The sequence below is a fragment of the Arctopsyche grandis genome, chromosome 5 (assembly GCF_051622035.1).
Source record: "Arctopsyche grandis isolate Sample6627 chromosome 5, ASM5162203v2, whole genome shotgun sequence".
NCBI lineage: Eukaryota > Metazoa > Arthropoda > Insecta > Trichoptera > Hydropsychidae > Arctopsyche > Arctopsyche grandis.
In genome coordinates this window covers 8,266,856-8,524,414 of record NC_135359.1, presented here as the reverse complement: position 1 = coordinate 8,524,414, position 257,559 = coordinate 8,266,856, and the positions used below count along the sequence as shown (strand labels likewise).

Below are 257,559 nucleotides of genomic sequence, written 5' to 3'. Positions count from 1 at the left end.
TCCAAGTCTGACCAGCAGTACTATAGAAATACTTCCGAATAAATTATTTTTCAATCGAGGTCAACGCAGGGCTTGAATCCAGGCACCTCTCGGTGGTAGGCGTTAACGCAATCATCAAGCTGTACTGCTGGCTAATTAATTTAAATACAATATTTTCATAATGAAAATATGTATGTACATACATACATATGTATGTACATCAAATTGAGTGCATTTATTAAAAATTATCAATAGTTTCTAATTCTTTTTGTTAACAAATCTGATCTGAAAAATATTATCAAACAAATCTGAAAAAAGTTATCACAACATGAAATTATCACACATAACTTTGATTTAAATTTTATATTAAAATTGCGCCCAAGGCGAAAATATTTTTTCCCTTCATGTAAGGTATATTATATACAATAATACGCACACATAATATGTAGTTTTTCCCTTGTAATTGCGTAGAAAAAACGTAAAATACCATACATACTCAAAATACATCATTTGACACTAAATATCCTATACATTCCTATGATGTTCCACTATTCAGACTTAAAAATCAATCAATGTTTCTAAGCATCTTTTTTTGTAAATAAATAAATGGCCTTGACCCTCTGGCACGTGCTTATATTACAAGATCACGGATAGAAATGTTTTTCACTCAAGATTAAACAATAAACTTAAATTTAAATAAATTTAAACAATACTACACGTAATCTACGACAAAACTACTGTCTTTTGTTTTATAATAAACTAGTGTTTTTACCCGGCTTCGCTCGGTATTTGTAATATAAACCGCTTATTTGTAATATAAAGTACATATTATGTTGTTTCTTGCATTATACTCGTATTTACGTACTTGGTGCTAATTTATTTAATTTAATTTCTAAGTAAAATTATTAGCTAAATTTATTATTTGGACATTTTTTTACATTGGATTTAAATATATAATGTTATGAATTATTTTTTTTATATGTACATATGTAAATCATTTTGTGGTTTTTAGTTATTATTCAAATAATTTTATTTTTATTCACACATTTTATCGTGAATCACGCTGCTTTATCGGTGAACTTTGCTCATTACTATACAGTAATCTAAATCTGCATATGCAATTATGTATGTATTCCTATAGTTTTTGTTATCTACAATATATGTATGTATGTATATCATAGTATTTTTAATGCTGCTAATCATACAACAGATTTCTATTCCATTGTTCACTTTGTTTGCACAGTGCAGATGTTTTATTATATTTAATAATTATCACACAAGTTTACAAGGACATAGTAGTCGTTGTTAAACAATTCAATTTATCAAACATACTAGAATGATTTTTTAAGATACATATTGTTATATATTATACTGGTGTTTTTACCCGGCTTCGCTCGGTATTTGTAATATAAACCCCTTAAACATGGCCAATCTAATATTAAACATTTTATTAAATTTATTTGAATAGTTTTATTTTATTTAAATTTATTTGAATATTCATTTTTTTGTTCTACGAACCAACAATAGTTACAGGCATACATTGTTACATACAAAGTCTCTTTCGAAATTATATATTAGATTTGTAAGTGCATACATTAATTACATACAATACATTAATACAAAATTAAATACAATACATTACATTTACAAATAATAATACAAAATTATATACAATACATTTACAGGATACATACATGTTAGGTTTGTGAAATAATTATCAACGAGAGGAAGGGGAAGGCTGGGGACAGATAATGTGAGATTATATAGCCAGCAGTATGGCTCAGTGGTTGCCTTTATGTTTAGCACCGAAAGATTACTGGGTTCGATCCCGTGCTAATCTTTAATACTGCTGGTTAGACTTGGATATTTGTGCTCCAAATCGATCGTTTCTTATGAGAGTTTGCAAATTTATCTGATTTCATTGTTAAAACGGTTCCTCAAATTGGCAAAAATCATCCTACCCGCTGTCACAAATATCTGAATTTGATTTATGTACAACCTTTAAAAATTGATATACTAGTCTAAATCCATAGATGTCTCGATGGATTAATTAATTATTAATTTCGTGTTCTTCAGCCTCTCGAAATAATAATAAAATGTTGCAATGTTTGTAATTAATTGTTTAGGAGGGTGCATTTGGGGTCTACCTGTCAGGTCTTTCTGGTATATGTATGTATATATATGTATGTAAAAAAAATGATGAGGTGCAATTTCATTTGTATTATGTGTAGACACCACCAGTGTCGTGTCGTGGAAATTTCCCTGTTTTTATCGCACAGCCGCACTTACATGTGCGCGAGCAGAATACAAGTATAGACTCGGTATGACGTCACCTGATCTGTTTAGTTCGTCATATGAGTCCGTTTAGAATAAAGCCTTTCATAAAATATATAAAAAATATATGACATTAAAAAAAAATTCAATAAATTCAAGTCTTCCCAACAATGTAGTAGTTTCTGTAAACCTTAATATTTCTAAAAATATAGAAGAGCCTTGTAAAAAGCTAGATATCTTTCTTAAACTAGAAATATTTTTATAATCATTATTTTTTTATCTCTTATCCATTTTCCATTTTTTTTATCTCTTATTTCTTTTTCCCCTCTTATTTTTATTTTTATTTTATTATTGTTATGTTCAATGTTTTATTTAATTTATAGTCAAACCCATTGGATCTATCGGCTTTGCCGGCTCCCCCAAGTATGTTAACTAATAAATAATAAATAAATAAAAAATTGGCATAATCTTGTAAGTTTTTAAAAAAAATTATTACACCACGAAAAATATTTTTATAATTATCGATTTAACTCATTATTTGCAAGAGTTCAGCCACCTGTACACACAATTATGTTATTTATGAATAAAACAATTTTTCGCCCAAAACAACAATTTTATAACCTTCACGCTTATTGAAAATCATTAGAGAACATGTTAATGAACAATCCAGTGTCGTCACGTTTCGACAGGTTCATTAGTAAAGTGTTAGTTTGACAACATTGCGAATTTCAATCCATCGGAAGTTTATTCCATTCGTGAATATTTGTTACATTTTTAGACAATTTCGTTCGTACTTATGTAAATTGCAGATGTGTAAACTACCCGTGCATATTTAATGCAGTTTACATAATTGTTAACATTGATCTAAATAATTTATTACTAACGAGACAGGCTATGTTAATATACATATGTACATACACGCAGTGGCGGACTGGGACTGAAATCAGTGCATGCCAGGAGTCAAAGGGGGCCCCACCCAGGGTTAAAAAAATTTGTCCCCCCCCCCATATAACAAAATTTTCTTCTTTCCATCACGCTAAAAATCAAGGGCAAAAAATAAATAAAATTTTCAAAAATGGGAATAAACAAATTTAGGTACAAGAAAAATGGCAAAAGCAAAATAGATCCATAAATTACATTGTATATTTCGTTTTAATCCTTGTCCTAGGTAAATAGAATGCATCATAAAAGAATGCGGCATAAAAGCAATCAGGGACGTCATTTCAACTTTTTCTTGGGGGGGGGGGAGGGGCAGGCAAAGATTGGTCAAATTGAATTTTTTTTCAAAAAATCTTTTTTATATCGGAATAAAAATGGAAAATATACAATATGAAAAAAATAAGCTTATTTTTGAAAAAATATATATAAAAATATCTTATGTAAAAAGCCAAAAAAGCGCCGCAGGCGAAAATTTTTTTCCAAAAATCTTCACATGGTCGCAAAATGGTTAACAAAAGTCGACCATCAAAATGTATCACTATATCAAAAAATATACAAACTTTCGGAAAAATAAACGATACGCATCTGTTTTTGAGACAAAATAAAGTAAAGGCGACCTTTCTAACGATTCGCTCAATGGGACGAACAATTTCTAAGAATGTTACCCAAGGCATACCACTTAAAAACCAAAATATATTTGCTTCAAAATAATAAAATCTTTTTTTTTCAAAGCACATAGCAGCGATTATTTTATTAGTTACACAAAAATAGCATAATATAAGAAATAAACGCAGCATTCATAGATCCATAGTATCTCATTAATCATTAAATTCATAATATTTTCTAAATTCGCCTATTCTTTAATTTAGGGGGGCGAGTGCCCCCCCCAAATTACGTCCCTGAAAACAAAAAATGCATATTTTCAATTAATGTTAATCGAAAATCGAGATTTTGCGGAGGGGCCCCTATCCTATGTTTCTATATACATGGATGTGTCTAGATTAGGAATAGATTTTATATTCGGAAACTGTTTAAAATTGTGTATTTAAATCTTACTATATCGTCGAAGTATAATCAAATATTATTTTGAAAGTATGTATGAAGTAAATTTAAATCGCTGGTTGATGATGAATCGTCCTATCAAAATTGTTTTAAGCAATTCAGTTTATATTATTCACGGAAATTTGTTTATTCCCATTTTTATTTCATTAGGTAGTTGTTACATAGGTTGGAAATATTACGTAACCTTGAGGTTAGAAATGGGCCCAGTAAAAGGGCCCACGCAAATGTTGAAACTTACATTTCGAGCCTAATAAAAAAAGTTAACCGATCCTTGGGTATTAGTTGTTTGTTTATCTCGTAAAAGCAGGTATTAGTTGTTTGTGTATATCGTAAGAAATTTGTTTTGTTGAAATACCCAAACTCTAGGTCCCAAAGTGCAATATCCTATACATTTTTACACACGTGAAATAGTTAAAAAGTTATTTAATTTTACTGAGGGCCCATATTTTCTAACGGATAGTGGGGCCCACATGCCATCGGGCATGTACGCTTGTATGGCCAGTCCGCCACTGCATACACGTGTTGTTATAAAAAATACACGAAGAGTGCAGTGAAAATTCAACTACTACACACTGTTATGTAGTGAATATCTTATGTACTTATATTACTCTTTATTCCCGCTTGTTGTTTATCTTGATTGTTTGAGCGCACGCTGAATTGATATTTTCCTTTAATGTTATTTATAAGACTTTCAAAATCTTTATTGCTTTAGCTGCATTTTTCTCACGAATTGTGTTTCCCTCAAAATCCCTTTTAATCTGCGTGACTAATTGTGTGTATCCACGAAACCATTTCTCGATACACTCAAGGGATACATATGTCAAATACTAAAACTATCTTACGCATGAATGGCACTCTTAATCACCAGTTGTTTTACCAAACTGTGATTGGTCGAAATTGTTACCCTTATTGAATATATACTCATGTTAAATATATTGAAGATCACTTGTGGTAGCACTTTGAGACTAGTAACTTGTAATACAAACTTGTAGATTAATCTCGTGTATACTTACTGCTATTTAAAGAATATAACAATCTAATAAAATCTGTGACTATAACATTTTTACATCTCCTACTCGTCCCCGTAACAATACATACATGTGCAAATTTGACCGAATTTTTATTATATTACATCACTTTTAATTCATTCACATTTATACGTTTCGTTCAAAGGTCACACCACAAAATACATTTCGACTCTTTCAATAAATTATTAAACCTATTTATGTACATACGTGTATGAATAATTTAAAATATCGTTCCAATTCAAGGTTAAAAAAACAAATAAAGATGTTCAAAAGTTATTCTACCCTTTGAAGTCAAAGGGCACTAAGCTACATAGTTTATGTGAGGTACTAAAACGCTGGAGATTTCGTTTTTATTGCACCTGGATTTTAACCCTTTTATCAGATCTTCGATTGAAAGTTTGACTTTTTCAGCTGATAGCGAAATTGTTTATATAAAATTTAATTAGCGTTATAGCATGTTAATAAAAAATAATATGTTTATTCAATTTTCAGTACATCTTCATATCAAATGTGTAATATTACAAATGTGTAAATATATATGTACATAATTAGCAAAACATAAAATTGAAACCGGAACTGCTACTCAATTTGATTAAATTTGAAGGTTTATTTATTGTAAAATAATAGTTTTATAATGAGTTAAATTTCAGGTGCGTCATTTTCCACTGTTCGAAAATTATTCGTCAACCTTGAATTCTTAGCATGTTTTACGATGTCAGTAATATGTATTTGATTTGACGTTACAATTTCGTTAAGATCATCGTCGAGTCATCTTTTTACGCGATCGTGAATTTTTTTGGCAATGTACGATTTAATGCGAAAAATTGTATAATTGGCGTGAGATTTGAATTCTCGTCTTGGAAAAAATATATATATACATATGTACATTGTAATTATGAATGCGATATTATTAACCACTCGTGTGTGTAGCAATTTATGAATTTTGATCAGGTTAAAAACCATTAATTTTTTTTATAATTATGACATTTTATTTAAATTCGCCTCCTCTATGTACATAAATGACATTTTATTTTATTAGAAAAAAGTGGGTTTTAATTTTATTTTTGCAATGGATTACTTCACATTTTCATTAGCCATATTAATTTAATTGCAGATGTTCAATGTCGAATGATATTATGTAATTAAGTAAATATATTTTTTAAAGAAGCACTTACGTGTATAATACTACATACATATGTACGACGCAGGTCACTTCTAATTTATATTTATATTATAAAAAACACTTTAAAAGTAAGCTTGGCACGTGCTTCTACACAATTTTTATTTTTATTTGTATGAATATGTATTTTTGACTTTATATAAGGATATAAGATTTAGTTTAATTCAGTCGCAAACATTATTTCCTCGTCTTAACACATTCAATTCGGGACGGGTATTAATACCCTTTACGCCGACTGATAGTTACTTGCGGAAAGGGTATTTTTACCGATTACGTAGTCTGGTGGTTATCGCCGGGTAAAGTATAAATACTCATATACTACCGAATTTTAGAAAAATAAATAATTTTTTTCTGTACCATTATGCGGTTATTTAGCTAGTTTGTCATATAACTATAAACATTTTTATTACTTACGCTCTTATATTTTTTTTACTTACGCTCTTACTTCACCCTTTTCGCACTATTTTTATTTCCAAAAAAAAGAGCCAATCTAAGCTATACCTCTAATTCAAAATATGCACCATGTAAATAGGTTTTTGAGCTCTTTTTCCTATTATACTGTACATTAACCAGCAGAATAGCAGCAGAATTAACCAGCAGAAGAGACTAGTGATTAGTATATAGTGCATTGAACATAGTGGTCACGGGTTCAAATCCCACTGGTTTCTGCTGGATAGACCTTGGATTTGTGACTCCAGGTCGTTCGTCTCCTATCGGAGTTTGCCAATTTATCTTATTTCATTATTGAAACGGTTCCTCATCAAATTTGCAAAAATCATACTAACCAATATATCACCACTATTTTTATTTATTTTTTATACGATATACATATGTTTGTACATATAAATTTCAAAATTACAGAGATTGCGTCGCCATTTATGTACATAGTTTATAAATGATATTTTTTTATAAACCTGAGATTACTGTTTTTCATGTTAATGCTGTAACAGAGTGTTCAAATCTCACTGGTTTCTGCTGGCTTGACCTTGGATTTGTGACTCCATGTCGATCGTTTCCTATCAGAGTTTGCATATTTATCTGATTTTCATTGAAACGGTTCCAACGAATTGGCAGCCATTTTCTCGCAAAATCTCGAGTTTTCAGCAATCTCGAATTTCGCTGAATTATATACAATGCTGCAAATTTACAAATTTGACCATAAATGTCTCTGTGAATGTTAATTTATATGTATTTACAAAATTGTTTAAAAATGCTGCAAATTTACAAAATTTGACCATAGGTGCCTCTGTGGGTGTTAATTGATATATTATATTTTTACATTTTTTACATATATACCAGGAAGGCCTTACAGGTAAACCCCAATGCGCCTTCCTGGCCAATTACAATGCAGCATTTTTATTACAAGTCGTTGAATTACGAGACACTGAAAAACTCACAAATTAACGAGACATCTATGAATTGTACATAAATTTTATGGTACATTAATCAAATAGTAGTGACATAGTAGGTAGGAAGGATTTTTAGCCAAATTTTAAAGGGAACCGTTTCAACAATGAAATCAGAGAACATTGGCAAACTCTGATAGGAAACGATCGACCTGGAGCATAGATGTATAATACATAGATCCGCCCTCACGGTTTATATTGGTCTCCCTTTTGGCGCATGCACACTTTTCTCTCAGTAGGTTAGTAGCTTCTAAGTAGGAAAGGTCGATTGCGGAGATCTTTTGCGGAGAAAAAAACCTTTTTTTTCCACCAACTTCCCCCCGCTAGTTAAACCCCCCGCACCCCTCAGTTAGTGGCGACAAGATCTCCAACGAAATTTGTATGTAATGCCATATCTAGTCTATTCTACATAGATCTATGACCTGGAGTCTCAAATATCCAAATCTGACCAGCAGCACTACAGATGTACTCAGAAAAATACTTTTCAATCGAGGTCAGCTCATGGGATCGAACCCGGCGCCTCTCGACGCTAAGCAGAAACTTAACGACCGAGCTATGCTGCTGACTACATATGTATTTATGTACTTTGTATAATACTTGTATCAAATGTACAACGTTTCTGGCAAGGAAGGTTCATTGGGGCTAGCTGTTAGGCCTTCCTGGTATAGATGAAAAATAAATAAATTAACATTACAATAATATAATACTTAAATAGATCAGTAGCTATTAAAATATATATGAGATGCATTGTGAACATAATTTTGTAATAATAAAAAGCATTTAAAAATCAAAAATTTAAACTGCACTACATAATTATCGCTTCAATAACACAAACCGTCACAAAAAGTTTCAATACTTCCAAATCATAAGTAAAAAAAAAAAATTAGAATGGCAATGAATTAATTAAATTCACCAATTGATCCACTTATGTATAATACATGCATGCAAATTAATTATTCGAATTACCCACAACGAGCCTTTAACATTTTTTTTGTACAAATGTATATTTACCATTGAACGACACGCTGAAAGGCGAATTTATCACACCGAATTTTAATCGAGCATTAATTGAACCATTTAATTATGCACGATGACTGGTTGTATGCATTGTACATACATACATACAGTTTACATACAGTTTATCGATCTGGGGGGTTACTTTCAACCACCGAGTTGCGGTCTGTGTCTTGATCCATGTTTGAATTCAGTAGACAGTCGAGTACCGCGACGATCGGACGCGTCCCATTGAAAAACATCGGCCATCAAACATTTTCCACGGTGTTCGTTTGTGTTTACCATTTTTTATATGTTTTGTTTTGTGTTTGTTGTTCGACATGTGGATGATATGTCGTGCGTGAAAATCGATTTCATCATCACGCGCGCCCGTGAAAATGCCCGGTTTTTCCGGCCGGAAGGCGAACGAATCGATCGTATCTCGCGATTTTCAGTCATTTATTTCTAAACAACATCAATAGTTTGAAAGTTGTGTATTAAAATATATTCAATTTATTTAAATTTATCTCACTGGTCGTTTGAATTGAGAGATGATTGCACACTTGCGACTGAAAATGTTGATTATTTAAATGTTTGCTCTTAAATACTTGAAATTATTTTGAAATATGCCACAACGTAATACTATATGTGGTGAAGATGAAAAATTGACATAAATATTTTAAAATACTGTATAGCTTATCTACATATATATTAGCAATGAATATCTGTTTGTGTGTTTTTTTTTTTTGGTTCGGTGATTATTCCGCAAAAAGCGATCTCGTCACTAAAATCTCGATCGCGGAACATCTGGCACCCAGAAACTCCATCAATCGAAAGCTATCCACGCGTAATATTGTACTAACGAGGACTCGAGTGCTAGATATTCCGTATTCGCGATTTTTGTGTCAACGATTGTCGTGAAATAATCCGTTTACCTTTATTTTTATGTTATGTGAAACTACCGTTTTCTTCTTATGATTAGACTCCGGACCCAAAGCGCGCCGTTTATTGTTCAATTGTTGTAAATGCTTTGTTGAAGGTTCGCCGAACCTTTTTTTTTTTGCACTCTAGCTCTGTCAGAAATCAGTCTTTTAGCCAAACCGCCCCAATTCCTGGAAAAAGCACGCTCTCTATCTGTAAATCTGTATTGTCGCATCCCTTTGCAAAACTCATTCCCTAGAGTGATTTGGTGATATTTTATCCTTGTTTGGACATAGGTTTGATAGTTTTAATTCCCATATTTGAATAAATGTATGAGAAACTTGCCGAAATAATAAAATCGTTCACATCAACAATGGCATGAAGATTTGCCTCTCACAGTTGGAGTCTACGTACATGTCCCGTGCCGCACTATTACTTTAGCAGTAGACTTTGTAACAAAATTTATTTTGTTCTTTTAATATCAACTTTTACGCATCTGAATAATGCGCGAAAATTTGGATTGTATATGTATATCAAAAGATGAGTTGAAGTTGAATTTATTTTAATAAACAAGTTTTATATGTTGTAGAAATATCTTGAGATATATTTTATTTACCTGTCCAGTACGATTTTTGAGCAATTGTTTTCGGAGCTTTGACAGGATTTTTAATATCATTTATCGATTTGTATACATATATGTATATGTTTATGAAAACATAAATATTCACAAAAATGATTTAAATAAAGTTTTATAAAGTATGCTAGTTATGTACAGATACATTTATATACATAAATATGTTCTGTGCTAATTTTTACTTGCCTTAAAATTGAACGCCAACAATAAACCACCGGTAATTTCCGGTAAATTTGAATTCTCTTCTGTCATTATTTGATAAATTATAATTTAAAAAGACGGATGATAGATTTTATGCCAATTTTTTATAATTTTACAAATATGTCTAATTCAACTTTAATTAATTTTTATACATAACAATTTGATCCAATTGATTTTTTTTATCCTAGTCATATGTATGCATTAGAAAATTTTTTGTTGAATAAATAAGCTGGTAGCAGATTTTAGACCTTTCCTTTTAGTTAGAGTGGATTTTATAAAGTATGTAGGTGCAAAAAGTGATTTGAATTAGTCCTTGAATTTATAATAGTGCTTTGCTCTCGATTTCCACTATTCGATTGGTTCAAAGTTGAATTTTAAACCTTATGCAAATATGTTAAGGTTGCCAACTAACATTCTCGATGAACATCGTTTATATTATACCCACTATGTAGTTACGTCAAACCAATGTATCAAAATAATTATTATAAATGCAGTAATTAATTTTCCACCTATTAAAGATCAGTATTTCCATTGCTCACCGTTGGTTTTTAGCGTGAATGATCACTGGTTTCCCGTCATTTTTGACGGAAACTCGATAAAACATCTAACAAATCGTATTATTCATTGTGTCGTATATTTGCTGTCGTAAATTACTGTACAATTATTTTAGTCTTTTAGTGCACTCGATATCGGAATCCATAACACACCTATATGTGTTTTCGATAAAAAATAATGAAATATATTATACATACATACTACAAAATACTTCAATGTGAACAATGGCATATTAAGTTTCCGGTATTGATACAATGATATTTTCACTATCATTATATCAATAAGCATTTCACCTCAACGTTTTCTGAAGTGGGAGATGTGAAATGTCAAAATTAATTTCAATTAAATATTATATTATTTATAAAATAATTTAAATTAATTATAATTAAATTATTTTTAATAACTAAAAAGAAAATAATAGAACATTTATTAGATAAAATTTTCATATTGTTGCTTCCCAGCATTTATTCAACGATTCAGGAGGTCCATACATAACCACCGCTCACTCCAGAATAATCTAATAATAATAATCAGAGTCCTGTTAGCCTAATCCGAGGTCTCGATTGTTCACCCACGAATGCACTTAGACAGTGGATACTCTCTCTCATGTTCCCACGTTACAATATTATAATTATTTTTTTAAGTTTAAACTATTGTAATACATATGTAAGTAACAAAATATACATATAATCAAAATTGGGATAATTTATTTTAAAGTTTTACCATTTTTCCCTATAATGAATGACTTTGCTGAATCACTTTATGTTCCGTTTTTTAATCGCTCACAATTTGGTTTCGCGATAAGAAGCTGGGGTCAAAAATGCGTTGACCTAAATGTTTAAATCTATAATATTTCTTCAGATCTGTTTTTGTTGACGGATCTGAATTGCGTTCCACGCGTATTTTCATGACTTTTGTGATCGACATTTGACCCTTTTCCATTCTCAATTTTGCACATTTCGAAACATTAGTACGGAAAATTTGGATTTTCGACGTTTTAAAGTCGATCGCGTGGAAGATATGACCTTATTATGCTTTCGGTCTTTTAAAACAAATGTTGGTCGCACCAGCGTTGACTAAGCATTGAAGAAATTTTGTTATATGTATTATATATTGTCAATTACGATCTTTTAATATTCATGTAATAGTCGCAATGAAAGCGTAAGACATTAATAATCTTTGACTTCAAAGTTTAAATCATATTTTGTGTTATAAAATTACTCAGAAGTCAGAACCCTTTGTTATGGTTATATAATCTTGAAATATTTTAATAATATTCTAGCCTTTATAAGTTCGATATATACATACATATGTATGTACATAGTATATATAAAGTAAGAAAAAACATTTTCTACGAAATTTTCTAGTCCGATAAACAAGAGTTAACTGTATAGTCAGTTTTACCGAATCCGTAACAGTCTGTTGCTCTCGAGGCAATTTTTGGGAATATTCTAAAAATGTTGTGATCCATAATTAATTTTATGTATGACATACACTGGTCTGTGTGTTAAGTTGCTTTCAAAAATCAAACAGAACTTCTCAAAATATATGTAGGTAGGGGGCTCTGCGACATGGTTGAATTTGGATCGTCATTCTGTGAGTTGAGACCGATTCGACCATGTTGATGTCTACCACTTTACTTCCTTCCCGACCGTCACATTAAATCATCATCATAATCTACAGCCGCTCTCTATCCACTACTGGATGAAGGCCTCTTCAACACGCTTCCACTCGTCTGTGTTTTGCACAACTCTCACCCATCTCACCCCACGCATTTTCCTAATTTCGTCTACCCATCTTCCTTTTACACTTTTGCATTCTCTCGGGAATCATTCTAGCACTTCTTTTGTCCATTTTTCTTGCCACGTGGCCCGCCCATTGCCATTTAAATATCTTTACTCTATCCACTATGTCCACTACCCTTGTGATACTTCTCACCCACGTCTTCCGCTTCCCGTCTTTCCTCGTTATGCCAATTATACAGCGTTCCATACTTCTTTGGATGCATTGAACTTTTTGTAGCATCTTGGCGTTCAATGTCCAATTTCACATCCATACGTCTTCACTTGCAAAACGCATTGATCGAAGATCTTTTTCTTCGGGTAGAGTGGCAATTTTGATTTAAGAACATTCATTCGTCCAAATGCACTCAATCCTAATTTCATTCGTCTCTCTGTTTCTTCTTCTTTACTTCCGGACATGTCAATTATTCATTTTCGCTCCTTTAAATTCCGTGAAATTCAATTTATTAATGACCCTTTTCAATGATGTAATGTTTCACTATCAATTATTATTGAATTAAGTTACTTACTGGAATAAGTTTGCGACCCTTCTTTTTTATTATATAGGTTACTAGTTGTTTTTCCCGGCTTCGCTCTGTATTTGTAATATACATAAATATGGCGAATCTAATAGTAAATATTCATTCGTTTTTTTGTTAAATTTATTTCAATCGAAAAAAATATATATTGAATCGTCGTCATAGAAACTTTGATTTGTTTTAGATGTTACCAACCAACATTACATACTTAAAAAGTCTCTTTCGAAATTATATATTAGATTTGCAAATATTGGCAACCCATTAAAATAACACAGCGAAGCTGTCAATTGTAAATATAAGAATAAATAGTACAGTACCAGTTTTTTTTCTTCACGGTAACTTAATGTAATTAAAAAAACGCTATGTTTATGAAAAAATATGTAGTTATGAATAGCAAAATATTATTTAATATCAAGTTTTTTTGAATTGCCCAGCCAAGTTGAGTAAATTCGTTAGATACCATAAGAATATCATACACTGTACATATGTAGGATTTTTATATTCCCGGAAACTCCAACATGTCGGAATTCTGCAGCGTCGTACATAAAGTTTTCCAAATACCCTGAACTTTTTGACCATAATCTCCATTCATATTATCGTTAGTGTTTGAATCGCAAAATCGTTGTTTTGTTCCATTGTTTAAAAATCGGAGATGCGCATAATTAACGATGCGAGTGAAACTGTTAATGATTGTGTGTGTGCTGGCGATGAAAAACAATGGAGATTTTTAATACGCGTATGAGTTAAATTAAAAAGCAATGATCGGTTACACAGTATGCACAGTATGACCGTGAGAATCTCAATTACATAATTTGAATATAACTGAATTCTGACCATTCATTGTATCACGTCGTATTAGTGTAATTTTGCAAATGGGATCCAACCCAAACGATGAATATGACCATTGCAACTTGTAATATATGTACCTATTAGGGTTTCTGATTTCCTGGACTTTTTCAATTCCCGGGACGGAGCCCGGGATCGTTCCCGGGATTCCCGGGATCCCGGGACACATGTAAAAAACTTTTTTTTTCAATTAAATATATTTTTTATTATTAAAAAAATATTTATTTATTTACAAAACAATATATAATATATCTATTAACTTGAAAAATTTAATTATAAAAGTGAACTTATTTAAAGTAGCTTCTTAAGAACACTTAAATATTTAAATGAGAATCCGAAAGTCTAATTCTAGATTTGGTAAAAAAATTTCCAGCAATGGAAAAATCTCTTTCAGTTTCGGTCGAAGTTTGGTTTTATTGTTAAAAGGGACGAAAACAGTTTTTACTAACATCTTCTTATTTTAAATTATCGGTTTTTTCTCCTATCAGCATGTATATTTTAATTTCTTTTTTAAAGTCGAGGTTATTTTTATTTACGTTATTTTGTATATTCGTCTCTGATAACTCCTTATTTAATTCTTCATTCATCGTCCAACACAATTGTTTCATCTTCATCCGAATCTAAAAGAGTTTCTTCCATTGTGGAATCGTCAATACAAGAAGGATATACTAGCTTCATAATAGTTTCACCGTAGGATATACATTCGCTTTTATTACAACATTTAAAGAATGTTTTGTTCGTTATAAAATCAGAATTATTTAAAATTTTTGTTAAAAAAATCAGTTTTAGACTTCTTTCTTCGATTTTAATTTTTGAAATTATTTTACGATTCTTTGTGTATTTGATTTATTATTTCCCTTCGTGCAGTCGTGAAAATGTTGTATGTTTTCAAGATTTTTTAAAATCCAATTCTCGGGATTAAAGATAAGAATTCCCGGGACACGGGACAGCAAATATTCCGTGAATTCCCGGGAATGTCTGTCCCGGGTCGACCCGGTTCAGAAATTCTAATACCTATATGTACATATATGCAAGGCTGAATAAAAGAATCCCGGGCCCTGGAAAAATAATTCCATACCCTATAACAAACCAAAATAAAAATCTTATAGATATATTTTTAACATGCGAAAAATATATCAAAAATATTAAATAAAACTGTTTTTTTGAAATAATCGAATAAGAAAGTATGATTTAACAGGCAGGGCCGTAGAGAGAAAATCCGGGCCCCGGTTTCAATTCAAAAAAGTGATTTGGGTATTTCAATTAATATCGTTGTTAATTATTAAAAATATATTTAATATTAATTTATATACATAGATACAATACAGTAAAACAAATGAAATTAATTAAATACAACAATAAACTATATCAACACATAAAATGAAAAATTAAATAATTAAAACATATGTATACACACGTTAAAAAATAGTTTCATTTAAAAAAATAATGCTGTCATACATGAAAAACATATAACATTATGTAATATAAAAAAACCGTAAAATATCAACTTATATTATGTATTTATGGAAAAGCAGGTACATAGTAGGTAATAATGTATTGGATTTTTGGATGATTTTTTCTGTGAGAGTTTTTTAAAATGTCTCTACATCAGTGCTACTCAAACTTTTTCAGCTGGCGGACCAGTATATATTTTTCATTAATTCTCACGGACTTTCAGTAATTCTCAAGGGTTATTTTACGAGTAAGAGTATAAAGGCCAAATAATGCTTTTATATTTTTGCTAAAAATGTACATATTATTTGCGGGGGCCCCGGGCCTCCTTCGAAAGCCGGGCCAGGGTTATTTGCATACCCTTTCCCCCCCTTTCGTCAGCCCTGGTAACAGGTATGAGTAGTCTTAAGTAGTCCGGGCCCCAGAACCTTAACCCCCAGCTTACCCCTCCTCTCAGCGGTCCTGTAGGTATATATGCATACGGTTCGGTGATTATTGGTCACAAAGGGCTCGCCCAAAAGTCACTAAAATCTCTATAACGGAACATCTGATAGCCGAAAAGTCCATCATACTAACGATAAATATCATACTAACGATAACTCGAGTGCCAAATATTCCATATTCGCGATTTTCATGCCAAAAATTGTCTTTTAGGCGATCGTAATGTGACTAATAATCCAATTACCGGCCTCTATAATTCTTTTATTCTGCTTTTCTGAGATTCTGGACATATGAAATTAAAATAAGTGATAGCAAATTTGTGAATTAAGTCAAACAGAAATAGTGTTTTTGGAACTGAAAATTATACTTCCGCCACTTTTAAATATAACGGTTCATACATAAAAATATTTCGGAAAAGCTGGCTTTTTTTTAGGTTTTGCTCAAGAAATGTTTCAATACGATTTGCCACCCCATGGAAATAGATCCGTTTCAAAACTATTTATAATGCAAATAATCTTAATTGAGTACAAGCAATTGATCTTCGTTTATTATTAACGACACGCAATACTGTGTGTACTTCAAGGCGCACACCCAGTTGACTGACTGAAACATCTAAATCACACATTACTTTATACAATGTAATATCTTCTAATGTAATATATAGGTATAATTTCGAAAGAGACTTTGTAGTTATGTATATTTGTATGTAAGGTTTGTTGGCAACATCGAAAACGAATCAAAGTAAGATTGTTTTGCCATGTTTAAGCTATTTATATTACAAATACCGAGGGAAGCCGGGTAATACCACTAGTATTCCATATATGTACATATGCACAATGTGTATGACTTTTTTGTTATTATTATCGTAAGCACACTGGGACTACCCACTACTGGCAGTTGTACGATAACGTTACTACTGTCAAAACATTTCTTCAACATGTGTTTTCGTTTTGCAGCTATGATGCTATGAAGGAGAAGTGAGCGTCAGGTCGTCATCGACGGTTAGATTTTGGCGACAGTTTCGACTCCACTACCGCAGCATCTGGTCCACTGTTGGAGATGGACAAAGAGGAGAAAGCCGGCAAGTCCGGACCGCTGGCATGCTGCAGTCACAAGTCTTGTTCGTCTTTGTCTTCGTCCGAAGCAGGAGTCGGAGTCAGGTGCATCGGCTCCACGCTAAACCGCGACACCCACGAGATCAACTTTAATGATCAGCCGAACAACAACCAGTTTCACCTGAACCAGTATCAGCTGAAGGAGCTGAAGCTGCCCAAGAGAGCTCCGGTCAACTTGGAGTTTAAGGACATTCGCTACACCGTCACTGAATACTCCATCACAAAGCTGACACGCAGTAAGTTTTATTGCTTTACATTTGACTTAAATTAATTTTAAATGAGTTGCCTCACACAAAACAAAAACAAATCTAGAATTTTATTTATCAAAACCTCGGCCGTAATTCTTCAAGAGCTTTTTTATTAGGAAATAGAAATCTTTTATTATTACCCCCTCTTCGAATTGATTTAACATTAACCCTTTGAATGCTGACGTATTTTCTGTTGAAAGCCCGCCACGCTGAAAAATTCGTCAATAGTAAGCAGGTACAAAAATTGTAGCTAATCCAAACAAACCCTAGATAACTACCGCCGAGGATTTTGAGTTTTGTAAAGGTGTGTTTAGACTCTCTAATATATCTTTCAATAATATAAAATAAATAAAAAAAAGTCTATTAATTAATGTATTTTTCCAAAACTAGTTCCATCTTCTTCATTGTTGTTAAAATGCCAAGCCACAATCTAAAACACTCAGCAGTTAGGGATTTCCATCGAAAAATTCTGCTATGGTTACAAATTCAGAAATTCTGGTATAAACCAGTCTTTATAAACATTCGCACGGATTACACTACCCATGTTCAATGCATTTTTTTTCAATGCTATCTGGAAAGGCTTAGCGGGTAGTATTCTTGTTTTTTTTACATACTCAAAAAACAACGCCTATCGGTGTATTTCAGACGCATGGACTTGTTTGCAAAATGTCGATCGGCGTTGGTCAGCATGGTTTAACTACCTTTCTTGTATAGTTTTTCACAGCTTCGAACAATGAGCTTTCCACATTAGCCTAAACCTTCTGAAAACTAATTATATATGGATATTAAGACTCCTAGCTACTCATATTTTATGTTATGATCTGGAACTAAAACACAAAACTTGTCCTTAATTTTCCTGTCCGATTTGCAAGAACTTGACTTTCATTCTTGTTTATTTACTAGTTATTATATGTACGTATATGTACGTATTATGCATGGCTTATTTGTATACGAATTTGAAAACAGTTTATCAATTACATAGTTGTAATCGATCATTGACTATAATTTCACTGCGATCGATATATCACTATTGACCCATGAGTTAATAAATACATTTGCACATACATACCTATTATTAGCCAGCAGTATGGCTTAGTGGTTGCGTTTATATTTAGCACCGTTTGGTTCGATCCCGTGCTAATATTTAATACTGTTGGTCAGAATCGGATAGTTGTGACTCCAAGTCGATCGCTTCTTATCAGAGTTTGCCAATTTATCTGATTTCATTGTTGAAACGGTTCCTCTATCAAATTGGCAAAAACCATCATACCCGCTATGTCAGAGCATCGTAACCTTTGGATATTCGCGGCACACATTGTTTACGACTCGTAGAGTTTGTCAGCTACGTACATACATATGTACTTTATCGGCAGTCGCTAGTTATTCCGTATATGCATAGGGACAAAATACTAACTAACATCGGTTTTCTCCCTCACGCGCGATCTCACTCGCACGCATTAGGCCGAAGTGCTGTTCGAGGAACACATATTACCGCGGTGCATAGGTTATGATGCAGCTATGTCGCAAATATCAAAATATACATATGTACAATTCTAAATCCATAAATGTGTCTTTGTGTTAATTAATTGTTACTTAATTAATTAAGCCTCCTTGGTATATATGTATCTATGTAAAAAAATGTGAAATTATGTGCACCTATCTACAATGTCAATATCATTTTGTACTAAAGATTACAAGTTTTAATAGCATATTTAAAAAATGATCGAATTTAGATAGACGGTGACCTAATATTTAAAATTTAGAAGACTGTCTGGTCGAAAGGTTAATAAACAATTGGCATGTGATAAGTGGTCGTATAAGCGAGGTCTCCCATTTCTAACGGCATATTTTTATCTAAGAAGTTAAAGCTGTGATTGTTTTGAAAAATCCATATTTCAGCAATATGTAATACAAAATATTGGTTTTTGGAATAGTCGGTGTTGTGAGAAACTGAAGTGTTGGAAATTCTTCGTCGGAATCATGTGCTGTGCGAATTACTTGACCCTTTTGCGGTTCATTGTCAATGGCAATGTTGCTGTAGACCAGTTTCTCGAGTTTATCCACACCAGTAGGGCTCGCTTGTTGGTCCTGAGTCTTCTGATTTCACCGTGAACTCTCTTCGTAATTTCATATTACATATTTTCATACATAATAAAACGGTTTTCTTGGTCTACATATTTATTAATGTCTACATACTCAAATGTATGTACGTATCGATCGGGCTTTGGTGCACAGATATTGTACATTCCATATTTGAATATGTATCGAATTTGGAGTTTGTAGATGCTGGAATAATTCAGGTTTTTCATTTCAAGGTAATTTATGTGGTATACAAACTTAAAATTCGATGCAAATTCAAAAATGGACATACAATATCTGTGCACCAGGCCATCCATATTTTGAATCAAGCAGACATATGTACATATTATATATGTACATATGTACTAGCTGAACCCGGCATGCGTTGCAATGCTATAATAACGCATGCAATTCCCGTTCCCGTTCCCGTTCTCGCTCCCATTCCAGTTCCCATTTGTCGGAAAAACGCAGGCAGCGAACACATTTGAAATTGCTGCGTTGCAATGACACTCATTCCCGTTTTTCCCGTTACCGTTCCCGTTATTTCCCGTTATTTTTTCACAATAATCTTCCCGGACATGCATACAACAAATCCTGAAAGTTCCATCGTAATCGGTTCAGTGGTTTAGGAACCTATTCGAGACACACACACAGACATTCATTCTTATGTACATACTAGCTGAACCCGGCATGCGTTGCAATGCCACAATCACGCATGCAATTCCCGTTCCCGTTTCCGTTCCCGTTCTCTTTCTCGTTCCCGTTCCCATTTGTTGGAAAACCGCAGGCAGTGGACACATTTGAAACTATTCAATTATTTGTTTATTTTACCCTAAAAACATTTGAAATTATTGCGTTGCAATGCCACTCATTCCCGTTTTTCCCGTTACCATTCCTGTTTTTGGCCGTTATAGTTAAGTACAGGAACGCATACGTGACAGACAGACAAACATGTAGGATAGGGTAATTGGACTATTCGTCACATTGGGGTGGTCACAAAGACAATTTTTGCCATGAAAATCGCGAATACACAATATTTGGCACTGAAGTTCTCGTTACTATGATAGTTATCGTTAGTATGATGGACTTTTCGGCTGCCAGATGTTCCGTTATAGAGATTTTAGTGACTTTGTGACGAGTAATTTGTGACCAGTAATCACCGAACCGTAGGATAGATATGTAGGATTGTTATGAGTGGTACGTAATGTCAGGTTGGTATGAGTGGTGCGTAATGTATTTGTACGTTGGCAATGCGCAAGTTGGTTGCTAACGTAAACATTTCCTTAACTACACTCTGGCGCTTCATACTTAAATGAAAATTAAGGCGCGTCGATAAAATGTAATTAGTCGATAAAATGATTTAAAATACGTATTATCTGGTCGAAGTGAAACTGTCGCATTCACTCAATATATATATATATATATATATATATATATATATATATATATATATATATATATATATATATATATATATATATATATATATATATATATATATATATATATATATATATATATATATATATATATATATATATATATATATATAGATAGATATATGTATGTAGAGAAGACTAGTGTTTTTGCCCGGCTTCACTCGGTATCTGTACATGGCCAATCTAATAGTAAACATTTATTAAATTTATTTGAGTAGTTTTATTTTATAATTTTTTTTTTAATATTCGTTTGTTTTTTTTTTATTAAATTCAACATCGGATTCTACGAATCTAACAAACAAACAAATATACATACATACAAAGTCTCTTTCGAAATTATATATTAAGCTGTAGGTACATACATATGTTTGGATCGTAATTTTTTTAAATTATTTGTTGCATACTTTTTACCTTTGCTATAATAAAAACCGATGAATGAACTCATGATTCGTAGTAAAAATATTCACGCATAAATATATCATTACAATAATTACGTAGTCGACTCAAGAAGAGTAATGAACTTGTTACGCGGTTCTCTTACATTTCTTATGCATTGAGGTCATTATCATTCTATCGAATCTGGACCATTTCTCTTCCGCTTCAAAATATGCAAATTCCCCACTCTCGCAACATACATATATACATACATATGTACGTTCATATTCGTATACTAATAGCGAATTCAATCTAACGACACTATTGTGTTATGCGAGTGTGTATATGTCATTTACTCTAAGATATTATATTATAAGTTCATACGTACATACATACATATGTATACTGATGGAGAAAGTGGTAATGTGAATCAGCAATTTTGCACGCTCGACTCGCAGACCGCCGGTTGGCCGCCTCTGACATTCAATTTGGAAATATATTATTTGTCTCGCACAACAAAGTACGGAAAAGTTGACTATTGTACTATTTTTTTATACTTAATACAAGCATCACCACTCCAACGCGTTCGATTCATTAGAAAGTGAAATTTTCACTTGGCGCTTGTGATATAAATTTTGAAAATAATGTATTATGTCTGTTTGTGTAATGATTAGATGTAGATAAATAAATTCGGGATAAATCTGCTGAGTAAGCATTTGAAAATCTGATATTCTGAACTCAGTGTAATGCAAACGCGCAAAACCTTAAGCCTGCATCACATCAAACTGAGTCAACTTCAGAATAGTATAACAATCTACATAGTAATGTTGGAGCTTTAAAATTAGCAAATATGATCGAAGCTGTTGTGAGAGACAAGCCGTGAATCAAACTGTTTCGATCAGCTTATTGTTGATGAAAAATATTTGAGTGAATTTCACCTATGATTTTAAATCTGGCATATCCATAAACGGCCCTGCTTATTTGTCTTTGCTAGGTCAACATTTTTTTTACATATATATATATATATATATATATATATATATATATATATATATATATATATATATATATATATATATATATATATATATATATATATATATATATATATATATATATATATATATATATATATATATATATATATATATATATATATATATATATATATATATATATATATATATATATATATACATATATACCAGGAAGGCTTGACAGCAAGACCCCAATGCGCAATTATTGGACAATTAATTACAAGCAATGCAGCATTTTATTATTACATAAATCACTGTATATCCAGAAGCTGGAGAACACGAAATAACAATTTATTAATTAATAATTACAGAATGAATCCATCGAGACATCTGTGGATTTAGATTTTGTACATAATTTTTACAAATTATACACACAATAAATACAAAAGATTTGTGACAACAGGAAAGATAATTTTTTGCGAATTTTGAGGAACCGTTTCAACAATAATGAGATAAAATTGGCAAACTCTGATAATAAGAAACGATCGATTTGGAGTCACGAATACCCCCAAATCTAACCAGCAGTATAGCGGATCGAACCCACTGATCACTTGGTGTTAAACATACACGCTATCATTAAGCCATACTGCTGGCTAACATATCATATTGAATGCATATTGTTGTAGCGTGGACGTGAAGAGGGGTTTGCGAGATCGGAATGAAAGACGCAGCGAGTAGTGATAGAGATAGTCTATTGTTGCTCCGTTGACGATCCAGCTCCGAATGAAGCACGGAACAAATTCGCTGAATATTTATACACAGCGTGTACTATCAGCGCAGAGCGATCATTGGTCGATGGGTCGCGAGATCTTATTGGCTGTTGTATACAGCTTATTCATACGCCGAGGGATTTTTGGCACGAACGCACGATCGAGTGATCAGTTTTAGTAAACCGGTGGTTGATGAGCACCAATCACCTAATTTCTACGTTACATTATGTATGTTTGTATGTATATATAAATTTTGGCTCGTATAAAGCTTTGTGCTTTTGATAGTGATCTACATAAATACATATATTTGAATTGTTTTTTAATGATAAATACAGTCACCATTTGTAAATTTATGAATAAATCTTTGTCGGTAGAACTGAGACTCGCTGCTTTTTGCAATTTTACATTTGAAGTTTGCCGCTCGAAATGGAAATTCATATCATTCGACAGTGAAAGGGCACAGTTTTCTTTTAGCTATAAATCTTTTGCGGTGATTGATAGTTTCCTCTATGTGTACTTTGCTTTACTGTGGGTCAAGGTTCGTCTTTGTATTATATTTACCTGTGACACTTTCATTTTCACTTTCGAACTGTGAAACTTTTGAACTCACGATAGATTCGTCATGAGCGTAAAAGTAAAGTCATTTGAAATTATATAAATAAAATAAAAAATCCTGACAAATTAAGCGTCTATTGAAAATATTGATTGCCATTTGAACTTTAATCATTTACTCGTATTATGTACATAATATTAAAAACATATACAGCTTTCTTATTTATCCTTTTTTACTTTATCTAACACGTAATGTTTTTTTTTTAAATTAAAAAAACTATTATATAATCAAGTTTGATTTCAAGTTGTCAAGTGCAATTTTGCTTATCATCTTGAATTATTACTCTCACCTTCCAGCAAGCACCGGTTCAACTGCTTTCTTTGCTGATAAATTATCATACGTATTTTTATAATATGTGTATCATTCATTGAATGTTTGTAAATACATACTCGTATATCAATATTTTTAATTTTTTTTATTTAAAAATTTCCAATTTTAAATCAATAAAATCGTTGAATTGCAGGTATTTTATTTAATGTTTTATGGCCAAAACCGATTGTTTCCTCCGTCTCATACTTTTTTTTCATTCTCATTTTTGCATTGATTTATTTGTGTATGCATTTAATACACATACATTAATTTACTTATTTTTTTAATATTTATTTCATTACAAATAATTCAATAAATTTAATTACATGTCAATTTTTAATACTTTTTTTAATTCCTTTAATTTTTTATATTTTGAAAATCGCTATTATTTTTATCACTAACAACTGTATACGTTGGCAAGTCAATCTTAATAAAGTCGAAGTCGGAATCGAAGCATAAAATAAAGTCAGAGTCGGCTTTAAAGTTGTGACTCCACAGCCTTGCGTTAGAACGACTATTTCCCAAAAGCGCTGTCTCTTTAAAACAATACAAATTGTAAAATCAAAGATGTCAGTATTTCAATGACCGGTATAGTATATACCTGCCCGAAATTTTGAAATTTCACACGGTGAAATTCCTTATTTTATTATTATCATGTCTAATCTGCTTTTAGCAGTTTGGAAACCAAACATTTGACGGCTAAACTATTGAGGAATCATGAGAAACGTTCGTATAGTTTGAGAAAAATTTCCTAATTTTATTATTATTTTTTATAATTGATGAAAATTTCATGGACACGTTTTTTTAAGAGTACCAATTTATATATATATATATATATATATATATATATATATATATATATATATATATATATATATATATATATATATATATATATATATATAATATGTATTTATTTAAATGAGCAGTCAACAATACAAAATAAACTTATTTTGCGTCATACTGTTGCGCGCTTTGTTCCCGCGCACTAAACACGGTTGTAATGCGCACTAATGAACCCGTGACCACTAGTCTATTCTGCTGGAAATATAGCCATGACATAAATAGTCCTTATTCAAGAAGAAATTCCAGAGTATAAATTTATCTATAACATTTAATTTACAGGTTCAACCATTATACGATTCAATTGATAATGTCGTAACCGCCTATTTTTGTAATTGGGCGCATCTTTGATAACCCCAAGTTATCTAATTTACCTATAATCATTCACGCCTTCAATGGAAATGTTTATATTTACTTTATTTTGTTTTGATTTCGCGATCCATTGTTTACGATACACTGACATGTTTGTTACATTCATCGTACCGTGTACATGTGTATGCACGTTCACCGGAGCTGAAAATTGGTACATGAATAGATTGTATTATATCCTGAAATATTTCTGTATTGCTTCGTGTACTTTTGGATTCGTCTGTAGTGTACTAGTTTAAAGAATAAGGTTGTACAAAAAGAAGGCGTGAATATGACCTGAAAACGAGACGATTCGGCGAACGAAAAAATCGATCGACTTTCTACTCTTTGGCACGGCAGTGAAATTCTAGAGCGAAAAATAAATGAGATATTGTACATATTTGGATGTGACCCAACCTTGTTTGGAACAGTCGGACATGTCTCAAAAGTGTTATGTAATGTCATGATTCTATCGTACAATGTGGTCTACCAGAAATGAACGCGTTTATTTACACGGAAATTTACATACAACATACATACATAGGATGCGTTTCAATAGAGTGGTCTATAAAATTGTTCACGGAACATATTCTTGGACGAGTGGATTTATATAGTATGATGGAGACTTCTTGCAAAACGCGAGGGCAAGTGAGGTCAAGTGTCGTTGATGAAAAATTAATTTTTGATTGTGAAATTAATAGCATTGCTTTGGAGACTAGACTGATGTATACAGAGAGATGTAATAAGAATAGAGGGGCCCTTACGAATAAAATAATTGTTGTCAATTTTACGCGGTACGTATCTATAAATACGCTACATCGCACGGAATACAATCGAATCAATTTTCTTATTAAAATGTATCTCATGTTGTTTATTGTGTGTTTTTGAATGTATTGTGCAATTTTTACCGATGCTTGCCCATCTTGCAAGTAATATAAACAAACATCAAATACGACTGATGCTAAAATTATTTAGATCTGTCCGCGGACAGAATGTCACTTGACAACAAAAGAACACCTAAAGCCACTTCTATTAATATTACATTTCTCTGGATGTATAATATAATGTCGGTTGCTATGATCGATACCGCTTTTTATGTAACGTACTATTTATTTGATACATAATAATGATACCACTTGATGACTTTCTGTCAGCTGATATGTGCGTCATAAAAAAATCGCTATTTAAGCAGGGTCAAATTCGACGTACATATCTAATGAACCTAATAATTATTCGATTGCAAATGGTATGTATTACCATTTATATATGATTGTATTTGTATGTATGTATATCAAGAATCGGCAGCTGTTAATATTGTAACAATAATTAGAACAAATTTTATTTATTTTTATAGAAATTTATATTTTCCCATGATACAATTACAGGTTGAACCCCGAGTGACACGTAGTATTCTTCTTCTTCTTATCAATGCTCAATGATTCTCAATTACACTGTTCGACAAATGTCGACTTTTTTTTGGTTCAGAGACGAGATATGATTTTTCTTATAGATCTATGCCCAATGAACACGAATTTGGTAATAAAAAATGTTGATTGGCTCGAGATTCGGAGATATGTATTTTTTAAATCGCGCGATTTTTCTATATCTTGGTGTTGTTCGGTCGATTTCTCAAAATCTGTCAATTTCCTGTTCAAAATAAAAATTGGAATCTATAGTCGGGTATTTTATCTTTCATTTGTAGTACTTTTCAGCTTTCAAATCTCTCTAAGTCGTCGTCCAGTTCAAATCAAAAGTCAAAAGTACGTATTTTCATTTGGAATTTTTTCCCACTGTTAATACAATTTTTTATTGAGTTTTTTCTATTGAAACATGTTTATTGGGATAGTGTTCTAGCCACACTATTTTTTGTTTTCGTTTATAAGGTTTAATTGGAAGTGTGCTGAATTTTAAATCGGTAAAATTGCGACCTAAAAGCTCGTACTAGTATTTACTCGTATTTACACGAATCTGAATTGAATTAATAGGGATAATACATTAAATTGTCTTTATATGAGAATTAAATAAAATTCCACTTAGAAAAATCATATTCTATTTTTCATATTCATCCTTCTATTTTTCCCATGGTTATCAAACGGAGAAATTCGTATCATGTGTCCGAGGTACTCCATATTTCTCCGCTTGATGACAGAAACAAGTTCCCTGCCTCTCCCTATCATGCCGAGGATAGCTTCATTTGAAATATTTTTGGTCCACGGGATCTTCAGCATAAGCCTGTAGACCCACATCTCAAAAGCTTCGATGCGGCTGATCATCCTGGTCTTCAGAGTCCACGTTTCACATCCATGTAGTAACACTGTTCAGACGTAGCTCTTCGCGAATCTCAAACGCGTACGAAGATTGAGATGCTTGTTTGTAAGCGCCGCCTTCATTTTGATAAACCTATAGTATCAAACTTGTACAAATTCATCTAATATATATGTAGTTTCGAAAGAGACTTTGTAACTATGTAAGGTTTGGGTGGGAGCATCGAAAACAAATCAAAGTTTCTATGATGACGATTCCGATATCGTTGAATATTAATTTTTTTTCGATTCGAATAAATTTATTAAAAAACAAATAAATGTTTACTGTTATAATAGCCATGTTTAAGCGGTTTTATATTACAAATAGCGAGTGAAGCCGGGTAAAACCAATAGTTGATTATACATTTGAAATCATATTTAATTAACAGTGGCTATCAGTGATCAGTGGTTAGCGTTTATGCTTTCGATTGTGTTTTTCGACTCCAAGGTCGATTATTTCCTTTCAGAGTTTGTCAATTGATCTGATTTCATTGGAAACGCTTCTAACAAATTAGCAACCAACAAAAATTTAGTTTACAGCGTCTCATAATTTGTTAATATTCAAAAATTGTCCATATATGTCTCTATGATTGATTGTAATGTTTGTAATTGGCCTTGAATAATACTTGTATTATATTGTTGGTAATACATACATAGATTTCGTGTTAATAAAAATGTGTCTATTACCTGTATAAAAAATAAATAAAAATAGTGGTGATATAGTGGGTAATATGGTTTTTGCAAATTCGATGAGGAACCGTTTCAACAATGAAATAAGATAAATTGGCAAACTCTGATAGGAAATGATCGACTTGGACTCACAAATATTCAAGTCAGACCAGCAACACTGCAGAAATAGTTCTGAAAAAAATATTTTCAATCGAAGTCAACCCAGGGGTTGAACCTGGAAACCTCTCGGCTGTTAGCATTAACAAGCGACACTGCCGGCTTATATGATTTCCCTTTATACCTGCTTTTTGATTAGTGGTTTTGGCTACCCATTTCCATAAATTAAAAAAACTGTTTGCAATTTAACTAGCCCCATTATTTATTTGAGGCAATACATACCGATCCTTCCACCCGCTCCCCCCTTTAATCTATTTTTAGGCAATACATAGCTGGTCTCATAAAATTAATAGATGTTGGAAGCCGTCCCATGCAATGATTGACAAATTTGACGAAAATAAATAATGATGTTCACGGTATGGGGGATGAACGAATGAGACGACTGGCATGTTAATGCACGTGTTTATTATATGACAGCTGAAGACAGAGTGAGTAGTAGCTCTCCGAACCCAGCCGAGTTGGTTCCCACTCGCAGGAAGGCAACAGAACTCGGCCATGTCGTATAAGCGAGCCGCCACATCACTCCCCCCCCCAGCATCAGCGATACCAAAATTACAAAGAAACAAATTTTACAATAGAAAAAAAAATTATTGTTACACAAAGAAAGAGAAAAAAATTATTGAGTGGGGAGAAAAAAATTGTTGACGTGGGTCATCCGCTGTGTAGGTGTACCACCCTGAATGGTCGGTAGATTCGAGGGCGGTGACGTCGCGAGCAGGACGGTGGCTGGTCCGATAGTCGCGCCGATGCGATGCTGCGGCGGCGCCGCTCTTCCGAGGCTGATGTCGGTTGGTGGGGCGGCGGGGGCGGCAGGGGCATCGATGTGGTTGATGATACTCCGAGCTGGACTGTGAGTCGTTGTGGCTCGTGGAGGTGTTGTAGCGCTACCGCCCGTCTCGGCGTGACGACGCTCGTGGGGACGGACGGGGCCTTGATGATGATGATGGTGCTGAGGTGGTGTGTGATGTGGTGCTGGATGACCGTTCTATGTGTACTGGATCGCGCATGACTCCACATCCAGCTGTCAAGATCGTCGTCTCATTCGCTCCCCCATTTTTTTAAGCACCTGTCGTCGACGTTGTGGCTGGACGTCGGTAGGTAGGTAGCCGTGTCTGCTCGTTTATTGTCACCCGCGGGCCGCGGCGTGCTGTGTTGATGGCGATGGGGGCGCGGCGGGTAGCTTCCCCGCCTGGCTCGGCGAGGCAGGGATGAGCGGCATGTTGAAATTGATCGAGGCTGCGTGGCTCGATGTCGGGGGTCACCAGTATGGGGGATGAACGAATGAGACGACTGGCATGTTAATGCACGTGTTTATTATATGACAGCTGAAGACAGAGTGAGTAGTAGCTCTCCGAACCCAGCCGAGTTGGTTCCCACTCGCAGGAAGGCAACAGAACTCGGCCATGTCGTATAAGCGAGCCGCCACAACGGGAATGTCAAAAATGACGTTTGAAATATTTTTCCACCATTTTGTTTTACGAACGAAGGCATTTTAGGATCGTTCCATATATTCGTAATTATCAATCCACATACAATAATATGAAGTTAAAAGTCAAATAGAATAAAATTTATTGTTGAATAAAACTAGTTTATTTGCATAAAATCTCGGTTATGGTACATTCATAGATATTTTTACCCATGTTATCCTGCACGTAGGTTAAATTCAATCTAGGTTACAGATTGCTAAGTTATCGTTAGGTTGACAGTGCTATTGGAAATAATTAAATACAAGTATACCCATATAAGACGACCACAATCCTGTCGTGTCGGACGATCGGATGGAGCGAAAATGGACCTTGAGAATTACATATTTATGCCAATCCTTATATTCAAGCAATTGGGGTCATAGTTTCATCATATAGCTTTGATTGATTTTAGCAACATTGGATGTAGGGAAACCGACTAGGCACGAAAGCTCTTCTGTTCGTTGTTTTTAAGAAATATGTCCCCATTCTTTATATTTTATTTTATTGAAATTTATATCTGTCCATAATGCCATTATGGGTTTACCCCTGAACGACACATGGTAATTAAATTTGTTCATATATAATATAAATTTATAGATTATTAATTTTGGAATAGTATTCAAATATTGGTGACAAATAGTAGATAGGATGGTTTTTGGCATTTGATGAAGAGCTGCTTCAACAGTGACATCAGATAAATTAGCAAACTCTGATCTAAACGATCGACTTGATGTTACAAATATTCAAGTCTGAATATACATATTTTGAAATACTCGGAGTAAATTCTTTTCAATCGAGGTCAACCCAGGGCTCGAAATCGGGAATCTCTCGGTGGTTAACCGTCTTAACCAGGGGTTAATATGGTTAAAAATGTAGTGACTTTTTGTTATGATTCGACTCCGACTCCGACTTGAACGATTTTAGTAAGATCCACTTATCTTTCCAACGTATAAAATTATTATTAATTAGTATTGAAAATAATAGCAATATTTAAAATATAAATAATTAAAAAAAAATCACCAAAAATTTTAATTTAACGCAATTTATTAAATTATTTGGTAGTAAAATAGGTATAAATATAACGTTAATACGTTAATAGTAATTGTGTATGAATTTAATACACAAAAAAATCAATTTAATAAAAAAAAATTAAAATAAAAAAGTATGAGACGGAGGAAAAAATCAGTTTTGGCCATAGCACATCAAAATAATTGTAATTCAACGATTTTATCTATAATGTAATTTAAATTCATTTTTATAATGAAATTATAAATTTTCTTAGTAGATTTACTTTAATAAAACATATATATGTAGTTGAAAAATACCGTAATAAAATAATAAATAGAATTCGTAGTCGGTTGATTTTTTACGACTCCGACTCCAACTTCGTTTGAAATGCTCCGACTCCAGAGCCCTGGCAATAATTAACGTAACTACTGAGCTATAGCTATAATACTTATACATAGATAGTACTGCACCCAAAACTATGTTCAAATGATCATATTCCGAATCTTTCCAATATATTTCAATTCCAGGCATAATCTGCTTCTGCAAATTCTGCACCATAGAAACCAGTTTTTAAATCGACATACTTAAATCTTATATTACAACATACATACATAGTTTCAACTTTGTTGAATTAAAACGTGCTATTCAAACTGCACGGCGTGTCAGTTACATACAGCCAACAATTAATCGGTGTGGTGATTCTCCTTTCCAGGGCTGTGAAGTGGTGTCAATTTTGACTTCTGCTTTTATCGAATACTTCATGAATTTTTGACCATTGTGGCGCATTAGGAATTCCTGTAATGCTACAATGGTTCAAACTTTAAATACAATAAAATAAAATAAATACATAGTTTGCAGATTAACGACGCGTAAAGTAACGCTGACGATTTCGCCTAGGGTCAAGTTACCCAACCGTTTTCCAAAGTGCAATTCAAAGTTTCACATTAGAGCGGATTAATCGCACAGGGCCGTCGATTGTATTTAAGGTTCGTCGAATTAGGAAAATTGAGAAACTCTTCTAGCGCAACTGCATAATGTGTATATGTGTAAAAATGCATCGGCGAGGTCGTCCGCGTTGCATCACGCATAGATGGGTTCGCATTATTGCAATTTTTCACGTTGTTTCACAAAAACAAACCTCGTTTATTAAACTCACATTCCTACTATGCAGTTGATCACCGACCAGGGCCGTGCCGTAGATTTTCTCAGTATGTAAGTAAGTCTTTGAAATGCCGCCCCCAAAATGTTTTTACTAACCTTTGATTGTGATTTAAAACAACTCTTTGTAAAAAATCTCTAATTGGACTCAGATGTTTTTTTTTTCTCTTTATTTTTATGCATTTCTACATCTGTTGTCTTGATTTTTCAATAAATAAAATGAAAAATAAAAATAAAAATAAGTATTTTGAAAATATAAACTACTTTAAAATAATTATATCAACTATAACAATAAACTAGAACAATCTACTACAGTTGCAGCCTTCTAACTTTAACTTTATGTGTGTAGGATAGTGGCAGCTAATGTAGATTCAACGGAAACTAATGACATTTTGTTTGGCTTATTAAATTTCTTAAGTAGTGTTTTATTAATTTCAATTTGGAAAAACGTCTTTCGTCACTGGCTACAGAGACATTGAATTTTAATAAAATTCTCAGAGCTACAACAGTATTCGGATACAAAGTAATCGAATTATTTTGGCACAAATAATATAAAATATCCACAGGTTTCATAACATATATGTAGTAGCATTTGGGAAACATCACGTTATTCTTCTTGATGATCATTTTCATTTATATATCGTGCATTTTCGACAAAAAGTATTAACTGGAGACTGGTACAACAATGCTCTAGCGTTTTGTCATATAAAATGAAAACTTTTTCTATGATTTTTCAAAAGCGTGAATCGTTCATTTAGAGAATTAAGGGTCATGTCCAGAATATAATTGAAAAAGTTTATTTTAAATTTACTTTCCTCTCTTACTGGTTTTTTTGATTTTTAAATGCTTTTTATTATTACGAAATTATGTTCACAATACATCTTATATCTATTTTAATAGCTACTGATCTGCTGATCATTTTCTATTTTACAATTTAATTTAATTTGGTTATTAATCATAGTATTATATTATTCTAATGTTAATCTACAGCATAATAGGAAAAAGAGCTCAAAAACCTATTTACAATCCTTATAAATGTTCATAATACATCTAATACATAATATTAATTAAAGACTCTCTAAATTCGATGACCTAAAGCAGATTGTGTTTAGGTAATCTGTGTTTATAACTGAAGGGTATAGACATTTTGTGTTACTGGTTCATCGATAGGTTTTTCATAGTAAATTGTATTTCGATTTCGCTGTTTATGCCGCCCCCCTTAAGATGCCGTCTAATGCGGCCGCATCACTGTATCATAGCACGGCACGGCCCTGTCACCGAGCACTGACCCTTCTGAAGGCTGAAACCTTTGGAGCGAGAGGCTGAAAAGTGGTTTATAGAAGTTGTACTTGAATAATAAGAATGTTGCCGTCAACATTTGTAATATATAGCACTTGTCTATTTTATTACAAAATATCGATTTAGTTGTGTTTTTCATTTAAATGTAGTTTGATGAAATTGGAACAGTGTTGTTTCAATCAATTTAACTTTAAACTTTAATAACCATATATTATGTAATATATATGTATGTAATTATCTATAAATATATAATTCTATAATGATATCTTGAAAATCGTTGGTGCTATCGTCACCATATATGTACATATGTACAGTAGAATCTCGATTAACCAGACTAATTGAGGACGAAGATAGTCCGGATAATCGAAAAAATCACATTTTACAGGGAAAGACGAGTACATTCAGTATGAATAATTTTTATTTGTCTACATTTACATATATGTATACATATCAAATTACATGAAGATCAGTCAGATTAAGTAATTTAATTGGATTTTGTAGAATTTCCATTTAATCTTGTATTCAAAAATAATATTTTTTCACACAACAATGGACCAGATAATGGCTGTCCAGACGATCGTCTGTGAATGAACTACATAAAAATACACTCTTTGACTTATTCATTTCTAATTTTTTTCATAACATTACGCTCCGAGTTTCCATCTTCTAACATTAAAGAATCAGTTAACTTCATAATTTTTCACTTTGTTTTTTTTATATCCGAGATCGTTGACGTTCCAATACCATATTTATTTGACAAAAAACGTCCTGCGACATCGCTTTTTAAAGAATGGATTATATCTAATTTGTCTTTTAACGAAACTACAACACGTTGTCTTTTCCATATTGGTAATATTAAAAATAAATATTTAGATCGCGATCAAATTTTCAAGAAACGAACATCCTTTGAGTATTGAATTTTGATGACAACTGACTCATTTCTCCATCTTATTTTTAAATTTTCATGTTACGCATTTATGAATTTGTGTTTATTTTTAACAATCCGGATAATCGAGGTTCTACTGTATGTATACATATTGTATAATCAGGGCTGTGGATTTGCTTCAAAATTTACGGACTCTGTCTTCGTCTCTCCGACCTTATGCTTCGACTCCGACTCTGAAACTAACTCTGACTCCGACCTGAACAATTTTAGTATGATCAAATTTTCTTACCACCGTATAAAATTGTTAATAATAAAAATAATAGCGATTTTCAAAGCATAAAAAATTAAAGGAATTAAAAAAAATCACTAAAAATTGACGTGTAACCCAATTTATTGGATTATTGGTAATGATAAATAAAAAGTAAGTAAATTTATAGTGTATGTGTATGAACTCCGACTCCACAGCCCTGGTTATAATAATATATTCAAAAACGGAAGGGATGTGATGTATATGCGTGCGTATGTAGGTATGTGTCAAATAAAAAAATTAGAATTAGAGTTATTATATCGATTTCGACTTAAACTTTATTTTAATTCATGTATCTATTCCTTTCCGAAACAACCCGTTGCAAATATTAACGGGCACAACACTAGTTACTACACATTAAATATACGAAAAAGGTAAACGGACTTTTTCGCACATTGTGATCACGCACACGACAATATTTGTACAATGCCACTTGTTCTGTGATCGAGATTTTAGTGATGTGCGGAATCGTCACCGAACCGTTTTGAATAGTAAAAGTGGCAAAATAACTTAAAAAATAAACAATTTAGAAAATCTTGCCTAAATCATTAACAACTTTCTTCTACAACTTCTACCCTTCAACAACTGATAAGAAACTACTCGAGAGGTGCAGCCAAGACATTGCACTACATGGTAGAGTCTACTATGTAGACAGTATTGGTGCAAAAACAAAACTTTATATCGTTTTTTGCATTAACAAGTCGATATAAAAAAAAACATTAATTAATTGAATATTTAAGTTATACAACAGTTAGAAATCAATATACGAAAGAATGGAACAAGTTCTACATACAATAATAACCATAACTTCCACAAGATGATAACAATGGCAGATTTGATTGCCATTCCGTGTGGATGCAAAACTCTGCTTTCACTTCCGATTTTCCGTCCATTATCCAGAAGTTTTTAGCTGGCTAAATTACTTACACATGTCAGTCCTGCTTTGACATTTTGTACTTTTTTGCAGTGGTGTCACCCCAATTTTGGAACAACGGGTTTCCAAATTTTTCTCAATAAAGAAATGAAAACCTATTGTATATGTATACATTTTTTTCGTCCAAGGCACCATTACATGAAAGTTCATTGAATTTTCAAGATTTGCATAATTTTTGACAAAAATTATATGAATTTTTAGATTAAATAACAGGTTTCCGGAAACTATTAGGGTGATACCACTGCTTTTTTGTCGAAATAATCAACATGTTCCGGTTGACGCATGCGTCAGATAGACCTCGAATTATTCACGGAGCATTTAGTTTTTGTGCAACTCAAATTAACTTTATAATGCAATATTCGTCATCTGCACTGATGATTCAATTGTGAAATCATCGTTCTTCTTTTTTTCCAGCAACAAAGGAAATATTACATGGAGTCGACGGATACTTCAAATCGGGAGAGATCACTGCCATCATGGGACCTTCTGGAGCCGGGAAGAGCAGTTTGCTCAACATTTTAGCTGGACTTACGTGAGTTTTATTACACCCACTAAAGTACTAACATCATCATCTTCTAACTACTGACTCGGTTCTGTGATTATTGGTCACAAAGCGCTCGCCCTAAAGTCGCTAAAATCTCTATAACGGAACATCTGGCAGCCGAAAAGTCCATCATACTAACGATAACTATCATACTAACGAGAACTCGAGTGCTAAATATTCCGTATTCGCGATTTTCGTGGCAAAAATTGTCTTTCGGGCGATCGCAATGTGACTAGTGAATAATCCAATTACCACTGAATCAAGGTATCTCCAATAGTACGCTGTGCACAATTATATCAATCAATCTACCAAAAAGTTCGTTTGATCGTTTTTACTTTTTCTACATTCTATTGACTTTCATTCTATTGACTTTCAAATACAGTCCCTGACCAGAATATTACGCCACCCCTCTCGAGATGCGTTTGGGTAAATTTGTCACGGTCGTAAATAACTCATTATGGGAACTTTTGGCCTCATTTTTTTTGTGATCTTATCCTTAAATGCAACTCTATTCACTAGTAAAAAATATCGGTGGATTATCCCTCAAAAGGTCTTCAAAAACAAAAGAAAGATGTTTGAAATCGGTTTGCGTCTGAATTTTGTTCAATATTGACGTGCGTTTCCGTTAAAATCATTCATTATTTTGTGAAAAGCACTGTATTTTTTTCTCTTTTACTGCAACTTTATCATATTTCTAAGGTAAGTTGGTATTTAATATCTCGAAATTTTACTTTGTTTTATGATTTAAATTGCTTGTAAAACTTTTATTGGATTTTTTTAGATGGGTAGAAAATCAGATCTTTCTAATGAAAAAATTGCATGCATTACATCATTATTAAATACAGGAAAGTTTTCTCAAAACAAAATCGCGACAATGGAGGGTGTTAGTAGGGCGTCTATTAGAAAAATAAAACAAAATCTGGAGACTGATTGCGACCCCACACTCGATCGGCGAGCTAATAGTGGTACTAAAAAAAAATTTGGCCCTCGTGTGGATCGAAAAATCGCCAGGCTTGTTTCCAAGAATCGATTTATTACGTCGTCGTATTATTACGACGTCGTATTGTTGACGTAGATATTTCACGTTTTCGTCCTTTAATTGTTGTTGAATATTTTTTTTTGTGTTTACTGGGCATAGATCTATAAGAAAAGTCATATCTCGTCTCTGAACCATTTTTCGTGTCGAACAGTGTAATTATTTATAAAGAATTCCAATAAAAAATCAGTAGACATTGTTCCTAATTCAAAGCCGATCTCTCTTATTATTATTATTTTTTTAGATTTCATAGCCTGTTTGGCTCATTTCTAGTGGAACGTTCTTTATCGCAATAAATATTTCAATTTCCTTTGTTGATTAAGTAAATGGCCTTCATGCTTTGTTGAAATTGCCTCATTTTTACTAGCCTCTTCTTATTACAAGGTTTTTCTATGTTTTTAATTGATTTATTGTAAATTTTGAATCTTTCATACTCCCAACACAGCAAGATTACATTTTAATGAACGCTTTCAGTTTTTGTCAAGTATTCAAGCCACAGTAATGATTGTCACATTCAATCAAGCACTTTTTACAGTGGTCGACAATAAAGCATTGAACCGAAACTATAATATGTGTTAGATAAAATCCTCTCATTTGTATTTGAACACTTAGTCATGTTTGATTGTGAGTCAACGGTCGATGACCGTTACAGTTTCGTTATCGGTTGACTGTAAAGCGATGATGAGATTCGAACTAATCCTCAGACACTTCCTAATGGCGGGACTTTGTTTACGTACGACTTATTTGTATGTTGTAATGTAATGGTGAGACAAAATCACATCAGAGTGTTTACGGGTTAACAAACGACTTATCGGCTGACCTTCGTCTCGCATTTTTGAGATATGTGCTGATGTCTGTCCAACATTGACAGTGAACTTTTGTCCCCTTGACTGACTTACTGGTACTTTGCATGATATCGAACGACCCAATTATATCGCCTCTTTCAGCCTTGCACACATTTGGTGCGATACTCTTTTCAGCTTTTGTTTCTAAGCGTCTATCTTTATATGTATTTATTTAGTTTTTTTTTTACTAATTTTTAATTGGTTGTATTTAGGGTAATCATCGGTACTCTCTTTTTATAAAATCACGTTTTATGATACTTATTTCGTACCAATTTTTTTTATTTACAGTCAAATAACCCAACTTTACTTTTATATTAAAAAATATACAGAAGAAAAACAGCAGTATGTGATACCTTAAATAATAAAAAGAAAATTAACAAATAAAAAACAAAATCGAGTATAAAAAGTCGCTTTCATTACCAAGCTTATGGATTCTCCCTATAAACTATAATCTAATATATAATTTCGAAAGAGACTTTGTATGTATGTATGTAAGTTTTGCTTCGTAGAATCCGTGACGTTATCGAAAAAATCAAATTTTCTATGACAACGATTTCGGTTCAGATTTCAGTTCCGAATCCCGATTCTTTTTTTCATTTTAGTTTAAGAATGTTTACTATTAGATTAGCCATGTTTAAGTGGTTTATATTACAAATACCGAGCGAAGCCGGGTAAAACGACTAGTTAGTAATTAGCATAAGTATATTAAATAAATAATTATGATTGATATTTTTATGGGATATGGAACGTTATAAAACTCACCAATAATAAATGTATCGATAAACCCAATAAACATATTATATCATTTATTTATCTTCTATTACAAAGTTTTCCTCGATTTGATTAGTTTCGGTGTGAAAAATTTTAATTTCATAAATCTTTTCTTTATACCTTTACGCTATACATTATTTATTTAGTTTATTTGTTTTTATGAATTTGAAGACCACATAGTAAGATTACGTATGTATATTATTTATATAGTCTAGTTTTCGTTTAGCCTAGATTTCTTATCATTGTATTACATATATAAATTATTAAAGTTTTAATTTTTAGTTGAAATACGTTTCTCATTATATTATTTACTATACATGTGTAAATTGTATGGTAATGTATCATAAAACAAGAACTGGTCCAAAAGTCCAGTCACCGAAGCTTAGCCCCAGCAATCAACTTGCAACCATCTGGTCTGCTGTCCAAGTTATTCCTTGAAAACTAAGTATTTTAAATTCTTTTTTTTTTCAGTACAAATGGAATGTCTGGTAAAGTGTTTGTAAATGGCGTGGAGCGTACTTCTGGGGAGCCACTCCGTTTCCAGAGGCTATCCAAATATATCCAACAAGATGATAATTCAAGACCTTACTTAACTGTTTTAGAAGCCATGACAGTAGCAGCTCACTTAAAATTAGGATATTCCATTAGCGAAAGCCAAAAAATTAAACAAGTAAATAAAACTTTTAATGAATCAAATTCCCCATAAATATACTGTACTTATTTTAATAGCATTACAAATATCTTTCAGGTCGAAGAAACATTATCAATGCTCGGATTGGAGAAGTGTGGAAAAGTATTAACCGGCAAACTATCCGGAGGTCAACGTAAAAGACTTGCTGTAGCATTAGAATTGTTATCAAACCCACCCGTGCTCTTCTTAGATGAACCTACTACGTAACTATTTTCATGTCAATAAGAACTACATATATAATAAGAACTTCAAACTACTAACAACAACTGTGTATTTCAGTGGATTAGACAGTTCATCTTGTTCCCAGTGCGTTTCACTACTGAAACGTCTCTCTCAAGAGGGACGTACCATCATATGCACCATACATCAACCTTCAGCATTGATATTTGAAATGTTTGATAAACTATATTCTCTTGCCAATGGATATTGTATTTATAGAGGGGCAGTTAAACAATTGTTACCATTCCTCAGCTCGCAAGGTTTCAACTGTCCACCCTTTCACAATCCCGCTGATTTCTGTAGGCTTATTATATTCTACATATGTTAAACACATAGACGAATCTTAATCACATAGTTACATTATAAACACATCTATTCGTTACAGTGATTGAAATAGGAATTGATGAAACGAACGTCAATTTTGAAGAGTTATCCCAAGCGGCTACTAAAGCTGCTGAAGATAGTAAATCGCTGATATTGAAACAGTCATACATTCAATCTGATGGTTAGTATTATGAGGTACATTTTATTTGTGTTGTATTTTTTATACTTATAATAGAGTGTGTTTAATTTATAGATCATAACTTGAAAAGTATAATGTATGGTGAAGAGTTGGACGACACCAAGAACAGCAGCACTAGCAGTAATCTGGTAGATTTTGACGCCATCGTCGATCAAAGCAGTCCACCAGCCAATCAATTCCAACAAACGTGGCTTCTTTACAAAAGGAATTTGATTACGGCTCGCCGTAATTATGTATGTTTTCATTTAGCTATCTGAATATCAAGTATGTCGATCGTTTGAAATTTATACAACCATCGGGTTCAATCCCAGGCTGTGCTGCTGGCCAGACCTTGGATATGGGACTCCATAGTTTCTTCGATTAGTCGATAGTTTCCTATCAGAGTTTGCCAATTTATCTGATATCATCGAAACAAACGGTTCCAACAAATTGGCAACCCTGTCCCATTTCTCGCAAATTTAAAGTTTTTCAGAAAGTAGAAATTCGGCAATTTATAAAAAAAATTGCTGCAAAAATGCAAATTTATCTATAGATGTCTCTACGATGTTTGTAATTGACCAGGAAGGCACATTGGTCCTTCCTGGTATACATAAAATGTATTATATAGTGCATTTTATATTATTTTATTTTACATAGATATATACCAGAAAGGCCTAACAGGTAGACTCAAATGCGCCTTCCTAGATAATTAATTACAAACATTGCAGCACTTTTTCTACATAAATCGCTATTTCGAGAGAAGAACACGAAATTAACAATTAATTAATTAATCGATTGAGATATCTATGGATTTAGAATTGTACATAACTTTTTAAATGTTGTACATAAATCAAATTCAGATATTTGTCACAGCGGGTAGGATGATTTTTGCCAATTTGAGGAACCGTTTCAACAATGAAAATCAGATAAATTGGCAAATTTTGATAAGAAACGATCGATTTGGAGTCACAAATATCCAAGTCTAACCAGCAGTATTAGACATTAGCACGGAATCGAACCCAGTAATCTCTCAGTGCTAAACATAAAGGCAACCACCGAGCCATACTGCTGGCTATATCTTGGGGTTGCATTTCAGAGTGACCTAAATTTCTCTGATCATATTGACTCTGCCTCACGAATGCTTGGGTTTGCCTTTCGTAATTCTCGACACTTCCATAATCCCACTGTTTTGAGGCTGCTGTACAACGCTCTAGTTAGGAGTATCTTGGAATACGCGTCTATGATCTGGAATCCCTCCACTAAATCTCTATCTATCAAACTTGAACTTATCCAAAGACGCTTTCTTCGACTGCTTTATAAGGAGCAATATGGGATTTACCCATATTTATTTCCTTCACAATTCGTCATGGGTATGGTCAGCTACACTTCTCTTGAACACAGGAGGAGTGTTGCCCTCATCAAGTTCTTGTTTTCCATATTTAGAGGCCTTATCTCATGTCCGTCTATCCTGGTTGATTTGGACCTTCATGCTCCGGATAGTGTGATATGGACCCGCCACCGACCCCTTTTTCACACTCCTCTGGCTAGAACTGTGGCTTATAGTTATTCTCCAATTCCTCGTGGCCTCCGTTTCTTAAATTCACTGGATGGTGCCATTGACATTTGTCACATCTCTCGTCATTTTCTGCACCACTTCCTAAGTTACAGTAGTCGCGACCAATTAGAACGGTTGAGTTAGTTTGATCAGTTAAGAATTTCTATTTATTTTTCTTTGTCATGTTTATTTATTTTTCTTTTCTTTATTTATGTATTTTTACTTGTATTTCATGTACTTTTTTCCTTTTGTCCTTTCTTAATATTTTTAGCACTCTCGTCACTTTGGAGCAATCTGTTAGACGAGTGTGCTTTATTAATTGATGTATAATAAAATGAAATAAAAATATACACATATGTTTGTATCTAAATAAACAATGATGAATCATTGCATTTCAGGGTCTTAATCTGTGGAGGTTTTTGGCACATTTCTGTATTGGAATCCTGTTTGGTTATCTATACCATAACGTGGGCCAAAATTCTGAAACCGTTTTGGCAAATTACGTATATTTATATGGAACATTGTTATTGGTGGTGTATACTGGAAAAATGTCTGTTACGTTACAATGTAAGTTTTTGTACAACACGATTGCATGATGTACTATAAATTAAAGCTTTTCTTTTAAAAATTTTATATAAAATCATTTTAGTTCCGTTAGAGATGGAGATACTGAAACGAGAGCATTTCAACAGATGGTATAAATTAGGACCATTCATTATATCAACGCTAGCAATTGAAATTCCTTTTCAAGTATGTCTCTTCCCATTTAACAATTCAACTCAAAGTAGTTCGAAATCTAATGTATCAACTAATTTTAGATACTGTGCTGTGCGACTTACATCTCTATAAGCTATGTGATGACTGGTAATTTGTTGGTAGACTTTAGATTGTGCTACTTCTTTCTGATCGCCATATCGACTAGTCTTTGCGCTCAATCGTGGGGCTACTTCATAGGAGCTACTACTCCAGTCAAGGTACATAAATCATTGTTGTATTTCACATTCAACAACATGAAGTTTCTGCTAATGCATCCGTTTTCAGATTGCCGTCTTCATTGGGCCAGTGTTGGCGGTGCTATTTTCAGTATTCGGTTTCTGCATTCGACTCATGGACACGCCGGTCATATTCCGTTGGCTGTTCCACTTTTCCTACTTCAGAGCTGGATTCCACAGTCTGGTATACAGCGTTTATGGAATGGCTCGAGATAAACTCGATTGCATCGGTGATGGTATCAAATATTGTCACTACGAAACCCCGAGCAAATTCCTGAAAGAGATGGACATCGTCGACATCGACATTTGGGGCAATTTGAGTTTGGTTATCGGGCTTGGCATAATTATGCACATTACAACGGCTGGAGCGTTGTGGTTTCGACTGAACAGACGGTGAATGAGATACTAATTACGGGCAAGACTGATGATGGAATAGTAAATTATTACACAGTATCATTATTTTATGTTTTGTTAGATGTAAGCACCTGTGTCTCTGTTTGAGGCTGTCGCGATTTATTCGATATCAGGCCTAGCATCATATATGTAGTTAATCAGACTCAAAACATCCAAACGATTGCTTTTAACTATTTATATGGATGTCATATACAAACATCTGATTTGCAATTTGGCAAGTGGCAGTTCATATCAAACGTCAGGTCCAATGCAAGATAAAAAAGAACAGTCAATGCAAATCAGAAGTTGCAATATACGCTATTGATCGATCAGTTGAAGGCTTGTCAGATTTACAATATTTACTGAAAATTCAATTAGTAGGCCTGCCTTAAATTTCACTATCACTTTCATCGTGATAGCCTTGTTTTCTCTCGAATTTTATTATATTCTATTTGATAATTTTTATAATCAAAGAAATATACTCGTTACCTTTTAAGTACATACATACATATGTATATTGTATAAAATTATTTTAGAGTGTGTTTATTGTATTTACCAAAGATAATCTTACCTTTTTATTCGTATTTTGAAGTTTTCAAAAGAAATTAGAATATATAATTGTATTCTGGAAGGTTTATATTGATATTTGTGTGTATTTAGTTTTAAGATTATTAATTTTATTGTGATATTGATATTTTCAAGGCCACTAAATTCAACAAATTTTAGTGATTTTTATTACATGTTCATGTTGATATAAATATTTTAATAGGAAACATAAAAAATGTTATTAATACAAATCAAGTTGTACAGAATTTAGTGATGGCTTAACCAGTGAAATACGTAATTGTCTTTATTAAAAATCACTAAATTGTATATGTATTATATATATACTAATTAGCCTCAAACTTTTGTTATAAGTTGAAAATGTTTTTCCTAAATCAAATTTGTATTTATTGAAATATGTCATTTCAAAAAAATATTGTGATACGATATAATATGCATATATATTAGATATAGAGATTAAGAAATTTTTATTGGTTGAAGTTTGATCTAAAACCTTGTTTATTAACGTCTGTTTATGTAAATTTTATATAAAATAAATAAAACTATTCAATATATTAAAACTATGTGCCTATGATGTATTTCGATAAAATAATGAACTCGTTAAATTCAACAGTTTATTCTTGGAATATAGTTCATAAAATGTATACCAAATCCACAATGTTAGACATACATAAATGAAACATTATAAATATTGAATATGTAAAGTACTATTTAATTTAAGACACAATCAGAAGAAATAAGATGGATTTTGTTCATTTCAAAAAATAAAGTCAGATCTACATTGCTACAATTTCACTTTTTTTGTTGAGAAACATTGACTGAACAGAAAAAGTAAAAATTGCCTGAAAAAGTTTATAAATTGTACACAATTACATAAATCCAAAAATATACATAAAAATAAATAATAACCCTATTCAGATTAAAACTATTGCATGAAAAAATTTACAGAATGTAAAACTATTTTTTATACACATATTACCAACATATATATATATAAAAAGATCAAATCGATTCAAACTTAACGCATTCAGATTTATACAAAATTATGTATCATACACTTCCTTAAAATAAGAAATACACAATTATTAATATCACATTTATACAAATTACAATTTTTAGCGTGTAACCAATATGTATAGAGCTGACTACAAAACCAAAAAGTCTAGTGGTAAACTACTAACCATCTGTTTGCTGCCGTAAACATTACCACACGTGTAAGTACATCGTTAGTTTCGAACTTCGTTCGTATCATTGTACAAAATTTACCAAGTGAATTACATGTTTAAAACATTATAATAAAATATATATACATAGTATGCGTAAAATCTTCAGATGTTAATAATGCAAGCTATAAAAATACACATGTATTGTAGTAATAAACAGTATTGTCCAAGATTCATAATCAAATTTAAATACAATCTCATTTACTTTGAAAACACATTTAAATCGTCAGCTATTGAAATTATTGACTTCCATTGTACTAATAAATAGTTTTTATTAACATTTGAACTATGTAACATTTACATTTATTAAAATATTGCATGCTAACAAATTCTACAAATAGGAACAAAACTTATTACATATTTACAAAATCTCTAAATCGCAGTGCCTCAAATATGGAAAGCGTTTCTGAAAAAATTAAAACACGCATTATTTAAACACGAAATATATAACATACATATACATCATATCACGAAAGTATAAATTGCAATAAATGTACCCTTAATTTCAATTCGATCCTATCAATTTCTCCACCCATCATATCAACAATATTTTCACCATGCTTCAACATGAAACCTTCGAGCTCATCGAGAGTTTGTAGCTTCTTAATTTCCTAAAAATTAAAGTACATAAATTCCCATTTTGATCAAAAGTAAAACATATATTCTAAGAAAGACACCTAACACAGGCCTGATCCTAAAAAGCTATTTACCACAAGTTTTCGTCTAAGATTAGGCCTGATATAGTATTAGAACTATCACTTTTGTGACGGCCTACATTCTACACATACAAATACAAACCTCTAAGAGACCGTTGAGATCTTGCTTATCCAAATAAGCTCTAGTTAATTCTCGACCATCAAAATCGAGCTCTGCCTGAAATCATTATACAAATAATATATCACATATTAAATTTAAAAAAGTTATAATATAAAAACAACACGTTTCATACTTTATATCTGACTAAATTTGAACCCATGTCAATCCCCTTAACGTCATGTATCGCTCGGACCATTATATCGGCCTCCAAATCAGAATTTATCTTGTCCAAATGCTCTTGCGGAATTGATCTAACCAAACAGAACAATATTGAAGTGTACCAAGTCAGAATTTTTCACAAAATCACAACCCAAACAGTAATATACCTGCCGACCAGAGCACCGACATTAGTCAATATTATAAACGAAGCCACGCCGCCGAGAATCGTTCCAACAAACAAACTGCCGCACGCATCCCACTGTGGGTTTCCAGTCAACGAAGAGAGACCCATAAAACCGGCAGCTACGGCCACCCCTCCGACAGCAGCCATATCTTCCAGTAAAACAACATTTACAGACGGGTCAGAACCACGCAAAACTGCAAAATGATAACAAAATCAGCAAAAGATCGGACATTTCAAATGAAATTCATTCATTCACAATATTACCATATTCTTTGAAAGGCATATCGGCCTCTTTAGCACCCTTTTTAATTGCATTTATAGCCACCAACAATGTGGCACCCTCGGAAACAATAGCACCACCAAGTATAAAATAAGCCTAGAAATATACCAATAGTTTAATAACTCGATACAATATTGTGTGATATAAACATACTATTTTTTCATTTACATAATAAAAGGACTCCATTGGATGCGGATTAAGCAATCCCATAACGCCGTGATAGTATGAGAGTCCGGTTCCAACACAGAATATCCCGACTCCTGATATAAGGGAAGCCACGTATCGCATGTTTGAATAACCATATGGATGATAAGTATCAGCTTCCTAAAAGAATAAATATTGATTCGGCTCATGGATGTCGATGAAATAACATAGGGTTCAACCAGGTGACGACAAATTTCGTTTCTTTATCTACATATGTAGATAAAAAAATGAAACACCCGTCTCGCAAAAATCTAAAAAAAAACTGAATGAGTATTTAAAATTTACCTGATCAGATTTGTGGATGCCATATGCGAGAATCAATTGATTAATAGTATCAGCCAATGAGTGGATACATTCCGAAAACATGCTGTGAGATCCCGTATACAACCAGGCGAATAGTTTAAATAAAAAATTACTACCATTTCTGTAAAAATAAAATATAATAATATTTGTATTATAAAACCGAACGCATTGTTAAAAAAAACCCACTAATTGAACTACAAGTTTCAATTATAAAAATAATGTATGTAACATTAAGTTACTAAACAATGATTACTAGAGTACGGACCCAAAACGCGCCGCTCATTGTTCAATTGTTGTAAATGCTTTGTAAAAAGGTTCGGCAAACCTTTAACAATGCATTTACAACATTCGAACAATGAACGGCACGCTGGTTATCCAGGCTTTAATGATTACACTGAGCAACAAAAAAAATTACCGGAGCGGAAACTTATCAATCTTTACTAAGTTTGACCCATTAAATTCGAATATGACAATGATTTTTGTCAACTTTCTCTCGTTTAAGAGATCGCCATCATCTATAGTCGCTTACCATCCACTGCTGAAAGAAGGCTTCTCCAACACGCTTCCAGTCGTCTGTTTTGCACAACTCTTATCCATCTCACCCCACATTTTCCTAATTTCGTCTACCTATCTTCCCTGCGATCTTCCTTTTACCCTTTTCTCTCAGGCCCATTCTTCTATCCAAGTGGCCCACCCATTGTCATTTCAATCTCTTTACTCTATCCACTATGTCCACTACCCTTGTCATACTTCTCACCCACGTGTTCCGCTTCCTGTCTTTCCTCAATATGCCGAGCATACAGCGTTCCATACTTCTTTGAGTTTATGAGCGTTAAAATAATGGGCTATTTTTACAGATTATTTTTGAAACGCTCATATACTCGTATATCTCTTAAGAGGGCTGAACAGCAGCGCCTTGTCCATACAAACGTACTATACTTCTCCCTTCCTCAATTATGGCACTAGAGAAATAATTTTTTAATATGCTATGGATATCTACCATTGGGGTGCATCTATCGTTTTATTTTTTTGATTAATTATTTTTTATAGGAGCTAGGAGCCGCCAAACATCTATAAAATCGCCTCTTTTTTACACCCACGAAACGAGTCCAGCGTGCTTATTAAACGCTCGATTTAAAAAAAAATACGCCGATAGATGCACAGAAAGTATCTTCCTCATACCGATGATGAAATTTTTTTAAAAATTGGTCCAGTTTTGGAGGAGAAAATAGGAGAATACGAAACCTCGATTTTGTCAATTTAAAATACGTTTTATCTGGTAGAAGCGCAACTGTCGCATTCACTCAATATATATATTGATATATATTGTCGCATTCACTCAATATATACATACACTCAATATATATATCGAAGAAAGGAACGGTAACAAAATTAAGGTTTCGGGTGTACAGCCCTCTTAAGCGAGTAAGGCAACAAATTTTTTACAACATATTCGAATTCAGTGGGTCAAACTCAGTAAAGATTGATAAATCTCTGCTCCGGTAAGTAAAAAACATGATTTTTGGTTGCTCGGTGTTATCACGCAAGAGAAAAGTCACTTGATCTCCACCGAGCGTTCTAATCGGTATATTCCTTTACCAAACTTCATAAATGTAGTACAACTTAATGTGAATATTGGACTCACATAGCTACGGCCGTTAAAACAACTCGGCCAGAGCGACTCGACAATCCCGCTTCCTTAGTTTCATTTATTGTATTGTTGCTAATTTCACGCCGATAATCCCTCAGACGTCGCTTGACGGTAAACACATCTACAAAAGCAAAAACATTAAAACAATTGAAAACGAGGCAAAGAATCATACGACGGACTACACTTTACTCTGCTGGTATCTTCGGTGTTCAATCTCTTTACGGAGGAGTTCTTTTTTGAGATTTTCCCGGCTGCCCCACACTTCGGTGGCTTTAGCTTCTACGTCTCGCCTCCAAAATACTGTTATGGGAGGTTCGAGTTCATATGGAGATCGACGTTTTGTTTTTGGTAATGTATCAAGATCCGATGGTTTCAGCAGAAAATCGGACATTGCTCGTACTGGTGTTATAAAGTTACGTTCGAGGGATGATGCTGTTAAATCGACTCTTAACCTTTTTGAAACTGAAATTGTAAACAATACACTTTTCAATATCATTTCAGATACAGTTTATAATGCAATTTGACAAGAAACATGTCAAATTAAAAAAGCATGTATAATTAATCTACTGACCTTGAGGTGTACTATTTTCTGGCGAAACTGTTTCTTTCTTTAGCACAATGTTGGTAATGTTTGAGTTTTTGTCTGCAGTGGCTTCTAAAATTAACTTTTTACCATTCGATTTAAATTCCAATTCTTTGACAACATTGATTTGAGTTAGATCGGTCTTTGGTATTTTATTCATAATCTTATTATCAGTGTCAGTATATTCATCGACGGAATTAGACTTCGATGTAATCCCTTTGGACGAATCGTCTCCGGATTCCTTATCATTGGGAATTTTCGAGTCGCTCACGACATTGCTGAACATCAAAATTCGCAACAGCGATCTGTCATGGAGGTTGTAATCTCTTTTGAAGAATGCATTATCGTCACACTTGCGAGACGATAAAATGGAAAAGAACCTGTAGTTGCAATTTACTCCTAAAACTGTCACTTGTTCTGCATTGGATGCCGTAATTCTTCCAGCATTGCATCTCAAGTATTTGATGAATACGAACGACCGAAGAAACATCTTACAAACAGAACTTTAGTTTGTATGAAATGAAAACACTATCGACGACAACTCTGAAATGATCAATTTGATACAAATGTACTGAACGATTTATTATTCGAATTGGTCGGTATTATGATTGTAACTATTATACGTATGTTATTCTTGTTATAAACATAGTTGTTAATGATACGAATTGTGAGCTATAAATGTTTTTATTTGTGAACAACTTAAATTCCGGTTTTAATTATTTTACCTTTCATTCGAGGATGAAAAGCAGCTGTAAAACGCGTGACGAAGAACTGAAACTTTTTAAATCCAAAAATACCGGAATTACAGTGTTATTTAATCATTTTTCCATGAAATTGTCAAACGAATGTACGACAGCGAGAACTGTCACCTCGCTGACGTTTTTTCATCGACTCCACTCAACCTAAGAAGCATGAATCATGGCCTATAGAATGAAAAATTAAAAAACATATAAAAATATAATGATCAATAAAACAATCTAATTATTTATATTTTTACTTAGAATAAAATATTATATATTGGTTCTATAAATAATTTTCTTTTCATATGATAAATATTACTTTGTGTAGCTTTTTAGTAATTATTCTATGTAACAATGTTCCCATTATCGTATTGGTTATGAAGTAATAAAAAAAAAGTTTTTTAAAAACATACCTCTTGTATAATTTGTATATAAAATTATTATTTTGAATAAAAACACCAATAATTTTTTTTACTACCGTCATCTATGTATGTATAAAATTAATGACTACCAACTGCCACCGAGATTAAAAATCTTTGGACCTGAAATGCTTCTTATACGATATTTTATCTCTATCGTAATGGCGGAGGCTCCATCATATATATAAAGACGGTAATCTGTGTGTGTGTGGGTGTGTGTGTGGGTGTGTGTGTGTGTCCTAACTCTCGCCGAACATGATGAATCAACCAGTATGGGGAACAAATTTATTTTTTTTTCACATTTTTCATTTTTTTCATTTTTTTCAGTTTTTCAGTTTTTCCATTTTTTTCAGTTTTTCAGTTTTTTTCATTTTTTTCATTTTTTCAGTTTTTTCATTTTTTTCATTTTTTCAGTTTTTTCATTTTTTTCATTTTATCAGTTTTTTCATTTTTTTCATTTTTTCAGTTTTTTTATTTTTTTCATTTTTTCAGTTTTTTCATTTTTTTCATTTTTTCAGTTTTTTCATTTTTTTCATTTTTTCAGTTTTTCAGTTTCCCAGTTTTTTCAGGCCCCGGGTGCCGAAGGCATTGGGGGCGCTGGGGGCGCCGGAGGCATCGGGGGCGCTGGGGGCGAAGCCCCCGGGGTGCCGGAGGCATCGGGGGCGCTGGGGGCAAAGCCCCCGGGGTGCCGAAGGCATTGGGGGCGCCGGAGGCGCCGGCGGCGCTGGGGGCGAAGCCCCCGGGGTGCCGGAGGCATCGGGGGCGCTGGGGGCGAAGCCGAAAGCATTGGGGGCGCCGGAGGCGTCGGCGGCGCTGGGGGCGAAGCCCCCGGGGTGCCGAAGGCATCGGGGGCGCTGGGTGCCCTGCGGGCGCCGGAGGCGTCGGCGGCGCTGGGGCCGAAGGCCTCGGAGCGACGGAAGTGCCGGGGGCGAAGGCCCCGGGGTGCCGGAGGCGTCGGCGATACACAAAATGTAATTCGTAATTCGTAATCACTTCGTAATTTGTCATTCGTAATTCGTGCATCAATTTCTTTCCGAAACCAGTCGATTCAATATCTTTAACTTTATTTTTATTCGAGTTTCAATTCCTTTTCGAAACCACCCGTTGAAATCAACGGGTCTAACACTAGTTTACTTATATTGATGACCAAAATGAGCAATATGGCAAAGTATGAAAACGTAAAGGAGGTATCTAAAAAATGGCAAAGTTTCAAAACGATCGGAAGAATGTAGGATATCAAATCCAAATGTTGTCAAACGAACGAGCGATGTCAAACATAGAAGAGGTTTGTAAAAAGAAAACGCTAAATTGGCTAGATTTTAAAGTTACAAAAAGTAAAAAACACCTTTTTAAAACACCGTTTAAAGTCAAAAACACCTTTGGTGTTTTTGATTTCACTCGTGTTTACTATTGACATATTATTTTAGCGTAAATTGACGTTGATATACTATTTTAGGGTAAACGGATTATTCCGCAAAATGTGATTTCGCGCAAGTCACTAAAATCTCGATCTCGATCTCGATGTTCCGAGATTTTAGTGACTTGCGCGAGATCGCTTTTTGCGGAATAATCACCGAACCCTATTTTAGTTCAAGTGACTAATAATTATGTTACATAATAATATTTCGAGGAGAAAGGAAAGATACTACCCGGTTCAAATAAAAAAAAACAATCTTTTTTATACATCAAATTTTTTTTATAATATAAATTTAAAATACATATAAAAAAACATTAATTTTAGTATTTATGTATTATATTGTACACATTTATAATTGTATGTATCTATATATAAATACATATGTAAGTGTTAAGCTAATCTTCATATAAATCTATACCATTTTTATGGGTCTACGTGACGAGCCAGAATGTTAAATTACAGAAAACACAAATATCGAAAATCGAAAGATCAAAAAAAAAGGGTGCATGGTAAACGGTACATACTCACTTAATTTGCGCGAGCAGGGTACAACAGGAACAAGAGGAACAGGCTTTTCCTCCCGTATTCTGCGCGCGCACATTAATACGGGAGGAAAAGCCTGTTCCTCTTGTTCCTGTTGTATTCTGCTCGCGCAAATTAAGTGAGTATGTACGTGAGTATGTACCGTTTACCATGCACCCTTTTTTTTGATCTTTCGACTTAAGATCTTTCGATTTTCGATATTTGCCTTCCGATATTTGCGTTTTCTGTAATTTAACATTCCGGCTCGTCACGGAGACCGCATTTTTATATGACAATTGATGCAGGTAATAAAACCTATCATAGGTTATTTAAATTGAAATCTCACTTTTAAGACGGGCTTCTTTTTTTTATTCTGTTTACATCTTATGTAAACAGCAACTAAAATTAATAGCAAAATCGAAATTCCTGAAGCGATACATATAATCTCAAGCAACCCAAAATCTAAAATTGAAAAAAAATCATCATTCCACTAGTATAATTCATTCAATTTAATATGTGAATTACAAATATTCTAAATATTTTACTTTTTGGTTCTTCCAAAGTGCTGATCATTATTTTGAAAGTAGTATTACCGTATTCATTACTTGCTGTAAGTACAAAAGCTATATTAGTATCTTCTTCTTGTATCGACAAAATCGATAGAATTACACGGTAAAATCCCCTATTCTATAAAAATATACACATTTATATTTTGATATGTATTTTATATTTGACTGGAATTAAAACTTACAAGTGGTTTAATTGGAGCCATTCGAAATCTTTCATATTTTGTTTCATTAATACGTTCATTGTCTATAATCCACTCGATTGTTGGTTTTGGATTTGCACGAATAGTGATATTAATCGGGGCATTATTTCCTACTTTTATTCCGTAAATCTGTATGTGATCACTCGAAGAAATCGGCTTAACTGTAAAAATGGCAAAGTTAAATTTCATTAATCATCATTAATCATTTTTAAAGTAATCAAAACATGTTTCAATTTATTTTTACATTTAACGTCGATCGGTTCAATTGTATTATTTTGAGTTTCCATTGTTTCGTTTTGATTAGTAACACATGTAAAGGTGCGTCCTAAATCATTCTCTGTAATAATTTTTCTTATATTAAACGTTACTCTCGTAGAATTATTTCTATATATTCTTGAAGTCTTTAGCGAATATTTTAGACCAGTTACTATGACATCATCTAAAATAATAAAATTTATTGCTTTTAAGAGTAATTCTGCATTTATACGAGGCCAATTTTTAAGACATTCCAGTAAGCCAATATTGGCCTCGTGTAAATAGGCGTTCCAAGACAATACACGAGGCCAATATTGGCTTGGTTTAAAGTCTTAAAAATTGGCCTCGTGTAAATGCAGCGTGAGGCTATGTAAATAGTAATGTAGGTGATGCTCAGATCTTTGAAATAATAATTCCACTTTCAAGAATATTTATTTTTGCATGGAAAATATAAATAAATTTCAATTTTAATATACCTGAATACCAGGCCATATCTAGCTGTCGTCTCGAATATTTTGATTCACAACCTAAGGACAATGTGTCACCTACACGAAAAGATTGACGAACTTCGTGTGAAATTGTAGGCTTCTGTAATAGCTCTGTAAAAAATAAAAAATATATGTATTTTGATATTTATGTTGACACATCTAAGTACGACTAGTGATAATTCGTATAAAATACACTAATAGTTTCAAAAATATTGGAACGTGCGAACATTATGGGGATTATTCGCCGCCTAAAATGCATTCCCCCCCCGAAGACTGTAAGTGGTCGATAGAATTCATAGAACCCCGAGAGCGTGAGACTAACTTGGAGAAACGAGCGGATCGGGGAAGCTGTAGTGAGTAACTTGCCCTTTATAAGTAGGCACTTAGTCCATATCAGATCATTCTGGAACGAGCGATGGCTGTGCGTGGACATCCTGAATCATACAATACGTGCTGTGAAGCGACTTTGGCCTTTCATTTGGATCCTCAACCCAACTCTAGGCAACAATATGTTCTATGTACATACATGTGTTATATTTTTATCTACAACAACTGTAGACTTGTGAAGATTATCATATTTTATTTTTTATATAGATATATACAGGGAAGGCCTGTCAGATATACAGCATCCGCCTTCCTAGATAATTAATTATAAACATTGCAGCATTTTTACTACACAAATCACTGTATTTCGAGAGGCTGAAGAACACGAAATTAACAATTAATTTATTTATTTATTAATAGATTTAGACTTGTACATATTTATTTACATATTGTAAATAAATCAAATTCAGATATTTGTGCAGCGGGTAGGACGATTTTTGTCAATTTGAGGAACCGTTTCAACAATGAAAATCAGATAAATTGGCAAACTCTGATAATAAACGATCGACTTGGAGTCACAAATATCCAAGTCTTAACATAATAACATAATAATCTCTCGGTGCTAAACATTAACGCAACCACCAACCCATATTGCTGGTCAAAACAAACTTATAGACATAAAAATAGGAAATGTATTTAGTTCTAATGAATTAATCATAGTAAAAAAGAATTATCAGCAAATAATAAAAACTATCTGTGTTCATAATTACGGGTGCTAAATTAATGATAATAAGAATTTCACGTTTTTCATACTTGAAAAGAAAATCTTACTTGTGGGAAAAAGAAAAATATTAAATTTACCTGCTTGAGTGATGACAAATATTGCAAGCATCTTCACAACAAATAATACTGTTCCCAGTTTTTGGTTAGCCATTTAAAATAATTAATATATGTTTTCTTTTAACGGTGATATGGTATAAAAACAATACAATTTTGAATTAACCCAAATTGGAGTCTTGGCATTGGAATATCAAAAAGGTTATATATTTGAATTATTAAAATTGGTTAAAATAGTTAACGTTACAAGACAATGGTGAAACTAATGGGAAGACGAAAATACACTGGAGTACTAATCGCTACTCAAATTATTTGAGTTTAGGTTGACATTCAAAGTCACAACATTTCCTTGTATAATTTTACAAAAAGATAAAGCTTGAACTTCATATGAAATGAATCAGAGCAAAATCGTCACATCCAAATGTACATAATATTATTTAATGAAATTGACATTTTTGAAAACATTAGATTATAGATTACTGCGCATGAAGGCATTCTACCTATTAGCGGATGAAAACAAATGTGAATTCGAATCATTGGAAGTCTTCATAATCGAAAAAGTCTTCTTTGGCGGTTTTATATATACTTATTTCATAAATCCATGTAATTTTTTGTAATTGATGATAAATAAACCAACATCTAAAAGCAAAAAAAGTACTGTCTTTTACATGCTATATCCTAATTATGCTGTACATTAACATTAGAATAATATAATACTATGATTACTAACCAAATTAAATTAAAATTGTAAAATAGAAAATGATCAGTAGATCAGTAGCTATTAAAATATATATAAGATGTATTGTGAATATAATAAAAAGCATTTAAAAATCAAAAAAATATCGATGCTGTATGAAGGTTTTGGAATGGATAAATGTTTTACGAGAGTTAGTACCAACATATTTTCTACAAAAAATATACTGACTATGAGTATTGATCAGTATTTGAAGAATATGTACGATTCATAGATACATATTGAATAACTTATTGTTATTCTTCATATATCTATAGTACGATTACATATGTATTTTCATCAATTAAACGATAAAAAGCCAATTTTACTAGTGACATCTATTAAAATTATTGTTTGATAAAATATTTATGTTTGACTAAAAACTTCATAGATGTCACTTCTTTTATGAATTTGGTGATGAGAAAATTTTCCAACTTATTAAAATATTATATTAACACTTGCCAGGAGCATTTATCGACCGATGAAAATTTACAGTGTATACTACACATTCAATATGAATATGGCCAAAAATGGAAATGTATGGCAACCAAAATTTTTCCATCATTAAATACTTTTCCACTAGAAAAAACATTCTTCTTCTATACTTCTATTATACATATAGAGAAAACGTTATTAACCCACAGAAAGCGACCTGCATTAGAAAGGCAATTTTTGACCTTCAAACACTCGTTTCAGTAGAATAACTTGAATTTTTTACAATTCGAGGAAGTAAATCATTCTTTTGGCAGCTAGACAACCCCTTCATCAATATTCAGGTTGAATTTAAAATCATGATCGACTAAAAGCCACTTTAAGCGCCAACACTCTGTGCAAACGATCAGAACGTTCCAGTGCACCCACCCAGCTACCATTCGATCCAGACATGTATTCCAACGGATACAATGATTCCCAAAACCAATGGATGCACGACGACATACCAGGTTCTTTGCGCGTGGAAAATGATACTTCCGGTTACCTGGAACAAGATTTGAAATCGATGAGACAACGCGGAAGCATAGTACCAAAGGAGGGTAGGGAAGCAGCTCGACAGCAGAGAGCAAGACTATCATCCATCGACGGAAACACGGCTGAGGAGCACGACCAATTTTATCGGGATCATAAACTGCTACTTGTACTTTTCAGGGTACTAGCTGTGATGCCCATTACTAGAAGCTCTCCAGGTGAAAATTTACATCCACTTTTTACATTAAATAAAAGCTAACTTATTTTTATTAAACTACTACTATGTTTAAAATTTCATTATGTATGCTTTTTATTTAAAAAATCATATCATAGCAGTACCTCTTAAACATTTAGTATATGTATGTAATATTATATGTATGTATGTATGTATTAGATGAATTGTTCGGCGTTGCTCAGGTAGATAATTTTTATTTACCTTTACGGCTTAAGAGGGCTGTACACCCGAAACCTCAATTTTGTTGCCGTTCCTTTCTTCGATATATATATTGAGTGAATGTATATATTGAGTGAATGCGACAATATATATCAATATATATGTATATATATATATATATATATATATATATATATATATATATATATATATATATATATATATATATATTGAGTGAATGCGACAGTTTCACTTCGACCAGATAATACGTATTTTAAATCGACAAAATCGAGGTTTCGTATTCTCCTATTTTCTCCTCCAAAACTGGACCAATTTAAAAAAAAAAATCACCATCGATATGAGAAAGATACTTTCTGTGCAACTATGTGCGTATATTTTTTTAAATCGACCGTTAAATAAGCACGCTGGACTCTTTTCGTGGGTGTAAGAAAGAGGCGATTTTATAGATGTTTGGCGGCTCCTAGCTCCTATAAAAAATAACCAATCAAAAAAATAAAACGATAGATGCATCCCAATGGTGAATATCCATAGCATATTAAAAAATAATTTCTCTAGTGCCTTAATTGAGGAAGGGAGAAGTGTAATACTTTTGTATGGACAAGGCGCTGGTGTCCAGCCCTCTTAAACATTTAGTTTATGTAATATTATATGTATGTATTAGACGAATTGTTCGGCGTTGCTCAGGTAGATAATTTTTTTACGTTTACGGCTTAAGTAAGATAGTATACCGTTTTATATATATTTGTATAGCGGAAAAATAAATAAACGAACTTCAAATTCATGTTTATACACTTCAAATGCATCGTCATATGTATGTATGTATGCATAAGATAATTTTTGTGGAGTTCCACAATTTCTTTCCACGACCGAATACCACGTGTCCCCATATAAATATATCTATATATGTTTATCCAGCTAATTTAATATTTCAGAATTGAATTTAAAACATGATCCTTAGCTTAGGCGAGGGTGAAATCATTAGAGTGTGAGGTCAAACTAATAGTATTATGTGACAACGAGCTGCTGGTGTTGAGTTTACTCAGCAGTCTAATCAAGTGCTGTTTACTTGTACGTTGAGTATACAAGGAAATACAATACACCTATTATACTATACATATTATATTCAATCATGCATCGGAATTAAGATTTAAAATATTTGTTATTTTATTTTTGACATTTAATACATTATATATACCTAATTATAATATAAATATAATACAAAAAATTTAAATCAAAAATAGCACTTAATTAATAGGGTTTAATAACACTGTTCCACACAAAAAATTATTCAAAAATTCTATTGATTACCTCGATAAAATAAACGAATTTTTGTTATAAATCCACAAGAATAGTCGAAATATGATTTTTGTAAGTGGAATTTTATTTAATTCTCATATAAAGACAATTTAATATACATATTATGCCTATTAATTCAATTCAGATTCGTGTAAATAAATAATAGTACGAGATGCTAACTCGCAATTTTACCGATTTAAAATTCAACACACTTCCAATTAACCCTCTTAAACGAAAACAAAAAATAGTGTGGCCAGAACACTATCCCAAATAAACATGTTTCAACAAAAAATACTCAATATAAAATAGTATTAACAGTGGAAAAAAATCCCAAGTGAAAATACGTACTTTAGACTTTTGATTTGAACTGGACGACTACTTAGAGAGATTTGAAAGCTAAAAAGTACTACAAATCAAAGATAAAATACCTTACTATAGATTCCAATATTCATTTTGAACAGGAAATTGACATATTTTGATACATCGACCGAACAACACCATGATATAGAAAAATCGCGCGATTTATAAAGCACATATACATATCTGCGAATCTCGAGCAAATCAACATTTTTTATTACCATATTCGTGTTCACTGGCCATAGATCTATAAAAGTCATATCTCGTCTCTGAACCAAAAAAAGTCGTCAGTGTAATATTTCAATCTAAGTTTAGTTATCAAATAGCAACAGACGAAATTCCTAAAAAGTGAAAGGTGAATGACGAAATACACGCTTCTTTGAAAATGCACCAAAAAGTAGTTTTTTGGCATTCTCAACTTCATGAATATTTTTTCCACAATATACATACATATGTACTATGAAATTACACTCATATTTGCACAACCATCAAATGATGATGTAAACCACGCATATTATTAATAGGGCATATTTTCCTATAAAACAATTGTGAAAATTGAAAGTCGATAATTCATATTTATTTGAATTCGAGTGGATAGGGTACTGATGTTTGCACTTCATAGTCGACGAAATACGACTTCAGACTACAATTTCATTATTTGGAAATGCAATTTCATATATGTATATGCAATCTCATTTCTTGGAATTTTCACACATACATACATACATAAATGACTCATCCCTCGCTCAATTTTTTCCCCTAGTAGTGTTCTTTGAACCTTCAGAATCCTTTGTGTAATGCGTCGTATGATACTTCACCCCGTATCTTATTAACCCTTTCACCACGCGACCTATGGGATTAGACAAAAAACAACAAAACATCCCCATCCCCTATATACGATATTTCAGCTTACGGCCGACATATCGTCAACAAACTTAAGCCGAATATTATTTCGAAATTAATTAATGTTTTTAATCTTTCCAGGAAAAGTCACGTTTGAGTGGAATTCGCTAGCTACGATTTACGCAGTCTGCTTTTATTTGGTGACCACGGTCATTGTCCTGATCGTAGGCCACGAACGTATGGTAATTTTACAAACTACGAAAAAATTCGACGATTACATCTACGCCGTTATATTCGTGGTGTTCCTCGTGCCCCATTTTTGGATACCTTTCGTTGGATGGGGTGTGGCCCATCAGGTTGCAATCTACAAAACTTCATGGGGCAGGTTTCAGGTATAGCATTAAATATAGTACAGCATTTTCAAATCGATACTCAGCAGATATGGATGTCAATCTCAATTAAATAGCACCAAAACATTCAATTGTGCAGTTCGCAAACCAATTGACTTTATAGCCACTAACGATGAAGTATAGTCGTCTTGATCGGTTTTAAATACGAATTTTATTACTTAGAAAATAAACGCAAATAAATTGTTTTATTGGCTTTTTATTACTGTAACATAACAGTTTTCGTTCTATTGTGACATATTTTTCAGGTAAGATACTACAGAGTTACTGGCGAATCTTTAAAATTCCCCCACTTGAAGGTGATGATAGTGATCATCAGTGCTGGTTGTTTGATTCTGGCTATCCTCTTCCTGTTGAGTCTATGTGCTCTTATGGATGGGTTTTACCTGTGGCACACATCAGCCTACTACCACATAATCACCATGATCAATATGAACTGTGCCCTGTGGTATATAAATTGTAAAGGGTTCAAAATTGCTTCGGACAGCCTCTCAGACTGTTTCAGAAAGGTAATCATTTTATCAAATAGATAATTGTTGCAGATGTAATTGTTTATGTTTGATTGGTTGCAGGACGTTGAAATTGAATGTACGGCTTCCATGATATCTAGTTATAGGTTCCTGTGGTTGACTCTGAGCGAAATGCTGCAGTCTCTTGGCAACGCGTACGCCAGAACTTATTCTACTTACAGCCTTTTCATGTACGCAGATACCTATATAATGCACAGTTTTAAAGTTTTCCACTTTAGATTAGTTCTCTTTCCAAGAATTTACTTTGCTAAATCAACTTTGAGTCACTTGTTTTTGATTTTCTTTCAGGTTTATCAATATAACAGTCTCCGTGTACGGAGCCCTGTCTGAAATTGTCGACCACGGCTTAGTTTTCAGTTTCAAGGAGTTCGGCTTGTTTGTCGACACCGTATATTGTGCAACATTGTTCTTCATATTTTGCGATTGTTCTCACAAAACGACATTGAAGGTAGTAATATCAAGTTAAATGCACTTAAATTTATATAGGTTCTGATTTATTACCACGATGCGGGTGAGCCAAGTAATTATGAACAGATTTTCCAGATGATATACAAATGTATACATATAATCTTACAAATACATCCACTGTTTCCCTCACATTTTCTTCAGTTCATCTACTTAGAATCCGTTCAGTTTTTCTTTCGTTCATCAATAGTACACTAAGGGGTTGGAATTACGAGGCTTTTGCCGTCTCATACAAAATTTCCCAGGGCAACGCCGGCTAAGTATGTTTATTTGCAATGCGATTCGACATTTTTCAATATATGTAAATGCATACATATGTATATATGTAGAAGTTCAAAATTTGTTAAACTATAGATATATCATAGTACCGACACTTGGCCCATAGAATAGGGATTTCAAAAATTTGTCACTACTGGTACTACCAAAATATTCTCAATGTCGGACATACCGGTATTTACCAATGCTGATTTATTTAAACAATTACATAGTACATACAATCAAAATTCCCAAAAAATATTAATTAATTAACTGTAGGTTAATTTTCCGTCGATCATTAATTATTTTTATCAATTGCTTTATTTTTAATTAACTACAAAATAATGTGTCGAATCCTGTGAAGAATGTTCTGTGTAGGGGATGATTTTAGCTTTTAAATATCGTTTGCCAGCAGCATAGCTCAGTCGTTAAGCTTCTGTCTAACACCGAGAGGCGCCGGGTTCAATCCCATGAGCTGACCACGATTGAAAAGATTTTTTCCGAGTATATCTGTAGTGCTGCTGGTCAGATCTGGATTTTTGTGACTCCAGGTCGATCGCTTCCTATCAGAGTTTGCTAATTTTCTCTGATTTCATTGTTGAAACGGTTCTCGTTAAAAAATTGGCTAAAAATCCTTCCTACCTACTATGTCACCACTATTTGATATTGATTAATGTACAATAAAATTTATGTGCAATTCAGAGATGTCTCGTTTATTTGCGAGTTTTTCAGTGTCTCGTAATTCAGCGACTTGTATAATAATAAAAAAGTGCTGTAAAAAAATACATAGGTTTTCAAAAAAAGGAACGACGACGATGCTTCCCATTGCTAACAATCAGTTATAAATCAATATACATATGTATAATATGTATGAATTCGGAAATAGTCTCATGAATTAGTGCGATATTTTCAGCATACTTTATTTTTGATTTTAAATTTATGATACACTTATGTAAGTCAAAAAGGATGTTGCGTTTTGACTCATTCTAAATCGATACAAACTAGTTATTTCCCAAATCGAATTATTCGAAATTCAAAGCAATTCAACTAACATAATATTGAAATTATTATGTTTCGGTACTCCCAATAGTCTATTTTGTACTACCGGTAGTATTTAATGTCGAATTGTTCATCATGTCGAAGTCTTTTCAATAATGCTACATTATGCATACATACACTAGTGAAAAGCCTAGTGTAGTACTAGTTTGAAATTGAATCTGAAGGTGAACACTCAATTATTCATTTAGGTAATTATTCACACACATGCTTCGACCTCTAGGCAATCAATCAACCTCTATACAATTTAAATGAAGAATTTATACTTAAATTAATTAATCTCAAGTTAATATACGGCAAACGGTTACACATGATCGATGATTTTTTTTTCTTTTTTGTAGGTCGCGCAAGGTGTTCAGGACACGTTGCTCTCCATCAATATGATGGGCGCCGATTTGCCAACGCAGAAAGAGGTAGAGTAAATGATTCATATGATGGTGTACTCTAAATATATAATATCTACAAGTTCCAAGTGGTTGCATTGGTTTATTACTTTATTTTTCAGGTGGACCATTTCATTCAGGCGATCGAAATGAATCCTGCGGTAGTCAGCTTGAGAGGATTTGTCAACGTCAATCGTGAACTCCTGACATCGGTCAGATGAACTATATTATATATATCTGTATTAGTGACAAGTCAGCAAATCGATTGAAAATTGTTGTGCAAACCTCGTGCAATAATACCGCAAACACGTTCGTGTAAACTCATCAGTACTGGCGGTTGCGTCGCTTGCTCTTTATTAATTTTAACATATGAGTAAACGTGCAATGAATAGTGTATGCTCTATATATGTATATATATATATATATATATATATATATATATATATATATATATATATATATATATATATATGTATATATATATATATATATATATATATATATATATATATATATATATATATATATATATATATATATATATATATATATATATATAATATAGAATGTCATTGATTGCTGACTTGCCATTGTAAAATGTTTCATTAGTAAAGTCGAAATTTTTTGTTTAGGATTTCGATTTCAAATTATATGAACGATATTCCGTTATCCGCCTGAAATCATGTTTGTTTGAATTATAGAACATTTTTTTTAAATATACTTGATATATTTAAATATACCCGTATAAGAAATCGAATACATTTTAGTGAAATGAACTTACGACATTTGGTCATAGTGACATTACAGAATGGGTCTAAGTCGCAACAATGCCTAAACTTACAAAAAAACGATACACAAGTATGAACCATTGTTGGAGGATTGTTTAATTGTTACCTCAAATTAAACAATCCTCCAACCAGATCAGCATATTTTAAGGTAACAGACATCTGGTTCAGTAGTTGATTCCCTTTGTAACAGTTGATGAAGGCATCAAATTGATACGTGCCACAGGAGAAGAAAATAAACTGCTGCATCTAATCCTAATGTTGGCTGGGAACATTGAAACTCAATTCTGCAAGAATTTGAGGATTGCTCACAAAACCAATCAGTAACTTGTGAACATGTATTACCGAATATACTCTACGTATGTATGTTTTCGAGGATATTAGAATTTAGTGCTCCCAGCAGGTAGGCACTAGAAAAGAGCTAAGGATGGCGACCGTAAGAGTAAAAAACACACAGCGATGAACTTTGGCACGTGGTTTTTTTTTGGATAGTTTATAAACGTGTGAAAATGTGGCATGCCTTACACAGATTCATGGCACGCCCAGCACGCACCGTCTCAAAACTACCCCCTGGAGTGTTTTCGGTAAAATTGAATCCTTAAAGAAATATAGGAGAACTTGTCGACGTTCCACGTGCCACGTTCCGTGCTGTTTGCTTTCGCCCTAAGCATCTAAGAAACATCCTGTGCACTCTCTCAACTTTCCAGCAATTGACTATATCACTAAGATAGATTAAAAAAATGGTATTTGAAGTTTGATATGATTGTCCGACATGATTTTTGGAGTAAAAAAGGGTATTTTAAAAGTCAATCGTTAAAAAAGCTTAAAACCGGTTTAAGGTTTAAGTGTGATATATTAAGACCGGTTTAAAGCTGTGTGTTCTTACAGAAGAAGTTATGTTTTCTGATTCATATATGTACATATGTATAATCAAATAAATATTTGTATTATATGACTTAGAAATATGTCCGAGTGGCTAACGGAATATCGTTCAAGATTAAAATTTTCTAATTATTATTATGTACATTCATATATCTTTATATGAAGATTAATCTTTTGTGTGTTTTCAGGCTGTTACGACAATTGCTGTATATCTTATTGTGCTATTACAATTCAAGATATCATTACCGAAGGAACCTGAATGAAACTGCATTAGAAATTGCATTACCAGATTTTTCCCGTTTATAGTTTGAAACCAGACGTAGTATAATACATACAAGTATAAATGAATAAACCACTTTATTACCTAACGCAATCTTATTCTGCAATCAATCTCGTTTCCCCGAAGAGAAAATCGAAGGTTCTTAATTAAGAATTTCATTATTGTAGTAATGTGAAATATACACTATGTACATAAATTGAAAAAAAAAACAAGTTTTTTAATATTATTCGCCACAAATTCAGTAAGGTAATTTTCGTCCCGGTAACTTTTCGCTGTTTACGAATTTTCTTTATATGAAAAACTTGCTTTCGTGTTACCGAACTTAAAGAAACATCAAATACGAGAACGTGTTTCGAATGAAGCCGTTGAAAATGTATTCAGCGGAAAATTTCGAAAAATTGTAACTAAATGAGGCAAATATATTATGTAGAGAGAGACGATTGGATCAAAAAGCGACGCACCAAGATGTTGTTATCGACCTTGTTTGCTGCAACTGCATCTCGTAAAATTTATTATATGGCATGCAATACGACCCCAATTGCATTATTTGCACCCGCTATTTCTAAAAATAAGCATACTTCAAACATACTACATACATTTTCACCATATTAAAATATACTATAGATTTGCGTGAACTATTATGAAATGAAGCATATGTATAATATGGATTGAAGATTCAAATATATACGTATGTAGTGTGTAGTAAACCTACACAAAAATAATAACGTAAAAATCAACATGGCAGATGTATAGTATTTAAAATTTAATATAAATGGAAAACATATTAAAAAAATAGGCAATTTCAAAAATTTTAATAACACATAATAATGTAACTAATAGTATATGCTTGATTTAAAATTGAAATATAAATTAAGTTAGCATTTTTTATAAGCAAATAAAAAATATCAAGTAGGTGTATTAAGATAATAAAGATAAAATATTGAAAAAGCATACAGTAGGTATCTATTAAATGTACATAGGTAAATACATATGTATATTATATTATGATAAGAAGCGAGATGTAGAATTTGATGAAAAAGTTTTAATAAAAACCATAATGAAAATACATTTATTTTTATTTTTAAATTTATGATCAAAAATTGTACATATATGAAAATATTGTAAGTATATATAAATTCTAAAATACTAATATTTCGAGAAATACATACATTTTACAGAGTGGGTAGTATATTTATAATATGAGCAAATTTGAGACGCTATAAAATCGAATTTGCAAGAGACAAGAATGGTTTTTGCCAATTCGGTGGAACCGTTTCAACCAAATCAGATAAATTGGCAAACTCTGATAGCAAACGATCGACATGGAGTCACATACATATTTTACAATTAATATATTAAACTAGTGTAGAGCCCGTTGATTTCAACGGGTGACTTCGGAAAGGAATTAATACACGAATTAAAATAAAGTTATATATTATATATAAATATAGTGTAAGGTAATTTATATGCGCGCACGCGTATTAATTTATGTGTCACCCATCGCTCGGTCTGACGTCGCACATGCCTGTCGTCGTTCGGCCTGACGTCACACGACGCTCCCCCCCCCCCACTTCCCAGCTTTCACGCTTCCCCGCGTCTCCTCAAACACTTCACTCTGATTGGCTGTGTGTTGACGGTCTGGCACAAACACACATACCCACACTCATCGCGTCCGTTTTTATATACATATATTTTATTTACAAATTACATATATTTTACATACAATTTACAAATTACATATATTTTACATACAATTTACAAATTCACATATATTAAATTAAAAAATTTAACCATAAATGTCTCTATGGATTTTAATTGATAAATATGTATTTACTTCGTATAACAATACTTTTTATCAAACGTACATACAATATTTCTGGCCAGGAAGGCACATTGGGGTTACCTGTTAGGCCTTCCTGGTATAAATAAAAAATAAATAAATATATGTAATGTCTGGCCGGCAACACCGGGCAAGGGAATTAGCCCATGACCACTCAGTTGAAAGCATTACACGCTTATCATTGCTTAATTTTATATATTTACACAAAAATTAACAAGTGTATATTGTATGTATGTATGTAATAATATTGAAATAAAAAAGACCACAAATCTAGAAATAAAATAAAATAAATGTGTTTATAGAATTGAGCAATATTAAATAGAAATTTCTGCATTTGATTATTAATTGAACCGAATGATTATTTTAATCATAAAATACTGTTTAATTTCAATTGAAATAGTAACCACGTTTTTAAGAGGATTTAGGAACTTGTTCACTCGATGAACTCGAATGCATTCAAGCCCTTTCACTGCGATTAACAAAGTCTCGCGTATCTAATTGTAAATCAACCCATCTTTAAGACCACTCCTCTTAAGAACAGCGATAAAAAATATTAAATTCATTAAAACTCCATCAAAATAAAAACGAGCACATTAAAATTCAAAGTGTCTCGAGCAATTAAAATCGGAATGCGGCGGAAAATTCTGGTGAGAAAACTTCAAAAGAATCGGGGTAGTAAGTGCAGAGCAGTTCCACTTATTTATTTTTAATATCAATTCAAAAATGCGACCTCTATTGAAATGCCCTCCCGACAAACGAATTAATATATGTACATATATAATACACACAATATACACTCGCACAGGGTATATTATAAAAATTCAACCTTTGAGAAAAATCTCAAGGATCTCACTTTATGAAATTATTGAGTGAGCATATTAAAACTGAACAATGTGTTTGATATCTTATATTTTCCAAAATAAAAATAAAATAAAATTGCATACTTTCTTATTTATCTTTTCATACGGGGGGGGGGGGTTCATTGGTACAATTATGGCATTAATCAATTTCAATTTAAGCAGCGTTTTTACTTTGGAACAGTGGTTTTATTTAAAGCAAAAACTTGGCTATGAATCCCTAAGTAAAAAAAAAAATTTTCAATGAGATGGGTGAAACTAATGGAATGATATGAGATTATTTATCTTTGTGAGTAACATTCGTATGTCTCCACGAGCACTAATTCCCAGTCGGTTTCTTTTTTTTTGTGGTTCATAACTGCACTAAATCCACATTCTACTAAATATATACTAGATGGGAAAGGAATCGACAGCTTCTGCATTGTAGGTCACTACCCATAATGCAGGATATTAAATTGGTATCTGCTTTTGTAACCAGAATTTGTGTTATCCTTGTTCAAACATTGGTTTCAACTTCTCATTTGTAGATAATTCAATTAATTGCTCCTGTAGTATTTGTGGGATTAGTGGATTCATCTACTTGCAAAAGGGTTCAACTCATGAAGGGATATCCAAGTGAAGAATGTCTTCAAACCTTTGCCTGAGATCAGAATGAAAAGCCGTCAAGTGTTGACAATAAGCAAGCAAATCTATATGTACATACATCTTTTTTCAATTTTGATAGATTTGGAAACTGAAAGTAATCCCCTCTCCCCAATTTTTGTTTGTATAGAAAAAAAATTGTTACAAACGCTGATATTACGCTTTTAGTTTTAATTAAATTTAATTGATCGATATTTAGCTTCAAATTTGTTTCGTTAAATTTGGCAAATACATAAGTAAATTATATAAGCTATGGCAATTTTTGAATAAATTAAATTGAGTCGACAATTATTGTCTTTACTTTCCAGGAATTCCAACACTTAAAAACCGATCCAAACATGCACTTTTAGACAACCAACGAACTTCAGTGCTAAATAGTAAACGATTATAATCTTCATCATTTTCCAAACAAAGTTGAGCAAATAATCTCTCATTTAAAGCACTCCTTTTAATTTTATTATATTAACTGCTCTAATGATATAGTCTAGTGAGCTATGGAAGCGTTCACTAAGATTTTTGGCAACTAAATGGTGTCGATGAATGATGGATATTTTTTCACAAATATTTTTTATATTTTGCTTTTCTTAGACCTTAGACTTTTCGTTGTCTACGCACCCCCAGATTATTTTTAATTTGCCACAGACTCCTTCAATGGTCGCAGGGATCCCTGGGGGTCCACAGGAACCACTTTGGAAACCACTGCTTTGGAACATAAAAATGAATGTATCCACAAGTACAATATTCCTTGCTCCAGTATATATAATATTATATAAATATAATTACTTTCGCATTTGCATACTTATATTATACATGCATACATTAAAACGGCACGACTGAAATATTTTATTAAAACAGTCAACCTTTAACTACACATTTGCATTTGTCCACGGCGAGAGGATAACAATATTATCATGGAAATAATTCAAAAGCTCAAATGTGTACGTCATGCTGCAGACCAAAGGACTTCTCGCAATCAAGGCGGATTCAAATGAGATTTACCTGTTTCGATTGTATACGTGGGTCAACCGACACTTCATTTGATTATCGTGTCCTCTTGTACAGGTATGTTTATTCAAAGTGGAAACAGTAGGCGGTGCACAAAATTATCTACGTGCGAAATATGTATAAGAGTGTTTAATAAAGTTAGGCGTTATCTTTAATACATGGCTGGCGCAATTGCCAAAGTTGAGTGTTGACAAAAGATTAATTCATAAAAGCAGATTGAATTCTATTGGGTTGATGTTGATGATAGAGCGTGACGCAAATGATACCAGCTGCTGCTTCTGTTGATAAAATAATTTCATAGTATATTGAAAACACTCAATATATCTATCATTAGCAATTTAGATAAACCTCCATACATACATCCGAGTGTCTTGCCTAAAAGCTTCCCTATAAAAATATTATCTGTGGATTGATTTCCGTGTATTCATAATGATTTCAAAATCAAGGATTTTTATGAAAATATATCTTTTCAATTCAAATTACTTATTATGTATGTCACAGTTAAATTATTTCAGCTGTGAAAATAGATTTACAGTGGAAGCATAACCAGTTACATTTTCACTGGGTATATGTAGTTCAATGAAATAATATTCAATCACATTTTCACTGGCTTCTATTAGTGAATTTATAATTTTTGACAGTTGGATGATAGTGCGTCGCCGTTACGAATCGCGCCACCCTACGTCACAACCCTACTCCTCTCCATTCTCACCCCGATGCCAAACTTGCGCTCACACGCCCTTCCTGCAACCCTGCTCCTGCCCATTCCCACCCTCAAATGTTTCGATTTGGCTTTTTTTGATGCCGCATGTGTGAGACTGGAAGCGGAAGCAAACGCATCATAATATCTTAGCAGCCAACACTTATTTATTTAAGGTTAGGTTAGGTTATGTTAAGTTAAGGTTTGTTTTATTTAATTAAGGTTAGGTTAGGTTAGAGTTGGTAGTACGTTGTAAATCGAACGCATGGTGCATTAGCATTCGAATTACAAATGTATTGCAAATCCACTGCTCAATGTCAGTGAATTTGTAATTCGAATTGACATTGAGCAGTGAATTTGTAATACGATTGTTACATCCGTACTCATTGCTTGAATCTGAAATTATAATATCTGTAGTGAAATCATATTATCAATGACAATAACAGTTTCACTATAACATATATATTATATTTAGAAATGTGTAATTTTCGAGATATTCATGAAATTCAAATCGAATTTTGTTATTAATTTATTTCATAGTTCTTTTATTTTTCAAAAATTAATTATTTTTTTGTTTTTTATTCATTTGTTTTTTGTGCATTAAAAATGAATAGAATTTACTATGAAAAATAAATGAAACCAGATTTATAAAAAAAAATAGGATTCACTTTCATGAAGTTTCGATTTAAGATAGAAGCCTTGGGTTACAAAACTTTCTAATTTTACGACACGTTACAATCAATGCTCCAGAGTTTATATAAATACATATATTCTTTATATTAAAGTGCTATAAATATATTTCTATATTTTAGGTAATGAACGCTTTTCTTACAAGGCTCTTCTATATTTCACTTCGTTCATTAATCGATGATTTTTACAAGGCAAATTTTCTCTTTTTTCCGTTCGCGGTCAATTCTTTTGCCTAATCGTTCACAAATCCGTTTTCAGCTCATCCAATCACAACCACAGTGCAATCAATTTCAGGCCCACTTTTATAAATATTGAAAATCAATTTGGAGACGATCGCCTGATGAATAACCGGTGGGCTGCGTAATGAAAAGCTTCTAATGAAAATTGTTCCGAAGATTAAACATAATACGCCTATATAAGAAAATCCTTCGCTATATATTATATACATATGTATACATATATAATATACGTAAATACATTTTATTCGCAACCTAGAACTTCGACAGTGTGTTGACATAACAAAATTCAAACCGAATTTTCCTTTCTATATTGACAATATTGGATTCCGTCAATCAAAGTCGTTTTCTTGTCTTAAAATTTACACCAACGTCTTTTACGCCTTTTAATAAACGTCGAACAGCGGAATAATTTTCAGCAAAGATCCATTGAATCACTGACTATAAAAGCACGCCTCGTTGAATAAAACAAAATGATTCATTAAAGTCATTCTTACGCCGGAAACGTATCGTAATATGAGAAATATTAATGTAGACGTGTGCGTTTTCCTATTGTTCATAATCGGTTATTCTCTTTTGCTTCTGTTTGGAAAGGTTGAATACACGCCTGGGTATAGTGGATAACGCACACCGTGGCGTCTGTCAAATTCGTCGATGCGAAAATGAACATCGCATCATCATCGGTTGATTTTATGACACTCGATCGAAAATTCTGCGATTTGGGGAAAATTTTATTAACCGACTTGATGAAAGCCACTGTCAATGTAATGCTGAAAATGAAAAAATATTACATTTATGCATATTTAACGTTGTATTTTCACTAATGAAATGTGTTTTTCTTTTTTAAATGAATATTATAAATTGATTTTCCGCATTTATAATGTGTATTATATGAACTTATGTATTGGTATATATGTTTTCGCGAATGTCTCGAACTTCATGTGTATAATTATAAAATTATCATAGTTGGTGTACTAACTAGTGCAAAGACGAAATCAACGGTATTCATTTGATGATTGTATGCCTAATTATTTAACTATTCGTTTCTCCTATAATTATATAATCACACTCTCGTGTCTAATTTCATTAATAACCTGTTTACTTTTGAGTCGCAAAATTCAAACGAATGTAGTTCGTCTAATCAATGATAAATATTAATATACATACATATGTATGTATATTTAACATTATATTATTTTCAAAAATACTCTTTTTCTAATGTGAACGCATCTACTAATCATATTAAATGTGTAAATCTTATCTTGGAAATCGGACTAGTAGTTTTGGTCGAATTTTTAATTTTTGGGCTAAAATTTCGATTGAAATTAGACTCGATTTTGGAAAAACTCATTTACGTGGTTGAATTGCCAAGTTCAAGTATAAACTCATGCAAAAAAACATCACTCAAAAAAAAAAAACAAAAAAATGAAAAAGAACGCTAGCGTGCCTAAATCTATGTATGTCTTCGCGATCCTTTGCAAAACTCACCCTCTGTAGTGCTATCGGTGCAATTTTATCTTTGTTCGACAGTGATTTCCATATATGAAGAAATATAGAAGAAACTTGTCGAAATAATAAGATCGTACGAATTAACCATGATAAAGACCAGTGGTTAGCATACATGTAATGCTTTCAAACATCTTTCATACTTTCAAAACCTTTATCTCTTTCTCGCAAATTTAGAGTTTTTACCATCTCAAATTTCTGCTAAAAATGCTGTTAATGTGACCATATTTAAATGTCTTTGTTTATATTAATCGATATTTGTATAATACTTACATACAATACTATTGTACAATTTTTGACCATATATGTCATGTTAAATGTAAAATATATAAAAGCATACCTGTATCTAAATGTAACTAATATTATTGGCCACAATTGCGCATTGAATCAATATAGATATGTATATAATGAAACGCCAATCACAGTTAGAGTCTTCCTAGGCATTCCGTACCGTACTCTCGGGTGTTTATTTACCATCAGTAATTTATTTTTACCATTAGCTATTTTTACCATAAGCCATTCATCAAACAATCTTCGAAAATGTGAACAAAATATTACATATAAACCTTTATAAAAAACTAGCTGGACCCGGCATGCGTTGCAACTACACAATAACGCATGCAATTCCCGTTCCCGTTCTCTATCCCGTTCCTGTTCCCGTTCTCGTTCCCGTTCCCGTTCCCATTTGTCGGAAAAACGCAGGCAGCGAACACATTTGAAATTATAGCGTTGCAATGTCACCCATTCCCGTTTTTCTCGTTTCCGTTCTCGTTTTTTCCAGTTTTTTTTTCACAATTATCTTCCCGGACATGTATACAACAAATTCTGAAAGTTGCATCGTAATCGGTTCAGTGTTTTAGGAGCCTATTCGAGACACACACAGACATTCATTTTTATATATGTACATACATATAGATGAAACATATAATATAAATTAAACAAAGTTCATATAAGAAGCATCAATAAATCTTATATTAAAATTATAAATTTAATAAAGCCTGTAAATATGTACATAACCTGTTGCTTGGTTAAATAGGAGGTAAATTTCTATGAGCCTTTTAATAAAAAAATTAATTGAAATAAGAAAATTAATATCAAAATATATTATTGTGGTAGTATTCATATATACATGTTTATAACATTCTAAAAATGTTTGAACCTTTTCACTTTGACTAATTCCATCGTCATATTGGGTTTTAATTTTATTGTTTTACCTTTAAACATGTGGTCATGCTAAATTACAAATTCTCTATGCAAAAATCGATTGAAACGTCACAATTTCTTAATAAAGCATATAATGCGTATATCTCGATAATAATGTTTATATTATATAATACATACTATAAATAGCATTCAAAACACGCCGAAAAGTTGTGATGTTTGGTCATTTTTTACATTATGCGGTAATTTAATTAATAATTGTTGGAAACTGTCAAATTGTGACACGTTTTTGTCATCAAATTTCCTGCAGCTATCTTAAAAAATCCATCGCATTGAAGCTTTGTCAAAATCTCACGATTCTACGATGTCCTTTTCATTATAAGAATCAATTATCAATTCAGTTTAATAAGGAGACCGTTTAAAGTGCCAATTACATCCTTACTGAAATCAATCGATATTAATTAATGACAGATTGAGTAAAAGTTGAGTATTAAAAGAAATAAGCAGAACATCCTGCATACATATTTTCAAACATATTTAATATATGTACATATTATATATTATATTTTATTTTATTTATTGAAAAGTCAGCAGACAACAAGATTAAATCAGCAAAAACAAAGAGTAAATATAATATATATATATATATATATATATATATATATATATATATATATATATATATATATATATATATATATATATATGTACATATAACATCCGAGTCCAATTACAGATTTTTAAAATGATAAACAAATGAAAGATAAATACAAATAAAAGAAAATAATAAAAGCTATAACATGACTAAATAGCACATTGCAAAACTAAACAAAAAAGTTAAAATATTGGAAAAAGGTTATAAAATAGAATAGAAGAAGAAATTGATCAATCGGTCGAGATTCTCTTGATGTTAATCCTGAATTGATGTAGGGAAATACCGAACAGATCAAACTCATTCAGCTCCCCGTTAAACATATGTACGATAAACACGCTGCAGATAAGAACATTTTTGGGAATTAGTATTGAAAGGATTAAGTGAAAAAAGTGCAACGTGTCTAGAATACCTAACTGGGATCCTGAAATCAACCTTACTCAGTAAATCAAAACAATCAAGGAAACCATTTATGAGCTTAAAGAAGAATGTAGCATCAGTAAGTCGTCGCCTGACAAAAACATTGTAAAAATATCGAGCATAGTAGAATGGGTATAGGTAGGAAAAGGGTAGCGTAAGGATTTAATAAATTTAAGTTGGACTTTTTCAATACAATTAATATGGGATAAATAAAAAGGTGACCAGATAATTGAGGCAAATTCAAGGTGAGACCTTAAAAAGGAAAAATATAGTAATTTAAGTACATAAGGATCATTAAAGGGTTTTGTTGAGCGGAGTAGGAATCCAAGAGATTTAAATGCTTTGTTGGTAATAAAGGAAATACGTTCAAAGAAATCGAGTTTATTATTGAGTATTACACTAAGATCCTTAATAGAAGATGATGTGTTTAGAATTGAATGGTTTAATTGATAGTGATAGGTGATAATAGACTTATTTGTAGTGAAATTTAAAATAGAGCATTTTTCTAGATTAATAAGAAGGTCATTGTTCAAACAATATATAGAAAATCTATCCAGATCTTCCTGTAGCTTATGACAATCGTCTATAGTGTATATAGGTTTATAAATTATATATAGTGCTATTGTTTGTACCTACATTGTATGTATGTACATATGTACATACGGACAATACAAATTTTAAATTACTCTATAGAATAGTATCGAGTTTTAATTTGAGTGTAAATTTCATCGATTTAGTGTAATTCGTATTTATATATGACACGAAACTGATTCGTAATACACAACATTGTTTTATATGAATTATATTGTGAGAATTTTAAATTCAATTAGCCTACTTTATTTATATTTATATACACATATTTATGTACACAAATACCAATTATGGGACTGAATACACTTTAATCCACTAGCGAGGGCTTTCGCTGAAAAATTTTAATGAGATTTTGATTGGGGCGTGTTTTTAAAACGGGTACATTTTCCGTTTCGAATTTAATATAGCGTAACCTTTTAACAGAAATTCCATCACTCATCAATTTGTGTATGCACTCGAGAATTAGCCATTTTTCAACGAAGCAGGATTTGCAGCGGTTTCGTGGGAGTGGTGTATGGGGTTGATTGTGGAGGTTGTGTGTTCCACGGCTAGTATATAAAGGGTATCGTTCGTGCTTTAGAATCACTTGAACGCGCTCTGCTGTCGCTTTCACAACATCCCTCAAGTCAGAGTAAGTTACAAAGCCAAAATATATCATCTAGTAATACTGTCTGTAATATTTGAAAAATAATATTTCATATATGAGTATCCGAAATAGCTTATCGCCGATTGTGAGTAGACCCTAAAGTCAATAAAATCAATCTGCCATTGCCTCCAAAGTATGATTGAAGGACGAATTTAATTAAATTTTATGAATTTCATTACTTTAAAATATATTTGGTAAAGTTTGACGTCGACCCTTTAAGAATTTATATATAATTTCAATTCGATTATTTGCCATAGTATTATTATAAAATATTTTCAATGTACGAGTACGTTTTATTTTGACTAAGATTTTTTCATCATTTTTTTTTAACTAAGAAATATTATATTAAATACATTTATTTAAAAAAAAAATAACTAAATGCAATTATAGGCCATTCATTTCATTGCAAAAAGGCATCATTTAAATTAAACTAGAAATAGTTTAAGCATTACATTTCGTTATACAATTACGGGCGTATTTTTGTGTAAATTATGTCTAACTGATTAGTAAATCATATGCGAATGGGCGTACAATCTAATTTATCGTTAAATATATTAAATTCAAACTAAACCCTCTGAATTTATACAAATTTATACTGAAAAACTTTTTCGTCTTGAGGTTTTTTATTCGAAAACATGAAATATACTGCTTAATATGCTTAAAACTTTTATATATGAATTGCGTCGTTAGAAATATTCTTCAAGTTCGAAAAACCCAAGAAGTTGTTGATTAAATTGAACTTTCCCTACTTCGAGGCTCACAATCGTTATTAATTTTTTTTTAAACTTCATTCCATACTGGCGTGATATGCTATTTAAAATTCATTTTGCTATAATTTAAATATTTATTATAATATTAAGACGATTTTCCCGAGTCGGAAATGAGTCAATATCGTTCAAATTTTAATTTGCAAATACGTCACATTGAAAATTTTGTATTTTGTCTTTTTTTCAGATCAACAATCAAATTGCCATGGGGTCCGTTTCAATTTTCCACATGATCGTCATATTTGCCTGTGTTATGGTGCTCGCCCAAGCGATGCCTGCCAGAGTAAGAAAATATTCATTTTAATTCTAATCAATAGTAATTTTCGTAATAGTCTCTTAAAATCATCAGTACAATACTAACAATACATATGTATCTAACATTCGAAATGTGCCAAATTCACTTTGACTTTAAAAAAATGTAATTAATTTCATTAACACACTACCTGCTTGTAATTGTCTTTTTGATCAAGCGACCATTATTAACCCAATTTCTGTTGATTCTTTGATTAAACGCTCGCGTCAAAGCATTCGGTCAAAAAATCGCAAATGAAACTTCAAGCATTAATTCGGCGGATAAAATTAATGGTTCCAAATAAAATGTCACCCTTCCAGTCTGAGAAATACCTTTGAAGCGATCATGGTTGTATAATCGATTATCCGCTCAACGGGATGCTAGAATTGCCCTATAATGACGAAATGCCCGCAAATTTTCAGACAGCTTTCAGTCAACGCTTTCCCAATGACAAATATCCCAACCGAAAACTTTTCTATGTTAATATTACATATGTTATAATGGAAGTAATCAAATTCGAAACTGAATATTATTACATAAATACATTGGAAAATCATTCGAGAATATATACATGAAAAGACAAATCCATCATAGATGATTCTTGGAATATTATTCAACGAAATTTGCATGACTGAAAGGATCAAAAGGGAGGAAAGAAATCAGGATAAGTCTGTTTGGCGCAAGTTAAGCCGAGCGAAAGTTCAACCAAACCCACAGACGAATTTCAAAAATTTGCAAGTGTCGTTCGTGCAAACCTAATCAAATCATTGCCTAGCTTTCTGTCGGCATTTATGATTCCAAAATTTTAAAATCTCATCGATAATCTCCTGTGAAAAATAATGTACGCAGTTGATTTTGAATTTAGCTCTTAAATTTTAATTTAAATCTTCCGTTGGCATAATCGTACAAACACAGCCTTTCATTCGATAGAAATGTCCGTTCATTCATTTTATATAATAAATTCATTTAAATTGAGACGGATTTGCCATTTTGCCGTACACTGGCTTATCCAGCTTTCACATAAAGCTTAAATTTGCTACATTTATAACATTCTATGTATTACATTCGCTTATGAAATAAGTCAACTGCAAACGAGCGGCCATTGTATATACATGTATATATTATAGTACATTCGCTTTCATATACAATATGTATTTAGCTGTCAAAATAATTTGCAAACCCCACTATAATCGAATGCTTCTGCCATTGCATTTATTTCAAATGCAAAACTGGCGAAATATGTATTTGTATAATGCACATGAAATATTCAGTTCAACTGTAGGTAACAAATTTTCAAGAACGAATTTTATGCAATTAAATTATATAACTACATAATATGTACATACATATTTTCTTACATATAAAACTGAAACGTCGTTTGTAATTCATTTCTGATTGGCTGTCGTCAAAGTCGTTTCCGATTGGCTGAATTGGTCAAAGACGTTTGTGATTTGTCAGTCGTTAAATAATATTTGATTTTTAAATGCTTTTTATTATTACGAAATTATGTTCACAATACATCTTATATCTATTTTAATAGCTACTGATCTACTGATCATTTTCTATTTTACAATTTTATTTTATTTGGTTAGTAATCATAGTATTATATTATTCTAATGTTAATGTACAGCATAATAAGAAAAAGACCTCAAAAACCTATTTACAATTCTTATAAATGCTCATAATAAATCAAATACATAATATTAATTAAAGACCCTCAGATAAAGTCGATGACCTAAAGCAGATTGTGTTTAGGTAATCTTAAATAATATTAATTTTCTTCGATTCAAATAATTTTGATAACAAAACAAATTCAGATTTTTTTCGTGGTTTTCATTTCATTTCCATTTGCCGAGCGAAGCCGGGTAGCACCACTAGTTTTATATAAATTCCACTATACTCTTGATTCGATGTAGCTTTGGTCAATTTCCGCCAACCGGAAGTTATGTTTTATCCCACGCCATATTTCGCTAAGTGTATTAAATTATTATATACAAACATATGAACATACATACATATGTACATACTATGAACGATAATGAAAAAGTTTCATCGGAAAGTTTTGATTCAATTTATTTGTATAATCAAATCATGAAACTGCCTAAGCAATTTATACACATACAAAATTTAAATACATATCGTTGAAAATGTTCAAACTATGATATTTTCACGTGTCACATATTATTTCCGTTGATATGGAAATACTTGTTTGAATTTCATATTACATATCAATTTTCTGTTGGACACTGGAATATTCTGTTCACAGTATTATATAAATATGTATTTATGTACGTATTTTCCAGAAGCTCTACCAGTGTTGCTCGGTTTATATCTACTGCCTAAATTGTACGGTATAGATATGTATATTTATGTAACCGTCAATACGTTTTTAATTGAAAGACCGTGCCCATAAACACTTTTAATGTTTGAAACGAATTAAGTTTTCTTTTATTTGCTTTAGTCGGTACGCGAAACTCAATTAACCGTCTTTTACTGAACTTATTTTCCGCGTCATCGAAATTGAAACGACTCCTTGTTGACATTCGCGATTCTGAAAACGTGTGTAAATTCAAACCGGGGTCGTTTTATTTAACGTTTGTATTTTTTTAGGCTCTACACAAGGTTTGTTTTTCGAATTTTCCGATTTATCTTCACTTTGAGGAAATGCTCGTTTCGCCTATGTCACTTCGAACGAAATTAATACGTTGTTTGTCGCATTTAATTTGACCGCTTCGTCAGAAATTGACACGTTGACACCTACCGCGATATGAATGTCATGTATTAAATTCTCTCGTTACAATATGTCCCTTGATATCACTAATGAAAATTCCTCTCAAATATCTCACCGAGTGAAATTGTCAAACGGTGTCTATTTGTTTTTTTTTTTTATTGAAGAGTATCATCACATCGGCTGCAAAGTCTAAGAAAATACCGAAAGTTCTATTAAATTAGTTGAAATCAATATTTTTTTATGTTCCATAACTGGAATTACGACAAGGCGAATCATATATATTTTTATATTATTTTACATACACATATACATATACCAGGAAGACCTAACAGGTAAACCCCAATGCACCTTCCTGGCCAATATAGTAAGATTACTTTTGTACATACATATGTAAGTACTAACAATTTTTCAAATATAACAATATTATAAAATTGAGACATCTATGGATAATCAAAAAAAAATTATACACAGAAAATTTTCGAGAAAAGCATTATGTAGGTAGCATTTATTAGATTCAACAAGTTCGAGATGCTCATCACAACATTTAAGCAAGAAAAATCAGTAAATTCTAGCAAGAGACAGTCGATCAGCGAATTTGGCCGATAATTGAACCCATGAGCTCTCTATTGGTATTCAATAGACTACCAGTACACAACGTTGTGGCTATATATTTATAAAATCCTGCATAATTACTGCTTTTTGAATGCTTTAATATTTCCTTTTGAAGAGGACTTCTATTTGCATTTGATTCGGATTTGCTTTTAAAATTGAATACTAGAATTGCCAATTCCTATCAATATTCAGGAAGTTCTATACCAATACCTTTCAACCTGGGATATGCTTGATGTCATTTAATAGCAATTAAAGAGAAAGAAATAAACCCAACAAAATATATACCTACATATGTATATATAGGTAATATTATATATTGTTATCAACAGAGGCTTTCTAAATCATAAAATGAGTGAAATTGTCGAATATTTTTTTTCAGATTAACAGATACCTAAATCAAATAAAATAGTCAATTTGAAATTTTATCATTAAAATACTTCAGCAACCGATTTAATGTTCACTATCTTGAAAATCGAATTGAATTTTTCAGCTACGATGATATACAAGATCTTATGTATGTACATATAATACATATTGCTGCTGTAAAATGTATATACACATAAATATCAAAAAATTAATGACACGTTATCTGTAAGTCTTAGTTGAAATTGATCGAGCTTTTCTTAGATCACAATAAAACGGGGGGTCTTTTCCGATGATAGAGTACAAGCAGCAGGGGTAGTTTTTCCCCACAGGTGGTCTAGAGTCCGTAGGGAAACAGCCCCTTCTAATTCCCGTTTTATTTTTGTCTCGTACAATATTTCATCTTGCATTAATCGCACTATCTTTTGGACCACTACCAATTTTTTCATAACAAAATCCAAACTTGGACTTGGCTAAACTTTTGCAATCATACTGTTAACAATTCGGATTTTTTCATACTGGTACTGGTATTGTATTTTGAGAATTCCTGAAATAATGAAGAATAAAGATTCAAATACACGAGAATTTGCTTTTGCCGTATTTTTTCCATGAAATATTATTATACTCTTATAGCGGATTTTATGCCTGAAAAACGGTCGCTCGTTTGCACTCAAGGGGACTCTTAGTTTTCCGTCACAAAAGGAACATATTCACATACATACACGGCTTTATTTCATTTTGAATAACCTTTTTTATACTCTCGCAAACAATACATCACAACATTTTAAAAAATACAATATTCAGTAAAAACTACAGCACGTTTGTTGTCTTTATTAAAACAGGAAGACGTGGATCGACTACTGAACAGATTGCAACAGCACGAGATGAGAGAAGCTGCTCGCTACGAAGACATCGGTGAGTCTATTATCGTCGTATTTAATACACTACACGTATTTATTAAATGTATATGTAATTCTAGTACGTTTTATTATTCATCACCTTGTCTAAGCTTGTTAATTGCCAATCTGTATACGGTGGACTTTGAGACTGCAAAGGGCTCATGCTTTAAAAATTCAACAAGTGGCTCTTCCTAGTTGAAATTTTCAATCTGTGTACAAATTATAAATGATGAATATTCCATAAAGGCAAATAATTTATGGTACTAAAATAGTATTTGCCGATAGTTTGAGCTGGGAAACTAATTTCGTATAGTTTTGGAAATCAAAAACGTAACCAATTCTAGGATGAAACGAAGGCTTTCGGGTAGCTACCGTTATTTCAATTTACCGTTGAGCCATATAAAATCGTTTTTTCTCACTAAAGTCATGTAATAAACTGAATTTTTCTTCGTCGCTTAATATGGAATGAAAAAATCTCGCTGAAATAATTTATAGCGTCACGCCTCAGAAGTTTCGTTCGCTCAACCAAAAACATAGCATAAAGTCTATATTATAGACGAAATTACGTTACTGAATTTTTTTCCAATTCCTGAAAGATTTATGAAAGGAAATTTAAAAAAGATTACTTATTTATTATTCAAGTGCATGTTAAAATGGACGGCAATCGCAAAATTGGCGAAATTTATTCCCCAAATTGTATTGAATCAAAAACATACATCTGTACATATGTGTATTTAGATATTACTATACAGCATATATAAACCTTTTACGATATCCTTTAATATTATATTATATAATAACGTGCCTAAAGCCTGTAATTATACCGTTTCAACATACATAAGCATACCTTATGTACACAAGATAATACAAGTATGTAAAATATGATTACATACGTTTACAAGGATAGCGAAAAACTAGTATTAAAATAGTAAGGCTGCAATAATAATTTCAAATTATTAACATATTATAACAAAAAGATTCAAGATCTACCCACTTAACATTGAATTTCATATTCGAAAGCTTGTATGTACCTATTTATTTTGAAACTGAAAACACTAAATAGAGCTTTTGAAAGTAATATTTTGATTGAATTTTTTGAACTGTAAGATAAAACGATCTTTTATCCAAACTTAAATTATACAATACATACATATATGTAAACCTGGCATCTCTGGCTTATATTTCGATATGAAAATTCATAAAAAGTCGAAAATCCTGACGGTAGCATTATTCGCGAGACAACGTTTGTATAATATTTATACGGCCACAATACGTAAACTTTCCGATTAAATATTCAAAATACCAAAGGAATTCGCCGGAAACATACATAAGGTAAGATGCGTTGATGTGTGAAGAATTCATAAATTATTATATACGAAACGGTAAACTCGAATCATGCGCTGAAGTGTACCCTTAAAATATGAATAAGCCCCAATGTTATATTGTATTTCAGCCGAAATCATCAGGTTTTCGCTTGAACGTGTGTATCGCATAATTATAGATATACATACATAGATACATACATACAATATGGATTATGTAAATTTAATCATGTCATCCAATTACAGACCATTGTTCGCCATGAAAATTTCAATACGTTTGTTCTACATAGATGTGCATACACATCAGAGCGAAAGTAATGCAAGGGTGAATTTTTATTATTTCCTTTTCAAAACTTCAGATAACGATCATTCCTTAGCGTAGACTCGTTGAGAATGCTGAAGAATTTCATCTGCAGTAAATAAACGAACGGTTTTAAAGAAAGCGTGTATTGACTCTTCGAATTCCACTTGGAAAATTTATTTTTAATAGAAACTGAACTCGTTGATACGTGCAATAGCTTTTTTTTTTTTATTAAATGAAATCGTTTCGATCAATTCTGCAGGGATTTAATCATACCGATAAAATTCTCCATCTATTGCAGAGTTAAGTTAATTGGTCAATCAACTTAATTGCATTTATATCTGATGAAAAAATACGTATACGCTGTGATGTCGGAACTTTTTCAGCATTCAATATGCTCGATAGTACATGTATACATATGTAGAAGAAAGCTCTATCGCTTGAATTCACATTTGACACATCCTATGACTCGTTTTGAACTATTTTACTTCGAAAAATTGTTTTCAAATGCCGTTGAATAGACAAGTGTCAAACTGCCAATAACTTTTCAGGCGATAACGATATCGGGTGAGTACATTTTATAATACAATTGTGTAGAGATACCGAACACGTTCTATTCTGTATTGTTTACTTACAAAATAATTGATTTTTTTGGGTATCTTTATTAGAATTAAATTCATTTGATCTTTCTTTGAAAATGTATAAATATAATATTTCGGTATAAAAATCACGTAGCGTTCTCCATGACTCACTCCTTGAAATGTCTTTAATTTTATGCCAAATTGTTTGACTCCATTAAGGTGATTGTAAATTTTCTCGAAGGAAATTTTCATTAGAATTTACCAAATGGCTCATTTCATACAGTTAAATAATATACATACATATACAAACGTATATTCAACTTAAGTTGATATACGTATGCTATGAATATTCTTGTCATATAAGCACTAGTTGGTTTTCTGTGTTGTTTTTTGTGTTTGTGAATTTGTGATATTAAGTGAACGTTTTGAATTTGTGTGGTAAGTTTATATTTTATTTTGTTATTTTATTACTGTTCGTGCAAGTGTAATTCTTTATATTTAGTAATATTATAGCAAAAGATATCTATCTCGTTTATTACATTATATAATAAATGGATTATTTAAAATTTGACAATGTCTGTTTAATTCTAAAATAATTTATTGTTTTAGATGAGCCGACAGCTCTACGTTGGTATCCCACATCATACCTGAAGATTCCCCATAAGAATTACAATTTACAACGCAATTTAGACCAGTTGGGAGGTGGAAATCTCGTTAGAAATTTGGACCAATTAGGTGGAGGAAACCTCGTGCGCAATCTGGATCAGTTGGGAGGTGGAAATCTTGTGCGCAATTTGGATCAATTGGGAGGTGGAAATCTTGTTCGTAATTTAGATCAACTGGGAGGCGGAAATCTTGTACGCAATTTGGATCAATTGGGAGGTGGAAATCTTGTTCGAAATTTAGATCAACTGGGTGGTGGGAATCTTGTACGCAATTTAGATCAGTTGGGAGGTGGAAATCTTGTTCGTAATTTAGATCAACTAGGAGGTGGAAATCTTGTTCGAAATTTGGACCAATTGGGTGGAGGAAATCTTGTGCGCAATTTGGATCAGCTGGGAGGTGGAAATCTTGTGCGTGATTTAGAACAATTAAAAAGCAGAAATTTTATGCTCTTAAGTTCAATTAGAGGTGGACATCATGCACGATATTCAGATCAATCTAAGGGTAGAAATTTCATGCAAATAAATCCACGCAATTTGGATCAGTTGGGAGGTGGAAACCTTGTACGAAACTTAGATCAGTTGGGAGGTGGAAATCTTGTGCGCAATTTGGATCAATTGGGAGGTGGAAATCTTGTACGGAATTTAGATCAGTTGGGAGGTGGTAACCTTGTTCGCAATTTGGATCAGTTAGGAGGTGGAAATCTTGTAAGAAATTTGGATCAGCTAGGGGGTGGGAATCTTGTTCGAAATTTGGACCAGTTGGGAGGTGGAAATCTAGTACGCAAGTAAGAAAGTGAAACCATTGCTCGAAACTGAAAATAAAAATTAAAAAATCCAAGATGTACATACATATCGAATATATCATACATAAGAATATAAAGACTTATGTTTCAGAATTTTATAAAATAAAATCAGATTATATTATTATACTATATAATCAAGAAATGTTCATCGGAACGAATAAAATACAAGCATATAATATATTTGTGTTATTTATTATCATTATTTATTTTTGTATTTTGGATATAATACATATGTGGAACACATTTGAAATCGCGAAAGCAACAAGTGGCCCGATCAGAGAAGCAACACGATATGACCAGATGTCGCTACATATGTATATGTATGTACATATAAACCAGTGACTTTAAGCTTGGCTACGCGTGCTATTATAATACATATGCAATGTATGTATATGTATATAAATATATATACATACCTTGCCCAAGAAGATAAAATTTTCCAGTGGATTTTCTTCTTTGGACAGGATCGTGTATTCTTTTCCGGGTTAATTTTAATTTCTTTGAAAATAGACTGAAATATTGGCTTGAAAAAACCCTGACCTAATAAGTATTTAATTTCTCCAAAATATCACAATTTTACGTACTTCGTTTTTTTCTCGATATATTCAGTAATTCTTTTAAAATGCTCACTTCTGTATTATTTATTTTTCATTAATAAAAACGTGAAATTGTTTTTCTTACGATTTTTCGACAAAGCATTTCAAAAAAGCTTGTTTTTGTAATGACAGGTCTATTCCGTTCGAATCCTTTTATACCCTCAGGGCTTAAGATGATTTTCACAAAAAGAATTTTTTTTTTTTTTGGAAAAATTCTTCAACATATTTTATCATTTTCTTTCGCCCTATACTCCCCCTCCCCCCCCCCCCACCATCGTGCGTGTTTCTTGGTCAATAATTTTCTCCACATTCAAGGTCACAACATCCGCAACCTGGACTCCCTCGGTGGTGGAAACCTACTCAGAGAAACCCGCCCCGAATGGATCTTGTACACCGGAGATAAAAGGTTCGATTCCCTCAGGTATCATATCATTCATTTATCATCCTCATTTACACACATCTTACGAAATAAGTAATAGTAATCTAAGAAATACTACACATTCAGATACGAAACCAACTACCAATTTTAAGCCATGGATACATACCTACATAGTACATATGTACACCTGTCGTTCAATCAAAAATGAAATACTTGCCACACATCACATTGTAAATACGTCAAAAAATATGTATGTGAGCACCTCAAATATTTATTTATTCGCAACCAATCCTCTGCAAATATCACATTTCTAATACCTTCACTTTTTTCTCTTTACATCAAATACGACATGTGTATAAGAAATTATTTGCTACGAGTATACATCAATTCCAATATGTAGGGTTATTTGGTTTCAAAGATTTGAATTTGAATTTAAAATCATTCACTATTATTGTCATGTCAATAATATGTTCAATCCCGTGTATTGTCGAAAATCGAGAAATTCCTTGTAACATATATGAAGAATTCATTTTAATTTTGAAAATATGAAATTATCTATGTAACGTAACTGTTTGAATCGGATAAAATCAGTTCGTGGAAAACTTCAATTTTTCCGCACAAGTAACTAAAATATAATAACTTATGGTTATTAATTATCGTTTCTACAATGTATTACTTTATTGAAATAGCTCATCATTTCAATAATATTGATCTTAAGACAAAAAAATCCAAATTTTCCATCAAAGTTCGATGGTTGAACGGTAAATGCATGCCCATATTGATAATTCAATATCAAATCCATCCATACATTCTCTTATGTGATTTTATTTGATTATTTTAAAAGCGAACGAGGTAAATTTAATCTCAGAGGATGTCTTCGAAATGAAATTTCATCATTTCGGCACGAGTATGTCAAACGTGGAACGTAAAATGCACTCAGCGTCTTAAATCGAGTTTCAATTGAATCCAACCTGATTTGATTTATGATTTCCGCTCAATAGCATTTTTATTCTTGCTGATAGTATTATTTATTTTTAATAGATGCCAAACCCCACAAAATCTCCCGTATCGTTATTATTTTGCGGTTAATAAATGTATCTCATCCATCTTCTCGGGCTCACCTTGTCATTGACTTATTCCATTTCACGTGAATAACTCAGATAACTGTCACAAAAATAAATCCACCTACGTAAAAAACGAAATCTTATAGCCTCGCAAATGTAATATCATATCACACATCATTCATTGTGTCATTCTATTTTTCACTGAGGAAAAATTTATTTTAAACCTATCAATCTACTTGGTATTAAATAGTTATTTACGCGATCTTCCTTCTAAAAGAAAATCATTGTTTAACTCTCGGCGGGCTCGATCATTAACTAATGTAGTGGAAGTAAAAGAGTGGACCCTAATCTTAACACACAGCGAGATACAGAAAGAAAATGCGTGTTGTTTAATATTTTGTCTTTTGGGTCAAGCTCTACTTCCATTAAAATTTCCTTAAAAAGCTTATGTGTGTTCATTATTACAATAACATTATTAAATAAATATACATAGGAATATTTACTAATTCCAAGTAGGACTACCAACAAACATACAATTATATTTTATTAATATCAAACATATATTTATATACATATGTAGTCAAAATTCAATTTTATATACAAAAATGAAAAAATAGATATTATTATACGTAGCAGCTTTATCAAACTATGATATTTATTTACCTTTGAACTTAACCTTAGAGGTTAGGTTTTAAATATTTCAAATTTGCTCATTAAACTGTTGATCACATACCATAATCACTCATTCCACATACGTATGTACATATGTTCCAAAACTATGAAGCGGGTGATCGATCGTCTTGTACGACTAAAGGTCCGTTTATATTATCCAACACTGCACGTAAAAAAATGTCTATTCATACTATACAGCACTGCCCGATTTCGGCACGTTCATACATGCTTTGGATGGCTGCAAGGTAAAATCGGCTCACAGAGCATTACAAAGCGTGACGATACGGCGCAATATTGCTTGCGTCATACCGTCGATTTAGTATTGTCACTATATAACGTTTCCGAAAATATTAATATGCACATAGCAACACTTTCGCTAGTACGAGTGTAGTAAATGCTGTTTTGAATACGTCGCATACACATTACGGAACATATGAATGTGTCCATATAGATTGTACTAAAGAATACCTACGTACTGATGTTTACGTGCAGTTGCCTGTTTGAGCTGTACTGGTATACACAGAGAAATGTAATAATAATATAAGTGACTTTAGGCATAATAGTGTTGTAAGATTGTGGTATAGCTATCGCCATACTCTTGTATTTTTTTTTTTATTTTTTTTTATCTTCAATTTAAACCAGGAAGGCCTAGCGGGTAACCCCAATGGGGCTTCCTGACCAGAAATATTGTACATTTGATACAAATATTATTATTATTATACAAAGTACATAAATACAAACATATCAATTAATATCCACAGAGATACTAAATTGAATTATCGATTAATATACACAGAGATCAAATTTGTAAATTTGCAGCATTTTAAACAATTCAGCAAAATTGGAGATTGATGAAAACTCTAGATTTTGCGTGAAAATGACTAAGGTTTCCAATTTGTGAGAACTGTTTCAATGAAAATCAGATAAATAGGCATACTCTGATAGGAAACGATCGACCTTGGGTCACAAATCCAAGGTCTGACCAGCAGAAATCAGTGGGATTTGAACCCGTGACCACTCTGTTCAAAGCATTATATGCTAACCACCAGTCTATTCTGCTGGTTAAGCTATCGCCATAATAGACGCTAGTTTCCGTCACATTCGGAAATTATTTTTACATTTATCTGGATATAAACAAACCTTGACCAGTGCCTTTTAATACTAATATGTTCAAACGCAACAATTCCTATCTGCATTATAGTTTTGAAACATACATACATACATACATAAAAATCAACGATGAACAACAAAATTCAGAAGGTCTTGAGAGTTCAAACGTACCCAGATACAATTCGTTTGAATTGGAATTTAATTTGTATTTAATTTGACAGTGGAATAACCTTCGGCAACCAGAAACGTATGCTACCCGACTTGGTGAACGATTACCAGACCTACTACCAGCCACCAATGATGCCCTCCATCAAGAGGTTTCAGAATTTCGACGAGATCGATCACTCAGGATTCCTCGGCTTCCAGAAGAAGAGCGACGGCATGCAGAAGAAGAACTTCGACGAGATCGACCATGCAGGATTCAGCGGTTTCTCAAAACGTGACCCTAATACCCCACGTCTCCGGTACTGAACGATCAACCAACCCAACCACCTTACACTAGACAAAATCAGCCCAATTTCCAGTCACTAGGTCTCACATTTGCCAAAATCCATCGAGGGACTTAACTTTTGACTAACATTTCATATACTAAGCAATTGTGTCAAAAAAAATTTTGTTCCAATGTAAAGGTAGATATTTAAAATATGTTACATAATATTAAAGCAAAGCTATCCATGGTGTAATAGTACGTACATGTAATAATAAAATTGTAAATTATGAACGTTCTACTTATTAATTCCATAACATTTATTGTATAGAAATTGTTAGTATCTCTGAAGTCTAATACATTCTAAGTGTATATGATTTATTTTAAAATATATTGATATTTATAATATGCATTCAGGTGTGTATTTTGTATGTATTTTCTGATATTACCTCTCAAGTATTATTTTATGTTTAACAGTGTGTAATCGTGGCATGACCGAAATAAGTCATGAATAAATTAATGTTATATAATATTATTATTGATTGTATTGTATGCATTCGTTTTATTGAATCGATGTTAAAAATATCTCAATAAAATTGCAATTAAATATTTCTGTCTATTATTATTCTACCATTTTTATTTATTTATTAATTTATACAAGTATACACCCATTTCTTTTTATTAACACGACATCTATAGTCGACATTGTACATTAGTGTTGGCGTTGAAGCCAACTACAAACATTACAATCATCATAGAGACATCTATGGACACATTTTTGCAGCATTTTTAAATATCAAAAAATTATGAGATGCTTTAAACTAAAATTTTGCGGACAGAATTGCCAATTTGTTGGAACCATTTCCAATGAAATGAAATGAATTGGCAAACTCTGAAAGGAAACGATCGACCTTCACATATCGAAGGTCTGGCCAGCAACAAAGCTATGGATATAACCCATGACCACAGAATTGAAAGCATTACATGCTACCCACGGTTCGATGTTGCTGGTACATATCATATCAAATTTCACGAGCTTTAATGTGTTTGAAATTTTAAGTTTAATATTTTATAATAAATTTACGCATAAACAGGATTAAATAAGTTGTATTAAAGCATAATAAAATATTTGTCCGATTTCGGACTTTTGAAAAGTCGAGAGTGCTCTCCGTCGGAAAAACCGGATAAACCTGAAGCAAAATATAATAGCTCCATTAAAAGTTTTTCCTGATACGCACAATTTAAATTTAATTAAAATCTCCATTATTTTTTACGTATAACTCTTCAAATTTATTTTGATCTGAATTAAACCCAATATATTCTAACTCCATCGAAAAATAAATTCATTTTCAAAATACATATGTAGTTATATTAAGTAGTAAGGGATTGCGTAATTCGGAACACATTATTTCTAAACTTTTCAGAATAATTCAAAGTTCGATCGGAAAAGTTTTAACTGATTTTTTTTTCTCTGATTCCTCCCTCTAGACGCGTCAGTTATAATAATGGCAATCAGAAATTTTGAAATTGGATATTCATGAATAAATCATATACATATGATCTCATCTGACGCTGCGAACTACAATATTCGTTTTATGAACAGCATACATATTCATTTAAAACATCACAAACAGATACTCGGAAGTGGAATGAACTAGATCTACTGAATTAAACTTTCAGGACTATTTTTCTGACATTTGCTATCAAAACTTTGAATGAAATTTTATAATTTATCAGATAAATTTCCATTCCTCATATTTCATACATTCAATAGCTTTATTATGTTCCATTACCTTTCAGTGTGTGGTGCCATGTTAGTTTTTCATTAAATGCAAAACCAGTTTAATCAGTTTTTCAATCAAGTTGAATATAATACAATATAAATACAAGAGGATGACTACTCAATGAAGGCATGAAATTATTCAGCCGTTATTCAGAACCATTTACATATATCTAGAAACTCAAACTCAACATAAAATTATTTAACTTACAATGACATTTGGTCGAATACTTTATTTAGTGATATGCGGGCATTTCAGCTATAATTACAAAGAAATAAAATTTCGATAGTTTTGTCTAATAGTAATGTAATGACCAGGTGGTGACATGCATAAAATGTAATGATCGTTACAATGCGGGTGCATTTTGACAAATAATTGGATCGGGGTCTGAAAAGGAAGAGAAGTGTTTACGTAACGGTTTTATGAGAGAAAAAATATATTTAACCTCTAAATATTTATAAAAATAAAATTTTTCATACAATTTCTTCGTGAAAATTTTTATTGTGTAAGTCTAATCAAATATCGATTCAACTAAACGCTTACAATATTATCACAATGTCCTTAAAAAAATAACAATAAAGTCAAATACAGTGAGGTTTTGGACGCAGCCGTAAATTAAAAATGGTTCTTTTGCCAAAAACCAATTTTACCCTATCATATAATAAATATGTAAAGGCTTAAGAACGATAAGAAAATTAGCTGAAACAATAAATGGTCGCGTCACAATCGAACGATAATTGCACATACATACATACGAATTTATATTTTGTCATAGGACAATATTAAATCATCAAATCAAAGGTCTGCAAAATTTTGTAGATTTGCTCAAACATACTCAGGAAATAGGAATATTTTTAATTGACAGATCACTAAAATTTTTTCTTTATAACTTGAACGTAAACATAGAACTATCAAAGGTCTGTTCATACCTATCCAGCACGACCCGTATCCTGCAAGTACGCACAGTATTCTTTGGTACATTCTATACAACATGGTCGAACCTGGGTATCTTCTACCAGTTAGTATCGATTCAAGCATGTTGATAGATCGCACATTACTTCCCGCCCATCATATTATATAGTCGTGGCTACAACAAAACGGTCGTTTTATTATAAGAAAACTCCACGTGTCTTAAATGATTTTTTATGATTTTTGTCAACGATTTGAGGGAAACTCGTGAGTTCTCAGCAACAAAGTATCATGCAGTCGAAGTTATTTCTATATAGATTATACCAGTGTTCCTTAACCAAAATTAAAGAATCTCCCTCTTTACCACTGTAAAATTATACAACGCCCCCTCCCCCAAATAAAAAATATAAGAAATACAAATAAAACACACGATATTATAATAATATGTATTATATTATAATAAGTTCTTAAAAATTATGTATTTTTTGCCATATACATATGTACGTCATATTATCATTACAATATTATAATATTAGTAGTGGCCTGTGTGCACATAACTGCGCACTCGGTAAAATATCGCAATTCGGATCAACGGAATTAATAATTTGAAATTTAATTAATTTCTTAAAAATCTTTTGTTTTTGTCATCCACTCACGTGGACGAAGTGATATGCCGGGTCTCTTTCCACGATATATGTACGATCCCAAAGGGAGAAAGAGAAACGGAGCATGGTTTTAACAGCGAGTACTTCGTACACACGCACGCACGCACGCATTATACAATTATTATATACGATTTCAATAAAAAAGTAAATAATACAATATAAAAATTTTATTAAAAAATAAAAAATATATGAGATCCCTGAGCTTCATGTGATTTCGCTATTTTTAAAATAGCGATCTCAAAATTAAATCTCAAATCTTCTCTTTGGCTTACCTGTAAACGATTTCATAGTTTTTTAATATATATATGCGTTACTGCGCTAACCTTTTTCAACTAACTACGATAAAGGAAATGCTATAATGGGTCATTCAACTCTTTCCTCTTTCCACAGAAGACGGTACAAATGACGAAAACAGACCCAATTGATTGATTGAATATTATGATGACCAAAACTTCACAGTAATTCGCAGCTTAATAAACTGCTCTTTTAAATTTTGAATGACACTTTCTACATTCAATAAAAATAGATTAATTGCCCAATCATGCAAATTTGATCACATCGCTCACTTGAATTCCTGCAGCGCCCCTAAATGCCAAAAAAAGACCGGGGTGCTGGCCCCTCCGTTAAGAACTACTGGATAATACCGTGGGTTTTGTTTTAAGTATTCCTCAAAATCAATAATTTTTAACATATATTTCGGATTATATGTGAAATATATGAATTTCGTATAACCGAGGTGGCGGTAGTGCGGGTGATGGCCGTGTACGCGTTCGCTTGGGGGAGAGCGCGTCGTGACGTTTGTGCGGGTGCGGGAGAGCGAGAGTGCGAGTGCGCGAGCGGGGAGAAGAGTCGCTGCGTCGCGGCCGAAATGCGGGGGGCATGAACGGGGCGGCGGGGACGGCGGGGGGCGGAGCGCCCCCTGCCGCGGCTGCGGTCGCGGGGGCGACCGACCGCTTCCGCATGGAGCTGCTCATGGAGCGGCTGCGCACCAAAAACTCGCACCACAAGACGCTGCACGACACTTCCAAAGCCGTCCGCATGACGATGCTCGTAATTACCACACCCCAACTCCACACCACGACCCGCACCACACATTCACATTCATCTGCATCTGCAACCGTTTTCACCGTTTCAGGACAAGAGGTGGGCGTTGGACAGCGCCGATCGTGCCATCCTCCAAAAGTGTCTCGACAGCCTCCAACACCGCATCAAAGTCTGCTCGCTTCAAAGTCTGGTCGAGAGATTGGAATGTCTCTCTCGTCAATTAGGGTACCTCAGCCGACCTTCTCCGTCCCATCTCAATATCTCTCACTCTGCCATTATTGCACTTCGAATCAAAAATTCAAATCGTTTCAATCGGGTCGTTCAAATCAATACACATTAACGATCGATCGACCGACCTCGATTCTGCACAAACTTGTTTCAATTGTATTTGCTTAATGCGATGTTTGCTATTCAAACATATGTAGGTCATTTCTATATGAATGTTTCCACTTTTAGTATGATCAATTAAAACCATATTACCTAAGACACATAATCAATACAATTATTGGCATATATTGAATATGTATTATATAAAAAAATACATTTATATATCCATTTGATCAATACATGTGGTGTAAATGTTTTCAATATTGAATGGTGTGTCTGGCAATATTGCTCCATCTGGCAACATTTCATATGCACATAAAGTATAAAAAAACGTTTTCATAATGATGTGAAATTGGTTTTACATAATAGGACCAACCAATATCAGTATTTGCATTTATTTCATCACTCTTTTTATGCAAACTTAAACAATTTGTTAACTGTAAGCAACAACAATGATTATTATATAGTCTACCCGTTACATTATTTTATTGTATATACATATATTATTGCGTTAATTACACAATAGATCTTGACCTTAAAACGTTATTTTGGGCACAATATTGTGCATGTGTTTTGTTTTATGCAATATATATATATATATATATATATATATATATATATATATATATATATATATATATATATATATATATATAATGTAAAAGGGAAAATCATTGATAATAATAACATAAAAGGCAATTTCAAATAATTTTCGACTCGTTATATAGTATTGATTGTGTAATGGCAGGGTGATGCGTTTTAATATTGCTAAAATATGTCTGCTATTACATCATATTTATTTTTATTTATATTTTTTCAGATTAAAATTTGTTGTCGGTGGCTCCGGAGTTGACCTTTTTATATCGTCTGATATGTTTTATCTAGAAATAATTTTAGAGCCTTCAGGGGCAGTAAAGGATGTCAAAATTCATCACGAAGGAAAAGTATGAAATAAAACAACACTTATGTATATACAAATTAAAATTGAATCAAATTTTGTAAATTAACTGAAAATGGCTTTCCGTAGAATGAGCAACAGTCTTGTGAGGAATTGGTGTCGTGTATCAGTCGTGGGGACTTCACAGATTTCACCATACAGCTGGAAGGTCTCACGTCGGTCTATCAGCTGAACGCTCAGAAGAATATCAAATCTAAAGCGTTCAGCTCCTTGTCGGCGCTCGAGACCGATCTCGGCACACTTTCCCAATTGCAAGCCTGTCTCAAGGATCCTTGGACGCAAGTCCACCAGAGCCTGATTGGATATGTACAAAAACGAAGAGGAGGTATGATCCATACAAAATACAGTACAATGCGAGACCCAAACCTAGATGAAAATGTATGCTGAACCAAACTCGAACCACTCGTTGGATGTTTGAGTCATATTTACCTCACATTTTTGACAAATCTGGGTTTGGGTCTGCGTCAGCTCACTCGATTATTTATTTTAATTGCGTTTGTTTGTTGAAATAGGTCACGCAATGAAATTAATTTATTTTGTATCGCCCTACGACATTGCTCGTTTACCTGGAGGCATACTTTCAACTGACGCTTTATTAAACGGGACTGGCCTATCCGCTCTGTTGCTTCTTGAATCTGCTGCTGCACACCGTTTACAAATCACTCCTATAGTCTCGTTGCCTCAACGCTTACTACCAAACAAGTAAATTGCTCAACATACATACATATATCTAACACTAGGTCCAATCTTAGTCGAAAACATATGGTAAATTGAACTCGAATCACTCTATTTCTATCGCACACAAACTAAAACTGCGATAATTACCCATTAGCCAATCAACCAATGTGCTTCAATCAAATTTTTCATGTGTTTTCTGAATTATCAATTCTTGAAAATTATATAATCGCAGTGACCCCAATATTGATTAATTTTTTTTTAATATGGTATTATTTTCAGTGGTCCTACTTATGCAGCATTGGGTCCGAATAACAGTGCGACTTTACCAGCTCGGTTTATCTTGAAACTGTCTCAGACCATGCCCATATGTGGCTCATTGCTAAAAATGATCTTAGCGGCAGGGGAGTCTGAAAGTGCATCGTTGGTATCTCCCAATTCAACGTCTTCGCTTCTTAGTAATATGAAACCGCTGCTTTCACTTGTCGCTTGTCATGCAGCCGGTGCCGAAGTCAATCCCAATAAAGGACTCTTCGTTGTTAGTATCATATTTTATTGATGCTTTCATTATGTAATTAATTACTTATTGATTTTTTTACAGTTTTTTTTACTATGTATTTTCTCACAATTTTTTCAGAGTTTGCCAGATCAGAACCAATGCTATTTTTTGACTGAGACTCAAGGTTTGGATGGAAACATAGTAGAATCGATTCCATTCACACATCCGAGCCAAGTACCTGCTCTTATTGCATGCCTTCGACAACAAGCACTCTTTAATACCTTAATTGCAAGCTGCGTACGGCCTAACAGCAAGCAAGGTTCATATATTCATATTATTTATTTTTAATTAAATTAAAAATTCGTTTAATCTGCTTTTTTATATAAAGATTACACTGAGGAACAAAAAAATTACCAGAGCGGAAACAAATCAATCTTTACTGAATTTGACCCACTGAATTATAATATAACAATGATTTTTGTTGGTTAGCTCTCTTTTGTGAGACATGAGTGTGTTATGTGACATTTTTATTCAGGTTTTTTACAGTGTTTAACTCAAAATCTAGTATTTCTATGCCAAAGGTGAATATACGGTTTTTATTGCGTTAAAATACTTGTAATTAATTATCTAGCAAATTTTAAAAGTCAAAACATACGTTAACTTATCTCGCAAATTTTTCATTTTACCACATTTATAAGGATTGGTTTAGTATGTACAATTTTTTATCTAAACGTTCTAATTCGACCGTAAAATTATTTTCAATTGAGTTAAAACATGGTTTGTTGATGACCGAATGCATGATGCAAGAGCGAGATAAAGAATGGAGTCTGCATCATTCAATCTCACTCACTTACGAGCGATGAGTCTAGAACATTTCATATTTTAATTTAAAACCATTCACAGCTCGAATCAATGCGTTTGGATAAAAAAAAATATTGAGATTGAAAACCAACCTCTTAAAACGCAGTGAAATATAGTAGAACTGGTCCAATAAATGTATGATAAAACTATATATTTTTGAATAAAAATTCGTTAGATAATTATACGTATTTTAAAGCAATAAAAAAATCACAATCGATAGAGAAAACATCTGACTATTGATTACAATACTCACTTTTGGCACAACGATATTAGATTTTAAGTTAACCCTTTGAGTGCTGACGTCTTTTTTGTTGAAAATTTCGCCAACATTTCCAACTAGAATTATTTAGATATTCAATAGAAAGCAGATATAAAAATTGTAGCTAATCCAAACAAACCCTAGATAACTACAGCCGAGGAATTCTAGTTTTGTAAAGGTGTGTTTAGACTCTCTAATACATCTTTCTACAATATAAAATAAACAAAAAAAATCTGCCAATGAATGTATTATTCCAAAACTAGTTCCATCTTCTTCATTGTTGTTAATGTGTAATGCTCACAATCTAAATGCCAAACCAGAATCTAAAATACTAGGCAGTTAGGGATTTCTATCGGGAAATTCTGCTATGATTATAAATTCAGAAATTCCGGTGTAAATCAGTCTTTTTAAGCATTGAAACGGATTACACGACCCATATTCAATGCATTTTTTTTTTCAATACTACATGGAAATGCTTGGCGGGTCGTATTCTTGTTTACTTTGTACATGCTCAAAATACAACGCCTATCGGCGTTTTTTAGGCCTTGTTGGCTAAACGCCTATCAGCGTTGGTCGGCATTCAAAGGGTTAAAAACTGCAAAAGCCAAAAATCTCTATAAATTGTGCATTTTTATAAACAAACAAAATTCATTGTCGTATTCAGTAGGTCAAACTTAATAAAGATTGATTAGTCTCCATTCTGGTAAGTAAAAAACGCGATTTTTTTGTTACTCGGTGTTCTTTGTTTTATTCAATCTAGATAATTGAAGTTGTACTGTGCTAGTCAATTATTGTATAATGCGCAGTCAATGTAAATTTCTCTATCTCTATTGCACAGTTCTACTTGTGTATGTGCGAGCAAGATGTAAGAATGTGCAGTATTATGTGACTGCATTCCTTATACCCTGCTCGTGCATACATATGTACATGGTTCATTAGTATTAGTACAATAGTTTACAATAGTTTGCCTTTTGTTGAATAATTTAATATATTAAAATTGTGTGGTATTGCAGATGTTGAATCGTCATTCATGATCGAAATAACCGCACTCTCCTGGCAACACATAAGCATAGCTTTAGAGCAGCCGGGAGAGGGTGGGATGGCCACATTGGAGCTGGAACTGCCGGAAGGCGGCGGAACACCGCACGTTTCAGTCCTAGGCGGAGTCGGCAACAACGCAGTGTACGAAGAGTATCTGGCTCGCGTGTTGCAACGCACCCTATCCATACCACTGACAGTTCGTGCGTTGCTTGCTCGCTGGGAACACGACTCCCGGCCGGGTTTTAGCGGGGGCGCGGGGGGGATTGATTCTGGTGGGCCACCAACCTCTCCGCGCCCACATTACTCTACTCACACACACCAAAGTAATACATTCTCTTAACTATTTGTTGCTAAATTGTACGCATTGATTGATCGATACATAACAATCGATATAACGATCCAAGGGTTCGATGAAGCTCAATGTTAGAAAATTTTCACTCTTGGCTTTAAACATTCAGACGCGAAGAGTCATCGGTGGCTGTGGATATAGCGAGATTTGCGAAGAAATTATAACCCATTCGAGCAATTATATTCATTGTCAAGACGTTTCAAAATTTAATCGCCCAAAATTATAAAAACGAAAAAAATGTAGAGTTCTTTACTCGATAGCTTTGACTTGTCGATATTTTAACTTTTGGGTACTCGTCCGAACTGGCAATGTATACGAGATGCTCTTAATTAATACCATTTATTACTCACTGTCTACTAATCAATTTCGAACGGTAATTTGTTAAAGTATATACAATAACATACATTGGATGATTGTAACCGTTTTTTTTTCATTTTTCTTTTTTAGACAACTTCATAAATGATTCTCATCAAAATATATTCGGCAACCAGGATGGGAATATTAATTCAATGTTAGGAAACGGCAATAACGTTAACAACGGAAATCAAAACAGTCAAATTCCACTTAGTAATTTAAACGCACAGCAGCCATCGTTCGAAGAAAGTAAATCATCAAAGAAGCGAAAGTCTGAATACGATTTGAACAATCCTAGTAAGCGTAGCAAGCCCCAAGTACTCTGCGAGGTTTTACTTGAAAGCTCCTCTAGCAACTGCGATAGCGGAGATGAATCTGAAATTGAAGAAGAAAATATCATTCAATCGAATTCGTCAAACGATGACGAAGAGCTGCCGACTTCTCCAACGTCCCACACTGGCTTTGTATCTGATTTAGAACTCTCCGGTTTGGATCCGACAGAGTTGATAGGTGGTTCTTCTAATGATAACAAGACGAGTTGCTCGGAATTTTCCAACTCTGGCGACGGAGATATAAATGACTTGCAAGAAATGGATGAAATTATTAGGTTAGGTTTTATCTGTGCTACTTTAATTAGTTGTATTAATTATAAAAAAATTCTCAATATGATTTAAAAAAAACTATTCTTTTGCAGATCATCTAGCAATACATCATTTGAACAAAAAAAAAGTAAACTCAAGTCTAGGGAAAATCGAGAGAATCGCAACAATAAAATAAATACGTCTACATTGCTAATGGAGCTAGGGGATGTAGGCTATATGCCACCGTCAGTCAGCATCACTCCTATTACTTCTTCAGTTCCTCCAACGTTAAACCCAAACAGTTCACCTAATTTTTCTACTGCTTTGACAAACATCGGTCTCGATCGGCGACCTGGCATAGAAATTATACCCATTTCTACAAGTCAACAGACATCTTTATCTAGTTCTATAACCATTATCCCAATTCCATCTTCTCAAACTAAATCCTTAGATGATAAGCGACGAATAGAAAAGAAATCTGCATCGTCTAGCAAGTCCACTAAATCGAACAGTATTGATAGGAATAAAGAAAAGAAGAAGAAGAAACGTCGTGAGGATTCGATGGGTCCACCTGATAAATTACCGCCCAAACAAGATCCTCTTACAAAACCAGTATCAGTTAGTATCAAACCCACCGATAGATCAAGCTCTCCCTTGTCAATTCGGTCTACATCCCCAAACTCTCTCATGAGAAAATTCAGCCCAAGTCCGACACACGGAAAATCTGTTTCTATAACTAAATCATCCTCTTCAGGAAGTCCGAATAATTTGAAAAGTATGGGTAAACCTTCAGGCTCGTCAAGCCACCACAATAGTCCAAGACATTCGCCTGTACAATGTAGTCCTAAGCACTCGTTATCTGGATACTCCAGTCCAAAAAATCATGGCACGTCATCGCCAAAACATAGTGGTTCTAATAGTGGTAGCTCCGGTAAACCAAGCATGTCTACATTGAAATCTGCAACCAGTGGGTCACCGTCTAGTAAATCAAGTAATAGTAATTACGATGTATCTAAGTTGTCTAAAATGTCAATGTCCAAAGACGGTTCAATTTCAACTAGTTCTAGTGGAAAAGAAAAGGATAGGAAATCCAGTAACATGTCATACTCGAGTGGTTCAGGAAGTAACAGTCCTAAACTGAAGTCTTCTAGTGTTAAACTGAAACAACTTGAGGTTTCGGTAACGTTAACTGATACGCAGGGTATGCCTTCATCTGGCGATAGTACAATATCACCAATTGTAGACCTCAGTAAATCGACTACAATGAACCAAGTTAGAAATAGGAAAGGATCGTTGAGTGCCGTTATCGATAAGCTTAAATCCGCCCAACACTGTGGGTCTGATGTAGATATGACTGGAAAATCATCATCCGGAACCAGCAAGGATAGGACGACCACAAGTTCTAATAGGATGACAGAATCGAAAACTAGCAGCACCAGCAATAGCTCAAAACTAGGCGATAATAAAATGCAGGAATACATGGTTAAACCGAGTTCAGATGGTATGAAGATAACCATCAATAAAACGCGAATGAAAGATAGCTCGGGTTCAAGCAGTACAAAAACATTAAATTTTAGTGGAAATTCCAATATGGGTAGTAGTAGCTCTTCCGGGCTAAAGCAAACTAATACAAATTTACATTCAGCTAGCGGAACTGGATCCCCCAAAACGCACACCGGTCTCAAACCGGGTGTTATAAGTGGCCCTGCTTCTAAAAAGCCACAAGTGTTACAATCTGGCAAATCTGGAACGATATTCGGTTCAAATATTTCCATATCGTCTCCGACCAATTCTAGCCTCTCTAATAAATCTTCTAGCTCTCCCAATAATATAAACGCTAAAATACCTTTCGCCAAATCTAGCTCTGGCTCGTGTCTATCAGGTTCTTCAATGTCTAAACCGTCTTCCAAAACATCTACAGGTTCGCCTAAGATGTCCAGCTCTGCTACTGATCTATCAAAGCTCAGTCGGGAAAGAGAAAAATCTCGGTCTATTAAAAGCAGCTCATTATCTGGCAGTAATGACAAATCCATATTTGGTGGGAACAAAAGCGGCGAACGAAGATTGAGCCCCGCTCCGTCAAAGGACGACTTAGACGGAGAACGATCATTCAAATCATTATCGCAACATAGTAAAGATCAAAACTTCGTCGTTGAAAGTCTTACGAAATCTCTAGACACAAGTAAATACCAAATTCCAAAACTATCTGCCAGAACGACCGATGACACCAAGTTGAGGAACACAGTCAATACTGAAAAGACGAGTATTTTATCATCATCCCAACCCGATACATCTGTATTATTACCGAACAGGAACGCTGTCATCGACACCAACACGAAAATGTTAGATTATATGGGTCGTGCCCAAGATATATCCAAATATTCATTTCAACATCTCGCAAATGCTAAACTTTCCGAGCAGATACAGAAATCACAAACGTCCATAGTACCTTCTAAACCTCTTGCCAACCTCATTTCGACGAGTCCAAAATCGCAAACCAATCCTATTTCGCTTTTCTCATCGATGAAATCAAACGAACCTCCCAATAATTTGCAAACTTCGAACTTTACATTTGGCGACCTGTCGAAAGCGCACTCGGATGCCTCTAAAGAAGCCAAATCTATAGACTCGGGTAGATTGAATTCGAATCAACAAAATCCATCTTTGCGGGAAGAAATTTCAGCATCTAAAGGAGATTATACCAAAACCTATCCTTTATCAATTTCGAATACCGAAAGTATAATTCAATCGCTCGGTAAGCAGTTAGATACCAGCATTAGTAAATCGCACTCTGTTTCACAATTAAAATCATCGGACGAATCGTCTAGAAAGAATTTATCTACCGACTTGAGCATGAAACCACCGCAAATGTCTAAATCGTTGCCAACGTCTTCTCACGAATCTACAGACATTCTTTTAGACTTCTCGTCTACCTCCAAATCGGCTGAAATAAAAAACAAACTAACTTCGGCGGATCGCACCGTGTGCGTCAACACTGGAGGCAGTTCCTTGATGAAACACAATCCGCCAATGACTTCCATTTCTCAGGCTCCGTCTCTTTCGGTGCGCATCGTAAAATCACCAGCACCGTCCCCATTAGTCATCCTGTCCCCGCATTCCAACTCCCCGTGCATTACTGACGATGAACTGATGGACGAGGCCGTAGTCGGTCCGGGAAAATGAGACAAATTCATACTGAACGATTTTTTGATGTGTAAAGTTACTATACATACTAACTAAATTATTATACATGCATTATATTGGACTGTTCTGAATATTTAGATGTAATTAATCCCATTATCTGTATGCATTGTGCCCTTCTAATTAAAATAGTGTAAAAATATATCATGACATGTGCCTGTAAGAATGTATCTAGCTTTTCCCGGCGAGAATTTAAATGCAACACGTGACGCTGAAAGTCGTAAAGGACATGTAAAACATCTGTCGGCATCATTATATTCACATTTGCCTCCTTATTTATTTATTTATTGTTTTTGTTATGCCAACGTTTTTATTTGTTCATATTTACCACGTTTAAAATTAACTCTAAGATCTAGCGATTAACGTAGATGTATCACAGTATTTTATATACGTTATTTTTGTAATTTAAAATTGTATTACTGTTAATCGCTATACATTCGAAGTGTTGAATTTATTATTTTTTCCTATATGTATGTATAAAAAAAAAATTGAAAAGTTTCTATCGTGAATACAAACTTGCATTAAATAACATTCAAAAATCCGCTAAGTATTATACATTCTTAAATCTACAAATGTAAGAATTGTATTTATTAAGTTGTGAAAATACATAGTTAGTATACTTTGTACGTGGAAGAATTGGAAGTAAAATTTTTATATAGAAAGTTTATATTTAGGAATTGTTTTAAATATTATACATACAATACATATATATAAATATATATCGTATTATTATTGTATTAATAATGCATTCACAAAGTCAACTGACGGCATCTTTTCAGTTCTTTCGTTGTGCGCATTTTCCGTTTAAGTTTATTTTTACAATTTGTACATTCAAAATTATTAGGTAATAGGAGAATAATTTTAATAAAAAATATTTTTATATTAAATCGACTATTTTTTTCTTCAACCAAATAAATACCTTTTAAAAAAAAGCATCCACACCAGTCTGACATCATATGTTTTAAAATTTCTATATACATATACTTGGTTTATTGATTTTCTAAACTGTGCAGTTTAAGAAATATCTCTAAATCATCATTTTTGAATCATACAAACCAAAATTATAAGGATCCACTCAAATAAATGTCTTTTCTCTTTTATTCGTCCATCTTTCACTTCACGTTCTTTTTTTATTGTTGTCCATCACATAATAAATTACCACATTCTCCATATATTTTTGATCTACAACTTAATACCATATATTATTGATGCATTTTTAGTATCTGATGTTTCTTTGAGTTTACAAAACCGCTCACAATCGCTATATCTCTGTTCCTGTAAACATGAAATATATGAACACATCTAAAAGTCAATTGAGGTAAATGTATTTGTATCTAAGCGACTTGTTGATTACATCCATATTGATGTGAGACAACAACTAGTAATCCTCAGCATTTTCTAGACATACGATACATATCGACTTCAATTAAATTGGTTCAATCATCACTGATGAACAGATTGAATCTCTCTTGAATTAGGTTGAGTTGGATCTGAAATTTTATTTGTAAAAGAGATCACTGAGATCAAAACTGTTGTTCAATTCCTTTAGGCAATCTTGATGTTTGTAGATTATTGGGGAAGATATGAAAATTTCCACGGTCTTGACGACTTCTTCAATGGCTACAAAATCGTAAATTTAGAGGTGTGAGGAATCAATGAGAATCCACAATCGAAACGGTAAAGATGTGGACATGACAAGATTGACTTCTGTCCTTATATCTTGACATTTCTTCAAAGGTTGATTGTTACTTCACTGGAGTCCTCAATAGAATCATTCTTACCATTTACCACATGTTTAAACTGTCAAAAAAGCGATGATTTAGGAAATGTCAATTCAACGCAAACGTCTATCTCAACGCGATAATGGTCACAATGCACGCCACACTACCGATATTTACGAATTTTTCCATTACCAGTTCCTAAATAGCAACCGCAAGTTGCAATATGCGAACTGGATATGGAAAATTCGAAAATATCGGGTGTAGATATCGATAGTGTGGACGTAGCCAGTGATATCGGTCATTCTCAAGGTCGCAATGACCATAATTATTAAAACGATTTATATAGTTGTAAAGCGTGTAACATTTATCTAAATATCATGAGTGAATGCCATTCTCTTTTGCTAGACTCCTATAAAAAATGTGACATCAATTGGTAAACGGGTTATTCCGCAAAAAGCGATCTCGTGCAAGTTACTAAAATCTCGAGCATCTGTAGTTTATTGTTCTTGATCCGTCGGCCTGCAAGCTCCGAATGAAGCACAAACCAAAACCGTCTAATATTGAGTACTCTACGCACAGAGAGATCATTGAACGTTGAGTTGCGAGACCTTATTGGCTTGGCTGTTATTAACAGTTTATTCACACGTCTAAAGCATTTTTATCGCGAACACGAGATCAGGTGATCAGCGCTAGTAAACCAGTGATCAACGAGCACCAATCACCTAATCTTTACGGTTTGGTGATTACATCCCAAATGTGAATCACTGCCAGGATAACCGCAACGGTACGAACTCGAACTTCGCATGATATCAACATGCGAAGTTCATATTGTAGGCGGGGGTAGGTAGTATTGACCGTATCCCAGCCTAACGAAACACTGTTGTGTTTGTTTGAATAATTTATTTTTATTATATAGTTTTGAGTATACAAGTGTATAAAAGATTATGTTGATGAAGCGGGTATGTTCTGGGAGTTCTCGAAGCGGCTGGGCTGTGTTCTGGAGCGGTTCGTCCATGTTGGTTGTTGCAGGTTGAGTGAGTCTGGCTCTGTTGCTGGTCGACTGCTTCTAGCTGACTGGTTGTTGGTGTAAAATGGTCTGCTGCTGGTTATTGACTGACTTTTGGGCCCGCTGTGCGGGTTTATATAGTAGTCCGCTGTATGCGGCTCGTGTGCAAGGGATGCGAGGAATGCGGTTCGTTCCGTTTGATTTGTTAGGGTGGAACATTCTCGAATATGTTGGCGTCGTTCCACTCGATTTAGTTTTTATCGCCCTTTGTTCCAGGGAGTCTGGATGTTTGTTTAATGGGTTACAATGTAGCCGTTGTTTGTACAGCTGCACTTTAATGGATGCAGGTGTTCTTCGATTTCGCGTCGTTCCGCTTGATTTGTTAGGGTGGAAGTTTCTCGTTTCGAGATGACGTCAATGGTTGAGCGTGAGAAATGTATCCTCCGTCGGAAAAGATGTCTCGATTGCGGTGACGAGATTCCTTTAATATTTCTAGTCGATAATTATAAGAATCTCGTAAAAAAAATCATTTGCATTAGGCAGTGCGACGAATTTTCGTACGACAGCATACCGTGCAAGTGATTTTCGTAGCGGCGGCTACCCTGGTAGTGATTCATAATCAAATTTCCTTCCAAATAAGGATTATGCAATCTTTATCTCTTTTATATTTTCAATTTAAATAAATATGTAGATAATACAAAAACTAAATTAGAATAAGTATCATGATAAAACTAAAGTATATTTTTTGATTTTAAATTTAATTCAAATCTAATAGATGGATAAACTTTTTATGGTTCTGAAATAAAAAAAACTACGATTTCAATTAAAAAATCATGATGGCATTAATATATATAGTTTCAGTGCAGTTTTGATGTTTCAGAGTCAATATGAATCGAACTAGACTAATGCTAGCGTAATGAAATACTCAGTTTCCGACGTATAGATAAATTTCTATAGATAAAATACGGAATATTTGGCAATGAAAAAACTACATAGCAATGATGTTTTCATGGCAAAAAACGTGCACTTGAATGATTTTTTAAAAAGGTGCGCAAAGATGGCAAGTAATGGTGCAGTTGGCGATGTTTTGCGCAGTGGTTTTCGCTTTGCTTATTGACAGTAGGAGTTGAAGGTGTTTCGTATCCGGTTCCGGTTGTGGGGCGCGAGCCGCGGAAGACTGCGCCGCGCCCCCACCCACTCGCCTACCCTCAACCAACCAACCAACCCCCATCGCTAAGCCCATCAGATCAGATTTGAATAGGCCTCTATTCAATATCTAATTGGAAGACAATTCACTTCCACCTCATTCAATCATATCATATACCTAGGTCTTAATTTCATTCAACAGTATAAATCACTAGGATGAGCTGAAAATTTGCCAACAGGTCATGAAGTTTGATGAATATTTTCTCAATATTCCTTTTGAGTACATTCTTTAACCGTTTGCCCGCAGCCGTCTGTAGCGCGGCTGTCTTCCATAGAATTTCTGAACTTTGCACGGGATTTTGAGGCTTATATGCGCCTATTTCAACTGTTTTAAGGTTCAAAATTGGTTGAATATACTACTGAGAGTTGAATGCCAACTATTCAATTTGTTTAAAATGAATATATACCAGTCAAAATTAGTTTTTTGTGGAACCATACTGAAACCTCGTTTATGTGACGTCACGTCTTCATACAATTATGAAGAATGATTATTTGAAAATTAATCCAAAACTACGAGATGTATTATGTATTTTATTGTTTAAAATAATACTTTGTGTGTTAATTACCATATCTGGTTACTTGAGTCTATATTAAAATCTATATTTAAGGTCAAAAACTCGATTGCCAAATTCGCGAAAAAGGTGCCGCGTACGGGGCTTGTTTGCTATATTTATTACCGCGGGCAATGGGTTAAGAACGAATTAAAACTCAATACGACTTTCTGAAAAATTTTCATCTTGCCGGTTGGCCAGTTCGACTCCAACCATATTATACTATAATATGTTTCATATTGTCATTTCAGAATCAACGCAATGGCATCTACTATGCAATTAGAATTCACTCAGGCAATGTCCGATTTCAAGACAATGTTTCCGGAAATGGACGACGACGTGATCGAAGCTGTCTTGAGGGCAAATATGGGAGCCGTAGACGCAACTATAGATCAATTACTAGCGATGAGCACGGATAATCAAAACGAAAAGCTGAGGAACGAGATTGAAAAGGACGAAACTGGACGGCCCATATTAAAATCCCCCATCTCCCAAACTGACCCTGTAGATAAATCTAGTGCTCCTAAAGAATCTAAAAGGTATACTCGATACGTTCATATGTATGTCTGTTCGCGTTGTTATGTTAATGTTTATAATTTGTCGTAGTGAACAAATACCGCTACGCGTTCAGCACAGTTGGAAGCCTCCGCTTTTAGGTCCGTTGCCTGCAAATTTTCTAAGGTGTCCGACGGGACTCGCAGACTCCTCTGATAATACTGATCTCGAAGATGAGAAGATTGCACTTTTTTTACAAAACGAAGAGTTTATGGCGGAGCTGCGTTGGAATCAAGATTTTTTATGCGCTTTAGATAAAGAACAAGGTCACAATACTAATAAGAAAGGACAAGACGAAGAGGCTGATTTCAAAGAAAGACTTAAAAATATGGGAAAATGTAACTATATATATATAATATAATAACTACTGAATAGTAGTTGGCCAGTCGGATTTTAAAATTAAACTACAGTAAATATGTAACTACTAATCAGTACATGGTTTTACAATCATTTTGAATCCAAGTGAGCAATTACTACTGACCAGACAATTAATCTGCTTTTTGTATTGACATTTTCAGTATCAAGGAAAAAATTCTCACAGTTAACGAAAGTATTCACATGGCAAGGTAGCAAACGAAATGCAACGGCTACTGGACTTTTGCAGGAAGAAGCGAGCGACGACGAAGATAGACCATCACAATCTCACACTAGTAGTGCTCAAAAATAAAACTTTGCTGTTAAATATATATATGTATAATTATGTAACTGTTGTACATCTTGAAACGTCGTATAAAATGGCAATCATATTTGTAAGATGGACTATTATCAAAAACGGCCAGTCGGATGTATCATTTTTTATTAGATTGTGGATGCATTTTGTCCAACAAAACTCCAATGAGAAATGGCTTGTCTTCCTTTTGTCTCATTTGATAGACATTTTTTATACTTAGCGTCGCTCGTGTTTATCTCGTTTGTACAATTATTTTTTGCATTATACATTAGTATGTCTTAGTGAATTTGATTAACTACAAATATACAATGAATATAAATAATTAAACATACAAATTTATTACGACGAATAACGAATTTTGATGTCTCTATACAAAGTAAATAGTTTGTCTTGTTTTTTTTTTGTTATATTTCGATTATATTAAGGTTGTGGCTATTTGCAGATACTATGTCTGCGAATTATTGGATATTTGCAGGTACTATATCTGCGAATTATTGGCTATTTGCAGGTACTTGCAGGCTTGTACTTGTATGTAGGTAGTATACGTTGTATATGATAATAATTTTCTAACAATTAATAATATTAACTAATTTGGATTATATTTTTTACTCTACGTAACTTTACGAGTTCGAACTAAATTCTAAGAGGTTTAAAACAAAATTTTAACAGTAAACACGCTGACAGTGACAGTTTACGCGCATACGCATGAGGCTTTGCGCCTGTCGTAGATATAGTACCTGCAAATAGCCACAACCTTATATTAATGTTATATAAATTCCATTAATGCAATGTTGGCAAACAAATCAAATTAATTTGTCAAATATATTATACGCTGATTATCAGAACTATTGTGATATGTGCTTGTTGCCATATAATTAAAATTTATTTATTTGTTAGTTTTATATCTAGTCTGGTGATGTTTGGTCATTTAAAATTATCTTTTATCTGTCTTGTAAGGAACATTGAAAAAGTGTACACATGGATTTGCCGTTAAATCTAGAAAAATCCAACAAATTCTGAATGCAAACTGTAATTCTTAGCGCCGGTGATTCTAAAAATATAATAGTATATTTTAATTTATTAATTTAGTTAACTAAAATCAGTTAAAAAATAGCACTTTTCGCTATAGAATGCTTGACCGTAAATAGGATACTGATTTTTCTAATACAATTCAAAATTTGCCTTACTTTATGGGATTTTCCTCAGTATGCTTGTATTTTTAAACAAAATTTCTGTGATAATATTATATTCTGTAAGAAATTTTTAAATAATATGGTTTAAAGTTATCCAAAATGTTACGAACGCTTGTAGTCGAATCACTCACCCATTCCAAATTAAAATCAATAGACATTCGAAATATATTAATACTTCACATAGTCGTTTCTTGTAGACATACCAAAGATCTTCAATGATATTTATTAGTATATATATATATGACGACGGAGACTAAATCTGATTTCGTCGAGGGGTTAAGTAAGATTTTATATACGTATTTATGTTTTAACATTTTTATTGGTACATTTAAATTTTCATCTATAATTGAATAAAATATTAACATCAATTTACAGAATATTTATTTTATAATAATCAATCACTCGTCGACATTAAGTTTACTTTCAATGGAGTTGTAATTTTGCCGTAACGATCGAAAAAGGCAAAAATTGGTCCACTTCATATCATCCTACCGAAAAGAACTTTAAAAATAATATCCAATCATTTTTTTTAATAAATACATATACATATATATAATATATATAAATTGTAGTATATCACACACACATTAAAGATTTGCATTAATCAGTAAAAGGAATCCAATTAGTTTGAATTTTAAGATAGAGTTTACGTTGCAGACAATTTACTTAACTATGACTTTGATTATTCTCAGTTATAGAACCTCAGATCTAATTAAAGAGACTTAAAACTACATTTAAAACTAACATGTTCCATACAATTTAATTTTCTATACATATATGCGAGTCAAAACATTCATGCATTTAAATTGATACGACGATGAGAGAAATTAAATTCAAAGAACAATTATGGAATCATTGCTTAATGCAAACTAATAAATAAATCAAATTTAAACTTTTCCAATATCAGCGGCAAGAACAAATTAAACCCTGAAAACAATTAAATGTGTATACAAATTTTACACAAAAGACCATCCATAAAAATAATGGAAAAAAAAATACACTACATGTATTATTATATAATATAATATATTTAAATACAAGTGCATAAACAAAATCATATGTATGTATTTAACAAATTTGTGGCTAGTCAGATAGTGCATGACAACTAATATAGAACCGTCAGTTGCGAAAACACATGATAAATCAGACTGAAGTCTTTTCGTAGTCTGCGCATGCCAAAATCACAGACAATCTTAATCTGTCCGGTTTATTCAAAGAAAATAACAATATATTGTGCAAATGAATAAAACAACAACAGATAAAAAAAATACATACTGCAAGTGTATAATTGAATCATTTAAATGCAATCTTATATATTTGAAACTTTAGATTCTTAAAACCCACACGCTTGCAGCAGTACGAGGCCATTTTTAAGGACGGTGTGCTCTCAAAAAGACGAATTTCATTAATTTTCCCACACTTTAATAAGACTATACAAGAATAATATAAAGAAAAATAACAGAACAAATACAAAAAAAAATTAAACAGCTGGAGTTGTGCGAGCGATTGGCTGCGACACGGCAATATTATCCAGTGGTGGAGTGGCGGGAGCTTCCAGCAAATGAGCGGTCGCCATCTGGTACGAGGGTGGTGGCACTTGCTTCAGGGCTTCTTCGTAGTCGGGCAATGGTGCTGGGGTCAGACCGGGTGCGGGAGGAGAGCCTGCAGACCTGACGCGCTGGCTTCCGGTGATCATGGCCGGGTACGGCAACAATGAGCGCAGGGCGTGCTGACGCATAGTCAGATACTTGTAGCAGCGCCAGACGATATTTATGCAATACGCCTGAAATACAAGATTGCGATGATGTAGCGATACGACGATTGTGTGTGATTGTTAGGGTTTATTAGTCGTAAATTACTTTTATGACCACGGCGCTGATGAAAGCAAACATTACGAGAAAGGTAAGCATAGTCGGTGAGAGTTGTAGCAGTTGGTTCCGCCATGGCACGTGGCGAGACTCGGCGACGAGACGATGCACAGAACGCAGATAGCAGAGATATCCGGTGGCAGTCAAACTGTAAATATACATGATATAATACATATCAAGTTAATCTGAATTCTTTGACCATTATTAAACGTTCGCCATATGGAAGCATTGGGCGACAAGTCTGTAGCGCGGCTATCTTCCATAGAATTTATGAACTTTGCACGGGATTTTGAGCCTTATATGCGCCTATTTCAACTGTTTTAAGGTTCAAAATTGGTTGAATATATTACTGAGAGTTGAATGCCATCTATTCAATTTGCATAAAATGAATATACACCAGTCAAAAATTAGTTTTTTGTGGAACTATACTGAAACCTCGTTTATGTGACGTCACGTCTTCATACAATTATGAAGCATGATTATTTGACAATTAATCCAAAACTACGAGATATATTATGTATTTTATTGTTTAAAATAATACTTTGTGTTTTAATTAACGTATCTGGTTACTTGAGTAAATATTAAAATCTGTATTTAAGGTCGAAAACTCGATTGCCAAATTCGCGAACAAGCCGCGTACAGGGCTTGTTCGCTATATTTATGCCGCAAGCAAAGGGTTCAAAAATAGTCGAGTAAGTGTTATACACCTGATTACACTGAGTGACACAAAAAAATTACTGTAGCTGAGACTTGATCAATCTTTACTAAGGTTGTGAGACCCACTGAATTCAAATATGACAATGATTTTTGGTGGCTTGCTCTTGTTAACTTGTTTGAATGCTGACCAACGCCGATCGGCGTTTTGCCAACTAGTTTATGAGCCTGAAATATGCTGATGGTCGTTGTATTTTGAGTATGTAAAAAATAAACAAGAATACTACCTGCTAAGCGTTTCCAGGTAGCATTGAACATGGGTCGTGTAATCCGTGTCAATGCTTATAAAGACGGGTTTGCACCGGAATTTCTGAATTTATAACCGTAGCAGAATTTCTCAATGGAAATCCCTAGCTGCCGAGTATTTTAGATTGTGGCTTGGCATTGTGAGCATTACATTTTAACAACAATGAAGAAGATGCTACTAGTTTCGGAAACATACATTCATTAATAGACTTCTTTTGTTTATTTTATATTGTTGCAAGATATGTTACACCTTTACAAAACTCGAAATCCTCAGCGGTAGTGATCTAGGGTTTGTTTGTATTGGCTACAATTTTTATACCTGCTTTCAATTAGGTTTCTCAATAATTTTAGTTGGAAATGTTGGCGAAATTTTCAGCATGATGGACTTTCAACAGAATAGACGTCAGCACTCAAAGGGTTAAGAGGGTGACACGACAAAATTTCACTCGCGCGACAACTGGCTCACGGAATTATTAAAATAGCGTACAAAAACGTTATTTTTTTTACACAATAATTATTCCAAAACTCAATTAAACGTATCGTGACTAAAGAACACACTATCCTATCACAGATAAATAAATAAAATTATTCTAATAAATTACTCTAAATAAACTCTTAACCGGAACCGGTTAGGAGTTATGAGCGTTTAAAAACATGGGCAATTTATACAGATTTTTGGCATCAAGACAACAAAAGCCAAAAATATGTAAAAATTGCAATTTGTTAAACGCTGATATCTCCTAAACGAGAGCAAGCCAGCAAAACATATTGTCATATTCGGATTCAGTGGGTCAAACTTAGTAAAGATTGATTGCACAATGCATCGCAAATACTCAACAGTGTACTTAAAAAATAGTGTATCATTGAATATTCGTTAGTGTGTACGTAACGATTAGCTGGATTAGCCTCACCGCACCTGTACGTATCCAGATAATGGGGTAGGCACGGGGGTCTGGTCGAGTATGGGATTAGTCTCACCGATAGCAGAGGGTGTGCTCTGCAACCTGTCCTTTAAATAGATTCGATACTCTTTAGCGAGCGACTGTCCATATGGACTTCCCGAGTAGGAAGAGCAAATACTGTGAATCAATTGTGACCTTTGATTTGGATTCTGAATCCACCCATATGCAACGCTTTAATACATGTGTATTTTTTTGGTATTAGATGCCTTTGAAATGTGGTGCTGGAGGCGGATGTTGCGCATTCCACGGACCCAAGATGCACGAACGTCTCCATCATCAAAAAGCTGGTAGTTTCAAAGACTCCACAATATGTAAAAGGATTATTTTTTACTTTGGGCACATTGCCCGAAAGAATGGAGAATATCGAGTAGCTGGTAGTCTTGAAAGAAGGCGAGCGAGAGGACAGTCTCCCACAAGATGGTCAGATCAAATCAAAGAACTGACGGAATCGTCCGTAAACACTACATTTAACTTGGCACAGGACCGGAAAGATTGGAGGGGGATCGTCTACCGGATCCCAGACGACAGGAATGACTATGACGCTCAGCATTGAGCATAATAAGAAGGAAGAAGTATTTTTTCCTTGATGCAGACAAACACGAATGTAAAATGTTTCGTTAACAATAAGCTCAATCTGCTACAGACAAGCTCTATGTTATAACCAAATACTTTACCAAATACCAAATACTAGGTTTAAAATAATAATTTAACATCCTTAATACTGTCCTCAAAGTAGTTATCAAAGGTTTTGTAAATAAAGTTAAAGCTGTTTTCATCAACAAAAATGTTGAAAGTAATTCGCAATAATATAGAGAAATCTCAAGGTGAAAGACTGGAGATAATTTTTCATTGAATTGACCAAAATAATTAGTCAGCCTTGGTGGTTTGTGATAATACTAATCACTTGGTGGTGACCGGGTTTGATCCCTAAGTTGACCTCGATCGAAAATAGTTGATTCGAGTATTTCTATAGTGCTGCTGGTCAAACTTGGATATTTGTGATTTAACCGTTTGCCCGCGGCCGTCTTCTATGGAAGCTTTTCGCGACAAGTCTGTAGCGCGGCCGTCTTCCATAGAATTTATGAACTTTGCACGGGATTTTGAGCCTTATATGCGCCTATTTCAACTGTTTTAAGGTTCAAAATTGGTTGAATATACTACTGCGAGTTGAATGCCATCTATTCAATTTGCTTAAAATTCATATATACCAATCAAAATTAGTTTTTTGTGGAACCATACTGAAACCTCGTTTATGTGACGTCACGTCTGTTGAACAATGGCGACGATACGTCTCAACTGTATGAACAATGATCATTTGACAATTAAGCCAAAAATACGAGATATATTATGTATTTTATTGTTTAAAATAATACTTTATGTGTTAATTAGCATATCTGGTTACTTGAGTAAATATTAAAATCTGTATTTAAGGTCGAAAACTCGATTGCCAAATTCGCGAAAAAGGTGCCGCGTACAGGGCTTGTTCGCTATATTTATTACCGCGGGCAAAGGGTTAAATATGATTTCAAAAATGTACATTAAATACAAGTTTAATATGTGTCGCTCTGGAGAGACCCAGAATGGCATCATGGGAAGATGAAAAAATTCTATTAAAAAATGCTTGAAATTGACATACATAAAATTACAAATTCTGCTCATTTTTCATTCAAATGAAAAACTAGCTTAGGTTCAATGAATTTCGCCCAACCGGTTAAGATCTCAAGTTATTTCGCTGAACCGATACAAATTCGCATTGCATGCAAATTCGAATTTGTCGCGTCAACTAGTGTAACAAACTCCGATGCGAGCATTTTTGTCGTTGTATTACAATACACGTTTCTAAGCCATAGTCAGATAGTTGCAACAAAATGTACAAACATGATATAAAAACAATTATCATAAACATGTAGATAAAATTCAAATTCCACAGATTGTTGTGTGACACGTTGTCGTCACATCAAAAGAAGAAAAATTACAGAATAAACCTCGAATTCCTTACACAGTGATAGCAAAATCAAACAATTGTAGACAAAAGAAGGGCAGCAGATGAGTGGGCCTGCCCTGAACAGCTCCGTAAACCAACATAATATTTATCGTCAAGGTACAAAAAGTGACCAAAGCCCCCATATCAACATCGTCTGAAACAAATACAATACGACAGTAAATAAAAAGCAATACATACACACACACACACTGCAGCAAAACAATGCAAATATACTAACGATACACGAGAGAATGAGGACGGTGGTTGGTGTACGGATGGGCCGGGTGATCGATGTTGCTGAGCGGAGTCGGCAACGGAGCCGGGGGCTCTTCACCCATGGGCACGATGGCCCCCTCATTCTGCAGACGCTTCAACAGTTCCGGCTCGCGCAAAATCACAGCCAGCACGACCAAAGCCGCCGCATGCAACAACTGCAAATAAAACATTGTTTGGTTTAGAATTAAGCGAGCGTACTCGTATATATATTGACACGGCAAACCGGCGGCCGTCGAATTCGCACCGCAAACACGGTCACACAGAATTCAGTATTACCAGATGCCAAACTCCGAGCACGATAGTCCCGGTGCGAACATGCAGACACAGACAGCAGCGCCATTCTCCGTGCTCCGATCCCAACTTGGGACGCAGTCTCAACATGACGACAAACTATCTGGAACACGAAAAGAAATAAATTCCATCATCAATTGAGAACAATTTATTTGTATTGACCTTGATCCTGCGTTAAACAAATTGAGATAAGCCACAAGGCGGCGCTTTTAACACACACGTATTTAAAATTATCTACAGTTAATAAAGAATTCCATATAATTTTCACATATAACAACGACTGGTACTGTTAAGGAGCGAGATGAGTCACCATATGCAAGCAGTCCGATGAAATAGTGACCATATGCACTCAATATGCTCCTATGGATCTATACGTATGATTAAACTACATACAAAGAATAGCATTGAAAGACATATGTATTAATATATAAGTGCAATGCTCAATCCATTGCGCTCTGTATAGGGGTAGAGTAGATAACAATAAGCTGATCGATTTGTGTATACAAGTGTTTTGCCAACAAATGTGACATTGTTTGCAGTGCAGCCTGTCACATTAAATGCGTGTGTGTGTGTGTGTGTGTGTGTATCGTTGGAGAAATTGAATATAAACATGACAGGTATGAAGATGATTGATAAGGAAAGTGATTGTGAGTGGGAGTGGGGAGAGGGAAAATGTGAAACAATATGTCGGTTTGATGGAGATTGCAAATACGATTTATATTAGCGCTTGAGCAAACGAAACGAAACAAAACAATCAGCAGCTGGTGGAAGTGGTCGAGGAATGAGGGTCAGCGATTGGCCAATGGAAAGGTCATACCTTCACTGGGTAGGGCAGCGATGCACTGTACGAGTGGCGAGTGATGATGGGCGAGTGGCGAGCGACGAGCAGCGAATGCACTTGCGCCGTTCTGCTTCTGCGCCCTCGCCTTCGTCTGGGCTGGGAGTGGGAGAGGACAATGCTGGCAATGCTGCCACCCCACGGCTCACGTTTATTCAGGCATTCAGTATTGCTACGTACACCGTGGATTAAGCGAATAGAATCCCAGAGACTGTGACCGTTCGAGGATTATCTATTAACGGATTAACTAAGTGCATACCGTGCGACCGGTATACGTGGTTTCAAGGATTAGCGACAGGCTAAGTGCAAGTAAGCTAAACAATGATTGCACTTCTCAGAACGACTGACCCATACCGTGGGAAGACATATCCGAATACGTGACTTGACTATACAATTGGTTATGGAGGATGAACGAATGAGACGACTGGCATGTTAATGCACGTGTTTATTATATGACAGCTGAAGACAGAGTGAGTAGTGGCTCTCCGAACCCAGCCGGGTTGGTCCCCACTCGCAGGAAGGCAACCAAACTCGGCCATGTCGTATAAGCGAGCCGCCACAAGGTAAACAAATTAGACGTCGAAGATGTCCTGAGAGATCTATCCCTTATAAGGCGATACTTTAGGGTGTGACCAGTTTTCTCGTGACCAGTTTTAGTGTGACGGGTGATCACGTGTGACCGATCTAGAGCGACTGGTTGTCCTGTGACTGGTTCACATATGACTAGTAGTCCGTTTACCACGAACTATCATATTGTTACGTACGCCGCGGATTAAGCGAATAGAATCCCAGAGACTAGGTGATCGTTCAAGGGTTATCTGTTATCGGATTAACTATGTAAGTGCTTGCACTTACTTCCAGGATTATATCTGGACTCTAAGTGCATTTAGGCTAAACAATGTGTTCCGACCAAGTCTTCATGGTCAGCTTTCGTGGCGTTACGACCAAAGGAGCCGTTTTGGAGGGAGATCGGCGCCGAGCGCGCGTCCCCGCCTCCTATTCGTTTTCCGCTTCGGTCGAGTGAACATCTCTGTTCGCTACCGAGTTTGTTCCCACCACCGAGTCCCAATCAGCTCAGCCTGGATCGGCAGACGATACTGGAAGTACAGCTTCAGTATACGTCCGGTGAGAAGTGAGGAAATCCTGGTCTTTCTTCGTCGAAGTCAGATCACGTAGTCACGTGAGGAGTGAGGTTATCATAACCTCTCGAACACGTGCGCGCTAATTTCACGACGGACTCCCCCCCCCCTGCTTATTCTCTGTTTTTATACATATATAAAATACAGTCACCATACAAACAGAATTACAACCTGTTTTTATTATTATACAATTTCCCCCCTTTTTCCACATCACGCATCCCACGCACATTACGAAGGAGAAAGGGACATAGCAGAGCAGCCGACATCAGCAGAGACCAGACCACCGACGACGAAGGAAGGCACCTTGAGGAAACCAGCCCCGCCCACGCTTACCACGAGCTTCTACAAAACCGACTTCCGGGGTGCTCTCGAGTTGAACATCCCTGGAGTCTGTACATTTTGGTCCTTCGATTCCGTATGTCTTCAGAGCTGGTCTTCCAACGTCGTCGAATCCAGGTTGGTCGTAATTAGCATTTTTCTGTTGTTGTTGCTATTTTTTTGGTCGTCAACGTCCATTTTGTTTTTTCCCGCGTCCATTTTTTCCTTTGTTTGATTTCGTCGCATTTCAATAATGGCGTCTTTGAGTACGCTTAAAAATACGCGGAAAAGAATTCGCGCTCGGTTAACGAGAAACGCGAATCAATTGGGGGACGATCTGAGCATCTTCAGCTCAGAATCAGGCTCGAAACAATCAGACCATTACTGTCTGAATTCGAAGCGATCCAAGCTCAGATAAACGAGCTGGACCAAGAAGAGGCGCAGGCCTCCGAATCCGTCGTGGACCTATTTGATAGGGAGCATATGGCCGCCTTCGTGCGATGCACCGAAGCAATCAATTTGCGTGAGCCGCAATTGAGCGCTTCACCGTTAGATGGCGCTAACCTCACAATGTCACCTGTACCGCAATCAAATTCGGCAATAAAATTGCCCCGTTTGGAGTTGCCCACCTTCGAAGGCAACGTCCAAAATTGGCCGCTTTTTTCACAACGCTTCTTGGCCGCTATGGCCGGCGAGAGTTCGCAAATCGCCCGGTTCCAATACTTACTAGGAAGCCTAAAAGGAGAGCCCCAACGTTTAGTTGACGGCCTGGAATTAGCTTCAGATTCATTTACGAGCGCGTGGTCCATTTTGGATCAACGCTATAACAACAAAAAAATTGTTGTTCAGTATCACCTTCAGGCATTGCTTGAAGCCGAGCCAGTCGTGAGCAACAATCACGTCAGTCTGCGTCGTCTCATAGATGATGCCAACATGCATGTACGTGCGCTCGTTAACTTGGGCGTCCGGGTCGAGACCTGGAACGAGATTCTGGTGATGTTTATCACCAGAAAACTCGACCGGAGTACACTTCTGCAATGGGAGCTTCAGACTCCCAAGTATGAAGACTGCACGTTTAGCAAAATAATGCATTTTCTAACGTGCCAGTGCCAATCGATGGCAAATGCCGACTTCGTCTTAAAAGGCGAGTCGAATCCTCGACCAAGAACCATTACGAATCCGAAGGCAGCAGTTCTGCATGTGAGGAGGGAACGCCCCTCCTGCATCAGTTGCAGCGGAAGTCATTCTCTGCTAGCCTGTCCATCATTCCGCCAAATGAGCGGTGATGAGCGTAGGTCGAACGCCATAAAACGTCGACTATGTCTCAACTGCTTGAGGCCAGGGCACATAGTTCACGCGTGCCAAACAAAGCAGAGATGCTTCAAATGCGGTCATGCCCATCACACCATGTTACATGACTCAACTCCATACCAAACTTCGCCTTCAAATAAGGCCAAACATTATCGGAGCCCCAAGAAATCAGAGAACGCCAAACCCGTAAAATCATCGTTGGTTTTACACTCGGTGAGACGCGTATCGCCTTCTCACGCCCGAACTGTCCTGTTATCCACCGTGGAAGTACAAGTTCGCGGCGGAGATGGGCGTTCGCACAAGGTTCGAGCATTGTTAGATAACGGCTCCGAACTCAACCTCATCTCTGAAGACTTAAGAAGGCGACTCGCCTTAAAGTCGAAAAGGATGGACGTCAACCTGGTAGGAATAGGTTCAAATAGGACGTCCATTACTAGTGGCGCGGTAATTCGAATTCTACCGCGCATCCCCAATCAGGGCTCCAGTGTTGATCTCGATTGCGCAATCATGCCCGAGATCGCGAATCAACTTCCATCGCGCAACGTGTCCGAGATTCGGAGCCATTTGCCGCTTCATCTCCCCCTTGCCGATCCGTCATTCGATATTCCCGGTACAGTGGATATGGTGATAGGCAGCGACGCCTATCATGCGATGTTACGCAATGGCAAACGTACCATTTTAGTTCCCTCCAAGTCACGCGGTGACAGAGGAGGACGCATCGCGATGATGAATACAGCTTTCGGCTGGATATTGGGCGGCTCTCTAGAAGCGCCCACAGTTTCAAGCGATTCTCGGAATTGCCATCACACAACGGGTCGTGATCCGTTATCTTGTTTTGGCGCGAGACGTCCAGTCAAGACAGTTACGCGTCCCCTGGACGAATCGCGTATTTCCGCGGTACGAAGATTCCGCTTGCCGAAGCGCAATGTACCCGCGCCCTTTAACCCTCGCATCTTTCGACCTTCCCAACCCAGCTCCCATAACTCCTGGCCAGTTCCTAGTTGGCGCACCACTAGTTGCGCAACAGCAGGAGGATCTGGTCGATCAGCCCGGAGCGAGGGTGCTACCACACCAGCACATGCAGCAGCGGCCCCTGGCAGACAGGGGCACAGGAGTAGGTCCTACTACTCCTCCATCAGCAACACCAAGCGAGCAGTCCGGCGAGTAGCTCGACTGCCAGTCGAGCAGCACTCAGTGAATTTGTGCAACGGTGTGGCGAACGTTCATAACGTCCCACATTAAAGTTGGCGCGTTGTTTGTATCTGTGTTGTGGATTCAGTTTATGTGTTTTAACTTAAGTTTTTGAGTTGCTTTTCTTTTATGCTTCTCTTGTTGGTTTGATTGGTGCTTTGTAATAGAGCTATCAGGATAGATTGGGACATATAACGATTGAACAATATTGTTACCTAGCATTGGTGTTGGTTATTTGTTGGTGTTTTGGTTGTTTGTTTGTCTATTTTTTGTTTGTTTCTTGCCGGCTTAGTCAGCTGCTTATGTAGGATGGGAAATTGACGATGGACTAATGTTATTTTGTTTGCTGACTGGGTTATTTGTTGTGTTGTTTTTTGTTTTTTTTTGTTTTTTTTTTGCTTATTTGCTTGGTTTTTGTGTATTTCATTAGTCGCTTGTGCACCATTAATTCTTATTTGTTTTGGAATTCGATCCTCTGACTTCCAACGGGGGGAGTATGTTCCGACCAAGTCTTCATGGTCAGCTTTCGTGGCGTTACGACCAAAGGAGCCGTTTTGGAGGGAGATCGGCGCCGAGCGCGCGTCCCCGCCTCCTATTCGTTTTCCGCTTCGGTCGAGTGAACATCTCTGTTCGCTACCGAGTTTGTTCCCACCACCGAGTCCCGATCAGCTCAGCCTGGATCGGCAGACGATACTGGAAGTACAGCTTCAGTATACGTCCGGTGAGAAGTGAGGAAATCCTGGTCTTTCTTCGTCGAAGTCAGATCACGTAGTCACGTGAGGAGTGAGGTTATCATAACCTCTCGAACACGTGCGCGCTAATTTCACGACGGACTCCCCCCCCCCCTGCTTATTCTCTGTTTTTATACATATATAAAATACAGTCACCATACAAACAGAATTACAACCTGTTTTTATTATTATACAATTTCCCCCCTTTTTCCACATCACGCATCCCACGCACATTACGAAGGAGAAAGGGACATAGCAGAGCAGCCGACATCAGCAGAGACCAGACCACCGACGACGAAGGAAGGCACCGTGAGGAAACCAGTCCCGCCCAAGCTTACCACTAGCTATCTCAGAAAACCGACTTCGGGGGTGCTCTCGAGTTGAACATCCCTGGAGTCTGTACACACAACATTGGGTCTTCCCGTACCGATTCTGAGAAAAAACTAATAACGGTCATTGTGTACAGACTCCAGGGATGTTCAACTCGAGAGCACCCCGGAAGTCGGTTTTGTAGAAGCTCGTGGTAAGCGTGGGCGGGGCTGGTTTCCTCAAGGTGCCTTCCTTCGTCGTCGGTGGTCTGGTCTCTGCTGATGTCGGCTGCTCTGCTATGTCCCTTTCTCCTTCGTAATGTGCGTGGGATGCGTGATGTGGAAAAAGGGGGGAAATTGTATAATAATAAAAACAGGTTGTAATTCTGTTTGTATGGTGACTGTATTTTATATATGTATAAAAACAGAGAATAAGCAGGGGGGGGGGAGTCCGTCGTGAAATTAGCGCGCACGTGTTCGAGAGGTTATGATAACCTCACTCCTCACGTGACTACGTGATCTGACTTCGACGAAGAAAGACCAGGATTTCCTCACTTCTCACCGGACGTATACTGAAGCTGTACTTCCAGTATCGTCTGCCGATCCAGGCTGAGCTGATCGGGACTCGGTGGTGGGAACAAACTCGGTAGCGAACAGAGATGTTCACTCGACCGAAGCGGAAAACGAATAGGAGGCGGGGACGCGCGCTCGGCGCCGATCTCCCTCCAAAACGGCTCCTTTGGTCGTAACGCCACGAAAGCTGACCATGAAGACTTGGTCGGAACATACTCCCCCCGTTGGAAGTCAGAGGATCGAATTCCAAAACAAATAAGAATTAATGGTGCACAAGCGACTAATGAAATACACAAAAACCAAGCAAATAAGCAAAAAAATAACAAAAAAAAACAAAAAACAACACAACAAATAACCCAGTCAGCAAACAAAATAACATTAGTCCATCGTCAATTTCCCATCCTACATAAGCAGCTGACTAAGCCGGCAAGAAACAAACAAAAAATAGATAAACAAACAACCAAAACACCAACAAATAACCAACACCAATGCTAGGTAACAATATTGTTCAATCGTTATATGTCCCAATCTATCCTGATAGCTCTATTACAAAGCACCAATCAAACCAACAAGAGAAGCATAAAAGAAAAGCAACTCAAAAACTTAAGTTAAAACACATAAACTGAATCCACAACACAGATACAAACAACGCGCCAACTTTAATGTGGGACGTTATGAACGTTCGCCACACCGTTGCACAAATTCACTGAGTGCTGCTCGACTGGCAGTCGAGCTACTCGCCGGACTGCTCGCTTGGTGTTGCTGATGGAGGAGTAGTAGGACCTACTCCTGTGCCCCTGTCTGCCAGGGGCCGCTGCTGCATGTGCTGGTGTGGTAGCACCCTCGCTCCGGGCTGATCGACCAGATCCTCCTGCTGTTGCGCAACTAGTGGTGCGCCAACTAGGAACTGGCCAGGAGTTATGGGAGCTGGGTTGGGAAGGTCGAAAGATGCGAGGGTTAAAGGGCGCGGGTACATTGCGCTTCGGCAAGCGGAATCTTCGTACCGCGGAAATACGCGATTCGTCCAGGGGACGCGTAACTGTCTTGACTGGACGTCTCGCGCCAAAACAAGATAACGGATCACGACCCGTTGTGTGATGGCAATTCCGAGAATCGCTTGAAACTGTGGGCGCTTCTAGAGAGCCGCCCAATATCCAGCCGAAAGCTGTATTCATCATCGCGATGCGTCCTCCTCTGTCACCGCGTGACTTGGAGGGAACTAAAATGGTACGTTTGCCATTGCGTAACATCGCATGATAGGCGTCGCTGCCTATCACCATATCCACTGTACCGGGAATATCGAATGACGGATCGGCAAGGGGGAGATGAAGCGGCAAATGGCTCCGAATCTCGGACACGTTGCGCGATGGAAGTTGATTCGCGATCTCGGGCATGATTGCGCAATCGAGATCAACACTGGAGCCCTGATTGGGGATGCGCGGTAGAATTCGAATTACCGCGCCACTAGTAATGGACGTCCTATTTGAACCTATTCCTACCAGGTTGACGTCCATCCTTTTCGACTTTAAGGCGAGTCGCCTTCTTAAGTCTTCAGAGATGAGGTTGAGTTCGGAGCCGTTATCTAACAATGCTCGAACCTTGTGCGAACGCCCATCTCCGCCGCGAACTTGTACTTCCACGGTGGATAACAGGACAGTTCGGGCGTGAGAAGGCGATACGCGTCTCACCGAGTGTAAAACCAACGATGATTTTACGGGTTTGGCGTTCTCTGATTTCTTGGGGCTCCGATAATGTTTGGCCTTATTTGAAGGCGAAGTTTGGTATGGAGTTGAGTCATGTAACATGGTGTGATGGGCATGACCGCATTTGAAGCATCTCTGCTTTGTTTGGCACGCGTGAACTATGTGCCCTGGCCTCAAGCAGTTGAGACATAGTCGACGTTTTATGGCGTTCGACCTACGCTCATCACCGCTCATTTGGCGGAATGATGGACAGGCTAGCAGAGAATGACTTCCGCTGCAACTGATGCAGGAGGGGCGTTCCCTCCTCACATGCAGAACTGCTGCCTTCGGATTCGTAATGGTTCTTGGTCGAGGATTCGACTCGCCTTTTAAGACGAAGTCGGCATTTGCCATCGATTGGCACTGGCACGTTAGAAAATGCATTATTTTGCTAAACGTGCAGTCTTCATACTTGGGAGTCTGAAGCTCCCATTGCAGAAGTGTACTCCGGTCGAGTTTTCTGGTGATAAACATCACCAGAATCTCGTTCCAGGTCTCGACCCGGACGCCCAAGTTAACGAGCGCACGTACATGCATGTTGGCATCATCTATGAGACGACGCAGACTGACGTGATTGTTGCTCACGACTAGCTCGGCTTCAAGCAATGCCTGAAGGTGATACTGAACAACAATTTTTTTGTTGTTATAGCGTTGATCCAAAATGGACCACGCGCTCGTAAATGAATCTGAAGCTAATTCCAGGCCGTCAACTAAACGTTGGGGCTCTCCTTTTAGGCTTCCTAGTAAGTATTGGAACCGGGCGATTTGCGAACTCTCGCCGGCCATAGCGGCCAAGAAGCGTTGTGAAAAAAGCGGCCAATTTTGGACGTTGCCTTCGAAGGTGGGCAACTCCAAACGGGGCAATTTTATTGCCGAATTTGATTGCGGTACAGGTGACATTGTGAGGTTAGCGCCATCTAACGGTGAAGCGCTCAATTGCGGCTCACGCAAATTGATTGCTTCGGTGCATCGCACGAAGGCGGCCATATGCTCCCTATCAAATAGGTCCACGACGGATTCGGAGGCCTGCGCCTCTTCTTGGTCCAGCTCGTTTATCTGAGCTTGGATCGCTTCGAATTCAGACAGTAATGGTCTGATTGTTTCGAGCCTGATTCTGAGCTGAAGATGCTCAGATCGTCCCCCAATTGATTCGCGTTTCTCGTTAACCGAGCGCGAATTCTTTTCCGCGTATTTTTAAGCGTACTCAAAGACGCCATTATTGAAATGCGACGAAATCAAACAAAGGAAAAAATGGACGCGGGAAAAAACAAAATGGACGTTGACGACCAAAAAAATAGCAACAACAACAGAAAAATGCTAATTACGACCAACCTGGATTCGACGACGTTGGAAGACCAGCTCTGAAGACATACGGAATCGAAGGACCAAAATGTACAGACTCCAGGGATGTTCAACTCGAGAGCACCCCCGAAGTCGGTTTTCTGAGATAGCTAGTGGTAAGCTTGGGCGGGACTGGTTTCCTCACGGTGCCTTCCTTCGTCGTCGGTGGTCTGGTCTCTGCTGATGTCGGCTGCTCTGCTATGTCCCTTTCTCCTTCGTAATGTGCGTGGGATGCGTGATGTGGAAAAAGGGAGGAAATTGTATAATAATAAAAACAGGTTGTAATTCTGTTTGTATGGTGACTGTATTTTATATATTATGGAGGATGAACGAATGAGACGACTGGCATGTTAATGCACGTGTTTATTATATGACAGCTGAAGACAGAGTGAGTAGCAGCTGTCCGAACCCAGCCGGGTTGGTCCCCACTCGCAGGAAGGCAACCAAACTCGACCATGTCGTATAAGCGAGCCGCCACATCACTCCCCCCCCAGCATCAGCGATACCAAAATTACAAAGAAACAAATTTTACAAAAGAAAAAAAGTTATTGTTACACAAAAAGCAAAAAAATTATTGAGTGGGGAGAAAAAAATTATGTTGACGTGGGTCATCCGCTGTGTACATAGGTGTACCGCCCTGAATGGTCGGTAGATTCGAGGGCGGTGACGTCGCGAGCAGGACGGTGGGTGTTCCGATGGTCGCGCGATGCGATGCTGCGGCGGCGGCGCTCTTCCGAGGCTGATGTCGGTTGGTGGGGCGGCGGGGGCGGCAGGGGCATCGATGTGGTTGATGATACTCCGAGCTGGACTGTGAGTCGTTGTGGCTCGTGGAGGTGTTGTAGCGCTACCGCCCGTCTCGGCGTGACGACGCTCGTGGGGACGGACGGGGCCTTGATGATGATGATGATGATGATGGTGCTGAGGTGGTGTGTGATGAATCTTGTGGTGCTGGATGACCGTTCTATGTGTAGTGGATCGCGCATGACTCCACATCCAGCTGTCAAGATCGTCGTCTCATTCGCTCCCCCATTTTTTAAAGCACCTGTCATCGACGTTGGCTGGACGTCGGTAGGTAGGTAGGTAGGTAGGTAGCCGTGTCTGCTCGTTTATTGTCACCCGCGGGCCGCGACGCGCTCTGTTGATGGCGATGGGGGCGCGGCGGGTAGCTTCTCCCGCCTGACTCGGCGAGGCAGGGATGAGCGGCATGTTGAAATTGATCGAGGCTGCGTGGCTCGATGTCGGGGGTCACCAGTATGGAGGATGAACGAATGAGACGACTGGCATGTTAATGCACGTGTTTATTATATGACAGCTGAAGACAGAGTGAGTAGCAGCTGTCCGAACCCAGCCGGGTTGGTCCCCACTCGCAGGAAGGCAACCAAACTCGACCATGTCGTATAAGCGAGCCGCCACAATATGTATAAATACAGAGAATAAGCAGGGGGGGGGGGAGTCCGTCGTGAAATTAGCGCGCACGTGTTCGAGAGGTTATGATAACCTCACTCCTCACGTGACTACGTGATCTGACTTCGACGAAGAAAGACCAGGATTTCCTCACTTCTCACCGGACGTATACTGAAGCTGTACTTCCAGTATCGTCTGCCGATCCAGGCTGAGCTGATCGGGACTCGGTGGTGGGAACAAACTCGGTAGCGAACAGAGATGTTCACTCGACCGAAGCGGAAAACGAATAGGAGGCGGGGACGCGCGCTCGGCGCCGATCTCCCTCCAAAACGGCTCCTTTGGTCGTAACGCCACGAAAGCTGACCATGAAGACTTGGTCGGAACATTGTGGAAATACATATCCGAATACGTGACTATACAGTAGGTAAACAGATTAGACGTCCTGAGAGATCTACCCCTTATAAGGCGGTACGTAGGCGATATCATGTCATTCTGGACTGAGCACTGCCAGTGCGTGTATCTCCTTAATCATCAATAAATGCTGTGAAACGATTAAGGCCTTTTACTTGGATCCTCCACCCACCCCTACGCAACAGTATAATAAATTTCCGGTAAATGGATTATTGTGCAAATTGCGATAATTGCAAGCACAATAATCGTTGCCACAAAAATCGCGAATACGGAATATGTGGCACTCGAGTTGTCGTTTGTATAATATTTGCTTTCGATTGATGCAAATATTTGACTCGATTCGAACTTGTCGCAATCGGTGATGCAAACTTTTTCGGGTGAACTTAAATAAGAATATTTTGGTACTTTCCCTTGATCTAGAACCAGTGATGTGCTGCGCTAAAATTCTATTACCCGGCTCGCACCTTGGCAAACACCCCCCCCCCCCCCCCATTTTTATACCATATTCAAATATTATCAATATAATCTCTAAAATCATTTACATATATTTTGAACGGTAAAGGGACTACTAGTCATATATGAACCAGTCACAGGACAAACAGTCGCTCTAGATCGGTCACACGTGATCACCCGTCATACTAAAACTGGTCACACCCAAAAATTCGAACAATTTTTAATTTTTGGGTGTGACCAGTTTTTTCGTGACCAGTTTTAGGGTGTGACCAGTTTTCTCATGACCACTTTTAGGGTGTGACCAGTTTTAGTGTGATGGGTGACCGATCTAGAGCGACCGGTTGTCCTGTGACCGGTTCACCGGTTCTCCGCCAACTCTCTACGGATTGACAATTTCATCTAAACTATTTCCGCGCATGTGACTCACGTACGAATACCTATATAGATATATTAAAAAAAAAATCCGTGTTTTAAGAACCAGCTATCCGAACGAAAATTATTTTAGCAACCGGCTCGTCAGAGTCAGTTCGAACCCATAGCAGCACATCACTGTCTAGAACCATATTAAAAAAAATTAAAGGAACAAAAGTAAATTGCCACTTCTGCTTGATAGATTTTCACTAAATTTATTGTTTTACTAACTATGTAGGAATATATGTGCTATCCCGAATTAAAATCACCTCCCGTCCTCAGTGCCGGCCTTACACCCGATGGCGCCCTCTGGCAATTTTTTCTAAGCACCCTTAGAAAGAACTTTCGCCTTTGGCGCTCTAATTTAAAAATTTTAATGACTTTTGGCACTGTAATTTTAAATTTTAAGGCGTATTTGGCGCCCTCGGGCGCCGCCCGACCCATCCCCCCCCCCCCTAAAACCGGCACTGCCCGTCCTATAGCTCTTGTGACAAGTATTTTATGGTTCGGTGATTATTCCGCAAAAAGCGATATCGCAAACGTCACTAAAATCTGTATCACGGAACATCTTGCACCCAAAAACTCGATCAATCGAAATCTAACCACGCAAAATATTATACTAACGAGAAATCAAGTTCCAAATTATTCAAAATTCGAGATTTTCGTAGCAACGATTGTCGTGCGCGCGATCGCAATGTGCGAAATAATAATAATAAGTATGAAAATTGTGTTTCCAATAATTAATGGCTAAATGAATAATTTAACATATTTATGTAAATGGCTCCAGATAATGGGAGAGTACCAAGATTTGAACATAATTTTGATTGAATTGGAATTTAGTCATTAGTGTGGTAGTGGTGATGTGTAGTGGTGAAGTGTGGCAGCACTGAGTGTCAGTGGCCTGGTTTTGGGTGGAGTTGGAGGTGGAAATGGAGGTGGAGCGCGCCTGAAGCCGGCCCTCTGCGCCTCGCCCCCTGCCCTTTTCAGCCCGAATTTTACCCCCCTTTCGCCCTGTCACCATGCAGGCCGTCGCCTCTCCACTATACGTTTGTCACTTCATACTAATTATTTTATAACATCCAACAAAATTCATTTATACACTTGTTCATTTATAATCAATTTGAATTTGAATTAAAAACATATGAAAAATAAAAATGACAGTTTGGTTTTAAATGTTCTTAGAATGATGCGTCCACTGATTATCTCGGCACACTAGAAATGTTAATGGCGGAATTCTTTTCCCCGACGACTCAAAATGAAAGGAAAAAGGAAATTGAAACGATGCTACAAAATTTTGACAGGCAACAGGATTCTTGGAAACACTGTATATATTTCATGAAAAAATCGAGCAATCAGTATGTGTTGATGTTTGCTTTGACTACAATTGAGGTAAAATTTACGTACCACGTCTGTATTGTACAATACTTAACATCATAAACCGTGTTTAAATTTACAATTTATTTTCAGAACATAATCAATAAAAAATGGTCAATTCTGACTTATCCTGATAAAGCGGAGTTAAAGAACTATCTATGGGAGCATTTCACACACAACCACCCAAAAACACCATCGTTTTTGAGGAACAAACTAGCTAAATTAATTGTAGACATTGCGAGACACGATTGGCCTGCGGCGTATCCTAATTTTTTTAGTCAAATTGTTGATGTAATATTTGTATAATTTATTTAATTATACCTATTATTATAGTTCACTGTATTAAACATATATTAATTTTAAGTTAGTGGAAACCGGCGGACACACTCCGGTTCTGGGTCTTGTTATGGTTCAAGCACTAGCCGAAGGCTTGGGTACGAGCTCAGGATCAGAGCAAAGGCTTTTATATTTACCGCAAGAGAGACAAAAAGAGTTACAAAAATTGCTTTTATTATACATTCCTCAACTTCTTACAATCATTACAGGTTTAATTTTATTTGATAAGCAAATTTTATTTCATTGAAAACTTATTGATAGCATTTGTTTTTTAATTTATTTTTCTCTCAAGGCGTATTGGATAGACTAGCACAAGTCCAATCAATTGATAATTCATTTCCAAATCCACCACCTTCACCAGAAAGAGGACCAGGAAACTCGTCATCTATGCCGACAATTTCTGGATTGCCTGACTTATTAGCATCTTCCTCCAACACCATTACACGGTATGATTATTTACACTCCAACCGAATTATTTAATATATTTCAGTCGAACTTTCATCCCAAAATAAGTGTACAAAGCTAAAATATTATAAAGGGGCTTGGGAATTGTTAATAATTGCTGGCAGCAGTCGAATCTTTTCTGGAATGCTACACGTTGACTGCTTTAGCAACTTCCAAAAGCTGCAACGCAATCGATTGTGGGAAGTTACCAATGCGCTATGTTTAATTTCGAGCAAAATTTCAAATTTGGAGGCAATTCTATAGACTGACTAGCACCATGGCTCCATCTAAGTTATCTCAGAAAAATTCCAGAAGGATGAGTGTTGCCGATTATATGTTTTGTTTGTAGCTGTTGAAACCAAAACTGCATCGAAGTTTATGAGCCATAGCGGCGGTTGTAACTCACACACATTTATAGTTGTGTTTCAAAAATATGTTGAGAATCAACGTATTTGTAATTATGGTACTAATTCATAATTACATGCATATAAATCAGTTTACGATTTGAATCTTATTTACTGGGTCTACCTCACGGGACCGAAAGTGAAAAGGTCGAAAAAGCAAATATCGGAAGGCAAAGATCGAAAATCGAAAGATCAAAAACAAATGGTGCATCTTAAACGGTACTATGTATGCATGCGGTGAAATTATCTCTCTTTTTGTCATACCTTGTTTAATGTACGTGCGAAGATCCGGGAGGAAAAGCCTGTTTCCCTTGTTCCTGTTGTATCCTGCTTGCGCAAATTAAGTGAAGATGTACGACGGGAGGAGAGAGAATTTTATTGCACGCCACTGATATATATACTAACCGTTTTTCATATGTATGCATGGTAAACGTACATTTTCGACTTTTTCACGGTCACCCCTTATTTACCATATGTTGTCATCTAAAATCAGACTTTGATTGATTTATTTTGTGAAAATTGAGATTGCATGGTCTTTGGGGGAAAAAGAGGTTTAAACTAGGGGGATGAGGAGTTGTGAGTCGGAGCATTTCAAGCGTATTTGCAGTTTTTAGTTCATTTACTTAAATCGAACTGTGGACCATGTTTACTCTGCATTAGGGGTTCCAAAAAACCGACCGAAATAAAAAGCCGGTTTTCGGTTTTTTTACAAATAAAAAGCCGGTTGGCCGGCTTTCACCGGTTTTAGAAAAATACGATTTTTTTTAAGTTTAAAATTTTTATATCGAAAAAAAAAATGTAAATATGTATATATTTACATAATATATATCTATATTATGCAAAAAAATAGTTTTTTATAAATTAAATTAAGTTATAAACATTATGAACTTTCATAAGATCATTACTTTATATTATTATTACAAATATTACAAATAATACAATTTGTATTATATGTACATATATCCTAAATACGCACATATAATTAAATGATTTAAATAAGCTACTATCAAGAATATAAAGAGATTTCAAAGTTGTTTTTACGCATCTGTATTAGCTTAAAAAATCCAAAAGCAACCGTTGCAAATTTCGGAAGCAAATTCATTTGATCACGAACATTTTAAATCCATAATAAAAGTAGGTATGTGGCCTCAATATTTAAAGGGCAATTCCTTCGAAGAAAAATCAATTATATTTCGGAAATTCCTATGCATTTTGCCATAAATCATTTGACTACTTTCTTTGATGTTTTCAAGTACAAGGATTTGCGATAGATAAAGATGCTTTCTATACCTGAAGTTGGGTAGGTCATTGAAACTACATACTTTCAATAATATTTTATTGATTTATGACCTGGTCCATTACTAAATCTCAAAGAAACTGCTCAAGAAAGAAAGTAATGTAGCTTTTTTTTTGTTCAAAGAAATATACGCCTATTACCTAAGAGCGTTTATACACATTTATTTTGATCTTTCATAGAAATTTAAAATTCATAATTGTTAATTTTGAGGAAAAAAACATTAATTAAAGAAAACCTTAAAAAGCCGGTTGATCGAGCCAAAAAGCCGGTTTTCGGTTTTTTGATAAATGGTCAAAAAGCCGGCTTTTCGGTTTCGGTTTAAACCGGCTTGGAAGCCCTACTCTGCATATTTATTGGTTCTCAACATGTTATAAAATTACTAAATAAATCTCAGCATTACAATACATATTCAATTGCTTTGATTATTTTGATTTTAGAGGTGGAAATCAGGGATCTCGGGAAGAGTGTGTAAGACTATGTCTAGTCGCTCTACAACAGTTATTTTCTTGCTTACCACACGCTTCTAATCTACCACCCACTCTCATATCATCGGTTTATCATTGGGCCAGTATTGTCACTCAAACAGAAGTATGAATAATCAAAATTGTTTATTTTTATTTCGCCGATAGCTTATTTTAAACTTAATGAATGTTTCAGTTTGATGAAGACATATGCATAATGGGCATGAGTGCTCTTAATGAAATCCTTTACCAGAGGCATGCGTCAGTCGGATGTGCGACTTTGCCTCGTATGACTCACGAGACTCATAGACTTTTACATCATCTCGTCACACCCTCACACGCTCCCGTATTAAACAACGTATCACAAATGTCAGTATCGAAGTTGTGCACGTTGATACTAAAATATAGAAGCAGTAAGATTTTATGTAATATTAATCTATGTATTGTTTCTTTAGGTATATTGACAAAGTTTCGGAATTCCTGCAATTATTCATATCACTCTATTTTAAAAGACTGGATTCCGAACCGGAGTTCGACTCCAGAGGATTTCTTGTATTGTTGTTTCAATACACATTCCAGGTTAATATAATATGTACATTTACAGCGTTTTTATCTCACAATAACATGTAAATTATCATTGTTTGATATGTTTAGGTGCCGACTTATTTAAACTTCCTCGGTTGTTTGGACATATGGGTCCAATTTTTAGAGATATTAAAACCTCAAGATATTGTTAAGTGAGTTTCAAAAATCAATAACATTGTTGTCTCGTCTGTACTTATTTATGTTTATTTTATCAATTTGTATTTTTAGGTACTCGGATGCATTACTTGGTTTGGTCGGTGGTATTATTAATAAAATGCAATTTCAACAGAATCTAATGCAACTGCAACAGATTGATAATGATGCCATAAATGATGATGTATGTTTATGTATAAAATTTTTCGCCACTCAGTTTACAAGTGTGTACTTTTTTAATGGTATTGAATTATTATAGGGTGAAACTGAATGGCAAATCTTTCTTCGAAGTTGTGTTGAGTGTGTTGCAAAAGTAGCCGAGTTTTCACCGTTGCACCTATTCAATCTTGTCGTTAGTACTCTGAATGTATTGAATGTATCGTTTTACTATATTGAATCTATATAATATTTATTAATTGCTGATTTTAGTTAGAAATATGGCACACTTTAGCAGAAGCTCACGACAATGATGTCGCAACTAATCAAGAGCTATTAGATCTGGCTTCTTTCACTCAATTGCTCGGAAGATTAGCGCCAACCCTATTTCAAGGTATGCCAATGTTCAATTTGTAGCATGAGCTTTCATTTTTTTTCAATTTTCATTTCATCAAAAATAATTTATTTTTATTAATAGATAAAGAAGATTCATCTATTGAACAAAATATAAAGCATGCTGAAATATTTTTGGAACGTCTTATGAAACTGCTTCAAAACGCTACCAATAAATGTGTGAATTCTCAACACCAATTTAAACCTGTTACAAATTTTCATTCACAAGTGTAATTATTAAGTTTTATCCTTTTTATAATACATATATATTTAATCATATAGGTTTATATATACTATGTTTATTGTTTTAGTCATTCGGGAGCATTGGCATGTATGGGCAGTTGGGCTCATTATATTGTACGCTGTCCAACGACGTCCTGCTCAGCTCCATTGCTGTTGCAAACAGCTGCCATTTTATTAGTCAATCGGGATAAACAGGTATAACCTAAACTGATGAGCAATTCTTGTATATATTACCGTACGAAGTGTTCACTCCGGTTCGTTCATGAACATACTAATCTGTTCATACTCTATTGGTTTGCATTTAAGTGCTAACAGTCAAAAGGTATCTTAAAATAGATTCACCAGGTGTAAAAACCTGTTTTCAAAACCTTTGAGATGTCAAAACGTCAAGTATTTAAAAAGGCAATCCTTTGGAAGCCACATTACAATGTTATTATAATTTCCGTTTCTGCTAATATTAAAAATATTGTAACCCAGAGTAAGCATATATACATAGAGGAATGGAACAAGCGATTGAGAATACTTAAACTTGGTACCCGGAAAGATGAACTAAATTGCACTGAATAGTGGCGCAGTTTCGATTTTCGCAGTCCTAATTTTCAAAGGCGCTCAAAAAGAACTTACGCAATATAATTCCACAAACAAAGGTTAGCACCCTCGGATAACATACAATACAAATATAAACCTTGACGCTTTTTTGTGGAATTCTATTGCGTTAGTTCTCTTTGAGCATCTTTCAAAGTTTGGATGTCTCGAGAGTGCAACTATCTCGAGTGCATTTTTCCGGTCACCGTTAAACTTATACTAAATTGTTTGTGCATAAAAAAACTAGTCGTTTGTATATGTTACAGTAGAAGTGTATTTTCAGTTGAGATATATTTCAACTAGCGTTTTATGTCATTCATATTCGAACACAATTCAACTCTACAAGCGCAAATACACTTTCAACAATGTGCGCCAGTTGTAATATAAAAATTGGGTTTTGACAGCTGTTGTATTTTTACGAATGCTTTAGAATTCTACGATGCGTTTATATTTGCTAGGTATTACGAATAAAGGTAATGATTACCGTATTACGATATTTTTAAGAATGTTTTCAAAACAAAAATGTGACTTTCCAACTCAATATACTAGTCGAGTGACGTTTTCACGAAAATCTAACCTGGTACCAACTTATAGTTGAACTGTATTTTCAGTTGTTTTATATTTTGACCAGTTGGATTATAATTCGCCATATGAATAAACTTGTATGGGTTAGACGGAATATATTCCAACTAGTTAAAATATATTACGACTGAAAATATCCTTCAACTATAACGGTACTTGGTACCAGGCTAGATGAAATATATTATATTACGAATAAAGGTAATGATTATCGTATTACGACAACTCTAAGAATGTGTACAAAACAAAAAAGTGACTTTCCAACTTAATTTACTAGTCGAGTGACGTTTTCACGAAAACCTAACCTCTCCATCTAACCTAGTACCAACTTATAGTTGAACTGTATTTTCAGCTGTTTTATATTTTGACCAGTTGGATTATAATTCGCCATATGAATAAACTTGTGTGGGTTAGGCGGAATATAGTCCAACTAGTTAAAATATATTACGACTGAAAATATCCTTCAACTGTAACGGTACTTGGTACCAGGTTAGATGGAATATATTCCAACTAGTCAAAATACATTACAACTGAAAGATACTCTAATAAATACACGATTAATATTTTTGTTTGTAGTTTCCACCAGTTCTAGTCCACGCTTCAGCCCACATGCTTTTGAGTGTCACGGTATCGATGCGTCCTGCCGAACCATTGCAATACATTCCCGATTTATATTTACAAGCTCAACGCTCATTGAATCATCTTCAATTCAAGGTACATACATGAATCCATTAGCCGGTAGCACGTCTGCGTATTGTTTTATTGTTGATATTGGTGGTTTTAGACGGGGTCTGTGGTCAGGCAAGCGCTCTGCACGATGATCCTCGAGTGTCCGATGGAAGCTTCCGACAGTACGAGCGGGTCTGTCGACGCTAAACGGCTGCAGGCTTGTTCATCACTTGTCGGCGGGTGGTGCTCGTCTCTCATGACGCCGTTACCGAGCAGTACGCCCGTCCAGCGTCTTGCATGTCTTCCTTCACTCACACATTTACTAAGATATTTCGCCGATCATCCTACGAATGCTAAAAAAATATTGGCGGCCGCTGTAGAGGTCTGAAAATTTTTTTACCCCTTTTCTCTATAGTGTTATTTTTTGTTTGAAAAAAAATTGGATCAAATCGTTCGAAGGTTTTTTTTTGTTTTGCTTCATTCATATTTATTCATCCTATCATGTTTAAAATCGTTTAATAGATATGTATGTAATATTCAGTTTTAATGCATTACTAATAACACATTCATTTGTTTTATGTTTGTTATGATATATTTTGTTTTGGTGGACTGTTTATTTGAATTTATTGTATAATCATTTTCAGAAACCAGTTCATGCGGCTTTGGAAGTATTTCAATATTCTAGTCACGAAGCTAATAATTACGAAGAGAACAATGTAGCTCCGATTGTACTTGAAATGTTTTTAGCACTGTTACATTCATTGCATCAACAGCTAGGCAATGTTTTCATTCGGAATTCGATACATATGTTTTTAGATGTTGCAAAAAGGTAAATATCATGCGAGTGGATTCAAAATTGTACTGAGCAACAAAAAATAACAACGTTTTTTACTTACCGGAGCAGATACTAATCAATCATTACTAAGTTTGACCCACTGAATTCGAATATGATAATTATTTTTGTTAGTTTCCTCTCGTTTATAAGTTTTAAAAAAATGCGCAATTTTTACAGATTTTTGGCTTTTGCAGTCTTTAATTCAAAATCTAGTATTGATGTGCCAAAAGTGAGTATTGCAATCAATAGCCAGATGTTTTTTCTAATGATACTGATTTTTTATTGCTTTGAAATACTTAAAATTAATTATCTAGCGAATTTTAAAACTTCAAATTTTTTTTTTCTTGTACTATCATGCATTTCTTGGCCAAGTTTTATATTTCACTACGTTTACAAGAATTGGTTTTCAATCTCAATAGATTTTTTTTATCAGATCGTGCTTTTTAGAGCGATAAATGACTTTAAATAAAATTATGAAATGTTCCAGGCAGGGGTGCTCATCGCTCTTTAAGTGAACGTAAGCGAGTGAGATCGAATGATGCTCTAGAGTAGAAATTCTTCTTTTTACACCTTGAACCGTGGTAAAGTGAAAAATTAGCGAAATGAACTAATAATATTACGGAAAAAATTGTGTTAAAAAAAAGTATAATTTTGACTTAAAATCCGCTAGATATTTAATTATAAATATTTTAAAGCAATAAAAAATCACAATAAATAGAAAATACATCTGCTTATTGATTCCAATACTTACTTCACGTTCGCGTTTGAATGGAGCAAGCAATATGTGCATTCTTAAAAATGAAAAATGTCCTAACCACACGTGATCTCAGCATAGCACTCCGATTTGGACTTTTACGATGCTACGTTTTCAGTATCCTTCTTTATGGGGTAGAAGCATGGACCCTGACAGATACTATGTGTAAAAAACTACAGGCCTTTAAGATGTGGACATGGAGAAGGATGCTGAGAATCTCATGGATGGCGCGTCGAACCAATGCCGAGGTGCTGACCCTGATGGGAAAACATGTCGAAGTATTCAATGTGAAACGGCGCAAATTGGACATGTAATGCGGAACAAGAAATACGATCTCTTGCGCCAAGTAATCCAGGGAAAAATCGTAGGCCAACGCAGTCAGAAAACATCTTGGTACGGTCTCAGCACCCGAGCACTATTTCGAGCAGCCATAGACAGAGTACAGATGGGAAGTCTAGTTGCCGACGTTCTCAGAAGACAAGACACATAAATAAGAAGAATACTCACTTATTGCTCAACAACACTAGATTTTAAGTTTTAAGACTGCAGAAGCCAAATATCTGTAAAAATTGCGCATTTTTTAAAACCGCATATCTCATAAACGAGAAAAACCAACAAAAATGATTTTCATATTCGAATTCTATTGGTCAAACTTAGTAAAGATTGATCAGTCTCCGCTCTGGTAATTTTTTGTTGTCGTTCAGTGCTATCAATGAAGTTGTTTATATCCATAGAAAAATTCTAATTATTTAACAGAAAACAACGTGGAGCTTTGCAACAGTTGTTATGTGTACTACAAGTAGGCGTAGAAGGAGGCTCTTTAGCCAATAGTACTGCTCTTGAAGAAGTCCTGACTATGTGTTTAGAGCATATACTTCCTCTCGTTCAAGGAAACGATACTGATACGGATGTAGTGTATGCGCTTTTCGATTTATTTGGCAGGTTTGTCATTTTCCTCGTTATCCTCTACAAGCATGCTTACCGTAACTGAAATGACTGATTATTTCAATTTGATGTCGTTTTTTAGTATATTGCTGAACAGATGGCAACATTTTTATTCGTCATGTGTAAGGCAAGGTTGGTCTCCGGTCGGACCAGAAGGCGCTGGTGATGGAGCGCAAACAGATCATCTATCGCATTTCTGCGCCATAATGCGGGCTATCATATCATCGTTCACATGTGACAACATTGAGGTGGCCCGTCTCAACTTCCGCACTATGGATTTTCTTAATATTCGCTATAAGTTATATACAAAGGTAATTTTAAATTGTGTACGGTCTTTTTTTATATTATAGTGAGTATAAAATTACATTTCGCAATTCCAGTTGGCGTTTCAGCAAGAGTTATACGGTCATACTTTAGGAATTTTGCTTCGAATTTTATTGCAACGGACGGCAGTCGGAACCCTTCTTCAAGAGGAAGTCGTGACGACGTGTTATAATTTAGCCGCTATTGATTTTGCTGCATATTTCAATACATTCTTGCCATCATTTTTGGGGACGTTGCAAGATCTCGCCGCTAATGAGATACAAGAACTACTCACAATCTCGAAGGAAACGGTGAATGTTAATCTATCATAGAGGATTTGATCTCGTACTGGTTTTATTAATTGATTTAAAATTTCATTTTATTTTATAGGATCTGCCGTCGTTCTCGCAAAACTTATTAAGACTTACCAACGATATACGTTGCTATCAAATGTCTCGGGAGTCGACTCGATAAAACACTATACTTATATTCTATTCACAAATGATGAAACGTTTTCAGACTGACGCCGAAGACTGGTAATGTTAAACTGATATTTGAGAATCTCAGTTTGATTTCTGAAAAGTTGAATTTTTTTAATCGTTTATATCAACACTTTTTTTACTTGAAATATAAAAATTGGAATTGTATATAAATTAAAATTGTGTAAATAGATTAAAATAGTATCACATTTATTTTCATTTTTTTATTTTGATATACATATTTATTTCACCAATCGCTTTGTAGTATTTCTGCAACCTTATGAACAAAGTCAATATGCGATGCATGCAATGAAAGTTCTTTGTTAACGTCTATCCACTTTGCTCCGACAGCATCATCACCAGCTGTCAACGCAATATCTCCAACAGTATCACCAGTATTGTCATGAAAATTAAAAGCAGTTGTTTCCATCCAGGCATTGTCTGTGTTCCTCGGGTCGTCGACATATCCCCTATACACTTCCTTTCCAGTGCAAAAGAAATCTTCAAGTTGAGACTTCAACGCTATATTATCATCTAAAAAACAAGACGCATAATATAAAACACCATTCAACACAACATCATCTCAATGAGAATATTATATTACCGTGCGACTTTTGCAAACTATTCGTAGCCTCTTCTAAAAATTCTCTTATCGCCGCCGAGCATACTTCTTCACCCGAATCTACCATTCCACCGGGCAGTGCCCACATGCCGTTATCTCGTCGTTTAATTACGATCAATTGGAGTATGGACCTGGATCAAATCCAACATTATAATACGATATATATGTACATAAACACTGCTCAAAAATAAGTCGTAATTGACGCACTTATTTGTGATGGGATTTTGTACAATTGTTTTGTTATCGTCTCGCTTCCATCGCGTCACTATAGGATCAGCAGCATGGTTGGGTCCCCATCGTCCCAACAGACCTCGACCTCGTAAGCCAGTGCGTCCTGCAGGATTCAACGGATACCCGTCTTCGATTGTATAATCGCCTTCAAAGCTTCGCCGATCCACCGTGCTATCTTTCACGTTCCATTTGAAGGAGCCAGCTTCTAAAATGATCTCACATGAATCTAAAGTATGTCATGTTTGTGTAGTATAATTTTGATTCGATTACTTATGACGGGATCTGCCCATGGTTTTCCGTCTAATCTATCCGAATCGAAATACGGTGGTGAGTATTCTGGAAATTTCTCTAACCAAGGTATTTTATCCTTGGTTATATTTTGCCTGCGAACCTGCGACGTAGGATATACTCCGCCGAAGCAGACTCCCCCGTGACATCCGGCCATCAGTATAATCCGGGTCGATAGAGTTCTACGTGCGATTAGTAATATGATTTAATGGTCAATTTTTAACATTTTGATACTCGTCTTACTTACACGTTCATGGTATGTATATTTTATTTTAAACACAGATATTGTATTTGCTTACAATATTTCTTTATTATCAAATGTAAGTATGTATGAGGTTTTTGATGAAAATGACGATTCGTTATATATTTGCAAGTTTGATCGTATTGTATCGATTTAATATTGATGAAGCAAGAATTGTGAAATACTATATGTGTAACCTTATCGACATCAATTGACAGCAACCGGTACAAATTGATTCATAATGTTACCATTGTGCAAATTTAGTCTCATTTAGTCAGTGTTACCAATGGCAAACTTTACACTAGTTTCGAATAAAATCATTTCCTGTAATAGATTACCTAAGGCCTTTTATGGTTCGGTGATTATTCTGCAAAAAGTGATCTCACGCAGGTTACTAAAATCTTGATCACGGAACATCTGGCACCCAAAAACTCTATCAATCACGCGAAATAATGTACTAACGAGAACGTCGAGTGCCCGATATTCCGTATTCGCGATTTTTGTGGCAACGATTGTCGTGCGCGCGATCGCAATAATCCGTTTACCCTTTTTATGGCTCACGTGGACAATTTTAATGTTGCTAGTGTAGGGATATAGCACGACTTGTACCATACGAAACTAGGTCGATGATATCACCTATTTCCCTCATCGCACTAAATCTGTACAAATGACACCGTAGCCGAAATACTTCGTCCAGCTTACCCATAAAGGCGATTAGACTCGCTCCAGATACGCAATCACGAGTACACGGGAAATCCCAAGGAGCTACGCAACTATGCATCAAACATACAAGACAAAGGAAGACCTCCACCCCGTTGGAATCTTCCAGAACATGATCTCACCAGCCCAGCTACACGTTGTTCAAGCAACACCTTTATAAACTAGCGCATCGTCCCCAGATGCCAGTGAGCTTCAGGAACTCGACCTGGCTCGTTCCAGCGAATCCCCTACTTCGTTGTACATACAAATACACCTGCATTAATTGAGTAATAAAGATCCTCTTCAAAATACAACTGAATTTCCATAGGCCGGGAAACGGTCCAAACCTTTAACCCGCCCTATACTAGAAAGCCCAGGATGAATGATTAATCGAAACGTATAGGATGTTACTTGTATGCTGCCCGTCCTCTTCCCTTCCCAATTTTTTATTGCTGCTTAGGCTTTGTATTTTAGCTTTAGGCTTCTAATATGATCATTAAATTAAAAATAAACAACATATAAATTAAACATTTATTAAAAATGCAGAGAATTCGCATCATATATACAAAAAAAGGTAATAAGAATATTAAATCATGCAATTCATTAACAATACATATAATATATTTATAACATTTAAATTAATTATGCAATTATTTTCTTTTACGAGTAGCTCGACCGACTGGCTTTTTAAACACACTATTTTTTTCAACTGGTTTTTTCCGAATAACTTCATCCTCCTCTTCTAAAAGTATAAAAGAATAAATGAATTTAAAAACATTTATGTATTATGCATTTACAACAATATGTGTAATATATTATACAGACCAGAATCATCAGATACGTTATCTTGATATTGAAGAGGTCTTCTTTTCCTTGCTGACGTACGTGCATTGTTGTCATTTGAATTTTTACTTTTAACGGGAGTTACATTCTAGTACGAAAAAAAATCGATTTACATATTTGTAATGAAAAAATGTGATAAATATCATAAAACAATACATACTTCAACGTCATTATCAGATTCAAAGTCACTACCACTGCTCGACTTTCGAGCGCGAGGTCGCCTTTGAACTTTACGAGCTTTAGGAGTTGCCGGCATTTTATCCCTGCCATTATCTTCAACTGCATTCTGATCATCGCCGCCTTCTCGAATTGCGAAATTCTCTTCGATCTTATCACTCAATTCAGCTACTGCCGTCTTTTGAAATACAAAAAAAATATTTTAATTATTGCAACAACTGCATCAACATTACGCGGCAATTTATACTCACTTTGAGATCCGGTTTAGCGAGCTTATTCGTGTTCGATATAATAGTCTTAAAACAATGATAAACTTCTTTCGTGAACAGCTTATCCTTATAACAATCCATATTTTCGATTAACTTTTTAATAGAACGTTCATTGTATGAAAAGAGTGACAGGCAATATGCTAGATCCCGCCATTGTCTCTCGTCATTGGATAATTTAAACCTCAAACATAATTTTTCAACTAACGCCTCCATTTGACGGTCTTTCTGAATGAGTGACATTACGTATCTGTAAATTAATAAAAAAATAAATAAAATTTTTAAAAGGGTACGATTTAACTGTACATTGAGAAAAATACTGTGTATCTTAAAAAAAATGTTTGTGCATTAAAATTTTGCATTACTTTCGGCATCAATCTCGTATTGTGCATCGAATAAAATATTTTGGCATTATAAAGTGACCATAAATCATACGATCATTTGAAAAAATAGGTTTTAGCATTAGTATAGATACAAAAAGTGGCAACGTTGCAGTCTTCCGTTATTGACAACTGTCGACTGTTTACACATTTAAGTAGCAAATATTTTTTTCAATGATCAAAGCAAAGTTTCTAACGCAATCTGTATCCGTCATTCAGAAATGCACACAAATTTTTTGTAATGTACAGAAACTTTTTTCAACACTATGACGGCTGCTGACTCATATTTGTATCATGTTGGGTGCACACCGCTCATACATATTTGATTCACGACTGTGCGAACTGTTTGTGTCGTTTATGACGAAAACGTGATACAAAATTGTATCATCGGCCACAAACGATTGACGAAAACGTGACGGCCACAAACGATTGACTGAAACAGTTCGCACAGTCGTTAATCATGTGTCATGCGGCCAGTAAGCTTTGTGCACCCAACATGATACAAATATGAGTCAGCGGCCGTCATAGTGTTAATGTACAAATTTTTTTTTAAATGCAAATTTATTTTATAAAATGGACGTTTAAATTGTTCCCTTTTTAAAACATATGATAATTTATATGAAAGGAAATATTACTTTAAAATTGTTCTGAAATCATCTTCAGGGAGTCCGATAGTTGGATCGCTTAGTCTGGATATAATATCAGGAATGATATTGTATAACGCGTTTCCCTTTTGGGATAACTGCTTGAAGAAAAGACGGGCCATGGTTCTAGTGTTGGGATCGCTGTCGACACAACACTTCGCTAATCCGGCAACTTGACCACGAGCGCGTACCATCTCTTGCAAAATAAGATACGATAACATTTTCACAGTGCATTGGCGCACCTCTACGCAAGGATCATTCAATCTGGAATCACACATACAAAAGAATTTCAAAAGACAATTTTTAAAGGATCAGACAGAGCAACTCTTTCAATCCTTACCTTTCATATATATGATGCGTCCAAGGCTGTACGACATTCGGAAACCTCAACGTCAAATCGGCTAACGTTATAACTATATTAGACCGGATTGTACTTGAAGACTCATTCTTCAACAGAGACATGAGCAATTGCATATTTTCTTCACAGAACGTCGACGATACCAACATAAATCTACAAAAAAATTACATAAACGTGTATACGTGCACAATTCTATGAATTAAAAAACATAAGATCTAGCAAATTGCAAACCTTCCGAGAGCAAGGCAAGCAGCAGCTCGCACCTCTGGATTGTGAAGTAAAAACGGTCCTTGTAATAGATTGTGAATGATGGAAGAGGCACGACCGAGTAGACCTGCACATACGACTTCTCGATCACAGACCGATCGGACGAGTTCAGCGTCTGCATCATCGGCAACCGCTCCTTCTAGACCAGCTTCTTCTATCTCTTCTCCATCTTCAGCATTACCAGCAGTCGATTGATTTTGTAAACGCAGCAAACGACCAGCTGCACTCGCAGAGCTTGAATTGAACGAAACGTCCGTCTTTCTACTCTTTTTACCCAAGAGGTTCGATTTGGTCTTTGCACCGTCAGCTTTCCGTTGATCACGTATCTACATATACAAATTAAATAAAATTTTCAACCAAGGCACTACTTAAACATACTACGATAACACTGAGAAACAAAAAAATCACGTTTATTTTCTCAACGGAGCAGAGACTATTCAATTTTTACTAAGTTGGACCCACTGAATTCGAATATGACAATAATTTTTGCTGACTTGCTCTTTTTTAAGCGATAGGAACGTTTAAAAAAATGTACAATTTTTACAGATTTTTGCAATCTTTTATATTGCTACTATAGTATTGCTGTGCCAAAAGTGAGTATTGAAATCTATTGTCAGATGTTTTTCTATTGATTGTGATATTTTATTGTTTTGAAATACTTATAATTAATTATCCAGCGAATTTTAAAAGTAAAAAATATGCTTAATTTTTTGTTTTATCTGAACATACTAATTCGAGTGGTAGATGATTTAAAATTACAATATGAAATGTTTTTTTATACGTTTATATAGCTTAAAAGAGAGGAACCCAGCAAAATTATTGCCATATTCGAAATATAGTGAGTCTAATTTAGTAAAGATTAAGTAGTCTCCACTCTGATAATCTTTTTGTTGTTAATCGGTGTAATTTGAAACACACCTCATTCCGTCTACGCAATTCACCGTAAACAGTTACATCCAAATATATCAACTGCTGCATAGCAATATGTCCGAGCATAATCAAAAGCCTGCTGATGTACTGGATCGGATACGACGACATGGCATCATCGCCTCCTTTCTTTACATGGCCGTTTATTCTTTCAGTAATCGTTGATAGTAGTTGAATACACATCAAATCGGGAGTATTGCAGAGCGCATAAATAGCATTGACGACATTGGTGCCGAACGATGCGAACTTTTCAGCCTTGAAGAAAGTATCGACGATGCAACCTGACAAGAATTCAAATAGCGGGCTCGTCATTGGATAGCGCTGCTTGGTTTGGCTTATGCATATCAACAGCTGCAACGAAAGCACTTTCTTTCGGTAGCTGCCGGAGAGGCCGACGTTTTGAATGACTTCGATGTTTGCCGTGGCTACGGACGGTTTAGATTTCGCCACCATTGCAAGGATGCTCAACGCTGCATAGCTGTCGTCGTCGGTCGTCTCGCTATGCTTCATGGTGAACATTTCCCAGAATATCTAGAGTTGATTTAAACATGTACATATATATTTGAAATGGCGAGAAATTATTCACAGAATGAAATCAAGTGTGCATACTAGTACAACTGTATTGCTCAAATGTCCCGAGTCTAACCAACGAGTTAAAAGCACTTGCAAAGCAGCAGCTTGACCTCGATTGATAGATAACACTAATTTAACAAGGGCTTTTGCAGTAGCTGCCGCTTGTGTTCTTTCCGAGTTGCCTTCAATCTGTAGATACATTTGCCGATATGCATCTTCGACGGCTTTACGTTTTTCCTAAAAAAAAAAAAAACGTATAATCTATAAACCATAGCAATATTGTGAAATGTGAAGAATTAAACACTCAAATGGTAAATCTAGCATTATTTAGATACTGTGTACTATATCTGAAACATATATATTACCTGATCAGGAGACCAAACGAGCTGCAACATTCCCATGATTCCGAGCTTCGCCGTTTCTATATTGAAACTATGAGCAGTTGTAAAGAAATCGATAGCTTCGTTCACATCGGTCGACTGTTTGGACATGAGCAACGAATACACCAACGGAATCGCTTGTTGTATCAATTTGCTGAACGATACGGAGTCTTCTAAAAATGCCACGACATTCTCTTTCTCTTCGAACTTTTGAATTAAGTCAATATTTTCCTCATTGTTTGGATCTTGCAATTTGGTTACATCTGTTATGAACACGTTTTTCAGTAACGCTAATATGTAGGCAACCTAAAATAAATAAAATGGACACACATTAAATGAACCCCGTCAAAAGAATGCTTTTTCGTTTAACGAATTTAACGCACACATTACCTGATCGCTCTTATCCAATTCACACCTTAGCAATTTAGCCTGTGGATATTGTATTTCCGTGTGACGCACAACGACGAACGCCTCGTAATACTTTCCCTCCGATATATAGTTCCTAACGAGAGCGTACGAATCGTTCAAGCTTCCTTGAGACAACGGAGGATCGTCTTGAGTCGGTTCGTTGATTTTTGTTTCAATAACTGTCTTCACATCGTCCATAATTTCGTCCCACTTTTTAACTAGCTCGTGATCTGGTTCTAAGTTCAGTTTTTGCTGAATTGCCTCGAGATTCTTTTTCTCGGTTTCTAACTGTTTTTCGAGGTGACCCAATTGCAATTCGGCCGAATATGGATTGTGTTCCAAAAACACCTATAAAACGAACGAAATTATTACACGTTTTATTTTATTTTATTTATTGAAAAATCAACAGACAACAAGATGTAGACATGCATAAAAACAAAGAGTAAATATATGATATATATATATATATATATATATAACATCCGAGTCCAATTACAGATTTTTACAAAGATAATTAAATGAAAAAGATAAACAAATGAAAAAGAAAAGAATAAAAGCTATAACATGACAAAATAGCACATTGCATAACTAAACTAAAGTGTTCAAATATTGGAAAAAGGTTATAATATAGAATAGAAGAAATGGAAATTTACAAAGATAAACAAATGAAAAGGAAAATAATGAAAGCTATAACATGACTAAATAGCACATTGCATAACTAAACTTAAGTATTAAAATATTGGAAAAAGGTTATAAAATAGAATAGAAGAAGAAATAGATCAATCGGTTAAGATTCTCTTGATGTTAGTCCTGAATTGATGTAAGGAAATACCGAACAGATCAACCTCATTCAGCTCCCCGTTAAACATACGATAAACACGCTGCAGATAAGAATATTTTTGGGAATTAGTATTGAAAGGATTAAATGAAAAGAGTGCAACGTGTCTAGAATACCTAACTGGGATCCTGAAATCAACCTTATTCAGTAAAAAAGAACAATCAAGGAAACCATTTATGAGCTTAAAGAAGAATGTATCATCAGTACGTCGTCGCCTGATTGTTAAAAGATAGGATTTTTAAAATATCGGGAACAGTAGAATGGGTATAGGTAGGAAAAAGGTAGCACATATACATCAATATAAAGAATACATATGAATAAATTATATATGTATCGATAATTTTAATATACTTTAACAAGCTGCACGGCACTCTTTCTAACAAGAGTAGCACGATCTTGCAGTCGTCCGACCGCTCTGGCCAAAACTGATTGTTGTCTCGTTATCGGGACGCATCCCTCACGTTGCAGTCGTATCCAATATTGTAGAACCTAATATTAAAAAGCTATTACGAAACAATTGAAGCACATATTTAATATAATGCATATATAAAATTAACCTTCGCCCTGACGAAAGCTGATAGATCGTGCAGATGTTCTGTCAAATCGTCAAGAAACTCATCTCTCATAATTCGCTTTTCATCCGATAAACCTTCTCCTTTGAGTTCACAGCATATAATTTCACACAACATACCCAAAACGCTCGTCCTCAATGGGTAGCACTGAAAAATAAAAATTTAAATTAACAACATACACAACGTAAACTATATATACATATGTACATATATCACATTTAATAGAACTGACTTCGTCATTTTCTAAATAAGATCTCATCGCTTGGGCGGCGGGTATCATTTGCGCTGGCATCAGCTGTGTCAATTCGCTGAGGAAGTGAGCGCAGTTACGTTGAGCTGGTGCAGCATCTCCAGGTCCAGTGGCTGTCCCTTCATCAGCCGAACCATCGTTACCACCAAGCGCCTCACCGAGTTCTCTGACGAGACGCGCCACTAGTCCTGACAAGCTCCAAGAGTTTACCAGTTGACATATTCCGGCGCATATCGGAGATACGGCGTGCTCGTATAATTGTACCATCTACAAAAGATACTTAGGCATAAATTTATATATATATATATATATATATATATATATATATATATATATATAATGAGATATTTGGTATTGAAATCGGACGCTTAAATAACCTGAACTAATTTAATAGTACACGATAAGCCATGGTTGTATTTTTTACAAAGAATTCCCAATATTTGAAATACTGTTTCTCTGGTTGGTTTGTTTTTAATGATCGGATCTTCCATTATTCTGTAGCAAGGCTGTGCCATCATACTGTAAAAATTCAATTTTGTATGAAATATTGTTATAAAATTAAAGAAGCACATTAAATTAAAATAAAAAAGGCTTGTATTTAATTGGTCAGAAAGTAATGGTAGCTGTGAGCTTTGAACAATGACTAGTTTATGTACGAAAAGCTTATTGATTTATTATTATTTGTGAACTTCTAAAAAAATTACTGACCATTTAATATTTCGCCCATTAAAAATCTAAGATAACAAATACAGTAGAACCTCGATTATCCGGATTGTTAAAAACAAACATAAATTTTACGATTTGCTGCATTGAAATGCGTAACACAAAAATTCGAAAATAAGACGGAGAAATGAGTCGGTTGTATTCAAAATTCAATACTCAAAGGAAGTTTGTTTCTTGAAAATTTGGTCGCAATTTAAATATTTATTTTTAATATTACCAATATGGAAAAGAATACGTGTTGTTTTATCATTACAAGACAAATTAGATATAATCAATACTTTAAAAGGCAGTGTCTAAGGAGGTTTTTTTGTCAAATAAATATATTGTTGGAACGTCAACAATCTCTATAAACAATATACAAAGTAAAAAAATTATGAAGTTTACTGATTGTTTAATGTCAGAAGATGGAAGCTCAGAGCGTAGGTTATAAAAAAATCAGGAAATGAAGAAGTCGAAGTGTATTTTTATGTAGTTCATTCAAAGACGATCGTCTAGACAGTCAATATCTGGTCCATTATTATATGAAAAGTATTTGCGATTTCGCAGCTTTAACCGTTTGCCCGCGGCCGTCTTCTATGGAAGCTTTGGGCGACAAGTCTGTAGCGCGGCTGTCTTCCATAGAATTTCTGAACTTTGCACGGGATTTTGAGCCTTATATGCGCCTATTTCAACTGTTTTAAGGTTCAAAATTGGTTGAATATATTACTGAGAGTTGAATGCCATCTATTCAATTTGCATAAAATGAATATATACCAGTCAAAAATTAGTTTTTTGTGGAACTATACTGAAATCTCGTTTATGTGACGTCACGTCTTCATACAATTATGAAGAATGATTATTTGACAATTAATCAAAAACTACGAGATATATTATGTATTTTATTGTTTAAAATAATACTTTGTGTGTTAATTTACGTATCTGGTTACTTGAGTAAATATTAAAATCTGTATTTAAGGTCGAAAACTCGATTGCCAAATTCGCGAAAAAGGTGCCGCGTACAGGGCTTGTTCGCTATATTTATTGCCGCAGGCAAAGGGTTAAAAAGAACAGCTAACTTTAAGCAAAAATCCATAATTGAATTTCTTATTCTCTTTCCGTCATGATTTTTTCGATTATCCGGACTACCTTCATCCCCGATTAATCCGGATAATCGAGCTTCTACTGTATTTTAAAATTATTACTCAATAAATGCATCATCGGCGAGGGGCGGATCCCATAAACGTTGCAGTGGAAGTTGTAACAGATTGTACAAGATATCGAGAGCGCCACGTCGCTCCGACTCTCGCCATTCGCTGTCTCCAGACTGTCCATTTTCAGACGAGGTCTGCTTTTTACGTTTACCGATGGTTAATGTAGCGGCCATCTAAAATAAATCAAACAGAATGTAATTGAATCTTAAACCGACACAAATTAAAAAACAGCATTGCAAAAATAAACATATAATCACTTGTGTAGCCAATTTCGTATCTTTGACTTTAATGAGTTCAATGAAAAGATACAAAACCATTTTAAGACAATCGAGGAAGCGTATACGCTCCTCACTACCAAGATCCTTGTCTTGGAAAAATTCTTCTAACTGTACACATAAACTTTGACAAGCTCTTTCGATACATTCAAAGCCTAAAATAACAAAAAAAAAAAAACAATAAACAATTTATTATGTACATACATTTTATGTTTAAGAAGCTGTTTGATACCTTTATTGATGTTATTCCATTCCAATTGATTTCCGTTGATAATGAGGGATAAATACGTGTCGAAATAATCGGAAATAAAATCCAGGCCGTTTGAATTGTAGGCACGACCAGCATCTAAGGCAAATAAAATTGTATTCATAAAATTGTATTCACAAATAAAACTAATACACAAATGTATATACAATCAAAGGTATATTTGTGTCATATTATAATACATCACACTCTCAGAAAAGTATTAAAAATGCATAATATCATGTCATATTGTGAATTCTTATTTTAATTCCATTACTTGATACTGAGTTTAATGTCTGCTTATAAAGTAGATATACCCGGCGTCGCTCAAACTAAAATGTTTCATATACTTTATTTTTCCTTGGTAGTGCGTATATTATATTAGGGCGACGACAAGTGTAATTGCTAGTTAGGTATGAAATGAGTTACCCTGAAGTTGTGATGGGATGAGATTGGGAGCGAAGATTTTTAACCGGTCGGAATGTTGTTCTGCCAACTCGGCTGGGCGTAAAGACACGCACGAATCGAACCACGACATGTTTATATTTCAAAACCAACCGTGGCAGTTTTGACAACAAGCCAGATGAATACAATAGCAACCGCCACTTTTTAACTCAAACGGTCGCAACGCGGTAGTGCAATTCACCTTTTCGCCACACATCGATAACGTTCTTAGATTATTTTTATAAACATAAATTTTTACTGTTTTTTTTTTCGGTTTGGTGATTATTCCGCACAAAGCGATGTTGCACACGTCACAAAAATGTTGATCACGGAACAACTGGCACTCGAAATCTTTGACTCGTAATCACCGAACTAGGTTCGGTGATTACTAGTTGCAAATGTGAACCGGTCACAGGACAACCGGTCGCTCTAGATCGGTCACACGTGATCACCCGTCACACTAAAACTGGTCACACCCTAAAATCGGTCAACCAGTTTTCTCGTGACCAGTTTTAGTGTGACGGGTGATCACGTGTGACCGATCTAGAGCGACTGGTTTTCCTGTGACTGGTTCACATACATATGACTAGTAGTCCGTTTACCACGAACTATCATATTATCGAAAACTCGAGTGCTAGATATTCCGTATTCACCATTATCGTGGCAATGATTGTCGTGTGCACAATCACAATGTGCGAAATAATCCGATTGTTGTTTTTTTCCTATTCATAGATCCATGGTTTACTAACATTTGAACCATGAAAACTTTTTACTAAACGCGTTAAATGAGGTTGAGACTGAAATTTTTGTCAAGAGTCGATATAAAAAATCGATATTTTAGATGGTTCGGTGATTATTCCGCAAAAAGCGATCTCGCGCAAGTCATTTAAATCTCGATCACAGAACATCTGGCACTCGAGTTCTCGTTAGTATAATATTTCGCGTGATGGAGTGGATTGGTGAAATTTTTGGGTGCCAGATGTTCCGTGGACGAGGTTTTAGTGACTTGCGCGAGATCACTTTGTGTGGAATAATCACCGAACTAGTTAAAACGTGATGTTGCACCGAGGCGTAATTGGTTACACGGGTGAAGTACAAGCCTCACTACTAAACAAGCATCGAAATTTTTTGCATTTTGACTTGTTATCGATAAACATAATCAATAACTGCAGCATTTTACCATACCATTCAGATTCAATAAATGAAAATTGTAAACAAAACAAAGTTTGGAATGGCCAAAATGCATAGTGATATGGCCAAAATCTAATTGGTGTATTGTTGTCAGCTGTCAGTTATGAGCTGTCGCTCGTATGTGCGGACGCTTGTTGTTTGTGTCGTGCCTGCTGCTGTTAGCAGGCACGAAATCTGAAAATGTGGCAGGAAAAGCCAGAGCCATGTGCGCCATCGCCAATCTTCAAAATGTTGATTGCTCCCCACTCGTTAGTATATTATTAAAAATACAACTATTCGTACGCCCAACAGATAACGCTAGAACCCACTTGACCCATCACCACAATCTTATACTACGCTGTACTTATTTTTATGCAACGTTTTCCTATTTATGTAATTAGTTCCTGATTACTAGTTTCCTTTTCTGCGCAAAATTCGTTTTTTCCTTCTTCACAACTTCGACTTAAATTTTATAAATCAATGCTTCGTTATTTAATAGTATGCAGTATTAATATTCATTTCACGATTAAAACCTTTAAATCAATAAAAATTCAACATTACAAAGTTCCATGCTTGTATCATACATACATACTTTTCCATATTTTTAGTAGAAGCATTCATATTTTTTAAGAAAGGCTAGTTAAGTTGAACTTAATGTACACTGTAATATAATAAATGATGACCCAATAAAAATATTTTCTTTTATTGTTGTTTCAGCTGATCAATAAAGATTTGTCGTGTGTGATTAAGTATTATCCCACCAACAGTGAAGAATGTTCACTTTTAGATGTTTCAAAATATTCCGAAAGTAAGTATAACCTGGGAGACGTTTCATTGAAGCCTTACATGTGGGATTATAAAAATGAACATTTTTATAACTACACAGTTTTCAACGCTACATTTTCAAATGCTAAATGGACTCGTAAGTAAACTATGCTTTTTTGATATTTTATTAACTATATGGATTTTGTAGAGTAATGTTTACCAAATTTGTAATAGGTTTAATGTTTCGATTCGAAGCTGAGAAGGGCGAAAAAGCTCAAGAAAATAAGAATCATTGCCGTGAAATTATAATATCCGGAAGTGATTCTGACGAAATCCTCATTCCATTTCTCAACTATGATTGTAACTGGTCAGATCAAGATCGCAGATACGAAAACGAGTCGTACATTTTTGAATATGCGGCTGAAAATAAAGACTATAATGATTATGGAAGATTTATATTCAAAGTTCCGTCAATCAAATCTGTTTGTAAGTTGATTGAAATTTTAATTCAATTGCTATTTATTGATTGTAAGTTTGATATTATCAATTTTTCATTGTATTTACAGTTGGAGCGAACAGTATTCCATTTATTTATATAGATTTGACGAATAAAAAGACATTGGACTTGCATATTGTACCTGTAGATAAATATCATTCGTCCGTTTATTCAATAGAACTTTGTATAGAAAGAGAAGAAAACTCTGAAGCAAAGTGTAAAGAAAGGGAAAATGTTACGATAGATACTAAAGAATTTATTCACTCTTATACTCCGCACTGTTCTGGTTGGCATTACTTCCGAGTGACTCATTCCAGTTGTGTCAATAATTGTTCCAGTGTTTTTACTCCGAAAATTTATTTTGGTAACTTACTATGTATTGAATATTAGATAATATTTAAATATGTATATAGAGATAAAGTTATATATCTCATGGTGATAAGATTAAAATAATCAATGACATTACTATTATATTACACTGTTCGACACGAAAAATGGTTCAGAGACGAGATATGACTTTTCTTATAGATCTATGCCCAATAAACACGAATCGGGTAATAAAAAATGTTGATTGGCTCGAGATTCGGAGATATGTGTTTTTTAAATCACGCGATTTTTCTATATCTTGGTGTTGTTCGGTTGATGTCTCAAAATCTGTCAATTTCCTGTTCAAAATAAATATTGGAATCTATAGTCGGGTATTTTATCTTTCATTTGTAGTACTTTTCAGCTTTCAAATCTCTCTAAGTAGTCGTCCAGTTCAAATCAAAAGTCAAAAGTACGTATTTTTACTTGGGATTTTTTCCCACTGTTACTACTATTTTATATTGAGTATTTTCTATTGAAACATGTTTATTGGGATAGTGTTCTGGCCACACTATTTTTTGTTTTCGTTTAAAAGGGTTAATTAAAAGTGTGCTGAATTTTAAATCGGTAAAATTGCGAGCTAAAAGCTCGTACTAGTATTTAATCAACATTTTTTATTACCATATTCGTGTTTATTGGGCATAGATCTATGTATAACAAAAGTCATATCTCGTCTCTGAACCAAAAAAAAAGTCGTCATGTAATTTGTCGAACAGTGTTATAGATACATTCATACTCATAAAAAAATGTAGACATACAACAATGTACAAATATATAATATATGTATTTTATTTTTCAGAAACTCAAAACATTATTTATACGATACTATGGAATGTGTTAATTATCTTCGGAATATTTGGATCTTGTTTCACCATTTGGTGGCTTGTAATAAGTAAGTCATTAATTCCTGAAAATTTTACACCTACTTAACGATAAAAATAAAAACTACCTGTGCATTTTAGGAACTCGAAAATTCAAACCAAAGATTTTGATAATTCATCCCTACGCTGATAAATCACACTCAAAAGTGATAAACATTATGTGTAAGTATTTTCAGATGGAATTTAACTGGGATGTATCGTGGAACAAAGACATCGAGTCGACTCCACACAGCGATCCGTACATTTGGTGCTCGGAAGGTGTCATGAATTCCAATTCGGTTATATATATCGAAAAACCATCATATATATCAGAAAATACGTCTAATGACATTGGAAGTATACACATGCATTTGGGTGAAATATTTTTCAAGATACACAAATCGAACAAGAAGAAAAATATGAAGTTTTACAACATAATGCTAGAGACGCATTCCCTAGATAAGATTTCATCTGATGTGAAGGATTTTAATACGTATTATCTGCCTACCGAATGGATGTCGTTTATGCATTCATTAAAACGGCACAGTTGGTTGCAAAGATTGTTATGTAAGGTTCCTTCACTGAGAGAATCATTAATAGGAAGGGAATTGGCAAAAGTCTTCGATCAATTGGGGAATTAAATTTTACTATAATTTAGGATTATATAAAACATTTACAAATTTATATTGACTGTCTTACAAATACATAATTTTATACATTTTCATAAAATATTTTTTATAATACATAGTATATATACAATGTATATAATACATATATACATTGTATATATACTAGCTATGTTTGTCCTTTTTTTATATTAAAACTAGAAAACAAGTTTACGCTATTATACATATTTATGTACATATATATGTAATAGAGAAAAACCTAAATAGCCTCAATGGTTGAATTTCGTAAAATGTGGTCGTAATGTCTCAAATTTAAATTTAAACAAAATTCTATTTCTACATATAAATATTATGTAACGCTAATAATGTGATATTGTATTTTATAATTCATAAAAAAATAATATTTTCAAAATATGGGTATTTTATTTACAATTCAATAATTTCTAGCATTCACTAATTATTTCTAAAATATTTTTGTACTTTAAATCACCATTAATATATGTATATACTTCACAAATCACAGTAATAACTATTCATTCACTACTTTTGAAAACCGACGCTGCAAAAATCTGCTGCAGAATTTGTGGAAGGCTCGATACATCCATGCACATGAATGCACGTCCGATCGGCAATTCTTTCAACAGTCTGAAACATTACATTTACATTAGATACTACTATTAAAAATAGTTGAATTACAAATATATTACAATAAGTTTTAGAAAACACATGATAAATAAGATTCAAAACATCAGCCGAATATCTGAGTCGGATTTAACACACATTTTAGATTAAGAGAGGTGTCATTTTATTGCAACGGCCTCAGGATATATGTACATTGAAATGAATACCTTTGAGCTTGATCTCCAAGGCTTCCGATGAAAATGATATGTGCGTTTACATTATTGTTCAGAGTCAAAGCGGTAGCTAAATGTGATGGGGGTATTCCATAGCGAGATAAATTGGCATCTGAGAGTACAATTAACATTGCTTCATCCCATTTGCTCGTTTCTAGATCGCCAATCTCTCCTGCCATTTGCTTTATCGCATGTTCAACAGCTGGAACTGTGTTGTCGCCGGCCCAACAGAATTGCGAATGAGCGTGCATGGTCCGAATGACCTGTCGAGTAAAAATTTTCAGCTTACAATTTGTACTTCAACTGGAATAAATTCGATGAATGAACCTAATAAACATAACACTCACCTGTAGCCTTTCTTTTTCATTTTTCGGTGGGTGTTCAATTGCTACAAATTCTAAATCTGGGGTTTCTCCCGAGTGTCCCCAAATGTCATATTGCAATTGGGATTCAAAGCCTTTCAGGGCTTCCATGACTAAAACTGCTGCTTCCATCGAACGGTCCAATCGTCCATCGTAAGAGTTGAATCTAAGAATTAACAGTGATATAAATACACATAATTTTTTACAAACTTATTTATCGAAAAGAAATTTCTTACCTGTACATACTTCCGGAAACATCGGTTAATAATCTTAATCGTTTAGGACGGTTGAGCGGAGTTCCAGGTAAAGGTGTTTGTTCTACTCGTCGCTTATAAATAGCTTGTTCTCCAGTTAGACCTAAAATTAATTTTATGATATGAGTTTTTACAATTCAAAACTTATAAAATACATATGTATATTTCAATGAAACGGTTAAAACCTTCAATAATCTTGGTATCGTCCAAATCTCCAGATGTTTGATGACGAGCCCATTGCCTTTCAGTTGTGCGTGCTTGAAGTGCTGACAAAACTCCTCGCAGCGCTCCAATCTAAGCATTTTAATTGAGTACTCAATTGTAGATCTTTTTTTTATTACATATGTGCCATGACAGGAATTATCCCAAGGCGACACATATGATCAGACAATTTTTATACGTAAGTACTAACAATTATTCAATAGAGACATCTATGGAAAATCAACACAATTTTTGATACGCAGCAAATTTGTGAGAAATACATCATGTAGGTAGCATTTTTAGAAGATATTGTTACGTACATCGCCGAGTAAGTGCAATCGGATTAGGCCGAGTAGCATCCCAGAGACTGTGTGACCGTTATAATTGGTTTCGAGGACTATCTCCAGGCTTAAGTACAAGTCGGCTAACAATGAGATACCCCCGAATGCACTTAGCGGGGGTAGCGGTAACTCGGTCGCATTCCGGTAGAGTTCTCAAAACCCACAGCGGTAGCGTGGGACTGACTTCCGTGGCACATCTAGTACGTGACCATAACAATAAGTAAACAAACCGGACGTCAAAGATGCCCTGAGAGACCTATCCGTTATAAGGCGGTACTTAGGCGATATCAAGACATTCTAGACGGAGCACTGCCAGTGCGTGTATCTCCTCAATCACCAATAAATGCTGTGACACGACTTTGGCCTTTTACATGGATCCTCCACCCACCCCTACGCAACAATATCAAGAAATTCGATATTTTATTTTATTTTTATTTTTATTGTTACAATCAATATACACTTGTCATTACAGATCGCTCCAATGCGACGGGTGTACGATAACGAAATACAGAATACATAAACAATCAGAAATCAGAAATACAATAATACATATACAATAAGAATATATAGCATATAACAATTAATCAGAAATAATAATCATAGAAACATCTATGGATTATTTTTAGATTTTTGTGTACAATTTGTATACATACAATAAATACGAAATTATAGAGATGTCTATTGAGATATCTATAGATTTCAGATTACTGTGCATAATTATTACAAATTATACACAGACAGATTTTTGTGACAACAGGAAATGATCTAATACCAATTTTTCAGGAACCGTTTCAGCAATGATCAGATAAAAATGGCAAACTCTGATATAGAAACGATCGATTTGGAGTCAAAAAGCCCCCAAACCTAACCAGCAGTTTGACGATTCGAACCTTCGGTCTCAGTGGTGCTAATTATATACGCTACCATTAAGCCAAACTGCTGGCTTAATGGTAGCGTATATTAGAATTTGCGAGAAACTAGGGGGGGATACCGATTTATTGGATTCGTCAGAACAATTAAGCTACAAAAATTCTAGCTGAAGACGGTCGAACTGTGTTTTTTTGTTCTTGTTAATAACCACAAGATCTTGCCAGCAGCGTATTTGGCCGGGACTTGAACCCACAACCTCTCTACTGGTATGCAATAGCTCTACTATAGTCGGTTCGCTAAAGACACTAAAGAAAAACGTCCATGCTGTCCCTTACACTGCCTCTCGGCCAATAGCATTTCGTACAGACAATAGAAAACTGTGCGTACAAAATGCTATTGGTCGAGATGGGGTGAAAGGGACAGCATGTGAATTTTACCTAAGTGTCTCTTACAGCCGATGGACTATAATCCACTAAGCTGTGGCTCATATGGAGTTGATTATTAAAAGTTTAATAAACACATTGAATTAAATTTAAAAACAATAAACATGCCTGTGTTTGAACTCCGTCGAAAAACTCTCCATAGAGTTTAGCATCATATTCGCTCATTCTGATTTCTTTCAGTCGTTCCTCAAAAACTCGTCGATTCATTTCACGTGCAGCCTTCTTTATATGTTCCGGAATATCGTCTTTTTCCGCATCAGATAACTAACAATAAATTATGATGTTATTTCTTACAAATAAATCTATGTACATATACATATTCAACGTTTGATTTTTATACCTGGTGAACAGGATGGCCTCCATCGAGACGGTATGGACCACCTTTTCCACCGAGGCCTGCAGTGTCTCGGCCTCCAGTACCCCCGGCCCAAGTGTTGCCTCCGACGTGTGGATCACCCTTCGGATCGACTTTACCATGTTTTGGACCGGACACATCTAACCTTTATTAAAAGTTTATTGAAAATGATGTATTTTTAGCGTTTTATAAACGACAAACAAATGAATTCTTACCCGCTTTTCCTATTAACAGTAATTTGTAATGGTTTTTGAACTTTTTTTCCTCTTACAACTCCTTTAGTTGGAAGTCCACTACTTTCTAGCACTTGCATAAGCGTATCGGCCACTTCTGAAGTGTATCGATCAAAATCAAACACGTTTGAAATTGCGTTCGCTAAATCATCATGTGGATATTTCTACAAAATCAATAACATAATTTAAATCCAACATGCAAATTAATCTTCTAAGGCTTCTAAATTTGTATTGTATGTAGTTATGTATATGTACATATATATTAAAAAAATAAATACCTGTAAGTGCTTGACTATATTTACAACTTCTCGAGTAGAATATGGATAAGTAACAATGCCTTGATCAGCCATTGATCTTAAAGTAGAGAAGGCTTTAACAATCTTATTGACTATATCTTTAGGCACATCCGGTCCATATTGTTCCAACAACTTAAGTTCAGATTCAATCGACGGATTATTCACAGCATGGCAAGAAAACAAATCACCTAAAGCAGCGAAGAAGTCATTGCCTAAAAAGGGAAAACCAGGCCGGTTGGCCAGTACTATCATTCTAAAGTCTTTGTGTAGCACAATCAGCTCATCTTCGGCGCTGAAATTCTTAACTAAATTTTCAGGTACAATTCGCCGACCATCGCTCAATATCATTTCACCGCTTTCTACGAGGGATTTCAAAACACACGTGACGTGTGTAGGAGCTTTATCCGCTTCGTCGATGACTAAAACGTGACCGTTCTTGACGGCCTTCACCAGTGGTGAATCTTCGTATATCACAATACCATCTTTCACTGTCGGCTGAACTGTCAGCGAGTGAACTGTGGTATCTCTGTGTAACTGAATATACTCTCGGGGTTTATTCATGAGCTGCAGCAACCTATCGGCGATCTTATTCTTACCCACTCCTTGATTACCCACAAGTAGAAGGTGATTTCCTAATGTAAAATCTTGCAGTAACAACTCTAGAAGTTTCATATGTTGGGGTACGTCGTAAAATAATATATCAGGTACTTTGGATAGTGACTCTGTTTCGTATATGGGAACACTGGTTGAACCTATAGTCAGCGTTCCATTATTGATCGTGTATTTTATGTCATTGTTCTCTGGCTTTTTTCTTGCAAAATAGAGTTCTCTGCTCTCAGAGTTTATTGAACACGAAGCGCATGCGTTTTCAAGGGCGTTTCTAGCTATGTTTGGTAAGAATTTGGCTAAAAATGCATGCTGTACGATATCGTATGTAGACGTTGATGGATATTTTGATAGTCTATTTGCAATTCTTAATAGCTGGCGTGTAGAAAGCGACGAAGATAAGTTGCTGAGTGTGCTGTCATTAGAAGTCCTCAGTACATGGGCTAGATCGATGATAGGCATTAGCGATTTAGTCACTTGTCCATACTAAAAAAATGAATCCATGTGGCTTTATGATATTAAATAATTGATATTACCAATATTAGTTCATTGAATTAGTATGATATCTTACTTTTTTATTGATGATGAATTTCTCTTCTTCTTTAGTGAAATTCCGCATTACGCGAAAACTGAATAAAGTGAGAACTTCTGGAGTCAGCCAATGGTTGCCTTGGGATAGCAAAGGCGGTTCTGCTAAAGCGATAATTCTGAAGTGTATAATTGGGGTTTAGTTAGATCATAATATGAAATTTTAGAATGTTAATTTAAATTACACAAGCTGGCACCGAAGTTTGACTGTCATTTGAATAAAGAAAGGTTACATTATTATATTTTATTTTTAACAGACTATTCCACATTCAAATTTAATACAGCAAATACACATGAAAAATAATGAAACGTTACACGCTTTCTTATAAAAATATTAGCCCCAAGCTGCAAAGATTGAAGAAACTAACTAGAAAATTAAATATGCAAAACATTATATTATATGTTAAACCAAAAATTGGAAGATTATTCGAAAATATTGCTGCTTGAAAATGCTTGAGGAAACAGTAAAATACCTGAAGGTGGGATGTATACAAAATATTCCAGTCTTTGTAAGCATTTCTCGTGTGAAACCACTCTGAATAAGATCTTCATAGCGTTCAGCTTTTAGAAGTCTAGTTCCGTCGTGTAATTGTATTTCTCTGTCTTGAATTAATCTGTAAATTGAAAAGTGATCATAATTTTAAGATCAAATATTTCAAATCCAACATATGTAGATATCAAGTATACAGTAAATGTATGGCCAAATTACCTATGAAGAATACAAAGTGTCGACGGATGCAACCGATGGATACCGTCCAGTATAAGCAAACGTCCCTCACGAGCTGCCATCACTAGTGCTGAAGGTTTCCAACCTGTGTTTCCTCCTTCATCGTCATTTGTCACCCGTTGTTGCAGCAACTCTCGGGCTGACATATCACGATATAGTGTCATAGTTTCTACACCATAGTTAAGAATTCGAGCGAAAGCTTCCGCTATTTTATTTTTACCGCATCCTTTAGGACCTGTAAGATTCACATATATTATTAAACGTTTATACAAAATTTATTTTATAAACAATATCAATCACATACCTATAATGCACATATCGGATACGGCGTGCATTTGCATTAGATCGGCCAAAATTTCATTGTGGTATGCATTTTCGACGAAATCCGAATTGTAAATGGGAGTTTGATTCGATAATGTACCGCGAGGTACGTTGAATGATATTTCGTCCTTGCCATTACTTAGAGTTGGCTTGCAAATTAGTAAATTTTCTTTATTTTCACTTGCATCGGTTGTTTTGATTGAATTAATAGGTGTTGAACTTTTATTTTTGTACTCAACGTTGAGTGCTTTAAATATTCGTTCGACATTTTTTATAGAGTCTTCATTTAAGAATATTTTATATGGATAAAACGTATATAGCGCTTTATAGACACTCATATGCGTATTGTTTTCCTAAAAAATATATGACTGAGTAAAATTTATATATATATAATGTTTATTATCGTATTTTTTTGTTTATGAAAAGGAGATTTTTATTCTCAGAAAACATTGGAATACGATCGTGACGCATTTTACATATTAAAAGTTTAACTTAAAGGGCAAACGAATGTAGTTTTCTCGTAAAAAGTAAAGTTTTTTCAACAGCACATGCAACACGCAACACAACCATCAACGGCCATAGTTTTTAAACACTTTATATCAAACACCTCTAAATACGACAAATTAAAATAAATATAAAACATGATACCTTTCCATTATTAATAAAAGACGTTTTACATTAATTTAATGAAAGAAAAGTAGCTCAAAATTACTCCATAATAATTTCAAATAATAATTCAATAACCCGTAATCATTAACAGCACACACTAGAAAGCAAATTGCCAGGTAGGATGTAATAACATCGTATATTGGTTTCGAAACCAATTCTACTAATGATAGGGTATGGGAATAGAATTTCAACAGTGAAGCCATTCAGTATTTTCATACACAAAGTGAAAATGGGGGAAAAGTTGTTTATAATTGTAGTTTTCGACTTACCAACATTTTCGCAGCTTGATGTATGGAATCCATCGGAAAATCGGGAAAATTTAACAAATTTGTTTTGAACGTAGTTTGCGTATCATTCTCTTCACTAGGAGGGGCAGTTAAATTGGAAAGAGCACTAGCTGAGTCGACGAGTTTTCCCAATTTTACAGCATCTACGTTCGTATCCGCCGATACGACAGACAAAAGTTGCTGAAATATTCAGAAAATTCATATTATATGTTCAGTTTATATTTGATTAAAGTATTGGCGCGAACAGTTTTGAAAATGGTTCGATTTGTGAAGTATTAATACAGATTTCATATTTATTTATTTACAAATTAAGGCCTGTTCATACTGTAACGTGGGAACATTGTGGGGATTAGCCGCCGCTTAAAGTGCATTTGGAAGCTAACAATGGAGACCCCCGAATTGGCCTAGCGAGACTCAAGTGGTCGGTAGAATTTCTAGAACTCTTGAGAGCGTGAGGCTCACTTAAAACTGTACGTGCCTAAACAGTGGAGAAACAAACGGATCAAGGAAGCTGTAGTGAGCTACTTGCTCTTTATAAGGAGGTACTTAGGCAGTGCCAGCCTTACACCTGATGGCGCCCTCGAGCAATTTTTTCTTAACACCCTTAGAAAGACTTTCGCCTTTGGCGCTCTAATCTAAAATTTTGAATGGCTTTTGGCGCTCTAATTTTAAATTTTAAAGTGCCTTTGGCACATCGTTCGGCGCCCTAACTTATTTGGCACCCTCGGGCGCCACCCGACCTAGCCCCCCCCCAAAACCGGCACTGTACTTAGGCCATATTAGATCATTCTGGAATGAGCGCTGGCTGCGCGTGAACCTCCCGAATCAGTCAATAAATGCTGTGAAGCGACTTTGGCCTTTCATTTCGATCCTCCATCCACCCCTACGCAACAATACCTATCCAGCACGAACCGGCAGCAGCAGGTATCCTGCAAGTACGGACAGTATTATTTGGTACATTCTATATGGACACATTACTCCATTCGCTCATTCACGCATTCATACGCGACTAAAATGCTTGGATTTGTTTTGCGCAATGCGCACTACTTCCATGATCCAAATATTATTGGATTGTTCTATTGTTCTCTTGTTAGAAGCATTTTGGAGTTTGGCGCTGTCATATGGAATCCCAATGAGGCGAAATTCTCTCTCTTGATTGAAAGAGTTCAGCAGAAATGTCTACGTTACCCATACTTGAGAAAGTATGGGTATTATCCGTATTTATTTCTCACAGCGTTTCTGCAGGGTACGTTGGGCTTTGATTCTCTGGCTTCTAGAAGGCTTGTTGCCATTTCCAAATACTTATTTGGAGTTTTAAATAGAGTTGTTGACAATCTTTCGATTTTATCTGAGCTTAAGTTTTAGGCTCCTGAGACCGGTAGAGCGCTGCGTAATCGACGACTCTTTCAAACTATTTTTACAAGAACGTCTACTTTCAGAAACTCGTCACTGGTGGAGGCTGTCCGGTTCCTCAACGTGATAGGAGAACATCTTGACTTGTTTAATTGTTGTGTTGATGAATTGGTCAGCTTCATGATATTTAACACTGGTTTGTTTGAAAGAGCTATATGAATGGATTTTTTCAAATTTTAAATTTTTTTTATAATTTGTATAATTTATTATTTATTTATTTAATAGTTTTGGACCATTGTGGCATTACAGGAAGAACCTAATGCGCCACAATGGCCTACATTTAAAAAATATATAAAAACATGATATAAAAACAAGTAAACTGTAAATAAAGGAAAAAAGCAAAAGCAGAAAACATGGTAAAATAAAATTAAAAAAAAAAGTAACAAAAGGAAAATAATACATCATTCAGAGAGAAAAAAAATATAACAAAAGTGTAAAAATTAAAAATAAAATCCATAAATCCCATTCTTTGTTTACACTGAACAAAATTAAAATAGTATATAAAAATATATAAAGGAGAAAGAAAAAGTAAAATAAAATAAAACAAAATATAAATAAAAATAAAATCACAGCGAGGCCCAGATGGAAGAGAGTAGATTAAGATTCCACTCATTCATCACATTCAAATTAAGAAAGTAATGATGAGCGCAGGTTACCAGATAAATATGTTAAAATATAACCGCTGTGACGCATTGGGGTAACCTGTCAGGTCACAGCGGTCTTTAATTATTGTTATTATTATTATTATTGTAATTGTAATAATTGTAATAAATAAATATAGAATGTACCAAAGAATATTGTCCGTACTTGCAGAATACCTGCTGCTGCCGGTTCGTGCTGGATAGATATGAACAGACTTTTAGTCGTATAAAATTATTATAAATTAAATTGTTCATAAACCATTCAAATTCGCATTGAGACTAGTCATCTAGACAAAAATAGACCCACGAAAGACTCGCAACTTATGGAATTAGACCTAAAAATAAAACAGTATCGATATTTTCGGAACTCCTTTGTTTATTTTAGGCTAAAATTCAATCGAAAGGCCACAATTAATTCGCCTATCTACGGGAAAAAGCTTATTTCAATCATATAATTTAATAAGTAACTCATCTTAGTACATGGTTGCTAATAGCGTTCAGGGTTGGCGTGCAACTGTCGCGTCTCATGACAACTTTAATCACAACGAGTCTCAACTTCGTGATATGAAACGCTTAAACCTACATTCAATTACAAACTGGCGTGGAGAGAGAGAACGAAAATGAAGATGGGGGGGTGCATCCGCAATTAAAACATTAGAATACCATTAAGCATATTATACAGCAGCATTTCGTGCAAGAAAAACCTACTGAAGTTCGTATCGTGATGCATGTTCCCCGAATCTAAATCAGCGTCGCAGATACGACGTAGACGGATTGTTACAATGGAAAACTATCCATTATTATAAATATCTATAAAGTACACCTAGGCAATAATGGCGGCAATAAATGTCTGTCGGATCGGAAAGTCGACCGAAGATATGGAGTGGTAGAGCAGCGGCATGCGACAGTTTATTTATATGCGGCTGTTGAATATTTACATACCGTGTAAGCAGACGCTTTGCACCGAACGCTAAAACGTACAAATGTCAAGGCGAAGAGCTTTCAGCTGAAACCGACCATTGCTTACTTTCTCTGACGTCAGAGATTCGACCAAACGCGGAGGATGGGATTGACGCAGTAAGCCTCTGTAAATATGTACAGATTGATAGCCTTACTTTCAAACTCAAACAAAACTTAATAAATTTTACTGTCGGAAAAATTCTTTGCTTGAACTGAATTTCAATATACATATGTAGACGAGGAATTTTGATTTGAATCATACACATAAAAATAAAATATACATAAAATAAAATATTTATACATTGTACATAAATAATAAAACAAATACATAAAAATAAAATATTTATGTACAGTAAACCCTGGGGCAGTGGTTCTTAAGAGGGCTGGACACCAGCGCCTTGTCCATACAAACGTATTACACTTATTCCTCAATTATGGCACTAGAGAAATTATTTTTTAATATGCTATGGATATCCACCATTGGGATGCATCTATCGTTTTATTTTTTTGATTAGTTATTTTTTATAGGGGCCAGGAGCCGCCAAACATCTATAAAATCGCCTCTTTTTTACACCCACGAAAAGAGTCCAGCGTGCTTAATTAACGGTCGATTTAAAAAAAAATTCGATATTGAACTGATGACTATGATAGCAATACAAATTGAGCGCAAATGTATGGAAACTTGCACAAAACAAAAGTTCTACTTCCGGTTGTCTGATTTTGTTCAAATTTTTTTTATTACTAAATATCACTATCAGTATCATACTCATTAAATATCAAGAAAATAAAAATAATTTTAAAGGTCAAAATAAAATAATGAAATATTGTTTTAAAAAAAAAATACTACTCCCGGTTTACGAATTCTGACCAAAACCCTAACAGATCTAAGTTAGCACATAAAGGATATAAATATTAATTCTCAGCTTAATACGTTCAGGGATGTGGACAGAGTAGTGGGCACAACATTTTCATCCTTTCTAAGAGAAAAAAATCCCACTTCCGGTTTATAAAATTTAATAGTTTTTTTTTATTTTCATCACATTGCTACAAGAATTATACTTGAATTTTTTTGTGACGAACACACATGTCTAAGGGGTCGAAAAAAATAATGGAAGAAAAATCGAACAAGAGTAAACTGCCACTTCCGGTTGACAGATGCTTACTAAATTTTATAAATAACTTGTTATTAAGCTTAAACTTCTAGATATGAAATTTCAGTTCAATAAACCAAAAAGTTTTTGAGAAAAACATAAAAAACCTCGATTCTCTAGAGTAAAAGTACTACTTCCGGTTCAGATAGAAATATTTAAAAAATATTAAATTATAAAAATTATTATTTCTATTATATTTAAAAAAAATTCAGTCTGATTCAGTTAGTGGTTTGGGAGAAATTTGAATTCAAAAACTTAAAAAAAAGAGGACACCTATAAGGGGAGGTACCATTTCCGGTCAACTTAAAAATTTGAAAAAAATTTACGGCGTGTCGATAATAATTTCAGTAATCGATACTAAGTTTCAGTTCGATAAGACTAACGGTGTTTAAAATATCCCCAAAATACACACACACACACACAGACACACATACAGACACACACACACACACATTTTTTCTAGATCATGAAAACGTGATCAGTGATCGATTCTAAGTTCGAATCAGTCAAAATCTCGAGTTCGAATTTTCGCATGATCACAAAACTTCATCTATTGTTACTACGTACATAAAGTAAAAATACGCGAATAGTTGCACAGAAAATATCTTTCTCATACCGATGATGAAATTTTTTTTAAAATGGTCCAGTTTTGGAGGAGCAAATGGGAGAATACGAAACCTCGATTTTGTCGATTTAAAATACGTATTATCTGGTCGAAGCGCAACTGTCGCATTCACTCAATATATGTATATATTGATATGTATTGTCGCATTCACTCAATATATACATATATCGAAGAAAGGAACAGCAAAAAAATTAAGGTTTCGGGTGTACAGCCCTCTTAACCGGTGCACCGTGGAAAAAAATGAAAAACAGAAAAATCCGCGAAATAGTGAAAACCAAAAAAGTCGTTCGACAACGCCCGCAGACCCAGTAATGCGAGGGGGGGGACGCCGAAACTTGAGGGATTTTTTGATCACTAACTTGTTCTGTAATTTCTTAGTAACTAATTTTTTAAAACACAACGTCGAAAAGGTATGAATTATTATTTTGGAACGTTATGTTGCTGTAAGGAAATGGTAAACGGATTATTCCGCAAAAAGCGATCTCGCGCAAGTCACTGAAATTCGCGCGTGGAATTCACGCTACGCCACTGATTGTGGCATTATAGAAAGTATTTGTGAGAACCATGACCATGGTGTTGGACATAAGAAATAAAATGTCAAATGTAGCGAAATTTTGATTATTTGGAAGATAGATGAAGCGAGAGCTCGGATGGAAAAAAGTAAGGAAAGTTGAATATATGCACATACATACATACATACATATAAAGATTAGATTTTAATACGAGGGTTGATACTTGATAAGAACGAAAATAGAGGAGATCAACACTTAAAACTATAAAAATTAAGCTGTACAATTTTTAGTGGATATATGTACATATGTATGTACATCAGTGGCGTATATTGGGTGTGTGCTAGGTGTGCGGCGCACACCCGTGAAAACCAAAGACCACATAAAGTAGTATTTTAATACAAAATAATGTGTTGTTGTATAAACAGGCATTGATGTGTATGGTGTATTTACCGCGTGCGCTAAATGTATGGTGTGGTGTATGGTGTGGTGTGCAGTCTGCAGCGTGTTGTGTGATGTGTGTATGTAGTTTGTGCGCCGCGACGAGAGAATACCTATGCCGTGCAGCAAATTGGTGGGTTTGGTTGGAGTGTGCAGGCGGATATTCGCTTGTATAGGTTTGTTCGCGATATTAAGACGTACGGTGTGCTACGACTTCAGAGCACCACGCACCGCACCGCACCACTCGGCAATTGACCGAATGCGATGCGACACGTGCTCTCGTACTTTTTCGCACATTCGTATTTTTATGGTCATTCGTATCTCAGTCATACCTCTAATAACTAATAATGGCTAACAGTGTTCAAGACATTTTAACTATTCCGTTTTCAAATAGAAGTTTTGAGATAAAATTAAAAATAATTAAAGATGGGAAACCGTGTCCGTCTCTTCCAAATTTATCCAGTTTGCATAAAGAAAAAACAAAAGTTTACACTAGACATTTTTGCGTTTCAAATTATAAAAAATTCGAATGGATTACAGGCTGTGAAATTCGATCCAAACTTTTCTGCTGGCCATGTTTATTGTTCTCCAAAGATATTAATGTGTGGAACAAAGAAGGATTTGCTGATCTCAACCATTTGACAGCAGCACTGAAGAAACACAAAGGATCGCAGGCACACGTTCAATCATTTCTTTCCATACAAATGTTTGGCAAACAACGAATCGACGTATTAATTGACAGTCAACGTAAAGCCGAAATAAGTCGACATAATGAACAAGTAAATAAAAATAGAGATGTTTTAAAACGAATTATTAACGCAATAATCTATCTAGGAAAACAAGAACTGTCCCTGCGAGGTCACGACGAGTCATGTAATTCCGTAAACAAAGGCAATTACATTGAATATCTAAATGCTCTTCGAGAATATGATTCTGTTTTAGATACTCATTTAAATACTGCTACTACCTTTCGTGGTACTTCTCCAAGTATACAAAATTACATAATCGAAGCAATCGCTCATGTTATTAAAGTTCATATAAAAAATGAAGTAGAGTCAGCAAGTTTTGTTGCTATTATTCTCGATGAAACTTCAGATATAATGACAAAATCACAGCTCTCAACAGTTTTACGTTTTGTATGTAAAGGCAATGTACATGAACGGTTTATTAGTTTTACAGACGTTAGTGCTGATAAAACATCTAATGGTCTATTCCGTCACGTGGTGAACATAGTTGAAGAATTTAAAATTCAAGACAAATTGGTTGGACAGACTTATGATGGAGCAAGTGTAATGAGTGGACACGTAAATGGTTTGCAATCCAAAGTCCTCAATGCTTATCCTTTTGCTCTTTTTACACACTGTTATGCTCATGTATTGAATTTAGTATTGCAGCAAGGTCTTTCTGATATTAAAGAAAGTAAATCATTTTTTCAAACTTTAAATGGATTGTCTACATACTTTTCAAAATCTTCCAAAAGAGTATTCACCCACAAGGTGGAATTTTACATCTCGTTTAAGTAGCACAGTACAACAATACAGAAGTCAATTTACAGATTTTTTTCGACATGTTATAGAAAATTGTGAATTATGGGACACAGATACTGTTATAAAAGCACGAGGGTTTTTAGGCTTTTTAGAGGATTTTCAAACAATTAAACTTCTTCAATTTTTTTCAAAACTGTTTGGAATAACTGATGTTTTGTATAACATTCTTCAATCTAAATCTTCGGACGTTTTATATTGTTGTAAAAAAATTAATGATGTTTTACAGCAACTGAAATACGAAAGGGATAATAATTTTGAAATGTTATGGAATAATTATTTAAATGAAAAAAATGATGATCATGATCGTAGGCCACAAAGATTAAAAAATTATTCAGAAGTAGAAGATAAAACTTCATTTCGTCAATTATATTTCAAAATAGTTGATAGCATAATCGCACAAGTCGAATGTAGATATTCTTCACTTTCCAAATTAGAATATTTTCACCTTCTTTGTAATGATAAATATGACGAATATAAAGAAAATTTTCCAAATGTTTTAATTAATAAATTAAAAGATTTTTATGGATCACTGTTTGATTATATTCGATTGAAAAACGAACTCATTGTGCTATATTCCAGCTCTGAATTTTCAGAGAAACCTGTTCATGAATTAATACAATTCATGACAAAAAATAACCTCGAATCTGGTTTTAAAGAGGTGTTTAAGCTGGGAGAATTAATATTAACGATACCAAGCAGTACAGCTTCAGCAGAACGTTCTTTTTCGGCGCTGAAAAGAATAAAAACTTGCTATAGAGGTACGCAAGGTCAAGATAGATTATGTGGCCTTAGCTTAATTTCAATAGAAAAAAAGTTATTGGTGGAATTAAAACAGAAAGACACATTCTATGCAGACGTGATTGAAAAGTTTATGTCTCAGAAACGTCGCATTGAACTTATGTATAAATAACTAATAAATTAAACATTTTTGTAATGCAAAACGAGTATTTTTTTTTAATTGCTAATTTTATACCCTATGCCCTACGGCATACACAGCACACCCGGTATTAACACCCACCGTCCGCCACTGATGTACATACATAGCTACATAGATGCCATAATACATCTCGAAGTAGAAGTGAACTGTGTTCATCTGTGAAGAGTGAGAGGAAAAGTAAGCGTGTGGGAATCATAGTAAAAACCCTTGACTGAGGAACTTCCACTCTCACAAGTGACAAGACGGCAGCTCTTCTAGCAAGAACTTAAAAATCGATTTAAGCAAATGTAAATCTGCAGTTAACAATCGAATAACATACTTATACAACTTGTTGTCGGTACTTGGGTGCATTCGTGCGATCCACAATCGTGTTCCGTCTCATACGTAACAAAGTTTATTGTGTCACCGATTTGCGTAAGTTACGTTCCCGAAACATTAGGTCAGGTATTTCGTCTACTCTGTACCGATACATAGTCTAGTCTTAAGATGTGTCGCAAAGTTAAGCGTTGTATAATAGTAATGGAGTGGGTCGCGTGAGCTGTACCTACTAATACGGCCGATAGTTTGCCACGAGTCACAGTTTGTTACCCTTATATATTTTACTAGCCGTGTTTGCTCGTTAATTAGACGATCAGTGGTGACTGTACTCCAACCCTAGTCTTACCCCATACAAATAGTATTCAGAAGTCAAGTAATACTAGATTCTTGTAGGCTAAAAGTTTCGCTTGTGAAAGGTTTATCCCATCAAACACTATTGCACAAACGCACTAAAATATTGAACTTTTGTGAACTTACTCGCCCATTTATAAGTAAATTTTCAATTAAGAACACCGTATAGTAGACATTCGTTAAGCCCGAGCTCATTCTTCTAGTGGGATGATCCCACTTCACTGGTGTCAGAAGTGGGATCATCGACGTCTTAGTTCAAATATAGTTTTCGGGTAGGCTACCTATGATGCAGCGTGTAACGTTCACTAAGTGGACCTACGTATAATATATATATTCAGCTCAACCTAGTCCTTGAAAAGTTATTCGTTTGCCTAGCATTGCAAACAGACATTTGTACAACATTGATAACGGTTGTCATTTTGATACTGATACGCCATCTTAGTCACACATTCGCTCGTGTTCCCCGTCAATTTTGTATACCATGCCAGAAACCCCTTTGCAACGCACAGTAATATTATATGCGGGGATAGTTTGGGATTCGCCTGTGACAGTCGAACAAAAGGAGACGTCACACGAAGGATGAGTGCAAATGTGAAAATACACGAAATGGAAAAAAATACAATTGCGTGATGCAGAAAGTCGGATGACACGCGACCGTATCGAGCGACTGTGGAGACAGCTCCAGTGACAAAACTGAACACGTACACAGAACTATAGCAATAAAACAGCCAAAGACAGTCAGTCCTCCGTGTTTCGTGACGTACGTTTTTATTTCACGATAACCATACCAGTTGTATATTATTCTCGGCAGGAAAACAAAGCAATTGCTGTCAAATGTTTTTAAAGTATTTTTGAATAATTGTGTCGTCTGCTACTGTATATGATTCGAAGCACGAATGTTTGATGTATCGTACACCGGAAAACGACTCTTGTTTAGCATGTGAGCGAATCTTATGTAGATTTGCACACGTGCTGTGTTTGAGCACACAAGTTTAACAGTACATATAGATAGATTTATGTAAATACATACATGTGGTTTGAACATAAATATTAGCTTAAGTATAAAGATCTAGCCGTCTACTTATATATCGACTTATTTCCGTGGCTAAATGACTGATGTATGTCTACTAGACGGTAAACGGATTATTTATTTAAGTTGCGATGGCGCACACGACAATCGTCGCCACAAAAATCAGGAATACGGAATATATGACACTCAAGTTCTCGTTAGTATGATAGTTCGCGCAGGGTAGCTCTCGATGGATGGAATTTTCGGATGGCAGATGTTTGGTAATCGAGATTTTAGTAACGTGTGCGAGATCGCTTTGTGCGGAATAATCACCGAACCCTACAAGACATGATATCTCTCGAACTATTATTTCCACGGAGGATAATTCAGATTAAATGGGGATTCAGATGATCTTTATAATTGCCCATATGACATAGACAATGTCGCCTATAAAAAAATTCGAGCCAACTTTTATTCTCAAGTTTAGATCTACATTATTTCTTAAGTTTAAGTAAAAAAATGTCACTTTTTGTATAACAATGGACCAGATACTAGCTGTTCAGATGATGGTTTCGAATTAACTATATGAAAATACATTACTTTTATGCGATAGATGCGTTCCACGGGATACGGCATAAAAAATACTCGTTAAGAAAGTGTTATTTAAGTCTTGATAATAAAGTGTGGGGATATCGTTCAGGAACGCCTGATCTCACATAGTTTGGGCCACATTGTACTGGCCGCGGCCCGAGTTTGCACAAAACAAGGCCGGTAGGGCTTAACCTTCCACCTTCCTCAACTCTGACACGGAAACATGACAACGTCACCTTGCAACATACCGCGGGAAACACCGGATTCTGCACGTAACGTATGTAAACAAATAAATAAAGGTGCAACGTTATGGTAATAACTTTTTTTTTTCTTTTTGAGATTTTTCATTAAATAAAACAGATCCGCATAAAAAGAGATTTCTATCATTCTTGATTTTTAGTTATATAGTACTCTTTGATGGATTAGTCTGTCACATGTTATGCAAAAAATCGAATAATCGATTTTATATATCGGCGAGTTGTCAAAATACGAGTCATATTTGAAGAGATCATAAGAAATATCGAATTTAGATCGGTCATCTTTTTAGAATTTGCCTGTTTTATTTGACGTAATATTTGGAATTTTTATTTATCTGTTGCGTAGGGGTGGGTGGAGGATCCAAGTAAAAGGCCAACAGTCGTATCACAGCATTTATTGATGATTCAGGAGATACACGCATTGCCAGTGCTCCGTCCAGAATGACATGATATCGCCTACGTACCGCCTTATAAAGGGTAGATCTCTCAGGACGCCTAATCTGTTTACCTGTTGTATAGTCACGTATTCGGATATGTGTTTCCACGACATTGGGTCTCCCCGTACCGATTCTGAGAAATAACTAATACCGGTCATTGTTTAGCCTAAATGCACTTCCATTTATAATCCTTGGAAGTAAGTGCATGCACTTAGTTAACCCGATAACAGATATCCGTTGGTCTAAGTGCAATTCGCTCAATCCGCTGCGTACTTAACATATCTATTTTTAAGACCCCAATGCGCCTTCCTGGACAATTAATTACAAACAATGCAGCATTTTTATTACATAAATCACTGTATTTCGAGAAGCTGAAGAACACGAAATTAATAATTAATTAATTAATAAATTGAGACATCTATGGATTTTAGACTTGTGCATAATTTTTTACAAATTTTAGATTAATACAGAAGATTTGTGATAGCAGGGAGGATGATTTTTTACCAATTTTTAAGGAACCGTTTCAACTAAATAAACGTTTTAAATAAATAAATAAACGTTTTAAATAAATAAATAACGTAAAACGTTTTAAATAAATAAATAAACAATGATCAGATAAAATTGGCAAACTATGATAAGAAACGATCGACTTGGACTCACAAACACTCAAGTCTGACCAGTAGTATAGCGAGCTCGAACCCAATAATCACTTGGTAACACCAATAACATACACGTTACCACTGAGCCACACTGCTGGCTAATTTCGTGTTAATTGTTCTGCCTTGTACATAGTTGGATAAATATAGATATATATTTCCCTTCATTCGCTATATAATTCTGGGGACAGTTGCTTTATGATTGTGAGAAAAAATTTGACCGGTATTTTTCATGAAAATATACTGAAAAGGATTTTTTTAAGAATTCGTTCAAAAGAGCATACATATACAGACAGCGTTGGTTCTAATGATGTGAACTTATTTTAATTTACAGAATGCGCTGTATAATACGCAAAACCCATGTCTAAAAAAAACCTCATGGAAAATAGAAGAACCGACACCTCGCACTTTTTTACTACTTTTTTTATTCAGTCTGTTTCGATAAAATATCGCTTTAAATGTAACCCAGTTTCGGGTGCAGTAGTCGAGAGGCCGACGACGTCCCCTTAATGGAATTGGATTTTGTTTAACGAGGAAACAAGCAGTCTCACAAAGGGTTGACTGTTTTCGGACACGCGCCCAAACTACACGTGATAAATTGCGTTGCTTACACCGATCAGCGATTCCCAAACTAGTTGGAGATCAATCTTGTCAGATTAATCAAAAGAAACAAGCATTTGTTAAAAAAAATGATATATTATACGTACAATTCAGTCAAGGTACTGAAATATGTAGTATATATATAGTACCAGCTACTCCCTGACTACAAAAAGGCAAACTCATAAAACATAGTACGAGTATTAAATTATAATGAAAATAGCGACATTAAGTCATTTTCCATTGTGATGAATAAGATTGAAAAAGTTTTGTTCGTTAAAAGACGTTTAGTTTGTTGCGACGACGCAGAACATTAAATCAGGTTTTCGACATTATAGAACTTTCTTTTTCGGTTTTATTTTGGTGTTTCGTCAACGTGTTTGGATAAACGTTGGCGGCGATCGATCAACAATTTTCTAAAGTTAAATTGGAACTCTAGAATTGAAATGAAGCATTTAAGATGGCCGCTGATAACAGGCGCATTTAATCCATTACGGTGCACGGAACTTCTGCTGCGCTAATTATTTTCGTAAAGGGTAATGTTTGTTTAGCACGCAATCGAATAACAAAAGCGTTTTTGTCCCGTGGCACTTGTAGGATGCCACACTATTAATGTTCACTAAATGTCCAAAGTTGATACTCGAATGCTAACTCACTTCTACATACCTGCTTAGAATTAAACAAAGAGACAATTGTGGTATTGATTGAAATAGTTTTCAAAATCATCTACAGCCAATCGCTATCCACTGCTGGATGATGGCCTCTCCAACATGCTTCCGTTCGTCTCTGTTTTGCGCAGCTGTCATCCACACATTTTCCTAATTTCGTCTACCCATCTTCCCTGCGGTCTTCTTTTTATCCTTAACCGATAAACCAGAGACGATGGACGACTTGGAAGCCTTCGCCGCATTATTGCCGATATACGGCGCCAGCTGCTCGAAAAAGTGGTCGAAAATTGGACTCTCAGATTGCGCTTTATTCGAATCAGTCACGGTGCCTATATGCCCGGTATCATATTTAAACACCTATGGCATAACATTCATCATCATCCTTTATAGCCGCTCACCATCCACTACTGGATGAAGGCCTCTCCAACACGCTTCCACTCGTTTCTGTTTTGCGCACTCTCATCCATCTCATTCCACAAATTTTCCTAATTTCGTCTACCCATCTTCCCTGCGGTCTTCCTTTTACCTTTTTGCATTCTCTCGGGTACCATTCCAGCATTTATTTTGTCCACCTTTCGTCCATTCTTCTAGCCATGTGGCCTGCCCATTGCCTTTGTCATACTTCTCACACACGTGTTCCACTTCCTATCTTTTCTCGTTATGCCGAGCATACAGCATTCTATACTTCTTTGGGTGCATTGTACTTTGTGTGTCATTTTGGCGTTCAATGTTCAAGTTTCTCATCTATACGTTATCACTGGCAAATCACATTGATCGAAGATCTTTATCTTCAGACAGAGTGGCATTTTTGATTTAAAAACAACAATCATTCGTTCAAATGCACTCCATCCTAATTTCATGCATCTCTTTATTTCTTCTTCTTTACTACCGAACATGTCAAATATTTTACCAAAATATAAATTATTATTTACTTCTTCTACTATTTTATCATCTAATGAAATGCTATGCGGCATGCAATAACTATTGAACATTAGTTTAGTCTTGTCTACTTTAATTTTTAATCCTACCTTCCCTGTCCAGCCGTGTCAGTCTGTTAAGAAAGTCAGCTGGATCGCGAGCTATTGAAACTATATCATCTGCGAACCGAAGATGACTCAAGAAGTTTTTGAAATAGTAAATCGAAAATACTTGTGCAAATATATATAGCAGAGCATGCGTGTGGGGCTTTGAAGTCCTTTCATAGTGGACGGAAGTTTGGTAGGGGCTGTAAACGAGTGGATATAAATAGAGGGGGTGGATACGACATAGAGTTCATTCAATCGGGCACAGTCGTGCGGGGATGTTCCCGTTTTCTATATTCGAGACGTTTATTTCGGTGTATTTTCGTGTATAATATTGTATTTTTTCCTGATTTTGAGAATATATGCAGGTGCTCTTATTACCGTGCAAGAAATATAATACGTAAAAATTTTTTTCAAACAGTGAAAAGTGGAACATTTTTAATGTTAGTATATGGTTTTAAAACATAAAAAATAAATATGCATAAAAATTGTACATGTGATTATTATAACATCATTGATTCTGCAAAACCTACAATTTGCTCTAACCCGAATTGCTCGAAAGAATAATAAATGTGTTTTAAAAAATAAAAATATATTAGCAATATTTTAGCAATGATACTTCGATTCTGTAAAAGGAATATTGAATAATAATTTATTTAGTTATGTCACAAAATAGACAGTGTAACCACTACTTACACATTTATTTCTACTGACACAATATAGCTTTCATTTCAATTTTTTGTCATATTTTGGTGAATTTGAACAAAAAATTAATTTATTATCATGCCCATAAGTAACTAACGTAAAATCTGTAATTAGTGCATATAGAAGAGAGGCAGAATCAAGCCATTTTTAAATATTTTAGAAAAATATACTTTTCATTGAACCTGTTTACGTATTTTTATATGTATACGTATTTTTTTTTAATTTTCAGTCTTTAATTTTTCACAATTATTGAACTCAATATATCGATGGCTTGGTGTACAGATATTGAATTTGTATCGAATTTTAAGTTTAAGTAATTTATGTATACCACATAAGTTGCGTAGAAAGGAAAAACCTGAATTATTCTAGCGTCTACAAACTTAAAATTCGATACAAATTCAAAAATGGACATACAATATCTTTGCACCAAGCCATCAATATTTAATATGAGAAAATAATGTTTTTTTTTGTTATTGTTTCAGGTATTGTTAAGATGTTGGTATACTGGGAAACATCTCAAAGGCCGTTAACAATAAAAACAGTTTGGATCAAAGGCCACCGACATGCTATCCTATCAGAAAAAGATGTCTTGAAAAAGAATCATAACAAAAAAGAGAAGCATAGAAGAATGTCTGACGAATCGCCACAATCGTCCAGCCTAGCCGACTATGATAGTGCCGTAAACTTTCAAAAAATTATCCCAATTCGAAATTCTCCGAACTCTATTTCTGTAAATAGAAACTTAAAGTCGAACTATTCTCATATTCAAAAAAGTGGGCATTTAGAGCCGAACCCCCTATCAGAGCGAGTTTTACAATGGTTAGATTTGGCAGGACAAGCGACTGTGAAATACATTGGGGAATCTAGATTATCTAAAATACGGCACAGTGTACCTGAAGTTAAAGTGTCACATAATGAATTCAAATTGATGAAGACCGATATTGAATTTAAAGACAACGATTATAATTATGACATTCAAAAGACAAATTCGGGCCGGAAAATAAATGACACCAAAGTATTTAAATATGTGACGGATGACCCCTTGTGTAAGTTTGAAAGTGAAGTTCAGGTTTTATATAAAAATAGCGGCAAAAAACAAAACGAAGAAGTGCCGAAGAATTTTAGCGAAGACGACGATTTAAATTCGGAAATAATAGATGACACTGAATGTAATTCAGACGATGATGAAAGTGAACTACAATCAAAGTGCAAAATTAAAGAAACATTTGCTTTTGAACATGATTACATTAATATAATTAAAAAGCAGATTTTTGAAAGCAGTTGTAATACATACGTGGCGAGGAAAAAATTGCATATTTTTATACCATCATTACCCAAAAAAGCCGAGAGCTCCATAGATAACGAAAGTAATATAAGTGGTCTTTCCATAAAAAAAATTGTATAGTAAGTTTATATATTGAAAATATGAAATACAGGGTAAAATAATAATCAAATGTGAATTATTTCCTATCTTTTTTTTTTCTTTTCCCAATTATCTGGATTCCGCTTCTTAATTTCTTTCTATCATTTATAAACCATAAAATTATATATGTATGTATTTTATTTTGAAATCATATAATGAAATTGTGTTTTTAAATGGTGTTGCTTTTTAATATTAAAAAAATATATATTACCGCATGTGAAGGTGGCATTATATGTCTAGCTTGAAATCGAGAACGAAGCGGTGGGTCCAGTGCGTTGCCAGGATAACGAGGCACAGGTAATCCTAAAGCTATTACTCTAAATTGATCATGAACTGGTTCGAGTCCCCATTTTTTTATATTACTTTCACCATGTTCCTGAAATACATAATAATGCAATCAACATATATTTATAAGCTTTTTATTTTTACTATAAATATGCGATTTAAAATATTTACCTTTAATAATTTATCGTATCTGCTTGCCGGAATTAAAAATCTTCCGTCTTCCAAATGCATTTCTCTGTTTTCTAAAAGATTATTCAACACCGGAAGAACATTACGTTCGGCCTTTTCAATGCCTTCTAAGATTAAAATCCTGCCTTCGATTGCAGCACGAACTGCTCCCTAAATTTTCAAATAAATTAATATAATGTAAGATAATAATTTACATTACGTTCTTACATTTGCACTCTTACTTGGTCAAAGTATTTAGCTGTAGAGCCTTGTATTTCACGGCGCTGTTTCAAATCAGATTCAGTAGTGTCTCGAGAGAGTGCTACGTATTCTATTTCGCGTTGTGTTAATTCCAAAAATTGCATAACCAGTTTTCTCCTACAACAGAAAAGCCATTTGAAAATTTATTTCAATTTAACAATATATGTTTGGTATGAGTGTTTACATACCTATTAGAACCAGGTGGACCGATAAGGAACATATCTTGTCCTAATTTGTCCTTCTGTAGCATCCAGCGCAAGTGTCCTAACTGAACTTGCGATAATTGTAATTCGTCATTATTTATTACAACTGTAATAAAGAAATAAAATATTTAAATACTTTATATTTTCATCGTATAATGTAATTACAATATTTAAATTCGCATACCATATTTTCTAGGAACATATTGAATACATTTAGGGTCTTCATAATCTTTAGATATGTCACCGATTACAATATTTGAAGTGCAATAAAACATACATTTATTTTTAAATAGAGTATTTTTGTATAAATTAATTGATTTGAAAATACGTGTACTATAATTTATCAGAGGACCCATTTTTAAATTACGACTTTATAACAACAGCAAACTTTGAACCCCATTGACAGCTGTCATTAAATATCACGTGTAATTTGGTCTTCGTTCATATCAGTACGACCATACAGACATACCTCTATCGATGAACCAATTTTTTTTATTAAACCAATTAACCAGGCAAGTATTACACCTAATTACAAATAAGAAACAGTATACATACATACATGCATATGTGACACTTTATTGGGTGCTGACGATTTTATGGATATTAATTAATTACAGATAGTTTGTAATTCTCCCATTAATGATATAAATTAATGAAAATCTAGTATTTTAGAATAAAGAAAAACGTAAAATATAAGATGAAAGTACTAACTTAAAGCATCGAGGAAATATTATTACGCCCCCCACCCCTCCTCAGGCCTCATATCTATACTTAAGCTTCAATTATCTTGGATATTTACAAAATTAAAATAAAAAAATACTAGACATGGTGATCCTTCGACCAATATGCAATATGTAATATCTTTGACGTCAAAAAAAAGAAATAGAAAGGATCGCAGAATAAAATGGAACTAACTATACTTGAGAAGTGTACCCGAGTTAAAAAAAATGTGCAACAATTCACGATATTTTTTACATACATGTGAATTAAATTTAAATTGTCACGAAAGTTTTTGAATCCCGTTTTGACGCCCTCTCTGGTCTCTTACTTAATCCCTTACCCCACTCAGTTACGCTTTTATTTAGCAAATAATCAAGATCGCCCAAAAAGCACTAAACAAATTCTAACGTAGAGCGAATTTGCTCAAATAATTTTTTTTTTTTTTAGCTTTTATTCCAGACGATGAGGAGAATAGTGTAATCCCCAATGCCCATATAAATCATATATAGATAATAAAAAGAGTAATGAAAAAATAGTAAACAAAAAAAATATACATAAGTAAATATATAAATATTACTAATAATAAATAATAATAATAATAATAAATAATAATAACAATAATAATTATAATAATAAATAATAAATAATAAATAATAAATAATAAATAATAAGTAATAAATAATAATAATAATAAATAATAATAATAATAAATAATAATAATAATAAATAATAATAATAATAAATAATAATAATAATAATAATTTTATGTCTATTCAAGGTTTTTATATTGTATTTTATTAATTTTTATTTTATCCTATAAGCCGCTCAATCAATTGAATTGAAAATTTTATTATACTATACCTGACGATCTCAAATTTCACTGAATTGTATAAAATGCTACAAATTTACAAATTTGACCATAAATGTCTCAATGGATGTTAATTAATATGTATGTATTTACTGAATTTCGCTGAATTGTTAAAAATGCTGCAAATTTACAAATTTAGCCATAGATGTCTCTGTGGTTATTAATTGATATGTATTTATGTACTTTGTATCATACTGGTAATATTTGTATCAAATGTACAATGTTTCTGGCTTGGAAGGCGCATTGGGATTACTTGTTAGGCCTTCCTAGAATAAATTAAAGATAAAATAAAATAAATCTGTCTTGGAAGAAAATAATTTTAATATCAATACCCGATTCACCAGATGTACAAATCTTTTTTATCCACCAAATTTTTATAACAATGCATCATTTAACAATACAATCGCACGGATATGCCGTTTTTATGATGTTATGAATGATTGTACTGATTTTTTTACTAACTCTATCAGTACATTTAGGACTAAGGTGAAGTGGAAAATCTGCGGTCGATATGTCATTCACTGTTTGTTTATTTTTACTAATGTTGTTTCTTTTTTGTTTCACTACTGCTTTTTTTATATTTTTATTCTGTATGTGTGCCATTAAAAAAAAAAAAAATAAATAAAAAAAAAAAAATATATATATATATATATATATATATATATATATATATATATATATATATATATATATATATATATATTATCCCATAAGCCGCTCAATGAATTGGACTGAAACTTATAAATTATAATATTTATAAGTTTTTATTTATCCCATATTAATTGTATTGAGAAAGTTCAACTTAAATTTATTAAATCCTTACGCTACCTTTTTCCTACCTATACCCATTCTACTGTTTCCGACATTTTAAAAATCTTTTCTTTTAACAATCTTTCTGTCAGGCGACGACATACTGATGCTATATTCTTCTTTAAGCTCATAAATGGTTTCCTTGATTGTTCTGATTTACTGAATAAAGTTAATTTCAGAATCCCAGTTCGGTACTCTAGACGCGTTGCACTCTTTTTACTTCATCCTTTCAATATTAATTCCCAAAAATATTCTTATCTGCAGCGCGTTTATCGTATGTTTAACGGAGAGCTGAATGAGGTTGATCTATTTGGTATTTCCCTACATCAATTCAGGTCTAACATCAAGAGAATCTTGACCGATTGATTCATTTCTTCTCCTATTCTATTTTTCCAATATTTCCAATATTTCCAATATTTTTATACTTTAGTTTAGTTATGTAATGTGCTATTTAATCATATTATAGCTTTCATTCTTTTCCTTTTCATTTGTTTTATATTTGTAAATTTCAATTTCTTCTTATATTCTATTTTATAACCTTTTCCAAATATTTTAATACTATAGTTTAATTATGCAATGTTGTACATATTTTGTCATGCCTTTATTCTTTACTTTTTAATTTGTTTTCCTTATATTTATATTTTTAATTTTTGTAAAAATCTATTATTGGACTCGGATGTTACATATATTATTTATTTACTATTTGTTTTTTTATACATATCTATGTACATCCTGTCTGTTGATTTTTCAATAAATAAAATAAATAAATAAATAAATATATCCAGTGGCATCACGCCAATTTTGGAACAACGGGTTTTCATTTTCTTTTTAAATTTATATACATATCTATATATATTTCGAAAAAAATTTCTCTTTACCTGTTATGAAATCGACTGCGACCTTTTCGAAGTTGTAACCGTTTTAGACAATTTTCAAGATTTGTATAATTTTTGACAAAATTTTTTAGATTTCTAACGAGAAACTTTTAATTTCTAACAAAGGGTTTCCTGAACCCTATGGAAACCATTGGAGTGACACCACTGAATATATATTCGACGCTTTTATAAATCAGAATATGAATAAGATCAAAATATGAAACTCATACAAGTACGCTTATTCGGTCCGGTGATTATTTATTTTATTTATTTATATATATTTTAGCTAATTTAAAAATACATCTTAATTATTATACTTAACTCTAAAATTTATAATTAACTTATATGTACTGTCCCTCACAGAGGTGTCTCTTCGCACTTCGCAGGAATGCATCCATGTTTTTAGCAGACCTGACGCACTCAGGGAGGGCATTATACATGAGCACACCTCTGTGAAAAACACCCCCACTTACAACTACTTACAACTAGTTTGTCCTTATTTCTAGTATAAAAACTATGTTTATCTCTATTCCTTATTATATAATCATCAAAATACTTAGGTAATAACTTATGATCTAACTTATAAACAAAAGACAATGTACTAATATTTAGACTAATTCTAATACTCATCCATCCTAATTCATCTAACATACTTCCAATACTCTTAAATCTACTCACATTCAAAATAGCTCTCATAGCTTTATTCTGTATTTTTTGCATTTTTTCTAAATCTTGGCCACTAAACAAATTAAGCACAGTGGCACAATAAACCACATGTGGCAAGACAATTGAATTAAACACTAAAATTTTACTTTTTTTTACTTAAAATATTTCTTAATCTACATAATACACCAACTTTTCTAGCCATTTTTTTTATTATATAGTCAGCGTGCATTTTAAAATTTAGTCCTGTTAGTTAATACACATTAGTTGACGACTTCGGCGCCAATTCGTCTACATTATAATTAGAGAACGGAGCGTCACAGCTCGAGGCGAAAGGTAGCACCTGTCGTCGGCGGGGAATTGATCGGCGATCGGCGGCACGCGTCAAGCCATGGCCACGTTCGGCGCACGATTACGGCCGTGCGAATTAAGAAACAAGCGGCCGTGTTGTGGTGCGGGCGTCGCGCTGCGATGGCGTAGCGCAGCCGCAGCCCCCACCCGAGGCTACGACTCGCCCGCGTAGCGAATCGGCCCCTCGTAGCGGCGCTCCACAAGTGCAAAGGTCGGATCGCCCATCGCTCGTCACTCGTAGCTCGTCGTTCTTCGCTCTTCGCTCTTCGCTCTTCGCCCGCCGCCAGATGTCGGAAGCGGCGGCCGGGGCGGAGGCGGGGGCGGGGGCGGGCGCGGGCGAGGGCTCGGCCGCCGGTGACAAGTGCAGTGCCGGGGGCGGCGGCGGCGGCGGCGGCGGCGGCGGCGGCGGCCCTGGACAGCCGCCCAAGGACATCTACGCGCGACTGCCCGAGATGCGGGTGGGGGCCGGGGTGGGGGCCGGCGCCGCACCCCCGCTGCCCGGCGGAGCGCCCCCCGAGGAGCTGCGCTGGCTGCCGGCGCAGGCGTCCGACCGCGACCTCGTCATGTATCTGCGCGCCGCCCGCTCCATGGCTGCCTTCGCCGGCATGTGTGACGGCGGCTCCCCTGACGACGGCTGCGTGGCTGCCGGCCGCGACGACACCACCATCAATGCCCTGGATGTGCTGCACCACGCCGGCTACGACCCTGGCCGCGCGCTGCAGGCCCTCGTCAAGTGCCCCGCGCCCACCCGCCACGACAAGAAGTGGTCTGACGACGACACCAAGCGCTTCGTCAAGGGCATCCGCCAGTTCGGCAAGAACTTCTTCCGCATCCGCAAGGACCTGTTGCCCCACAAGGAGACGGCCGACCTCGTCGAGTTCTACTACCTGTGGAAAAAGACTCCCGGTGCCGGCAACAACCGACCCCATCGTCGCCGGCGACAGGCTTCTCTACGCCGCATCCGTGGAGCCCGAGGAGCTCGGGCTCCGCCTCAGAAGGAAGCCGAACCCGAACCGGCCCCACGCGACCCCGCCGAGACGAGCTCCGTCACCGAAGACGACGACGACGACGAAGACTCGGACTCGGCGGCCGGAGTCCGCACCAGAAACGGGGCCAAAGCCAGGGACGTCGCCCCGGCCGCTCCTCTCCCCACCCCCGACGACAGACGCCGCAAGCCCGACAAAGACAAAAAGAAACCGACCAACGGAAAGGTCGAACCGGGCAAAGTTAAAAAGCGCAACGACGATTCCGAATCGGAGGCCGCCGAGCGCGAACTCGTCTATAAAAAGAAACGGCGCAGTCCGGAAGAAGCGGCCGCTAGTCCGGCCGGAAGTCTCACGAACGACAGTGGATCTAATGCCGACGAGCCCGAACCGGAACCGGAGCCCGACACCGAAACCGTCGACCCGGAGGGAGAACTGCCCGCTTTCGACCTCGCCAAGATGGAACCGGCCCCCGCGATCGACGACGAACCGCCGAGCAAGCCCGCCGAATTCGACGACTCGTCTCCGATGGAGACGGTCGCCGCTAAACCTGAATTCTTGCACGTAGCCGGAGACGCTCATACGCCGGCGCACAACTTCCCCTTCGACAAAGACGAACGTGTCGCGGTGGACGATGTCAAGACCGATCCGCTGTCCAACGATTCCGTAGAAGCGCCCGAGGAAGCCGTCAAAGTGCCCGAACCTAAGAAGACAGAGCACAAGATGGATTTGATCATTCCGCGCGTCACTTCGATGCTCGTCGAAACTCTCGATAAGGTCAAGATCAAGGAAGAGGTGGACGTCGACGAGAACGGTGACCGGTTACACATTCATAAAGACGATCCGAATAGAGATCCTCTCTCTAGTGTTTATATTCCACACAATATGAGCAATAAGAATATGTCTGAAATGATCCCGCCCGGTTTCCACCCGAACGACGCCATCATCTTCAATCAAAAGGCGAACATCAAAGTTGAAAACTCGCCGAATAACGCGCATTACAATTCTATCGGTGCGCCGAAAGATGTGCTCAAACCTAGTAAAGATTTCGGTAGAGGAATGCCGCCGTATAATTACAGTACTAACGGCGCCAATATGAATCACGATCACAAGTCGATCATGCCGAATCCTCTGAACGCCGTCATCAAACTGGAACCTAGGGAGGAATTGGTCGATGCTAAAAATCCACCTCAAAGTGAGTCTATGTATAGTATGGAGACGAACAACGGCAACGGTGACATCGTAGACGACGTTCGGAACGAAAACAATCATGTGCCGATTTGTCGGACGCCTCCCGCTACACAAAATTTGACCGCCAATCTTTCGAAACACAACGTTAGGACTTGTAATCCGGGACAGACGTCTCCGATATGTCACGGTGCCGATTTGAGTTCCCAAAGCAAGGAGATAGAAAGTCCCGACGTGAAGCATTCGGACATTACAGCGATGCATCCGCACAAGAAAGACGACAATCCTGTCTGTTCGAATCCACGGAACCCACCGGGATCGATGTCGTCTCGGTTAGACAACCCAGGTCTTCGATTCCCTCCCATGATGGAAGGCAATCCGAACGAACCCGTATCGAATTTGACGTCGCTATCGGGTCTCATGCCTCCCGGTGCGATGCTATCGATGGGGGGCACACCCATACCCCCCTACGGCTACATGCCCGGATATGGCCATCAACATCCGCCAAATCATTTACCAATCGACAAACCACCCATAGGTTCTATGGGTCAAATTCCACCCCATAGTGGAATGTCTTCTCGGAATTCTCCGAGTATGCCACCGCAGGAGTTGCACGTGCCGCAGGATCTCAAAATCAAACTTGAAGTATCGGACAGTAACAGCAGCGTCATTGGAGGTTCGTTATCCCCGCCGCCGGCACCGGCTCTATCCGATCCTCTACAATCGTTGAAAGAAGTGAAAGTGCCCGGCTACACTGGCAGTTCTAATATATTGACGCCGAATGCTCACAGTATAGACTCGTTGTCTTCGAGTGATGCCGGCAACAATCGATCTCCGGGAAGGGCGGCCAACGATACCGGTCTCACTGCTTCATTTTTGGGACCGAGGATTGACAGTATTAAAAAAGAACCAGATTATACTCCACACATATCGGGCAGCTCGAATCCTCAAAACTTAAGCAGCGCTGAAACACCCAGTGCTCCGGCGCCTATTAAAAGTCCGCACACTCCTACACCGATTAAAATGCAAATGCCCGGAATCCACTCTGGCTCCAATTCGCTTTCGACTACGCCTCCGTATTCCCGTCACCTGACGAGCCCTTCCCAGACCCGTCAGATAACGTCATCGCCTTTACGTCAAACCCCACCAGTTTCACACTCGGCATTGAATCTAATGAGCCCTGCTCCCCTTTCCTTACCGACTACTATTCCGGGCCCAGTTATGCACTCGTCGCAACAGCAGGGTCCACATCCACATCCGTTTGCCGCTCCTCTTCATCATCCTCCTCCTCATCCTTTATATCACCATTCCTTATATGCTGCGGCTGCGGCCGCTCACGTAATGCATCCTTATTACCCGCATCCTCATCCTGGTTATCCGATGGCTTTTCCGTATCCGTACGGACCTCTTCCACCGCAACCGCATCCTATTCCACCTATGCAACATCCGCAACATCCCCAACATCCCCAACATCCTCAACATCCTCAACATCCTCAACATCCTCAACATCCTCAACATCCTCAAACCACGACTCCAGGAAGGCACGAAACTGCAATAGCGCATAACAAAATACCGTCGATCGAATCTACGACTATGCTCACTTCACACCAGAGTTCGAGTTCATCGGTCATGACGAGGTCGTTGCGAGAAATATCTGAAACCACCGAAGACATTAGAACTCCCCATGGAGCGACTGAAAGGCATCAAATGCATGAAACTACTTTAACGCACCACCACTCTACCAGTCATCACAGTTCCGTACACGCGAGTACTGAAAAGCTACCGAATCAAGCTGCCAACCATTCACTCACCATATCGCATTCCACCTCGAGCAGTTCGTCGCAGTCAATTCAGCACAAGATAAACACTCAACAGAAACCGATCGCTCACACTAGTTCTCCCCACGGTCATCTATCGGCCAGCTTGTCGCAGACTACGAGTACATCGTCGAGTATAAACATGGCGAACAACCACGCTCACCATCACCAGCACTCCCATCATCATTCTCATCACCACGAGCGTCTATCCCCTGCCGATCAGATGCTCGTCAGGCATCACTCTAAATTGTTGCCTGGAAATTCAGGCAATCCGCATCATTTAATGATCCAACCGCCCACCCTCGGACATCATATGGCGTTGGGTATGCCGCCCAGTTCGAGTACGAGCTCGTTGGATAATTTGAGAATGCACGCGCAGGCTGCCGTAAATCTTCAGCATCAGAAGCCCGGCTCACCGCACGCTTTACCTTTGAGCCATTCTCACCATCGATCGAGCCGACCGTTGCAGGACGATCACCACGAGAATACGATGCTTAAATTAGAGACTCCAAATCAACCGCCCGACGAGGAGGAAATCCCGAGCCCAGCTCATATCCCGCACGGTCCTAGTCCAGAACCAAAAGTCGAGGACACGGAATGCCATCGATCCCCTTCAGCTATATTCTTGCGTCATTGGAATCGTGGTGATTTTAATTCATGTACGCGGACGGATTTGATATTTAAGCCCGTTCCCAATACCCCGTTGGCCCGGAAGCGAGAGGAGCGTTTGAGGAAACAGGCCGAAAAAGAAAGGGAGGAAAGGGATAAGTTGGCGCAACAGGCACACGCTCGTAAGATCTCAACTCCGGATAAACCAGACGTAAAGCCACCGTCGAGAGGTGCTATAGAAAGCATATCTTCTCCATATGAAAGGTTCCCTCGTCAAGGTTATCCAGACACGCCTGCTTTGCGGCAACTGTCCGAATACGCCAGACCCCATGCCGGTTTCAGTCCCGGTAATATGCCCCGCCATTGCATGGATCCAATGCTGCAATATCAATTGAGCATGTACGGTCCGGCCGGCGCCAGGGAACGACTAGAACTCGAGCATTTAGAACGGGAGAAGAGAGACCGAGAGATTCGGGAATTGAGGGAGCGAGAATTAAACGACAGGCTGAAAGAGGAGATAATGAAGAATACTAATTTAGGCGGTAGAGTAGACCCTCATTGGCTCGAAATGCACCGTAGGTATGGAGTCGGCCCTCCCCAAGGCGGTATACCGTTGCACCAGTTCAGTCTGTACGGAGGTCCATCTGGCCCCGGCCAGGTAGCCTTGTCACAGCTAGAACGAGAAAGATTGGAACGATTAGGAATACCTCCTCCCGGCCCGCCCGGTCCACCCGGAGGTCCCCATCATCCACACCACCACCCCGGGAGCATGGCTGCCGCCCAATTAGACGTCGCCGAAAGATTAGCATTAGCCACGGACCCGATGGTTCGTCTTCAAATGGCAGGCATCAGTCCGGAATATCACGCTCACACTCACGCGCACACGCACGCTCACTCCCACACACACCTACACCTACATCCGGGACAACAGGCCGCTCAAGCCCAACAGGAGAGTTGGGAACGAAGCGGGGTACGTCCAGCGCTGCTCGGAGCACACCCCGAGCTGCTCGGACGGCCGTACGCCGAGCAACTGGCTCAACAGGCAGCCGCGCACGACCAGCTTCAACGTCAGTTGCTGCTCGAACGGGACAGATTCCCCCAGGCTCATCACAACGCTCACGACGATTACTTAAGACACCAACAGCGTGAACGAGAACTTAAAGTTCGAGCGCTCGAGGAAGCCGCACGTGCCGCTCGTCCTTGAATCTCTATATAGATTTCCTTTATGTAGTTTGAACTACATACTATATATATATATATATATATATGTTTAATATTGTTTTCTGATTTAATTTTTTTTTGTCGAATCGATCGACCATCTGAAATCTGTTAGTGCTAATTTTTTTTAAATTAACGATCTTTCATTCTCACGGTAGTGCTATTTTATAATATTTTGTGGTTTTATTATTATTATATTACGTGTAAGCTAATAAAATTTTAATCTGTAGATATTTTATATTTATGTGAATATCATCAATAATATTATATATAAATTGACTGTCAGGTCGTGAAATATTGATTAAATATGATAATATTTATTTTTATTAAAATAATGAATAAACTCGGACAAAGTCGGAGCAATGTTTAAGCGTCGATGCATTTAAAAGAATTCACTGAAATCTAAATTTTGATACAATTTTGCGTTTATTTTACATGACTGTGTGACGACTTTTCTGAAATATTTATGAAGTACGGTAGGGTATCGCTTTGCGGTACTTTCTAATCATATATGCATGGGAAAGATTACGATAATTGGCACGTCTACAATATGTATGTAGTTTGCCAGTTGGATTTCAAAGTAATCAATAGTACTGCAATCGATTAGTAGTCGAGTAAAGCAATATTGTGGGTATACGATGTTGCTACTGATGTTTTCTTTCTTTTTATTAACTTAAACTTAAAAAATGCAAGTTGCCGTCTTATATTTGGATTGGCCTATTACTGATATTTCTTCTTACTTTCTATTTTTGTCGACTATTATTTATTGGCTGATATATTTATACTATAGGCATTCTCTGTCATGAATTTTTTCAGAGTTTAGGCCTATCTCTGCTATGCACTTAATATTTAATGTTGTATTTTTATTTTATAGCTTTATATACATATGTTTGAAAGTGAAAAAAAGGCTATTTTTTTTATTTGTATTAGCTTTATGATGGCCTGCCGTGTAAGTGGTGCCCTACTTTATCTTACCCCCTAAAATAGACAAAAGTACTTTTGAATTTGTATTATATTTTATATATATATTTGGTAAATATTATTGTACTGTAATGTGTATTTATTTATCATTTAAATAGACTTAAACAATATCTGTTCAAATTGAATGTAGTTTCAAGTGTGGAACTTATTTTTAACAATTTATATACCTTCCAGGATGAAGATAAGGAAATGTCTGTTAGTGAACAATTAAAATTTTGCGTTTTTGTGTGTTCTTGAGTAGAGAACGTTGATGTTTGTTAACTTTGCTCGGACCTCGACGAGGACCTAATAAATATTGACTACTCGTTCGGATGAGAATGAGTGTAATTAATTACCATTGAAATCTTTCACCAGTGAATGAGACACATGTGTGTTTTTGTTGTTGTTTTTCGATTCTCTTACATTTTCCATAGTATAATCTAGTCATTCATCTGGTTGAAGTAAAAATCGTCAAACAATATTTTTGGACACCCGAAGAATGAAACATTCTATGTCTATGTAAATCGTTTTGTATACGTGTTCCGGATATTCCTCGCGTAAGATTCATCACGGATGCGGAGTGTACGCTTGAGTAGCAATTAATACATAACTGTGTTCAATGGCAGTGAATGCGTGGATTCACAACATCGCATTTAAAATGAAATTATATTGTAGGTACATACATAGAGTTTTACCAATACTGTCATTGTAAGTTATCGGCGTTTAAGTAAAATCCCGTTTTGGAATTTGAAATTCTTTGTATTTTTTTATAAATTCATCGGATTAAAAAAAGAAAAAGAGTATTTTTTCGGTTCACATATTATTAGCTTTGCAAATAATACTTTTATCGATATATGATACATATTTATGTATATTAAGTAAGATGTTTAATTGTAAGATGTGTTTGGTTTTAAGTACATATATATGAATAAAATAATATGTTTGTGCTGTATTTTGATCGATTGGGTTCACACGCTGTAATGTTGGATTTATTTCGAATATTTTAAATAGATATAGTGTAATAATTTGACGGTGTCCATCATTAAATGTAAGCAGAGTCCTCTATCTGAATCATTTTGAATTGTATTTGTTTGGAATATTTATTTATATCAGGAAAATATATTATTACGCCAGTACATGGATGATTTTGTATAATTTTGTTGATTATTTTATACACGGTCCTTGATTTTCCCGATCACGCTAACCCTCACCAGTAAAATATCTTTTTCCCATATCACTCCGGTTAAAAAATAATGCTCTACTTATGAAATTTCTTCTTTTTACTAACCTCTTCTTATTCACTTGCAAGATGTAGTTTTTTTTACAGAATTAGTAATGTTACTCCTTTTTTTTTTAGTAAAAGCAGTTGCACTCGTTGATACTTTTGCAATATACTAATCATTGTTATCAAATGTATATATGTATATTATTTATTTAAATATGCCATTAGAGCGATACCTATGGTATTAAACTTGTACATGTATAAATGTATAGATTATAAATTTGAAATGATTGCATTCAAATAGTTTTAGTTTTCAAATAGAGGAGCCGTTTCAACAATAAAATCAGATAAATTGGCCAACTTTGATATGAAACCATCGACTAGGAGTCACAAATATCCGAGTGTGACCAGCAGCACTGCAGAAATACTCTGAATAAATTATTTTCGATCGTTGTCAACCCATGGCTTGAGCTCGGAATCTCTCGGTGGTTAGCATTAACGCAATCACTGAGTTAAACACTTCAATGTGTTACAGGATTAACAGAAAAGTCACTAATATCATAAATATAATATTTCAGGACCATTTAAAATTTTCTGAGATGATTATTGTAATGAGTTTTGATTGCCTTTCCTTTTAATATGCGTATAAACCAGGGTTGTGGAGTCTGAGTCGAAGTCGTGGAATCAGAGCATTTCAAACAAACGGAGTTGTTAAAAATTGACTAATAAACTGAAATTTAATAATTTCTTTATAAAAATCATGAATTTAAATTACATTATAAATAAAATCGTTGAATTGCACATATTTTGATGTGTTCTGGCCAAAACTGATGTTTCCTCCCTCTCATATTTTATTTATTCTCATTGTTTGTATTAAATTGAGTTGTTTGTGTATGAGATTCCTACAATATACTATGAATGTACTTAAAATTTATTTATATCTATTTAATTGCAAATAATCCCATAAATTGGGTCATTTGTCAATTTTTTAGTGATTTTTTTTAATGCCTTCATTTTTTATATTTTGAAAATAACTATTATTTTTATTACTAATAATTTTATACGTTGACAAAAAAAATCTATCCTACTAAAATCGTTTTAAGTTGCAGTCGAATCATAAAATAAAGCCCGAGTTGGTAAATTTTGATCCGACTCCACAACCCTGGTATAAATCATCTTTAAGCTTTTTTTAAAACATAATTTTTCAGTTTTAACTTCATTTAAAAGTATTTGCTTTAATTGTTTTAAATAATCCTGAGTTGAAATGATGAGGATAAAAATAATATATTTTAACTTTATAGTATAAATGAAAATTTCTTTTTTTATTCTTCAAAATTTTTTGATCGTTGATCGTTGATTTTATACATTTTGATTAATGTAACGATTATTACAAAAATTTAATTTAAACTAACGTAAATTAAAAAAAAAAATATGGTTGTAAACCTATAACATTCATTATAATCAAATGTGTATATTATTTATAAATCCAAAACTTTCCATAATTAAGTTTAACATACATAATTATAATAGGAAATAATGGCTTCTACTTCTTAACCGTACATATGTACATACATATATACCTTAATAAATAATGATTAATAAAAAATACATTAGGAAATGCTTATACTATCACAAAGTTGAGAGTATTCGTTCAGAAATGGCCTCCGCAATTGTTGCACCGTTTCTGCGCCATAAAGATACAGCACAATATACCAATGGGGAAGAAGAAAATGGCACAGAGTACTCCACAGCAGGTGAAATTCATCGATAGATTGCCCTGGCGACATCCCGGACAATTCCCGGTGACAATCCTACCCGGCTGAACTATTATCGTGTGTTGTGTCGGCGGAGCCATGCTTATGTGGACCGGTTGGCTTTGAACAGGAGGATACTGTTGCGGGTACTGTTGGGGATACTGCGGTGGATACTGCTGCGGAGGATATTGCTGTGGAGGAACCGGCTGTGAATCTGAAATGATATTTATATACAGTTAGCGAAAATGTTCAGTTTACTTTGTGGATATGTTTCTATCGGGGACGCGACAATTGGTGCAACTTGCACCAATTGTCGTGTAACCGTTTCTATCCTAGTTCACTTGAAAGTGAATACAATAAAATATAATATTATCCAGTGATTTAATATATTTATGTAATTAGAATCGGTCAAAATGAGGCTGGATTAATCGTATAATTTCAATGCTGACTTCACATTAATTTTTATACTGACATAAGGATATAAAATTAGTAAGAAAAGTGAAGTAAGTAATTATTGTCTACATTTGAATATCAAAGTGCTTTCTTGGAATTTAAATACCAACAAGTGGTCAGACAGGTACCAATTGTTCTCTATATATACATATTTTACATATATACCAGGAAGGCCTTACAGGTAATATATATATATACAGGTAATATATGTATATACACTAGTGGTTTTACCCGGCTTCGTTCGGTATTTGTCATATTAACCGCTTAAACATGGCTAATCTAATTTGAATCTGGAACTGAAAAAGGAATCCGGATCCGGAACTGAAAAGGTAATCCGAATCTTGAACTGAAAAAATAATCGGGATTCAAAACTGAAAAAAGAATCCTGATATGGAACTGAAAAGAGAACCGGGATCCGGAACTGAAACAGGAATCGGGTGCCGGAACTGAAAAAATAATCGGGAGCTGGAACTGAAAAAAGAATTGGGATCTGGAACTGAAAAAAGAATCCAGAACCGGAACTGAAAAAGGAATCTTGAACCGGAACTGAAAAATTAATCTTTTTCCGGAACTATAAAGGGAATCGAAAGCGATACCGATATCGTCGTCTTAGAAAATTGAATTTTTCCGATAGTGTCACAGATTCTACGAACCAAGACTTGCATATATTGTACACAAAGTCTCTTTCGAAATTATATATTAAGATAGTATGTGTATGTTTCTTACGAACAATAATTAAGAATCGATAAAATGTTTTTTAAATATTCTTGTCTGACCGATGCTTTTAGGTATTATCATTTGCTTATAAAATTAATTTAAAAAATATAAATGACTAATTCGCAGTACAATTTTTAATTTTATCATTGAAATTCGCGTGGAGGGAAAGAAAGGGAGGTCGTTCCGATTGTTGGAAAAGTTTATTCAGTTTTTAAATTGCACTTTGTGGTTTGATGTGCTCTGATAACCATCCCAACACTATTTATCTACTCAACACTGTATGCATAACTTATAGTACACTGTTAGTGTTGACATAATAATGATGTTTTCAACCTCCAAAAAGCACCCAAGTGCAGAGAAGAAAAATTGTAATTTGATGCAAATATAATCTAACATAGATAACGTGTGAAATTTGCCATTCAATTTATAACATCGAGAGCAATAAATTCCATATGCGAGTAATCAGTCTGCGATAGTCGAAAGATAACGTTGTATTCGATAATGAAATCGATATAAATATGTACTTAAATATGTAATCTACTGAATATGTACATTATATGTACATATGTAGTCTTAACTCATGTGCGAATCTTGGCTTTACAGAAATTCAACACGCTGGGTTTTTTTATGCAATTTCCATGTGACGTCACAAAGCAAATGTTAGCAGGTATTATTATGGTCATTTCATCACTTGCATGCCGCACTGCCAAGAAATAAAAGAGTATTTTCACAACATTACTTAGAAAAATTACACAATTCCACTGTTTCAACGTATCGTGCATTAGTATAATAAATTGGCTATGTTGTATACATATGTACATAGTTCATTTTAGTTCCTGTTGTGCATTAATACAGTTAAGTGTCACGCTATTTATGTAGTTGTATTTAGCATGCACTGTTTCAATCAATACTTTTTTGTACATTATAATTATACTATAGCAATAGACTCAATAGAGCAAATTATAGTTTTTTCATCCCAAATTGACCCTTTTCATTTCAAATTGACATTGAAAAGGGGTCAATTTGAAATGAAAAAGGGTCAATTTGGAATGAAAACCCTGCATACGTTTTGATTCGGAACCAACAATATATTTTCCTTCAGAAAATGCCTTGGTATTATAAACCAAAAAGGATCTTACTAACACACAAGTAACATTTTGACTGCAAATTTGTGAATCTAAGTGGACTTGGTTTGACCAATTCTCGTTAAATGAACTCTTCATTTATATAAATGAATATACCTATAAATTCTCATCAATTTTGAATAAGATAAATAATTTAATGTTTATTACAGCTACATGCATATGTATGTATGTATTTAATTAATTAAACATTTTACATATACTCCTGGTACCAAGCCGATGAGACAAGTATAGAAATGCAGAGTTCATTTAACGAGAATTGATGTTTCGCAGGGGACCCTGTGAATCTTTATTATATAATGTACTAGCTGAACCCGGCATGCGTTGCAATGCCACAATAACCCATGCAATTCCCGTTCCCAATTTTCGGAAAAACGCAGGCAGCGAACACGTTGGTCGCGACGCGAAAACATTTGAAATTATAGCGTTGCAATGATAATCATTCCCGTTTTTCCCGTTTCCGTTCCCGTTTTTTTTTTCACACTAATCTTCCCGTACATGCATACAACAAATCCTGAAAGTTCCATCGTAATCAGTTCAGTGGTTTAGGGGCCTATTCGAGACACACAGTCAGACAGACATTCATTTTTGTATATGTATATAGAAAAGCAAACTTGTTAAATTTGCCAACAGTTGTAAAAATTCCCTTTGGGTTGGATCTCTTTTGCATAATGTGAATTATAAATGAGATTTACATTGCTAATTTTTTTGATGAAGTGGAGACACCACACTAATGGGCCAGTATGTATTAAAATCAGGCGTTGATATCAATTAGTAGTAAACTAGAACACCACTGTGGTCGCACAATGCTATTTTTTTAACCATAATTCAACAAAAACACATTTTTATTTATTTTTATTCAACCATCATACATACTCTTCTTACAGATTGCTCTAATGCGACGAGTGTACTATACAGATCAAGAAATATCAACTATATAAATACATCATTATTATATACTAGTGTTCTTCCCGTTGATTTCAACGGGTGGTTTCGGAAAGGAATTGATACACGAATTAAAATAAAGTTATATGTTATAATATAAATATCTAGTAAGGTAATTTATAGGCACGTGGGCGCACGTAATATTAATCGTAATAAAAATATCGTCAGACGAAAAAATTGAAAGTGAAGTAAGAAGAGGCTAGTAATAAAAAAAGGGCGCGCATTATGCGCTCACCAATCCAACCCGTTCGAAATGAAAGAACCCGTAACTCGGCCCAGCGTCGCACATGCCTGTCGTCAAATGATGCTCCACGCCCCCCCCCCCCTACTCAACTTCCCCACTACCATGCTTCACGCGTCTCTAATACTTTGCTCTGATTGGGTGTGCGTCCACATGTCTGTCACAAACCCACACACATAGTCACATATCCAGACCCGTCACATCCGTTATTATTTTGACATTAAAAACCTCATCTATGGCCAAACATTGCACTTATAGGCATTATACAAGACAAATACGATCAACATCCACAGAGGCATCTATTTATACAGATCAGCGAAAAATCAAGATGCTAAATAACTAGAATTTTTGCAAGATAGGACGAGATACCAATTTGTTGGAACCGTTTCAATGAAACACAGATAAATTGGCAAACTCTGATAGAAAACGATCGACCTGGAGTCACATATCTAAGGTCTGGTCAACGGCAACCAGTGGGACTCGAACCCGTGACCACTTTGTTCGAATGCATTATATGCTAACCACTAGTCCATGCTAGCTGATTTGCTGAAACCATTCAAATTGTTTCAAAAACCTAAGCCCAAAATGTCATTCGATTGAATACAAGTTTTGACAAGATGGCGAGTATAAAAAAATAGTAGCTCTTGTTTCATTGACATTGGAGAGACGGAATGTTTACTTCAAATATTTACCGCTTATTTTAGATACATATAAAGGTCCGTTTATATCTATCCAGCACGACCCGAATCCTGCAAGTACGGACAGTATTCTTTAGGGGGACGCGACAATTGGTAAATATTGGATACGGCTAAGGACCCCTAACATTTAAACTAATTCAATGACATCTTAAAATGATATTCAATGAGTCACAATGACATTCGCTTAAAATGTAATTGTTCAATTTAAATAAGAATATGTTGGTGCGGTTGAGAACACCTGTAATTTATACTCATTTAATAACTAGAGGTAGGATAGCCAAGGGGCCGCTCATTGCTCCATTGTTGTAAATCCTTTGTAAAAAAGGTTCGGCAAACCTTTAACAATGCATTTACAACATTTGAACAATACGCGGCACGCTCTGGGTCCGGGCTTTATAATAATAACATCCTCGATCTATACGATAAAAATTACCATATACATCGATAGATATATAACATTTATATAATACAATAAAAAGTTACTTTTTCCATTAAAATAGGAAAATTTAGGATTTTTGAACATTTTGTCGCTTGAACATTATTTCCGTGGACATTTTGTCGCGTGAACATTTTGTCGCGTGAACATTTTGTCGCAGGTACATTTTGTCAGTACACTAATTTTCGGGTACATTTTGTCGTTGAACCTTTTGGACTTGCACCAATTGTCGTGTAACCATTCTTTAGTACATTCTATATGGACGCGCATGAATGCGTAAATGCGCATGCGCGAATGGAGTATGAATACGGCCATATAATGTACCAAAGAATACTATCCGCACTTGCAGGACACCTGCAGGATACGGGTCGTGCTGGATAGGTATGAACAGACCTTAATGAGGGGATTTGTATTTCAATCGAAATTCGACCATATGTACTGCTTTAACTATTCAAACAGTCTCAAGAGCATTCGCATCCATTTGCCCCTCATTATGGCGAAGAATAATTGCAACAGTTTCACACTTTACTGTGTATATTTCAACAGAGACGCGGCCATCTGTGAAGGTCGCGTTTGCAATTCAAAATATGTATCACAATTCACATCACTCCCAACACTCGGAACTCACTTCTAAATAGACACATTAAAAATAGAAGACGTTGCACTAGAATCAATCGTGTTGTTACAATCGTCGATTACACACCGGTCACGACAGTTTTCACTTGTTAAATTAACGTTTTTGCACATACATATTTACCTGGATTGTATGGTGGGGGTTTGTTGTAATCCATGTTGCGAGAGTTGTTTCTGTGCTCTTTGAAATGTATCGGTGTTGTTTGATCCACGGAATCGCTATGACTGTCGATATGACTCGCTTATCTTTTGGTGTGGAATTGTACGCCGGTTTCGTGTGCACGACACACTTACACAGCTAAATATGAACGGTTTGAAACGTGTGTGTGTGGCTGTATTAGATATGACGTGTTTCCTGTAACAAGTGTCTGTATATAATGAGTGAATCTGATGGTTTTATCGATTGAGGAAAAAGTAAAAGTAATATGTACGAGTGGAGCTGATTTTGTGCTCGCAATGTTGACCGGTTTGAAAATTTTAGCTCCGAGGAAAATTTCCCAATTCAAGTACATAAATACTCGATTAGGTTGGAACAAGGTGCAGATAGAAATATCATCATGATCATCATACATATATTGTTTTTCTTCTTTATCGAATGTAGGCCATTGTGGCGCATTAGGTTCTTCCTGTAATGCCACAATGGTCCAAAACTATAAATGAATAAATATATACATATAATATCGCTATTCTGTCTGTCTGTCTGAGATAATGCTCGTCGTACTATGTATAATAGTCGTTTCGATTCGATATACATTGTATGTATGTACGTCACAGCTAAACCACTGCCAAAACGTATATACAAATCCAATAGAAAAAAACTTCTATATATACTGATCGCTACTAATGTTTCCGCTTTAGAGAATTTATCGCCATCTATTGAAAATTTATTTAATTAATTAATTTTTCTATCGGTGTTTTATATTGTTTATATGTAGGTAGGTAAGTAGTTTTTACCATTTTTTTCATATTAAACAATTAAATATAAATATATTTTAAAGGTATTTGAGAAAAATTCGACCGCGTGGGAATCGAACACACGACCGACGACACATTTCTTTTTTATTTAATAACTTAATATGCCAACACTATTAATATGTCATCAGGTACAACACTAGTCATGTATATATGTCTGTAGGTATAAAAGCGCTATTCCGTGTGTCTGTATGTCTCTGTGAGATAACGCTCGCCGTATTCTAATAGCCGTTTCGATTCGACATATGTACGTCACAGTTAAAACATTGTCAACAAAACGTACGAATATAATACGAACATAATAACAGATCAATAAGAAACTTCTATATATATACAATATTGTTTGCTACCAATGTTTCCTCTAGGGAAATAAGTCTCTGAGCATTTACCGCCATCTATTAAAAATTTATTTAATTAATTAATTTTATATTGGTTTTTTATATTGTTTATATGTAGGTAGGTAGGTAGTTTTTACCATTATTTTATATTAAACAATTGAATATAAATATATTTAAAAGGTATTTGAAAAAAAATCGACCGCATGTTGATCGAACACAGGACCGACACTTTTCTTTTTATTTTTCAATAGCTTAATACCTTAGTATGCCAACACCCGTGCGATAATATTTCATCGGGTACAACACTAGTTTGTGTATAATGTTGCGTTGATTTCATGGGATCAGTGAAAATGTTGTCGTGGGTCACTTGATTGTACTTGAGTGCAACGTTTTATATCCTTTTCTCTTATCACATTCTTGGTACTATTCAGAAATTGATTAGTCGAGTGCAATATGATATACATATGTATTTGTATTCGAACTGCGAGACGTCTTATTTGCGAACATTTGTAATGCTGACGAATACAATAAACATGATTAACAGTCGTAGCGACGTCGAGTGTAAAAATAACTCTATATGTATGTACATATGTGTGCACATATTATTGAATAGCTTAATTTATTTTCACGAGAATTGTCAAATAATTATGCCTCGACTCATCTTTTCGCGAAGGATATCATTTAATGATCTTGAGGAAATTTTTCCTAAAAAGATACCTTCAATGGAATTTTTCGAAAAATACAATTGATTTATCAATTCGAAAAGTGATCGCAACTTATTATCTACTCAGCCCTATTCTTTCAGCTGTTACAGAAACCCATTTTAATACGAATATTTTATTATTTCACTTGTGTTGTGCCCGTTGATTTCAACGGGTGACTTTGATATACGAATAAAGTTATACATACGAGTATATCTATATATATATAAAATTGAATGTCTGTCTGTCTGTCTCGAATAGGCTCCTAAACCACTGAACCGATTACGATGTGACTTTCAGGATTTGTTGTATGCATGTTCGGGAAGATTACTGTGAAAAAAAACGGGAAAAAACTTCTTAATAATATTCGTTATTACGATTTTACTGACGCGAAAGTAAAGCTATCCCGCCTTCAACGCATCACGCTGCAAGTGTGAAAATAGTCGCGCCACGCCTACCTCGCACTCGAATGTACCGACCATTCAGGGCTGTACCACAAAGACACAGCGGATGGCCCACGTCAGCAAATATATATAAAATTGAATGTCTGTGAAACGGGAACGGGAATTGCAAGCGTTATTGTGGCATTGCAACGCATGCCGGGTTCAGCTAGTTGTATATAAATATAGTGTAAGTTAATTTATAGACGCGCGCGCGTATTAATGCGCCGTTCAGCCGTTCGAAATGATGAATGAATGTGTTTGTGTGTGTGTGTGCGTGTATGTGTCACCTGTCACTCGGCCTGACGTCGCGCATGCCTGTCGTCACTTGGCACATGCCTGACGTCACATGACGCTCCACACCATTCCCACTTCCCCGCGTCCCCTCGACCACTTTCACTCTGATTGGCTGTGTGTTGACGGTCTGGCACAAACACACATACCCACACGCATCGCGTGGGTTTGGTGCATCTGCTCTAAAATCGCCAGATTAACAGAACGGCAGCTTTAAACGTAATTCTCGTTTTCTCGAATGATAGATTGCACATCAGATGACGAGTAACCTTTCGATGTGCACATATGCAATTATTAAAATTGATTCGGCAATTCGGAACATATCGAATCTTGCCTTATTAAACTCGCCTGAAAGATCCAACTCAATTTTAATAATTGCATCTGTGCACATCGAAAGGTTACCCGTCATGTGATGTGCAATCTATCATTCGGGAAGATGAGAATTGCATTTAAAGCAGCCGTCCGTTAATCTGTCGTTCAATTTGTCTGGCGATTTTAGAGCGGATGCACCGCATCCACACCGCGTCTGTTTTTATATATATGTATATTATATTATTGCATATACATTTAGCCAGCAGCATAGCTCGGTCGTTAAGCTTCCGCCTAACATCGAGAGGTGCCGGGTTCAATCCCATGAGGTGACCTCGTTTGAAAAGATTTTTTCTGAGTATATCTGTAGTGCTGCTGGTCAGACCTGGATATTTGTGACTCCAGGTCGATCGTTTCCTATCAGAGTTTGGATCGTTACCAATTTTCTCTGATTTCATTGTTGAAACGGTTCCCGATTAAAAATTGGCCAAAATCCTTCCTACCTACTATGTCACCACTATTTGAGTATGATTAATGTACAATACGATGATGTCTCGTTAATTTTTGAGTTTTCAATGTCTCGTAATTCAGCAACTTGTATAATAACAATGCTTGTAATTGCCAGGAAGGCCAGGAAGGTACATTATGATTTACCTGTAAAGCCTTCATGGTATAAAATGTAATAAAATAAAATAAAATATATATTTCGGTATTTTTTTTTACAAAAAACTATTTAAACCAAACCAATGTATCGTCATCTGTGCTACCAATTAGCGCTTTAAATACATGCTGTACTCATGTATTTTTTACCAACTTATTTTTGTATAATATTAACACTGCTAATGACAAAATACGTAAAAAAATATGAAGATTGTTTCGATTTAAAAAAAAAATCATATGCGATTCAATAGCTTAATCTATTCGTGGAAAAATGTTTCATAATGATTATGTACTATTTTCTTCTGAGGTTATCTTCTATGGCTATACATTATTTATCTCTCCAATGTCTTTGAATAATCCTTGCCACAAGCTATTCAGCTATATACAACTTTAAATTCTTGTTTGTTATTTGATAACCGTGTCATATTTGTCCATTTCGCTATACATATGTCATATGTCGGTCTCCGTGACGAGACAGAATGTTAAACGACAGAAAACGCAAATATCGGAAGGCAAAGATCGAAAATCGAAAGATCTCAAGTCGAAAGATAAAAAAAAAATGGTGCATGGTAAACGGTACATACTCACGTACATACTCACTTAATTTGCGCGAGCAGGATACAACAGGAACAAGAAGAACATGCTTTTCCTCCCGAATTCTGCGCGCGCACATTAATACGGGAGGAAAAGCCTGTTCCTCTTGTTCCAGTTGTATCCTGCTCGCGCAAATTAAGTGAGTATGTACCGTTTACCATGCACCATTTTTTTTTTTGATCTTTCGACTTAAAATCTTTCGATTTTCGATCTTTGCCTTCCGATATTTGCGTTTTCTTTTTCCCGTTTTTATCGCACACATAAGTGAAGCTGTGCGATAAAAATAGGGAAATTTTCACGGCACACCACTGAGGCTTGCCGTAGTCCTATCTTGACCCAAAAGAATTGTTTCATTTTTTGAGAAAATATACGAAAATGCATACTACTAGATAGTATACTAAAAAATATTCACGGCCCTTGAAAAAAACGTTAGTATAATAATGGTACAGATGTAATTTTTTGGAGAAATTACATCTGTAATTTTATGATTTGTATGTAAATGTATATCTTTGTCGAGATTATTTTGGTGGGACAGAATACTTCACGTAGAAAAAAACAAAACATTGATATCTATGACATTTCCAAAAAATGACTAAAAAAAAAACAACTAGAAAAAATAATGAAGCATTTGAAAATACTATTATTTCAAACTTCGATTAACTGTTTAATGATGTAGTACCTACAGAACCACACTTACAGGCGGCCGAAATATAAATGGAGTTGAAAGAAACGGAAGTCGAAAATATTACATTCTTTAAAAAATACAAAACAAGACATCGTAAATGCATTTAGCTTGTCTTGTTGTATACTTGTAACACACCCGAACTATAATCCGGGAAAATGACGGGATAGCAAGTATAGCTACGGTCCGCAAAGAGCAGGGGAGCCAAAGCGTTGACCAAGTAGCCATTTCTAGTCGCTCGCCTGTCTGATGCTTCGAAACAAAAATTAATTTATTCGATTTCATAATATACAGTTAAATTTTTAGTTAATTAATAAAAGTGTATCCATTTTGTTTCCCTTTCATATAAATTACTTCATTATAATTTTGTCCATCCCCATAAGAGATAGCTTGTAATGTAAACTCGATCGAATTGTTGTTTCAAAATTTCAAAAATAATCAACAAGATATTTCCCTATTTTCTTATAAAATTTTCCTATAAAAAAATACTATTACTTTTTTTCCATTTCACAAGAAAGTCACGAGCCATAGTTTTCGAGCGAAAAACTATGGCTCTAGTCCGGAGGCCAAGAGTTGCAAAAGACTTTTTTTGCTTACCGGTCCATGTAAGAGGTAATTTAACTTGAGATGCCGGAAACCGAAAAAGTTTGGGAGCCGCTGACTTTAACACATAATGTTAGTAGACCGCCGCTAGTAATTTAAAAAGCAGGTCGCCCGTAGTGATCAAAAGTTTGGCTACCCCTGGCATAGAGCTTGGTATTTTATATTCAATTATCTTTGCGACTACCAGATGTATTTCTTTAAGGATGTAGAGTATTGGTTGGTCATCGAAAGAACAATGTCCTAGATGTGGATTTGGGAGTAAAAACACTACATTTTCATGGATAAACGTTCAGTCTCTCTTGTCGTCTGGTCTTGTTCAGAACTAAACGTTTTGTTTTTTTGTTTGTTTTTCAGGCTAATTTTTATTGCAATTAAAATTTTCAACACTATATTTATCACAATTTAAGGCAAATTTACGAAACATTTTTGTCTACCAGGCACTACAAGGTATTCTCCTTGCCTACAAGGTGAATATTATCATGAATATTTAGTATGAAATATATGCAATTTGCTGACACTCTGGCAGAATCAGCAATCAAATATCTGTTGGTGTATAAAATCAACATAAGCATACATATGTATGTATTATACATATATATTTTTATTAATGAAAAACAAAATTGGAGTTGGATATTATTAGATTTTAACGATTCGTATTTCAACTTTTTTATAGAATGATTTGCCATTTAAATTAACATAAAAGGGGGGGGGGGGGGAGTTTAAACAAAAGGTTCTGATTTTTTGTCAAAAATAATCAGGTACCCGAACCGTTATTTTTTGCGTTCCGGTTCGGTAAAAAAAATATCGGTTCAGTTCCGATTTTCGGTATTTAAATATTAATGTAAATACACCCACACCGGCTATACCTCTCTTTATACGGCTTTTCGCTCTAACTTATTATTTATTTATTTATTTAACATATTAGCCACAGTGACATTACAGAAATCTCCAACGCGTCGCTGTGGCCGGTCATTCAGTAATAATAACATGATAACAGTAATAATAACTTATAATAATAACAATATTAACACAACATCATTAAAATCATAAAATCATAAAAAAAAAGAAAAAACATAGATAAAGTAATAACAATCATTAATATTTATAATAGGCAAAATCAACCACTGGCATTCCTCAACAACCACCCAACCAGATTAGTATATTTTATATTGAAGAGGTCAATTTCACCAGAAATCCTGTTAAGCAGATATATCGCTCTAGATATAGGAGCCGTTGACAACATATTTGTGCGAGCCACAGGAGGAACAAACCAATCACGATTTCTCAAGTCCCTGAATTTACAAGGTGCATTAAACCTAAATTCCTTTAGAACCTGAGGATTGTGTATTATCCCATTCAACAGCTTAAAAAAAGTGTCTTCCCAGTAACATATTCCGACGAGACTCCAATGAGTTGAAACCTAACGCCCCTAATAGGAATGCACTAGGATATAGCCAAGGATAATAACCATACTGTTTCAAATAAAGATATCTGAGAAACCGTTTTTGGATTCTCTCAATCTTCAATGAATGAGTTATATGGGTAGGATTCCATATAATAGAAGAAAATTCTAGAATACTACGTACTAAAGATTCATAAAGAATTTTAAGCACCAACGTACTGTTACATTCGTGGGTGATGTGTATTTTGTTGTTATTAATATTTCCGCTGCCACCAAGCGTTTTTGCGGAACGCTACTCCGTAAATAAAACTCACTTTATTTTATAAGATGATTATCTTCTTTAATAGTAGTAAGTATACACGAGATTAGTTAGTATTACACGTTACTAGTTAGTAGTTTACTAGTTAAGTCGTCTAATCGCGAGTCAATAGTTAGACGGTTCGATCGCAAGTGATAAGTAAGAGTGTTTGATCGCAAGTGACCTTCCATATGTTTAACATCAGTATATATTTAATAGACGTAACAATTTGGACCAATCATAGTTCGTGATAAAATAGGGGGGAACTCGAGTTAAGTAAAACAATATCTTAAGACTTTAATACTTTGACCCTTGAGTGTATCGAGAAATGCACACAATTAGTTACGCAGCTTTAAAAGGGTTTTTGAGGGAATACGATTCGAGTCGAGTCGTGTGAAAAATGCTGGTAAACTAATTAAAGACAATATTTTTAGTGTTTGCATATGTATCCCTTGAGGGTAGATTTCACGCAATTCGTTGTGCGGATTAAGAGTCGTGAGAATAATGCAGAAAAGCGATAAAGTTAATTGAAAAACGATATTTTTAGTGTTAACATATGTGTCTTGAATGTATCGAGAAATGGCTGAGTAGATGCACGCAATTTGTTGAGCAGGCTTAAGAAGGGCTTTGATATTTTTGGGGGAAACATAATTCGTCTCGCAGATTGATTTAAAGGTCGTGGGAGTAGAATACAGCTAACATAAAACAAATAAAGACTTATGTAGATATAGCAGTACTCTGGAAAGGTTTGCTAACTCTTAGTAAGAATCCCAGCATTTTTGTTGCACGCAAACAAATATTGTCTATGTGTCGTTTAAATTGAAAATTGAAATTATGATTAACATAACATATTTTTAATAAACATACATTCCTATATGTTTGTCCATTAATTATACCATTCCCAGAGTATACATATATATTAATTTCACCGAACTGAAAAAACGAATCGCAAAAAAATATCGGTTTTCGTTCCGGAAAAAAATAACAGTTTTTCCGGTTTTCGGTTCGGTTCCGGCTCGGGTCCCTGAAAATAATAATAAACCCAGCTATTACGCCATCTAATATATAATTTCGAAAGAGATGTTGTAAGGTTGTAAGCTTTGGTTGGAGCTTCAAAAACATATCGAAATTTCTATGACGATGGTTGAATATTATTTTTTTTCGATTCAAATAAATTTAATAAAAAAACAAATGAATGTTTACTATTTATTACATTAACCATGTTTAAGAGGTTTATATTACAAAGTATATATCAAATACCGAGCGAAGCCGGGTAAAACCACTAGTGTCTTATATTTGCTAAAATGAAAATATTAACAACAAATAATTATTAATTTGATGAAACTGTTCATAGGTGTCGCCACTGTTTTCAACCTCACTGGTTTAAAATGAATTCCGCCATTTTCAAAGTGTCACTAACCTCAATTATCGAATCAAAATGGACGTTTCAGTCGTTTGTTTAGTATTTAAGGTGTGTTTCGCTATTGTCGATGCAATGTTCGATCTTGGAGAGATGGCATTTCCCACGTGTGCGGCCACCCATGCGGCCCGCTTGGTCCTCGTCCCGCTGACAACCAAAACAAACATCCATTAGCGGTTAGCATGCCACCTCGTCGACACAACATCATGTTTCAAACTCTTCGCGAACACCCTCACTCACCTTTGAAACTAACACCCGGTTGTACGGCTAATTTTACCAAGGAATCGACATATTATTACTTGGCTTGTTTGTTGCCTATAGCAGTGTCAATGAGTTGTTTGTTAGTTTACCTCAACAACGAGAATCTTGGCTTTCACTTGTCTAAATCAATATTCTTCAACCTGAAGAGCATTGAAGTATTGAATAAATCAATCAATGCGTACTCTTTTATGCGAAACACGGAAAAAGTGAAAATATTGTTGATCAGGTGAATATGCACCTGAGTTGCCTATAAAATTTAATGATCTGGAATTTATTCCACAAATGTAATTCAAAATTAGAGTTCTATGAAAAAAATCACCTCCTATATTGTTTTTTTTTTGTGGTGGCTATTTGCAGGTACTATATCTGCAAATTATTGGCTATTTGCAGGTACTATATCTGCGAATTATTGGCTATTTGCAGGTACTATATCTGCGACAGGCGCAAAGCCTTCTGCGCATGCGCGTGAACTGTCACTGTCAACGTGTTTACTGTTAAAATTTTGTTTTAAGCCTCTTAAATTTTAGTTCGAACTCGTAGAGTGACGTAGAGTAAATATATAATCCAAATTATAATAACGTATAATACCTACATACAAGTACAAGCCGCGAACTAGCTAAATGATATAAATCTATTATAATAACGTGCGAAATTTATTTGCCTCATGTATAATGAACGATTGATTAAACAAGTCTAGCATACATTAAATGTAAGAAATTATAATCCGATTATATGTACCTGCAAATAGCCAATTATTCGCAGATATAGTACCTGCAAATAGCCAATAATGCGCAGATGCAGTACCTGCAAATAGCCACAACCTTTTTTTTTTAGAGGTTTGGTGATATTCCGCAAAAAGCGATCTCACGCACGTCACTTAAATCTCGATCGCGAAACATCTGGCACCCAAAAACTCCATTAATCGAAAGCTACCCACGTGAAATATTGTACTTATCAGAACTCGAGTGCCAGATATTTCGTATTCGCGATTTTTGGAAAAGCTATTGTCGAATGCGCGATCGCAATGTGCGAAATAGTCCGTTCACTGTTTCGACTATCTCCATCAATCGAAAGCTACGTACGTGAAATATTGTACTAACCAGTACTCGAGTGCCAGATATTCCGTATTCGCGATTTTTGTGGCAATCCGTTTACCACCTCGTTTGTCCTCATTTTAGTTTTATCATGAATAAAATTACGTCAGAACAACGCACGCAAATTGTGCAAATTTATTTCGAAAATTGTGGTTCAGTTCGCGAGATTTACTTACGTTCATTTTACGGTCGTAAATTGGCCTTCAAGATCGTGTTGTTTAACACCTATGGATTATTTTCTGTGAGGATATGTGAAGTCGGTAGTCTACGCCGATAAACCGAGACGATGAACGACTTGGAAGCCTTCGCCACGCTATTGCCAATATACGGCTGCTCGAAAAAGTGGTCGAAAATTTCGCTTTATTCAAACCAGTCGCGGCCCCATATGCTCGGTATCATATTTAAACACCAATGGCATATCATTCATCATCATCGCTTATAACCGCTCACCATCCACTACTAAATGAGGGCCTCTCCAACACGCTTCCACTCGTCTCTGTTTTGCGCAACTCTCATCCATCTCATCCCACAAATGTTCCTAATTTCGTCTACCCATCTTCCCCGCGGTCTTCTTTTTACCCTTTTGCATTCTCTCGGGTACCATTCTAGTACTTCTTTTGTCCACTTTTCGTCCATTCTAGCCACTTGGCCCGCCCTTTGCCATTTCAATACCTTCACTCTATCCACCATATCTACTACTCTTGTCATACTTCTCACCCACGTATCCCGTTTTTTGATCTTTCCTCGTTATTCCAAGCATATAGCGTTCCGTACTTCTTTGAGTGCATTGTACTTTGTGTAGTATCTTGGCGTTCAATGTCCAAGTTTCGCATCCATACGTCAGCACAGGCAAAATGCATTAATCGAAGATCTTTTTCTTCATGCAGAGTGGCATTTTTGATTTAAAAATAACATTCATTCGCCCAAATGCATTCCATCCTGATCTTTCGATAAAGCCAACAACGTGGTCATTACCACGATTTTTATTTATTTTATTTTATTTCTTACGAAGTTTATTCCTCTAAAAAACCATCTTTTAGAAGGGTATATTACAGCGGAATGTTGAAAATTAATGTTAAATAAATTGAAGTACATATTTATTGTTAAATAAATCTCACAAATGGTGTCAAGTTGATTAATTGATTAATTTTTTTTATCAATATTTATAATGGCATTTTTTTATCAAATGCATTGTAAATCATATGTACATATGTATGTATGTATCTGTCTGTTTTCCGCGCCAACATATAAATTTTTGGTAGAGATAAAATTGCGACATTGATATCTCCCAGTGACGAAGTTCTGCAGATATGTATACTAAATTGTTTACATAAGAAATTCGAGTAAACTTTTCGGAGAACCATTAGTACACCCCACGCTGTGTTATTGATTATTTTCTTATTCAATGTAACTTTGAATACTGTGCGAATATACAAAAGATATTATTATCCACATTGAAAAGATATATCAAAAAATTAATTATTAATTCCTATTGAGTTTTCAATACTGTATACATACATACATACGCATGTGGATGCTATATATGTACACAAGTATTATTTGTAGATTTTAATCAAGTATATCGAGGAATAGAATCATATTTTATTACATACAATTCAACTGATTTCTTGTATCATTAAAACTGATATTAAACCTGGTATCTAATCAAATGTTTTTTTAAATGAGTTTCAATGTCGATTTTTTTTTCGACTAATATAAATGATTCAGGTGAGGTCAACTACGATGATACCCGCTAAAGATCACTTTAACATAATTACAGAAAATTTAAATGTTCTAGAAAAAACAAGACTCGGACAAAACGAGCATGAAATAATCTTCTTTGATATTCGGCAAGACTTGAGAAATTCAATGTCAAGATTATAATTGTTAAATTAAACACAACACTGTTTTGGAAAGTAAAATGTGCTGTGGGAGAATTTTTCTACATAAAACCATCCATATTAAATACATATGTAGATTATTATTGAGCACTATTACAAAGATTTACAATTATATTATAGGCAGTGGAAACAAGAGGAAGAGGAAATTCTCCAACGAGTTGCATTACGGTGCTCATAATCATCTTCGAAAAATCAGGATACTGAACCAAGTGGAATACTAATCTGAAAAATAAATATTTAAATCTCAATGCCCTCAATACAGAACTAAAAATAAAAAATCTACATTTTTACATGTTTTATGCAGAATATATTGGCGACGATACATATTCATCTACATTTAGCAATGAAAACAAATATGTATGTAGGATTCAATTCATAAAGGAACACGTAATACAGGCCAATGAGACTCGTTTGGCGCTTTAAACCATATTTATTTCTCGATGTGCTGAAACGAGCTATCGTTTAGTCGTGGAGTTACGCACAGTGGTGTAGTGGGGCGGGCGCGGCCAAACGCGTCGCGTCTGTACTTATTTTTTAAGCTGGAACGCGTCCCTCTACTTTTTAATGTAAAATGTATATTTTCCAATATTAAGAGAACATAAAAATCATTTTAATTTGCTGCAAACTTATTTTTTGAAAAATTTGTGCGATTGCTTTTGATCGCATATTCCTACATGCTATGGAAAATCTCTCTGAAAGACTGCCAGCTCCTTGAGGATGGAGTGCGTCAAAGTGCGTCTTGCGGTCCGTGGTATTGTTACGTATACTAAAAAGAGCCGCCGAGTAATTGCGATCGGATTAGGCCGGGTAGCGTCCTGAGAGACCGTGTGACCGGTGTAAGTGGTTTTAAGGATTAGCGACAAGCTAAGTGCATGTAGGCTAAACAATGGCGACCGAGTTGGCTGGTATTGGTCCTTTCGCAGAATTGACCTGTACCGTGGGAGCGAATGTCGGGGGAAGACATATCCGTACGTGACCATAACAATAGGTAAACAAATTAGACGTCGAAGATGTCCTGAGAGATCTATCCCTTATAAGGCGATACTTAGGCGATATCATGTCATTCTGGCCAGTGCTCCTTAATCATCAATAAATGCTGTGAGACGACTGTTGGCCTTTTACTTGGATCCTCCACCCACCCCTACGCAACAGTATACAATAATTACAATATAAACAAGGAAATATAGCTTAGCTTTTTTTTTAAATCTTTCATGGAACTTCAGCATCAATTTGACGCTTTTGCTATACGTTTTTCGTACCTAGAAACATTTTTCGAAGAAAATTTTTTCACCTGTGGCGCCTTTTTTTCCTTACATTATACAAAAAACATTTTTTTATCATTTATTTAACATTTATCTAAAAACAAAACCTATTTATCAAAAACATATTAATTTAAACATGTTTTGAAAAGTCAATATTGGCCAATTTGAAAAAAAATTCAAATTCCAAAGATTCCAATTAGTGGTGGAGGGGGGGGGGGAGGAGATACTGAAGAGAGGCTGAAGTTCAGCGCTTTGGCATTTCTATTTTTGCACTACAACACTGGTTACGCATGTTAACTCATACAGGTTTGGTGATTATTCCGCACAGAGCGATCTCGCACACGTCATTAAAGTCTCGATCGCGGAACACCTGGCAATTGAAAACTTTATACATCGAGAATTAGCCACGCGAGCTATGTATCATACTAACGAGAATTAGTGCCAGAAGTGCCAGATATTCCGTATTAGCGATTTTCGTGGCAACAACTGTCGTGTGCGCGATTCCAATGTGCGAAATAGTCCGTTTACCCTCAAACATGCACTCGACCCAAGCATGCCAACTTAAGCATGTACATATAATGTATTATTTTGGATTTGAAAACTAAATCCCACTGTACCATCCCTTTGGCAGTCCCTGGCTCGAAACAGTGGCGCATGCAACACGTGTCGCATTGGCCGTTGTTTTATTTATTTTCGTTTGCAGAAGCAGAAGAAATGGACGATACTGCTCGCCCCGTTCGCTGTTTACGTTAGATAATGCTCACACGTTTAAACAAACCCATTCATGCTAAACAAAAATTAATCGCCGGTTATTGATTTTGTGCGAGACGATAATGGAACGAGGCGAACGAAAAATGCTGCACACACACACACACACGCATACATACATAAGTGCATACGGAAATCAACCCAGAAGGAATCAGGACTGGTATTTTTAGACTTGGGACTACCGATCAAAGGGAATGTTGCAGGTGCATTCGTGGAAATCGTACAGCGTTTCCTATTACTACCAGTGCTAGTAGACGGTTTGTGATTTGAGCTTTCGAGACGCGTTCAAGTGTGATTGTAATTCAGAGAATGATATTTTGTATAAACAATGTTGCGTGAAACCCTTGCTCAAACACGAAACTCCCCTGGGGTATCCGAGTTGAACGATAAAAAGGGAATAGTGCTACCACTGGGTGGCTCGATAACCCACTAAATACATTACTGGACGCTTGCGGCGTGTTGTCTTTCGATTGGGTTCGGTTCTATTTGTCTTTCGTTCTAACAAATATATTGCATTAAAACCATTTTGTACTTTGGATTTTATTCTTTTGAAGTAAAAGAACATTAAGATAAAATAATTGATACAAATTTGATATTATATTGATGTCGACTGAAGTCACGATGAAAATATTATACAGTGACAACACATACATACATATGTATGTATAGGCCTACTCCTCTGATTTAATATAGATATAGCCAGCAGTATGGCTCGGTGGTTGCGTTTATGTTAAGCACTGAGGGGTTACCGGGTTCAATCCCGTGCTAATATTTAATGCTGCTGGTTAGACTTGGATATTTGCGACTCCAAGTAGATCGTTTCCTACCAGAGTTTGCCAATTTATCTGATTTAACTTTTGAAACGGTTCCTACATTAAATTAACAAAAACTTTCCTACCCACTATGTCACCAATATCTGAATTTGATTTATGTACAATATGCAAAAATGTATGTACAAGTCTAAATCCATAGATGTAATTCATTAAATAATTAATAGTTAATTTCGTGTTCTTTAACATCTCGAAATGCAGCGATTAATGTACTAAAAATGCTGCAATGTTTGTAATTGGTTGGGAAGTCGCATTGGGGTTTACTTATTAGGCTTTCCTGGTATATATCTATGTAAATAAAATAAAATAAGGTGCATATGTATATAGTAAATGATTTAGGGTTGCCACCTCAGACCCAGGTCTCACTCGGAGGCTATGACAAAAATTATTTATTTATTTATATAAATTTATTATTTATTTTATTCATATAAATTATTATTAATAAAAAAAATCACATTTCGAAAATATTAGGGGAAAATATTTTTATCCATTTCTATCGGCAGGCAAATCGAACGATTTGATTAGAAGGAATGAAGTTTTTAAGTACATATGTAGGTACACATACATATATCACTATACAATTCATCAGTATCTAATTTTATATTTACGTATTTTACAGCATCTAAAAATACTTGGTATTTGGAATTTTCGTTCTTAAAATTAAATACTGAAAAAATATTTTAAGACTGTTTTATAAATTTATAAAATTTTACCAAGTAATCAATATGTACACCAAAATGGGATCAATATATAATTTATGTAATTATACCTTTTTTACTATTTTTTTTGTACACGAGATATAGTCAAACATTGCGTACACGAGATATGAGCCATATACATATCTATTTAGCAATATATACGCTTTGCATAAAAGTTATAAATTACAATTGCATTATTTTTATGATTTTTGTGGGGGATTTACTACACACCCGGAGAAATATCACTCAAATCCGGAGCCCGGATACGACTAGCTAAAACCCGGAGACTCTGGGTCAAAACCGTAGGGGTGGCAACCCTAAGTATCAGATTTAAGACTCAAATCGGCTTGGTATTGGAATTTAACTAAGTTGTAGTTGTTATTGATTCGTAGTTTGATGTTCATATATTACGGTTAGATAACTATGTAACAACAATTAACCAATGTTTTTTTTCGATTAATAAGATTATCAAATCCATTTAATTTTTCCGCAATTGTCAGCTGATTCCGAAACTTATATATACAAATGTTAAAATGATATGTCGTTTGTTTGGCCGCCATCATATTTATATATGAACTTGTGGTTTTCCTTAAAAATGACGTTTAACTATAAAAATAGCAGCTTTTAAGATTACCATCAACGTATCAGACAAGATAATACGCAAGAAATACGGAGATATGTATGAAATTCGAACGAAAAAATAAATTTAAAAACGACTTTTATATTTAGGATATACAAATACATACAAGTTCGCTCAAATATTGAATCAACAATGGCTAATTCAGTAATATTATGGCTATTAGTGTTATCTCATAAAGTACACGTATGAAGTATAATTTGGTATACAATGTGACGAATAAAATTCATTGTACGTCATTCAAATGTAATCTTAAAATAAAAAAAATGAATAACAAACAAATCTATATATGGCATTGTTTTCCATCGAAATATAATTTGAGCTTTTCTTGGATTTCCCGGGATGGGTCATCTTCAGTGTACTTTATATATATAGTGCAGGCTTAAAGAATGTTTAAAAATCACGCTTTTATGTTTTTGAAATAGGGTTGCTTGTGTTGGGAAGCGTCTGTTTCAACCTGCTGAAACTTTGTCTTGAAAATAAACAGAAGAGGCAATCTCGTACTGCCCTCAAATGAATAAGATCAACATTGAATGTTGCGTGAGTCTCGTACCAAACGACTTTTCGCCGTTGTTTCCGCCATTTCGCAAATTAAATCAAATCGGCACCGCCACAGGGGCTACACTGTATATTGTTTGAATCAACAAAAGGCGGACGACGAAACGAAGACGAATATATGGCACGAATAAAATAAATTCGCAGACATTAGACACAGGTGAAATTGAGTTTAGAAAAAAAATTGACGTGAAAATGCATATATAGGTACATATAATACACATGTTGTTAGAAGATGTAGTTAGATTTCATTTTTTTTAGCGATCAGAAGATTTAAACAAGAAACAAAAGAACGCACGCATTTTTCTTTCAAATAATTTATACGTATAATTTTAGATTTTCAAATCAATATAAATATACATAGTATATTGACATTTTAAAGCATTCAAATACATGTAACTTAATTTAATAGAATTTTATTGATTTGAACCTCGGATATTTCAAATCCACTCAAATTGATTAGACTTCACATTTGACTAATACGATATATACATTTATTAGAAACCTGTATATTATATTTACATTCACATATGTACGTTCTTATTCACATATGTATTAATTAAAATATTCCCCTTTAACCTATACAATAGTTAAATTTTTAACAATAGCTAAATTTTTACAATAGCTAAATTTTTAACTATTGTATAGTTAAAATTTAAAATTTAGTCATCTCGAACAGTGTTCTGCATATATAATATATGTACATAAATATTCTTGCTTGATCTTGTTACTTGATATTTTTATCCGTGGCAAAGTGAATCAGTTGTGTGCTTCGATGGATTCAAATGGTACTATAGACATTACTTTTAACCAGGGTTGAGGAGTCGGAGTTGGACAAGCCGTGGACCAGTATGGGGATTTCGAAAAAACAAATTTTAGAATATCAAGAGTATACGTTATGCATAGGGGTGTCGCGCGACACTCGATCGTGATGCAGGGTAGCGGGGTAGTGTGGTAATGGGGAAGTGAGGGGGGTCTGAAGTCGGCACTGCACAGGACGTACTAATTCATATTTCGAAATACGTAATTCATGTATCAATTCCTTTCCGAAACTACCTGTTTCGGAACCACCACCCGTTTCGATTTCGATTTTGATTTCGATTTGCGGCAGCCTAGGGGCGGCAGCATCGATTACTGTTTTAATTCCGATTACTGTTTTAATTCCGATTACTGTTTTAATTCCGATTACTGTTTCAGTTCTGGATCCCGATTACTGTTTTAGTTCCGGATCCCGATCCCTGTTTCAGTTCCGATCCCCGATTCCTGATTTCTGTTTTAGTTCCGATTCCGATTAATTATTACTATTCGTATTGTAACTCTATTTTAAATCATGTATCAATTTGTTCCCGAAACCACCCGTTGAAATTTCAACAGGCAAAACACTAGTAAGTCAAAAAAGACTTTTTGTTTAATGATTTTTTGAAAATCGATGATATTTTTTTGATGCTTTCTAGTGGATGGTGAATGGCTGAAGATGATAATGATATGCAGACAAAAATTAATCTTATAAGAAATTGTTAAAGTCGGAGTTTTTGTGGGTAAAATTTTAAACGACGCCACAGCCCTGATTTTACGTAAAGGTAAAGCCACAAATCTGTGGTAATTGACTATATTGTGGTATTATTGTCTGTTTAAACGGTACAATCTGTAATTTTATCCATTTTATTAAAAGAAGAATTTGACACACTTACTTTGATCAAAGAACGCACACGGGTATCTTGAAGTAGAAACTTAACATACTAAAGGTATATACGCACATAGGTAACTCTTCCAATTTTCAGTGTAAATTATCTTTATTTGTACATGATAAGCGTCCATTATCGTAAGTAATGTAAAAAGAACTCCAGGAAACGCCATATGTAATTCGATTAAATATATGTGTCTAGTGAATCACGATGAAAAACGGCACTTTGATATTGTGATCTGCTAATTCAGTTGTGAGCAAACGAACGACAGACCGAGTAGAAGTATTGAATAACATTTGAACAACTTCTATCCCGCCGTCCAATTTTGCAGTTGCAACCAACCATTTAAATACATATGTATCTACACATACGAATTGAGATAAGGATCTGTATGTATATTTGCGTACGTGACCTCTAACATGAAATATTTCAGCCCGATACGAAACTTATCTTTTTTGCATTCGCTCAAATACAGGCAGATACGTTATCGAGATCTTAGAGCCGACTGAATTGAGGGTTTAAATTTATGAAATGGTTGGCGACAGCTGTGACGACGAGGCGCCATACGGTACCGTGCAATGTCAAGCTAATGAAGTGAATCCAATACAAACTCGGTGACTCCACTCAATGAAACTGGATGCTGAACAAACACACAGACGAACACCCCTCACATATAATACATTAACACTGACGAGTTTTGTCAACACGAAAAAAATCACATCACTCTTCCTGGGGGAGGAGCAGGACGCATATCGAACCCATCGGACCAACGGTGAACGTACATTTGCATATTTGTGATTGAATATACGAGTATGTATGTAGGGATCGAAGTATCGAAGAAAAAACAACTAAATACATTTTTAATACAACCATTTATTTTGGACGAACTTATATATACAAACGATTCCAAATATGAATGAGTATGTATGTATTAAAACAATATATTTAAAAACAAAATAAAAAAGTGTTAAATTAAATAATTATTAAGCTTGTGCTTGTTTCAATGCCTTCATTTGTATACAACTCGAACTAAATATTCGGTGTATTTTGATATACAAAGCGATTAAGTTTACCTTACACATATTTCAAATTACTAAAATTGCACATGCTTAAATTTTAACATTGTAAAACAAATGGTTTAAGCCCTCTGTACCCCAGCGACTCGCCGGTGAGTCGCGCATTGACACTTGTACGCCAGCGTCTCACGGGCGAGTCGCATTGATTTCCGAAACGTACAATATTTAACGTTGAAAAATGCTTTTAGGTACCATCTTTAGACGAATTTGATTGCAAAGATAAAGACATTCGATGGTTTGAACTTTTCGGGATTCTATGGTCAAATAATTAAAAAATTGCTGGCTTATATGTAAATATCAAATATTTCGGGAGTGGCAGATAACTGGTTGGAACAGAGATTTTTATTTAAATTATGAAAACTGAAAAAGGTTGGTCCATTTTTTATATAAATTAAACTTGACTGTCAAAAATTCATGTTGGATTAATATTATATGAAATTTTGATTAATGCATATTTTAAAAAATGACTGGCAGCTCTTGGAGCTGAAAATTTAGAAAATTCAAACTTAGACTGATGAAAATACGGTGAGGATTATGAGAGTGTGAATGAAATTAGTAATTGTTCAGATGCAACTGGTTTCAATCAGCTGACGCTTTGAGTCTTTTACCATTACTTTATGTCTGTAATTGGGATTGTTATTGGGAATTAAGTATCATTATATGATAGTTTTATATAAATCAACTATAAATAGCTTTGGATTTATCTAAAAAATTGTGGCAAAATTACTCCTGTGTGATTTTTCAATACGAATACGCCTTAATAACTTTCTCCCTTTGATTAGATACATAATTTTTTGATGGTTGAAAACTTTGACATATTGAAATATTGAAAAATAAATTTAATTTGAATAAAGTATTTGAACGCCTAATTAGTTGAGGGTTTAATTAATCGCTTTACATTGAAAAAAACGTTTTCCACAGCTGATATATTGGTACTTACGGTACTATACGATAGTATGCGGCCTACGTGATAATGTAGTGAAATTTAACAGTGTGGTCCGCATTGAGCACATCCTGGCAAACAGGTGCGCGGAAGGGGTAGCAAAAGAGATCCTGGAAGCAGCCATTCAGGACAGAGTCCACAGACCAAAGGTACTAGTTGACCTCGACCTCCAGGTGCGACAGCCCTGAACGCAGAACTTCGTCCTCCCACTTCTCCGATTATCCGATTAGATGTTTCAGGTGGATCTTCTCTCGACTTCGCCTCTTGAGCTTGCTACAATTAAAAAAAAAAACAATGTTCATTGAATTCATTATTGTTTTTTGTTTGTATTTTAATTTTTGACTTACCGATGTCAGTTGGTGGGTTTGCTGAGTGCAGTTGAAGTGTTCTACGGCTCGTAGTAAGTCGTGGTTGCATCTGCGTAGCACCAGCTCCAAAACAGATCGTTTCCTTCCAGGAAATAAGTTAGAAAGCATCTCGAGGCTAGCTCGACTTACTGCACTTGTAGAGCATTCGCTGTCGCTCGTTTCAGTTGGAGACCTTTCGACAAAGAAATCTAAAGTGTTAAATATCTAGAGTTCGTGAATCCATGGTTATATTTCAGGAGGTCTGTTTGACTCTAAATTTGAATAGGAAATACGCATTTTATTTTTAATTTGTTTACTATTTATTTTTTCCATTATTGTTAAAGCGGACTTCAAATATCAGTATTACTAAAGTATTACTAAATTTTTACATTAATATATTAGTAATGGCAGTGTATTCAAACAAAATGTGAACCCGGGAAATCTATATTTAAGTGGTGTGCAATTTGTTATGTTGTGAATATCTTACAACTTATGTATGTACTTATATTACTCTTTATTCCCGCTTGTTATCTTGATTCTTTGAACGTACGCTTAATTGATATTTTCCTTTAATGTTATTTATGAGACTTCCAAAATCTTTATTGTTTTAGTTGCATTTTTCTCACGACTCAATGCTATCTGCGTGACGAATTCTGTGCATCTACTCAACCATTTCTCGATACATTCAAAACACATATGTTAACACTAAAAATATCGTTTTTAAATAACTTTATTTCTTATTCTCACGCCACCTGCGTGACAAATTATGTTTCCCTCAAATATCAAAACCCTTCTTAATCCGCACGACGAATTGTGTATCCGACCTCAAGGGATACATATGCAAAAATATTGTCTTTAATTAATTTTATAGTTTTACCAGCATTTTTCACACGACTCGACTCGAATCGTATTCCCTCAAAAACCCTTTTAAAGCTGCGTAGCTAATTGTGTGTAAACCATTTCTCGATACACTCAAGGGTCAAAGTATTAAAGTCTTAAGATATTGTTTTACTTAACTCGAGTTCCCCCCTAAAAATATTTTCTCACGAACTATGATTGGTCCAAATTGTTACCTTTATTAAATATTTACTGATGTAAAACATATGGAAGATCACTGACAATTGAACCGTCTAACTAGTGACTCGCGATTAGACGACTTAACTAGTAACTACTAACTAGTAACGTGTAATACAAACTTGTTATTAATCTCGTGTATACTTACTACTATTAAAGAAGATCTTATAAAAAAAACTGTGACTATAATATTTGTACACCATCTCCTTCTCGACCCCGTAACAAATTTTATTTGTGAAAATTTGAAGAAAAAAAAGAAAACGCATGTTCTGATTTCGAAAAGAAATGTTGGATTGTTTAAGTCCGCGAATATATTTTATAAAACGTATTCTTTGATTATTTTATAAAAAAACTTATTTTTTCAATTATTTTGTGAAAAGCATATTTTTTAATCATTTTTGGTTAATTAATTATTATTGTTTTTAATAATAAAACTTCAATATAAAGAATACCAAAATAACTAGTATATATGTACATATATATAGGTATACCTTTATTATATAATATGATTTGTAGATACATACATATATGTATGTATGTATGTAACTATGTAAAAATGTAAAAAAAAAATGTGTGCCATAATAGTAAGAGTTTTCACATTCATTATAATGAATCGGCATAAACGAATGATCGTTATAATAATAAGATATTTGACCGCTTTATTATTTTTATATTAAAAGCAAGAAAATTTAAACGTCATTTCACATCCAAATTAAATAATCATAATAGAAAATGTAATAAAATTAAATAATGCAAATTTTTATTCCACTCAGAAATTAATGTAAGACGTCTGAAAAGAATATTTTCTTTGTATATTATACATATGTATTTAAGGCGAAAGTTTTATCTTAAAAGAAAAAAAGGCAAAATACCAAAAATAAACTTCAAACATTGGATACTTTGTAGAAAACGGGATTGTTCTTTCAGATATGAATCTATTATATGTACATTCTATATATCCTCGAAGCTTATCAGCAAAGATTAATAGACGTTTTTATTTGAAGATTGTAAAGAAAATCAAATAGACAAACCTGATTGAGCACGACACAGGATCAGCATCGGAAGTAGATTTGTCGCTTTCTCGAAAATTATCCTCCGGTTGTCCTTCCACCTCGCTGTCAACTTTGATAATGTCATCCTATAGAGTATAATATATTGAAATTACACATATAAATGCGTATATGAATTGATAGTCGATATATTTACATTGTTTTTGTTGTGTTGTGTCGGTGGAGTGACCGTCATGCCATAGATGCGACCCGGCGGCAATGCAGATTGTTGTTGCAGTGCGCCGGCTGCAGCTGCCAGATGCAACGCGATGCGATCTTCCGCTGCCTGTTGCCTCTTCAATGCCACCTGAGCAGCCATTATCCTTTGGCGCTCCTTGATCAGGCCACACTTGGCGCACTGACAGTGGCGGTACGCGCAGGCGCGTTTGTGTCCTCGTAGACCGGAAATCAAGCCGTGGTTCCGGCAGCGAGCGCATTTCGGAACACGGGCTCGACCGCTCCCGCACAACATGTCCTTTAAATCGATAAACAATCCCCATTATCATTATCTCTTCCAGTCAATTTTCAATAAAACGAGTCGATAATATGTATGTATGTGAAATTGAATCATCATCATCGTTTCTTAACACGAGAAACCTAACGCAAGGTAGTGTTTTGAAGAAATAAGTGTATTGCGTAAAAGTTTTCGATATTTTTATACGAAAATAAAATCATTCAGTTTGCTTTAATTCGTCAGCTTTCAACTATTTTTTGGTTGAAATAATATGTGTAAAATTTTTGAGCTTTTTTCTATCGTGCTTTATTACACTGACAACTAAAATAAGATAAATACTAACAAGAAAAATAATGTGTAAAACAGATCAGAATAGATCTAATATATGTATGTAAATATATTGTGAACGTAATTTATTAACAACTAGTGGTTTTACCCCTGCTTCGATCGGTATTTATAATATAAACCCCTTTAACGTGACTAATCTAATAGTAAACACTAATTTGTTGTTTTTTTTATTAAATTTGAATAAAAAAAATATTCGAATGGTTTTTTATTTTTATATATATGTATAAGAGAATCGGAATTGATATTAGAACGGGGAATCGGAACTGAAATCGGGATTGGAACTGAAACAGGAATCCAGATGCGGAACTAAGACAGGAATCCGGAACCGTAAATGAAAAAGGACTTCGTAACCGGAACTGAAACACAAATCTGGATCCAGAACAGAAACAGGATTCCAGAAACGAAATCGAAATCGATATCGATATCGTCGTCATAAAAAATTTGATTTTTTCGATAACGTCACGGATTACATATATTTACATACATATAAAGTCTCTTTAGAAATTATATATTGGATAAGAAGCATTTGAAAATTAATTCAATAATTTTATTTTAATTTTTAATTTATTAAAAAAAAAAACAAAAGAAATTCGATTTCAAATAAAAAGGCAATCTTTTGAATTTTTTCCCATTGAATATATGTATATACTTGTTTAATATACATAAATGAATTTTTGAAACATTGAAAATGCGTAATTGATTCATATATGTATGTATGTACATAAGTATTAATTGTAAAAAAGTACATGTTCATTTTTTAACTTCTTTTTTATATACAATATGATTTTTTGTTCGAAATTGAATACATAAAATTTGTATAAAGGTATATACTATTTTTAATTGCGCAATTGAGCTTCAAATGCTTCATACCATATTTTGAATACTGAAAAAATGAAGTTGTGTACATATGTAGGTATGTAAATAAAAATATTTTTTTTATTAAACACACCAACTTTCATTTCCGAATATATGTACATAAAATTAAACTTTTTATTTTTATATACATACATATGTATATTCAAATAAATAAAATTTTGTTATGATAATTATATGTAACTTCAACGGTATGAAAACTATCTGTTATTATATATATATATATATGTACATACATACAACATATGATACGATAAAACTACTGTCAATTCGATTTTTGAAATTACAACATTAAAATTTTGTCGAAAATAGTTTATTAGAAACCATTAACGTATGTAATATACGAAACACGTCTCCCAATTTCCTCAATTTTTATATAACACGGCTTTGCACAAAGACGACTTCTTTAAATCCATTTCAAACGTCTTGAATCCGATCCGATGATGAATAAATAAAAATACGCTTTATTTATTCATCATCGTGCGAACCGAAGGATTGGTGTATTTAATCCATCCCAATTTTCTTTAGATATTTTTAATGTAAAGTTCTGAATATACAGTTCAGAAAATTTTGTTATATGATTCAATTTCGGCATCATTCAAAGTGTCTATAATTTTTTCAATGGGTTGTTTTTAAAAAAATTTCTGCAATCAAACGGGCATTTGAGTGAGGATACAGTTGTAATCACCAAATGTCAAAATGAGAGTCTTGTTACGTCTACATAAGTCTTTATTTGTTTTATGTTAACTTTATTGCTTTTCTGCATTATTCCCACGACCCTTAAATCAGTGTGACAAATTGTATTTCTCACAAAAAATCAATCTGCGAGACGAATTATGTTTCCCCCAAATATCAAAGCCCTTCTTAAACCTGCACAACAAATTGCGTGCATCTACTCAGCCATTTCTCGATACATTCAAGACACATATGTTAACATTAAACATATCGTTTTTAATTAACTTTATCGCTTTTCTGCATTATTCCCACGACTCTTAATCCGCACAACGAATTGTGTGAAATCTACCCTAAAGGGATACATATGCAAACACTAAAATATTTTCTTTAATTAGTTTACGAGCAATTGTCACACGACTCGACTCGAATCGTATTCCCTCAAAAAACCCTTTTAAAGCTGCGTAGCTAATTGTGTGTAAACCATTTCTCGATACACTCAAGGGTCAAAGTATTAAAGTCTTAAGATATTGTTTTAATTAACTCCCCCCTAAAATATTATTTTCTCGCGAATTATGATTGGTTCAAATTGTTACCCCTATTGAATATATACTGATGTTAAACATATGAAAGATCACTTGCGATCAAACACTCTAACTAGTAACTTGCGATCAAACACTCTTACTAATCACTGACTTGGGTGGCAGCGGAAATATTAATAACAACAAAATACACATCACCCACGAATGTAACAGTCTGCTCACAATATTTGGTATACAAAATTTTATATGAAATACTAACGCCGCAATAACGCATGAAATTCCCGTTCCCGTTCCCATTTGTCGGAAAAATGCAGGCAGCGAACACGTTGGTCGCGACGCGAAAACATTTGAAATTATAGCGTTGTAATGACACCCATTCCCGTTTTTCCTGTTTCCGTTCCCGTTCCCGTATTTTCCCATTTTTTCACAGTAATCTTTCCGGACATGCATACAACAAATCCTGAAAGTTCCATCGTAATCGGTTCAATGGTTTCGAAGCCTATTTGAAACATACACACACAGACATTCATTTTTTTTAATTGCACTCAAAAAACAATTTTTATATCAAAGTACCAGGGCGGCGACCTGGCCCAACTACACCACTGTATATATGTATGTATGATAGCATGTACATATGTAACTATAGAAACAAATTCGCAAGGTAAAAAAACCGAATTGCAAAGAGGGTGCAAATATGACACAACGCAATTGTATCAACAGCAGTGTAGCATGCGCCACTTAAGCTCGGGAAAGCCAGAATTTTCCGACCGCGTCAAAGAGTCTGCAACTCGCGACGATTGGATACAAACGGGAAATGTAATTCAACTCACCGACTAACCGGGAATGTGCAGACGGGAATGTGTCGGGATGTGGAGCGGCTCCCGTCGGCCCGCGTGTATTTTTCAATGTTTCAACCGCGAGAGTCAAAAATATCCAGTGGTGTCGGTCGGTATCATCTGCGGCGCAGCATCCTCCTCGGCCAATCGGGATCGAGCTGACATCCCATTGGACGAGCGGGATCTTGTGGGCACGCCCATCGACTCAATCCAGACTGTTTTACTGGATTTCGCTTTTCTTTCGGTCCTTATTGTAAACATTCCGTGTGTATATTTTCAATGTGGTTATATGTATGTAACTAATGCATGACGCGGGATTGTGTGTGTGTGTGTGGAAAATTGATTTTCGTAACCCCGCCGGATAAATTTTCTATTCGTATGATTTTAGTGTAAATATTTATGCTATACTTTTATAAATATTTTATTATAAAACTGTTTTATTTCTCAAAACGCGCATAATAATCTGTCGATTCGAATGAACAATATGTATATCTCACAGATAATAGGATTGAAATCAGTGGCGAATTATCGAACAGCAAAATTGGCGCATATCTGTGGCCTCTGAATTTAAGGGGTCTCCAAATCGTTCGGAGAAAAATTATTATTCCTATGCATTTTTCCGTGAAATATTTGAGTTTACGACTACTGTTTTATGTAAAGTACAAAGCTATGCGATAATTGCTCTCGCCTTCGTCGATTGTTTGGCCTTTCTAGATAAATTTCACTGCTACAAAAGAATTCGCTAACTAATTACATTAAAATTGGTAGTATATCGGAACAACTTGAAGAATAGGCTTCTGAAAGAACTGAAGAGCAGCTCCCTGAAAGGAACGAAGACCAACCTTTTGAAAGGATCGAAAAGCAGCCCTGTAGAAGAACTGATGAAGATCCCTTAATGAGCAGCATCCTACAACGCAGAGAGCAGAGAAAAATTAATGAGCGGCATCCTACAACGTTTGAAGAATAGACTCCTGAAAGGACTGAAGAACAGTCTGAAAGAGAAAATGAGGAAGAAAGTAAAGGTGAAAATGATACTGTAATGGCTCCCAGTGTTAAATCCTATGGATTTAGCATTGTGGCCAGACTACCAGTTTAAAATGTAATGAAAACTACCAATTTAAAATGTTTTCCTATTTTTCTTGATTGTTTGTATAAGTTTGTAAATAGATGTTTGTTTATATAATTGTATAATATATAATTTTTTGTTTGTATAAGTTTGTAAATAGATTTATATTATTTAATAAGAAATTGTAAATACAAAATAAAACAAGTTTTTTTATAATGTACATACCTACAATTCACAATTGGAAAAAAAATCACTTTGTGATTAGTGGGGGGGGGGGCTCGAAATTAAGTTGCGCCTGTGGCCTCCGAAACGTTTAAACGGTTGGAATACAATATATGCATATGTATATTGTTTATCTGATATACATATATTGTTTATCTGATTTCATTTTATTTTCGTTTTAGTTTTATTATTTTCAATTACAAAAACACCAAATTATATCGTATACTATGAAAAACTAGAGAATTGTGTGTGTGGGGTTTGGAAAAGGTTGGAAAAATCAAAGTTTTCCACTAATATTTTTGCATAAAGATAGGTTTCAATATTATTTACTTATTTTTAGGTATATGTATATGAACAGCGTCAATTATTATCTGAATAAAAAATCTTCATGAGAGCCGTCTTTTTGATAAACATTTTTTTTAAATTTCTATTCCGAAAAAAATTTAATTGATACTTGAAATACCATAAAATTTTATTTAATTAGTTACAACCTGAGAAATTTTATAATAATAGAAGTGGCTTTAGGCGTTATATTGTTGTCAAGTGAAGATTGTCCACAGACATTCCTAAATAATTTTAGCATCAGTCGTATTTGATGCTTGGTGGTCGACGTATGTCTGATAAAAACTTCACTGAGCAAGGAAAATGGGCAAGTGCATCATTAAAAATTGCACGATGCATTAAAAAACACACAATAAACAATATGGGATACATTTTTATAAGTAAATTCATCATTTAAGTAACATATTAGTCAATTAACATCGTATATGAAAGTTTTCAAGAAAGGGTCATGGCGACAGCTAGCATTTGGCAATAGCATACGCATACGCGTACAATATTGCATAGTTATGGAAACGGTACGTGTGTCATTAAAATAAGAAATGTATTCAAAAGGGCGCTTCTATTATTATAACATTTCTCTAGTGTGTGGGGTGTGGAAAAGGTTGGAAAATCAAAGTTTTCCACTAATATTTTTACATAAAGATAGGTTTCAATATTATTTACTTAGTTATATTTGTAGGTATTTGTATCAGATATGAACAGCGCCAATTATTATCTGAATAAAAATTTTTCATGAGATCCATTTTTTTTTTAATTTCTCTCCCGAAAAAAATTAAATTTATACTTGAAATACCATAAAATTTCATTTAATTAGTTACAACTAGGTGTTGAAATCGTATTTAAATATACATGTGTATCTAATCTAATATATAATTTCGAAAGAGACTTTGTAACTATTGTTGTTTCGTAAATCTGTGACGTCATGGAACAAATGAATATTCAAATAAATTTAAATAAAATAAAACTATTCAAATAAATTTAATAAAATGTTTACCATTAGATTGGCCATGTTTAAGCGGTTTATATTAAAAATACCGAGCGAAGCCGGGTAAAAACACTAGTAACATATCTATATACTGTATGTAGCTGTAGATATGAATATACACAGTAAAATTTAACAATAAATCGTTTGCTTTTGTATAATAACGAATTCATAGATAAAGTTAGTGTAATAGACATAATATGACATAAATTTCATAGTGCGAGAGATAATAATGTTAATCTACATACATATAATATATAAGTAATCAAAAGATTTTCATATTACTTATGTTTTATGTATAATATTATGTCACTGATAAATTTATCTTAGAATGACTTAATAAGTTCACACTTGATATAAGGTATCTTCGTTGGCGATCCAGTTTATATCACGCTTTCTTTCAAATGCAAATATAAGTTTTATTTGTCAACTTTTATTGGAAACTATTTCAAATACCAAAGCTTCAATTTCTGTCCAAAGGGAGCGTTAAATAAAAATGTCCTGTGACCCCAACCAATCGATTTATTTCGACAAAAATGTCTTTATCGAGAATAGTTTAGATTTTTTCACTATTATTATTCACTTATTTAAGTTTATTTGGGTCGATTATGATAAGTTTTGATTTATAGATATCCCCAATAAAAATCCTTAAGTATATAAGTTTAATCTGATTACAAAAAATAGATGACGCAGCGCTCTGACCATATGTACATTGTAATCGGCATTTTAATAATCAAAATTTCTGAAAAATTATGTCTCGAAAGTTCCGGAAAATTGTACTGAGAGTGATCTTTCTATCGGCTGTATTTTCAGTATTTTGGGATCATTTAATTTCAATGAGTATATTGAAGCTATCGTAAAGATGACGAATACCAATGCACTATGGTCTTTTGTGACGTCAGATTTTTTTTCGGGTTTTTCCATGAACAGATTGTTAGAAAATTTTCCGAATTAAGAATAGTTGATATTCTGAGACTGAGAGCGTTATCTTATTGTTCCAAAACAACGAAGGCTCCCGTCATCTTCATTTACATATAGAAATTTGCAACGATAAATATTAGAATATTGTTTTTTTTTTCTACTGTTTTTTAATTGTTTATCTGAAAATCTTTGAAAAGGTTTGACTCAACTCGTTTACTAAAATATACAGTCAAATTTTTCTATAAATAACACTGAAATAATGAAATTTCCATTGTTGTGACGACTGTAAAAACAAATTATTATCACACTACTGAATAAAATTATTTTAAAGCAATTTCCAGTTTTTAAATTTCAAATACTTGCGAATTTACTATCATCAGATTCCGTGTAAGACTTACCGTAATCTAAGTACATAGTAGAATTACATCATATGTACATATATACATAGTATCGAATTGAATAATGCCAATCACCAATCCATCAATGTCATTATGACCATTGTGATTGCGTCCAGTATACCAGTATATATTTTATTTATGCAGTACATCGTCCAAACGAATCATGCTATAAATACATACTATATACATACATATATTCATTCATCATTATAATTATTTACAGCCGTTTACCATCCAATGCTAGACAAAGGCCTCTCCAACATAATTCCATGTTCTCTAACCCACATATGTATTTTTTTTATTTTTTCCTAATAACTCTCTTGTCCTTTCATCGAAGGCCTCTCCATCACAATTCCATATTCTCCAATCCCATACATTTTCTTTACTTTTTTAACCAGCAGAATAGACTAGCGGTTAGCATATAATGCTTTGAACATAGTTATCACGGGTTCAAATCCCATAGGTTTCTGTTGGCCAGATCTTGGAGTTGTGACTCCAGGGCGATCGTTTCCTATCAGAGTTTGCAAATTTATTTGATTTTCATTGAAACGGTTCCAGCAAATTGGCAAACTTACCCATTTTCTAACAAAATCTCGAGTTTTCAGCAATCTCGAATTTCACTGAATTGTTTAAAATGCAGCAAATTTACAAATTTGACCATAGATGTCTCTGGATATTAATTGTGTATACATAGGTAAATTACTAATAATATTTCTATCAAATGTACAATGTTTCTGGCCAGGAAAACGCATTGGGGTCACCTGCTAGGCACTGCCGGTTTTAGGGGGGCTGTGCCCGAGGGCGCCAAATAAGTTGGGGTGCCGCTCGATGCGCCAAAAGAGCTTTAAAATTAAAATTACAGCGCCAAAAATCCTAGCAGCAAATTCTATACAAAAAATCTACTGGAAAAAGCCGATCTTCAAATTAAGCTCACAGTGAATTAAAAATCTGATATTATTAGCAATGAACTTATCAATTTAAAAGCCTTTCTTTCAAATAAAGTTCAAGGTAAAATTAATCCACTTATTGTATTAAATTTTAAAAAACAGCACAATTTACAGGAAGTATATTCAAACATTTGGGTTTCTATGCTTTTGCTGACACTGTCTGAAACTGTAGCAAGGGAAAAAGGAGGATGGTAATCCAGTTTCTCATAATTTTTGGTGCTCAGAAAAAATTACCCGAGGGCGCCATTGCCGGCACTTCTGTTAGGCCTTCCTGGTATATATGTAAATTAAAAAAAAACACTTGAGCTATTTTTTTGCGTTCTATCACACACTTTTAAGAATCATTCGAATAACTCTCTTGTCTTCTTTCATCCAATTTTACGTACGTGTACCGACTTCTGATAATTTCATTATAATCTTTTATATTATATTCCTCTTTTTTAATGAACAATCAGGTAAATCGAGTGAATGGTATTGTTGTAGGAATTACTCAATTTGACGTATGTAATTATTTTATTTATAAAATAATATTAATAATAATAAGTGTATGTTTTTAGTTATTTTTAGAATCAATTTCAAATGTAAACTATAAAAGCAATTCAGTGTGATTTTATCAAATAAAAGAAGAAGGGGTTAAATTTCCCGCCGTGCGATGCGCGCGATTATTGATCCCTCTGCGTCGCGCAGGGTTGCCACACTGCATAATCGCGTCCTTGTCGATTTCCCTACGACAACACTGATAGCTTCCCTTTTAAATTAAATGGGGGAACACACAAAATAAATAAAAACCAAGTAAATTAAAGAAGTTTTAATTGTAAAGAGTTGATATTATAACTCAATAATATTAAAATTTAGCCTTCACAAGTGAAATAATTCAAGTTGATCGCTTCGAATTTATTTAATCGTAGGTCAGCAATTCGTTTTAGCTCAGAGGGGGCGCTTTATCTGTTGTTAATATGTGGTTTTATGATTTTCCTTTCAAGGATAGTGTGTTTTAAGGGTGTCGTAATAATAAAGTGGGCTTTCATCGGTATGAATGGGTGTGTGGTTGTGTGGGTGTTTGTGTGCGTTGTATGAATGGCGTGAGTGTTGTGGTTGCGCAGTATCGGGTGCGGGGGCGTTCCGCGGGGGGCGGCGGCGCTTAAGGCCGCGCTCCGCCCCACGTCATGCCCGAGCAGAGCAACGACTACCGCGTCGTGGTCTTCGGAGCTGGTGGTGTCGGCAAAAGCTCCCTGGTGCTCCGATTCGTCAAGGGCACCTTCCGGGAAGCCTACATTCCCACCATCGAGGACACATACAGACAGGTTACTCCCCCTCCCCCTTTCACCTTCGCCATCCCCCTGCCGGCCATTGATAATCTTTTCAGGACTTACAGCCTCTCCAAAATGCATATTATTTGGTGTTTGCACCCGTTCCCAATGACGATATGGTTCGTTTCATGCCGGATTCTGCTGAAAAGCGTCGATTCAAATCGAATTGCGGAAAATGCGCAGCAATTTTCCGAGTGAAAAATTTTAAGAGCTAAAATTACTAACTAAAATGACTGAATTTTCAACATATTGTATTGAGAACAAATGAGTCGTATTGAAATAGTTCATTTTGAAAATTTTACCTTGAATTGGTTAATTTACATAAAAATTGAATTAATTCATCAATTTAAATTAATTATACTTAATTGCTATAATCGTTATATAAATGGTTGTAGACTAGTCTTTGTGTTCCATTGAATGTTTTAGATGGCCAAATTTTTATGGTGAAAAATGCGGAAAATATTGCATGGGACAAAATATGTACGTAATTTACATAATTTTATTATGTTGAGTTTAAATTTTTAGCCTCCTAATTCGAATTAATTTTGAATATTCATTTTATTTTTTAAATGTGAAAATAAACCATGTGTATATATGTATTTGAATTAACGACAAAAATGTGTAATGATTTCTCAGTCTATATAATAATATCGATTTCAATATTCCAGAGAAGACATTAAAAAAAACTACACAGAAATGAAATTGAGCTTTTGATTTCAAAAGTGATATCATTTTAATGAATAATATTCAATTTGATAAAATGATATGTATGTAATACAAAAGAAAAACCGTGTTTTTCCAGTAAATTCATATAGCGCAGTTATCGGTTTTTAAGAATTAAGGGGTTTCAAAAAGCCATATATTAACTAAAAAATTATATTTATAATTTGATAAAAAAAAACACACACAGTGATGAATTATTCCTATCAATTTAATATCACTATTTTTGACAATTAATCATAATTTTAGGTGATAAGCTGCAATAAAAATATATGCACACTCCAAATAACAGACACTACGGGATCCCATCAATTTCCTGCCATGCAACGATTATCAATTAGCAAGGTTTGTCTGATTTAAATATAGATATTTAAAACAAATGCTTCTCAGCGTCTGTAATATGGTGCCTATTTCGTTTCCAGGGTCATGCATTTATTTTAGTTTATTCGGTGAGCAGTCGGCAATCATTAGAAGAACTCAGGCCAATATGGGCGAGCATAAAAGAATTGAAAGGAGCAGATTTGCCATCAATACCTGTGATGTTAGCCGCCAACAAGTGCGATGAGAGTGCTGAAGTCAGAGAGGTTTCACCAGCTGAAGGGCAAGCTGAAGCGGCAGCTTGGGGAGTTTCATTCATGGAAACTTCTGCGAAGACCAATCACAACGTTAAACAGCTGTTCCAGGTACTATTTTCCATTCCAGGTACTGTTTCTTGATACACATATGTATATATACAGAAAATATATCTATAATACATTCTCAGGAATTATTAAATATGGAAAAAAATCGGAACGTATCCCTACAAGTGGACGGGAAGAGCAAAAAGAAAAAGGACAAGGCAGTGAAAGCAGAAGGCGGCGAGACATCTGGAGGCCGAGATAAATGTTTACTGATGTAAAGCTGCTGATTAATATATTATATAATTCGAAAAAACATACTGTCGGTGAACAATGTGAAACAAAAACCTAAAAAAATATTTTTTCCTATACTCAACGAATATTTATTTATATTAAGATATTAAGATAGTGATTTAGCATGTATTATATTTAACATGTATACATGCATGCATGTATAGTAGGACCATCAATAATATTGAGGTCCAATTTCGACAACCTCCTTTATTTACGTGTTTATTTATTTCAATAAAACGTTTTTGCGTTCAATATTTGGTGCACCATAACGAAGTCAGATTTATTATACTACAATTAATTAGACGTACTAAATACATTTATAAATAGAAAAAAATAGATATTTATTCAATTACTACTTAAACATAGTTAACTATGTATTTATCTACATCACATACTTTAAAATATCTATTTTAATTACACTTCTTCTCAATTTATTGCGATCGCATTGAACCTGAACAATTCATGAATTGTGTAGATTCAACGCTATATAAAAGTTTTTAATAATATTAGAGCTTCTACAAAACGAAAATAAAAATTGAACGGGTTGAATGTCGAAACACGCGTGTACATTATATTTATTATAATTAAGTATATATACATTTATTAACTGCATTATTTTTATTTATTTAATTTATATAATTATACGCTATCGCTAACGAAAAAAAAAATATACATATATATATACAATGTAAATATAAACATATTGAAAATGACGACTAATAATGTTTATGTATGTACCTACATATATGTATTTTTTTCTGATTGAAAAAGTCCATGCAATAACAATAGATACGCTTTTCAGTATATATTATACATACATTGATACAAATAATGAACGAAATCCACACGCTTCTTATGATTATGGAAAACTTTATTCAAAAGTACAATGCGCCTTAAATAATATTATATACGTGTATATGTATGTATGTGTGTGTTTAGATTTTACCTTCTGCCACAATTTATAACTTAATTATACATATACTATTTTTTTTCATTTTATGATGCATGATTATATATTATACTGCAATACGTAAAGTTCGTATTAAAGCTAATTTACAGATGCAAAAAAAATGTTTTATACATATACGTATGCATATGTACATATATGTACATGAGAAGATACAAAGCGCAAATATACCTATGTATGTATGTATGTACATGTCGCTTGTTACTTGAAATCTTTACTAAGCTCCGAAAACCATCAAAATCTGCAGAAATATATTGATATTTTGATTTTGAATAATTAAACCACTATTTCAAATGAAAATATATTAAAACACGTTTTAATTAAGAATTTTGCAATTCAGATTATTACTTATTGTACGAATTTAAATCTTTGAAATCTTCACAATTGATCTTATATTCTGTATTAACGATTGACCCTGAATATAATTGCTTGATAATTTAAATATAAATTTAAAAAGAAACTAAATCTGTAAAATTTCATTTGTTTATGAATACTCAAATAATAAAGTACATAGAAAAATTTTAAAATCTCCAATTAAATTGAAGTAAAAATTTATTGCCAATTCAATTATACATAAAATACATCTCAACAAGAGAAAATCAATGTGATTGTATGACAACATTTTCTTGATTTTACAATGTTGTACTTCTTCATACCATTTTATAATTCTTGAAAATAACTTTAATATGTTTTCAGGTTATTATATTTTCATTCTAACATTCATGATACAAGTGCCTTATTTGTTTAATTTCATTAAAATGATTTAGTACATTAGTACATTACAAAGGCACGCGTGAAAAATTCTATTAGTTCATCTTTACTGAAGTAATTTACATTTATGTACTATGCAACTTTCCAAAGGTTCCACCGCCATTTCCTTATAAACTTATGTATGTAGCATAAAATTACTGAGTATACGTGCAAAATCACATATATAAATTTTACGAATTCTTTATACATATAGTACATATTTGTTCTTTTGAATATCTCTGTATATTATTATATTTATTGTTAAGCTAAGCATCTTTTGCGAATCATTCAAATGTCACACACATTTTTATGATTTTACGCCTTCACCTTTATACAGAAAAACAACTTCGGCGATAGCAAACACGAATCGTTAATTTATTTGGGTGTGTACTCTTTAGTGGTGCAAACTGAGGCCGTCACGATAGGAAGACAACTTTTCTCCAAAACCAAGCTGAATCCTGGATGAAAATGGGTGTTAAATTGAACTCAAATCAGTTTCTTCGATGCTGAAGTCGTTATTCATCATTAAAATATAATACTTACAGTTCGCAATTATGTATATCATATTAAATGTTATCTGATCAAAACATGTAATCATCCGGTGGAGGCTTGAGTCTTATTTATAATATGTTTTTTTTAACTACTTCATCGCCATAAGCGCACAGGTGCGCGCTCCTTCGTATTTAAGGCTATGACTCGAAATTGATTTTGGTTTCTTCACAGTTACATCTAAAAATGTCCTGTGATACTGATGAAATTGAAAAAAATTAATATTTTTCGTTAGTTTGTGATACATATATTCAAGAGGTTGTGTCAAGGGTTGGCACTAAACACATACATATAATAAAATAATCGAATTTACTGATAACTCTATAGAATTTACAACTCTATAGAGTTATCAGTTTTGATTTTAGGGTCAGACTTGATTTATATGTTAGCGTCGTCTATGGTGATGTCTTCGGTGCAGATGTGATATAATTATAATGTTCAATATATTGTTGGTTGTGGCTATTTGCAGGTACTATATCTGCGACAGGCGCAAAGCCTTCTGCGCATGCGCGTGAACTGTCACTGTCAGCGTGTTTACTGTTAAAATTTTGTTTTAAGCCTTTTAAAATTTAGTTCGAACTTGTAAAGTGACGTAGAGTAAAAAATATAATCCAAATTAGTTAATATTATTAATTGTTAGAAAATTATTATCATATACAACGTATAATACCTACATACAAGTACAATCCGCGAACTAGCTAAATGATATAAATCTATTATAATAACGTGCGAAATTTATTTGCCTCATGTATAATGAACGATTGATTAAACAAGTCTAGCATACATTAAACGTCAGAAATTATAATCGGATTATAAGTTCAAGCGCATGCGCAGAAGGCTTTGCGCCTGTCGCAGATATAGTACCTGCAAATAGCCACAACCTATATTGTTTAGAAATTCAAGAAAATTATTTTAATATTCTTTTGTTTTTTTTTTATTAAATTAATTGTCCATATATTATATAATATATTCATTGAATAATATGTGTTGATTTTTCAATTATGTATATAATTTGAGAACTTCATCAATCTGAAAGCACACAAACTTCGAGTCTATGTGGTTTTTTAGAATAATGACGAAACTTATGAAAAATTTTAATTAACATTAAAAATGACAATAATAACTGTTTTTAGATCGTAATAGTCATTGTATTGTCGGATTCATTTTGGACATAAACGCTCGACGGTCAGTAGAGTGATATGAAAAAACATCTATCAATAATTATTTAATCTTACAGATCCATCATTATATCTACTAGAAAAACGGTAAACGACCCGATAAGTCACTCGTGACGTTATGTGAGGCATCACTAGCGTCGTAACACAAGATATAACGCTAGATCTATACCGGAGAGATTACATCCAAATAATTATTCAATATAATGACTGTTTTTAAATGGCAGACTTTGTTTTTCATATACTCGTGCAACACTTTACAAGCATCTTCACTAACGTATGTACATGTGCATTATAATTAGCATTTACCATGAGTACAATACGTAGAACTTAGAGCGAAGGAACGGTGGCTATGAGCCTGTAAATGGTATAATTTGCAATGTTGTATTATATTATGTCCATCGTGCAAATCGAATAAACTTAAAATTTCACAAGGCTTAACCCCGGACTGGTACGGGTGACCACTGAATCGTCAAAAATCTAATTTGATCAAAATAAAAAGGTCTATTTGCAAGTTCAACGACTGTCGTCGCAGCACAGAGTGATATTCGTTACATTGAAATAAATTGCAACGAAAATGTGTCGACTCACCGCTCTCTCTCTTATAGAAAATACATATATATTTAAATATATATATATATATATATATATATATATATATATATATATATATATATATATATATATATATATATATATATATATATATATATATATATATATATATATATATATATATATATATATATATTCTCAATAAATATTATATGCATAAAATAAAAAAAATTGACAACGAATGTGTTAAAACTAGTCAGTGCGAATTAGTAGTCAGGATTATCATCATTCAATAAGCGTTAGCATCACTCATTTTTATCTTAGGATATATAAAATAATGGTATAGATTGTAGAGCAAAAGACACATGCACTTATTCGATATCATTCACCATACATATCCACTAGATTATCCATTTACGTAGTTATAAGTAGACAAAAAAAAAATATAAAATATATATTTGGATTGCTTGCGAGGAAGCAATAACTATGAAAGATTGAGATTGTCTTAATAATATATTAAACATAAAGATTATTCCAAAATTTTCATGTTATGGAGCTGTGTTTTAACAGATCAAAAAAAAAAAGAAAAAAGAAGAGAATATACCACGCAATACATATTGGCTTTCAGGTTTAGAATGTAATATTGTAATCGTATATAGAATGCGCTAGATTGCACATAAATGTTACTTATATTAACGCACTATTAAAAAAGGCTTGAATTGTACATTTGAGCCGCATCTCTTTATTATCATCATCGGCACGATAAATCTCTCAATGCCGAAAAAATTGCGTCTATATATGTATGTATTTATATATATAGACAATATTTAAAATAGATTTTAAAGGTTGCAAAAAAGAAAATTTGATGACCAAGAGCAGCCTAAACTTTAGGCGATTGTAGGTATTTTTTGCTTTCAGCAATTCTTTTAGGGAAAAATTCTACAGTTAAATATATACATGATGTAACTTGATGAATGTTTCCAATTGTTATATTTTTTAAAATTGATCTTTGACATAATATTTAAGAATACAAAAATAAAATATACAATATCACATCTATGCCGTTTTTTTCTTATCCATTCACAATATTGGAAACAATTTTTCATTGAAATCAATTGGGATGATAATTAAACAATGAATATATACAAGATATGAAAAGTACGAATTCAGATTCATCTCAAGATACATATGAAAGCCCAGGACTATTTATGACATATGTAGTTTCAGTGGGCTTATAATCATATTTTTAAAACTTGTAATTTGCGTATGAACAAAATACTCAAATAAAAAAACACAATTATTCATTTCAAATATATTTCATGCTTCTTTAAAAATAATTTTGTTAAGTTCATACAATTATGCTGGAAAAGGAATCAATCTTTCCATTAAAAAACTTGATTTTGAATAAAACATCTTATGTACATATGTATATTTAATGATGGTTCACAAAAATTCTACCATTTTCACACTTAACAAAAGTTAAGCATACTTTCGAATTTAATAGTATTCAAAAATTAAAATTAATCAAAAAGCTGTCAAATTTGAAAACAACTCAAAACAGATTATTCATAGTAAAATAATACAATATAAAAATATAAAATATCACCCGATTTAAGCTTATTAAAATTTCATAAATATACAAATTATAATTAAATAAATGCGTAAATTGATTAAAAACGTCACTAATCATGATACATCGCCATTTGAATTGTTTCTCTCGCGGCTTAAATTCCGTCTTCTGATATTGACTTCAGGAGAAATTTTATCAACGACATTCGAAGTTGACGCTGTAGAATCGCATTCAATCTTTTCCACCTTTTCAGCAGTCACATTCCCATTCATTTGTTCATCACCATTGGAAGGCCTCGGTAAAATTTCTAATTGCTTATCAACTAATTTAGAACACATGTCTATTAACGCTTTCACATTGTGATCTTTAATTGAATCGTTAGTGTTTGATTTTGAATAATCCTTCCTGCCTTTGGTACCAGTCATACTAGCACGAAATCCGAGATAAGAAAAGTCAAACGATGTCCCAAATATCAAGTAAAAGATGGAGGAAGAAAATATAGTTATTATAATAACTAGATATGTCATTGTTATGAACATGTACGAGATGGAATCGAACGGTATCCAAAACTTTTCTGCAAACCAAGAAAAAAAAACATGAATAATTTGAAAACTTACTTACATAAAAACAAATAAAATGATACTTACCACTTATCAGGTTAGCATATGCATCGAGAAATCCTAAAAATTCTTTCATAGGGGAAAAAATAATTTTACCGATTAACTTTCCAAGGATATTAACCGGATGCAAAATCTGTGTCATAGATCTAATATCTTTTACGTTAATTACTTGTTGTACTTCCCAGAATTTCCACCACGGTGGAGTTATCTTTTCATATAGTTCCTTGTCAGCTTCCTGCACACGGAAAACAATTACAAATCATTAAATAAAAAATCATACTAACGATATACCATATAATCATTTCCAAAATTGAAACCTCCAATTCCAACTTGCACTCCCAAATGAAAAAAATAAATAGGAATAGGATTAAAAGTGATCTTGTTGTAGCTACCACAGTCCAATTTACAGACCGCAGAGTGTAAACGCAACCAACGACTCCAATCAAGAATAGCATATGGAGCTGAAATTAAGATGTATGCTATTTATAGTTACAATCTAACAATAATTAGATGATATGCTACGAATAAAACTTACATAATAATTCTTAAAAAATCTAACAACAATATCGAGAAGATTTTCAGCCATGACGTGAACAACAGATGGTAGAATCAATCTGTCGGCGAGCAATCCATCTATTTCTCGTAGCTCTTTCGATGTGAACGGAACGCTCAAGGTAGAGTATTTTTTCAACAGACTAAATTCTGAGGGCGCAAACTCGAAATGAAGACTGCCTTCGTAAATCATATCATCCGTTTCCTAATTGCAAATAATACAAGTAGCATAATTATACATTATTCAGGTTCAAAATTTATATGAATGAACAACAATACCTTAAATCTTCCCCTGTTGACTAAAAGTTGAAGCAATCGCTTGTAAAATAAATCACTGGTTGATACAATTTGGCCATCCGTTTCGGCAGCGCCAGAAGGTTTAGTTGCAGTCTTAGATCGATCCCATGGATCAGGTCCTCGTCCCTCAACTGCTACTATTAATAATATGAAGATACATGTTCTCCATACGAACATGATTAAATTTGTCTGAAAAATAAATAATATTTCAATTAATTTATCAGTGATGCAAATTAATATTATGTAAGAATAAGCATAAACAATGAAAAACTAATGAAAAACTTGTAAAAAAAAAGAAAAGAGAACAATCACAAAAGTATTAATATTTACATTTTCATTACATAAACCCTTTAAACATCAAAATTAAAATAAATGCAATAAAAAATGTATCACACTATTTTTTTTATACATATGTAAAAATTATGAATTTAAACTTTAGTATGGGTGTCTCAAATGACACAAGCACACGTCAACATTTATAGACATATATGACCTTGGTTATTTTTATAGTTTATACATTTAATATTTTGCAACTTGATGACAAAAAATGCTGATCAAAAAATGCGTTTAGCCCACGGATTAAATTATAAATTAATATTGCATCTATTGGTCACGGGAACTTTTGATAAATTTGATAACAGAACTGACAGATAAATCAAGCCCGCCCACAGGCACATTTGACACCTGTTTCTGTTCGTAGTACCAACTATCCAAATTTACGTAAATACCTCGATAATTCGAAATATTGTATATCTTCTAATAAACAGTGAGCATATAACGCATCTCACTCTCTCATTATGTGCACGAGTGAGAGGTGTATATGAATCGTAAGGTTCGCTGCAAATGATTGCTCAAATTCATACTCATTTCGATTGAATTTTAACTGTTTGAATTTCAGCATGTACGAAAGACGAGATATTCATGGGGTTGCGAAGATGACATTTCGATGTACATTGATGATTGGCAATTCTTGGCAAATTGAGTTGGATCTTTCTGGCAAGTTTAAAATGGCAAAAGCCGAGACAAAAGTATGAAATGAGCATGCGCCCGCTTGGTTTGCAATCGTTTGTAGCGCAGGGGAATCGTAATTCTCGGACGGGTTGCGGTTATATGCGTACGGTGATTATTCCGCAAAAAACGATCTCGCTCACGTCACTAAAATCTCGACCACGGAACATCTGGCACCCAAAAACTCCATCAATCAAAAGCTATCCGCGCCAAATATTGTACTAACGAGAAATCGAGTGCCAGATATTCCGTATTCGTGATTTTTGTGGCTACAATTTTCAATAATTCGTTTACCACCAAACAGTAATATATATTCCAGTAACTCATCAAAAGCTTACTAATTACGGAGAGCTCAAATTTTAATATACTAGTTGCTCGACGAAAAAGCAAACGATGTATGATTAAAAGTGTACTATGGGGACTGATCTAGTTGTGAAGGTGTTCTTCACCACCAGTCCGCCATGTATTATAGACGAGTTCGTCTGTGTTTTAGTAGTTATTACTGCTGTTTGTTTGGATAAGGTACTTTATTGTTTGAATATACAAGTGTATAAATATGTTGTTGAAGCGGCTGGAATCGTAGTGTTCTCGAGACGGCTATTGGCTGTTGACTTGGTGTCGTGATGGCCGCTGGATCTGCAATGTGTCGTTGCTCTGGATCCGGCCGAGTTGCAAGCGTTCTTCCATTGTAGGGTAGTGTAGTGGTAGCTAGTCAGATGCTGGATGTCGACTGGTCTGCTGCTGTGTGTCGACTGGTCTGCTGCTGTGTGTTGACTGAAGTTGTTTGGGATGGACCTCCTTTGTTTTTGGGGATCCACGTGACTTGTGTTTGGCGATTGATTCTGAGAACCGCAGGTGGTGTTTACGTGTGCGAGTTATGCGAGGAATGTGGTTTGTTGTTTAGGGTGGAAGTTTCTCGAATATGTGGCGTCGTTCCACTCGTTTTAGTTTTTATCGCCCTTTGTTCCAGTGAGTCTGGATGTTTGTTCAATGGGTTACAATGTAGTCGTTATTTGTGCACTTTAATGGGTGCAGGTGTTCTTTGACTTCGTGTCGTTCTGATTGATTTGTTGGGGTGTGGAATTTTCTCGACTTGAGATGACGTCAATGGTTGAGCGTTAGAAATGTATTCTCCGTCGCAATAGATTTCGATAGTTTCGATTGCGGTGACGAGATTCCTACAGTACCATTCAATAAACATGGTTTTATATTAAAAGTGGGTGACCGTCACCGCACCGAATGTTAAAAATCGAAAATGTTCGTTTACCATGCATAAATATCAAAAACGGTTAGTATATGTATATATCAGTGGCGTGCGGTAAAACTCTCTCTGCCCCCGTCGTACATCCTCACTTAATTTTCGCGAGCAGGATACAACAGGAACAAGAGTAACAGGCTTTTCCTCCCGTATCCTGCGCGCGCACATTAAACAAGGCTGTATGACAAAAAGAGAGATAATTTCACCGCATGCCTTTGATATATATTATATATACATAGTACCGTTTTCCATGCACCTTTCTTTGATCTTTCGACTTAAGATCTTTCGGTTTTCGATCTTTGCCTTCTGATATTTGCTTTTTCGATCTTTTGACTTTCGGTGCCGTGAGGTAGCCCCATATAAAGTATGCCAGGCATCGATATAGAACGTATAGAAAGGCCCTTCCATATAAATTTGTTGACCTAAAACGTACTATACGAGGGGGGTATTTGTGGGACTCGGAAGGTTAAAAGTGTAAGGACTATTGGAACCAAACTTTTTTTTTTGTGATACTTTAGAACCATTTTCATGGTAACGTTTTTGGCGAGTGAAGGCGCATCTATACTTATATCGATGGATTGGTGCACAAATATTGTATGTCCATTTTTAAATTTATATCGAATTTTAAGTTTGTAATGATTTGAGGAATACTTCAGGTGTTGCCTTTCAAGGTAATTTATGTATACCACATGAATTATTCCAGCATCTGCAAACTTAAAATTCGATACAAATTCAAAAATGGACATACAATATCTGTGCACCAAGCCATCGATAAATCGATGATGACATATTTTGACGATAGATAACCCGAATGCTTTTGATCCATTTGATCCGAGTTTATTTACTATATTACAATATTCATCCATAATTGTCAATTCGAATAATAATATGTTTAAAAATACGGAGAAAAATGCATACCAATACTTCACACAGGATTTTTCTTTATTTCCCAAAAATTTGGAAGTGAATTTCTATAAAATTTCACATAAAAAAACTAGAAATTATGTAATATTTCTGGACATAATAAAAAGTATAATAAAATTTTATTTTAATAAACTTTATTCAATTATTTTTTAATATTTGAATATTGGCTGTTCTATACAAAACTATGTATTTTAATGTGTAACAGGGAAATTAATCACAAAAAAATAACAAATAAAATCATTTTATTCAACAACAAATATTAGGAACTAAATAATGGCGAATACAAGTTTTCTAAATTTCAGGAAAATATAAATAACGGTTACAAAAATAAACATTACGATAAAAAGCAATGAAATATTATAAAACTCTGACAACAGCAAAAGTACTCAAATACTTGTATATGAATGACTAGTATTCATAAAAAAAATATCATAATTAATATTTAAAAAGGAAAAAAAATTACATTGCATAAAATCACACGTTGAAATAAATGACTAATTATACATCATTTTGTAAATAAAATACTGATTAATAATATTATTCAATACTGAAAACAAAATACAGCTGATGTGTAAAGTACACTACATTACATAGTAAATTTGTAGATCATGAAAATACCTGAATATTTTAATTGTTTCACAAATAATGAAAAATATATTCTCAAGACATTTTTTATTAATTATTTACGATGAATAATAATTTAAATAATAAATTAGAAATCACAATTTAAAAGTATTGTGCATATGTATATACATTATATGTAAATACAATACACACATAGTAATTTTGAGCAGAAACAGATCATAAAATTTTAGTTGAATATTTACAAATTAATATAATGCCATACACATTTTTTAACAATTCATCGTTTAGATAAGATAGTGAGATTTGAATCTGTGTACATACATACATAAAGAGATATTTTTGGAATTCATAGTACGTCGAATATGTATAATCATAAAGTAAATATTGCTAAGTTTATGTTGAGCATATTAAATGAAATAGTAAAATAAATAAATATATATATATATATATATATATATATATATATATATATTTTTTTTTTTTTAATACTTTTGCACTACATTTGTACTAATGATGATTGGCACTCAGTGCGGATAATACATTAAAAAATTAACTAAAATTTCGCTAATTCTTTGGATCTCCTTTGACTGGTATATCATGTTTGACATATGATAAAAATATATTGTACAACATGGTCAGAGCGTTCACGTATATAACGCGATAATTTCCCGGTATAAAATAAAAATTTATAAATTGTGAAGGCGGCCACACGCACCAGTCAGCCTGAAAATATGATACAAGTTTTGTCAATAAGCTTACGTATGTAAATAGATGGTTAGAGTACATAACTTATATAGAACGTGTATAAAACATGGAAAAGTTCTTCATATATGTATGTATCAACAATGATTCTCGTGTTTTATCTAAATAAAATAATGTTTTATTTTTAAATCAGATAAGCAATTGTAGAAAAATTGTACTCACGACATATACAGTCATAAACTTTTCGTTCAGTTCATCTCCGCACTCTTTGACTGTATTTCCTTCCATGATTCCCATTCCGCTGAAAAATAGAATAATGCAAAATGGTGACGCTATCAATTGATCTACGACTATTTTTCTCCCGACTGTTAGTAGGGCTGTGCCAGGAAGCCATTTGTCCAAGTAAAAATAGAACCAATGTTGGGGTGCTCCTTGCAAAAGTCCAATAGTGAACATACGACCTTAAAATAAACAAAGACAAATCAACATGACTGATAAGAAAATGTGTAAGACAATCAACGACGTTTCATAATTATTCTCCACGGAGAGGAAGGCAGTGCAAATAAGTTGAAATTACATAAAGTCAGCTAAAATTACAGTTACATCACAATTGGACATAGACTTAAATGTTGCAAATGATTTTTTGACATTATCTTTTGTACAATGTAAACCTAGACTATTAATTTTAATTTATGGAACAAAAAAAAATGCAGATGAGAATGAATTCATTCAGAATGTGAAAAAATTAGGTATTTTTGATGGGTAGGTCCTCTGTGCTAATCTAAAGAGGAAAAATGTACTTGATTGTGATTGCAATCCAGAAAAATTAAATATTGAAACATTTTATTGATACCAATTTTGTATTGGATATTTTAAAGATTTTTATTTATCTGCAAACCATTGATTAATTCCATAATTGACATATTCGTATGTATGTATTTTTGTTGCATATTCGATTCCACGTGTAGCAGACTTCACCACGTCACTGACTGATTTGCACTATTTTTCACATACTGAAGTTGTTCCAGAGAGGGATATTATCTCTAGTGGTTTCCTGTTACCATCCGGAACGGAAACATTAGAAAGTGGGAATGAATTACGATTATAATTTTGATTAAGGATTAGTATGGAACTGTCTTCGCAATTCTTATTAAATAACATCAGCAAACTCTAACAGGAGATGGTCGATTGGAATTTTATAATCATCCCAATCTTGCTAGCAATGGTAAACGTATTCGTATTCATCGATAAAATCGATTAAATTTTTCGATTTCAGTCAAGATTTGAATATAAAACACATACAATGTGTGAAATACCATTCGAGAGGTCAACTATAACGAGTGATTCTTCCCACAAAGAAATTACGTAAATGGTATTATTTAGAATGGAGTAATGTAGAAGTGTGTGTGTGGAAAATACAATACCTGTCCTGGACCAGTCGTATTGTTTGGGGGGCGTGTGTGGGTGAAGGTGTCTCTCGATCCTCTGCTGGATGAGGTCTCCCGTGGCCATGAGCAGACCCGAGCTGATGGTGTTGGCGGCCAGCAGGTTCCGCCGCAGCAGTTGCCCACAAGACCGCCACATAAGGCTCACATCCACATTCTGACGGTCAACAACACTCCTGCTGACAGTGACAGTGACAGCTACACCTGACACCCACACACCCACACGCCCCCACCGCCAACCACCGTCTGACACCGACTGACATTGACAGCTACTGCTACCAACTGTCTTCTTTGAGTATGACCGATCAACACTGAGATTTGGTAAACGGATTCTTCCTTAAAAAACGATCTCGCGCAAGTCACTAAAATCTCGATTACGGAACATCTGGTAATCAAGTTCTCGTTAGTACAATATTTAGCGTTGTACCTTTCGATTGATGGAGTTTTTGGGTGCCAGATGTTCCGTGATTGAGATTTTAGTGACTTATGTGTAGAATTCGGCACCTCAATGCGCTAAATGGTTCAATATTGTAAATTTCCATTGACAACTTTAGAAATTAACAATAATGAATCATTTAGCGTACTGAGGCGCTGAACTCTACTTGCGCGAAATCGCTTTTTGCGGAATAATCACCGAACATGGAAAATTTGATTAGCACATGGAAAAATTGACATACATATAGGCTAATAGAAACATTTAGATAATTCAAAACTATCTGCGTAAACGCCAAATTGTTAGTAGCATCAGTATTCAAAATAAAAAGGTGTATTTCCTTGTAATTACTCTCATTTAAAGTATTTAAAAGCTTTCGCGATGGCCCTGTAGAAGGATGCTGATTTTGGTCGAAATATAAAAATCATTGCAGATCTAATGTATTCCCACAGATTAATTTAATTTACACAGTCAAATAATGATTAAACACAAATTAATAGTTTTAATTCTTTCATGTTAATTTTCAAATGCATCGCTTTTTGTAAAATTGACTTACATTCTTTTGTCGTGGAATATATATGTACATTTTAAATCCAAAGATGCAGTTAATACTTCTGTAGAGATATAGCACGACTTGTGATATCACCTATTTCCCTCATCGAACCTAATCTGTACAAATGACATCATCGCGTCCTCTTCTCGTACACGAAAGTTAGCCGTGGCCGAAATACTTCGTCCAGCTTACCCATAAAGGCGATTCGACTCGCTCCAGATACGCAATCACGGAGTACACGGGAAATCCCAAGGAGCTACGCAACTACGCATCAAACATCGAACACAAAGGAAGACCTCGACCCCGTCGGAATCTTCCAGAACGTGATCTCACCAGCCCAGCTACGCGTTGCTCAAGCAACACCTTTATAAACCAGTGCATCGTCCCCAGATGTCAGTGAGCTTCAGGAACTTGACCTAGCTTGTTCCAGTGAATCTTTTACCTAGTTCGCTGTACATACAAATACACCTGTATTAATCGAGTAATAAAGATCCTCTTCAAAATTCAACTGAATTTCTATAGGCCGGGAAACGGTCCAAAACCTATCACCCCCCCCCCCCATACTTATCTAATTGGAAAGATGATTAGTGATTTGATAGTGAAAGAGAATTGGCGTGTTATCGCTACAATCACAATGAGCCTAATACATGCTATATTTTGAAACAAATATCTGATATTCGACATAAAAGCAAGTTTGACGTATTCATAACATCGTAAACCGTCTATTAAAAAGAAAATCGAATTAAATTTGAAATGTAAATAATATATGACGTTTGCGATAATGGGCGTTGAAGTGCGCGTTAAGGTCTACCAGGTCGCGTTGACAACAGCGAGTGTTGTGCGGGGGTGTGAGGTGTGAAGTGCGAAGTGCTAGCCGGTAGTTTGTGTGCGACATAATGTTTAAGAACACGTTCCAGTCGGGTTTCCTGTCGGTGTTGTACAGCATCGGCAGCAAGCCATTGCAATTGTGGGACAAACGAGTGCGCAACGGACACATCAAACGCATTACCGATGGAGACATCCAGAGCCTCGTGCTGGAGATCGTGGGGGCGAACGTCAGCACGGCGTACATCACCTGCCCGCCAGATCCAGACGCCACGCTCGGCATCAAGCTGCCCTTCCTCGTCATGATCATAAAGAACCTCAAGAAATATTTCACCTTTGAAGTGCAGGTTAACCTATAACTATGTTGCAATTCCTTTCATTCACTAGAAAAAAGCTGCAAGTTCAGTTTATTTTCATTTTTCTTCAAGTAAATACTGATCGAACTATCGCATTGTCGTATATGTATTTAATTTTCAAATTAAATACACTGTTTTTCTGTCATATACTTTCATTTGATCCTATCAGTTTTCACATACTGGTGATTCATCAAATATACCGTGTTTGTTATTTTCTTATTCGTTATCGTTATTTGCTTGTTTGCAGGTTTTGGATGATAAAAACGTTCGTAGAAGGTTTCGAGCGAGCAATTACCAGTCTACTACTAGAGTAAAACCATTCATTTGCACAATGCCGATGAGACTCGACGAAGGATGGAATCAAATTCAATTCAATCTGGCAGATTTCACGAGACGAGCTTACGGCACCAATTATGTCGAAACTTTGAGAGTACAAATACACGCCAACTGCAGAATAAGAAGAGTATATTTCTCAGATCGTCTCTATTCAGAGGACGAACTGCCGGCAGAATTCAAATTGTTCTTACCGATTCAAAATAAATCAAAAGCTGCTGCGACCACATGATAAAATGATTAGTTTTAGGACGAAATTTCTAAATTCCAACTACACCGTGTTCATTACTGATTACAAATTATATGTGTACAATTTCTTTTCAAATAAATATAGTATGTCCATACATCTCGTTTTGTATCAAGTTTTGGTTTTTATTGTGAATAAATCTGGACGTTTCCGATATATCATGTAAGCTTATCGCGTCTAAAGGCACTATTCCACTTTTTTTTAAACAAATAATGAAATATTGTTGAAAAAAAAATACTTCTTCCGGTTTACGAATTCTGACGAAAACGCAACTCTTTCAACGTATGTCAATTTTTCCATGTTCGGTGATTACTCCACAAAAAGCAATTTCGCCCAAGTAGAGTTCAGCGCCTCAGTACGCTAAATGGTTCACTATTGTTAATTTCTAAAGTTAACAATAGAAATTTACAATAGTGCCGAATTCTACACATAAGTCACTAAAATCTCAATCACGGAACATCTGGCACCCAAAATTGAAATAACCCTTTTTGAAATAAACGAGCTTAATAAAATTTACAGTTTTTTATCATCACCTTTTAATATTAATGAAAATAATGTCCAAAGTCTATCAAAAACCATAACCATGATTGTTCCAATGTACATATTATACGTGGGAAATTTTAAAAACAGTCGATTGAATTGTAAAATGAAATGACGAAAATTGTAAAATAATTTAAATATGTATTTGATTTTAAAAATAAATATTTTTAGATTTTAAGAACTAAAAAAAAGCAACAAAAGTCGATTGCCATGAAAATTTAGATGCAAAGTACATAGCTCCAAGCCTCAACTTGGAGAATACCAATTTTAAATCTGTATTTCAATCAAATTTAATTTTTCTGAAACGTTTTTAATGTCAAAATATAATAATATAAAATGAAAACATTAATTTGACTTTATTAAAAAAAAATATTTTGATTTGTATAAGAATTGATATGTATAATAAACAATTATGAAGAATAAAGGACATATGTATGTATTTTGATAACATAGCTAATTAAAATAAAAACTAGTAATGAGCCACCTAAAATACCAAAACTTACCCATTTTACATGCTTAGTTCATGCTTACTTGTGTGATTAATTTATTTGTTATTAGTTTGTGTATGAATAGAGTTCGCAGATTAAACAAATTGTGTAATATTAAACTAGGCGAATGAAAATGTAAAAAACTACAAAATTTTATTTCTAGAATTTATTATATTCAACAGGTAAAAAAAAATAATAATCTGTAATAACATACATATATAGAACATTTATTATAAACACAATACATATTTTATTGAATTATCAAATAAAAACATAACAAATGAAACCAGCAAGTTGAAAAAAAACAGTATCAGGAAAGTAATCATAAGAATACAATATATCCATATAAAAAAGCAAAAATTGGAAAATGCAATCCTTATTCATATAAACATACATATATACTTTATTGAATTATCAAATAAAAAATTACAAATGAAATCAGCAAGTTGAAAAGAAAACAGTTAGTTATTTGGAAATTAATCATATTATTATATTATACAATATATGTATCCATAAAAACACAAAAAATAAAATAAAAAAATAGGAAAACGCCCATCTATACATACACAGAAAACTTATACTTACATGTAAACACTACAAAACTACAAAAAACCAATAAACACACACAAATTAAACCAAGAATCTAAAAATATACAATATGCACATACATTAAATTACTATTGCAAATTGGCTATTCGTCTTAAATATATTAATTTATCCTCTTCTTCATCATAGGAACGTGCAACTTGAGCAAGTTGCTCCTGTAGTTTTACGTACTTTCTTTTTTTTGGCTCTAACTGCCCCATTTTAAAAATGTGATATTTGTGCTTGTGACATGAGACGTCTCTTTCTAGACCATTAAATAATACCCACTGGAAACGGCTGCAATGGAAAATCGAATTTAGGGCATTGTGAAAGCCTTCACTACAATTCGTTGTTTTTGGTTGATTTTCCAACGCAGCCTGGTACTGGTTCCACAAATTTATCGGAAATATAGCGGCCCTCCCAGTTGGTCCTTCTATATATGTGTTTGTTCCAAACGTAGAAGCCAACGTAACGAATACTGCCCTGACTTTGTGGCTTGGTACGCAAGCCAAGGCAGCCAACGATTTTAATTTGAGTCTTATATTGATGTCGGATTCGTATTCATTCTTTAATCCCACGCTGTGTATTTTTCTCAAAACGCTCTGGCATAGATGGAAGTAACACCCCTTTACTTCAGAATTTTCAAAAGCACTTTGAGCCGCATTCATGCACGCTTTTTCGAAATCTACCAATATTTCTTTTGGCGCTAGATTTGGAAGCAGCTCTTTTAATAACTGGAACATTTTTGAATGTGTCTTCATTTTTTTTTTTTGTAGAAGAAAGTATATGCACGGAGGATACGCATTGCCAGCTTCTGCGTGCCATGTTGGAGCCAGCTGGAGCTTTATCGAAAAATGGTGTTCGTCTCCAAAAATGGTGTCTTTGTTCACAAGTTCCTTCAGCAAATCTTGACTACCTACGGCCAAAATCCTATTTTCATCTTCCTCTCGTGAATCATGTAATATTAAGTGACTATATAAAGCTGGAATATGAAAATTCGGTGTGGATGGGTTTGATAGATGACCCCGTATTCTATGGTTCGTCAGCCTTCTCGATATGGACGATTGTTTACATTTCTGGTGCTAGCACTAACGTTGGTCACACTCAATCATTTTACTCATGATTATATTTGCTTGTGCTTTTTGGGGGCATGAATCATGGCAATGTGACGAAGGTCCTTCGGTAATAGTCAATCCATTTGTTTTAATTCTAGCGTTACATCGGAATGATTTTAATTCCTTACATCTCCATGTTATAACGCCTGTTTTTTCATTAGTAATGGACTTATAATATTTAAAGCCCATGTATGTCAATACGTCGTGGTTTCGCTGATTTTTGGAAAATTCCATGTTGATCTGAAACAAATATATAAAAAATACATATATGATTTGTCCGTAGTGCGTTGCGACAATAGGCAAATTATCCCGAGTGGGTACCACGCTCGAGTAACCTTTCCGGGAACCTGTTACTACGTAGATAGATAAAGTAAAAACAGCCAAGAGTTGTGGATAGAGGTGACCACCATTCTCGAGTGCGGTAAGTCAAATAGAAATTATTTATTTATTTAATATAATCAAACAGTATACAGTATATAAAACCAAAATAGCTCGTTAGTACAGATAGTTTAATAGTAATAGCTTATACAATACATAAGAATAGAAAGTAAGTAAGCCTATTAATATTAGCATTGTAAGAGGGGTTCCATACAGCACTTGCAAATTCGAGGTGGGACCATACAAAAGAATTATATAATAGATTAGAGTTCATTTTGACAAGGAAGTGCACCTGCTGGTGAAATGAACCAATCGGCAAATGCATTACGAATTCCCATTGCTTGAATAGTAGGCCTTGAAAATCTTCCTGTATTTGGGTTAGGTTGATGCTCCCTTACATTTGCCGTTTGCTGTTCCAAATAATTTTGGACTAATAAGTCAGCTGAGGGATTCGTACTCGATATAAAGTTGTGCAAGGCACAACATGTAATGGTTATTGAAGTTGCAAAGTCAACAGAAACTTCCATTCTTTTTAATAAAATCCTCCAAGTCTGGGCAGTAATATCAAAAACATTTTCAGCAATTCTTCTAGCTCTAGATAGACGGTAATTAAAAATTCGTTGTCGTTGCGTCAAGTTGCGACTAGGAAAGGGGCGTAAAATGTTATTTTTAAGCGGAAATGCCTCATCCGCTACAATCACTAATGGAACTTTTAAGTTGGTTTCTGATTCTGGTAGTGGGCGATCCTCTGGTATGGAAAGGGCAGGACTATTTTGCAACCACAATTTTCCAAATGGGCTGTTAAAAAAGATTCCTCCATCACTTTTACTTCCATATCCACCAACATCTATCATTAAATACTTATGATTAGCATCTACCAAAGCCATTAAAACTATGGAATAACTATTCTTATGATTGTAATAGAGAGATCCTGAATTTTCGGGGGCAAAAATTAGTATATGCTTCCCACCAAGAGCGCCCACACAGTTGGGTATTTGCCATTTGTGCATACAATCATCGGCGGTTTTTTCCCAGTGTTCTTTTTTAATTTTTGGAAGATATTTTGGCATCACAATTTCTTGTATGGCACTGCACGTTTCTTTGACTATCTTAAATACTGTCGTATCTCCCAGCCGAAAATTAAAGGCAATGGATCTAAATGAATTACCGGTAGCCAATGTTCTGAAAAGTACAAAACAACTATTAATAAAACAATAATTTTAACTTTTTTTTAGTTACCTACATATGTACATATATATAAATAGAACTACAATATCCAATTTTATTTTTTTTGTTTTCAGATGTTAATGTGTTAAAAAAACGATGGAGATCCCTACGGGATGGGTTCATAAATCATTATCGATTACAAAAGATATGTCCCAGTGGATCAGCTGGAGGAAAAAAAAATCTTGGCCTTTTTACAGCCAAATGGAATTCCTGATTCCACATGTGGAATTCAGAGAATCTACGGGGAATTACGAAAGCCCTGTAGATATCATTGAAATCCCAGTAGAGCTGCAAGAGTCCATAATGGATCCCGTTAGACCGCCAGTCATAACACAGCACCCAGTCACTACACAATACCCAACCACAACACAACACCCAGTCACAAGACCAAAAACCAAAGGACTTCAACTGAAAATAGGCTGTTGGATGTATTATCCAATGAGCAGGATTCCAGAAGTTTAATACCATCTTTAAAAAGATTATGATAGCTCGGATGAAGCTGCAACAAGTACTTTTTGAAATGGAATATGGAGAACCATCATCAAATGATTCACATTCTTCGCCTTCCGTTCCGTACATGACCCATGATCAAGAATCCAACTCTCCCTACTTAGAGACAGAATCAGATTTTGATTTATAATTTATTTTTTGTTTAATTTCTTTATTTTTCATTTCTATATAGAGTACTTGTTGCTTGTGATTTTTTTTCAATTATCGGAGTGTTCTTTTTCGAGCAGATTGTTGCAGGTTGATGGTGACGGTTGTAATAATACTTTTATGTTATATTGTCTTAAAATAATGTCTTTTAATAATGCTAACATATGTTCCTATGCAAGATATATAAAAAATAGGTCTACCTCACGGGACCGAAAGTGAAACGCCCGAAAACGCAAAGATCGAAAATCAAAAGATCTTAAGTCGAAAGATAAAAAAGGGTCTTTCCCCCTTTTCTTGTTAGAAAGAGTGCCGTGCAGCTTGTTAAAGTATATTATAATTATCGATATACATATATAATATATACGAGTGACCGTGAAAAAGTCGAAAATATTCATTTATCATGCATACATATGAAAAACGGTTAGTATATGTATATATATCAGTGGCGTGCGGTAAAAGTCTCTCTCCCCCCGTCGTACATCCTCACTTAATTTGCGCGAGCAGGATACAACAGGAACAAGAGGAACAGGCTTTTCCTCCCGTATTCTGCGCGCGCACATTAAACAAGGCTGTATGACAAAAAAAGAGAGATATTTTCACCGCATGCCACTCATATATATTATATATACATAGTACCGTTTACCAAGCACCCTTTTTTTTTTGATCCTTCGATTTTCGATCTTTGCGTTTTCGGGCGTTTCACTTTCGGTCCCGTGAGGGAGACCGATAAAAAATATCCTTTGCGATAACACTTTTATGTTATGTTGTCTTCAAATAATGTTATGATGTATTTTAATAATGCTATGTTCCTATGCAAGATATATAAAAATATCCTTTGCAATAATATGGTCCGACTAGTTTGTAAAATAAATGTAATTTTATAGCACTTTGTTTATTTACTGTCCATATAGAATGGCAAATTCTGATAAGTAACGATTGACCTCGACAAATCGAGGTCTGGCCAACAACGAAACTCTAGTGGGAATCGAACCCATAACACCTTGCACGAAAGAATACAACACTCACCACTAGACTATGCTGCTGGTTTTATTTTACTTTTTAGAATTTTTCACTATTTTGTGAAATTTCATATTAAGTTTCGTTGTAGGGTTTTCAATTAAGGTTCGTCTATACCAGTACAGCTCAAGCCAGCAACAACACATAAACAGCTGTACAAAAATATTTTATATTACATTCTATATGGACAAATTAATAAGTCTCCAAAAGCTTTGAGAACGACAGTAATAAGTAAATAGAAATTGAAAAAGATATAAATGTAAAATCTAACCTTAAAGTCACAGCTAAGCGTTGTCTCGTTGATATACTTTTTCTATAATTCGTATTTTTTTTCCGTATTTTATTTTGTATCAAAGAGTGTAGGGTATCGAACTGGTCTTTGTTCATTCGGAAATATTGGAAGTAGCGCTCAGGAAATTCCCTCAGTTCTTTACAGAGTTTATGGTATTCTCCGTACTCTTTACGATTTTGATTTATGAGGTTCACCCACCGTCTCTGACGTCTTCTCCGTATTCGCATGATGAGCAGATATGCAGCTATTGCCCTTCTTGCCCTTTGTGACAACATCCTAGTAAGCAGTGAACTGACAGCTACGTAGTGTGTAGAACGGTCAAAGTTTCACCTCTGTTTACACAATTACGGTTGCCAACCATCCCGGATTGGCCGGGATTGTCCCGGACAATTCCAATGAATCACTGTCCCGTATCCCGGATGAATGCTAAATTATCCCAGAAATTTTGAGGAAACTATTACATTTATTTTTATTGAAATTGACATCGTGTACATAAAAGGTCTGTTCATACCTAATCAGCACGTACCGACTTCAGCAGGTATCCGGCCGTACGAAAAGTATTCTTTCGTACATTTTGTATGGGTATATTCATACCAACCGTCACGTTTACGCCACGGCAGGCTTACAGCAGTACCCGACATTTCCTGTTCATACCTTACAGCAACATCCGTCAACGTATCGTATCCGTTTTTATGGCCATCGTGGAAATATACACGCGAATTACGTGCCATGAGTCTGCCGCTTTGCTTTTTTGGACCAATTATCGATAGTGACAGTTGACAGCTGTTCAATCTTTAGACATGGTTTTGGCGCAAATATTTAAAAAAAAATTTGTCCATCATCCACAAGCTCCTTATACAGTGTCCAAAACTCTCCTTCGGTTTTTCTATTTTTTAACATGGGATGCACATCAAAACGCCTCCGTGCTTTTTTATTGCCTTCTTGAGCTTCTTCTTCCAACAACAGCGCGATTATACATAATTTTTCGTTCGATAAACGTCGAAACATTTTTGCTGACTTGTATTCTGACGCGTAGTTACGAATGCACGTGTATGCATTCATATTGCAAGTACTCGAAAATACGACGTAAGCAATATTGCGCCGTATCGTCATGGCCTCTAATGTATAAGTAAGCCGATTTTGCCTTGCACTCGGCCAAATTGCTGTAAACGTGACGTGACCGCGACGTGTAGGTAGATATGAATAGAAATGTAATAAAATGACATATTTGAAACGGAGTCGTGCAGTGCTGTTAAGTATGAACAGACCTAAATCCGTTGAACGTCCTTCCAACGTACACACAGTCCCAGGACAGAATATTACGCCACCCCATTGAACCGCGTTCGCGCCCATTTGTAACGGTTATATATGATTCACAATAAGATCTTTTGGGCTAGTTTTTTTTTGTAAGCTCATCCTTATTTACTACTTTATTCACCAACAAAAAGAGTTTGATAAATGAGTTTGCTCCTGAATTACGTAAAGCATATACGAGCGTTTCTGAGAAGATTTTTTATTATTTCGTTAACAACACCGTGATTTTTTCTTTTGCTATATCTTAGGGTAAGTTAGTGATTCAATTGTAAAAAAATACTTTCATTTATGTTTTAAATTGCTTGTAAGTCTTAAATAGATTTTTTTTTAAGCAAAAACAATTCTTTTTAAAGAGAGAAATGCAAGTATTATAGCATTAATAAAAATTAGAATGTTTTATAAACATAAAATCGCGACAATATAGGGTATAAGTTATACGGCTGTTTGCAAAATAAGGAAAAAAATTGGCGATTTCACTTTCTTCCAGATGTTAGACAAGCAAAATGATGACAAGATATGGGCAGAGTATTTCAAAGAGCATGAAAAATCGGTTGAGCTGATGAAAATTGTGTCTTTCATTATGTCCATCCCTGCAGTAATGCTTACCCAGAAAGAGTATTTAGTCACATGAAGTGTGTGGACGAAGGTCAGGAATAACATGAATATTACCTTAGTAATGTGAAATTGCAAATAAGACCTCTTTTACTCTTAAGTATATATTAGTTGTATTCGAATAAAGGAACCAAAGTAATATTTTCCGCATGTAAAAACTATAAAATATTTTCCGAACGAATAAAAAAAAATATAAAAATTGAGTTTTGAGCTATTTGTCCCGGGATTGTCTCAGAAAAAGTTGGCAACCCT

General features: G+C 34.7%; 19 protein-coding genes across 27 annotated transcripts; 11 read left to right on the top strand and 8 right to left on the bottom strand.

Moving 5' to 3' along the window:
• The first annotated feature begins 9,074 nt into the window (after window positions 1-9,074).
• LOC143911483 (ATP-binding cassette subfamily G member 4) lies at window positions 9,075-44,448 on the top strand. The gene is made up of 12 exons (XM_077430360.1): window positions 9,075-9,146; window positions 17,188-17,582; window positions 35,969-36,086; window positions 39,222-39,420; window positions 39,499-39,644; window positions 39,721-39,959; window positions 40,046-40,165; window positions 40,238-40,416; window positions 42,116-42,284; window positions 42,367-42,467; window positions 42,536-42,691; window positions 42,759-44,448. The coding sequence occupies exons 2-12, from the start codon at window positions 17,291-17,293 to the stop codon at window positions 43,104-43,106; spliced, it is 2,067 nt and encodes a 688-aa protein (XP_077286486.1). The 5' UTR covers window positions 9,075-9,146; window positions 17,188-17,290; the 3' UTR covers window positions 43,107-44,448.
• Window positions 44,218-49,980, bottom strand: ZnT49B (solute carrier family 30 member 9). Its single transcript, XM_077430361.1, has 12 exons — window positions 49,795-49,980; window positions 49,058-49,612; window positions 48,676-48,948; window positions 48,481-48,607; window positions 46,818-46,956; window positions 46,497-46,652; window positions 46,313-46,424; window positions 46,032-46,242; window positions 45,839-45,956; window positions 45,688-45,762; window positions 45,387-45,500; window positions 44,218-45,295 (listed from the first exon to the last, which is right to left on the bottom strand). Exons 2-12 carry the CDS (start codon window positions 49,557-49,559, stop codon window positions 45,251-45,253), a joined length of 1,872 nt encoding a protein of 623 aa, XP_077286487.1. The 5' UTR covers window positions 49,560-49,612; window positions 49,795-49,980; the 3' UTR covers window positions 44,218-45,250.
• Window positions 49,981-56,552: 6,572 nt separating this feature from the next.
• Window positions 56,553-64,473, top strand: LOC143911493 (gustatory and odorant receptor 22-like). The gene is made up of 8 exons (XM_077430378.1): window positions 56,553-56,754; window positions 59,589-59,839; window positions 60,103-60,363; window positions 60,427-60,554; window positions 60,673-60,832; window positions 62,502-62,573; window positions 62,666-62,755; window positions 64,399-64,473. Exons 1-8 carry the CDS (start codon window positions 56,571-56,573, stop codon window positions 64,471-64,473), a joined length of 1,221 nt encoding a protein of 406 aa, XP_077286504.1. The 5' UTR covers window positions 56,553-56,570.
• Window positions 64,474-75,377: 10,904 nt separating this feature from the next.
• Window positions 75,378-89,127, top strand: LOC143911583 (uncharacterized). Its single transcript, XM_077430537.1, is given in 6 exon segments — window positions 75,378-75,421; window positions 76,391-76,486; window positions 81,044-81,116; window positions 83,914-84,774; window positions 85,666-85,789; window positions 88,815-89,127. Coding segments are annotated over 5 exon segments (1,386 nt in total). The 5' UTR covers window positions 75,378-75,421; window positions 76,391-76,408; the 3' UTR covers window positions 89,065-89,127.
• Window positions 89,128-93,135: 4,008 nt separating this feature from the next.
• On the top strand, window positions 93,136-103,402 carry MED1 (Mediator complex subunit 1). Its single transcript, XM_077431538.1, has 10 exons — window positions 93,136-93,425; window positions 93,511-93,644; window positions 94,567-94,690; window positions 94,774-95,029; window positions 95,217-95,406; window positions 95,662-95,917; window positions 96,017-96,197; window positions 98,012-98,362; window positions 98,836-99,349; window positions 99,437-103,402. Exons 1-10 carry the CDS (start codon window positions 93,255-93,257, stop codon window positions 102,504-102,506), a joined length of 5,247 nt encoding a protein of 1,748 aa, XP_077287664.1. The 5' UTR covers window positions 93,136-93,254; the 3' UTR covers window positions 102,507-103,402.
• A 2,940-nt stretch (window positions 103,403-106,342) lies between these two features.
• On the top strand, window positions 106,343-109,793 carry LOC143911813 (CUE domain-containing protein 1). Of its 4 annotated transcripts, none has more exons than XR_013260592.1 (5): window positions 106,343-106,579; window positions 107,260-107,547; window positions 107,615-107,901; window positions 108,082-108,682; window positions 108,968-109,792. XR_013260592.1 is itself a non-coding variant. In XM_077430868.1 (4 exons), exons 2-4 carry the CDS (start codon window positions 107,270-107,272, stop codon window positions 108,228-108,230), a joined length of 714 nt encoding a protein of 237 aa, XP_077286994.1. In that variant the 5' UTR covers window positions 106,343-106,579; window positions 107,260-107,269; the 3' UTR covers window positions 108,231-109,793. The 4 variants fall into 4 exon arrangements, 2 of the variants coding, with proteins under 2 accessions (XP_077286994.1, XP_077286993.1); XR_013260593.1 differs by having other exon boundaries at window positions 106,348-106,636; XM_077430868.1 differs by having other exon boundaries at window positions 108,082-109,793.
• Window positions 109,736-116,716, bottom strand: LOC143911812 (lysosomal-associated transmembrane protein 4A). The gene is made up of 6 exons (XM_077430866.1): window positions 116,585-116,716; window positions 115,753-115,870; window positions 115,439-115,631; window positions 115,216-115,354; window positions 111,286-111,442; window positions 109,736-111,209 (listed from the first exon to the last, which is right to left on the bottom strand). Exons 2-6 carry the CDS (start codon window positions 115,855-115,857, stop codon window positions 110,907-110,909), a joined length of 897 nt encoding a protein of 298 aa, XP_077286992.1. The 5' UTR covers window positions 115,858-115,870; window positions 116,585-116,716; the 3' UTR covers window positions 109,736-110,906.
• Window positions 116,717-128,760: 12,044 nt separating this feature from the next.
• ebo (exportin ellipsoid body open) lies at window positions 128,761-139,189 on the top strand. The gene is made up of 21 exons (XM_077430356.1): window positions 128,761-128,984; window positions 129,121-129,327; window positions 129,406-129,603; window positions 129,677-129,857; window positions 129,941-130,094; window positions 132,231-132,381; window positions 132,451-132,623; window positions 132,710-132,833; window positions 132,909-132,991; window positions 133,068-133,176; window positions 133,252-133,344; window positions 133,422-133,542; window positions 133,627-133,771; window positions 133,853-133,979; window positions 135,525-135,662; window positions 135,733-135,999; window positions 136,262-136,446; window positions 137,963-138,148; window positions 138,234-138,462; window positions 138,532-138,765; window positions 138,845-139,189. The coding sequence occupies exons 1-21, from the start codon at window positions 128,958-128,960 to the stop codon at window positions 138,926-138,928; spliced, it is 3,216 nt and encodes a 1,071-aa protein (XP_077286482.1). The 5' UTR covers window positions 128,761-128,957; the 3' UTR covers window positions 138,929-139,189.
• LOC143911488 (ADP-ribose pyrophosphatase, mitochondrial) lies at window positions 139,123-140,587 on the bottom strand. 6 transcript variants are annotated; one of them, XM_077430368.1, is made up of 5 exons: window positions 140,322-140,567; window positions 140,057-140,256; window positions 139,763-139,991; window positions 139,538-139,686; window positions 139,123-139,467 (listed from the first exon to the last, which is right to left on the bottom strand). In XM_077430368.1, exons 1-5 carry the CDS (start codon window positions 140,327-140,329, stop codon window positions 139,181-139,183), a joined length of 873 nt encoding a protein of 290 aa, XP_077286494.1. In that variant the 5' UTR covers window positions 140,330-140,567; the 3' UTR covers window positions 139,123-139,180. The 6 variants fall into 6 exon arrangements, with proteins under 6 accessions (XP_077286494.1, XP_077286492.1, XP_077286497.1 ...); XM_077430366.1 differs by having other exon boundaries at window positions 139,124-139,467; window positions 140,513-140,587; XM_077430371.1 differs by having other exon boundaries at window positions 139,124-139,467; window positions 140,374-140,566.
• A 946-nt stretch (window positions 140,588-141,533) lies between these two features.
• Window positions 141,534-150,923, bottom strand: Cap-D2 (CAP-D2 condensin subunit). Its single transcript, XM_077430863.1, has 19 exons — window positions 150,759-150,923; window positions 150,318-150,431; window positions 150,068-150,240; window positions 149,802-149,983; window positions 148,275-148,416; window positions 147,880-148,164; window positions 147,633-147,794; window positions 147,427-147,564; window positions 146,220-146,585; window positions 145,815-146,135; window positions 145,486-145,686; window positions 144,868-145,407; window positions 143,914-144,275; window positions 143,665-143,835; window positions 143,316-143,588; window positions 142,286-142,550; window positions 142,018-142,212; window positions 141,840-141,945; window positions 141,534-141,756 (listed from the first exon to the last, which is right to left on the bottom strand). Exons 1-19 carry the CDS (start codon window positions 150,865-150,867, stop codon window positions 141,665-141,667), a joined length of 4,197 nt encoding a protein of 1,398 aa, XP_077286989.1. The 5' UTR covers window positions 150,868-150,923; the 3' UTR covers window positions 141,534-141,664.
• Window positions 150,924-152,047: 1,124 nt separating this feature from the next.
• Window positions 152,048-155,465, top strand: LOC143911485 (uncharacterized). The gene is made up of 7 exons (XM_077430362.1): window positions 152,048-152,212; window positions 152,661-152,865; window positions 152,943-153,194; window positions 153,275-153,568; window positions 154,370-154,462; window positions 154,533-155,177; window positions 155,226-155,465. Exons 1-6 carry the CDS (start codon window positions 152,084-152,086, stop codon window positions 155,069-155,071), a joined length of 1,512 nt encoding a protein of 503 aa, XP_077286488.1. The 5' UTR covers window positions 152,048-152,083; the 3' UTR covers window positions 155,072-155,177; window positions 155,226-155,465.
• On the bottom strand, window positions 155,412-180,122 carry c12.2 (von Willebrand factor A domain-containing protein c12.2). The gene is made up of 19 exons (XM_077430355.1): window positions 179,823-180,122; window positions 179,624-179,744; window positions 179,417-179,552; window positions 179,178-179,345; window positions 178,933-179,097; window positions 162,446-162,643; window positions 161,491-161,860; window positions 161,169-161,421; window positions 160,933-161,073; window positions 160,443-160,578; window positions 159,248-160,357; window positions 158,952-159,133; window positions 158,722-158,881; window positions 158,490-158,645; window positions 156,712-156,820; window positions 156,509-156,629; window positions 156,258-156,438; window positions 155,905-156,173; window positions 155,412-155,701 (listed from the first exon to the last, which is right to left on the bottom strand). The coding sequence occupies exons 1-19, from the start codon at window positions 179,992-179,994 to the stop codon at window positions 155,590-155,592; spliced, it is 4,260 nt and encodes a 1,419-aa protein (XP_077286481.1). The 5' UTR covers window positions 179,995-180,122; the 3' UTR covers window positions 155,412-155,589.
• Window positions 175,272-178,703, top strand: LOC143911968 (uncharacterized). The gene has a single exon (XM_077431072.1). The coding sequence runs from the start codon at window positions 177,756-177,758 to the stop codon at window positions 178,701-178,703; it is 948 nt and encodes a 315-aa protein (XP_077287198.1). The 5' UTR covers window positions 175,272-177,755.
• A 4,090-nt stretch (window positions 180,123-184,212) lies between the features above and the next one.
• On the top strand, window positions 184,213-189,726 carry Gug (arginine-glutamic acid dipeptide repeats grunge). The gene is made up of 2 exons (XM_077431587.1): window positions 184,213-187,536; window positions 187,612-189,726. Exons 1-2 carry the CDS (start codon window positions 184,213-184,215, stop codon window positions 189,724-189,726), a joined length of 5,439 nt encoding a protein of 1,812 aa, XP_077287713.1.
• A 3,846-nt stretch (window positions 189,727-193,572) lies between these two features.
• LOC143911495 (uncharacterized) lies at window positions 193,573-200,680 on the bottom strand. The gene is made up of 4 exons (XM_077430381.1): window positions 200,511-200,680; window positions 199,373-199,591; window positions 199,066-199,296; window positions 193,573-193,890 (listed from the first exon to the last, which is right to left on the bottom strand). Exons 3-4 carry the CDS (start codon window positions 199,097-199,099, stop codon window positions 193,574-193,576), a joined length of 351 nt encoding a protein of 116 aa, XP_077286507.1. The 5' UTR covers window positions 199,100-199,296; window positions 199,373-199,591; window positions 200,511-200,680; the 3' UTR covers window position 193,573.
• Window positions 200,681-231,455: 30,775 nt separating this feature from the next.
• Window positions 231,456-233,897, top strand: LOC143911860 (GTP-binding protein Di-Ras2). Its single transcript, XM_077430935.1, has 4 exons — window positions 231,456-231,741; window positions 232,717-232,812; window positions 232,890-233,150; window positions 233,231-233,897. Exons 1-4 carry the CDS (start codon window positions 231,604-231,606, stop codon window positions 233,363-233,365), a joined length of 630 nt encoding a protein of 209 aa, XP_077287061.1. The 5' UTR covers window positions 231,456-231,603; the 3' UTR covers window positions 233,366-233,897.
• Window positions 233,898-238,338: 4,441 nt separating this feature from the next.
• On the bottom strand, window positions 238,339-243,545 carry LOC143912303 (uncharacterized). Its single transcript, XM_077431586.1, has 7 exons — window positions 243,441-243,545; window positions 241,062-241,169; window positions 240,396-240,602; window positions 240,100-240,321; window positions 239,882-240,025; window positions 239,592-239,799; window positions 238,339-239,518 (listed from the first exon to the last, which is right to left on the bottom strand). Exons 1-7 carry the CDS (start codon window positions 243,543-243,545, stop codon window positions 239,061-239,063), a joined length of 1,452 nt encoding a protein of 483 aa, XP_077287712.1. The 3' UTR covers window positions 238,339-239,060.
• A 1,127-nt stretch (window positions 243,546-244,672) lies between these two features.
• On the bottom strand, window positions 244,673-246,603 carry LOC143911634 (mpv17-like protein 2). The gene is made up of 3 exons (XM_077430607.1): window positions 246,315-246,603; window positions 245,113-245,351; window positions 244,673-244,911 (listed from the first exon to the last, which is right to left on the bottom strand). The coding sequence occupies exons 1-3, from the start codon at window positions 246,472-246,474 to the stop codon at window positions 244,753-244,755; spliced, it is 558 nt and encodes a 185-aa protein (XP_077286733.1). The 5' UTR covers window positions 246,475-246,603; the 3' UTR covers window positions 244,673-244,752.
• A 1,502-nt stretch (window positions 246,604-248,105) lies between these two features.
• Window positions 248,106-250,344, top strand: Bug22 (cilia- and flagella-associated protein 20). Its single transcript, XM_077430872.1, has 2 exons — window positions 248,106-248,493; window positions 248,750-250,344. The coding sequence occupies exons 1-2, from the start codon at window positions 248,218-248,220 to the stop codon at window positions 249,065-249,067; spliced, it is 594 nt and encodes a 197-aa protein (XP_077286998.1). The 5' UTR covers window positions 248,106-248,217; the 3' UTR covers window positions 249,068-250,344.
• The last annotated feature ends 7,215 nt before the right edge of the window (window positions 250,345-257,559 follow it).

Bases quoted from the DNA above. Each gene is read 5' to 3' on its own strand.
- LOC143911483 (XM_077430360.1), top strand. From the start codon at position 17,291: ATGGACAAAGAGGAGAAAGCCGGCAAGTCCGGACCGCTGGCATGCTGC. The intron at 39,645-39,720 runs GTAACTATTTTC...TGTGTATTTCAG, and splicing joins TTCTTAGATGAACCTACTAC to TGGATTAGACAGTTCATCTT. The intron at 42,468-42,535 runs GTATGTCTCTTC...AACTAATTTTAG, and splicing joins CAATTGAAATTCCTTTTCAA to ATACTGTGCTGTGCGACTTA.
- ZnT49B (XM_077430361.1), bottom strand. From the start codon at position 49,559: ATGTTTCTTCGGTCGTTCGTATTCATCAAATACTTGAGATGCAATGCT. The intron at 48,608-48,675 runs GTAAAGTGTAGT...TTGCTTTTGTAG, and splicing joins ACACCGAAGATACCAGCAGA to ATGTGTTTACCGTCAAGCGA. The intron at 45,957-46,031 runs GTATATTACTGT...CTGTTTGGTTAG, and splicing joins GTCGGTGCTCTGGTCGGCAG to ATCAATTCCGCAAGAGCATT.
- LOC143911493 (XM_077430378.1), top strand. From the start codon at position 56,571: ATGAGACAACGCGGAAGCATAGTACCAAAGGAGGGTAGGGAAGCAGCT. The intron at 60,364-60,426 runs GTAATCATTTTA...GATTGGTTGCAG, and splicing joins TCTCAGACTGTTTCAGAAAG to GACGTTGAAATTGAATGTAC. The intron at 60,833-62,501 runs GTAGTAATATCA...TCTTTTTTGTAG, and splicing joins CTCACAAAACGACATTGAAG to GTCGCGCAAGGTGTTCAGGA.
- MED1 (XM_077431538.1), top strand. From the start codon at position 93,255: ATGAACGGGGCGGCGGGGACGGCGGGGGGCGGAGCGCCCCCTGCCGCG. The intron at 94,691-94,773 runs GTATGAAATAAA...GGCTTTCCGTAG, and splicing joins AAATTCATCACGAAGGAAAA to AATGAGCAACAGTCTTGTGA. The intron at 99,350-99,436 runs GTTAGGTTTTAT...ATTCTTTTGCAG, and splicing joins GAAATGGATGAAATTATTAG to ATCATCTAGCAATACATCAT.
- LOC143911813 (XM_077430868.1), top strand. From the start codon at position 107,270: ATGGCATCTACTATGCAATTAGAATTCACTCAGGCAATGTCCGATTTC. The intron at 107,548-107,614 runs GTATACTCGATA...AATTTGTCGTAG, and splicing joins GCTCCTAAAGAATCTAAAAG to TGAACAAATACCGCTACGCG. The intron at 107,902-108,081 runs GTAACTATATAT...TGACATTTTCAG, and splicing joins ACTTAAAAATATGGGAAAAT to TATCAAGGAAAAAATTCTCA.
- LOC143911812 (XM_077430866.1), bottom strand. From the start codon at position 115,857: ATGTTGAGACTGCGTCCCAAGTTGGGATCGGAGCACGGAGAATGGCGC. The intron at 115,355-115,438 runs GTTAGTATATTT...TATTTGTTTCAG, and splicing joins TCCTCATTCTCTCGTGTATC to ACGATGTTGATATGGGGGCT. The intron at 111,443-115,215 runs GTAAGGAATTCG...GTATATTTACAG, and splicing joins TTTGATTTTGCTATCACTGT to TTTGACTGCCACCGGATATC.
- ebo (XM_077430356.1), top strand. From the start codon at position 128,958: ATGCAGGCCGTCGCCTCTCCACTATAC. The intron at 132,834-132,908 runs GTTAATATAATA...TGATATGTTTAG, and splicing joins TGTTTCAATACACATTCCAG to GTGCCGACTTATTTAAACTT. The intron at 138,463-138,531 runs GTAATTTTAAAT...TCGCAATTCCAG, and splicing joins GCTATAAGTTATATACAAAG to TTGGCGTTTCAGCAAGAGTT.
- LOC143911488 (XM_077430366.1), bottom strand. The intron at 139,992-140,056 runs GTAATCGAATCA...AGATCATTTTAG, and splicing joins ATGGGCAGATCCCGTCATAA to AAGCTGGCTCCTTCAAATGG. The intron at 139,468-139,537 runs GTAATATAATAT...CTTGTTTTTTAG, and splicing joins TAGTTTGCAAAAGTCGCACG to ATGATAATATAGCGTTGAAG.
- Cap-D2 (XM_077430863.1), bottom strand. From the start codon at position 150,867: ATGTCGTGGTTCGATTCGTGCGTGTCTTTACGCCCAGCCGAGTTGGCA. The intron at 146,136-146,219 runs GTAATGTGTGCG...TATTTATTTTAG, and splicing joins AATTGGATAAGAGCGATCAG to GTTGCCTACATATTAGCGTT. The intron at 145,687-145,814 runs GTAATATATATG...TTTTTTTTTTAG, and splicing joins TCGTTTGGTCTCCTGATCAG to GAAAAACGTAAAGCCGTCGA.
- LOC143911485 (XM_077430362.1), top strand. From the start codon at position 152,084: ATGTGCGGACGCTTGTTGTTTGTGTCGTGCCTGCTGCTGTTAGCAGGC. The intron at 152,213-152,660 runs GTTAGTATATTA...TTGTTGTTTCAG, and splicing joins ATGTTGATTGCTCCCCACTC to CTGATCAATAAAGATTTGTC. The intron at 152,866-152,942 runs GTAAGTAAACTA...AATTTGTAATAG, and splicing joins TTCAAATGCTAAATGGACTC to GTTTAATGTTTCGATTCGAA.
- LOC143911968 (XM_077431072.1), top strand. From the start codon at position 177,756: ATGTTTTTTTTTGTTATTGTTTCAGGTATTGTTAAGATGTTGGTATAC.
- c12.2 (XM_077430355.1), bottom strand. From the start codon at position 179,994: ATGGGTCCTCTGATAAATTATAGTACACGTATTTTCAAATCAATTAAT. The intron at 179,098-179,177 runs GTAAATATTTTA...TATGTATTTCAG, and splicing joins GATACGATAAATTATTAAAG to GAACATGGTGAAAGTAATAT. The intron at 156,174-156,257 runs GTGAGTGTTATG...TTTACTCGACAG, and splicing joins ATGAAAAAGAAAGGCTACAG to GTCATTCGGACCATGCACGC.
- Gug (XM_077431587.1), top strand. From the start codon at position 184,213: ATGTCGGAAGCGGCGGCCGGGGCGGAGGCGGGGGCGGGGGCGGGCGCG. The intron at 187,537-187,611 runs CAACATCCGCAA...CAACATCCTCAA, and splicing joins CGCATCCTATTCCACCTATG to CATCCTCAAACCACGACTCC.
- LOC143911495 (XM_077430381.1), bottom strand. From the start codon at position 199,099: ATGGATTACAACAAACCCCCACCATACAATCCAG. The intron at 193,891-199,065 runs GTAAATATGTAT...ATATCATTTCAG, and splicing joins ACCCCCACCATACAATCCAG to ATTCACAGCCGGTTCCTCCA.
- LOC143911860 (XM_077430935.1), top strand. From the start codon at position 231,604: ATGCCCGAGCAGAGCAACGACTACCGCGTCGTGGTCTTCGGAGCTGGT. The intron at 231,742-232,716 runs GTTACTCCCCCT...TCATAATTTTAG, and splicing joins TCGAGGACACATACAGACAG to GTGATAAGCTGCAATAAAAA. The intron at 233,151-233,230 runs GTACTATTTTCC...ATACATTCTCAG, and splicing joins ACGTTAAACAGCTGTTCCAG to GAATTATTAAATATGGAAAA.
- LOC143912303 (XM_077431586.1), bottom strand. From the start codon at position 243,545: ATGGATGAATATTGTAATATAGTAAATAAACTCGGATCAAATGGATCA. The intron at 240,322-240,395 runs GTATTGTTGTTC...ATTTGCAATTAG, and splicing joins TCAACAGGGGAAGATTTAAG to GAAACGGATGATATGATTTA. The intron at 240,026-240,099 runs GTAAGTTTTATT...TCTTAATTTCAG, and splicing joins GATTTTTTAAGAATTATTAT to CTCCATATGCTATTCTTGAT.
- LOC143911634 (XM_077430607.1), bottom strand. From the start codon at position 246,474: ATGTGGCGGTCTTGTGGGCAACTGCTGCGGCGGAACCTGCTGGCCGCC. The intron at 245,352-246,314 runs GTATTGTATTTT...GTTTATTTTAAG, and splicing joins ATACGACTGGTCCAGGACAG to GTCGTATGTTCACTATTGGA. The intron at 244,912-245,112 runs GTGAGTACAATT...TCATATTTTCAG, and splicing joins AGTTTATGACTGTATATGTC to GCTGACTGGTGCGTGTGGCC.
- Bug22 (XM_077430872.1), top strand. From the start codon at position 248,218: ATGTTTAAGAACACGTTCCAGTCGGGTTTCCTGTCGGTGTTGTACAGC. The intron at 248,494-248,749 runs GTTAACCTATAA...GCTTGTTTGCAG, and splicing joins ATTTCACCTTTGAAGTGCAG to GTTTTGGATGATAAAAACGT.